Source organism: Phocoena sinus, chromosome 2 (genome assembly GCF_008692025.1).
Source record: "Phocoena sinus isolate mPhoSin1 chromosome 2, mPhoSin1.pri, whole genome shotgun sequence".
Taxonomy (NCBI): domain Eukaryota; kingdom Metazoa; phylum Chordata; class Mammalia; order Artiodactyla; family Phocoenidae; genus Phocoena; species Phocoena sinus.
The window spans coordinates 77,040,178-77,283,403 of record NC_045764.1 but is presented as its reverse complement, the minus strand read 5'-3'; the positions used below and the strand labels follow the sequence as shown (position 1 = coordinate 77,283,403).

Below are 243,226 nucleotides of genomic sequence, written 5' to 3'. Positions count from 1 at the left end.
GCCCATTTCCAGAAAATGGCAAAAGGGGAAGTGTGTTGATAACTGAGAATAAACAGGCACCCCCTGTTTTCTCCTTGTTCCAAAACTGAAATGGGTTCTCCTGCAGTCACAGTTAGCGCATAATCTCACTTGATCCACAGCAGGCTAACAGCAGGTACGCTGGTCCATTTTATATGAAACAGGAGTCACGTCCACGTGGAAGGGACCTACACTGTTCATGGTCTTCAGTGCCATTCTCTGCCCTGTCCTCTGGAGGCTGATCCCTAAAGGCCCTGGGTTCCCGCCATGACCGATGACGACTCTGGTCGGGGTCAGCTTGTGGGAGCAGGTGGAGGTCAGCATTTTTCTGTTGTCACCCCTCTTTTGTGCAGCGTTTCCAGCGGTGACGCAGCCGGACAGGACTGCACAGGACGCACAGGACTTGGGCGACCATACCTCCTCCTTGTGTCTCTGGTTCTAAAGGTGGTCAGGGTGGCCTGCTGCTCTTCCTCTGCGCCCCTCGGCAACCCTGGTGGGTTCCCCCCGACACTGCCGCCCTCCAGGGCATCTCTTCATTAAACCCTTTCGCCCGCCGCAGGTGGCTGCTGCTTCTTGCCCGTACCTCTGACCACTGCCCCTTCAACGCCCCCAGTGATGTAAACATCTGGCCCATCCAGCTATCCTGCAGCCCTTGACTCCCTTTATTCTGACTAAACAGAGCATCTCAAATGTAGATGAGATTTTCTAATTTTAATAAGTCCTCAAAGTCTTTGCATAAATTGTTTGCTTTTTTTTTTTAAAAGAAAGGTCCGGATTTTGGGGGTGTAATTTTATCATTTGTAAGTAAAAGACACCCTTTTGGTCCTAGTTGCTTTTGAAACTGTATTAAAGCCTCTTTGGCCCCTGGGCCAGGGTCTTTGTGGTGAGCATAAGAGATCCTGAGGGGTTACCTGTCCCCTGCACCCGTGGGAGGGAAAGTGACTCAGGAGCTCAGAGCCAAAGGGAAAAAAAGTCCTTCCAGGCCCGCAGCTAGCTCCTTCCCCCACATTCTCGACATTCTTCCTTCTTTGAACTTGTGGATGGTTTCAGCAATCCTGTCTTTGTAGGAAGATAGTCATCAGTCAGAAAGTTTTCTGTTCTAAACTTCCAAATGACAGGAGAAAATGACCCGACAGCAAGTTCCTATCGGCAAGCTGAACAGCCTCAAATCCAGCAATTCCAGGCTTTGTGGAGGGATCAGCAGGACTTGGTCCTGCTCTCAGAACTGCACTGAAAGTCATCGTGGATGTTCACGTGTATGACCTGAGACCCAGCCTGTCTCCATCTGCAGAGCAAGATATGAGTGTGTGCCCCGTGCCGGGTTTGGTGAAGCTGGAAAGGGTGCAGTGCCCTTCCGAGAGACATTCAACAGTGACACCTATTCTGTGGTGGGAGCTTTGCAAGTTTCCTACCGCGAGGAATCTCACTTGGTCTCACAACAGTTGTCAACAATGCCCCGGGGATGGGGGCACATGATTCCAGAGATCTTCTGGGTAAACAAAATTAAACAGTTTTACAAGAAAGGCAGAAATGTTGGCAGGTAAGGAATCTGAGGCTTGGGGAGGCTGGGCATTTTCCCATAGGTCACATGTGGAGTAAGTAGCCAGCCCAAGAGCCTAACCTGCCAGCACGGGCCAGGTGCTGTTGCAGATACAAGGTTTAAGGCCCTGTCTGGGACCTTTATAAGCTTACAGTGTGATTACAAAAATGATTATCAAGCTAAGTGGAAATTAGATACAGATATTAAGTCCTTCGTATATTTATGGCACACCAAATTTGTCTGCCCTTGGGCTTTGCTAGCCCTCCGTCTATAGCCAGTGCCACTGGTTTCCCCTGGTTTTCCACGTACAGTTCAATAGCTAAGTGTGTTGAGCACTTACTGCTGTATATTGGGCATTGTTGTAAACCCTCACTTGTATCTACTCACTTGATTCCTCTGACCACCCTCTGAGCAGGTGGTCATGACAGGCAGAGGGAGCTACTAACCTTCCCCAGGGCACATGGCAGCCCATGGAAGAGCCAGGACTGGAGTCTGGGTCTGCGTCTGGAGTTCACACTCGGAGCTGAGGAGCTCTGCTGCCTCCCACCACACCCGCTGCCCTGGAGGACGACGGTCTTCCATTTGATCCTGTGTTAGGGCCTCCCAAGTCCTCCTGGTTCTTTGTCCTTCAGCTCTCCCCTTCGTTTGTGAGTGTCTGTGCAACCCAATAGCCTGCTGCTTGCCTCCACTCTGAGTGCTTTAATCAAAGGCACAGAGAAATCAAAGTTAACTTCTGAAGCCACAGACTTGAACTGCAAGGAGGTGCTGAGAGTTGCCAAGGTTTAGAAGGTATTGGGAGTGGTCATTCTGTGCTAGCTGAGACTGTGAGGGAATGGAAACTGCATAACCAGAGGAAGCAGGGCAATAAAGAGAAGGGAAACTGAAAAGAGAAGCAGAGACACTGATAGAAAGAGTGGTTGAGTTTTAGAGCTTTCTTGTTTTCTGACAACTCTCAGTTGATCCGTGAGTATCCTTTGAAATGTTTTCTTGAGTTAACTTGAGTAGATCTCTGGTCTTTTCAAGCATATAGGTATTTTGGGGGCCATATTATGAATTACTTGCGATGCTAGGACAACACGTTTTTAATTCTGTAGGCCAGGGGTACCTGGTAACTATTTCTGAGATGGAGAATAGTGTCATTAGAAGTGTGTTAAATGAAGATTAATCTAGAAGGAGTATGTAGGAGAGATGGAGAACCGTTGGCTACTGTGATCTTTGGATCTCTCGTTTTGCCATTGATGCCCCCTTGGTGCTGTGCTAACCTGACTTATCTGGGCCTGATCTCGTGGGGTGATCTTCGGGCCACCCCAGCATCTCCCTGTGTGGAAGGTGGACTTGGGCGACATCAGCAAGTCCCTGGGTTTGGGTGAGTCTCAGGGAACATTTACCTTCCCAGCCCCCAGGAGACTTTGGGATGAGAACCTTCTTCTGGAATGGTACGTAACCATAATAATCTTGTGTAATGCACCTTTCATATTAGTCTTACACTTAAAACTGCACTTGGAACCTGAAATCAGTAAGTTGTCCTCAGTGGGACACCACTGACTGTGATCACTAATAAAAGCCCTCACCCCAGAGTAGCTCGTTCAAGAGTAGGGGGTGGTCGGGCTGCAGTCTGGAGACCCTGGACAGCAGTGGGCTGCCTTGTGGAGGTGGCACGTGTTTCTGCTAAGCTGGGTGGGTCTGGGCTCTGGAGCCCTGCCAGTGGGCAGGGTCTGACCTTTGTGCAGGGAGGGAGAAGTTCTGTGGGGCAGAGCCAGCTTCAGGCCTGAGAGCTGTGTGCAGGTCATCTTGAAGGAAGGGGACCCCTCTGCCCAGCCAAGGCCCAGGAGTGGAAGGACTCAGCTGTGAAAGCTGGCTCCCCGCCTCCTTAACTTGGGGTGTCAGTTAGGGTGGGGCTTATGTATGCCGGATGGGAGAGGTGATAGGTACCTGCCTCGCCATCCACGTACCAGACGGAGGGCATTCCTTCTGAGCCCTACCCAGGGACTGCACGAAGACCAATAAATTTTGCCCTGTGGATGGACCTTATTTGGGGGCAGTGGGAATGATTCTTAACATCTAAGATCCCTCAGCAGGGTAGCAGCTGCACTCGGGCAGACTCCTGTGGGCCAGGGATCTTTATCTGATTTCATCTGCATCCTGCAAGGTAGGTAGTGTTACCCCCTTTCACACGTTAGGGAACATGTACAGAACGAGACGTCATTTGTCTTAAGTCACCAGCTAGTCAACAGTGGGGCTGGGATGAAGTCCCCTGTCTGCTGCTCTACAGTCAGTTTCCCCATACCTTGGCCCTTCTCCCTCGCTGCCCCTCTAGAACAGCTCCCACTGACCCCCTCAGCTAAGGACAGTTAGGCGCAAGGGCTGGGAGGTTCGTTGGCAGTCACGGGGCCTGGCCTCTGGGTCACAAGTTTGCACTTGGACTCTGAGGCCTGCCAGGAGGGACGGCAGCCAGCCCCACCCCGCTCCTCTCTGCAAGCCTCTTCCCGCCGGCTGCAGGCCGCCAGCCTAGCTAACCTCGTTCCAACTGCCTCTGGCCTCTGGCCCTTCCAGGACAGGCTTGTTTCCTGGAAAGGACTCGGAGAGTAAGATAAACCAGGTGTCTCTAGTTAAATGCCCTCCTGCCTTTGAAAGGGCCAGGCTGGTAAGCCTTCCAATCCAGCTCCTTGATTTGCCTGGTCCATCTCTGGGATTGGCCGCCTAGCCTTTCATCAGGTGCCAGTCGTTCCTGGCCTGTCACTGGGAGTGAGTATGGCGTTCTTTGGAGACGGGCACAGTGCTCCCTACAGAGCTAGACAAGGAGACAGGATCTGAAAAAGATGGGTGACAGGGTCCCTCCGGGGCTCCTGGCACCTCCAGAAGGAGACAGTCCGTGTCCCTGTCCACTCTCCCTGGGCAGATGTATCCTGGCGTTTAGATAACGAAGAACTAGAAAACAGAACAGGCCTCCCCTCGACTTGCCTGCCGGCTTCTCCTGTGACCCAGGTATTGTTCCTGATTCACACGTGGCTTCCTAAACCAGCTTCATTTTCTGAAACAGTTCACTCTACTACCACCTCCCTTTCATGGAAATTAAAAACAATATTTTTTTTTGGTCTGTGTCATTGCTGCTGGATTCTAAAATCCTTCCAGTCTAGGTCCCATGGAAAGGTTAGGTGTGCCCAGCATAACCAGGTTAGTCCACCCCTGTGATGGGCAGAGGCGTGCAGGCAGGAAGCATCGAGCTCTCCCTCCTGGTCATCACATGGTCAGCACGTGAGAGGACTGCCACTGTATGTCCAGAGCTGCTTCCCAGATGTTAAGAGGCCAGGTGTGGAGTTAGTCCCTGTGACTTTACTACCAACCTCAGCAACAAAGATATTTAGGGAGCATCAAATATGGGGAAGACAGAAATTGGCAAGATAATGCAGCGTGGCACTGGGTCTTAGAATTTCCATTTGAAGACTTTGGTTCATTTTGTTGAGAAATTTGTGTTCCCACCACCAAGAATTAATAGTGGTTCATATTTGGTCATATCTGCTTCACATTTTTAAATAAGAGAAAGAAAACTTTCCCCCTTTGTCTCTCATTCCCTGCCTCATTCCCTTTTCTCCTTCCCAAAGGCAACCACTATTCAGAGGATCCGCCAGTTTGTTGCATTAGCATCTGGGATAAATGAATGAATGGAGGTGAGACTATAAGAGAATTGTTTTAAATACGGGAAGTCAGGACCTTAATAGCTGCACTGGGGAGGGATGAGACCCCACAAGGGGGACATAATTGCCTAATGGTTTGAAGACTAAGCTGTAGATTCTAAAGGTGAACCCAGATAGAGGCAGAGCCTTGGCTAGGCTGAATTGGGATGTCCAGGCTTGGGTGTCCTGAGCTTACCTTCCCTCCACGGTGGAGAAGAGACCTTATGCTACCACAGAGATATTCTTTCCCCTTCCTTACCCATCATACTGCTGCCTTTTGTCCCTCAAATATGCTGAACAAATATTGAATAGTATTGATCTGAGGGAACACCTAGTTCTTTGCCTGTTTGGGAAGGGGCATTTTGAGTTGCCTGTGGTGCTCGCATATCTAATTCCAGGCTCACAGAGACCAGGGTCTCACTGGCTTCCTCCCTTGGAGAACAAAGAGCACAGCATCCTCCGTCATCCCTGGGAACACCCAGCTCTGGCCTGGAATTGCCGTTGTTCCTTGGCTGCTGCCTTTATGGGCCCTTGTGCTTGCAACCTGGATGGTCACATGGGTGAGGAGGGATGCTATGCACCTCATTCAGGGCCAGCTGGGTGCTAGTGGCAATGTTTGTTTAGCCATGTTCTATTTGGACCCTTGATGATCAAAATGTGAACATCATTTGGTAAACTTTCCTTTTTTTTTTTTTTTCTTCTCCTTTTGGATTTTATTTTAAAAGAGTTCAGTGACATGGATCTTATTTCATGAGATGCAGTAAGGTACAAGTCATGGAAATTTTAAAGTTTGGGTAAACTTTCCTTTTAACTTCAACATTCCAGGAGCTGGAATCCTTACACACCAGGAGTAGCTCTTTGAACGTTTGTCAATAGAGGCGTGCCTTATGGTGTTTGTTCTTTCTTACGTATACATTTCTTAGCCAGAAGTTTCTAAAAATAGGATCATACCTCAGTTTGCCAAGAGGCCTCACCCATGCTCCTGCTTGGCAGGTAGAGGGATTGAAAGATGTCCCTTCTTTCTTTACATATTTATTTTTCCATATAAAATAGAGTAACCGTATTAACAAAAAATTGGAAAATAACCCCGCCAGCCTAATGCAGCCATCCTGAGCATTTTAGCACATTTCCTTCCAGTCTTTTTCCAATGCATTTTTTTATACTTTAAAAAAAAATTATTCTATTTATTTTTGGCTGCATTGGGTCTTCATTGCTACGTGTGGGCTTTCTCTAGTTGCGGTGAGCAGGGGCTACTCTTCATGGCGATGCGTGGGCTTCTCATTGTGGTGGCTTCTCTAGTTGTGGAGCACGGGCTCTAGGCACGCAGGCTTCAGTAGTTGTGGCATGTGGGCTCAGTAGTTGTGGTTCAAGGGCTCTAGAGCACAGGCTCAGTAGTTGTGGCGCACGGGCTTAGTTGCTCCGTGGCATGTGAGATCTTCTCAGACCGGGGCTCGAACCCGTGTACCCTGCATTAGCAGGAGGATTCTTAACCACTGAGCCACCTGGGAAGTCCCCTATGCATTTTTTTTTTTTTTTTTTTCGGTACGCGGGCCTCCCGCTGTTGTGGCCCCTCCCGTTGCGGAGCAACAGGCTCCGGACGCGCAGGCTCAGCGGCCATGGCTCACGCACGCAGCCGCTCCGCGGCATGTGGGATCTTCCCAAACCGGGGCACGAACCCTTATCCCCTGCATCGGCAGGCGGACTCTCAACCACTGCGCCACCAGGGAAGCCCCCCTATGCATTTTTTGTTTTGAACATTAGGGTACGTGTATCTTCTTTCTTTAAAAAAAAAAAAATTTATTTATTTGGTTGCACCGGCTCTTAGTTGCAGCAGGCGGCCTCCTTAGTTGCGGCACGTGTGCTCCTTAGTTGCAGCCAGTGGGCTCCTTAGTTGCAGCCAGTGGGCTCCTTAGTTGTGGCATGTGCACTCTTAGTTGCGGCATGTGGGATCTACTTCCCTGACCAGGGATCGAACCCGGGCTCCGTGCATTGGGAGCACGAAGTTTTACCCACTAGACCACCAGGGAAGTCCCTCCTATGCTTTTGTTTAAGCATAACTATACCCACAGTATTGATGTGAGTTTATATATGCTTTGCTGTCACCTAACATTAGAATAAGCATTTTTTCTGATAATAGATAACCTTTATCTCTTTAAAAATGCTGCATAACGACGAATTGCATGAATCGCATCAGTTAATTACCATCCTATGTTATTGGATGTCTAGGATTCTAAATTTTGCCTTCCTACAGTGAATATTTTCTATCTGTAGTTTTTTCCATATTCAAATTATTTGCTTTGGCTAGATAACCAGAACTGGAATTACTGGGGTATCAAGTGAAAAAGAAATGTTTACGTCTCTATGAATGTTGCCAAAGTGCTTTTCAGAAGGGTTTACCAATTTGCATAGACCAACAATATACAGATGTGGCCGTCCCTCCGGGTCCCCCACCCCTCACTTTTGCTAATTAACCTCTCTAAGTAATAGAATAACTTCTTTCATCAGGTTAGTCTCCTTTTGTATTGTCAATGGGTTTATTTTATAAGATGTCCTTCTGTGACTTGTCTATTCTTTTAATTGTTATCTGTTAATTGTTTTTTAAGTGGCAGATGATAAAAATGAAAACAGTATAATAGAGTAAAACTGTGAAAAATAAGTCCTCCATCCTTAACCCCAGTCTCTCCACTCTCTACCCAGAGGCAAACACTCCTTCTTATTTATTTTATTTCTTTCAAGTCAGCTTTTCAATGTTTCATCCAGAATTTATGTGTGTCCCACTGGACACATTCACAGAAAATTAAATGAAAGCAACTTGAGGGTATTTATAAAAGGCGATGAGGAGAGTGTGAGCCCTGGGAACACCCCTGCCCCAGGCTGACTCTTTCCCCCCAGTAAAGGAGACCTGCCTCTGGACTGCTCACCCAAGGGTTACATCCAGGATGTGGAACTCATGGGTCAGTGAGGTGATCCTGAAAGAAGGCTGCCCACAAAGTTGGGGTTTTTTTCAGTGACTCTAGTGTCAGATACATGAGGGAGCTTCAACATAAGAGGCCAAGGTCTGTCTGAAGAGGCCTAGGCATTCCAAAGGGAGCCAGGCACCAGGATCCCTATGCCTGTACACTCCTAGGACTCTACACGCTCAAGCCCCAGGCCACGGCTGTGTCAGCCCCAGACTACTGCATGGACTGTCCTTTCCCATTTGCCCACTCAGGCCTCACTATCTCTTCTTCTCTATTTTGGCGATCATCTTCTGCTTCTTACACAGTTTTCTCTGAGGATCCTTGATTCCTTACTCTCTGACTGCCCCCCGGCTTTCAGGTCCTCTTTCAAGGGCACTCTCTGCCCCAGCTCATGTCAGGCCCACTGGGTGTCTCTCCTCTAGCAAGTCCACATGGTCAAAACCATAAATATAGGAACTTATTGGGAAGGGCAGCGAGGATGGAGACCATTGGGCAAGTGGCCCAGGAGGAGAGAAATTACAGGGTCAACACCATCTTCCTAAGATGGCAACAGGAGATTTGAACTAAAGGCTCAGGGTCTGCTGGAGGCTGCGTTCCCAATCAGGTATTAGTGGTGGCTGCTGCACTGTAGTTTTCTCAGGGCTCCTGGGTTCTCAGGTGGGCTCCTTAAGGGGCTAAGAGGCTGATGGGATGGAAGGCTTCACGGGGCTACCTGCTGGGAGTCCCAGCATGACCACTGTGGTGGCCAGCAGGGGGCGTTGGTGGCAACTTCTGGCTATGATGTGGTAGATTAGTGGGTGTTGGGTATCCATGGCCCTGCCCACCAGTGGTGGAGTCTCAAAGAGGACTTTGGACAACAGCAAGGTTAGTCTTCCCAGCCTCGTCCAGGTCACCTGGTCAACTGGGGCTCCACAGTTACCTTTATGTCGCAATGTTTGTGCTGATTTGAATTCCAGCATTTCTTGTGAGCTACTATTTTGTGAGGGGCCAAAGTTTTTCACTTGCACCTTTCAAAGAGCGTTTGCCGGGCTTCTCTGGTGGCGCAGTGGTCGAGAGTCCGCCTGCCGATGCAGGGGACACGGGTTTGTGCCCCGGTCCGGGAAGATCCCACATGCCGCGGAGCGGCTGGGCCCGTGAGCCATGGCCGCTGAGCCTGCACGTCCGGAGCCTATGGTCCGCAACGGGAGAGGCCACAACAGTGAAAGGACCGCGTACCGCAAAAAAAAAGCGCGTTTGCCGTACATCTACTATGCACTGGTCAACGTTAAGATAAGTAGGGCTCAGTCCCTGGACTTAAAGGAATAAAAAGTGTCCACTAAGAACTAAAAAGCAGTAGGGTCTAAAGCACTAAAAAAGAGGTATAGATGAAGTGCGTTGGTGGTTCACGATGGGACAGGTCCTTACTGGCTGGGCTAATTAGGGAAGGCTTCATGGAGGAAATGGCGTCTGAGAGGGCGTTAAAAATGGGTGCAATATTTTAGGGCATTTTAAAATAAGATTTTAATCTTACAGATGGACGTGTCTTTAGTGGAAAGAACAAAGTAAACACTTGGATGCAGGCAAGATTCAGAGAATCAGTCAGTTCATTAGAATCTAGGATAAATGAAGTGGAGAGTGATTGGAGGTGAGGCTGGAAAAGAGGTTTGGGACCATATTTTTGGAGGACTTCGAATGCCACTCCCAGAAATAGGAAAGCAGTGGATGTTCATAATCAGGTTTTGGACAAAGAACAGAGGAGTTGGGTTTTATGCCTCCTTGTCCTTTCTGAGAAGGAGATGAATAATTTTTTTAAAGTGGCTGGTGAACTTTGTTCTTATAGAAGTTATGACACTTCATCATTAATAAGGAAAATTAGCTATTCCCATTGGAAAAAAATATCTTATTATCCGTTTCATGCGACTCAGGGTGCAAATCACTACTTAGTCTAAGCCAGTGCTTCTCAAACTTAAATGTGCATCAGAATCAACTGGAGCGGGGGCTTGTTAAAACACAGACTGCTGCCCTCACTCCCAGAATTTCCGGGACAGCCAAGAATTTGTTGCTGATGCTGCTGGTCCGGGGACCACACTGAGACCCTCCCGATTAAACTTCCTGACCTTTCGCTATAGATCCACTGGGTGGCAGCAGAGAGCACCACAGTCCGCCCACTGGCCAAAGCTGGAGTCCTCAGGCCGGGGCTGCGCGGGGCTGCTTCCCTGAGCCATCAGTTCAGACCTTAGCTACTGAATAGCCACACAAAACAGCCACGACACCCAGCTGTCCAACACGCAAGGACGCCTTGTAGAAGGGAGTGCTTGGTGACTTGGATGTCGTTTCTTCTCCAGGGTGTCCACACCCCAAACACTCTCCGCCAGGCCCTCAGATCTCCCCTCAGCTCTGCTCCCTGAGGAGCAGAGTGCATGTGATAACGTTCAGATTTGCTTCCACAAAGCTTCTGAGGATGAGGTGACCTAGAGCTTGGAAAGGGAACCGTGGGGTCCAGAATGGAGGGGTTAGGCTGTGGCCGCGGTTAGGCTGATGTCCTCACATCAGGGGCGCGCGGCCCGCTGTGTTGGCAGAGAACAGCCCTGAGCCAGACACAAGGCTGGAGGTAGCCAGGTGCCGTCCTGAGTGAGATGCGTTCCGCCGCGCCTCCGGGTGTCTAATAAGTCTGCAGGTTTTTCGGTTAATCTGTGAATCACTGAGAAAGAATCCACCCTGTTCTGGTCAGAGGTGGCAAGTGGAGTGAACCGTAATCAACAAAGGGCAAAGAGTCAATTATACCTTCTGCTAATGGCGCCTTAGTTTGCCTCTGAAGGTTTTCCTCTGGTTCTTTATAGTCTAGTCTGCTTACGATATTTATTCTCCTTTGTTATATACTTGAGATCGCACACCAGCTATTTTTATCCTAGTTAATTTACTTATTATCAGTAGCATTCCATAATGTGTTAAAGCATTGTTCTAGTGTTTTTGAACATTTTTGAACATCTAATGTTTTGAACATCATGAATATCTTTTAAAAATCACTATATATTTTTATCATGTATAGAAAATACATTTTACTTAATTCTTGTAGGCATTCTTTTCTTTGGTATTTGGCATTATTTTCTTGGACTGATATCCCAAAACAGGAATTATTGTGTCAAATGCCTTTTCCGCATGCAAGTGGAATTTTTATTAACTTTTTCATTTATGCAAATAATTTATGCTCTTTATTTTAAACTACAGATAGGTAAGTGATAACAATATGAATATGAATGAGAAGGATGGGGAGGGAGAAGGAAAGTCACCCTTGGTTTCACTATCTAGAAATAACTTAATATTATTGTGTATATTTGCCTAGGCTTTTTTCTATATACAGGTTTATTTTTATAAAGTTTGGAATCATACTTTTTGTACTGTTATATAACCTGCTAGAGATATCATAAATGTATACAAATCAGTAGTCTGTTGTAGGACATTTAAGTTGCTTCTTTTTTGTTTGCTGTCATAGGTGATGCTGCTATTAATTCATTAAACAAATATTCACTGAACTCCCATATATGCCAGGTGTTTTGCTAGAAGCTGTGTCTACAGGGGTAAAATTGTCAGCAGAAGACAGGATTGGTGGGGAAGAGACCCAGCTGAAAGGCTCCAGTCATCTGGCTGGATTTCCTCCATTCTGTTTCCTCACATGGCTGAGAGGGACTCAGCACTGTGACAGCAGCCACTGGCTGGGTGCGGTTCTATCTCTTCCATCAGCGCCAGTGTTTCCTGGTTTCTCTTCCTGCCCACACACCTGCCAGGGTGGGGCCTCATGGAGTTGGCCTCCTTCCTTCCTGAAACAGCCAACCAAAGCCAGAGGGGTAGCCTGGGAGCTGGTCCCACACCTCTGATTCTGTTGTTCCTTCTATGTAGTATGTTCAATGATCATGAAAATGACTAGACATATTCATTGTCAGTTATTAAAGAAAAATGGCACTGGCTGCTTCACTGTGGAAAAGTCTCCCATGGAGGCTGCTCCATCCTGCTAGATCCCTACCCTTTCTTGCATGCTATTTCCTGATACATATATGGTGTATTGGGAGGGAGGCTAAGACCTTTTTTTTTTTTTTTTTTTTTTTTGCGGTACGCGGGCCTCTCACTGTTGTGGCCTCTCCCTTGGTGAAGCACAGGCTCCGGACGCGCAGGCTCAGCGGCCATGGCTCACGGGCCCAGCCGCTCCGCGGCATGTGGGATCCTCCCGGACCGGGGCATGAACCCGTGTCCCCTGCATCAGCAGGTGGACTCTCAACCACTGCGCCACCAGGGAAGCCCAAAAGACCTTTTTAAGTTTACATTTTCATTACCCCTAAAAGAAGCCCCATACCTATTAGTAGTCACTCCTCCTCGGCCCTGGCAACCACTAATGAGCTTCCTGTTTCTATGGATTTGCCTATTTGGGACATTTTATATAAATGGAAGCATATAGTATGTAGTCTTTTGTGTCTGATTCAGTTTAACATGATGTATTCAAGGTTCGTCCATGTTGTAGCATGTATCAGTACTTCATTCTTTTTTATGGCTGATACTATTCCATTGTGTGAATATACCACATTTTGTTTGTACACTGATCAGTTGATTGGCATTTGAGTTGTCTCTGTGTGGCTATTATGAGTAATGCTGCTATGGACATTAGTGTATAGGTTTCGTTTGAACATGTGTTTTCAATTCTCTTGGGTGGAATTCTCTCTAGGAGTGGAATTCCTGGGTCATAACGTATCTCTGTGTTTAACCTTTTGAGGAACTGTCAAGCTGTTTGCCAAAGAGGTTGTGTAATTTTACAATCACACCAGCCTTGGAGGAGGGTTTCATGCATTTTTCATTGCAGTTACCGTGACAATCTCTAAAATCCAGGCAAGTCACAAGCCACCTGGCCCAGTGGCTCCGCAGCTTACAATTCCACGTGCAGGAAATTCTCAACTTGGCTGTGATCCTCTTATCTTTCTGCAAGACAGGTTGACGTGCGTCCTAGGTCTTCGTGTGTCATGATTGCATATGTTCTTTAGACAGTTGTCTCTCGTGACTCATATTTTCCCTTCTGGTACCTGACTTTTGTTGGTATTGGTAACCTATGAGGCCAGTGACTTCAGTGCAGAGGCTCTATCACACGTTAACCTAGAATTCCATTGCTTTGGACCAATAATAACACGTTCTTCATACAGTCCTTTGTAATTAACAAAGCCCTTTCCTTCGGGGCCTTGGGCTCTACTTTCAAAGGTGTTGGCCTTATTAAAGCACAGTAATCCCTGCTAAGGTGTGTTAATGGCCAGCAAGATGTTGACCTTTCATCGGGGACTCACTGTGTCCTCCTGTTTGTCCAGTACAGATGAGTCCGTAATGGTGAGAATAGAGTAGCTGTGGAGGCCCTCTCAAACCCGGCCCTGGAGGACTACCCCTCTATGCGTGGGTTATAACCTTCGCATTGCTGTAGGAAGGTAGTGCCATGTTCAAGCCAAATTTTTCTAGATTTTTCCTCATACACGAAGATCCTTGATGAAAAAGCTAAGATTAGTGGCAGGATTTCAAGGAATTTTTCTTTTTGCTTATGTTAATTTTATAAAACATTGAATATGTAATAACTGAAAATTTTAAAGAAAGCAAAAGAGGGGTGTGAGGCCCAGGGTCTGGATGCCTCTGGAGTTGACAGTTCTTCCACAAGGACAGTTCCTATTTATGAGCACTCCTTCCTTCCTGTCCATAAGCTGGATCTCCATGGCTGAGAACATTCTCACAGCTATGGTTTCTTTAAAAGTAGAGCTTTTGCAGAAGACTTGTCAAATATTTTTTTGTTAACTATAAATTACATACAACTCTTTTCCCCTAACAGCAGCACCTATGTACATGTTAATTCCCTCTGAAAATGGTCAGGCATGATTACTCCTCAGAAAGGCCATGTTTCTGTCTCTCTCACTCCCCAAAGTTTCTATATTCCCAAATATTCTCAGTAGGAACTTTTCATTTTTTCAACTCACCCTGGATAAAAAAGATAGCAGATTCTATGGATGAACCCCCTTCAAACAACTCCTATGACAGCTGTGTGTTTCCAAAGGCTGAGCAGTCTAGAATCCTAGTTCCTGAAGGCCCTGTGGTTAATCTAAAGGCTGGGTGTTCCTTGTTTCAATTCAGATTTGTTTTCTAGCTTGAATGCAAATACACATTTGCCATACTACCTTAACACCACTTACTAGTGCAGTCTATCTGTATGTTTCCTATCCTAGCATTATATCACTCAGAGAGTTCTAATATCCCAACGAGCTACCAGCCTGGAAATAAAGCAATTCAAATTCCCAGGAACAGTGGGCTGCCATATTACCATTGCTTTATTTCCCTGTGATACTTATTCATCAGAGATGATCTCTCATAATTTCAGAGGTCATTTCCTCCAGTTCTGTGTTCAAAAAGCACTATATCTAAAGTGACCCAGGATGTGGCTGTCTACCATATTCTTATATACTGAGTGTGGAAAGATGACATGTTTGACAAATAATTACTTGCAGGATCTAATTTTTATGAATTTCGGAAGTTGTACTTGATCTAACCTGAATATTTTTTTTGCTGTGTTGCATGCCATTTTCTCAGGGTGGATCTGGTAACTGAAAAGAGTAAACTCTATGCACTGAGTACATACTATGTACCAGAAACCATACATCATGTTTTACAAACATTACCTTATTTTATTTTTAAAACAGCTCCGTGAGGTACGTATTACTGGCAGCCTTTTCCAGATGAGGGAGAAGAGGCCTAGAAGCATGAAGTAGCTTGCCCAGGTGACACAGTGAGACTTCTGGTTAAACGTGGCAGGTTGAATGCACTAGTTTACCACTACTCCTTCCTGAAATTCTGCTAAAACATCACATTCAAGAGATTTTTTTAATGGCTGTAAAACAACTGCAATACAAGAGGACAGTAAACAATAGCAATAAAATCTGCAAAGCTGAGACGAGATGGACATGTGTCAATTTAACAGACCAGAGAATGGTATATTGTAGCAGACAGTGAAAGAAGCTTGAAGTATGAAGAATCCTCTGAAAATGGTACAGATGGGGCTAACTGTAGGATTTGTCGAAAATTTGCACAGATCCTCTTTCATCCTAGCAGAAGACTAGACATTGGTTCCCTGGAGCTGCTGGCTTTGGGCAGTTGCACAGCTGAGGAGAGGGCACTACGCTACACTGGGGATTGAGCTACAATCTATATGCTGAATGGTGATACCACCGGCCCCTCCACCACCCTGCTCCAAGAGCACTGGCAGCCAGGTTGATATCTTCCAGGCAGGAGGCTATAGGATTCCTTTCTGGGGAAGATGACCGGCTCAGGACATAGAACTTAAAGATGCTGAGGGTTGAGAGTCCCCACTGGAAGTGCCCCATCAAAACAACAGGAGCTCGGGAAGAGACAGGCAGTCTAGCTAGCAGTAGGAAACAACCCTTGGGCAACAACACCAAGGTCCTGTGATCGGTTGATCACCACAGAATACATACTCAAGCACAGGAGTTTGTAATAAGGGAACATTCAGAAAACAAATAATCCTTGGACTTCAAAGTTTAAGAGCAGAAAGAAAAAGAGAACATGAAAGTTAAGGAAATCACCCAGAAAGTAGAACAATAACAACATACATGAGATGGAAAATAGACATAATAAAATTATAGGATCCTTCCAGACAGTCTAACATCTGAATAATAGGAGTTCCATAGAGATGGAGCAGAGATTATAAAGGGGAGAGAAGTGTCAAAGACATAATTTGAGAAATTTCCCCATATCTGAAAGACATGAATGTACAGACAGAAAAGGTCCACAGAGCACCAAGCACAATGCATGAATATAGATCCACACAAGGCATGTAATCGTGAAATTGCAGACCACCAGGGGCAAAGGGGAGACCCTATAATCTTCCAGGGGGAGGGAAGGGGATATTAGGAATGAGAATAGTGTCAGACTTCTTAAGAAAAACAAAATATAAACTAGAAAATCTGGACTAATGCCTTCAAAATTCGGAGAGAAAATTACTTCTCCATACCTAGAATTCTGTACATATCCAAAACACCAAGACAACTTCAGAAATGCCAGATCCTCAGAGGGCAGACAGCAGAAGCAAGAAGAACTACAATCCTGCAGCCTGTGGAACAAAAAGCACATTCACAGAAAGGTAGACAAGGTGAAAAGGCAGAGGGCTATGTACCAGATGAAGGAACAAGATAAAACCCCAGAAAAACAACTAAATGAAGTGGAGATAGGCAACTGTCCAGACTAAGAATTCAGAATAATGATAGTGAACGTGATCCAGCACCTCGGAAAAAGAATGGAGGCAAAGATCAAGAAGATGCAAGAAATGTTGAACAAAGACCTAGAAGAATTAAAGAACAAACAAACAGGTGAACAATACAATAACTGAAATGAAAACTACACTAGAAGGAATCAATAGCAGAATAACTGAGGCAGAAGAACGGATAAGTGACCTGGAAGACAGAATGGTGGAACTCACTGCCATGGAACAGAATAAAGAAAAAAGAATGAAAAGAAATGAAGACAGCCTAAGAGACCTCTGGGACAACATTGAACGCAACAACATTCGCGTTATAGGGGTCCCAGAAGGAGAAGAGAGAGAGAAAGGACCCGAGAAAATATTTGAAGAGATTATAGTCGAAAACTTCTCTAACATGGGAAAGGAAATAGCCACCCAAGTCCAGGAAGTGCAGAGTCCCAGGCAGGATAAACCCAAGGAGGAACACGCTGAGACACATAGTCTCAATCAAATTGACAGAAATTAAAGAGAAAGGAAAATTATTGAAAGCAACAAGGGAAAAATGACAAATAACGTAAAAGGGAACTCCCATAAGGTTAACAGCTGATTTCTCAGCAGAAACTCTACAAGCCAGAAGGGAGGGGCCTGTTGTATTTAAAGTGATGAAAGGGAAGAACCTACAACCAAGATTACTCTACCCAGCAAGGATCTCATTCAGACTCGATGAAGCAATCAAAAGCTTTAGAACTTCTCTAAGTGGGAAACACAAGAGAAGAAAAGGACCTACAAAAACAAACCCATAACAATTAAGAAAATGGTGATAGGAACATACATATCGATAACTTCCTTAAATGTGAATGGATTCAATGCTCCAACCAAAAGACACAGGCTCGCTGAATGGATACAAAACAAGACCCACCTATATGCTGTCTACAAGAGACCTACTTCAGACCTAGGGACACAAACAGACTGAAAGTGAGGGGATGGAAAAAGATATTCCATGCAAATGGAAATCAAAAGAAAGCTGGAGTAGCAATACTCATATCAGATAAAATAGCCTTTAAAATAATGTTACAAGAGACAAGGAAGGATGCTACATAATGATCAAGGGATCAATCCAAGAAGAAGATATAACAGTTATATATGCACCCACCATAGGAGCATCTTAATACATAAGGCAAATGCTAACAGCCATAAAAGAGGAAATCGACAGTAACACAATAATAGTGGGGGACTTTGACACCTCATTTACACCAATGGACAGATCATCCAAACAGAAAATTAATAAGGAAACACAAGCTTTAAATAACACAGTAGACCAGATAGATTTAATTGATATTCATAGGACATTCCATCCAAAAACAGCAGATTACACTTTCTTCTCGAGTGTGCACAGGACATTCTCCAGGATAGATCACATCTCCGGTCACAAATCAAGCCTTAGTAAATTTAAGAAAATTGAAATCATATCAAGCATCTTTTCTGGCCACAACACTATGAGATTAGAAATCAATTACAGGGAAATAAACGTAAAAAGCACAAACACATGGAGGCTAAACAATAGGTTACTAAATAACCAGGAGATCACTGAAGAAATCAAAGAGGAAATCCAAAAATACCTAGAGACAAAAGACAATGACAACACGATGATCCAAAAACCTATGGGATGCAGCAAAAGCAGTTCTAAGAGGGAAGTTTATAGCAATACAAGCCTACCTCAAAAAAACAAGAAAAATCTCAAACAATCTAAAAACAAAAAAAGCCAAATCTTGACAATTTTAATTCCTTTTTACCCTTGGGTGTTTCCAAAATTGGAAGATTATCCTAGGAATAGGAAGACTTAAAGTAAGCTGGTGATCCATCCCAGGAAACATACCTGGAGAATCGTCCAGGACAAAGGTAAGGGGAGACCCAGAGTGGCGCTGTGGGACTGGCCTGGAGAACCACCAGTCCAGGCAACTGCAGGAGTGTGGAGGGCTCTTCCAGGAAGTCGGGTGGGAGCTGTCTCCAGAAAAAGATGCCATTGGTACAGGACCAAATGAATTTTATCGTACTGAGAGACTGCTACTTTTGAAGGAAAGTTAGTGATGAGTTAGTAATAAGTACATAAAAAGTTAAATGAAGAAAAGTGACAGTTGTTAACTCCAGGGAAAACACAAAGTTGTCTAAGAAAGAGGGTATTACTATATATAACGCACTTTATGGTCTAATAATCACATGGCTATAGGGTGTAAGCACTGAATATTGATGTAACCAAAATTATAATATGGCTCTCTTTGGAGAATGGAGGAGGGGAAGTGGGTGGGGAGATTTAAAAGACCAAAACCTCTTTCCATTTGGAAAACCAATAGATAAGATCTAAAATTTAAACAGAACCTAGATAGAGCCATGTAAGTGTCGTGTTTGAATATACAGAGATAAATATCAGAGTGAGTAGCTGAAAGCGGTTGTGTCTAGAGAGTGGGGATCAGGGTGTAGAAGATGGAGCAGGAGGTTGCTCGTTTTTGTTAGAAAGCTTGTAGAACCACTGGACTTCCAAGACCATGGGTATGTATAACTGTAAATTCTTTTTAATGAAGTCAGCAGCAAGTAGTTGCAGAATCGCACTCTGAACCCAATTCTGTCTGAAGCCAATCCCAGTTTTTTCATCTCGAGATAAATTCTTTGTACTTATTTGCCTCTGGACTTTGATTTTCTTTAGAGTTTGTTTGTACAATTGATCCGATAATCTACAAAATCCAGGAGCATACGGGTTGGGGTAATCCCACGGGGATTACTGTAAGTGACAAGGAGAACTTGTTTTGGGGTAGGAGGGATGTCTCGCAGAGCCAGGGGGCGGGGAACTTGAAGCAGGGACTGGGGCACCACAGGGAACCCTGAAAGTTCTTTCTCTCCTTTGCTTCTATATGCTCCCCTGCCTGTGTCTGCTTTGTTTATCTGATTCCCAGTTCCCAGGCGAGGAAATAGCCACTCAGTCTGCACCTGAGGGGAGTGCTTGGGAGGGGATGAGATAAACCCAATTTGAATGCCAAGTTCTGGAAAGTCAGAAGGGAGGCCCCAGTGGGAAATACATGCTCTTTTAGGAGCTTGAAAGGGGTCATCTAATGAATGGCGTTTAGGGCCCTGGACCCTGTCTGCCCCAAGTGGCCTGCTGGCCCTGGGATGTCCCTGCAGATCCCAGGCATCAGCAGGCAGCCATGCCCTGCACGGGTGGCTGGACTGGGGAAGCTGTAGGGATGTCTGCAGAGAAGTCATTTACTTGTGTTGGAACAAACACAGGGCTTAAGCAGCAGAAATGGCACGGACTTGGGGTTTGAGGAAGGCGTCCCCATTCAAGCTCCTTCTTTTATTAGCTGTATAGCCACTAGCCCCATGGGGCTATTGAGAGCTTGAAGTATAGCTAGTCTGAGAGCTTGACATATGCTGAGTGTAAAATGCACACTGGATTTTGAAGATTTAGTATCCCCATAATACAAAATATCTCATTACTATTTTATTCTTATTAATGGTAATGTTAATGTTGAAATGGAGAATATTTGGGGTATATTGGCTTCAATAAAATATATGATTAAAATTCTACCTTTTACTTTTTAAAAATGCGACTCTTAGAAAAATTAAAAATTACTAAGATGGCTCACGTTATATTTCTATTGGACATCACCAATCTAGACTCTAGACCTAACACATTGCCTTTATTGAAAAGAACAAAATCACTCAGGCTTGGCATCCCTCTAGAAAGTTGGAGAGAGGTGTTTGTGCAATCTTCCATTTAGTGTTAAACAGCACCTTGTTTTTCAGGGTCCCAAACTCTGGTAAAATCCACAGCTGTCCCCTCTCTACTGTGCCTGTGACAAACCAGCCCTAACCACAGGAGACAAGGTGAGGACAGTGTTCCTGACAGAAGACTCATGTACCCTTAGGGGCCTGCAGAAGTTCTCAGGGGACCTGAAGGCCATTCCACTACTCTGGAAAGCCTGACGGAAGGAAATTCTACAGCTTCCCAAGTACTGATGCCTTGGCCAAGGAGATCAGTGTTTCTTGGCTCGAGGCTTCTAGCAACCCAGCCAGGCAAGGTTGGTGGTCTCAACTATCAGAAGCTCCACCTGGCAATTAATTGTAAGTCTCTCTGACTTATGAAAATACTGAAAAGTTAATTACTCATTAAGATGTAATGGGATAGACGAAGTTTTTCCAAATGTGCTTTTCTTAGAGAGTGATACGGAAAGATGCCCCTGGTGATGGAAAGTTTAGGAAGCTCTGACAGAAGTCATTGTGTCCTCCAGGGTCCTGGTTCTTGCATGTTTTGTTTCCACATTTGGTTGGTAAGTGATGGAATTTCCCTTAACTTTCCTCCAGGGGTACGTCCTTGGCACGTACATCCCTCTGAAATTCATAGAATTTTGAGATTTGGACGACTTCAGTTATTTCTCCATCTGGGATGATGAGCAACCTATCATCACTTTCAAAGCCCCACGACCAACCCCCATGATCAGCCCTCCTTACACCGCACCTTGGAATGTACCAAGCTTTAAATTATCTCATCACCAAGAACTAAGAGTGGTGACCACAAATTCCACAAATTCCTGCAGCTCTGCACGCCACTGGCATACCCACAGGACCAGTTCTCCATGCTCCTTGGGACCACAGGCACCTGGGCCCACCTAGTGCGCTACCATCCCACTCTCCTCGACCTCCACCCTTGGGGAAGGCGGCATTGATCCGGAATTAAGTGCCTATGCTCAGGGGCAGGCTGCCCGGGCTCTGTCTCCACACCTTCCTTACAGCTTGTGAAACTGGGGGTAAGTTATTTCGTCTTTCTGGAACTCATTTCCTTATCTGTAAGCTAGGGTTTATGAGAGCACCTACCTCACTGGGAGGGATGTGATATTTAATTATGTATGTGCATTTAAGTGCATGTACATGTGATGAGATAATGTGGGTAAAGCTCTCTGTAGTGCTTGGTTCATGGTTGCTCTCAGCAACTGTTAGCTCTGCTTAGTTGTTATCGGCTCTGTCTTTTCACCTGCTTTCTCCCCCGGCCACCTGGGCTGCTCAGAGAAAGCTTGAGAATCAGACTGCTTGTCTCTGCTACAGAGTCACCATACTCCCCCACTGGGCCTCCCCATGGCCTGGCCATCAGTGTGTGTGTGTGTGTGTGTGTGTGTGTAAAAGTTTTATCCACAAATATGTGTGTCAGTGTGTCCCTTTTGGTAACAGCTTTATTGAGATATGACTCGCATACCATATAATTTACCCCTTTGAAGTGTACAATTCAATGGTTTTTAGTATTGCTGCACACAAGCTTTCTCTGGTTGCGGCAAGCGGGGGCTACTCTTCATTGCGGTGCACGGGCTTCTCACTGCAGTGGCGTCTCTTGCTGCGGAGCACGGGCTCTAGGTGCGCGGGCTTCAGTAGTTGTGGCTCGCGGGCTCTAGAGCGCAGGCTCAGTAGTTGTGGCGCACGGGCTTAGCTGCTCCACGGCATGTGGGATCTTCCTGGACCAGGGCTCGAACCCGTGTCCCCTGCACTGGCAGGTGGATTCTTAACCACTGTGCCACAAGGGAAGTCCCCACCTGACTTTTATAACTGGAAGGTTTGTACCTTTTGACCCCCTTCACCCCCCCTTCAACCTTTTCCTCTGGCAACCACCCATCTGTTCTCTGTATCTATGAGCTTGGTTTTTGTTTTATTGGATTTCACATATGAGCAAGATAATTTGTCCTTCTCTAACTTATTTCACTTAACATAATGCCCTCAAGGTCCATCCATGTTTTGCAAATGGCAAGATTTTATTCTTGTGGTTGAATAATATTCCGTTTGTGTGTGTGTGTGTGTGTGTGTGTGCATATGTATATGTGTGTGTCTGTGTGTATATATATATATATATACACACACACACACACACATATATATATTTATGTCATATCTTCTTTATTCATCGGATGATAGACACAGGTTGTTTCCATGTCTTGGCTATTGTAAATAATAATGTTATGAACATGGGGGTGCATTTATCTTTTCTTTCTTTTTTTGTTTTAATTAATTTATTTAATTAATTTATCTTTTCAAGTTAGTGTTTTCATTTTCTTTGGATAAATACCCAGAAGTGGTATTGCTGGATCATATGGTAGTTCTTTTTAATTTCTTTTGAGGAACCTCCATACTGTTTTCCATAGTGGACACACCTTTTTTTCTCTTTAGATCTGCCTATTCTGAACATTTCATGTAAACGGGACCGTACAATATGTGGTCCTTTGAGAAGAGGTTTTTTAAATCAGCATAATATTTCCAAGATTCATCCATGTTGTAGTATCTATTAGCACTTCATTTCTTTTTATGGCCAAATAGTATTCCATTGCATGACTATACCACATTTGGTTTATTCATTTATCAGTTGGTGGCCGTTTGAGTTGTTTCACTTTTTGGCTACTGTGAATAATGATGCTACGAGCGTTTGTGCATACATCTGTGAATGGCTACAGTTTTCATTTCCCTTGTGTATATACCTAGGAGTGGAATTGCTTGGTCTTATGTTAGGTCTCCGTTTAACTTTCTGAGGAGCTGCCAAACTGTTTTCTGAAGTGGTTGCACCATTTTACATTCCTATCAGCAGTGTAGGAGTGTCCCAATTTCTCCATACCCTTGCCAACACTTGTTATTATCTGTCTGTTTGATTATAGCCGTCCTAGTATATGTGAAATGGTATCTTATTATGGTTTTTATTTGCATTTCCTTGATGGCTAATGATGTTAAGTAGCCTGGCAATCATTTTTAACCAATGTTTGCTTATTATCTCTTAGATTGTCATTGTGGGTGTTCCAGTCACTTCCCAAACTTCACAAGGTCCTAATTCCTCTCGTCTCTAGAGATTCCATCTCTTCTGCTATTCTTGAACATCTTTATGCACTGATTCATTCTCCAACAAATAGTTACAGTAAGTCCCCTACCTACGAATGAGTTCCATTTCGAGAGTGCGTTCGTAAGTGTGTTCTTAAGTCCAACAAAGTTAGCCTAGGTACCCAACTAACACAATCAGCTATACAGTACTGTACTGTAATAGGTTTATAATACTTCTCACACACATAATACATAAAAAACAAACAAAAATAAAACATTTTTAGTCTTATAGTACTGTACTTGAAAAGTACAATATCACTCACTCCTGACATTGATGGCACAGGTTCTAGTTCCTTGCTGGATTCAATTCTGTCTACCCTCTTGCTTCTGGACATCCTGGGCTTGAGATAAAGATACTGTATTACTGTACTCTATACAGTACTGTAAAGTACACAAAAGCACAACGTCTTGTAGAGGATGCATGCACGTGACAGTGTACTCCAGGCCCGTGAACTAACTTACGTGATTGGACATGTGAACGCGTGTTCACGTCTTTGAAAGTTCGCAACTTGAAGGTTCATATGTTGGGGACTTACTGTATTGAGCTTCTTTTATGTGGCATGTACTGATGGCTGGGGATGTACAACTGAGGGGCCACTTACAGTCTGATGGCAACACGTCATCATGGAACTCCTCTGCTTAAAATGCTTCAGTGACATTTAAGAATTTGGGGTAAAATTTAATAGCAAAATTCATGGCAACCAGGGTTCTGTGTATATATGAGTGTTAGGCCAGCCCAGCTACCCTCCCCGCCATTCTCCCTGCCTCACATCTTCTGCTACTGTCTTAGGCTCCAAATGAATAATACTTTCATGCAGCCTGGTCCCTGTTCTCCACTGCCCCTTCTAGACTATAAGCTTCTGCAGGAGGGGATGATTCTAACGCATCCTTGCATTTCCCACAGCACTAGGACAATACTTGGCACCTTGAAAGTACTCAATACAATACCATATGATGTACTTGATACATTTATCATTGAATTATTAAATGAATAGACGGCTAAATAAGCGAATGAATGAAAATATGTGGTTCTGCTAGGTAGTACAATTTACTTTAGTTTTTAGTTGGCTGAAGTTGGACTCTATTCTTCTTTTTTTCTTTTCTTTTTTCTTTTTTCAGTACGCGGGCCTCTCACTGTCGTGGCCTCTCCCATTGCGGAGCACAGGCTCCGGACGCGCAGGCTCAGCGGCCATGGCTCACGGGCCCAGCCGCTCCACGGCATGTGGGATCTTCCCAGACCGGGGCACGAACCCGTGTCCCCTTCATAGGCAAGCAGACCCTCAACCACTGCACCACCAGGGAAGCCCTGCACTCTATTCTGATCCTCATTTTAAACTAGCCTGAATGATATGCCAGGCCTGCTGAACTGAGGGCAGCTTTATTTTAGTCAAATATTTATAACAAATAGTGATGCTCTAAGGGGTTTTAAGTCATGGCGTGTTCAGATTTGTTTGTACCCTGTAGGGTTTTAAGAAAAATGAAATAAAATGACATAACACAAAATAAAATACCCACATTGCGAACATAAACAAGTTGAACAGAGTCACGTTTGGGGGCCTGTGTGGAAATTTGCAAGGAAAGCTGGAGAGTTAAAAGTGTCCAGGCACGGTGCACCTTCCCTTTCACCGTCATACAGGCAGGACAAAGGTCTCTCTTCTCTTAGGACAGGAACATGTTTCTTTCTTGGATGGTTGTGTTGAGGGAGAGGATGGAGGGGGAGGAAGTGGGCTTCTCCTGGGGTATCCAGCTGGGTCTAGCCCTGTGGGAGACAGGATGCGGGCCAGTCAGGCCCTCCAGCCCCCTCTGTCAGGCTGTTTCCTATTTTCAGAGGTCTATAGGGTGGCCCTTGTGAGGCAACAGTAATGAACACATTGTCCTGAAATGTAAACTGGGGAGGGAGGAAATGCCTGGCATTGGTGATATGTCTGTCTGCTTATTTGCCGAGAATGTTGTTTGGGGGAGATAACGTATACTGTGGAGACAGTGTTTTCAGAGATGTTTGTGAAGATGACGTCTTGATGAAGGACTAAGACAATGATGACATCTGAAGCAGGACGCAGGTCTCGCAGCCCTCCTGAGCTTGCCCTGGGTCCTCCCTGCAGCTCCTTCCTCCATTTTCAGGGTCCTCGTAGTGGCCCGTGCTCTGACCACCACACCCCCCAGCTTCTGGCCTCGTTTCCCCCGCACGCCTCCCCCAGCCCTCTCATGCTCACAGCTGCCTGCAGTTCCTCCTCTCCATTCCCTTCCTAAAACTGAATAATGAGACCTTTGCCAATAGGCAGTAGAAAAGGTTCCCGGAGACAGCCGTCTCTGCTCCTCTCCTTTATTAAGTACTTTCCATGTGCCAGTTGTTTTACTTATATCATTCATTTAATCCTAAGCACCTAAAAGGCAGCGATAATGGCCATTTCTCCCAGTTTACAGGTTGGGAAACTGAGGCTCAGGGAAGGAAATTGATTACCCTCACAGTGGGTAGCCCTGGGATTTGAACTCATAGTCTGATGCAGAGACCTCACCCTTAGTCAATATATTCTGTTTCCTTCCAGCTGCCTGCCAGGCATCACGTGACTGTCTGGTGCAACAGAGGTGCATAAGGCAGCCCTAGCCTTGAGGAATAGGGCTGCAAAGAATGATGAATCACTGGGAGAAGCACTGCAGCAGCAGTGATGGAGGGGCGAAGCTAGGGAGACAAGGAAGGGGCAAGAGGAGCATGAACAAAGGCACTGTGGTGGATGCTGCAGGCTACTGAGCACCACGCTCTCACTCCCCCAGCTGCCGGGAGCAATGGATGCTGATGGCTCAGTGGACTTGCCCTTGGCTGGAGCGAGCTGCCTTGCCCAATGTTAGGCTCCCTCCCCAGGGGAAGCCTGAATCCAGGGATTGGTCATTAGGTGAGTACAAAGGGCCGGCCCCCTTGCCTCAGTTGAGCACGACACTGAAGGGCCAACCCAGCTGCAGAGGATCAGCCCCACAGGCTCAGCCGAGGCCTCTCAGGTCAGACCCTTCCTCTACCATTCCTGGTCCCATCACTCCAGGAGAGGTATGTACCCCCAAAACCCTTCTGCACAGAAACCTACCTCAGAGCGTGTGTCCCAGGGAGCCCAAGATGTGTGGAGGCATGGAAGTGTAAAGGTACCTACCGTGTTCCAGAAAGCATGGAAAGCCATGTTCCAAGGCTGCTGGGCTATAGGATGTGGAGAGTGTAGGACTCCTGCACAGGCGTCTCCTCCTGCATTGTGATCTGAACATCCAGGGATGGACACGTATCTACTTGTTTTCAGGAATCTAGCCTGCAACTCTGCCCAGTGCCACAGAGGCCTGACCCATTATAAGATTAAACTGCTTACAACTTTGGGGAAAGGGCAGTTTAGAACCCCAATACGTAACAACAAAGAAGTGTTTGGGATCATTTTATTGATGCTTTTGGAACGTCAAAGCTAAAAAGCAGCCTTAGAGCACATCCAGTCCAAAAACCCTCCGTTATCACATGGAAATGAAGCCCCAGAGAGGTGACGTGACTTCAGGTGAACGCACATAGGGTCAGGGCCACCACCAGAACCCAGGTCTCCTGGCCTCCAGTCCATTGGTCTCTCCACCTCTCCTCGGGTAGGTCTATACCTCATTCCTAATAAGAACTTAAACATGAGCCCTTGAAGACTCACTCAAGGGCTCTACTAACAGTGACTTGTCCATGGGAGGGCAAACTGCACTTGAAGAAGACAGCCACCCAGCTTCCCCCAAGGGCCCCCGCAGTCCTCCACAAGGCTCCCCACAGTGAGGCTGCGTTGCCGGTGCCAGGCCTGTCAAGGCTCGTTGTTGTTCCAGACCCTTCTGTGCTTCTGTACTCCCTATCAGGTCAAATCCAGCTGCTTTTCTCCAACCATGGTCAAGGTAAACGTGGAAGCCGTAGAGCACCATCGGGGGCGCTCTACCTATCATGCACCTGCTCAGTGTTTAGTGCCGGCTTCTCTTCACCTCTTCACTCCTGGCGTTAGATGGGTCCCTCCCTTCTCTGGGGAAAGGGTTATTGGATAAGCTCACTTCCAGCTGGGGCACCTGTTACAGCATTAACAGTCCTAAGCCTCAGTACATTAACCTCTGATAAATGGATGACTCCAGACCCAGCACCGTATTGGAGACAGCAGGGCTCAGCTTTCACTGTCCTGTCTTGAACGGTGACTTTGCCCTCCGACCTGCCTCTCGGGGCTGGATAATTATTTACCCATGTAATCGGGCTCTGTGTGAACTTCTCTTGCCAGATAAGGCAGCTTTCTGAAAAAGTTGCCTTAGATAGAGCAGGGTCTCTCCAGCTGAGTTTTGTGTTTTGCTAGTGTCCTGTGGGCTGCTTGTACTAGTTATGCCATGGGCAGGGAGCATCCTGTGGTCAGTTAAGCTGGAGAAGCACTGCACAGTTAGTTATCTTTGGAAGATGCTCCAGCTACTTGAGGGCAATACGTCCTATCTTAAATCTGCCTACTTTCATTTAACCTGTATCTGCCTGGTTTCACTTGTCTGCAGAAACTTTAAAAAATGGAATACCTTTTAACCTCCTGGAGGGGACTCAATCTCACCTCTTTCTGAGCTCAGTTTCTCTCATCCGTCCTGTGTTTTACAACTGGGCTTTCCTGTCTGGGTCACTCTTCTGGCGTCACTGTTGTGTATCTCCGCAGTGTCCCTTCTGCACACTGGGGTGTGGCAGTGCTCCCTGTTTCTGGTCCTGGTTTGCCTGGGACTCATGGGGTTTCCTGAGACATGGGACTTCCAGTACTAAAGCCAAGAAAATCCCAGGCAAACTGGGACATGTTGGTCATCTGTACTGAGCCCTGCTTCTTGCCTGTAGCCCCGCAGCTCTCTGGCAGCCACCCTGGTGCTTCCCAGGCCTCTTCTGGGATTCCCTGTTGCTGGGCTCAGTCTCCCTGGGGCTGCGACCACAAGTTGCTTACGTGCCTAGCCTCTGCTCTTTCAGCTAAACCCAGTGTCCTCATCAGTGCCTACAGCCGGGGTGCGTTCCCTTGCTGCCCCTGTAGCAAACCCTGTCTGGCCCCGTCTTATCCACCCTGAATGGACTTGAAAAGCCACAGCACCACGATACTCGCTCCCCAGGCTCCTGGCTCTGACCGGCACAGGGGTAGCTGAGTCGCTCTCAGGAAGGGTCATGGTGATGTGACCCAGCTGAGAGAGCTGATGGTGGGGGCTGCCCTGACATTCTGTGTGGAAGGCAGAGAACCAGTGTGTCCGGGGGGAGAGATGCTGCTGCCTCCCAGGCCCTCCGCTCCCCTCTGCTCCTCTGCCAGTCGCAGGGTTTCAGGGGGGCGGGGGTGGTGGCATTGTGTTCGTCTCTGGGGCACAGATGCCTGCTCTGATGAGTGAGTAGTCTCTGCCATGAGGGGCTCACTCACACTGGAGGAGAGTGACATGGGGACTAGTGAGTGCAAGCCGGCGTTAAGGTGTGCCACAGCATAACTGATGGAGTGATTAACTTTTCCCTTGTGTTTACTCCTGTAACTGTTTTTCCATGTCCCCCGGTCTTTCCCCAAGCCTTTCTGTTGCCCTGCTGCAAGGCCTTTTGTGTAGGTCCAAATCAGGATTGCTTTTGTTCCTTAAAGCCCTGATGTACTGGGAGATTGGTGACATTTGCTCTTGAAGGGGAGGGGGAGGAGATGACTTGCAGGGGGGCAGGCTGAAGTGTAACCACATCAGGGGAGGTTTGGACCCAGAAGTAGATGTTCTTCCAGGTCTGTGAGCAATGGATCCCAACAGCACCCCTCTCCAGAGGGGCTGGGATCTGGAATGGACTGATCTGAACATGCTACAGCCCTGGGGACCATGGCAAAAAAACCACTCGCTCACTGTAGAATGATCTACTGAATGTGTGCTCTGTGCCAGGCACTGTTGTAGACACTGGGATTAGAGGAATGAACAGAACAGATGAAAACCCCTGCCCTCATAGACCTTGGGTCTTAGTTAGGGGAGATAGACACAAACCGAGTGCTCAAGACTTGGGCTTTTATCTGAAGAGCTGTGAAGCCATTGGAAGGGTTTACACAGAGGAGTGTGGGTTTACAAGGATCACAGTGGCCTCCGTGTTGTGGATGGACTGACTAGAGGGGGCGGAGGCGAAAGACCAGTTAGGAAGCTCTTTCAAGGATCCAGAGGAGAGGCAATGGTGGCTTAAGTGTTGCTGATGAAAAGGGTTTAGGTTTTGGAGATGCTTTGAAGGTAAAGCCAGATAGATAAAATGTAAGCTATGAGATTAAAAGGAGAGATCATAGATGACTCCAGGGATTTTGGCCTGAGCGCCTAGAAGAGCAGAGTCCTCATTCACTGAACTGGGGAGGGCTGTGGCTGGAATGGGGTTTTTTGGGGGAGGGATTTTGCACAGAAAGAGAGTCCCTGTGCCCCGCCCCCCACCCCATTCCAGGCAGGGCCACACCAGCCCATATGGCTGTGTGTGGATTGGAAATGGCATCCCTTCCTCAGGCAGACACAGCTCAGTGCTGGGGGCACAGCTTGTCAAGGGGACAGTCCCTCTTACAGCCTGAAGTCCTGTTGCTGTGAACAACCGTCACAGTCACATACAGAGGCCCTGCCTGGAGTGACTAGTGGTGTATCAGAAAGACCCCCACCGGCAGGACGGGGACAGATGGAGACCTGGGGCAGTGTACACTGAATGTAGAGAAGTGACTGTTCCTATCCCTGTGTCATGTTTTATAGTAAAGTGTATACTTGCCTCAGCAGCTGCAGGGAGAGGAGGCCTGACTGCATGAGCTCATTAGAGTCTAAAGGCAGAAAATAATGTTAAGGGGTACTGTTGGTCTTCTTAGGATTAAAAAAGAATGAGTGCTGTTTTGTTGTAAAGTTATATGGTCCTCTTTGGTTACGTGCTAAGAGCAGATAAGTTCTCTTTATTAATCTCTCTTAATAGAGCAAACCAAATATAGGGAAAGAATCGCTTTTATTGTTTTCCAAATGTCTTACGTTAGCAGTGGCATGGAACACTCAACACACTAGCTTTGAAGAAGTTGTTCCAAATCTAAAGGAGTGTTCCGTCCTCTATACACTCAGCATTACCCCACACGTGACCGGGCAATCCATAGTTTTCTTTAGAAGGGACTCCACGACATACTATAGTCATACCGTTTATATGTTATACTCTCATTCAAGCCTCATAATGACTCTAAGAGGTGGTACTATTATCTCCCATTTCACAGGAGAGGACGTTAAGCCTTGGAGAGTGGAGATGACATACCCAGGACCCGTCAGCTAATATGTGGCAGAGCCTGAATAGACAGTCTTGTTAGTTTGGCTCCAGAGTCCCCCTATGTTAAACACTGTTCCTCAGACTGACTTCCCTGATGCAAAACCTAGAATTCCACAGTCCCAGGGCCACACGTTTCTAGAATTTGAAGGGACTAATTGCATCTACCCTATGCCCCCTTCCTTACCTGATGGCTGAGTTCTCTCTAATCATCCTTGATGAGATGTCTTCGCCCTGGTCCTTGCACAAATGCTGGCTGATGGCATAAGAAGAAGTTTGGGAAGCTTATTAGAATGTGAATTTCTGGGCATCGTCCCAGATCCACTAAATCAGAGTGTCAGGGCCCAGAAGTATATTGTTACCATGACCCCAGGTGGCTCTAGCATGCAGCCGGGCTTGGGGAGCCCGCTAGAGCCACACTCTAGTGATGGGGAAAGCCCTGCCTGCCTCACAAGTTGGTCCTGCCCATCATTTCCACCCGTAGCAATTTCTTTCCTTGATCCCCTCTCCTTGGCTAGCTCTGGCTATTAAAGTATTTCTTAGATTGCATTGAACTCCATCTCCCTGTAGCTCTTGCTGGGCCCCATTCTACATTCTGGGTTACACAGAACAAGTTTAACCACTCTGCCACAGTGCCAGCCTTTCAAGAATTGAAGTCACCAAACAACCCTCCCCCCTAACCCCGACCGTAGTCTTTTCTTCTCTAGGGACAATATTCCCAGTTCTGCCACCTGAATCTCATTATTTAGTGTCAAGTTCTTATATCATCTGTGTCGTGTTCTTCTGAAATCATCTGGATGGTCCTTGTTCCTTTAAACCGTGGCACCAGAACTGAAGGCCACTTCCCAGGCGTGGTCCAGCACCTCCCAGTGAGGACTTTTGCTTTTCTGGTTCCAGACTCTGCCTTCTTCTGAAGTCATCTTGAAATTAGAGGACATGTGCTGGGTCATAGAGAGGTGGGCTTCTGTGGAGCTACTGGCCCAGCTGAGTTCCACGGATAGCCTTAGTACTATCCGTGGATACTAAGCCTGGTCCCGTGTCTTCTGTTGGTGTTGCTGTTGATTTTGGTTGCAAGGTAAGGACCGTAGACGTATTCTTGCTGCATTCCATCTTGTCAGGTTCTGCTCCTTGCTCCAGCCTCTTGAATTTGGGGATCCTGCCTCTTGCGTCAGTAGTTGGAGTGTTCCTTCCTCTGACCCTTTCAGACTCTCTGTACTCACAGTGTTTTGTACCAGACTCTCTGGGCCATACAGTGGTTTAAGGTTATTGCTGTTCCAGAGATCTTTGCTCTGAGCAGTGATGTTATCATATACCCCTCGGTATCTGTATATGTATCCATATTTTATGTAGATATAGTGGACACAGCTGGTGCCCACCCAAATATTCTCAGCCGTCTTTTACCAGCTGTGTGTGTCTGTTTCCCAGCTTGCGTGTAGCTTTGATGCTAATAGTCTGTGTTTATTAGGGACATAGAGGTTCTTTGCCCCTATGGAGTGCCACAGTGCCTGTGAGCTATATACTTCCTCTACCCTCTACCCCGTTCGAGAAAATGACAGACTAGTGTAGGAGCACGAAAGCCCAGCTCTTTTGTCTGGAGGCAGGGCTCACTCTGAGGTGCAACTGACATTCCAGAGCTGCCGGTGGGATCAGGCTGGATCTGGAACTTTACCTAAGATGGTGCCCTTGCTGACTTCTTCCCCTTTCTGAGTTCCCACTCCCTTCCTGGTTTCTCCTGGGGACACTTCCTCAGTAATTCCCTGCACATGGATCCTTGGTTCAAAGTCTGCTTTTGGGAAAACTCGTTCCCCACCTAAGATGGTGGTCATAGCATAAATAGATGTATCAGCCATTCTACATGAGTATACATAGGAACATTTCAGGGCTTTTTTATTTAAAAAAAAAGCAAAAATAAATTCCTTTTTGTAGATTAGTGATTTTAGTTTTGGTATAGATTCAAATACAGGTATTACTTATATGTTAACTGGTCCCAGTAGGATTTACTGACCAGTCACCAAGTCAGTATCTTTTGGAACAAAACTCCTAAATCCCTCAAGGAGGTACAGGGGTGGCAAAAGGAGACGCTCTTTGTACCATATGCTCAGGAAGGCCCCTAATTCCTTTAACATTTCTCACCTGACTTACTCTTTCCCTTCTGTGATTTTTTTTTTTTGACATTGGGTGGAGCCTGCTTCCTCTTAAAGACAATCACCAGGATGTCTTCCTGAAAAAATAAATACATAAGATTTCCACCTTTGCGTCTGCAAGTTTTCTACTACAAGCCCATTTGGCTACTTGCAAAAGCCAGGAGGGTGCCTTCCTCTGGGTGTCCAGACTTTGTGTTTAACGCACGACAAAGCCCCAGAGCTAAGAAAGGGAATCACTTATCCTTTATCCATCCATTTTCTTTACTGATTCTCCTCCCCTACTCACTAGGATAACGTACTATTCACAAAAATCCTCCAACTTTTGGTTGGTCACTCAGTTTTGATGATTTTCTGCCTTTCGAATCCATCCCCTCCTTTCCTTTCCACCACCGCTGGCTCCTCTAGTTCAGAGCCTCTTTATCTCTTATCAATACTTTTCCCACAGACCCCAAAGCACTCGCCCTGCGGTCTCTGCCTCCATCCATACTCTTCTCTCTGCTGCCCATCCTGTCACTGCCCTGCTCGCAAACCTTCACTAGCTCCCCATCACCTGCAGATCGATTCTCAACTTTATTCAAGGCCCTTTGCAGTCTAACCCCAGCCTGCTTTGTCTCCAGCCATTCCGTCTTGTTCTGAGGTTTAAGCTAGAGAGGCTAACACACGTTTCCCGGACCCTCTGACCTCACTGTTTCCTTTGACTCCCAGTCTAGAATGCCCTGACCTTGCCCTCCTCATTTTGCAGTGCCAGCTTCCATGCCGCCTTCCCAGAGGAGCCCTCCGTCTCTCTGCAGCTCAGTGCCTTGGATTCCCTTGTCCTCTGCCCACTAGAGTGCTTTGGACACACTTCAAGTCTGGCTCCTCTCCCAGTATAGGAGGTGAGCTGTCAAGGACACAGACTCTGGAGCCATCTTGACTCGGGGTGACACTCAGCTCCACCACTTACCAGCGTTGGTATCTTGAGCAAGTTACTTCACCTCCCTGGGATGTGATTTCATCATCTGCAAAATAGGGGACATAATAGCACCTTCCTCACTGAGTTGCTGGAAAGGTTAAGTGAGATGATGTATTTTAAGCCTCTGAGCACAGTGTTGTATAAGTGTTTGCTAGCATTGTACTTTGCTAAGTTCACATCCCTCTTCCCAAACTGATGTTGAGCTCCCAGAAAGTGGGGTCTGTCTTACTCCTCTCCGTGTCCCCAGTGCCTTGTACATAGTAGGTGCTTGGTATCTATTTGTTCAATGAATTGACTTCTTATTAGCCTGTCAGGTGCACATTCATCCGTGAGTTAACAGGTAAGCACAGGATCGTCTTCAATGAGTTGTATTCCCCAGAGTGGGTCAGCAGCAGGTTCCAGCCCCTGCGTCTAGACAGGTTTATAAATCCTGCGTATCTGGGTGACTTGGCTGGGGTATTGGGTTCCTCTCAGTCTGCTTTCCTTATCTCTAGGCCCTGTTCTCTGCTTCTCAGACACCCGGTGAATATGGGGTGTTTCTTGTTCTACTTTATCCAGAGGAGCTTTGTAATTCAATACCCTTGTCCTTGGGTTGGAACAGCGTCCTTTCTGTATTGTGAAAGTTTGGCCTCTGTTTGGCATTCAGAACGGGAATATGCCAGGACTTTGGGATGTTGTGACACCTGAATGGAAGGGGGAAAAAAAGAGAAGCCTCAGAGACATAAGAGTGCAGAGGGCAAAAATACCAGCAAGCCAGGCATCGCTTGGGCTCACCTCTTCTGTGTCCTGCTCAGTGATTCCATTCCTGATTGGTTCTGCCAAGAAATAAAGGTAGTCTTTGCCACTCAGGACTTTGCTGGAGGAATGGGTCCCATCATAAGCTCCTCAACGAGAGATGCCGATAGAGAGTCTGGAGAGGGTTTTGTAGAGAGTAACACGGACAATTCAGAAAGCAGAAGCTGGAGCATATGAGAGAGAAGTCTAGGCTCTGGGATGGGAGAAGGAGGTGCAATCTAGTGACCGATTTTAAGAAAATGGAGGGTGTGGATACAGACATCTAGAATTTTCTACAGACCTGTGCTTCAGCAGAGAACTTTAGGACAGCTTTTAGGCCTATGTGGCTATTACTGTGGTTGGGAATGGGTGGTGGCTGAGAGTTCTAACATCTTTTCCCTCCAGCCCGGTGGCACTCCTCTGTCAGCAGTGCTCAGGGAGGGCCCAGAGTAGGCTGGGGCAGTGCTGAAAGGGAGCAAGCAGGGAGGCTGTCCCTACCAGCGCCCCGTCCCTCTCCCCACTCCCCACCCCACCACGTCTGCCCTCTTCCTATTCACAGTTCTAGACCAGGAGGACTTCTGGCGGGGGCAGAAGTGCTTGACCTTTGACTCCTCTTTCAAAAAGGGTCAATCCTTCCTTTTGCTCTCCTCCCAGAACCCTTCATAGAAGTCCTAGTTCCTAGACTATGACTTCATTTTTTCCTTTCTCTGCCAGATCTACCTTTTCATTGGTTTTTCCATCCCTACTTGTCTTCCTATTTTCTTCCTTCTTCTCCTTTTCCACTTTCTGGGGGCTCTCTCTTGCAGTTCCTTAGGTGTTGGCCTGGCATGGGGGGGGGCGCTGTGTCATAAGCCAGAGCCTGGCATCTGCCCCCACGCACCACCTGCAGCCCTTAGTGATAGCCGGCGTGGGGAACTTTCCTGGCTGGGACAATCCTGGGGCTCAGCTGGCAAACTGCTTGGAGACCCCTGCCTACCTTAGAAGCTGGGTTAGCAAGGGTCTTAGTTTTAGTTTTGCTTGGCCGTGAGTGAGTTGAAGTATTACTCTGTAATACCATTTCTTTTTTTTTTTCCTTTCTTTCTTTATTTGGCCATGCTGTGTGTTTAGTGGGATCTTAGTTTCCCGGACCGAGGATTGAACCCGGGCCATGGCAATGAAAGCGCCCAGTACTAATCACTGGACGGCCAGGGAACTCCCTGTAATATCATTTCTTCATCATTCAACATTACTGTGTACTTGAAGCATGCCAGTTACTCTGTAATATCATTTCTTCAGTCATTCAATATTTATTGTGTACTTACAACGTGCCAATTACTGTTCTAGCCACTGGGCAGGCAGGGATGTAAACAAGATCCAGTTCCCACCAAGAGCTCACAAACTAACGTGTAGTCTGCTGCTTTTGTAATGCAATGTAATAGAGTATGAAAAAGGATTAACAATATGAAAAGAACTTGGATAATGGAGAAATGAATCCATGCCCCACCCTTCCTCTCAAATGCTGACTCCATCTTGAGTGATCACTTGGGTGTTTGCCATAATATAAACAAACGTCGATGATGCCAGGTTATTTTGACTCAGAACAGCAGCCCGTTTTCTAGAAAGGAGAACCTCAAGGCAACATAACAGCAATAATCATTAGCCTCTTTCTCCTGAGGTAATCATGCAGGTATCTCTAACCCATATTGGCTTTCAGCAGTTGTGTTTTGACAACTTTTTGTTTATTTTTATTTTTTATTGAAGTGCTGTACACCAAAACTAACACAACATTGACCACGTTTTATTGAAAGGCAGACCCATCTTTTAGTCACATAAAACCCTCCCAAGAAAAGGGGCCTTCATGGAAATAACGTGGGAAAAGACCTCTCATGAATGACCTCTTTTCAGAAGGGTGGGTGGATAGGAAGATGCAGGAGGACTATAGTTAAAAAAAAAAAAAAAAGAAAAAAGTAGACCTGGAGTTAGAAGATTAGAGGTCTAGTCCTAGCTGTTCACCAGTTAACCTAATGCCCTTAGGTCTCAGTTCCCTCATTTGTAAAATGGGATAATAACAGTATCCACGTTTTTGGTCACGGTGAGACTTTGATGAGAAAAGGCATATGAAGCAAGTATTGTAGAATGCAGACATAGCTGGGATGATGATGATGACCGATATGTTAAAACACAGGCTATGTGACATTGGGAAAGTCACTTAGATACTCTGGCTTCAGTTTCCTCATCTTCAGAAGGAGCAAATCCCATAGGATCAGTTGGAATTCTGTTCAGCAACAGTTCTTAAGTTTCTTAGTATCTTCTGTGTTGGTGCCACACTGAGAATTCAGAGCAGGATGAGGCTGGGTCCTCACTCTCCAGAAGCTCACCATGGGGGAAGGGGACAGACACACACACTGATGACTCTTTTTTTGAGAAGACATGGTCTCAAAAAGCATAAAGGTTCATGGGTGTAAGTGTTCGGGGCAGGAGGGTCCTGGAGAGCTTGGTAGGGAGGGAGTGTTTGGGCTTTGAAGGGTGAGTAGAGAGGGATTGTCTTCCCCTGTTGAGAAACATTTATCCTCAGGATGAAGGCCAAACTCTTCAGCTAAGCACAGCAGGTTCTTCATGATCTGGCCCAGCGCCCTTCTGCTGCTTGTCTACCATTTGCCCCTTGCACTGGGGTATTTTCAGTTTCTAAAAAATCTACCAAACCTTCTCTTGCCTTCCACCATCTTTGCACTTGGCAGTTCTTTTGGCCTCCTCCCTCTGCTAGGGGGGGCAGCAGAGTTGATAAGCAAGGCACTAGGGTCAGACTGTACGGTCCATCTTAGCTTTGCCACTTTGCAGACAGTGGGACCCCTGCCTTGTTACTTAATCTCTTGGTGAGTCAATGTCCTCATCTGAAAAATGGGGATACAGGACAATAACAGTGCCTACCTCAAAGGGTGGTTGTGAGGATTAAATGAGGTAGTAAATGAAAAGTACTTGCAGCCAGAGTCAGAGGAACCATTACATAATGATGAGCAGTGGTGATGAATATTCAATGCCTGGCTTGCTCCTACTTGTATTTCAGGTCTTAGGTTAGCCATCACCTCCTCTGGGAAGACTTTTCCTACACAGGCTAACCCCTAAGGCCACGTTTTGAGCTCCCACGGGTATCACCTCTTCTACCAAAGCACCGACACCACTCATCTTTCGGTATCCCCACCAGATTGCGAACTCCATAGGATAGGGGCCCGTGGATTGTGTTGGCTGCTGGAAGGGACGCCTGGTAGGCACTCAGTCCCGCCCCGGGACTGACCCTGGGAGGGCGCAGAGCCGTGGGGGAAGGTAGGTGACCAACATGGGCTGGGTCTGCGCCCTAGGGAGAAAATGCAGCTTGACGAGTCAGGCGAGTGCGGGACCCGCCCCGGCTCCTCCCCGAGCTGGGCCTCAGCCCCGCCCCCGCGCTGCCCCTGCCGGCGCTACTGGCCTGCGCGGTCCCCACCCTCCCCGCCTCCAGCGGGGCGGCCCCGGGCTTATTACACTTGCGAGAAGCACCGCGCCGAGCCCGCCACCAACGCCGCTGAGGGATGCTGCGCTCCACGTCCACAGTCACCCTGCTCTCGAGCAGCGGCTCCAGCGCTCCCGGGGCGCCCAACAGGAGGGTGAGTAGCTGCTGTCCCGCTTCCTGTCCAGGCTGCCCGGCTGTCTGGGGATGGAGACGCACGGAAACCGGTCCCTTGGCGCTGACACCCCACCTGGACTCAATTTTAGGTCCTGTCTCAGCTCTGAACGAGACCTTTCTTTTCTGCGTCCCAGAGGCGCCGCACTGGCTCAAAGGGCTTAGGGGACTTTAGGGAATTCCCAGAGATTTCCTCCCCTTCCTGCCTCGCCTATCAAGCCAAGTGTATTGGTGGCACCAGTTTAAAAAGCAAGGGAAACTTTCTGCATTGTCCCTATCTCGAGACTCAAAGGTAATGAATGTCTTTTAACACCCAAACTTTCCTCCTTCCAGTGATGAAAAGAAAGGGCCACTTGTCCCCACTCGTGATAGAGTAACACTGATTTGGAGGGTGTTTAATCTAGGTAGGCTTCATTTTTATCAATCCAAAGTAGAAAATAGCTGCTGGCCACCTAGGAGCCCAGTTGTGGGACTTGGGTTTATGCAAACTGCTTTCTTCTTTCTGATTTAAGTATTAGCACAGTGGGCACCGTCTTCACCTAGGTTGCCCTTTGGAGGTGATGTTTCCTTGCCATCTTTGTTGCGTCTTTTCTCATCTCTCCAGATGCTCTGTGAAAGAAATGCTAGCCACATCGTTCCCATTTCATCTCTTCCAAGACTCGTACCTCAGAGCATACTGCCAGGGCTTTGGTTTGTGCCTTTTTGGTTCATCTGTTCATTATGATGTTCAGTACTCGTCATTTGGGTGAGTACTTTTCTGTGGTTGAGACTTCTCTAATCGTATGTCCCCTAGGTTTAGCTAAACAAGTAGGCAAGTCCAAGCCAGGGCCCCCTTTGGTACTCCTGTTTTCTAGTCTTGTAGACGTGCTTGTTTGATTTTGTGTACCTCAACCAAGAGACTAGCAGTCGTCTTCAATACTGTTTTTCTTTAGCTCTGGAAGAAAGACTCTGTGTTACTCCTGGGTCTGGGCCAGGTGATGGGTTCAGATATGTGCACGTGCACCACTTAGGGCTGACAGAACTCTGGTTGTCCGATCATTAGCTTCATAAATAAAGATCCCCATTAGGTCCAAGTGGGTTTCCACCCACAATCCCAGCCTTACACCAAGATGGGTGTTTGCCTTTTTTTTTGGGAAATCCTTCTCAGTTGGAACATAATTATGACTGAGAAAGAATGAAGTCACTGAAAAGCTAGCCCTGAGCCTGGACAGCGTCATACATGGGACCAGATTGCATTAAATTCTCTAGGTCCCCCTCCAGAGTGGGTACTAGTTGGGTGGCTAGAGTGATAATGGGTGGATGAAATGTGACTGGTATAGTAGGTAACGTTTCTGAAGATTTTTTTTCTCAAATATTTACTTTCAAGTATTTCTTTAGTTGTAAGTGCTGTGGTGTCTGGCACAATGAACACACTACTGAGAAGGCTTTGCTCTTTGAATAAGATAACTGAAATACTTTGGTCTGAAGGGGTCTGCAACCTGAATCAGACCCTGTAGGGCTGCTCTTAGCACATGGGTAGGTTCTGCAAAGAAGATATCTGAAGTTTCTAGGGTCCCCTTTATGACTTCCAACTCTGCTCAGGATTTGCAAATGGCACAAGTACTGTGTGTATGTATGTGTAAACTATGATCTTTGATTAATTGATTTATTAAACAATATTTATAGATCTGTGTGATGCAGGGCTAGATATTGGGGTCCACTCCAACTGTGGGAGCAGACATTGTCACAGACTACCAGATGCAAAGTGCTGGTTGTAATAGTGGGGTAGAGTGTTGACAAGCTTGTGTAGAAGCTAAAGGAAAAGGTTCTTCTTGAAGCATCTGAGGAAGGCCTCCCTCTGTAGGAGACGTGTGTTTAGTCTTGCAGGATGAGTGGGACTTTGTAAGGCAATTGACATCATTGAGATACTGAAAAAAGGAAATATGATTCTTCTAAATGGAACTCTTGGCATATACTGTATAACAGTGGTGTATTGGACCTGCTTTAGGGCAAAACACTTATTTTTTTTTGGAAAAACAAGAACAGGATGCCTTGAAAATAAAATTGTAGACCAAACAAGTGAAAATCAAAAAAGTGTTCCCTAAGTTGAAAGTTTTTCAATAAGCTCTGTATTGTTCTGTCTTTCCTCTCAGGTATTGGACAAGTGATGGTCTTGAACAGTAACAAGTTAGCCATTAAAATAACATTTCTGTTTCATCCAAAGAGCTTACCAAATTAGGGACTGCAGGGGAACCAGGATGTGTTGATCCAGGCATTCAAGCCAACCAGAAATGGCGCTGACAGCTGACACTGAGCAGGGAGTTCTCTGAGTCAGCCACCAGGGTGGTATGGCCAGACCAGACTGTCACTAGTTATCCTTTGTAGCTGCCACCTACAATTTGTACTTCCTTCTTATCTGAAATCTCTCAAGGGAAAAAAAAAAAAAAAACAGGTGGGAGAGTAATTTCTGTCAGCTGATAAACAAAGCTCTGAGAGGCATTTGTGGATGCCAACCAGCAGGAGTTATAAAATTAAAAAAAAAAATTCTGCCTTCCAACCAGTTGTGCACTAAAAATAGTTTTATCTGTGGCACCAGCAGGAAGATAAATTGGCTGGAGAATAACCACAGACAGGTTGATGACCTTGGAGAATAAACGTTTTTTAAAATATTGACATTGTTTTGTGATTTGGAAAGGAATTTTATAAATGCAGTTAATCCCACTGAATGAGACTTTGCAGTGAAAGGTCAGTTGTGTGGCCAGGTTGTGTGCTTTGGGGGAAAGGCACGTGTTGCTTTGTGCAGCCAGATGTATTTGGTTGAGCTGTTCAGCGAGGGTGGTGTGAGATGATAGACTTGTCAAGGGTTCCCCTAGCACCATGCTCTGTCGATAATAAGAGACTGTTGGCTACCGTTACTGGTATTGTGGCCCCTCAGTGGCACATAAAAAACAAAACCCAACCCAACAAGGCCACAGGGATAGGACTGTCTCGTGGCCTGCTCTTGCCAATATTTCTTTGTATTTGGCAAAGGCTTCCTCCGTTCAGAACTGGAATGGGCTGCTCAGTCATTACTTCCTCACTCTCCTGGGTCCCATTTCTGTCTGATAGGCTCAAAAGAAAGAATTCTCCTTAGCTGGCCGGTGAACAGGTCAGACAGGTGTTTACCTCACTTCCTTTTCCTTTCCCAGAAACATCTGTGTGCATCCTATGGGGCTCTGAGGAAGGGACACTGGGCATTGTGGGACCTCAGCATCTGGTGGAAGGAAGCTGGCTGCAGCATCCCCCAGGGAGGGGATGGGCAGGGGGCCCGCTGTACTCAGAAAACAGTTGGCTGCTCCCCTGGGACCTCCTGAACCCAGTTGAGGGGTTTTAGCCAAAAAGCCTCTGCCACTAAGAATTGATAGTTGTAGGCTCAGGGAAAAAATGTCCCAACTTCTCTGCTTTGGTTCACCCATCTCGCTGTGTCAGATGTAGGATGAAGGGGACCTGAGTTCTGGGGATCCTTAAGGAAACCTGAGACCTGGAGGGTGGGTGTTACCACTGAGCTTCTGGTCACTTAGGAAACCCTTTCAGGTCAGCCTCAAAAATTGTAGAATTGAGTGCAGGGAGCTGTGGATCCCGGGCCAACTAACTAGAGACCAAGTTGAAATGTTTCGATCTAAAATATAATACTTTCAGTGATAACGTGTGTTACGGTCTTCTTGCTTCCTGCAGCCGTCTCTCTCAGCCGAAAACTGTCCTGATAGATATCCCCCAGCACACAGAGTAGTAGCACACAGGTATTTACCTCTTTTCCTCCTTAGAAGAGTGATATTTCCTAAATGTTAGTCACCCTGTTGACTGTTCTTTGTCTTTTAAGGCCAGAGTGATCCCTCTAAAATGCAGTTACCTAGCTCCTCTACTTCAAGACCCCCCTCACTCTTGTACCCCCAGGAACAAGCACAGACCCCCTTAGTTTAGTACCCAGGGCCTTCTGATCTGGCCTTTGCCCTCCCCTTCCCCCTCCTCATGCATACTCTTTGCAGATGTCCCACATTACTTGCTATTCCCCAAGCTTTTGATGCTGTTCCTCGCCTCTGACAAAGGGTCAGCTCCTGCAGGAAGTCTGCTCTGAACCCCCTCTTCCGTGTTCCCCTAGAGGCCTGTGCACCCCATCATTGCTCCTGTCTATGATTAACTACTTGAGAAGGTTTCAGGACCCTGCCTCCCTAAGCCTGGTGTAATAGGTGCTTAAAAAGAAGAGTGTCACCAGGCTCCTCAAACAGCCACACTTAACTCTGAGTTGGCAAACGGGAAAACAGGAAGAGAAGCTTGGGATGAAGCCAGCCTGTGACCTCTGGCCCACCTGGGCAGGAAGCAGGTGCCCTGTGGATGGGAGTGTCGGCCCAGGTGAGGAGTTTGACAGCTCTGGGAAGGCCTCCAAATATTCCAGGTGCTTCATCCTGTTGTACTGTCAGAGTTTCATTCCTTTGGTTAAGTGAGTGGTTCTCTACTCTGGTTACGCATAGAATTCCGAGAAGCTTAGAATACCTCTGCCCAGGCCCCAGCCCAGACCGTCTAAACGAGAACATTGGAAAGTAGAGAATAACATCAGCATTGTTTAGGCAGCTCCCCGGGTGATTCTAACGTGTGGCCGAGGATTGGAGCTCTTCCTTCCAGGGCTGCTCTCCCAGACAGCTTTCTTGTAAATGCAGACAGTCCTGGGCCTGTGTTCTGAAAGGTCCCTTTGCCTTGGTGGAAGGGCAAGGTGTGTGTGTGTGGGGGGGGGGGGGGGTCGGGGGGGAGGAGTCATAACACGCCAGGTCACACTGGTGTCTGTGTGTGTTCGTACCTGTGATTTTCTCTCTGGGTCTTGGCATTCGGGGCACATGGTGAGCCTGGTACAGATGAGCCAGTCAGAGCAGGAAGGAGAAGTCACCATCCTCCTACTTATGAATTTTGTCTGGAGTCAGCCCTGACACAGAAAAGGGGGTTCCAGGACACTTTATACCGCCTGGAAGAAGCGTCCAAGTATGTAGGTCAAGGGTTGGCAAGCTACAACCCCTTAGTCAGATCCAGCCCTCGACCTGTTTTGTATACTCTGAGCTAGAAATGGTTGTTACAGGGCTTGTAGACCCTCAGTGTTTACTATCTGGCCCTTTACAGAAAAAGTTTGCCCCATCCTGATGTAGATAATCAGGCCTGCAAGTTCAGGGCCAAAGCCTACTTCAAAGTAAGAGGCCTACTTCAGACGGGGCAGGCCCTGTTCCACCTGTGTATTCCAGAGATTTTATGCTTGTGCTTAGCAGAGGGATTGTGGTGTCCGTCCTCCCAGCTACAACCCTAGTGGCCACACCTTCTGTTGTTAGGCGGAGCTGGGCAGGGACCCAGGGTCACAAAGTGGACTAGGCCTGAGGGAAGTGTAAATGCACTTGGCTCATTTCCTTAGGGAAATCCATGTTTGTAAACTGATGAGCAAACCCGGCACCTCGCTAGGTCATCTTCACCCCTTTTTATTTGAGAGGGACAGTTTTCCCTCAGGTGAGCCCAGGTACTTGAAGCTGAGAGCATGATGGCACGTGGATCCCAGAATCCCCCCTCCATGGGGACCAGCTTTCTGCCTCCACAAAGGGGGTCAGAAACAAGTCCCCAGAGGCCCGGCTTTGCTCCTGGTTGCCCTGATTGCAGACAAGGGCTCGGTTGTGTATCTTCTTGTGGAAGAGGCTTGAATGCTCGCTGCCCCTGCCTTGCTATTCCTCCCATGGGGGTTGGTTTTTGAAGAAAGTGGAAGGCTCTCCGGGGAGTTTCAGGTACATTCTTCTTACCGTGTTTTAGTTCAACCTAAAAAGAAACCCACACTGGTATTTACTGAGCAGGGCTTATTATGTGTTGATACTATGCTGAGCGCTGTAAGGGCTACAGAAGCAATTAAGGTACAAAGCCTACATGGGAGCCCTGTTTCCCCCTCTCCAGTCCATGTTGTTGGGTGTGGAACATAATAGGAGGTACTCAATAATTGCTATTGAATCACTGAACCCTTCCTCCAGAAATTTAAATGGCTCCCCAATGTCTTCCATTAGAGGCCTTGCTTTGCCATCAGGCATTTGTAGCTTATCAGAGTTTGGCCCCTACCTGTTTGTCCATTTTCCTCCCCCACTGTTGCTCAGGCTGCAGGCCCATTTACCATTTTCAGAACATGCCAATGTCTATGCCTTTGGCCAGCCTGGAATGAATGCCTTGTCTGGTAATTGTCTGTTGTTATTCTGATGATGGATTCTCCCAACCTCACTGACCCAAGCAGTCCTTTCTCTCCTTCTATACCCAGCTCAAATGTCATCTCTAGGAGCCTTCCGACGTACTCCCACCTCCAGTTAAGATGATTGTCCTCCTTCCTATATTCCCAGGGTAAAAAAGACGACTTACAGAGTACTTGATATGTACCAGAAACTGTTCTAAGCCCTTTTCATTAGTTTCTTCATTAGTTTATTTAATCCTCGCCACAGGTTCAACAGAGTGGTTCTGCAGTATTGTTAGCTGTCTTTTACAACTAAAGTAACTGAAGCAATAAAGATTAAGTAGCTTTCCAAAGGTTTCATAGCTAGTAGGTGTCAGAACCAAAATTGGAACCCAGAAGTGCAGTTGCATCGTGCCTTAACCACAAACTACCCTGTCTCTCCCAGTATTATATTGGTTATACCAAGTGCTCTTGATTGCCCTTTGTGGGTGTGTTTCTGCATTATGAGCCTCTATGGGCATGGCTATTTCTTTTCCATATTAGTACCCTCATAGCCCTTAAAAGTATTTTACAAGTAGTGGGTGCTCAGTACTTGAAGTACACTAAGTCCATCTTCCTGCTTTTGATGCACTGGAAGGGACCCTTTCTTGTAGGGATGGCTGGTCCAGCAGTAGTGTTCAAGGTAAGTAAGATTCAGCTCTCCTCGAAGTTCAGAACACAAGGCTGAGCCAGCTGCCGTGGAAACCCCTGGGAATAAACTACCTTACCTGCCTCTCAGGTACTGTCCAGCCTGGGCTGCTCTAGGTATTATGTACCTGAGTGTCAGGAAACCATGAAGGTCAGCATCCTAAAATGCTCAGAGAGATAAGCGACACTGCCTTGCCCTTAGTGGGACATTTTCCCACGGGGAGATTCCTGAGAGTGAATGACTAAAGGGAGGTAAACTACTGGGTCAACCTATCGGATGCGTTCAGGGGTTACTTAGTGCTTCTGTAAAGAAATTCAGAGTACTTTTTAGACCTTCGGGATGTTCTCTTTGCTGCTTCTGAAGCAGTCCTGTGGGTCTAGGAAGGATCGATCTCTCTCTCTCTCTCTCTCTCTCTCTCTCTCTGTCTGATATAGTTGCTCTCAATCTTTATTATTGCTGTGACTACTACGATTTTTAATTTAAAAACTTACACATACTTGGAACAGGTGTAGACATCGCAGAAATCCCACTTTCCAAAGATCACCACCACTACCACCAGCAGCAGCTGGCTGTGTTTCCTTAAAGACATTTTCCCCCCCACAAATCTATACAAATTATCAGATTGTATTTAAAAAACAGAAATGGGGTTATTGTTAACATTTTTCCCCCAGCACCTTTCTTTTTTTCACATGACAGTACATTTGACCATCTTATTAGGAAGGGTCTGATCCTGTTCCAAGCTGGGTTGGAATTGCATCTATATAGTCAGTCCATCTGTGGACCAGCACTGATTACAGAATGCAAGCACCACGTGGACTCCATGCCTTACTGCTTCCATAAAAGCACTCCTAATGACAAGAGTAAACACTCTGCACAGGGGCTTGGGTGTAGCCACAAGCACCTGCTGCACCTGCCAGATAGCTTTGAAGTCAAATGTTTATCTTACATGTTCATTTTATTTTAATGCATTATCTATCACCCGGTAAAACTGATAGTTGAGAGACATGCATTCTCTTTATCCTGCGTCTTTGCGTACCGTAGGGTATACGTGGCTCCGGGAGACTTACAGGAAGTGTGTTGAGGAATATCGGAGTTCTGAGTGGACAAATAAGGAATTGTCTCAATCAGGGGGAGGGGACTTCTCATTTTGAGTGATTGGACCCGTGAGGTCCCTTCTGGGCCTTGTCTTTTCTTCGGGTTTTTGGTTTATTCTGAAAATTATTGCCATTAGGGATTACCCCTCTAGGGCAATCAGCCTAAAAAAAGGTATCACTTGCAGTACTTATACCCATTAGATCCGTTGACCAAATGGCTTAGTATTATAGAAAGCAGAGCTGGGAAGCCAGGTAAGCCTATATCATTTTGAGGCTTGTAGGATGATGATAATACCTAGATAATAAAAATATCTAACACTGATAGAGGCTTACTGTGTGCCAGGCATCTTCCTTTACCTGCCTTTTACCCTTGAGATTCAGAGAGATTAAATAGTTCGCTCATAATCAACACAGCCTAGTAGGTGTTGGAACCTGTGTATGTGCGTGTGCACCTGTGTAGGTATGTACATGTGTGTGCATACTGTGTGTGTGTGTGTGTGTGTGTGTGTGTGTGTGTGTGTGATGTGGTGCAGGAGAAGAGCCCTTCCTTTTCTCTGCAGAATTGTGCTGTGGCTCAGATCCAGCCTACCAGACAAGATTATTGAGCATCACAGACTTGGGTTACCTGCCTGGTGTGGGTTACACTCTGATGTGTGTGCAAATGCCAGCTGTTTTCACCAGTCCAAGTGGCCTGCAGTCAAAGGGTTACCTTTCTCTGGAGGCCCTCGAATTCCCATCAGTGTCGCGGATCGTCAGCTAAGAGAGCTCCGTGCCGGGACGGCTTGGTTCCTCTTTGGCCAGCATGACTGGCGATGAGCTTTGAAGGTTTATTGCAAAGTTGGCCATGTGTCAGGCCACGTCTCACCCTGAGGTCACTGGACTCAAAGCTTGCCCAGAGGAGAGTGAGGATGAAGAAGGATCTTGAAACCAAATCACATGGCTGAAAGAACTGGGGTTGTTCAGTGCAGAAGAAAGGAGGTTCAGGCCTGTGAAGAGTAAAGGGAATTCTGTGGCAGTCCCCGAGGGCACCCCGGGTCCATTAGGTAGGAGTTCTGAGGAAGAACTTGTAAGTTCATTATCAGGAAGCTAGAGGTGTCAGGTAGCAAAATGGGGTACCTCAGAGGGAGGCAGTGGTGTGTGTGGAAGCGCTGATGTGTCCCAAATGTGCTCTCACCTGTACTTGGAAAATGTTTCCTTCAGGCTGGGTGTCCACCCGCCAGGAGCACTGTTGGGTTAGGGGGTTCCTTTGTAGGCTGGCAGGTTGGCATTCAAAGGTCTTTTACAATCATATCCAACCCTGGGCTTCTTGGATGCAGGGTACTTTTGCCCAGAAGCTGCCCTGTGGACCAGTGCAGATCTGTGACCCTGCAAACCAGGTTGGGGGGTGTATTAGTTTGCTAGGGTTGCTGCAAAAAGGTACCACAGGCCAGGTGACTTAAGCAGCAGCAATGTATCGTCTCACGGTTGTGGAGACTGGAAGTCCAAAATCAAGGTGTCAGCAGGGTTGGTTCCTTAGGGGGGCTGTGAGGGAAGGGTCTGTTCCAGGCCCTTCTCCTTCGCATGCTCACATGGTGTTCTTCCTGTATGCGTGTCTGTCTCCCAATTTCCCCGTTATATAAGGACACCAGTTATTTGGGATTAGGACCCACACTAATGACCTCATTTTAATTTCTGTAACCTCTATAAAGACCCTATTTTCAAATAAAGTCACGTTCTGAGGTGCTAGGGGTTAGGACTTCAACATAATACATTTTAGGGGGACACAGTTCAACCCATAACAGGGACAAGCAGTGCTCTCATGAGTGCAGTTGGCTGTGGGCTGGGCACTCTGGGTGCTGCTTTGGCCCTCTGGGGTTTTGTTGTTGTTGTTTTTAATGGTAGGATCACTTCTCTCTGGAAGATGTCACAGTAGGACCAGGCTGTGACAATAGGATGAAATAAACGTGTGGTGTTAAGTACATTGTCATTGTTGTGCAACCATCACCACCGTCCAGCTCCAGAATTTTTTCATCTTTTGGAACTGAAACTCCATACCCATTAAAGGATAACTCAGCCCCTGGCAACCGCCATTCTGCTCTCTGTCTCCATGAATTTGACTACTCTAGGGACCTCATGTAAGTGGAAGCATATTGGATTTGTCCTTTTGTGCCTGCCTTATTTCACTGAGCATAACGTCCTCAAGTTTCCTCCATGTTGTAGCATGTGTCAGATTTCTCTTCCTTTATAAGGCTGTATAATATTCTGTTCTATGTACGTACCACATTTTATTCAGGCATTGACGGACATTTGGGATGTTTCTACCTTTTGGCTGTTGTGAATAATGCTGCTGTGAACATGGGTATATCGACGTTTAAAAAAATGTTGTGATTGAACACGTACATGTCTGTTATAGGAAAAGCCAACACAGAGTCAAGTAGAAAGCACCCTCCTACCCCATCACCACTGTGTATAGTTTGGCCTCTATCCTTCTAGCTGTATTTTGGCCTATGGATGTGAAATCAGATCGTTCTGTACCGTCACGGAACATGAGCCATTAAAAAAAAATGTTTGAACTCTGTGAAACTGTTCAGTAGTTTCCTAAATAAGGAAAACATAAAACATAAGCAGTGAGGTGATGAGTGCCTGTGATGGGCCAGGCAAAGGCTGGTCTTACCGCAGCGTTCCCTGGGAGATTGGTACCGTCATCACCAGTGCTAAGTAGGGGAAAGAGGCTCTGAGAAGCCCCAGGTCATCTGGCTGCTGCAGTCGCAAATGCAGGTTCATAACAGGCCTCTTCTCTCGTCTCTCTTAGGCAAATGTCTGCAGACTACGGCTGACCGTACCTCCTGAGAGTCCAGTGTCTGAGTCAAGTGGAAAGAAGGTTGAAAGAAGAGAGAAGGTAGGCCATCTCTGAAGCGAAGCCCTGACTGGTTCCCATCTTTGTACTCTTTTTCATTTTAACCCCTTTTCCTGCCATCCTCCATCCAGGCTATTCACAGAGCCTGCATGTCAGCAGCTGTGTGATGAAAGGCCCTGTTGCACTTGCCACCCATCTGCCATCTTCCCAGAAGTCAGGCTGCTTTGCTGCCTCCTGTCCCTGCTCTTGCTTCTTGGTGAATGTAGGCTCTGTGTGACCTTGAGGCTCCAGGAGTGCTGGCCTTAGTGACGGGTGCTGTGGCTGGGAACGTGTTTTTCCTGAAAGAGCCTCATCCCATTGAGTCAAAGGGCCCATTGTGAGCTGTCCCTGAGCCTTTCTCTGTGGCTGGAGCCGGAGGCCCCGCTCACATGGTGGAGGGTTTGCCTGGAGAGGAACAGCCCAGCAGCAGCTCTGCCGCGGCAAGGGCATCCGGCTGCAGGGAGGAGTTGTGCAGGCGTTTTTGTGCCAGCTGCTGTGCTACACGCTGGGCCACAAAGATAGCTCTGACCTTGGCCTTGCCTTGAGAAACTCGTAGTTTTGCAGGTGAGACAGACGTATAAGTAAACCAAGATGACGTGATCGTTCGAATGTTAGGCTCCAGAAGTGTAAGCAGGGCTCTGGGAACGTGGAGAGTTGGGCCATATCAAAGGACCCAGAAGCCTGTTTGAAAGGGCTCTCACTGGTAAAAATGGAAAAGTTTCAACGTTAAAAAGAATTAATGACAGTGATGAGCCGTGGCACACTGAATAATAAAAAAACCTCATGGATTTATAGGAATAATCAGAGAGAGAGATTCAGAGAGAGATTATAAAAGGGAAAGCTGTTCTTTATATGGCATCAGCTGATAAATTTAGAAAATCTGCTTTGTAACCCCCAGGTCAGGTCATCAATGAATGCAAATAGTAATTGGTGGAAGATTACTGTGGAGCAGTATATTCACGTGAGCTCAAGAGTGTTAGTACCTCACTGATCACTTACTGACTCTCAAGGTACAATATGCCACAAGATGGTAGCCAGTAGTTCTACCAGGTGATCCGATTCAGCATTACCAATAGTGGGCAGCCTGGTATTACGTGACTTCTGATGTGATACAATTCAGAAGTAAACAATGTTACCAGTAATATTCATGCCAAACTTGTTTAATTGAATCTAGTAATAAGGACACAGAAAAATCCAAAATGTGGGACTGTCTACAAAAAATTAGCCAGGCTCCCTTAATAAATTCAATGTTATTTAAGAAAAATGAGAATCTATTGGAGATAAAAGGGATTAGAGAGACCTAATAACATTATAACGAATTAAACCTTAATTAAATCCTGGATCCAAAAAAAAATCTATAAAAGATATATTGGGATAACTATACAGTTTTGAATATGAACCCATATATTACATATTATTGAATGAATAGTACTTTTCTTACTTGTGATAATGGTACATTGGTTACGTAGTTTATTCTTCCAACTTCTCTGTACCTTTGAGCATTCTCCAAAGAAAAAGTTTGCGGGTAAAATCTCATAACCAAAGAGAGAGGGAGTGGTCAGGCTTTGGCTGCTGGACCCTGGCTGATGACCAAGGGCCTGTGTGCTGGGAGAAGGGGTCCCCTTCTGCCCTCACCAATCCCCTCCCTGTCCTTCCTTTCAAAGCTGATAGATTGGTCAGAGAAGTGGCCCTGGGCTGTGTCCAGGGGTTGATGGGCAGCTTAGCACATGGGGAATCAGAACGAGTGCTTGCTGGAGAAAGGGGCCCAGGCTGGGGTGAGTGACAGGACAAGGGCCCCATATGCATGGTAGACACAGTGGGAAATTTGGTCTTCGGGAGTTAGACCCGAGCTGCACGCCTGAGGAGTTTGTGAGGGGCTTCTGGGTGCTGACACTGGGACAGTGGATGATGTGAGGCACCGGAGGGCATGTCACTGCACAAGAACAGTCAAGTATTCCCGAAGAAAGAGGCAATGTGTTCTATGTCACAGGTGCATTGGTAACCACGTTGTGTACCGATTTGCCTATTGGTCTTGAACAGTGCTTTTCAAACTTTTAAAAGCAATTAGACCCTCCTTTTTTTTTCTTTGTTTTTTTTTTTTTTTTGATCAAAATGTCATCCTGAACCAGGATGTAATCCAGGTGAAAGTGGTGCTGGTGGGGGACAAAGTCCTTCCAGTCTCCCTGCACCCTACAGCTTCCTGCCTGGGAACTCAAGGGGCGTGCGGAGAAATGCTGGGGGAGAGGATGTGCCAGGATGCTTCTTAAACTGGGGAGGCCAGGTGTGCAGCCTGAGTGCCCATCTCTGATGCATCAGTGACTCACTGCAGAAGAACTGGGGTAGAGAGGAGGAGGGTGCAGCTGGCTGTTACCCCAGAACCGAAGTCCTTGGGTGGTGGCCGCACTTGAAGGTCCTGGTGGTAACGGTGAGGCTGTTCTGGGTGATTTCGTCACCATGTCCTAGCCAGGTGCCTGGTCTTGAGTCATTGGGAGCCAGAGGCAGGCACCAGCAAGGAGGCCCTGGGGGTGCCAGCTCCTCTGATGTGCCTTCGGTGTGGCTGCCCCTCTCTGTGACATCACACATAGCCCACAAAACTGCAAGATGCCGGGAACACTGGTGAAGTGACTTTGGTTCCTGTGGTGGAGTCTGCGGCGTGCAAAGGCGGGGTTTGGAGCTCGCTCGGATGTAGAAGCTGTAAATGGCCCAGTGGGTTGCTGATAAAGTGAAACTTCTCAGAGGGTTTCCAGGGCCCTGTTAGAGCTTCAGCCGGCTGAGGGCAGGACTGGGCCTTGTTCTTTTTCACAGTCATGGAGGATGCTTAGTGTCTTTTGAGGACCTAAGGATGCCATGGGGCAACTGGCCACACACAGACACCACTCCCAGCTGGGCCATTCTGTCTACTGGCCCCAAATCATCAGGAAGAGGAATTACAGTGGAGCGGGGGGAAGGGTGTAGCAGGTGGTACAGGTTGCCCAGCTTCAGGATGGGGTGTTTGGAGGCTTCTGGAGGTAATTACAACAGAGGCAGCGTCTTTCTCTGGAGTCATGGGTTCCTTGGGTGGATGTGGACGGCTTCCTGCTCCTAAGGCAGATGCCCAGCTGCCTGCTTGTCTTTGTCTTTCTCTTAAGGAAGATCCCACCCGCCCCAAGACTGCTTTCCCCAGTCCACGGGTGGCTCCCAGATACTTTGTTTCTCTGCTATTAGTTTCCTCATCTTTCAAGTGGGCACATTGAGGTCTACCTGCAGAGAGTAACTGAGCTAGTATATGCAAAGTTCCCACCACAGTGTCTGGCCTGTAACACTGATTAGAGAGGCGATGACTTAATGCCAAATTGCTTCCCCTTTTTTGTCAAACCCAGTGGCCCTCGTTCTTCGCTTTTCTCCCCTGTCCCCCCTGGAGAAGTCGTTCTCCTTCCTGAAACTGCCTGTCCTGCATCTCCTCCTCCCTTTTGGGCTGTGCCTGCTGCATCTTTTCTGATGTTATTATGTCCTCCTCTGAGTATCCCTCTGCCAATACACCTGGGCCTCACCTCCTCTCTCTGCGCAAACCTTACCTCAGGGAACTCCTCCATACACAGGTTGGCCGCTTTCGGGAGGATGCACACCCCGTACATCAGCTTTGCTCTCCCGAGTCCTGTCCTGCTGGTGGCCGAGTTGGTGTTCAGTGTTCTCTGCGTGGTGTTACTTTTATGGACAGATATTTTATTGCTGTATTACCATTATTTTAGTATTTATAAGTATGAAATCTGGATCATTTATGAGTCTCTGCCCAGCCACACTCAGTTTATCCAAGTCTCCTCACCCTTCAAGACCCTACTGAAGGCCCGCTTCCCCACGACCTTCCTGGACTGCCTGTGCTTGGGTGATTATCCCCTCTCTTGAGCTACAGGACACCCAGGCTACCCTCTCCCTTGGCACCTAGCCATCTGCTGCTAAGCACTTCTCATGTGTATACATACATATTCCTGCAACATCCGTGTACAGCATGTCCATATATACACACACTTAAAAATGTGCATTCTTTTAATTGTGCCCATAGTTGGCGCTTAGTGTGTGACTGTGGATCATGGTGATTCAGTTTTGTGTTAGTTTCCTTGGGCTGCCATAAAAAAGTTGCACAAACTGGGGGGCTTAAACAGCAGAAATTTATGGCGTCCCAGTCTTGGAGGCTGAAAGTCCGGGATCACGGTATCCGCAGGGCTGTGCTCTCTCTGAGGGCTCCAGGGAAGAATGCTTCCTTACCTCTTTCAGCTTCTGGAGCCTGTTGGCAATCCCTGGCTGTGGCAGCATCACTCCAGCTTTACATGCTGTTCTCCCTGTGTGTGTTTGTCTCTGAATCCAATTTGTCCTCTTTCTGTAAGGACACTAGTCATATAGGATTAGGTCTTAACTCCAGTGACCTCTTCTTAACTTGACCCTGTCTCCAAATAAGGCCAAATTCTGAGGCACTGGGGAAGGGGGCTCCAACGTGCTCTCTATTTGCAGGACACTGTTCAACCCCTGATAAGTTTCTTTGTGGAATATTATCACCTTAAATTGTATTAACAACTCGGGCAAATGAGCAATGGACTTTTATTTGTATATTAAACGTCATTAGTTATATGGAAGAGGAAATGCTGATTAGTTTGTAGACACAAATTTTGTGTTGAGGGATTGATGACATGTTTATTAAACATGTCATTAAAATTAAAGTTGGCAGTAGATAATTTTTTTTTTTTTTTTTTTGCGGTACGCGGGGCTCTCGCTGTTGTGGCCTCTCCCGTTGCGGAGCACAGGCTCCGGACACGCAGGCTCAGCGGCCATGGCTCACGGGCCCAGCCGCTCCGCGGCACGTGGGATCTTCCCAGACCGGGGCACGAACCCGTGTCCCCTGCATCGGCAGGCGGACTCCCAACCACTGCGCCACCAGGGAAGCCCGGTAGTAGATAATTTTGTAATTAAACCCCTATCATTTTCAAAGAACTTTGTGAATGTATGTATCCATATTCCTGTCCAAATCTATGTGCAAGTATTCTTATGCACACACAGATACATACATACACAGAGAAGTAAGAGATAGAACCAACACCAGCTATTAAACCTTTATCGTGTTGAATCAGAGTCTCACTGCATAGTTGAATTTTAGAGAATACAATCTGAGCTCTGCCTATTCGGAGGCTATGCGATGGTGAGGTGTTTCCAAAGTGACAAAGTAGCTCGAAGTGGATAATATTTTAATTAGCTATTAGCATCCTTCTGTCATAGATGTCCTTTAGTGACTTGTGTTTTTAAAGAAGTTTCTCTCTCGACCTTGGAGAACCCTGAGTGAGGGAGAGTGGATATATGTGTATGTATGAAAAGTCAGGGGCTTTCCTAGCCCAGTAAAATGGTTAAAAGGAAACCCTTGCCATTCGGTTTTATAGTCCTTGTTCCCTTAAAAGCCCCGGATGAATAAGCCTGCTGCATTCTCATCCTTGGTGTGACTGTTTATACAACATCACGGGCTGTTGCCAGATGAGGGAGTGTGCTGCTGTGATTCAGATGGGGCTGGAGCTGCCCTGGCGATAGCGTGTAGGACTCTATGTGCCTCTCAGAGATAGCAGCCCCTGGAGGGCAAAGAGGCCTGGGTTCTAGTGCTGGCTGCCTGATCCCTCGAGGTCGTGGTCGGGTCACTCAAGTCATCTCCAGGGGCCTCAAATTCCTCTTCTAGCAGATGGAAATGTTAGCCTGGAGCCAGCATTTCCCCACATTTCTTTAGTTCTGGAACTCTTTATTCAAACGAATATGTACGACAGCACCGTCTGTAGAATGGTGAAAGTGCAGTGGCTGTGGTTTAACATAAGGTCAGGGCTGCGTCGGCTGCCCCAGCAGCGCTGCCGCCCCACAACCTCATTGGACACTGAGGAGGGGCCAGGCGATTGCGCACCAAGCTCTTGAATTTTCCTAGCAGAGAAACCAAGGCCAGTTCAGGGGTGAGTGTTTCACTGTCATAGTAAATCTGGTGACTGTGATGGGAATAGCAATAGGATCCAAGAGGAGAGAGGTGGACAGACAGGCGGAAGCATCCAGACAGATGTGGAGAATTTAGTAGGAAATCAGATGCTCGGAATCGTAAAGCCCCCACCGCTAACAATAGAATCTGTCAGTTATCTGCTAGTGTGCCCAGCAGTGCACTAGATGATTTATGTATATTATTCCATGTATTCCTTAAAACAAGCTTCTGAAATTCGTGGTATTTTCCCCCTTTAACTGTTCAGGACCCTGAAACAGTGAAGTTAAGTCACTGGCACAGGGCCACACAGCTAGTAGTAGTAGTAGTTCTGTCTCGGATCTGTGCCCCGGCCGTGTCGTCATGGTGATGTCAACTTGCACACTTCCTCCTCTCAGGAAAGTCTGTTGTATCAGTCGAGGTAACTTACCTAAGGTGTGTACTATACCCCTGGGTTCCAGAAAAGAACTGATCCTCCCACCTCCCTGAAGATATTCTTCTCCTTCTCTTTTTCCTGGAGTGTTTAGGCCTGAGCAGCTATTGTCTGCTTAGAATGGAGTAATATCTTTAAGATACTACTTAGAGATATCTTTACAGAGAGAGTTTATCTTTAGAGTAATATAAAGAGTAATATCTCTAAGATACTAGTATAGAGTATAGAGTAATATCTTTAAGAGGTTACTCTTATAAGGATACTGTCATTAGAACTACATTCTCTTGTGGGATTTCTGCTTGGCTAGAATTTTTCTTTCCCTTCTCATTTTTTTTTTTTTTTTTTTGCTGTACGCGGGCCTCTCACTGTTGTGGCCTCTCCCGTTGCGGAGCACAGGCTCCAGACGCGCAGGCTCAGTGGCCATGGCTCACGGGCCCAGCCGCTCCGCGGCATGTAGGATCTTCTCGGACTGGGGCACGAACACGTGTCCTCTGCGTCGGCAGGCGGACTCTCAACCACTGTGCCACCAGGGAAGCCCTCTTCTCATCTTTAAGCATTCAAAGTGATCCGTCTTTTTCCAAGCATGAGTTTTCGTAGGCAGTGGTCTCTATTCGATCTGTGAGATAGTCAGAAATAACAAGTATCTCAATAAGCCAAAGGTCTCCATTTCTCTGAGGGGACAGGGCTGCCCATCCCCTCCCTATTTCCCTCCCAGGCTGTGGAAGAGCCCCTTAGGCTCAGCTGTAGCGTTCATTGTTGTCACAGTCGGGCAAAACAAAGTCAAGCATGAGTAATGACCAGGAACCGTAATTTGCTATGATGGCCACACAGGTCAGACAGGTCAGAGCACATTCCTGAAAGTCACCTCCTCTGCCTACAAGATGGATAGGATGCCCGGAGGCTCAGCACTTAGAGTCCCCAGGTCAGCTGCCACCCTCTGGCTGCAGGAAGAGGTCCCAAACAAAAAGTTTTGGAAATAACTTGGCTTATAGCTTTCAAGTCAGTCAATCCATGTTACGCTCCATCTAAGTCATATTGGCAGCTGGACGTGTGACCAGCTGCCTGTCCTAGCCTCTGGGGTCAGGGGCTGACTGTGGCGTTCTACCACCATCAATTTGGATTTTTGGAAAACTGTGCTTTCTGGTATTATTCTCTAAGAACCCTTCTTGACCGTGGGATTTTCTTCCTTTGCACAGATCAGTGTCTAGGATGACCACATACTCCAAATATTCTGGCATAAGCACAATTCCAAATATTCTCTCTCTCTCTTTTTGCCTTCAAAATGTACTTATTGAGCATCTATTTATACTAGGTATCAGGGATATAGCGGTGACTACGGCAGATACAGTCACTGCCTCTGTAGAGCTTATCTCATTGTAAGATCTTATATTCTGACTTAGGGTTTGGAAAATATGGTCATCTGTCACTGGATTTGTACCCCAGCTCTCCCTCAGCAGTAAAACCCTTGCAGCAGGAGTTGAGGCTGGGTTACTTTTCGATAGTTTTTCTTTTCTAAGTCACTTGCCACCAAGTGTATCTTTAGGGAAAACAGCCATAGCATGAGCCTGTAATGTAAGTAAGTATTAAGCTGTGCATACATCCCAGGGAACAGTTTCACAGAGACATTCTCTGTATAGTTTACTGATGGTGCCTGTTGTTAATTCTGCGGCATTGCACAGAGGGATTTGGGGTGCTCTTTCAGTTGATCATTTCCTTTTCCCTTCTTTGGCGATAACTTTTTCATTCCGCGCACTTATTAGGGCTTTTGTTTGCAAGGCGATTTTACCCTACTACTGTTTCATGCCCAGGAGGCTTTTCATAGGCCTAGTGTACATTTTTGAAAATTTGATATTTTTTAATACAGAGCAGCATTGTAAAGAAGTTTAAAAAACATTTAATTATGGAGAATTTCAAACATAAACAAAAGGAGAATAATGGACCCTTCACCCAGCTGACAACCCTCAGCCCATAGTCAGTCCTGCCCCGTCTCCACCCCTGTCCACTTCCTCCACCCTGTATCCCAGATATCATAAATAGTTTAAGCATAGTTCTCTAAAAGATAAAGATTATCTCTTAATATAATCACAATGCTATTATCATGCCTAAAAATTAATATTTATCTTATGGGGAGAGTAAAGGACACGAGAGGAGAAAAATTTAGCTACAAACACAGTGCCAAAAGTGTCAGCTCTTTTCATTTTCTTCTGGGTCCTCCAGTTTTTGACCAAAATCATACTGACCTTTCATAAAAATGATAGCAGTCTCAGCTCCTTTGCAACTTTTTCTGGATATAGATTTTATGATTGGGACAAATATCATCTCCCTGTCCCTCCATCTAAGAGGAACAAAGGGTGTTCTCTTCAGGGGACCATATTTACATATTCTGGGTAATTCCCCAGAACCTCTTCCAGCTTCTAAAGCTCCCTATTCATTCAGCTATAAGTATTCACTGGGAAACTCCTTAAATGGTGATCACTGTTAGATGCCAGGGATTATGGTGGAAAAGACAAACAAGACTTTAGACTTTTGGGAACTTCCAGTTGGTAGGGGAGCAGGCCTCACATATAGTAACGATGCTGATAGTCACCCCGTTGCGACTGTGGGAAGTGTTGTGGCGCCCTGACGGTCTGAAGGGTCAGTGCAGATGACCTTGAGGGAAGGACGTTTCAGCCCAGCAGTGGGCTCTGCAGGCAGAGGGATAGCCTGTGTAAATGCCTGAGGCAAGAAGGAGGTTGGCTGGGCTTCCCTGGTGGTGCAGTGGTTGAGAGTCCGCCTGCCGATGTAGGGGACACGGGTTTGTGCCCCAGTCCGGGAGGATCCCACATGCCGCGGAGCGGCTGGGCCCGTGAGCCATGGCCGCTGAGCCTGCGCGTCCGGAGCCTGTGCTCCGCAACGGGAGAGGCCACAGCGGTGAGAGGCCCGCGTACCGCAAAAAAATAAAAAAATAAAAAAAATAAGAAGGAGGTTGGCTGATAAAGGAAGAGAGAGGAGGTGGTGGGGGCCAGGGAGATGGATGCCAGGAGGCTGGAGAAGAGCCTCCCATCCCGGCCCGTCTCCTCCCAATGGCCCTGGACCTGAGGGCCTGGCTCTTGGGTCCCGTAGCCCTGAGGTCTGTGGGCCGCAGGGACATGTGTGTTCCAATTCCTCTCCTCTTAGCTATCCTGAAGGCTTTCTGGTTAAGGAAAGGGCCTAGATTTGGCAAGACATGCACAGGCACTTGAATGCTACCACCTTGGAAGAAAGAGTAATGTTTACACGGTAGGGTTACTGTGAGGATTAAATATTGTATAATAAAATGGCTAGGCAACAAATATTTTCCCCTTCTCTTTCTCCACAATCGTCCGTTCCCTTTCCGCATCACAGCCCAGCAGCTCCTTGCGCTGCCTCAGGAATCCTGTCCTTGTGGGACGGCCCATGCTGGTGGCCCTGCCTCTGAGCAGAGTCCTGTGCTGGGCCCTTCCCTGTGGGTCTGTCATTTAGACCCTGACCTTGTAATAATTTTTTAGTTTTCATGTTTGGAAAATTAAAATAAAAATGATCAATTCAAATATAATGCCTGTTATTTCAAACTAGTTAAAAAAAAGAATACAGAAGAGCATAAAGGGAAGAGTGAAATCCCCTTTTTCACTGAGGAAACTATCATTAACGGTGTGGAGTCCATCTTTCTAGGTGTTTTATATACTCAAACACACACTTCTAAAACAAAAAATGGGAGTATGAAATTTACTATTTTTTACTTAACAGAACTTTGGTATCTTTCCATGTGCATAATTTTCAGATCCACGACCTCCAGGGTGGTGTTTCACAGACTGTGTTGTCCTTGGCATGTTTGTATTTGCCTCGGTCAGTGATGGACCTCATCTCCCCGCGTGGGCAGGGAGGCAGAGTCCTCTGTATCCGGCCACCTGAGCATTTTCCTGTAAGCCAGTCCACCTGCTGACATCAGCTTGTTTTTCAGGAACTGGGTGGAGTTGGTGACAGAAAGAGCGTGCTTTTGTTTCCTGGTATGTGGGGAGTTTCATTAGAGCTTTTCCTCTTCCTAGTTAAATGTGTAGTAAAGCAGGGATATCTAATCCCAGCTTTGCACTCCACTGAGAGCCATTTAACCCCCCACTCACCTAAACTTAGGTACCAACTTCAAGAGTTGCCTCAGTGCCCGTGGGACCCAGGTATGAGGGGCTCAAGTGGAAGCATTTTCCAGAAGCAAATGCAGAGTGTCCCACTCCTCATATTTTCTCTCTTAACAGGTTTGTACAGAAGAGTGGGAAGCAATGGCTGTTTTGTTGTCTTAATTTTTTTTAAAAAAGCTCACATTGTAAACAAACCATACACAAGGGTATAAAGAAAAAATTGAAGTCATCCTCTCCTCCAGCATCCCTGCCCCTCCCCACTGTCCCTTCCTTAGAGGTCGTTAATGATTAATAATTTGTCTGGTAACTTTGCTTTACTTTTACAAACTTTGACTGAATGGGAATATAAAGTACTTACTATTCTGCTGCAAATGAATGATTTTAAAATGCAAATTATAGTTTTATATGTCAAAGATGTTTCGCAAGTGCAGAGAAAGAGTTGATGCAAAGGTGTTTTTTTTTTTTTTTGCGGTACGCAGGCCTCTCACTGTTGTGGCCTCTCCCGTTGCAGAGCACAGGCTCCGGACGCGCAGGCTCAGTGGCCATGGCTCACGGGCCCAGCCGCTCCGCGGCATGTGGGATCTTCCCGGACCGGGGCACGAACCTGTGTCCCCCGCATCGGCAGGTGGACTCTCAACCACTGCGCCACCAGGGAAGCCCGCAAAGGTGGTTTTAAAATTAGTGAAAGAACAGAATTGCCATAATGGAATTCAGCCTTCTGTGGCATTGTCCCAAGGAAGATTAGATGTAGGCTGGTTTTTCTCTGAAGTCTCACTGTCTCTTCTTGAGTTTTTCCTGTCCCTTCCCTTCCATATTGTGAAGGCCTACTCTGTGCCTCTACATGTAACAAAGCCTGCCCTGTGGGGAGGTGTACTTAGTGTCACACAGAATTGGGCTTGAATCTAGATGTGTGACCATAAGGGAGAGACTTAACCTCTCTGAACTTCAGTTTTCTCAGCTATAAAGTGGAGAGGACATTCACCATGTCACGGTGTCGTTGTGAAGATTAAACGTATAAGGAACATTTCTAGCTTATAGTAGGTGCTCAACAAATCTTAGTTTCTCTTCCTCCTGCTTCTTGAGCCTTCAGTCTGTGAAGATGTGTTAGGACTTGGACATGTTCCCCACTTCCCAAAGGTATTTGCACTTTAGCACTGATCAGAGCTTTAACTGAGTGAGTTAAGGAGCAGAAGATTCTTTTGGGGTGAAGTTATGCCACCTCTGCCTGGCTTTCCAGAAATATTTCATGAATGGTCACGATAGGTGTCCCTACCCCCTTTCCTCGGAACTGGCTCCAGGGTCAGCCCTAACCTCAGAGGACAATCTGGCTGCCAGATGGCTGCCAAAATTCTTCCCTTGCGTATCTCAACCTCATGCATTTCAGGCCACACAGTTAATGATGAGGATGAAGTCATACAGAGGAACTGGTATAAAGAGAAAAACAGTATTACCAAGAATGTGAGATTTTAGACACTCTTGTTATCAGGGATGGCGTAAGTCCGCCTGGCGCCTTTGTGAGAATTAAATAAAGGCACCTTCTCTGGGAAGATGGGGCCTGGCATATGTACTACAAGGTAAAGGAACAGAGCTTTGGTAGAAATTAGGGAAAGGTGCTATTCCTCGAGGGTAAAGGCAGGCTCAGCCCACGCCAGGTGTGACTTGGCAAGCAGAGACCAGGCTGGATTTCTACTGGCCGCTCTCCCCACTGCCAGGCCCCCTAGTGCTGGGTACAACCTGCATAACCATATACAGTGGGCCCACGATGACAGCTGTCTCTACGAGGCCTAAAGAGTCATTATTCTTTCTCTCTTTCTATCCTCTTTTAGTATCGTGACCTGAACAATGACGAACCCACCACGAAACTCCCTCAGGGTGTTGTCTATGGTGTGGTACGAAGATCAGATCAAAACCAGCAGAAAGAAATGGTGGTGTATGGGTGGACCACCAATCAGCTGAAAGAAGAGATGAACTACATCAAAGACGTGAGTTGTTTAAGGATTTATTTTTTCCGGTTTATACACTTCTTGTAGCATGTAAGAGGGTGGAGTTGGAAGCATTGATATGAATGTAATAAGGCATTTTGGAACAATTGTGGATTTCCATTGTGGATGGAAATGTGGCTACAGATCTTCATGGTAATAGGAAAAGCGCAGATGTAATTCTGCAGTGAGGTATAGAGTGAATTTCTAGATGTTACTAAGTAGGGATACTCAGGAGACCAAAGGGCTTCTTTCTTCCATGTATGGTAAGTAGGCTCTTAAGTAGTTTTGCTTATTACATTGAAGACTCCTAATGTACAAGTTTGGACCACTGTATTAATTTGGATGCTTTTTGCTGCAAGTAATGGAAAAGCCAACTTGAAAAGGACTTTGTCTCATGTGGGGGTAACTCTAGGGGTAGGTGGGCTCTAAGCAGGCCTCTGCAAGCTCCAGTTCTACTTCTCTGAGTGTCCCTTGGTTCTTTTCTCCTTCAGCCTCATGTTCATGGCAACATCTAAAAATATGATGGTGTCTGGAGGAGGAAAAGAGGACAGTCATCTCTGGTTACTTTATAGAGACCCTCCATTAGACTTCCCCTTGTTTCTCATTGGCCAGGACCCAGGTCACATGCCCGTTCCCAAATCCATCACTGGCAAGGGGAGTAGGATGACTATTGCTGGTTCAGAGCAATCAGTTAGGTTGAAATGGATGGTGGAAAGTCAACCACGGTAGACATTGTCCAACCCAGGTCAATTAATACAATTTTTTTGTAATTAATATCACTTTTTTTTTTTTTTTTTTTGCCGTGCTGCATGGCTTGCAGGATCTTAGTTCCCTGACCAGGGACTGAATATTACGTTTCTTTTAAACTATATGGTCTATTGAGAAATTTTGGAAAATGTAAACATGTATGAAGAAGAAAACAAAATCACCCGTAATTCTACGATTCAACCAGAACAGTTGTTAACATTTTGGAGCATTTCCTTGTAATTTTTTCTTTTCTTTTTTATCTATCTATCTATATCTATCGACTTACCTACCTGTCCCTCCATCCATCCATCCATCATTTCCATTCCTTTTTGGTCCACCCCGTGTCTCCCTAGATTGACCAGTGCCTTTGTGACCCGAACCAGAGTGATTAGATAGAGAGGCAATGAGCTGCACCAAAACACTGGACTGTGGACTAGAAAGTGAGAAGCAGGGGCCTCATGGGCAGTAGAGTCCCCATGGATCTTGGTTCAAGGTCTGGCTCTTTGGCCCAGACAAACTCTTGCCTGTCTGGGCTTCAGTTTTCTCATGTATAGATTGTGAGGTCTGGGAAGGGACCCTTAAGGTCAAAACGAGTTCTTTGTGCCTCATTTTATTTGGTTGTGTTTGCAAATAAGACACAAAACACACATTGTCGGCTTTTGTTTGAGTTTTTGAGAAGAACATCTCATCAAATATCAAAAATAATAAATGTGCATTTCTTAATGTGTCTCGAAAGATTTGGATACTTGTATAATTTTAAGGAATAAAAAAGACAATAAATGCTTAGCAGAGAAAATGAAGAAAAGGAGCTATACTCATACACAAACATGCAGAAGATGTGTGACAACCACCAGCCTCAGAGCCCCAGTCATCCAACCCCCAAAGATCAGTTTTAACCATTCACAGTATCCCATTCCTCATTTTCCTAGGTAGGAACAGCTTGCACCTTCCTAGTTTCCTCTATGTTTCTCATGGAAATGCTTAGGCCTTCCTCACTGAAATGCCCAAATAACATGGCACCACTTCAGAGGTAAACCTTCTAAGCAGATTGGAGAGTTGCAGATTTCCCAAGACAAGATAGTAGGTTCAGGCTGTCAGGTGCCCAGGCTGTCAGGTGCCCAGGGGAGTAACTGACCTGAATTTCCCAACCGCCACTGTGATCTGCAACTTAAAATTAATTTCCAGGTAAACACCTTCTATAGCTGGTTTCAGACCTGTCACTCGCTCCTCATTCCTGAGTGTATTTATGGGTTTGTGTGCCCTCCCTTGCTTGTGGGTGACTCTGGCTTAGTTGGCTTCCTGCAGTATTTGCCAGTGGGAGCAACACCCAGCTCCACCCACTTCCCAATGAGCAGCCCAAGAGCTAACTCAGGGCCACAGATGAAAGCCATTCTGCCTGCCCAGAATGAAAAGTTGTGCTTTTGGCTCATTTCCCCAAAGTGTTTGTAGTCAATGACAAGAAAGCAGTCTTTATTACTAGAATTCATTTGGGGAGGGCGTGGTGTCTTGACTTGCCCTCTCTTTCCTGCCCTGGAATCTCCACCAATATCCAGTCACTCCTAATAAACATGTAGTCAGTCAGTTTAAAACAACGTGCTAGTTGTGCAAGTACGGCTTCAAAATTAGGTCCGCTCATGCTGTGCCCTACACGCCCGTCAAACCAAACTCCTGCCTTTGAGCCTTTCCTGTGATAGAAGTTCCAGAGCATTCTGGAGAGGGCTCCCTTGAGGCTTCCTGTTCTATTCCAGGATCCCTGAGTTCTTCATCCTCCTAGGGGCACCAGAAGAAGGGGGAAGACAGAGACTATTTGTTAGGTTTTTTGTTTTTATTGAAAATATATTTAAGGCCCCGTTACTCCTCTGGAAGAGGTACTGTAGAGAAATTTAAAGAGTTTGTATAAACAGGTGTTTGGGGGATCAACTGACTTTTCTTATATTTAGTGCCTTGTGTATTGTTGGTGATTACTGAGGAACTGAATTTCACATTTACGGGCTCTCTAAGCTCATACTTTCCTGACTCATATTCCAAACATTTATTTGTTCTTTGGCAGTCAGGGCAGAGATAGGGAAAATTAGAGGTAGCTTTTGCTTTTTGGTTTTTTGGTCCTCCTAGCCATGTGTTTAGAAAGTCAACTTGTTCAACATTTTCTACTTGTAAAAACATGTGATAGGAAAAGGGGAAAATCTGGCCTGAATATGGTTTTAAGCGTGGTAGGTGAATTTCAGTAAACGAATCTTTCTTTAGAGCATGTTATTTGTATAATTAATAGTTATCAATAATTATATATACTCACAATATGCATTTATTATTATTATTATTATTGTAGCTTGATCTCTAACTAGCATCTTTGTGGGCTGCAGGTAAGAGCCACTTTGGAAAATGTAAGGAAGCGAATGTATGGAGACTATGATGAAATGAGACAGAAGATTCGACAGCTCACCCAGGAACTGTCAGTAAGTAAAATGTGGAGGGATGCGAGAGCTTAGAACTCCCTCTCAGTTGCTAGTGCCTGAAGATATTTGAGTTTATGACGTTCCTTATGATGGAATCATATTTTAAATGAACCGAGGGAATTTTATCACAGAATTAAGTTTATTATTTACAGGAAAATTTTTGTGGCGAGAGTAATCTTTACATTCAAAGCATTCCCTCCAAAATCAGGAATAAGATGAGGAAGCCAGCTACCACTACTATTATTTAACATTGTACTGGAGACCCTAGCCAATGGAATTAAACAAGAGAAATAAATTAAACGAGAGAAATAAATAAACAGTTTACAGAGGTATAAAAACTGGACAGGTAGATGTAAAACTATCACTATTTACAAACTATATGGTGATATACCCAGAAAGCTCAAGTGAACCAATAAAAAAACTACTATAAACAATAAAAGAATTCTGTAAGGCAGCAGGGTAAAAGATTAATGGACACATGTTAGGTTTCAATATACAAAAAACAACCAGTTAGAGGAAATAACAACAACAAAAACTACCAGGTATCTGGAAGTAGACTTTAGCAAGTAGGAAGATACGCCATGTACTTAGAAAGGAAGATTCAACATCATAAGATGTTAATACCATTCAAGTTAATATACAAATTTAATATAACCCAATAAAAATACCAACAGATTTTTATGTTGTTTTTTACAACTGGACTAGGTGGTTCCATGGTATACAGAAAATAAATATGAAGAGTTGAAATTCTGGGGGAAAAAAGGCCATGAAGGAGACTATCCCTCTTAATATTACAAGAAATTGAGAAAGCCTCAGTGATTAAAATGGTATATAGTACTGGCACATAAATGAATAGACATCAATGAAAAAAAGCCCAGAAATGTACCCCAATATATGATAAATGTGGCATCTGAAATGAAGGGAGGAAAATGGATCAGTCAGTATATGCTGTTGGGACAGACTTACACCTGGGTAAATTCTGAATAGATCAAAGATGCTAAAAAGTGAAACTTGCAAGTGCCAGAAGAAAATATGTGTGAATTCTTTTATACTCTTGGGGTGGAGAAGACAGTTTCTTACTATGACATGCAATCCCAAAATCACAAAAGGAGAAGTGGATAATTTTGACTACATTAAACTGAAGACTAGTGCTGACAAAAACACCAAAGTCAAATGACAAGCTGGGAAAAATGATTTGCCTTCATATTATAGATAATAGGCTAATATCCTGAGTATTTAAAGAGTGCCCATGAATCAAGAGGAAAAAGGCCACAGCTCATAAAAATAGGCGAAATATTTGTGACAGATAGTTTATAGTAAAGGAAAGATGAAGAGCTCTTAAATGTATGACGAGATGCTTAGCCTCATTCTCAATAAGAGAAATTCAGATTAAAATGGTCCTGAGATGTTATTTTCACCTAACAGACTGGCAAAACTGCAAAAGTGGGACAAGATGCTGTATTAGCCGTGCTGTGGAGGAACAGGAAGATTGCTGCTTAAAATGTCATTTGCATTACTCTTAGGGAGGACAATTTGCAGTATCTACCCAAATTATAAATGCCTATATCCTTTGACTCAGCAAGCTTCTTTCTAAGAATTTATTCTGTAGATCAAATCTCACATATGTGAGATGACGTATGTATGAACTTAGTTGTTAAGCATTGTTTGTAATAGTAAAAAGATTGGAAGCCTACACGTCCATTAAGAAGGAGAAAGTAAAATAAATTCCATCTCTATAATACACAGAGTTGTAAAAAAAAAAAAGAATAAAAAGAATGAATAAGCTCTTCAAAAAGAGATACAGGAAAATTTCAAAGATATAGAGTAAGTGGTAAAAAAAGCAAGACATCGGAAAATACGAAAATATCATATGTAGTGTGCTACCATTTATGTAAACCAGGAGGGGAAAATAAATATATCTAGACTGTTTTGTGTGTGTACACAGAGTTACTAGAAGGATCATCAAGAAAGTAATTAACAGTGATTCCTTCTTGAGGTGCAGAGTGGGCGAGGTGGTAATTGAGCAAATAGGACAGGAGTGAAAGGGAGATTTATTTTAGTGTGTACCTTTTCTACTTTTAAAATGTTTGAACTCTATGAATGTATTACCTACTAAAAATTAAAGAAAAAATAAGCTTCCTCTGGTTTAACCTAGCTAACGCATACGGGAGAAAACATTTTAAAAAATATTTGTGATTAATAACCTTGAAGAAAAAAAATTCGTTTTGTGTGACATACTTGCCATAAAAGTTAACATCTACAGAAAACAGAAATATAGATCAGTGGTACAGGATAGAAAGCCCAGAGATAAACCCACACACCTATGGTCAACTAATCTATGACAAAGGAGGCAAGGATATACAATGGAGAGAAGACAGCCTCTTCAACAAGTGGTGCTGGGAAGACTGGACAGCTACATGTAAAAGAATGAAATTAGAACACTCCTTAAAATAAACTCAAAATGGATTAAAGACCTAAATGTAAGACTGGACACTATAAAACTCTTAGAAGGAAACATAGGAAGAACACTCTTTGACATAAACCACAGCAAGATCTTTTTTGACCGACCTCCTAGAGAAATGGAAATAAAAACAAAAATAAACAAATGGGACCTAATGAAACTTAAAAGCTTTTGCACAGCAAAGGAAACTATAAACAAGACAAAAAGACGATCCTCAGAATGAGAGGAAATATTTGCAAACAAATCAACGGACAAAGGATTAATCTCTGAAATATATAAATAGCTCATGAAGCTCAATATTAAAAAAACAAACAACCCAATCAAAAAATGGAACCACCATATGACCCCAGTCATCCCACTACTGGGCATATACCCAGAGGAAACCATAATTCAAAAAGACACATGCACCCCAATGTTCATTGCAGCACTGTTTACAATAGCCAGGACATGGAAGCAACCTAAATGCCTATTGACAGACGAATGGATAAAGAAGATGTGGTACATATATACAATGGAATATTACTCAGCCATAAAAAGGAATGAAATTGGGTCATTTGTAGAGACGTGGATGGACCTAGAGACTGTCATACAGAGTGAAGTAAGTCAGAAAGAGAAAAATATTGTATATTAACATATATGTGGAATCTAGAAAAATGGTACAGATGAACTGGTTTGCAAGGCATAAATAGAGACACAGATGTAGAGAACAAACATATGGACACCAAGGAGGGAAAGCGGCAGGGGGGAGGGTGATGGTGTGATGAATTGGGAGATTGGGATTGACATGTATACACTAATATGTATAAAATAGATAACTAATAAGAACCTACTTATAAAAAACGAATAAATAAAATTCAAAAAAAAAGTTAACATCTGCAGGAAAGAAGCACAGTTGCCACAGTTGTGTATGAGTCTAGTTTATGTCTGGTCTGTGAAATTATCAGCTTAAGTAAGACCTACTGCCTTGATTACAGTGGAGGGGGTTATACAAACATATCCATCTAGCCCATGCTCACTGACACGTAGGAAGAGATTTGTGAAATTCTCACATATCTATGGAAATTCACTCTGCCATCCACTGACACTAATGACTAATTAAAGCCAAAGGATTGGATTTGCAATAGATGCAAAAACAGATCTCTGCCCCTTGCTGTCCATTGCCACCTCCTACACACCCTGTTTTCTCATGCTAGACTGTTCCAGGAGCTCAGTCTCTACCCTCAGTCTCCTCCTCCTCCAGGCCACACCACGGACTGTAGCCAGCTTAAGATGCTAACTTACTGCTGTATGAACACACCGTGAGCAGCAACGTGCCTCCTGGGCCTGGGCTGCTGTTTCAGCTCTCTCTCCCACTCCCAAGGGTGCACCTCTCGCTCTCTCATGCCTGGCTGCTTCCTGTGGCTCCCACAGGCCACACAGGGTCTACCCTTGAGCCTTCCCAGAAACCTTACCCCTGGTTCTACTGCCTCCCAGCCTTTTTTTTTCTGGCCGCACTGCAAGGCTCGAGGGATCTTAGTTCCCCGACCAGGGATTGAACTCGGGCCCTCGGCAGTGGGAGCGCGGAGTCCCAACCACTGGACTGCCAGGGAAGTCCTCTCCTGGCCTTTCTATATCCAGCCCTTCTTTAAGGCCTAGTTTAAGACTGGCCTCTGTTGAATCTCTCTCAAACGTGTTAAATACACGTCCAACAAAGACAGCACAACAACTGCAGCAGCCACAAAACAACTCTTGAGAACTGGTTGAGCCCAAAGTATATTCCTTCCATGGTGAGTAGAAATAAACAAGATGGGACTTGCCTGGTGGTGCAGTGGTTGAGAATACGCCTGCCATTGCAGGCGACACGGGTTCGAGCCCTGGTCCGGGAAGATCCCACATGCCGCGGACCAACTAAACAAGCCTGTGAGCCACAACTACTGAAGCCCGCGTGCCTAGAGCCCGTGCTCCGCAACAAGAGAAGCCATTGCAATGAGAAGCCTGTGTACCGCAACAAAGAGTGGCCCCCACTCGCCGCAACTAGAGCAAGCCCGCGCGCAGCAACGAAAACCCAACGCAGCCAAAAACAAATTAAAAAAAAAAAAAAAGACGGCACAAGAAGGTATTCAGCTGCATTCTAGGTTCTAAAAGTAGCTGTTACACTTCCTAGCTATTTGCATACAAATCCTTGAACTTCTCTGATCCTGTTTCCTCCCTATAAAGAGAATGTTGTGGCTGCCGCAGTGTTGCGAGGACTAAGTGAAGCCCTGTGGGGGAATGTGTGAATATTATCCGGAGGAAAAGTAGGCTTGTCTTTCTACTCTCTGGGTCATGCAGATGGTGACTTTTTAATTTAAAGCTGTACTTGAAATATCACTGACCCGGATGGTCTGTGAAAATTATCTGCTTAAGTAAAACCATCAGGGGAATGTTCCAGCCTAACTGAAGGTTTTCATGAGTTGTGTGTGCCTTGGTTGTGGTAACTGAAGGTTGTCATGAGTGTGTGTGCATGGGTTGTGTGTAGCTGAAGGTTGTCATGAGTGTGTGTGCATTGGTTGTGTGTAACTGTCTCCTCAATCTGTCCAGGTTTCACAGGCTCAACAGAATTATCAGCAGAACTACATCCAAACCCAGTCGTCAGCCCTGGACAGTTTTAATACCATGAACTCGGCTTTGGTGTCGGACTCCATCGGCCTGCAGGTATTCATCTGCTCCCGATTTGCCTGGGTCTCCTCTGTTCCAGTGCAGGAGAGCTTAGCCAAGGGTGGGCCCTGTGTCTTTGTAGAAAAGTAAGTCACAGAATGTCTTCAGCTCATTATTTGGAATCCTTTACACACAGCCACAGTAGAGGCCAGGCCAGGGAGACGGTGAAGGAAGGAAGCCGATGGAAATGCTTCCAAGCTGAGACTCTCAACCTTGGAGTTGTAGTTGTTTTTGCGCTTATTAAAATGGGGGGGTTAGATCCTGAGTTCAGTGCTAGAGATGTCACTTGTTCCGCTAGACACCCAAGTGGTTGTAAGTGTCCGTGCCTAAAACAGCACATCAGCCCACTCCCTTAAGCCCCAGTGTTACGAGAAGTTCCACCAACCACAGGAAAGCCAGACTTAAGCAAAGGCAATCTGTGTTCATTCATGACAAGTAACTCCCAGAGGCTGTTAGGTACTTTTTTCTAATTTAGAAATTATTATTGTTACTATTGTTTGGCCGCGAGGCATGTGGGATCTTAGTTCCCCAGTCAGGGATCGAACCTGCACCCCCTGCATTGGAAGCACAGAGTCTTAACCACTGGACTGCCAGGGAAGTCCCTGGAAATTATTTTGCTTTGAAAGAAATCATGTGCCTTCCAAAGAATATCTTGTACTACCAGGCAGGGAAGCGAAAAGAGTCAGGATCCCACATTTGTGCAAATGTGTGTGGTCACCACACGTCAAGGGGGTTTTTCTCTTGATTAGTTTCATTTGCTAGGAGTTAACCCCTCACATGCTGCCCATCTTTAATCTTCCGACTGACCCCCGCCCCCCACCGCGTAACGTGCAAATGAACTTGAAAATGTTCAGAGTAAAGCATTATATTCACCAGAAGCAGCTCCCCTTAGCTTTAGTTTCCAAACGTGCAAATAATAATTTCTGTCCCCTTCCAACTTTATTTGACTCTTATCTCTTTACCTTCCTCTTGGAAGTTCACACAAGCTATTTCACATCCTTTCTGGTTCTCTCTAAATAATTTGCTAGATAAGCAAACAAATTTTCATGTTGGGATTATCCACTTCCCTTAGGATCTAGTATTCTCTACTAACAGCTGTTCGGGCAGTGGTGCCAACAGCAAAGCTATGCCACGGTCACGCAGGGGGCCTGGGTGGGCCCCGTGTTTGGATTTGTCTGGGAGGCCCACTTCTGGTGGGGCCTCTGAGTCCCACCCTTTTCCTGGCTCTCCCATAGTGCCTGGCAGCTTTCCCCTGGCCTCAGGCCAAGCCCTACTTTGGGTCTGGTTTATTCAGCAGCCTTTATTTTCCCTTCCTCCTGCTATCAAGGGGGCTCACCCAGGCTCCCTTTCCTTCCCTCTCAGACATCTCACTACCTTCTAATCAGGAAATGCTGTATCTCACCTGAGTTCAGATCTGGTTGGTATCTGGGTTTTCTTCCCCATCATACTTCTGATTTGCCACCCCACTGTTGATTTAAAAAAAAAAAAACCCCATACACCCTAAAAGTTCAGAGTTCTGTTTTATTCGGGGACCTTACTGAGCCCTATAGCCTGGGAATCAGTCTCTCAGACAGCTCTGAGGAACTGCTCCAAAGGGGTGAGGGAGGAACCAGGGTAGATATAGGAGTTTCGCTTAAAAGAAATGTAGCCAAACATCAGAAGATTCCTGTTAATCACAAAAAAACCCAGACATCTTCAGTTAATGTTTTTAGTGCTTTTCTGTGTATAAGAAGATGTAAGAGTCTGGGCTCACTGAAATTATTTCTTTGGTTTGCATCGTAACTATCTAGGGCTAGTATCCTGCCTTTTTCCATCTTGAATCCCCCTCAGGGCACACTGTTGGGGGGGCTGCGGTGGCTGATGACTTGACGGTGGGCAACAGTCATTGTTTCCTGGAATGGCAGGCAACATTTTTGTCCACACCACTGACACGCCAGGCATTTACTTCAGAGGTCAACTGTTGTTAGAACAGGGTCCCCCCTAACCCAGGGACCCTAACTGATTCCTAGCTACAGTCTAGTCTCTTATTCCAGGGTAGACAGAGGAGCCTTATAATGAAAAGATGAAAAACTGTTGTTTAAAAAAAACCAAAAAAAGAAGGGGGTGGAGGCTGGGGAAGAGGGAGGAGCAGAGGAAAGAAACACATCATCTCATGGCCAGGAAACTCAACTGAGTCTGAAAATAGTTGCCTTCTTATTTCTTCCATTGTCTAGTCTACCCCATTTTCATTATTACTGATGAGACCAGATCCTTGGTTTGATTTTATAGAATGTCAAAGCGGGAAGGCACTATTGAGATGATCTCCAACCCCCTTGTTTTATGGATAAACAAACGGAGGCCAACAGAAATGGACTTGAACAAAGTGTATAGCTAATCCAGGGCTACAGGTCTCTTGGTCCAGATATAGGTTCTGAGCACAAGACCGGTCTCTGTAAAGCCAGTGGGACTTGGAGAGAGGGTTGTTGGCCAGATGGTTTCTAAGGCTCCTTGCATCTCCAATGCTCTGTGATTCCAACTTTCAAATGGCTTCTGTATTTTCTTTAATATCTATTTACCACCATTGAAAATCCTTTCTACTGATTTGAATAGGTTTAGGCATGAGGCTTATTCTCCAAAGTGGAGGCTAAGGGGTGGAGGAGCTTCAGAGACTGGTCATCTACAAAGAGGACACAGGTATTAGGACGTGTGTTCAACACCAGAGTTTCCAGATCTTCTAATATAAAGTTGTAGGTGGCTTCAGGAGGTGGTAGAAGGTGCCCATAAACCTGTGTCCGTTGGTAGAAATTCTGGGGTTGTGGAAGCCATTTCTCTGTCAGGAGAGTTAAGCAAGTGACCTGAAGCATGAAATAGCAACGATATTAATTTAAGCATTCCTGCTCCAGTGGGCAGCCTGGAGCAATAAGCAACAGGCTTCTGACCCTTGGCAGGCACTTGTGGGAGTCACAGACTCGGCTCCCTGCCCACCCGTCCCTTCATCACCACCCTTCTCTGCCTGAGCGAGGGAGGTGAAGCATTTGCAGGCATTACAGGATCCTCAGCCCTGTTGTCACTGTCCTGGCAGCTCGTCTAGAAGTAAACAACCTGTTTAAGAAAAAAGGGGAATATCTCCATTTTATAAAACACGTATTTTGTTTTCTTATTTCAGTTTGGGAATATGGAAAATATAGAAGATACGAAAAAGAAAATTAATACCATCTGTAATCCTATCCCATAGTGAAAATCATTATTTGGATTTTGGTGACTCCTTCTAGTTTTTTTTTTTCTGGGCATGAATACATTTGGACAGATGCTCGTGCATTATTTTTTTCAGAATGGGATTCTTCTGTACTTACTGTTTTCAAACCCAATTTTTTCCCACGTGTAATGGCGTATTATGAACATTTTTCCTTGGAAAAGTGTTTTAATCCATTTCCATCCATCCTAAGCGGTGGCAGGCGGTGTTAGCAGCAGCCATGGCATGTTACAGGGGAAAGCTGGCTGGCCCACCCAGGTACAGGGCGGCAGCCCTCCTGACCACCAGGGGGCCCTCAGGTGTTCTAACACCAGGGTCCCAGGCTTGCAGCTCCTGTGGGCCGATGTCTCCCTCAGCCGTTAATGACAAAGGGATGTCCCGGTGTATGACTCTGGCCATGTTTCCTCACACCGCTAGATCTGGTTTTTATTTTCATCCTGACAGAAAACCCTTGTGGATGTTACTTTGGAGAATAGCAACATTAAGGCTCAAATCAGAAATCTGCAGCAGACATATGAAGCCTCCATGGACAAGCTGCGGGAAAAGCAGAGGCAGTTAGAGGTAGCACAGGTTGAAAACCAGCTGCTGAAAATGAAGGTAAAGTACAGGAATGTAGATTTCCTGCTAACCTTTCTCTCTCCTTCTTTTCTCTCTTCTCCCATCGCCAGCTCTCCCATTTCCCTTTCTCTCTTCTCTTCTCTGTTGGGCTTCCCCACCCTTTTTGTGGCCAACCCCACAGGATTTGACTTGAAGGGACTGAGGGGGTTTCTGTGTTCACAGCTGCCAGTGCAGATTGGGGGTACCCTGTATATACCCCTATTGGGCTCTCCTGCCGTGGTCCCAGTGGCCTCAAGGGCTACTGAGACCTCATCATGGCACTGCTCTTATGTACTGAGAGGACACTTGGGCTGCCCACAGGTCTGGGACTTCAGAAGCTTCACTGTTTAGATTCTCTCTGAGGTTCCAAGGCCTCATTGTCTGGTTTGACAATGAAGAGCTGAAGGGCCCCCAGGAAGAAAATGGGTGGGTGACCAAGGACTCTGGGCAGTGTCCCTCCTGTCCCCAGGTTGTTCTTATTCCTCAGCTTCTAAGGCCCTGGAGATGTTAGTGCTCCTTCCAGCTTTGAAATTTCCAGGAACCGACCCACGAATGGCTCACAGAAGTCACTCAACAAATTATTTCCTGAATGAATTTGTTTTTATTTAAGCCTGTGCTTTTCAGATTGTGTTCAACACAGCCTTAGGCTATTCTAGGGGAGAGCGTGTTATGGGTAGTGTCCCATGTGATTTATTGCTCAAACCAGAGTATGTTCAGGAGTGAGAGGAGGTGCTATTAAGAATTTAGTTAGGGGAACAAACTGGGCCACGTGGTCCCCTACCTATGGGCTGCCTCAGGGACAGCTGATGGGGAGTACAGGCCACCACACTGTGTAGCCTCTGTGATGGCTGCCCCACAGGCTGTGCCATCACCACCCACTTGGCCAAACACCACCACCTGGGAAGGGAGAGGGACCAGAGAGCTACACAGTCGATCAGCTCCTCTTTGCTTTCACTTAAAACAGGGAGGCTCTTCTACTTTTTCATATATTGTATTTCTGTGTAAGAGGTACTTTGGAAAAAAAGGTGTTTGTTGCTGAAAAATTCTGAAATGACTGGAGTCTTTTCCTCAATGTAGGATCTCTATGCAGTCATTCATTCCACAAATATGTACTGAGTATCTATCTACTCTCTGCACCTGTGCTCTTCATCCATGTCTGTTCCAGAGGTGCTGTGGTGTCAGGGAGACCAAACCTCTAAATCCAGTCCGCAATTGCCTGTCGTAGAGACTAATGCTTTACTTCACCCAACCCCACACCCCCCAAATTACAAAAGTGACAGGACTCAGAGTATTTCATGTGCCCTGGATGCAGCGTAAAGAGGACGTGAGGGACAGAGCCCATTCTAGAAGTGGAGATGGGGTGCAGGACACGCTGGGTCTCTTTCAGCTAATGATAACCTCTCTTCAGGATTTCCCATTTTGTGGTTTCTTGGTACCAAAACTTGCCTAGAGATGAGAGGGGAGATTGAGAGGGCATCAAGAGAGACTTTTGTCCAGTCTTGGGAGTAAACATCATGTAGCCTAGCCGGGTTGTAGTACACCTTACTTATCCAGAGGTTACCTACCCAGCTAACTCAGCTCTCTTAAACAAGCAGTAAGCTGGAAGGAAGGGACGCAAACAAACCTTCAGAGGCATAAAATCAACGGCCTGAAGTTCACAGGTGAGGGCAGGGCCAGGGAAGAAAGGAAACACCAGCCACTCCCAACATAAGCCTGCTTGCCCACGGCTCTACTTTTTCTCATCTCCTGTGCAAGCCCCCAGGAGCCCCCAGCTAAGGTCCCCCAAACCAGATGGGAATGTTTCCAAACACAACATTTGGAAAAGCACAAAGGTATGGAAAGGATGAGTCCAGATTTCTTATATGAGCTTAAGTGTTTCCTAGAGACTGATTGGCCTGTGCAACTAATGGGATGGCTTCAACTCCATGTGGGCAGCTTCTCTTCAAAGGCCTTCCTGCTTTTCTGACTTAAAAATTTTTTAAAGTAATGTATGTACCTGGGGAGAAAAGTCAAACAATATGAAAGGTAACATAGAGTGCATAGCCTGCACCTTTCTACATTCCTACCAGCCATGTAAGAGGATTCCAGTTTCTCCCCATCCTTGCCAACACTGGTTACTCTCTTTTATTGGTTCATCCTCGTAGGTGTGAAGCTCATTGTAGTTTTGCATTTCCCTGATAACTAATGATGTTAAGCATCATTTCTTGTGCTTATTGGTCATTTGGGTATCTTCTCTGGAGCGTCTATCAGATCCTTTGCCCATTTTAAAATTGGGTTATTTATATTTTATTATTGAGTTGTAAAAATTCTTCATATATTCCAGATACAAGTTATTAGATCAATAATTTACAAATATTTCCCCCCACTCTAGGTGTTACCTTTTCAATTTCTTGATGCTATCTTTTGAAGCACAGGAAGCATCTTTTTAATATTGAATATTGATGAAGTCTTATTTATCTCTTTTTCATCAGTTATGCTTTTGGTGTCATATCTAATTTTAATCAAAGGTCACAAAGATTTGCCTTATGGTTCTCTCTAAGAGTTTATAGTTTTGGCTTTCACATTTAAGCCTTTAATCCATTTCGAGTTAATTTTTGTATATGGTGTATTAGGGATCCAACTTCATTTTTTTGTATGTGACAAATCCGATCATCCCAGCACCATTTGTTGAAAGGTCTGTTCTTGTCCCAGTGAATGATCTTGGTAGATAACTGTTTAAATTTTAATATTTGTAACAGATAAATTATTTACTCGGTTTCAAAGTTAAATCTACAAAACAAAGAAATAGAACATCAATATCTGTAATCTCCTCTTTTCTCTTTAACTCCCTCCTTCCTCCTATAGCAAACCTTTTTACTTTTTAATTTTGTAGGACTCTGACCCAACTCTAATAATGTAGTGGTCTTATTTTCAGCCTACAGTAGAATAGTGAAGAATTTAAAAAGCCTATCTTTCTGAGGCCAATCAGAGTGTGGATATATTAACTAGAGAAAAAGGTTTGTTAAAACTGATAGAATAAAAGATGATAGGGCTTCCCTGGTGGCGCAGTGGTTGAGATTCCGCCTGCCGATGCAGGGGACACGGGTTCGTGCCCCGGTCCGGGAAGATCCCACGTGCCGCGGAGCGGCTGGGCCCGTGAGCCATGGCCGCTGAGCCTGCGCGTCCGGAGCCTGTGCTCCACAACGGGAGAGGCCACAGCAGCGAGAGGCCCGCATACCGCAAAAAAAAAAAAAAAAAAAAAGATAAAATTTCGGGAGCAAAAGAACATTAGACAGGAAGAGTCATTGAAGAAAGAGGTAAATAAGACAGTGGAGCATGATACATTTTAGAGAATTCAGTTTAAAAATGGCTAAATTGGGGGGGCAAGGTTGACATTTAGAGAGGTACGTTTCTGCCTTTTGAAAAATTCACTCCTGTGGAGCACCTTTTCCAGATAATATCAAGTAAATTAGTGTAAGGGGCCACTTTAATTTTCTCTGCACCTGCTCACCCCTTTTCCTTCTTCCTTCTACCTCTTTCCCCGTTAGTTCCTGCTGCCTCTGTCTCCTGCAGAGCCCTGGGGCATGGGTCCACTCCCCCGTGAGTCCACACTTGATACCTACAGAGTGAAAGGTGTGGATTCCCCCTGAGCCCACCAGAGTTGTAGCTCTGAACTGAGTCTCTCTGCAGGTGGAATCCTCCCAAGAAGCCAACGCAGAGGTGATGAGAGAGATGACCAGGAAGCTGTACAGCCAGTATGAAGAAAGGCTGCACGAAGAGCAGCAGAGGCACAGTGCTGAGAGAGAGGCGCTCCTGGTGTGTTACGTGCTACCTGCTGATGGGATAGCAGAGAGTTTGGGGTGCATTATTGTTGGTGAGCTTTACGTGGTAGGGTTTGTGCTCAGAGGTGAGTTAGTGGACTGTAACGTGGGTGACGGGTCAAGGAATTTATTATTTGCCGGTTCACTGCTCTCCCTTCTCCCTCCCTTCCTTTACTCACCACCTTCCCTGCTTGGAATAGTCCTCAATCACCACTTTCTCTAGCTGGTCTGACCGTTTGCCAGCATCCGAGCAGATCCTGGGCTTACCTGCAGCCACGCCCTTTCTCACTCCACTTGCTCTTCCTTGCCCGTCCTCCATCCTACCTATGCTCCCTGAAAGCCCCGAAGATGCCAGCATCTCCACGAATGAAGTCTTTCCCAGTCACACACCTGCAAGTGTCCTCTGTCCTTGGGAAACCCACGGTTTCTCTGCTCTTTGCCATGGAATTCTCTTGTCCCTGTTATTGGAGCCGAGCTGTATGTCTCACATCTTGGCTTCTCTAAAAGAGCATAAATTCCTTGAAGGCAGGGAGTCCATTCTGCCTTACCTTGTGTCCTCACAGTCTTAATACATGTGCTGGCTGATTGACTGAGTTGGTGGTTTGCAATATGGGAGAAAGATCTGAGCATTCTGCATTCAATTCCAGATCCAGCCCTAATTCCGTTTAGGTTGTGTGACGCTCTGAGCACCTAGTCAGGGGATAAATAACATTTGTAGGCTCTTTTTAGACATAAAGAGTCAAGGGGAAAAAAAGGAGAAAAAATAAGTAGGCCCATTAAAAAGCCATGCAATGTGTCTTTATTCATGGGTGAGAACCAGAATCATGGAATTTGAGTTCATGATCTGTGAGACACTTCTAGGCCCCCAGGTCATGCTTTTAAAGAGACATGATGATTTAGCCAGGCCTGAGCTGTTTGGACCCTGATTGGAGGCTACTCCACGCTCTGCTGAGGGGAGTGCGTTTCTTTTGCAGGAAGAAACCAATAGTTTCCTGAAAGCCATTGAAGAAGCCAATAAAAAGATGCAAGTGGCAGAGATCAGCCTAGAGGAGAAGGACCAGAGGATCGGGGAGCTGGACAGGCTGATTGAGCGCATGGAGAAGGTAACACAGCTTGGGGCCCGGGTCCCCCTCGCCCAGCCTCCCTTGCGGTGCAGCAGTTCCCCTGCAGGCCTGCCCCAAAGTATGAGAAGCCCTCACCACTTGATCCCTCTCACCCCTGCAATTTGTGACTTGAAAAAACCAAAGAGAAAACTGTAAAAGAAAGTATAAGGAAGTCCCACAAAGTTCTAATTTTTCCCATGGTGAAAATTTTGATGCTTCAAAAAACATTACGTACAAAATTATTTTACAGAAACTAATATTTTAGCAGCCCTGCTTTGCTGGGGCCCCAAGTATGAACTTAGATTACTTGTTGAGCAGGCAAGCCCTATTTCGACGTTACGGCGACAGCCCAAGCCCTGCCTGGGTCTGAAGCGTTCGCTTTTCTCTGACACTCTGTGTCGGAGCGGGGGACACTGCCTTTCTCTGTGGGTTTGAGGGGGAGGGCTGCAGAAGGCAGGAGCTCTGCCCGGATAATGAGCCAGTCTAGAGAAAGGGAAGAGGGAGCCTGCAAATTAGGCAGGAAGTGGAGAAACGGGAAGGAGGGGTGGGAGAGAGGAAAGAGAAAAAAGAGAGAGAAAGGGCGGGTGACCTTTAGCAGGTGACGGCGTGCTGCTGGGGGAGGGGGTAGTTGAAGGCTAGGGCTGTGGCTGCTTCCTGGAAAGTGGCTCTCTCGTGGCATGGGTTTGCAGAACAGCCCTGACCAGCCAAGACCTCACCCACCAGCATCCTGTAACTCACTCACGCTGGATGCTGAGAATCCCCAGGCTGACGATGGCAGGAGGGGGAGTGACTGTGAGCAGGGTCAACAACTGGGCTCCCGGGTGATTCTGAGAAGAGGGCCGACCCGTGGTGTCTGCGGCATGATTCCCTCCACCGTCCCCTGTCAAGGGAGGCGTAACCAGCTTGGGAACAGCCTTAAATGCAATACTGTGGAGCTTCGGGGCTGGTGGGGGGCTCCTGTTTTGGGTAACATCTTTTTTGGGGAGGGACTTGGGCAAATAGAGAGTCAATTACAATTTCGCCTCCACCCTCTGGGAAAGCAGAATCCCATGTGGTATTGAAGAGCGGGTAAGTGGCATAGTTAGGGCTAACGTCAGCATTGGCTGGAGGTGGCAGTCATAAGGATTGGGCAATGAGGGCATTTTCTAGAACGTGGGTGAGCTATCTCCCACGTCCCCACTCTCCTACAACAGCAGACGGTGCTGGTTAAAGCACACACTCCCCATGGGTGACAGACTGTCCTGCAGCAAGCAGAAGCCAGGTGAGCGGGCAGCACGGGGAGATGTACAGACAGACTGTCCGTGTGCTGGTTAAGAATATGGGTTTTAGGATCAGGCAGACCTAGGGTTTGAGTCTTGCCTCTCTTTCTCATTGTGGGCAGTTACTCGACTTTTCCAAATTCAGTTTCCTCTTCTGTAAAATGCTGACAATAGTAATTCTTATTCTTAGGCCTTCTGTGAGGAGTACACGAGAAAAATCCGTGCCAAGTGCTCAGCGCAGTGCCTGGCGTATATAAAGTCGGGGCTCACAAATGTGTGGCTCTGATTTTTATGGTGTTACTTGTATAAATGTCTGCCCCTGGTGTCAGCTTCTTTTTCAGCTGGACCTGTTCTATAGCTGAGTGTCTTTATACCCTTGCGATTCTGAAAGTTCCTAGCTTTTTCCCACTGATGTGCACGTGCAGCCCGGGCGAGGGCCGTATGGCTGGGGGCCAGGCTGGTGTTGGTAAGGCCGGCCGTCCCTGCCAGCGTTTGTGTGACACAAAATGTTCCCCACATCCTCTTGGCTTTTTCTTTAGTGCTTGAAAATCTATTGTCTTTCCTCTTAATCTTTCCCAGTTAAGCTAGCGAAATGCTTGCTTTATTTAGCTAAGATTAGATTACCCATTTACTGTTTTTCCCCCTTCAGGGATAAATCTGGGACAGCAGGAACTGTGCCAGATCTCTGTCACACAGGATGTGGACAGCATGCCCACAGAGTTTGTATTCCTGTTCTCACCTATTTTTGGATTTTTCTCGAGGACAAACCATGTCCTTTTGAATGGCTTCTGTGCCGTATCCCTTAGTTTACTGTTCTCAGCATTGCGTCCCAAACACCTTTTTTTCCTGATCGGTAGAAGTCTTGTAAGGAGTGTGTTCTATCAGAGACCCTTCTGCAGAATAGATAATATTCTATGCCTTGATCTCAGTGGTGGTTTCACCAGGTAATGTGTATACAAATGTATTGATTGTGCAGTACTCAAGATTTGTACCTCAATTTAGAAAACAATCGAATTTTAAAGTATGCTGTAAGTTAGGCCTTGCCCTACTTTAAGACAGCTTTCTGGGGAGCCTGAGGGAAAGCTCGCTTGTTAAAGAGTCATCATCATTTCAGGGCTAATGTAAAACTTCCAGCCAGTGGCAGAACCCGTGGGGCCAGTAAGAATGTGCATTTGCTGTAGAGATTTAAAAGCAGTAATAAAACCCCACTGAAAAGTCGGTCTTCCTTCATTATTCTAAGGACATCGGTGATAACACACGCTTCCTCCCGTGGTGTACTGCTCCCCAGCTCTGGTCTACCTTTGGTATGCCACTGCTTACAGCTTCAGAAGTTGAGGGGGCTACAGTTTCAAGGATCCGCTTTGAATATTTGGTGGAAAAGACGTTTGGAATGTGTATAAGTAGCCAGAGCTTGTTGGGGAGAACTTCTGAGGTTAAAGATGAGGCACGGCCATACTTAGAGAAGGACCTAAAGTAGAATAGTCTCCTCCCAATTAATGAGCAGAATTTGATAAACTTCATTGTAAGGAAATTTATTATACTCTCATCTGTAACATTTCTAGGGCAGTTTTGGTTGTGGTGGGCACTACATTTTTATTAATATTTTCCACTTCGTTCAAAGAAATGTGTCCAGATTTTATATTACTTTTAAAAAAAAATATTTGTTTGGCTGCGTTGGGTCTTAGTTGCGGCACGCGGGATATTCATTGCAGCGTGCGGGATCTTTGGTTGCGGGGCGCTGGCTTCTCTCTAGTTATGGCACGTGGGCAGTAGAGCACGCGGGCTTAGTTGCCCCGCAGCATGTGGGATTTTAGTTCTCCGACCAGGGATCGAACCTGCATCGCATGCATTGGAAGGCGGATTCTTAACCTCTGGACCACCAGGGAAGTCCCTTATATTACTTATTTTAGGTAAACTTCTAAATTTATATACACACACACACACAGCAAAGTGTACAAATCTTAAGTGCACAGCTTGATACATGAATTGGTTTCCTATTGAAACTGTAACAGTTTACCACAGTTAGAGGCCTAAAGCATCATGGATTTATCGTTTTTAGTTCTGGAGGTCAGAAGTCCTAAAATCAAGGTGTTGGCAGGGCTGGCTTCCTTTTGGGAGCTCTAGAGGAGGATCCATTTCCTAGCCTTTGTTCCCTTCTAGAGACTGACTATATTCCTTGGCTCATGGCCCCATCCTCCAGCTTCGAAGCCAGCAAGCATTGTAGCATCTCCTAGTCTTTGTCTGTTTCTGACTCTAACCCTACTTCTTCCTTCTAATACAAGCCCAACTAGATAATCCAGGATAACCTCCCCATTTTCAAGACCATTAACTTAATCACAGCTGCAAAGTTCCTTTATCCATGTAAGGCAGCATATTCACAAATTTCAGAGATTAGAATGTGGACACCGTTGGGGGACTGTTACTCTGATTTTCACAATGTAGTTTTACAAGTGAACACACCCGTGTACACAAGATCCCAGTTAACTTACAGGATATTACAGGATTCCAGACCCTCTTGATGATTCAGAAAATAATCCCAAGAAATTGGTAGTATCACAGGCCACTGATTTAGAGTATTAAATAATGTTAAATAATTAACATTATTTAGAACCATAGATTTTCACAAGACATCTGAGCCTGGGCTGACGAAATGCTTTAAAAAATAAATAAATAAATCTTGGGGCTTCCCCGGTGGTGCAGTGGTTGAGAGTCCGCCTGCCGATGCAGGGGACACGGGTTCGTGCCCCGGTCCAGGAAGATCCCACATGCTGTGGAGCGGCTGGGCCCGTGAGCCATGGCCGCTGAGCCTGCGCGTCCGGAGCCTGTGCTCCGCAACGGGAGAGGCCACAACAGTGAGAGGCCCGCGTACCGCAAAAAAAAAAAAATCTCAACTGGCTTTATCCAGGATATTCATCTGTAAACACACACCAGTAAATTTGACATTTTGAGCTTTGTTTGGACCCTGGCAAGTGGGTGTATAAAACCCATGGGTGTCACATAGACTTGAATTCACTAGTGCTGCAGTTGCTTGCTGTACATTCTCCAGCCAACTTGGGATCCACAGATTAAATATTAGTGTCTGTCTGTTTTAGGAACGCCATCAACTTCAACTCCAGCTCCTGGAGCATGAAACAGAAATGTCAACGGAAATTACCAATTCTGACAAAGAAAGGTAAGATGTAATGCCCTTTATCTTTTTATTTTTTTAAATTTTTATTTTTTGCGGTATGCGGGCCTCTCACTGCTGCGGCCCCTCCCACTGCGGAGCACAGGCTTCAGACGCGCAGGCCCAGCGGCCCACGGGCCCAGCCGCTCCGCGGCACGCGGGATCCTCCCGGGCCAGGGCACGAACCCATGTCCCCCGCATCGGCAGGCAGACCCCCAACCGCTGCACCACCAGGGAAGCCCTGCCCTTTATCCTGTAATGGATTTAGATGGTGGACCTGCTGTGTTTTTGTGGGCTCACTTGGTCCTTGCCTTGTCATTCGTTTGGTCATCACCCATTGCAGACTGATACATGCAAAACATTGGACTGGGAGCTTCCAACGTGGAGCTTCCAGCCACATCTTACAACCCAGGGCTGGTTGTCAGTGCAGTGGAACACGTCAAAGCCTGTCACAAGCACCAGCGTTCAGTCTATAAATGTTCTCCATAACCTTGAGTTCCACAGGATGCACCTTGTTGATGAGAAAACTCAAGAGTGACTAATACCATTGCCATGGAAACTTAATTTTACAATGTCTTTGTTTCCAAACATTCCTCAGTGAAACCTTGCCTTGTCCTCTGGCTACGAGTGTATAAAGCCCTGCATGGGAAATGCAGGAGCAGTCCACGGCCTCTTCTGGAAACCAGAAGGCAGCGAGGCCACGCACGGCCCTCTAGTGAAGGAAAACAAGGTTGGGATGCTTTGAGCATTTGAGCAAGTTACTTAACTACCCTGAGATTGTTTGCTTCTCTGTAAAACGGGAATTCTTTTTTCAAGTGGGGAGAGTTGTAATGAGGTGAAGAGTGCCCATCTCATTGGGGTGTTATTGTGAGGGAACTGCTGGGTGTACTGCCTGCCACATAGTATGTGCTGAAAAGATACCTGTTCTCTTCCTCTTGTGCAACTTCAGAGTTTGCAGAGTTCTAGGGATCTTCCCCAGTCTTTAACATAGTGCTGAGGAGGGACCTGGCAGAGATGGGAAGTGGTAAGCAGACCACCAGACCCTTCGTCCGTGTTCCAGTCCGGGGGCCCCAAAGGACTGTAGAGTCCATCTGCTGGTTCCTTTGGCTTATTTGAACCAAGTAAAGTCTGAGGATAATTTGTGCTTTTTTTTTTTTTAAGTATGAAATGTTTTATGAGGTGGTCTGCTCTGTTTTGATGGAGAGAGGGTCTTACAGCATCTTTCCCATTTTCTCAAAATAAGTGATGTATGGAACAACTGTAATTCCTGACTTTCCAGGACTCTGCCACTTGATTTCAGATATTTTGTTGTGTTGCTAGATTCTTCTCCTTCTCTGTTTTCCTAATCGTGGTAATTACTGGATGTTCCAATGCTGTATTAACCCAAAAAGAAAAAGCCTCTCATATCTGTAAGTGGTGCAAAAGAATTCTCTCTCAGCCCCTGGAAAGTGTAGTAACTGTCCTTATACAGGATAAAACTTGCAAGTGGGAACTTGAAAAACGGTCCTATCTTCCTTCTACGGTGGGGTGGTCAATTGGTGGTTAATAAACTAGGATACACACAAAGTAGGAAGAGTGCGTCTTGTTCTGGGCAATATTCCCTTCAAGCGGTGACTCTGGGTGCTGCCCTTGTTGCTTTGCTTGAGGATTCACTTGCTCTTTCTTCTATTTGTATTAGGTATCAGCGGCTGGAGGAGGCATCGGCCAGCCTCCGGGAGCGGATCCGACACCTAGATGACATGGTGCATTGCCAGCAGAAGAAAGTCAAGCAGATGGTTGAGGAGGTAAGCCCCTGTCAAAGGGCTTGGGCCCGGGATTGCTTCCTGTGGTAGGAACACTTCAGCCCTAGAGCCAGATACGACTCTCAGCTCCATCTTCTGTGGCTCACAGTGAACTAGCTCAGGCCACTGCCATCTTGGCCCAGAGGAGAAGGTCCTCATATGTCCCCTGTGGACTGGTGATGATCCCTCTAAAAGAGGGCCGTCCCCAGATGAAAGGGTTACAGTTAAGAAAGCTGGAAGGTGCGATTCATAAGCTCACTCACCTACACAGGACAGCAGTACCCTTTATGGGTGCCTGCAGCTCAGGGACCAAAGGGTGTGACAAGAACAGTTCACTTCAGCTCAGGCCTCTGCACCCCGGGACCTGCCTGCCTATCCCCTGCTTCTGCTCTTGTCCTTTCTCCACGTCTGGTGTGTCTCTGTCATCCCCTTTCCCTGTCTGTCCCTTCTTCTTCGTTTTTTCTCTTTTCTACTATTCTTTTTCTCCTTAGCTGTCTATGTAACATGAAAGCAAGTTTTAGGCTTACTGTATGCTGGACATAGTTTACTATCCTGTTTTTCTAAATGAAAAAACAGGTAAGTTGAACTTTTATGTTTCTCTAAGAGGAAAAGAGTTTCTTTTAACTTGTGTCACTGTACCTGTCTCTCTCATGGTGATGCTCCATAGGAGAAAGTCCATGCTGTGTACAGCTAATCACATATTAGTGTATTTTTCTTGCTCGATTAAAAAATCAGATGGAACTAAGAACAGTTAGTACTAACAAGGTGATAAGTATTCCCTAGGGACTAATTCTCTAACTTGCAAAGAAAAGGTTTCAATTTAATTAAACATTTGGTTGGCAGTGGAAAAACTGGAAAAAAATTTATATTAAGCACAACTCTGAACATTTATCTGTTAATGTATTATTAAAATTTAAAGTATATCTACTTCTAATAAATAATTTACACATATGATAGATAAATAGAAGATTAAACGTACATCTTTTTTTTTTTTTTGTGGTGCGCGGGCCTCTCACTGTTATGGCCTCTCCCGTTGCGGAGCACAGGCTCCGGACGCGCAGGCTCAGCGGCCATGGCTCACGGGCCCAGCCTCTCAGCAGCATGTGGGATCATCTCAGACCGGGGCACGAACCTGTGTCCCCTGCATCGGCAGGCGGACTCTCAACCACTGCGCCACCAGGGAAGCCCTATCTTTTTTATTAATCCCTAAAATGTTGGCGCTATGAGTGCAGTTAAGATCAGGCAATTGTGAGGATGGGGAGGGACACCTTTTTTTTTTTTTTATTGTGTGTAGGGTAAACGTACACATTAGATAAAATCTGCTCCCAAATGATAAACCCAGTCACACAGTGTGATTGGCCCGTGTGTCAGTCTCAGGGCTCAGTAGAATAAGAGGATGGGGAACAAAGGCTCAGATGAGGAAATCCCGCATGCACTTTCACAGTTCCTTGGCACTGCCAGGCAGGAACAGTGCCAGCAACAGGGATGGGTAGGTCTTGCCGTATATCAGCATTGGGTAGTTGTCAGGAGTGTGTTTCCCAAGGAAAAGCATTGCTTTGTCACATTTAGCATCTCTGGAACCATGGCTGTTAGATCATAGCTTTTCTGCTTCTGAACTTCACACACATGAAGTCTGGGGCAAGGCTGTCCCTCATTTCCCCGTGGGGCTCCTTGGCTGTGGTGCACTCCATTTCTCCTGCCTCACTGCAGGGTGCTGTCTGCGTTGTTTCCCTGTCGAATATTAGAGAACCCGTGAACAAAACCTCATATGTGTTGGCTTCTGATTGAGTTATCATCTGTAAGGGTTTAATGATTGGTCTTTTTTAAAAGACATTTTCAAGTAGTTTAGAATTCTGTTTTCTAAGTGACTTCCGGACTCTAATAGACATACCAATTTGAAAGGAGTAGGGGAATATTTATATATGAAAATAGGGAAGCATATAAAGATCACTGTCCATGCCTTGCTTTACTACCTGTGATTTAACATCTCCTAAATCGAGCTTCTCTAAGTGCTGATGATGTGGTCTGAAAGACCCAGCCGTGGGCATGAAATGACCAGCTGGGTTTCCACAGTTAGATAGAGACAGAGGAAGAGAGCTTTAATTCTAAATTTAAACTAACAACTACTTAAATCAGGTGGTAAGAATTAATGTATTTGTCCAGTACACTGTATTAACTCATACAACAAAAGGATGGTTTAAAATTTCAACTGCTGTAGCCATTTATGTGAATACTTTTTTTAAAAGTTAGAACCATGGAAAAGGGAGAAATGAGCACATTGAGATGTTCAGGATCAGGTTGGAAAGGAGTTGAGAACTACAGTAATCCAGGGAGTGGTTGAAGCACTCGGGCAAGACATGGGCAAAAGGGGAGACATGAGAGGTGAATTCACATCTTTGAAAACGGTCATGGAGAAGATGGAATATATTTTTTGTGTGTGTTGCAGTGCAAAGCCAGGCTGGAGCCACTGGGTGGCCAATTTCAGCTTTCTGTTCAACATGAAGGAAACATTTCTAGTATTGGCTGTCCTGGGAAGTGTATGTAGCCTTTAATCACGGGTGCATTTTATGAGGAGAGAAGTCGGGATAGAAGCTCCTTATATAAAGAATTCTCTATTGTTTACTAGGCTGTGCCTGTTGTTAGGATCTCAGCCTTTTCATTGCTTTGCATAGTGAGTGAAAGCAGCAAAGACATATTAAATTGGTTCAAGTCATTTGGACCAAAGTTTGAAAAATCCAGACAGCTGAATTAGTCATGTGTGGCATCTTGAACTCTGACTTGAGAAGTGTCTTTCTATCTGTGAACTCCAGCCACCCAGATATTGAGACAGATTTGACCCGGAAATAGAGGCAACCTTTACGTGTCACCAACGTTAGGGACAGTTTTCCTTCCCTCACATGAAGTCTGAAAGCTTGTCCCTGTGATGGCTTCACACTCACCAGGGGTAGGAATCTAGTTCCCATCCATTGTTGCTGTCATCTGAATCACAGTGTCTGTAAATGAAGTTAGTTTATTAAAATGATGGGCTTCTTTTTTTAGCTCAAAACATCCAGGTATTATTACTGAGGTTCTTGGAATCCTTAAATGTTAAGCAGCATATTTACTTCCACCTCAGTGGAGTGTAATTTCTAATAATAACAATCATAATGATGACGATATATTGAATAAAAATTAACCAGCGTAGGTGTTGCAGTCCTTAGCTCAAGAGTGACTTTTCATTGTGTGGGACAGTATATTTCAGTAGGGATTTCTGCATGTAAGAAGGGGGCAGGATGGGCCCTTTTGAAATGAAGGATTATGTATCTTATGGGGTCAGGTTCATTGAGAAAAGATACAAAGCGTCCTGTGTGAAGTGTGGGAGCACATACCCCCACTTGGCTAGATCTTTGTACCAAATTAAGTCTCCTTTTGTGGTGTTAGACAGGGATTGGTCATCTCCCTCCCATCACTAGTTCTTCTGACTGGTTCTGGATCTGAAAGAAACACACACACACACACACACACACACACACACACACACACACACACACAAGCCTAAATATGCCCCTTTTAGACTTTCAAGGGTTTGCCAGAAAATACAGAGGGACTGAAAAAAATAGCATTCATGAGGAAACTCACTCATCCATCCATTTACCAGTTACCCACCGGCATTTTCTCTGTGGTGGGGCTGGGTACCCAGTGGGGAGCGGGGCAGATGTGGTCCTGCCCTCATGGATCTTATCATCTGGTGTTAGCTGAGTTCCAGTCGTCCTTGCCCTTGGGCTTCATTCTTCTGTTGACAAGCCGTCTGGAATCCGGCTGAGTTCTTTAGCTTGCCGGTAAAGGAACCAGGAGATCAGGGAGGAGCACAAGGCTGGGCGGAACCTGCAGCCAGAGCAGCGAACACGTGACACATCTTTAAACATCTTCAGTCAACAGGACGTTGACACCTCTTTGCCTGCTCTCTTCAAGGCCCAGTGCCCCGCCAACCAAAGCAGCTTTCTGCCCAGGGGAAAATTATCTGGAGGAAAGCAATTTTAAAAACTTAAATTCTCTCCATCCCAAGAATCTTCCCTTTTAAATGGATCAGCCATTTGTTAGCACACAATTTATTTTAAAAGTCTTGTGTGGGGTGCTGAAATGTACAATGCAAAAGCACATGTTTGCCCAATACCCTGTGTTTAGAGGATTCAGAGTGATCTCCATCACTGATAATTAGCCACATGGGGGAAGGGGAAAGGAGCTGTGGCACCGAGCCCACCACGCTAACCTGCTCAATTGAACTGTTTCCAGATCATGTCCCACGAGCTCTTCTCCAGATTTAGTCTCTGGCTCTTTGGAAGATGACAAAATGGTAGCTTGCTCTGGGTCGGAAGCAGTTCCTTTTATCGTTCGTGGTTCGAAGAACACTTGTACTCTCTCTGCTGGGAAGAGGTGGCATGTGTGTGTGATGAGCTGATGAACAAGGCACGAAGGACATGACATTGAAAAGGAGATGTGGCCACGTTGGGCTCTTATTTGTGGAAACACCCACATTCTGTAACTTCGACTTCTACAGCATGACACTGCAGAGTCACGAGAACTCAAAGATCCATAGAGTATTTCTAGAAACGTGGGTTCCTAGACATCAAAGAGGGAACTGTGATGAAGAATAGTACTAAAAAATAACTTAGAAAGTGCCAGGTGGAGGCTGGTCTTGGAGGATGAAGCCTTATTCATGGAAAAGCTGCCAAGGACACGTGCCAAGGAGATGGGAAGCGGGCTCGAAGAACTCCAGCACCCCAGGAGGAAGTGCTCCCCGCCTGATCACACCCCAGAAAATACAGAATAAGCCAGGTGTCTCTGTAGTTTGATTATATTTGTAGGTAGGAGGTGGCCCTGAGGATGTCCTTTCTGAATGAAGATCAACGGCACTAATCGACTTAGCACTCTTCTTGTTTAAGAAACATTTGGTTTGCTTCTATCATCACACATAGACAGTTCAACTCACTTCATGAAAAGGAGAAGTATATCTGATGAAAAGAAAAATGGGGACTTCCCTGGTGGCGCAGTGGTTAAGAATTCGCCTGCCAATGCAGGGGACACGGGTTTGATCCCTGATCTTGGAAGATCCCACATGCCACGGAGCAACTAAGCCCGTGCACCACAACTACTGAGCCTGTGCTCTAGATCCCGCGAGCCACAGCTACTGAAGCCCGCGTGCCTAGAGCCCGTGCTCCGCAACAAGAAGCCACCACGATGAGAAGCCCACGCACCGCAACGAAGTGTAGCTCCCGTTCGCTGCAACCAGAGAAAGCCTGCGTGCAGTAAAATAAATAAATAAATAAATTTTTAAAATGTATTTGGCTGAAATATACTGAAGTGAAATATACTTTATGCATGCTTTATTTTCATAGAGGGCTTCGTGAGACAGCCACAGGCCCTGGTGTCTCGTCAAAACTAAACGGTGTTGCTGAGAATTGTAGTAGCAGCAGTGGTAGTAAGAGTCAGTGGGTGGTATTAGCCTAATAATAATGAAGTGAGTTCATTAAGGGGGGGGGGTGTCACTTAGACGTTGGGTGGTTTTCCGCTCCATCCTCTTTTCCGTGGCAAAGTGGGCAGGTAAATGCTTTCTTGTCAATAGTTGTCTTTGGTCTTTAATTTAGATGCTTCTGCCCAGCTGAAGCAAGTAGGCAGTGATGGGAAAGGAAGCAGATGAATAACTTCCCACATGTGTATGAACCGTTGATGCAGTTTCCCTCCACTGTGTTCTGTCTGAATGCAGATCCCCAGATACTCTTGCTGGGTTTCCAGACTTCCCCTAGGGAGCTTTGAGTCAGATCTGAGAATCGCTAATCTAGATGTCACTCTAGTGTAGGGACCTACACTGTTTCTAGGGATACCTTTACCGCCCTCATGTTTTTCAGTCTGTGGTGGAAAAGTTACTGGCATTTGTTCTAGTGGAGTAGACTCACTACCCAGCTTCAAAAATTGAAGTAATATCAGACAAGGGGATGTAATGACTTCTAGAGGAGGTGGGGCACCCACTCGGGCCTCTCTCCCAGGATTGTGTGCTCTCCCCCCTGCCCTTGGAGTTCCTTCTCTCTTTTGGGGCACAGATAGTACCCTGAGGCTAGGTAGACCTTATGTTCTGGGGCAGAGAGTGAGCGAGGTGCCAAGGCTGTCTGCAGGACCATGAGAGTGCCTCCCCCCCGCCCCCCAAATGCTGTGCCCTAGACGACCCCTGCACCTCCCTCTAGGCCTGATGCTGGGTCCTGGGCTAATCAGGGATCTCCTTAGATCCGGGTCCCCTGCCTGAGAGGACCTTCCTCCACCTGCTCCTCCCTGCCTTTGCCTGTGTCCCTAAATTCACCCCTTCCTGCCAGGACTGTGATACGGTATGAACTTGACTTCCTGCATCAAACATGAGTTAGGTGCTCAAACTCTGCCCCACGCTCACCCCGTACTACCACCCCATCCCCCGACCCCTAACTGGATCCTAAGCCTTGGGCTCCTAGTAAGGCTGTGATTCTGTCTCAGGGCCACTCACACCCCCACCCAAAGGAGATGCTACTCAAAAGTTGAGGCCAGATTTATTTATAGTAATCCAAAGTGTTACAGTTTCCAATTCTGGTGTTTAACACTGTATTAGCCACTTTTTTATTTTAAAATCTCAGCTGCTTTATCTAAAGCGTGAAGTTTTTAGAGGGTAACCAGAAAGCTCACATGGTGTAAACCTTTTTTGTATGCATTATAGAAGTATTGCAGGTTCATTGTGTGACATGTATTGATTAATGTATTCACGATTCAAACTGTCCTTTCAAGGGAGAAGGTCTTTTCTTTGCAAATGTCATCGAACCCACTTTCTGTCTGTTGAAGTTGTTTCTGATTGGCTCTGAAATGTTTCTCAGACCTGGGTGCTCATGTTCTGCCCCTAGTAGTCTGTGTGCCTGTGCTCCTCATCCAAGTAACTCCTAGCTAGTGGATGTTTCTCATGTTGCAAGGTGTGCCTCATGTGTTGTAGGTGTGCGTCTACACCTCCCATCCCACGTTAACCCTCTGTGGGAGGTATTATTAGCACCATTTTTTACTACTGGAAACTGAGACTTAGGAGTCTTAAAAAATAAGTAGCTAGTTGTCTCTCCACAAGTGATGATGGTGCTAGGTTCACACCTAGATTTTTGACTCCAAAGCCAACCTTGTTCTTTGCTTATTTTTTTATAATTGGAAAAAAAATTTAAATAGAGAAACTTAAAGAGAATGATAAAAAATAAAAGCCATGTATTCTCTTCTGGAATTGACAGATGTTAGCATTTTGGCGTATTTCATATTTTTTCTAAATAAAACATGAGAAGTTCTCATTTTACTCCTCCCAGTTTGGATCTTTTCCCTTCTTACCCTCCACCCCATCCTGCCCTAACACCTCCTCCGGAGGCAATTTGGCCTCTATCCAGACGATGTTTCTATGCTTTTACTACACATACGTGTATTTATTGTTGGTATATAGCTTGGTTTCTGTGTTTAAAAAAGTATGTAAAATTTTATTTATAATATATAAATAAATTTTATTGTATTTATTTTGCAACCTACTCTTTTCCCCAGTTTTGTTTTTGGAGTTGTTACATATAGATCAGAATTATTCATTTTGATGGCCATCTAATATTTCATTAGATGATATTGTAATGTACCCTACTGATAGACATTTAGCTTGCTTCCAATTTTTTATTCTTTTGCAAACAATGCCACACATGTGTCTGTGCTTATCTAGGGAATGTACTCAGAGGAGGAATCGCCAGGGCCTGGGGTTGGCACAGTTTCTCCTCTGCTCGGTATTTCCCTATTGCTCTCCAAAGTGTACGTAGACTTCCACCCGTCATGTATGAGGGCAGATTTCTCCACATTCTCGTCACCTCTTGGTGCTGTTGGACTATAATTTTAGCCAGTTGTGAAATAGGATCTCTTTGTCTTAGTTTTAACTTGTGTCAGCCTGGTGACTGCTCATTACAACTGTAGAGATTGAGCATAAACTTCGCACCAGTCAGGCTCCCATTCCTATGAACTGGTTGGTCATATCTTTTGTTCGTTTTTCTGTTTGTTTTTCTTTTTTTCCCTGCTGATTTTTAGGAACTCTGTATACTGCCAATATTAGTCGTTTGTCAAAAAATGTTTGAATGCCATTATCTTCTCCTTGTCAGTCATTTTCGTTTGTTTGTTTACGGTGTTTTGTATAATATACACATTTTAAAATTTGGTAGAAAGTTATCAATCTTTCTGTGCTGTGTTGTGTGTCTTGTTTGTCTGTCATAAGCTTTAGAGTTTTGTTTTGCATCTTTAGGTCTGTAATTACACCCCTCCCCTACATTCTTACCCATCGTTCTCTCCCTTACTCTGTTTTTTTCCATAGCACTTATCATCTTGTAATATATCCTACAAGTATCTGTTTTTCTCCATAGCACTTATCATCTTGTAATATATCCTACACATATCTGTTTTGTTTATTTATGTGTTACCTGTTTCCCTCCACTAGAATGTAAGCTCCCTGAGGGCAGTGGCTTTTGTCTGTTTTGTTCATGGCTATATCCCTAACACCTGGAATAGTCACGGGCATATAGCAGGTGCTCAATAAATATTTGTTGAACAAATAAAGAATAATCCACATGGAATGTATTTCTTGTGTATATAGTATGAATAGAGCTGTCACCCTTTGTTCCCCTCATGGAAAGCTGGTTTCTCTAACACCATTTATTGGATAGTCCATCCTTCCCCCACTGATTCTTTTCATTCAACCTTTATCAAGCTGGAGTTGTTTCCCTCGTGCCACTGTCTTTATATATTTCTGTTCCCCTGCCTCTGTGCTGAAGTCTGCAGAAAAGCCAGTCCTCACACACACAAGTGGGAGTGGGGGAGATGAAGGGCTAGGTTCCACTTACGGAGAGTTTTTCTCTGATGGGTCAATCGGTAAACATTTATGAAGCAACTTCTATGAACCAAATGTAAAAATGGACCTGAGTCCTCAAAGCCCTCAAAGGACTTTCTGGTTGACGTTAAAACTCGTTATAACTCAAGGCAGAATATAAGGGTTAAGCAGGACAATTAGCTGTGTGCTGGGAACACACAAGCTGGAGAACATAGTGGTTAAGTTTGTAGGCTTCAAGTAAATTCAATCTTTGTATCCTGCATCTGCTCCTGACTGGGCTTTGTATCTTGAGCAACTTATTGATCTTCTCCAACATTTAGTTTCCTTATCAAAAAAATGGGAATGATGATAATAGTACCTGCTTCAGGGGTTGTTGACTGACTGAAAGAATGTACGCTAAGGGTGTAGCTCAGTGCCTGTAAATGTTCACTAATTCTAGTGTGCGCGGAGTCTTTAGGGAGGAGGTGAAATTTGACTGGGTCTTGCAGCACGGGTTAGATTTTTCTGGGCAGGGATTGAGTAGGTGGAAAAGGACGTGCCAGACAAGATACAGAATAAATAAAAAACAAAAGCATGGAAGCCAGAAAGTATAGGGTGAGTTCAGGGAGCATTATTCTAGTTTGACTGGATTGTAGGAGGAAGTAATGATGAAGAGACTGGAAATGTAGGTTGGGCCTAATTGCTGTGGATTACCAGCAACAAGCCAAGAAAATGTCCTTTATTACTAAGCTCCTAATTCCTCGATGGCTCCCCATTGCCTGATCAGATCTGAGCTTCAGAGGGGTGCCTCTGGCAGGGCGTGCTTGGCAAACAGGAGAGGAGAGGGGCAGGGAGGGCAGCTAGGGGCCTCCCAGGAGAGTCCTGGTCAGTACAGTTGAGGGTGCATGTCCCAGGGCACCTGAACTTTAGGAACATTGTGTGTGTGTGTGTGTGTGTGTGTGTGTGTGTGTAACTAAAGCCTCCTTTATTTTTTTGTTTTGTTTTGTCTTAAAATTGACAAGACTAGTATAAGCATCTTAAAAAAATTTTTTTTTATTGGCCTATAGTTGACTTACAAAGTTGTGTTAGTCTCAGGTGTACAGCAAAATGAATCAGTTATACTTGTACATATATCCACTCTTTTTTAGATTCTTTTCCCATATAGGTCATTACAGAGTACTGAGTAGAGTTCCATGTGCTATACAGTAGGTCCTTATTAGTTATCTGCTTTATATATAGTAGTGTGTATATGTCAATAGGAACATTTATTTAAACTACCATTTTTTTTTTTTTTTTTTTTTGCGGTACGCGGGCCTCTCACTGTTGTGGCCTCTCCCGCTGCGGAGCACAGGCTCGGGACGCACAGGTTCATCGGCCATGGCTCACGGGCCCAGCCGCTCCGCGGCATGTGGGATCCTCCCGGACCGGGGCATGAACCCGTGTCCCCTGCATCGGCAGGCGGACTCTCAACCAATGCGCCACCAGGGAAGCCCCCATTTTTTTTTAGCATCAGCTTTGTGCCAGGTGTGGAGCTGGGTGCTTCCATATACATGCCTACCTCAGAAATACTGCGGGTTGGGTTCCACACCACCGCAATAAAGCAAATATTGCAGTAAAGTGAATCACATGAACTTTTTTGTTTCCCAGTGCATATAAAAGTTATACTGTAGTCTATTAGGTGTGCAGTAGCATTATGTATAAAAAGACAAAGTGGCACCTAATTAAAAATTCTTTGTTCGGGACTTCCCTGGTGGCGCAGTGGTTAAGAATCCGCTGGCCAACGCAGGGTCCACGGGTTCGAGTCCTGGTCTGGGAAGATCCCACATGCCGCAGAGCAACTAAGCCCATGCGCAACTACTGAGCCTGCGCTTTAGAGCCCACAAGCCACAACTAATGAAGCCTGCGCGCCTAGAGCCCGTGCTCCGCAACAAGAGAAGCCACCGCAGTGAGAAGCCCACACGCACCAACAAAGACCCAATGCAGCCAAAAATAAATAAATTAATTAAAAAAAAGGGCTCCCCTGGTGGCACAGTGGTTGAAGTCCTCCTGCTGATGCAGGGGATGCGGGTTCGTGCCCCGCTCCGGGAAGATCCCACATGCCGCGGAGCGGCTGGGCCCGTGAGCCATGGCTGCTGAGCCTGCGCGTCCGGAGCCTGTGCTCCGCAACGGGAGAGGCCACAACAGTGAGAGGCTGGCGTACCGCAAAAAAAAACCAAAAAAAAAAAAAACACTTCGTTGCTGAAAAATGATCACTAATCACCATCTGAAAATCTTTTTGCTGGTGGAGGATTTAAAATATTGCAAGAATTACCAGAGTGTGACACAGAGATACAAAGCGAGCAAATGCTGTTGGAAAAGTGGTGCCGACAGACTTGCTCAGTGCAGGGTTGCTACAGACCTCCAATTTGTGAAAAATGCGACGTGTAAAGCACCATAAAATGAAGTGCAGTAAGATGAGTGATGCCTGTACCTCCTCTAGTTGTTTAGCCTGAAACAGTTCTCTCCCTGGATATTCCTGTTCAGTGTATGGTCGTCTGTCCCTGATACTGTACCCATCCAGGGAAGCACAGGGATAGAGAAGCTCAGAGGACCCTCTTTCCCACTTCTCCATCCCACCTTCCAATAAGGTCACAGAGGAGGAAAGAATAGCCTGAAGACTTAGGGCTCCAGCAAATCCTTGTTAAAGAAGGTGTCACCTGCCAGTATTCTTCCCAGCCTGGCCTAATTTCTAGGCAGCATTGCCGCGATAGGTTGTCGTCACAGGGAAGATAGACCTCTGGACATCAGGCTGGTGTGAACGGAAGAGCCCGGGCCTTGTCATCAAAGAGAAGTGGGTTTAGATCTCAGCCCTGCCAGAATCGAGCTCTAGGGTGACCACCTGTCCTGGTTTGCCTGCGAATGAGAAGGTTCCTGACTCATGAGACTAGAACCTAGAAAGTTCCAGGCAAGCTGGAACGAGCTGGTTACCTCTTTAGCCCTGTGGTCTGAACCTTTCCCTCACCCCATCGGCAGACGGCAGGTGCATCCTATCCCTTGGTAGGTGGGGAGACCTAACATCATTCTGCCTGCTTCCTTATTGCGCTAATGTGTGTGTTTCTTTCTCCATTTACTGCCTCACTGGGATGTTGATTCCCTGAAAGTGGAGACCAGGTCTTCCTGGCTCACTGCTGTGCTCCTGGAATCTAGCACTGGGCCCGATGCAGAGGGGATCACAGCTGATTGTTAAGGGATGAACAGACAGTGAAACTCTAGGAACCCCAGTTCCCTCGTCTATGGGGATAACGACTCTTAGGGTTGTTTCTGAGAATAATGAGCTAAGCCAGCAAAAGCCCTGGTACTCGGTACACCCCTTTTTCTTCCTTCCCGGTGAATGCACACAGATTGGAACGCCAGTTTATCCATCCTTCCCTGGTGTTTACATGGCCCAGTCATGTTCAGGCACCCAGGGTGCTATTTCTTCTTAAACAGAAGTTGGGTTATCTTTAATATAAGATAGAAATCAAACCACATTAGATTATTTTACCTCAGAAGCCAGTTTCAACCGATCCTTTTGAATAGTATAGTTCTATTATTATATATTACTTCAAACTTAATAGAAAAAAATTGATTAAAATGTGTGCCCTGTTCATATCTGACCTGGCTGAATGCCACAAGACACATTAATTGAAAATGAATTTCTACAAACCCAGTCAAGCATCATGAAGATGAAAAATGTACCTTTTCCCCTCCATTCCTTCATTGATTTTTCATTTTCCCCACTCAGAGCTTCATTTAGCAATTTTTCAGTTTCGTTTTGTTGTGGCCTTAATTCATCCCCTTCACTCCCCCCAAAATGAGATAATGTACCATTTTCCTTGTCCTTTTTAAACTGTTCTTTCATGCTGCATTAGTGCAGGGCAGATCCTGATCTTGTCATACATCCCTGTGCTTTATTATTTTTTAGGAAAAGAGGGTAACCTTATTTTTAAAATTCTTACCATGGTGGTTTTTATCAAAGGGAATGCACTTTAAAAATACGTAACTATGAAATTAGTGTTACAACACTTCTAAAATGAATTAAGAGAAACTGCAGCAAAAATAAAAAACCTTTTCAGAGGAAGAGTATTAGATATCAATTATTCTCATTTTTCAGGGTGAGGTATTTGGGGATCAAACACGAGTCCTGTTTTGTTGAGGGAAATCGAGAAAGCTATTTGCCAGATCACAAGAGGCTGAATTGAAAACAAGGCTGGGTCAGGACAAGAGGGAGCAAAGGGAGGTGACTAAAACCCCAGGTGAGTTCTAGAAGGTTCTTGCCTGTCTTGTGCCAACCGTGCCCCAGTCTGTTCGCCGAGTCCCTGGATCTCTAGGGGTTTTGATAACAATAATGGGGATCTTCAAGCTATCTTCCTGTCAAATTTTCAAATAATCGAACAGCGTACTTTTCCCATGAAAAGTTGAGAAGGGCTCACATTCAAGTATCCGACTGCTTTACCCTGACCTAGAATTCAGAACCCTGGTTATCTCATTTTGATTAGAAGCTTCGATTGGCAATTAGCCATCTTTGGTACATTTTCAATGGGAAAATGAATTATTTCTTTATCAATGCAGTTTAAAGTAGAAAGTGTTTTTAAATGAGGGCCCATTAGTAGGAGTTAACAAAGGGGGGTGTTGGTGACAGAGGTTTGGAAACCTTATTAATGTGTCGAGTTTCATGATAGGCACATACACACACACCCTGATTTTGAATAAAAGTACCTGTGGACTTCAATTGGTTATTCTTAAAATGAGAATGAAAACAAAATAAAACAGATTTCAAAGAAAATGAACATAAACTTAGTTTGGATTTTAAAAATTGAATTCCCTTTTCCTTACAAGATTTTAAACAATTTAAATCAATGTGATCATCAGTTGTAACATACCTTCTAATATCATGCCCTGTTCCATCGTGTCTCCTGTTTTACATAAGGCATTTTCAGATACATGTATATCATCATTTGCCAGCTGGTAAGAGAAAACACCCCAAAGCACAATTTCTTTAAAAAAAAACATATCAAGTGCTATCTAGTATTTAATACTTATTTGCTGCTGCATTTCTTATATTCATTCATTTCTCTCCACATCCCCAACCTCAATATTGAGTTATGTTTCATGAGTCTTGCACAATTGGGTACTATTCACATCCTTCTAATTATAGGGCTGTATCACATTCTGACATCTAACATGAAATGACCCTACATGTCTGTCACCAATGGAAAAAAATTCCAGGAAGCTGAAAAGCCTTGCAACCTCCTGGGTTGCTGTGAATCCATAACAGGACCTTACTAAATTTTTGTACAATTTCATTTTGGTCTGGTTGACATACAAGGTCTTTTTGAAAGAAATTGGGAGGGATCCTTTCACTGTAGGAATCTGTTTCCAAAGAAGTTTATAAAAATGTGTGGATTGATAGGGGTGATTTCACCTCCTAAGAGGACTGCTCTTTCATATAAGATAATTGATGCCCTAAACATCTGTTCCATGTGGGTTTGCTGTCTGGTGCAAGGGAAAGATGTAAACAAAGAGCGGTAGTGGCAATGATGGGTTCTACTAGGGGTTTGCTCGAAGGGCTGAAATAGAACAGAGGAGAGAGACACAAAGCCAGCCTAGAGGACTTGGGAAGAGCTGGCCTGGGAGGTGACTGTTGAGTACTTCCTGACAGAAGACTTCCTGGTGGAAAAAGGAATGGAGGGTGGGAGGGCATGCCTGGTGAGGGCACCAGCCTGTGCAGAGGCCTGGCAGCAGGACCATTGTGTGTCCACAGCACGCTGAGAGTATGGAGTACCTTCTAAGTAGGGTTCATTGTGGGACAGAAAAGGCACGAAATGAAACTGGGGAGATACATTGGGACCACAGCAGAGGTGCCTCATGTCCACGCTAGGGAGTTGGAACGTTAGAAGCTTGGGAGGGTTGTTTTGTTTTGTTTTGTTTGTACTTTTTTCTTTTATTGAAGTATAGTTGATTTACAATGTTGTGTTAGGTTCAGGTGTACAGCAAAGTGATTTGGTTATATATAATCGATCCTTTTCCATTATAGGTTATTGCAAGATATTGAGTATAGGTCCCTGTGCTATACAGTAGGTCCTTGTTGGTTATCTCTTTTATATATAGTAGTGTGTATATGTGAATCCCAAACTCCTAATTTATCCGCCCCCCAGAAGCTTGGGAGGGTTTTTAAGTAAGAGGGTGATATATGCAGCATCTCTGGGGTAGAGCCTAGAAGTCGATGACTCTGCCCAGGTGACTCCAGTGTGTGGGTCTGGTTAAGAGGGATCGCTTAGCTCGAACCATCTGTGCAGGTAACTCAGTTGTGGCTGATGTGAAGAAAAGCCGGTTCCAGTTTTAAGAAACCAGATGACCCCCCCACCGCCCACCTTAAATATCAATCTGGCCTGTAGTCTTAGAAACCTAGCATCCTGCATTATCAGTTAGGCTGTAAGACATATACATAGTTTGAATTACAAAAAAAAAATCATGCTAACGAAGACAAAATTAGACATCAGTTCAATGAGTTAACATCAGTTAAAAGGTTCTAGATTTTACCAAGATGGGTTTCTTCCCTTTGTTCTCTAAGGGGGTTTACTGTTTGATATTTAAATTTAACTGTTACAAGAAGATTACATTCTTGGGTAACTACATTTTCCAGACCTCATCTAAGTTCTCATTTCTTAATGCCTTGACTTCAGCCTGGTAACTTGGGTCATTTACCACCACCTGGTGACAGCTAGATTTAAATGCAGATTCTTGAAGTGTACGTAAACCTCTTGAAGGTCAAATTTACAAACTTACATAGAGCATGGACTTGAGGATACGGGGAGGGGGAAGGGTGAGCTGTGACAAAGCGAGAGAGAGGCATGGACATATATACACTACCAAACGTAAGGTAGATAGCTAGTGGGAAGCAGCCACATAGCACAGGGAGATCAGCTCGGTGCTTTGTGACCACCTGGAGGGGTGGGATAGGGAGGGTGGGAGGGAGGGAGACGCAAGAGGGAAGAGATATGGGAACATATGTATATGTATAGCTGATTCACTTTGTTATAAAGCAGAAACAACACACCATTGTAAAGCAATTATACTCCAACAAAGATGTTTAAAAAAAAAAAAAAAAAGCGAGAGCAAAGGTGCCAAATGGATTTTACTTGCATACCGGCTGCATAGTCCCCTGGATTTTGGGTGCCCCCGATTTTGGGAGCTGCTTTGGAGCTTATGTGTTTAGCAAGTCTGTCTTGGTTCATCTAGGCCTCCAAGAGTCTGTTCCAGGCAACTATGCCCCTGAAGTCTAAGGGGTGGATTGTTTAGAGATAATGGATGGACGGATTCTTTGATTCGTCCATTCAGTGTCTGAGAATATGAAGATGATCAAGGCCTTTATTCTCAAGCTGACAATCTAAGGAGGGAGAAATACCAGTAATAACATAGTAGTAGCTAATTTTTGAGTGTTTATCATGCTAGGTGCTATAGGAGACGATATTTCAAGGCTCTTTGAAGTTGGCAGTCAGAAATAACAGCATTTTCCACGCAAATGTGTGATTTAGATATTGTGGAAAAGAACCAAAGGCTTGGGAGTCAGACAATACCTAGAATATTAGCAAACCCAGACGCATGAGAGCCTGCTTATTTTAGAAACTGGGTGCCGCACTTGGGAGAGGGCATGGGATGTGCTCCAGGAGCAGACCTCAGGGGGGAGTAACTCGGGGTTCAATGTTGGCACCCCTTCTAGGGCATGAGGGGCCAGCCATGAACTGACTGCCAACCTAAGCATCCTTTTTCTCTAATCCGAGCAAGTCAGCTCTGGCCACAGAATGGACTGTACAAGATGCTTCTATGAGAAATGCTCAAGGATGAAAGCAAATGAGTGTGCATAGCATCCATTTTTAGTGCAAAAGCACAGTCGCTTCTTGAAGCATCAGTTGCTGAAAAACGCGATCCTGGTCGTCAGAAGCTCCAGATCCCCTACATCCTTCCCTCGACCTATTCTTTTTCTCCAGAATGAGATGCCTCCTCACGCTAGCATTAGCCCAGAGTTCTCCCCTCAGCTGTCTCTCCAGATGATATCTCTGCTTTGCATTTATTTCTTTTTAAAACTAAAATCTAGGGACAAAGGTGAGCAGAATCATCTTGGTCTCTTCCTGTGAGCTGTTCATTAGGGTGCCCTTAACCCACACCTCTTGCTTCTCTTGACTCACAAAGCACTCTGATCACTTCAGAGATAGTGAAACTAGTGTGCGTGAAGTCACTTTTTGTGTTATTTGATGAAGTATTACCCCTGACCTTCTTGGAATATTTTAGTTCATTTCAGTACACACTTTACCTATCATTTAAAGATTTTAAAAGCTTTAAAAATTTCTAACGCTATAAGAAGGAATGAAAAAGGGACACTGTAAGGATGATTTTTGCACATTATTCCTACAAAAATGAAGGAAATTTAAACAAAACAAACTTTTGTTTTGCTCATAATCCTACCCCAACCCCGGAACGATTTTGTTTATCTAACTTTTCTTCCACCTTTTACTTTCATCATTGTAAACTCTTGTTTTTCTATCCCTTGAGGCTTTTTGTAAACACTTTTCCATTTTGTAATATATTTGTTTTTAGTGTTTGTGTAATATATTCCATCCGAGTGATAGTCCATAATTTATCACCCATTCCTTTAGTGCTGGACATTAAGGTTATTTCCATTTTCTCTCTATTATAAATAATTGGAGCAAGAACATCTTTGTATATATAGCTTTCTTCCTACATCTGAATTATATCCTTAGGATAAATTCCCAGGAGTGGGATTAGTAGGTCAAAGGGTATGAACAGCTTTATGGCTCTTCATATTTATTGCTACATTGCCCAAAGGGTCATTCTAATTTACAGCACCACCTGCAACACATGAGAGTAGCTATCCCTCCCAGCCCTTCCAACACCGATTTCTTCAGTCAGTAGTTTGGGGCAAGTTTAATAGGTACGAAAGGAAAACTAGTGACTGTTTTTAATTGTTAATTTAAAAAATAATTATCAATTTTCTTCTTAAGTATGTTTATTGTATTCTATTTCATATGGTTTGCTTTTCATGTCGGAGAATTATATTTTTTGACACCAGGTGGAATTTAAGATATTTTATCATGAAAATGTCACATTCTCTCAGAACAAAGAGCGTAATGATGAATCATTACTTAGATTCAACAAGCAGCAACATTTGGCCACATCTGCCTTATCTACACCTTCTTTTCCTTTTATTTTTTCCTTTGTGCAATTATTTTAAAGCAAATCCCAGACATTCTGCATGTTTCCTGTATACTTCATTAAGCATCAATAAAACATGTGGACTCTTTCTTCTGTAATCATAATGCTTATTGCCACACCTAACAAAATTAATGATAATTCCTTGGTCCCATTTACTACTAGTCTGTAATAACATTTTCCAACATGTCTTTAAAATTGTCTCTTAACTGATATTTTGTTCCAGTCAGCATACAGAGAGGTCCACTGTATTTGGTTGTTAGGTTTCTGAAGTCCTTTAATCTAGAACATAGGCTCTGTTTACTCCCCCGGTACCCCCAACTCAGATTTACCCCCAGCCAGTGACTTATTGCAGGAACTAAGTCAGTTGTCCTATAAACGTTCCCGCATTCTGAATTTGACTTTTTGTTTCCTTAATAGCTCAATTAGATTCCGTTTCAACTTTGTTTTGTCCGGGGAGGCGAGAATACTTCAAGGGTGGTGCTGTGTGATTCATTTCGTATTGCTCTGGGGGCACACAATGTCTGGTGATCCCACTTTGGGTGATGCTAAGGCTGATGGTGGATCAGGTGGTGACAGCCCACAACAAAGTCATAAAGTCCCTCGCCGGCTTTGCCCCTCACTGTCTCATCTGTCCGTGAAGCTTGCTTGAGTCAGTTATTTCCTAGGGGATCGCACAATGGTGATTTTTGAATTCTCTCATTCCTTCCCCACTTATTAACTGGAATTCTTCTGCAGAGTAGAACTTCTTTCTTCATAAACTGGGACTTTTTAGTAATCTCAACGTGCAGTTTGTACAAGTAAGGCAGGATAAATGCTTTTTTCTTTTATCCAAATTGCCAAGCTTCTAAGTAAGGAGTTGGTTCCACTGTCATTTCCGAGGAGCTGTCATTGCTGCTTTGTTTTTGGTTTTCTTTTTTAAGAATAAGAAAATACTCAGGGTTTTAAAAAATATATATTCCATGTGTTTTACTCATTATTCTTTTTGATGCTCACATTGTCCCATCTTTGCCCCAAGGGAGACCCTTCATGTCCTTGTTTTCAGGTAGAATAAGGTGTCTTAGGCTCATCTAGTATATTTTTTAAAAGAAAATAAAAGATTATGAATTCATACTGACACTTTCATTTCAAATCTAACAAAACTTTTTTTTTCTTTGATTTTGTACTTGTATTTCTTTTTCTTACACTAAAAATCTTGGTTCCAAATGTTATTATACTACAGTCTATCAAATAGTTTAAAAATATAATACCAATATTACTACTAAAATTTTCCCAGTGAGTGCAATTGTTTATCTTTAGAACACATTCCACTAAAAACATCCAGTCAAATTACCTTGTCCTAACAACACTTGAATTAATTCGTTTAACCAATTTGATATATGGTTAAGTTCTTTCTGTTCTGTTTGTTTTCAAATTTTAGGATTCACTTTTTTCCCCTTTTTGGTTTTTATTTTTTGAATCTGTAAAATGTGCTTTCAAAATTGAACTTATGTAACAAGGTATTATCACAAAAGTCTTTGTTCTGTTCTGTCTCCTCCATCTAATTTCCTCCCTCTCCCTGTTGGTAAATATTAAGATTTGTTTGATCTTTGCAGTGTTTCATTTTGCAAATATATATTCATATGTCTTCACCAATTTTACATCAAAGCCAGCATACCATCTGCTCCTTAAAATATATCGTATCAGGGTTTTAGAGATCAAGGCATCCATTGTTAAGATGAACCATAGTTTATGTATCAGGCACTTACTGATGGAGTTCTGTTTTTGTGTGTGTGTTTTCTAAAAAGCAAAAATCCTGTGTCCAAGTCATTTCATATTTTGGCTAATGATTCTTTGGGATCTATTCCTAGAAGTGGAGTTGCTGGGTCAAAGGTTAAATGTAATTGTACACTTCTTTTTTTAAAAAATTAATTAATTAATTTTTGGCTGCCATTAGGTCTCCGTTGCTACACGTGGGCTTTTTCTAGTTGCAGTGAGCGGGGACTACTCTTCATTGTGGTGCGTGGGCTTCTCACTGCGGTGGCTTCTCTGGTTGCAGAGCACGGGCTCTAGGCACGCGGGCTCAGTAGTTGTGGCTCACGGGCTCTAGAGCACAGGCTCAGTAGTTGTGGCGCACGGGCTTAGTTGCTCTGCGGCATGTGGAATCTTCCCAGACCAGGGCTGGAACCCGTGTCCCCTGCGTTGGCAGGCAGATTCTTAACCACTGTGCCACCAGGGAAGTCCCTACTTGTACTTCTTTTAGTTATCGCTAGAGTCCCTTCTATACGAATTGTGTCATTTTGCACAGAGAGGGATTTTTTAAAAAAGATTTTGCAGTTGCTCAAATGTCATATGAAAGGTTGTTGGAAAATTAGTGCATTCTTCAAAATCACATGTTATTTATCGAACCTACACACTGTTCCCACTATTGCCCAAGACATGGCCTGGTAGAGAGCACCCTGGTTCCTGCTTTTAGGGAACCTACAATGTGTCTGTGGAGACATGATATGTGAATGAAAGACAAAGTTAGAGTAGTCCAAGATAGATATAGTATAAAAACAAAGGTGAAAACCCAGCTCAAGTCTCTGTCTTTCAGAAGCCTTCCCCGCTTAACCCAGGCCACGTGAGTCCTCAGTCCTCTGAATTTCATTATTACTTTCAGTGACAGTGACCTTTTTCCCAGAGCAAAACTTTTGACACGTAGTTGAACAAATATGAATATACGAACAGGAACAACAGAGCAGAATGTATGAAATGCAGGCTGCTGCATAAATTCAAGTGAAATAATTTTTTTACGTAGAGTTATGTCTGCATTTCCCAGAGCATCAGTGGGATGTTACTAAGGGTTACACAGCAAAATCAGTGCAGAAATGTTAGGCTAAACAGACCTAATGAAACAACTCCACAACCACGTATGATGTCCCAAGCATACCTGGGCACAGAACCCCCCCCGCCCCGCCTCCGTGAAGCACCTCATGTTCATACTATTCCACGGAACACAAAAGAACCAATGTGTAGTTTCTATTTGAAGAAAACCAAAGGCTTCTCTTCCAGTTGATTAACTTGTACAAATTCTGCATTTTTGATAACAATTTCCAATTTGTTTCTTTCTAGATTGAATCACTAAAGAGAAAGGTGCAGCAGAAACAGCTCTTCATATTGCAGCTTTTAGAAAAGATATCGTTCTTAGAAGGAGAGGTAAGAAGCTGTGTTTCTTTAAGCTGGGGTCTTCCCTATCATTAAATTTTATGTTTCTGAGCCTACCGCCGACACTTAATTAAAAATATGGCTATTTCCTGGCCTTATAAAATTGATTGAAGGTTAACTGCCAACACTGAAAATGAGGTTCTGACAGCTAGTTTTTCTTTACCATCTGACTCTCCTCATTACCCCTTGCTGCTCACCTCTGCTTTTTGGCTCCCATTTTTCTTATTCAGGAATTTTCTTAGCAAGTCTGATAAGCTGTTGATGAATACTGATAACTCCCCACATCTGTGTTGTATGTTATAATTTGCCAAGTATTTTCACATACGTTTCTCAATGATCCTCTCAACAACTTTAAGCAAGGCAAGACAAGGATTATTATCTCCATGTTAACCAAAAAAAAAAGAAAAAGAAAAAAGGCACAGAGAAGGCAGGTGGCTTTTCTCAAGGTCACACAGCTTAATACCAGAGCCAGGCTGAGAGACGGACTCCTCATTTCACCTGGAACTTTTAAGATATTTAGTATTCCTGACTTTCTGGTCTTTAGAAAGGCATTTTGGGGATTTTGTGGAGGTTCTAGGGAAGGAAATTATGAAGTTGGACGAACCTTAAAAGCTTAGGTGTTACTAGAAGGGGAAGCCTTCTGTTTTCTCTGAAGATTATTTATTAAGAACTTGGCATTGAGCCTCTTGCTTTTGAGCGTCCGTGAATCTCTCCTTGTCTGTGCCCCGCTTGTAGTCCCTCCCGGGTGAGAGACAGCCCAGGAGAGAATAATAAAATAAGAAGACAGGAAAGTAATGACAGTAATTAAGCTCCTAGTGTGTGTTGGGCACTTTTTCTTTGCATATCTTTTGTATAACCTAGAGGTTAAGAGTGGAATCAGACTTGCCCAAATTTGAATGCTAGATCTGCTTATTAGCTGGCTGACCCTAGGTAAGTTTCTTAGAATTAGAAATTGAGGATGATAACTGTACCTACGTGTGTGTCCGTGCGATGAGAGTGCATACAAAGTGCCTGACATGCCTAAGCACCCCATCATTTTCTCTTTATTAAGAGCGATGCCCTATGAGTTAGATTATGTTTCCTCCATTTTGTAGCTGGAGAAACTGAGGTTCAGGGATGTTAAGGAATCTGCCCAAGCTGACTGTTAGAAATGGGTAAGCCTGAGCTCTTAACCACCATGTTTGTAGGGATGGGGAGCAGTGTCATTATTTACTCTGTGTGGTGGGGGGGCTGCCTATAAAAGTCGTAAGCAGAAGTCCCTCGTGGCCCGTGGGGACCTGGCAGCAGACTCAAAGCCCAGGAATCTCAGTGTCCTGACAGCTGAGTAAGTGGACACTTGTCTTGTCCCACTGTTTTCCCCTCTGCAGTCACTGAGTCCACCTCCAGCTTTATGAATGGACATTTCTGTTTCTAAGATTGCCCTCTGAAATCACAGCTCCCTGTAGGAGGAATCATACTTTCCCAGTGAGAGTCAGAGAGTGAGTGTCCTGGTGAAAGTCATGGGTCCCGAGAGAGTCTGGTTCCAGGAGGGAGAAAAGAGACGCCAACAGGAGAGGCGGCAGGTTACCCAAGACAGTGCCCACCCCTCTTCCCTTCCCCTGGCTGTGCTACTCAGGCCTCCTGGGAGATTAGGAAATGTCCAAGGGGTACTCTGCATTGAGAAGAGCCTTCCTTACACATACGTGTGCTTTGTTTAATCTTAATTTATTAAATTCCTTTCTTCTCTTAGTTTAGGTTGCCCAGACTCTGAGATGTGGATATGAGTCCACTAGTTTATTTGGGAGGTGATCTCAGGAAGCCCCAGTGGGAGAGGGGAGAAATGAGTCAGGGAAAGGTCAAAGGCCAATAATGGGTGCCTTACAGAGGTTACCACTGTGGAAAGCTGCTGCTCCCTTGCCCTGGGCATCTCTGGAAGATGATGTGCACTGGCCTCTGAGTTACCCTTACCAAAAGGTCAGAAAGCTAGGGCGTTTATCCATTAACTCCCATCAGTAGCTGGTGAGGGCGGCTCCTGGGTGTGTGTGGCAATTCTGGCCTGCCCTGGGCAGAGCCAACTGGGCTCCAGGGGGCAGAGGAAGCCCCAGGGAAAGAGTCACAAGTGGCATGCCAGGAAATGGTGAGTGTCCAGAGCATATGGGTGCGTCTGGCTGTGTCTGCTATGTATATCCAATAAGCCATTCAAAAATGGTCTGAAAACCATCACTCCTTGAGCATTTAAACATTGATTATAAATTTGGTTGATTAAACTATTTAAATTCTACTACAAATTTAGAATGACTAATTCCTTTTGATCATCCACCTTAAACAGCAGATAAAACGTAGACAAAATGTCAAGATTTGATAATACATTTACACTTTAACTTATTCTAAAATATTAAGTATCTTGGGTTTAATTTATTTCTTCATTGTTTGTGTTCTTGGTTTTTAGTATCTTCCGAAGGCCAATTTCCCTTAGTTAACATCATTTTGACGCTTTCCAGACAAATGCAGTGATCTTTTAGATTCAAAGGACATGGAATACCTTCTCCGAATAGCTAAGGCTAGAGGATGCCAATTCTTGGACAGACACAATTCTTGCTTTACAATATAGGACTAGGTAGCTTCAAGGTGATTCAAACTCAGGACCCCTAATCATTGGGATGCATTGACCTATCTTTAGCACTATTAAAAAGTATGCATTCCTTATTAATATTTTACCGTTCTTTGTCAGACTAGGTAGAGATTTCACCTCCTAGGAGATGAGGTTGAGTTTGGGTACTTGGTTTTCCTCTTCAGGCTGTGTGAGTAGTTTATGATGTTACAAACACACTGCTGACTGACTCCTTGCTAACTGTGTGTGACCACTGATGCCAGTGAATGTCTGCCCCTATTTCCACCTGCTTGTTGTATGACCACCAATGCCAAGCAGCCCTTCCAAGGGCCCTCAAGTCCTGGGACGACCTGACTTAAAGTTCCTTTTGTTATTCTTTACTACTCAACACAGAAATCTTATAAACAAACATGTAATTAACACTTTATAAAAGAAACGACATCATCTTATATATTAATGCTTCCTAGTTTTAAAAGTTGATGACAAGTTGTAACATATTGTCATCTTTGTTCACTATTAAAACTATCTTTCTCTACACTTTATATTAACTTTCCTTTTGAGTGACATCATGAACACAAGGCATTTCTCAGACTCACCTTGTTCCCACAATAATTTTTTCCTTCTCCTCCTAGTTTTTTATTTTTTTATCTTTATTGGACTATAATTGCTTTACAGTGGTGTGTTAGTTTCTGCTTTATAACAAAGTGAATCAGTTATACATATACCTGTGTTCCCATATCTCTTCCCTCTTGCGTCTCCCTCCCTCCCACCCTCCCTATCCCACCCCTCCAGGCGGTCACAAGCACCGAGCTGATCTCCCTGTGCTATGCAGCTCTTTCCCACTAGCTATCTCCCTTACGTTTGGTAGTGTATATATGTCCATGACTCTCTGTCGCTTTGTCACAGCTTACCCTTCCCCCTCCCCATATCCTCAAGTCCATTCTCTAGTAGGTCTGTGTCTTTATTCCTGTCTTACCCCTAGGTTCTTCATGACATTTTTTTTCCCTTAAATTCCATATATATGTGTTAGCATACAGTATTTGTCTTTCTCTTTCTGACTTACTTCACTCTGTATGACAGACTCTAGGTCTATCCACCTCATTACAAATAGCTCAATTTCGTTTCTTATTATGGCTGAGTAATATTCCATTGTATATATGTGCCACATCTTCTTTATCCATTTACCTGTCGATGGACACTTAGGTTGCTTCCATGTCCTGGCTATTGGAAATAGAGGTGCAATGAACATCGTGGTACATGACTCTTTTTGAATTATGGTTTTCTCAGGGTATATGCCCAGTAGTGGGATTGCTGGGTCATATGGTAGTTCTATTTGTAGTTTTTTAAGGAACCTCCATACTGTTCTCCATAGTGGCTGTACCAATTCACATTCCCACCAGCAGTGCAAGAGTGTTCCCTTTTCTCCACACCCTTTCCAGCATTTATTGTTTCTAGATTTTTTGAGGATGGCCATTCTGACTGGTGTGAGATGGTATCTCACTGTAGTTTGGATTTGCATTTCTCTAATGATTAGTGACGTTGAGCATTCTTTCATGGGTTTGTTGGCAGTCTGCGTATCTTTTTTTTTTTTTTTTTTTTTTTTTTGCGGTACTCGGGCCTCTCACTGTCGTGGCCTCTCCCGTTGCGGAGCACAGGCTCCGGACGCGCAGGCTCAATGGCCATGGCTCAGGGGCCCAGCCACTCCACGGCATGTGGGATCTTCCCGGACCGGGGCACGAACTCGTGTCCCCTGCATCGGCAGGCAGACTCTCAACCACTGCGCCACCAGGGAAGCCCTGCGTATCTTCTTTGGAGAAAAGTCTCTTTAGGTCTTCTGCCCATTTTTGGACTGGGATTATCACAGCTCAGCTGCGGGGAGTTCTGCATTACCTTCCTCGCCTGTGTAGCAGGGTTCCCGATGCTTGTGGAGTCATTCTTGCTGTATGGCAACAACAGGCGTTTCAGTTTCCTCATTTTTGTCCTGTCCCTAGATATGACAGTGGCTTGTCTCCGAGGAGCCCTGGGTTGTTTTAGTGGAGAGGTGTACGGCAGGCTGTCTGGGCACGAGTGTTGGTAGTAGGCTAAAGTGCTGTGCCTACTGTTAGGCCCATTTTATTTGTTTTGTTTTGTTAATTTATTTTTTATTGAAGTATAGCTGAATTACAATTTTGTGTTAATTACTGCTGTACAGCAAAGTGACTCAGTTATACATATATATACATTCTTTTTCATATTCTTTTCCATTATGGTTTATCACAGAATATTGAATATAGTTTCCTGTGCTATACAGTACAACCTTGTTGTTTAAGGCCCATTTTAGTACTGACGGAACTGGGGAAAATGTTTCTTTTTACGATTATGAGGTTGCACTGACATTTTCCAAATTTATCTAATTGTTTTGTTTTACAATACAGGGTTCTGTGGGCCACGAAGAATTTCTATTATGTTGACCTATTCTAACACCAGGACTTTTTATACCTTGACATTCCATCCCCTGCCTTAAACCATAATGATGCCAGTGGTGGTGTTTCAGGTGTCTCTGAAAAGTTTTGTTGGACAGAGCTGGTAACCTCCTATATCCTATCTTATTAATAAAGTAGCTACCCTCTGTTAAGGGCCTAACTGCAGACTCTGGAGCTAGACTGCCTGAGTTCTACTGTCGGCTCTGTCACTTACTAGTTATGTGGTCTGGAGCAAGTTACTTAACTGCTCTGTGCCTTAGTTTGCTAAGGGAGTCCTCTCCACAGAGTTGTTATGAAGGCTAAATTAGTTAACACTAAGTGATTAGAAAAGTACATGGCTCACAGTAAATGCCATGTCTTTACTGTTTCTTCGATGGCTAGGTCCCAGGAACTCCTTTTATTGTTAATGATATATATTTCCTCTTTGTCCTTCTCGTCCTCCTCCTTCTTTTAAATAGAGAATGTAGATGATTTTGGTCCCTGAAATCATCATTTGTACTTACCAGTGCTAAAACTCATTCTGTTTTGCTACTCCCACCCCCATCAGATCCCTAGAAGTTTGCGCTAGCCTGGCCCCATAGACTACGTTTTCATCAACTGATTCAAAAATCTGTCTGATGTGAAAATATGCCCATTCTATTTTTTCTCCAAATAACTTTTTATTCACTCATCTCTTGAAGAAGAACTATCCCATCCCCTATTTCCAATATAGAAAATTTTATTAAAATAAAATTATGAGTGTCTATCTTCATAAGGTTGACCAGCTTTCTAAATCTGAACAGATTCCATTTCGTTTTTCTCTGCTGAAAATTCTCAACTTTCAGCTCAAGGAGTCTTGGTTCTGTCCATCCTGCATTTAATGTGTGTTGTGTTACACATAAACCTCTCAGTGTGTCTGCTGTGCATTCCTGGGTCAATTATGAATCTTCTGTGCAATGCTAGGGCGGCAGCACCAGGCACCATGTACGAGTTTTCCTGGACATGCATTCTTGTTTAGTGCATGTGTTACAGCCCCGGCTGCTCCCTCCCCTGGGCCTGAGGGAGCTGGGGGAGGAGGCAGCTGCCATTCATTTGACATAATTTCCCCAAAATGCCAAGAGGTGCCATACCAGGTCCTTCTTTTCGGGAAGGCGCACAGCCTCCCAAGCCCCCGGGTGGTCTGTATTTCACAGCTCGACACAAGGTGGTGGTATTTGAAAGGAAAACCCTGGAACCTGATTCTCGGTCCTGGAAGCAATCTCTTCCCCAGCACGGGCCAGGCGGCCAGCTGAGGCTGCTCTTTAGTCATAGTTGGCAAGACTCAGAGTGGAGTGTCCTTGCTTTCCTGTATCAAGACCTGTCCTTTTTTTAAGTATTTCTGTCATCCCTCTCTAATTTCCTCCTAGTGCCCATATTCAGGCTCTCATCATCTTTTTTTCTGTCTTGTCAACCTTGTATTAATTCATGTAAATAAAGCTGCATCTTTTTAAAGCGTGCGGTGACAAATGTTAACTAGACATACTGTGGTGATCATTTTGCAGTGTGTACAGATACCAAGTCATTATGTTGTACAGCTGAAACTAATATAATGTTATGTCAATTAAACCTAAATTTTAAAAAGTATATAAATTAATGAATCTTGACAGTTGTATATACCTGTGAAACCACCACTACAGTCAAGGTATAAAACATTTCCATCATTCCCCAAAGGCCTCTCTCTGTTTCCCTTTTGCAGTCCATCTCTCCATTCACCCCCAGGCAACCAGGGATCTTTTTTGGACTTGCTTGCATTTTGTAGAAATGGAATCATATAGTTGTGTGTTCTTTTGTGTCTAGCTAGCTTCTTTCACTCAGCACAAGGATTTGAGATATATCCGTGTTATATGCATTCTTTTTTGTGGCAGAATATTTTTTTTTTTTTTTTTTTTTTTTTGTTACGCGGGCCTCTCACTGCTGCGGCCTCTCCCGCTGCAGAGCACCGGCTCCGGACGCGCAGGCTCAGCAGCCACGGCTCACGGGCCCAGCCGCTCCGCAGCATGTGGAATCCTCCCGGACCGGGGCACGAACCCATGTCCCCTCCATCGTCAGGCGGACTCTCAACCACTGTGCCACCAGGGAAGCCCCAGAATATTTTTTATTGTATTAAGATTCCACAGTTTATTTCTCCATTCCCCTGTTGATATACATTTGGGTTGTTTCCAGTTTGGGGCTATTGTGAATAAAGCTGCTGTGAACATTACAAGTCATTGTGTGGACATATGGTTTATTCCTGTTGGGTAAATTCCTAGTAATAGAATGGCTGTGATGTATGGTAGATACAGGTTTAACTTTTTAAGAAACTGTTAGTTTATCAAAGGAGTCATATATTTTACCTTCCCACCAGGAGTTGGAATGTTCCAGTTTCTCCACATCCTCATCCTGACTTAGTACTGTCTTTTTTTTTTGGCCGTACGCGGGCCTCTCACTGTTGTGGCCTCTCCCGTTGCGGAGCACAGGCTCAGCGGCCATGGCTCACGGGCCCAGCCGCTCCGCGGCATGTGGGATCTTCCCGGACCGGGGCACGAACCTGTGTCCCCTGCATCGGCAGGCGGACCCTTGCCACCAGGGAAGTCCTATCAGTCTTTTTAATGTAGCCATTCTAGAGGGTGTGTGGTGGTATCTCATTGTGGTTTTTATTTGCATTTCCATGGTCACTAGCGATGCTGAGCGTGTTTTAAATGCTTGCTGGCCATTTGTATATATTCTTTTTTGAAGTGTCTGTTCAAATCTTTGGCCCATTATTTTACTGAGTTTTTTTACTTTTCTTATTTACTGAGTTGCTAAGAGTTCTTTATGTATTCTGGATACCAGTTCTTTGTCAGATATATGTACTGTGAATATTTTCTCCCATTTCATGACCTGCTTTTTCATTTTCTTTTCAATTTAGATCTAAGATCCATTTGGAGTTAATTTTTGTGTTTTGTGTGAAGTAAGGATTGATATTCTTTTTTCACCATAGCTATCCAACTGTTTCCTTTTAATGTCTCCTTAATTTCTGATATTGATCATTTGTCCCCTTTCCCCCTTCTTTGATCAGTCTAGCTAGAGTGTTATCAATTTGCTGTTTTAAAAAAAAATTAAAATAGCTTTTGGCTTTGTTGATATTCTCTATTAGCTGTTTTCTGTTTTATTGAGTTTTGCTCTGATATTTATATTCCCTGCCTTGTAATTATTTTGGTGTTACTTTGCTCTTCTTTTTCTAGCTTCTTGAGGTAGACCTTAGGTCACTGATTTTAGTCCTTTCTTTTTAAATATAAGCCTTTAAAGCTCTAACTGTCCCTCTGAGCTCTGCTTCAGCTGCAACCTACAAGTTTTGATATGCTGTATTCAGCATATCAAAATGTTTTCTAATTTCCTTTGAGATTCTTCTTTGACTTACGGATTATTTAGAAGTGTGTTGTTTAACTTCCAAATATTTGAGGTGTTCTTAGGTATCTTATTGGTTTTGATTTCTAATTTGTCGTGGTCCTGGAACATACTTTGTATGGTTTTCATTCTGTTAAATTTATGGAGAATTGTTTTATGGCTCAGCATATGGTTTCTCTTGGTTGAATATTGTTAAAAAAAAAAAGAGAAAAAAGTCTTCTGCTCTTTTTGTGTGTTCTATAAATACCAATAAGATTTAGGTCGTTGATAATATTGTTTAAATTGTTTATGATTTTACTGGTTTTTGTATAATTGTTCTGTTGCTGAGAGGGGTGTTAAAATCCCTTGCTATGGCTTTAGACTGTCTCTTTCTTTTTTAATTTTGTTATTTTTTTACTTCATATATTCTGAAGCTTTGTTATTAGGTACACAATTTTTGATTGTTGTGTTTTGGAGATGAATTGATCTCATTATTATGAAATGGTGGTCGCTACCTTTGTTCATACTCTTTGTCTTGAAGTCTATTTCATCTGGTATTAATATTACCCTTTCTGCCCTCTTATGTTTACTGTTTGTATGGTATATCTTTTTCCATCCACTTATTTTTAACTGATCTGTGTCTCTCTACTTAAGGTAAATATTCAATACATCTCCTATCGACAATATATAGTTAGGTCTTGGTGTTTTTTATATATTCTGATATTCTGTCTTATACTGAAGTATACTGTCCATTGACAATTATTATTGATACGGCTCAATTTATTTGGGTCTGCCATTTTATTATTATTATTTGATTACTTTTTTTATTTCATTTTATTATTTTATTTTTAGCTGCGTTGGGTCTTTGTTGCTGTGCGATGGCTTCCCTTGTTGCGGAGCCGGCGCACGAGCTTCAGTAGTCGTGGCTCGCAGGCTCTAGAGCGCAGGCTCAGTAGTTGTGGTGCACGGGCTTAGTTGCTCTGCGGCATGTGGGATCTTCCCGGACCAGGGCTCGAACCCGTGTCCCCTGCATTGGCAGGTGGATTCTTAACCACTGTGCCACAAGGGAAGTCCCTATTATTTGTTTTCTATTTAGTTCCTCTGGTTTGTTTTGTCTTGTTCCCCTCTCTTGCATTCTTTTGGATTATTCCAGTATTTTTTAGAATTCCATTTTAATTTATCTATTGGCATTTTCTGTGTCTTTAATATATTAGTGGTTGCTCTAGGTACTACAATATACTTCATTATGTGTTCACAGTTCACTTAGAGGTAATATAGTACCATTTCATGAAAAATGTAGAAGTCTTGCAATGATGAGGTCCATCTACCCCTTCCCCTGCTGTTAAGAGTTATCTCATGTATTGTATCTTATATATACTATAAACCCACAGTACATTGTTATAGTTTTTAACAGTCATAGGTATTTTAGAGAAATTAAGAGAAAATAATCATCTTTTATGTTTACTCATATAGTATTTATTTCTGATGTTCTTTACTCGTTTCTGAAAACCTGAGTTTCTTTCCAGTATCATCTCTCTTCAGCCCGAAGAACTTTTTTTTTTTTTTTTTTTTATTTATTTATTTATTTATTTATTTATTTATTTTTGGCTGTGTTGGCTCTTCGTTTCTCTGCGAGGGCTTTCCCTAATTGCGGCAAGTGGGGGCCACTCCTCATCGCAGTGTGCGGGCCTCTCACTATCGCGGCCTCTCCCATTGCGGAGCACAGGCTCCAGACGCGCAGGCTCAGTAATTGTGACTCACGGGGCCAGTTGCTCCGCGGCACGTGGGATCTTCCCAGACCAGGGCTCGAAGCCGTGTCCTCTGCATTGGCAGGCAGATTCTCAACCACTGCGCCACCAGGGAAGCCCCCGAAGAACTTTTATTTAGCATTTTATATAGAGCAGGCCAGCTGGGGACAAATCCACTTAGTTTTTCTTATTTTAAAGTAACGCCTCTAGTTCACCTTCATTACTAAAATATATAGAGTTCTAGTTTGACAGTTTCTTTCTTTTAGTACTCACTCCCTTTTGGCTTTTGTAGTTTTTGATGAGCAACTTTTGGTAATTCAAATTATCGTTCCCCTATATGTAACAGGATGGCTTTCAAGGTTTTTCTTTGTGTTTTTCAGTAGTTTGACTCTGATTTGCCAAGGTATGCTTCTCTTTGAATTTATTCTGTCTGGGTTTGGTGAGATTCTTGAATTTGTATACTTATGTCTTTCACCAAATATGGGAAAATTTCAGGCATTATTTCTTTTCTCCCCCCCGCCCCCCCAAAAAGTATCTGGAAAACCAGTAAGTGCTTTTCTTTCTTTCTTTTTTCCTAGCCATTATTTCTTTGAATATTTTTTTCTCAAGTTTCTCCCTTCTTTCCTTCTGTGATTCCAGCATCTCTATGTTAGGCTTTTAGAAATTGTCCCACAGTTCTATGAAGTTCCATTTATTATTTTCAACATTTTCTTTATCTTATTTTGATTGATTTCTATTACTGTGTCTCTGTGTCCTCAAGTTTACTACTGACTCCTTCCTTTGTCATATCCATTCTTTTTTTAAGGCAATCTAGTGATTTTTAAATTTCAAGCATTGTATTTTTCTGTTCTAAAGTTACCATTTGTTTTCTATTTATATTTTCTATTTCTTTCTGGTTTTTTGTTTTTTTTTTTTTTTACTCCTTCATCAGTGATATAAAGGAAAATAGGCTTGTGATTGTTTTAAAAGGTAAAGAATCTGGTTAGACTCAATTGCACCCTGCCATAATGTAGTGGGTGATGGCTTAGATCTCAGTTCAGTTCTTTAAGCCTTGGCTGCATACTTATTTTACTTTGCCCCACACATACGTGGTTCAGGGGTCTCCCAGAGACTCGAACTGTGTTTATATACAGAGTTCAGAATTTCAGTCTTCTCTGACCCTTCCTTTTTGGCTTCCCCCTTACTCTTGGTAACCCTGGTTATTCTTCTATCCCGTAGACTCCTACTGGTTTCCTTCTACCAGAAAGGTGATTTTTCTGTTGAATTTTTACTGTGTCTGTGCTGCCAGCACCGTGACTGTACTGCCCTTGGGCAAAGCTGCAAACAAAAAAAATGAATCACAAAGAACCCATTCAGTGCTTGTCATTTGCTCCAAGCTTTACCTCCCCTCTAAAACTTGCCCATCCTTGTTGAGTCTTTAAAGACCTCAGCAGTTATCTTTTGTCCAAGGTTGATAGCTGTTCTTTGAAGGAGGATCTGTTCATTAAGCACTTACTCCTGTATACTTGAAGTGCAGCTCTCACTCTACCTGGAAAGTTGCAATGACCTCCTTGATTGATCTTCCTTGCCTATAGTTTTATTTCCTTCCAATATAATTTCCACTCAGAGCCCAAGTGTTTGAAATAAAATCTTGACCTTGGTCTTGTAGGATTGGGTGTGGAGTTTTGGTAATGGCATACATAGTCCTTTATAAGCAACTCCTGCCCTCCTGTGTACTGCAGTCAGGTGCCTGTTCTCAATCTGGTATGTTTCCATAATTCTGGATTACTTATCCCTTTTGTTTCCCTTACTCTCTTCCCCTTGCATAATTCCAGGAAATCTTCACAGGCAATTCAGTCCTTTTCCCCATTTTGAGTTAGGCATCCCCTCTGAATCACCCCATAATATTCTCTACGTCCCTCTGGCATGGGACTTGTGACTTTGTTCTGTGATTTTCTGCTTAGGTGTCTCTATCTGCAAAAGACTGAGCTCCTCAAAGGCTGCAAATCACGACCTATTTCTTTAACTGCCAACATCCTCCCCCTACCTGATTTTACATACTACCTGATACATACTCAGGGTTTTATTGTTTTTAACTGATAGTATTACATTTTTAAGCGTATAAGTTTTTGTATCAGTGCTTCAGTGGATAGCTGATGCGTACACATAGAGTTCCTCTGGAATAGAACAAAGGAATTGGGGCTACCAGTACACTATTCACTGTATACCAGTTGGGGCACGCTTGCTAACTTTGTCTTTTATGCCCCCTAACTATAGGAACTCAGCCCAGCATTTTAAGAAATCCTCATGACTAAAGTCTACATTAAGAAAGGATAAAACAGTAGGATTGCTGAAGCTTGTTAATAGGCAGGCCTTTTCTTTCCATATGAATGGAAGAGTTCAAATATTTTCGGCTGTGTGTGTGTGTCTGTGTGTGTGTGTGTGTAAATGGTGAGGAACCCCTGGCAGTTAGCCAGCACCATTCTCCCATACTGAGCACCAGGTGACAGATGCAGAGCCCACAGATCTGTCATGGCTTGTCAGCTGCTAGGGAACCTGGAATGCATTCTCTTCCTTTCTACTGTTTCCCATTTATCGGAAGGGATTCCTAGACCTTTACATCCTGCAGAACATGAGTTTGTACCAGAGCTGCTGCTTTGCACCTTGGTATCAGACATTCAGAGCAGGAGCTGTTTCAAAACAAATGAGCTTCTGTTTCCAAAGAACTTTTCAGCTTTCATGTGTTGTCTAGTGTCTTGGAATACAGTGCCTTAGCTTCAGCTCCAACTTAAAAAGAAAAGACAAATGCTTAATTTGTTTCTAGTTATGCAAATAAAATGCTCATTTTAAAAGCATATATACATTTATTCAATAAATATTTATCTTGCGTCTCCTACATACCACGCATGCTCTGATAATACAGCCAGAAAGATAGTTACGGTCACTGCCTCATGAAAATTTAGTCTAGTATTACAGAAAATATATAGAATAACTTAAAAAAAATCCAAAAATCTCTGAATTTTTTTAAATGTGTCTTTTTGGGCTTTGGATTTTAAGCACCAGCACTTCATCTATTTTTTTAAATTTAATTAATTAACTTATTTTTGGTTGCATTGGCTCTTTGTTACTGCATGCGGGCTTTTCTCTAGTTGCGGCGAGTGGGGGCCGCGCTCGGTGTGCGAGCTTCTCATTGCGGTGGCTTCTCTTGTGGAGCATGGGCTCTAGGCGCGTGGGCTTCAGCAGTTGTGGCTCGCGGGCTCTAGAGGGCAGGCTCAGTAGTTGTGGTGCACGGGCTTAGCTGCTTCGTGGCATGTGGGACCTTCCCGGACCAGTGCTCGAACCCGTGTCGCCTGCATTGGCAGGCAGATTCTTAACCACTGTGCCATGAGGGAAGTCCAACACTTCATCTATTTTCATTTCAAAACCCTCAACACTCTTGCTCCCTTGTCCTTCATTTCCCCACGGGGCAAATTTCCAATTCCTGAGCATCTAATCATCAACCTATGTAATGTTTGGCTCTGGCCTGAAAAGAAACTATTTAGAATGCTAATTTTAATCCCAAGGAACTTGTTCTACTTTATATGTTTGAGATTCTGAATTTTCCACACCTATGAAATACTAATTATTAAGTTACAGAGGTATTTCCCAGTAAATTAATAGACTTACTCATTTTATTTATTGTTTTTGTTTTTTGTTTTGCGGTACGCGGGCCTCTCACTGTTGTGGCCTCTCCCGCTGCGGAGCACAGGCTCCGGACGCGCAGGCTCAGCGGCCATGGCTCACGGGCCCAGCCGCTCCGCGGCATGTGGGATCCTCCCAGACCGGGGCACAAACCCTTGTCCCCTGCATCGGCAGGCGGACTCTCAACCACTGCGCCACCAGGGAAGCCCGACTTACTCATTTTATATTTAATGAGGGAGTATTAAAACATGAGCTGTACCTTATTTATAATTGCAGAAAAAGTGATAAACATCTAAATGCCATCAATAAGAGACTAGTTAAATAAATAATGTAGATCCATACAATGGAATGCTATGAACCCATTAAAATAATTTGTTGACATAAAAAGAAAACTAATAAACATGGAAAGAGTCACAACAAATTGTTGAGTGGGGAAAAGCAGCAAATAATGGTATAGAGTAGGATATTTTTGTTTGTTTCCATTTAGGTAAAATTGGATACATATGTATGTCTATGCACTCTATCTGTAAGGATTCAATCAATGTATTTCTTCAATTCCTACCGTGTAAGAGTCGCTTAATAAATACATTGTGATAGACAGATGTCTGTGTCTAGGGGGAAATCCAGATAATACATATAAATTGTATCATACGTATTTGTGGGGGAACGTAATTGCTTTACTGAAAGTACTTTTTTCCTCATCTCTAGAATAATGAACTACAAAGCAGGTTGGACTATTTAACAGAAACCCAGCCCAAGACTGAAGTGGAAACCAGAGAGGTTGGAGTGGGCTGTGATCTTCTACCCAGGTATTTAAGAATTTCCTGGTTTTCCAACTGAAATTCCCCTTTGACTTAAGAAAATACTTTCCTGGGCTGTTATTCCCAGAATTGCATTCTTTCTCTCAAAAGTACTTCTGCAAAGAAAAGTCGTGGCTGCTGAGGGTCTGACTGGCTTCTGCAGAGTGGGGAGATTGTGCAGGGCACAAGGGGTGGAGAAGGAGAGACCTGGGGAAGCCACTTCAGAGAGAGATGGGCCCTATCAGTGAATGCATGCCTCTGGTCCTTCATTTATTCATTCATTTGTTCATTCAACAAATATCTGTTGAGTACCTTCCCTGTGCCAGTGATGACAGAGAGAGGAATGAGATTGGGTTCCTGCCCCAGAGTGCAGTCTGCAAGAGAAGTCAGACGTGCAGGCAGACATTTTCAATGATGTGCTTTAGTAACAGAGGAGGGAGGCTCTAAACCTCGAACAGAATCTGTCTGTTCCCCAGTACTGTAACAGAGTGTTGTCAAGCATTGGACCAGATTCAGAAATACATGATCCGCTTCAGTCATGAGCAGATAAACAGTAACTATAACCTGGCTTGTTCAGTTGCATTTCTGAGCTAGAGGACTGAGCCATGTGTTATTAAGCTGCTCACAAGCCCAGAACCTGGGTCTCTCCATAGTCAGATCAGCGAGACCCAGTAACCAACCCACTGTCTCTAGGTGCTCAAAACTGTGCTTGGCCCAAAGAGGACAGAAAACAAGTTGATAACAAGGACACTGATGGTACGTAGCTTGTGACTGAGGTAACCAAAGTCACAAAGTGCCTCATACACTGTGCGTGGGAAGGTGTATTTTTATGTGACTAGGGGCATTTGTGTGTGTGTCATGTTAGACATTAGTAGGTCAGAAAAATGTAGGCTCCGGGCCTTGAATGGTTACATGGGTGGGAAACAGGGATGAGCTGATGGCCAGACTGGGCTGTAGAAGACCTGGTTCTCATCCTTGAGGTTAGTAGTCGCAGGATGTGTTCAGGCTGGTCTCTCTTTGCTGAGGCCTCTGTTTCCCAATCTGTTAAGTCAGTTGACTAGGTGACTTCTCAGCTCTAACCAGCTCTAACATTGAGGAATAATGTCTCATCTCCTTCCCTATTTTATTCATTACTGATGTCTTTTTTGTTCATTAAAATGAGCCACTTGCCGTTCTCAAAGTATTTACCAAAAGCAGGATTAAGCTTTTTTTTTTTTTTTGACATTATTCTCATTTATGTTGCTTGCTTTTTGGTAAAAACAAGGCTATTTTATCATTCTGATGTCATTAACAGAAAATGTTTATTTAAAAAAAGAAGGAAAAAGAATGTGTAAATAGACTCCAGGTCTCATCAGTGCAGGGGACAAAGTAATTGATAAAAATAGGACCCAAAAGAATGATTGATCATGTCCAGGCACAACTTTTAAAATATAAATAGTTTGGCTATTTTCCTCCTTTTTTATTCTTCAAGAACCAAGTGGTTTAGTTCCCTCTAATTGCCCACATAATAAATCTTATTTGGTTAAGACGGGTACAAAACTACGTCTGAAACCAATAAATTGTTTGTTTTCTAATTCCCACATTTTGGCTTAAAGCAAGGTTTTCAATTTGTATGCCGAGGGATAGCCTGAAGCAAACTTTTACGGCTAAGTTATGAAACCACAAAGTGGTTTTCATAATGGAAGTGCTGACAGACCTTTAACTTATGGCCACGCTGAACTTGGAAGCCACTTTAGTATCTAAAAGCAGCTTTTCCATAAATGTAACATTTGGTTTCCCCCAAGATCCATCTTAGCACTTTAACTACCTGGGTCAATCAGCAGAGGAAATGAAAACTACGTATCCACATTTCCGAAAAGGCAAAGTAATATTTCATTCGTTTCCTCACAAATATTTATGAAGTGCCTACTATGTGACAGACGCTGTGCACGTCTGGGTGGCGAGGAGCACAGCATCTTGAGAGGTGATTCAGGGCAGTGGTTTTCCACCTGTGCTTTTTGGAACTGCGTGCTCTGTGCTAGGGCTCCGGGAGGGGCCTCCAGGGCTGAGGAGGTGAGCAAGGAGCTGGCCTGTGGGGACCTTCCCCCCTCAAAAAAAACAATCTCACAAACTCAGCTTTTAGTGTGTTTTATATGTTAAGATTCCAAGTAAGATTTTGCTTGAATAAAAGAGCTCTGTTGTCAAAATCAAATTAGAACCCCCTGACCTAGTTTAATCTCCCTGTTTTATAGACACCAAAATTGAGGCCCAGAGAGATAAAGGGATTCACTAGAAGCCACACAGCCAGGATTTGAACCATACCTTTGGAGTCCTGGTATGGTACATCTGTAGTTTTAAAATACTCAATAGAGAGCTGCTAAATTGTGTCACGTCTGTTCTAATACAATTCCTGGTCCTCACTTGGACTTCAGACTTGCATCTAACTAATAAGAAGATTCCACGGTGTTTTCCAGAATATTTTAAAAACAGGTTCCAGAAAAGTAATGAATTTAAGCCTCAGTTATGCAGATGAGTTTTGTTCTTACTCCCCTGTTCTCCTGCAGAGAACTTGGCAGTGCAGTCCAGTTGGGAAGGCTCAGGCTGTGGGTTCCCTGCCCAGTCAGCTGCTGGGCAAGTTACTCAGTCTCTCTTAAACCTCTGTGATTTCATCCTTAAAATGGGAATGAAGATGACAATATCAAATCTTATAGGGTTGTGAAGAGGATTAAATGAAAACATGTATATAAAGCATTTAGCATGGTAACTGGACCAAAGTTAGGAACTTAATAAATAATAGCTAGTATCCCTATTATCCAAATCAAAACTCTGATTTTACATGTAAGACACTGGCTCAAGTATTAAAAATTTTATTGGAGTATAGTTGATTTACAATGTGTTAGTTTCAGGTATACAGCAAGGTGATTCAGTTATATATACATATATTCATTCTTTTTCAGATTCTCTTCTCATACAGGTTATCACATAATATTGAGTAGAGTACTCTGTGCTATACAGTAGGTCCTTGTTGGTTATCTGTCTTACATATAGTAGTGTGTGTATGTTCATCCCAAGATCCTGATTTATCCCTTCTGCCCACATTTCCCTTTTGGTAACCGTAAGTTTTCAGTATCTGTAAGTCTGTTTCTGTTTTGTAAATAAGTTCATCTGTATCATTTTTTAAAATTAGATTCCACATGAGTGATATCATATATTTGTCTTTGTCTGACTTCACTTAGTATGAAAATCTCTAGGTCCATCCATGTTGCTGCAAATGGCATAGGTTCATTCTTTTTTATGGCTGAGTAATATTCCATTGTATATATGCACCACACCTTCTTTATCCATTCGTCCGTTGATGAACATTTAGGTTGCTTCCATGTCTTGGCTGTTGTAAATAGTGCTGCAGTGAACACTGGGGTGCACGTATCTTTTTGAATTATGGTTTTCTCCAGATATATGCCCAGGAGTGGGATTGCTGGGTCATACGGTAGTCCTATTTTTAGTTTTGTAAGGAACGTCCATACTGTTTTCCATAGTGGTTGTACCAATTTACATTCCCACCAACACCGTGTAGGAGGATTTCCTTTCCTCCACACTCCCTTCAGCATTTATTGTTCGTACACTTTGATGATGGCCATTCTGACTGGTGTGAAATGTCACTGTAGTTTTGATTTGCATTTCTCTGACAATTAGTGATCACATGAGTGATCTTTTCATGTGCTTTTTGGCCATCTGTATGTCTTCTTTGGAGAAATGTCTAGTTTAGGTCTTCTCGTTTTTTGATTGGGTTGTTTTTTTTTGACATAGAGTTGCATGAGCCGTTTGTGTATTTTGGAGATTAATCCCTTGTCGGTTGCTTTGTTTGCAAATATTTTCTCCCATTCTGTGGGTTGTCTTTTCATTTTGTTCATGGTTTCCTTTGCTGTGCAGAAGCTCTTAAGTTTGATTTGGTCTCATTTATTTTTTTAAATTTTCATTACTCTAGGAGGTAGATCCAAAAAGATATTGCTGTGATTTATGATTTATGTCAGAGTGTTCTCCTCTAAGAGTTTTATAGTGTCCAGCCTTACATTTAGGTCTTTGATCCATTTTGGGTTTATTTTTGTGTATGGTGTTAGAGAATGTTCTAATTTCATTCTTTTACATGTAGCTGTCCAGTTTTCCTAGCACCACTTACTGAAGAGAGTGTCTTTTTCTCCTTAGTTGACCATAGGTGTGTGGGTTTATTTCTAGGCTTTCTATCCTGTTCCAGACACTGTATCAAATATAAGTAAATTTGAGTGTGCTATGACATTAACTTATTTATTTTGGTGGCTGTTAAGTGATTTCATTAAATGGATTGATAGCTTAATCAAGTGGATAGTACTTCAGTATGTATCAAGCTCTTTAATTAAACTATTAGTGGTTTGGAACCCTCTGGACACTCTGGAAGCCCCAGTGATTGATGAGGAGGTCTCTGTCAGCTGTGACATCAGAGGCATCCCAGTGTGTTCCAGGCACTGGGCACAAAGCCCAGTACGGCTGTAAAGCAGTATGGCACCTAGGACCCATTTCTCCATATACCTGCAAGTCTTTTACATGCTATGCTACTGCTAATAGCATTTGACTTACAATTAGAGCTGCTCTATTTTTATGTGCTCCTGAAAAAATCTGAAATCAGCCTTTTCTTATAGCCATTAAGCCCCTTGTATTACTCTGTCCCCTTCCCTAACCACTTTCCCTGTCCCTGCCAGCACTGTGCACTCCTGTGGACAAGAACCCTAGGCTCCCATCCCCTACTCTAGCATTTTCCTTATGCTCAATAAACATTCACTGGCAGAATGAATGACAGGTCCACACCAAGTGAGAAAGGACTTTAAAGAGGCAATTCTTGCTTACGTTTTGCTTCTTAGTGTTTATTCTCTCTCTCCTCACTAGAAGGTAAGCTCCGTGAGGGCAGGGATTTACATCCATGTCACTAACTGCAGCCTTCCTGGGACTGACTTAAGAGCAGGGCCTCACACCAGGCAGGCCCTCAATCAATATTTGTTGAATGGAGCCATCTCTCTGTAGCATTTGATGGTTCTTCCTAAGCAGAAGAATATCTGCTTCCTGTGGGACTCTCCTCTCCTGGTTCCTTCCCTACTTCCCTGGCCTGTCCTCCGTCTTCTTGGATGGCTCCTCTTTCTGCTCCCAGATCCCCACCATGGGTGCTCCTAAGGGTTCTATCTTGGCGACACTCGTTCCTGCAAAGATGGCATCCAGTCTCATGGAGTTACCTCTTTCTTCCCTGTGGCTGCGCTGTCAGGTAGTTCAGACCTCTCTCTTGCATACAAGTCCTCATTCCTGGCCGCCTGCTGGGCCCCACTTGATCTTCATACCCACCCTATCCATAGCTGAATACATCGTTTTTTCCCATCAAAGTCAGATCGTCTAGTTGTGGTTAAGAGCGGTGGCTTGGAAATTAGACCTGGGTCTGGGTCCTGGATCTGCCTCTTGCTATATCTATAGCTTTGGACAAATCTCTAACCCCTTTGAATTTATTTCCTTACCAAGAATGGGAAGATAGATTTTGACAGTAATTCCTCCTTAAACTTGCTGAGATGATTAAGATACAGGCATAAATTGCCCAGTGTAGTGACCACGTTTGCATATTTCTGTTGATGCCGCCACCAACTGCTCCTGTTGCCTAAGCTCAGTATTCTGCAGTCACCTTTGAGCCATGAATTGCTTTGTCCTGGAATCACTCACTCGTACAGGGCTGGCTCTTTCCTTCGTGACTTGCTTCACACCTCTCCACTCCCACTGCACCAGCCTCCTGTAGACCAGTGTTCTAAGCTACTCAGTCCCACCCCTGCCTCCAGTTTCTTCTCAAATTCTCCCCCTCCTTCATCTCATCTTTGTGTTGCATAGATTTCTGGAAAGCAAGGAGAGAGGGAAGAGGTGCGAAGGCACTCAACCATGATTTCAGGGGCTTTTAAACACCTATTTAAAAGAGAAACTTGAGTTTGATTTGAAAAGTTCAATATATATTAATCAAAGCCATTGAGAGCAATTTTAGGTCAGCTAGCCTTCATTTAAAGAGAAAAGTGGAAAACAAAATATTGAACACCAAAAAAAAAAAACTACTTTCTCTCGCCCCTTAGTGAAACTGTTTCCAGAGAACTCATAAATTATGTCTTAATAGGTACAATTTAATGAAAAATATTCCTTGTTGTCTTAAGTGCCCAGTGCATAGTAAGTGCTTTAAAATGCCTACGTTTTCATATTTCTGTTGTAAAACCCAAAACACAAAGTAGCTTTCTGTCAAAGCTTTATTTGCTGCCTCTGCTATTGCTTCCCCCAAGGGAACTGCCCCTTTATGGATTAATAGAAGGTTAACAATAGCCTTAATGTGGCTAGAAAATGGCTGAAAAGAAAATGGCTGAATTTTCATTCTGGGGTTGAAATTATTTGTGTTCTTAAAAACCCGTTGTTTCCTAGTACTCAACTAAATAAAATACCTCACTTCTTTTTGAAAGGGAGGATATGAGAGCCTGTTTTTGAAACCAGAGGTTTCATCTTCATCAGTATTTCTGAATTTTATGGGCTTTTAGGATAGTGTCACCAGAGACTATTTCCGTTCTGTGGCATTTGCACAGGAGTTGGCACAAATTGCCATCTGGCTCCTGCCCCTGGCACTCCACTAAATTACCTGGTCAGGCCACTGAAGAGCCCTGAATTGCCAAATCTTGCGGATTCCTCTCTGTGCCGGGTGAAGGTGACACTGACTCCTTGAAATCCGTCGTCCTCTGGTTCCCTATGTCATCCATCTGTGTAGTGATAGTTCTGTGCCTGGCCTGAGTGAGCTGCTGAGGTCATGAAGATAAGCAAGATACGGTTTTCACGCTTCATGAAATGATAACTAGCAGAGAATGTATATAGACCAGTGGGTGCAATGAGATGCTTCCAGTAGTGTGTCACAAGCCTCTGTGACAGTCATTTTCAAGGGGAGGAAAGCACGGAAGAAATACTGAATCTCTTGGGGATGAAATGCCCGAGGTCGCGAGACCCCTCCACAAGACCACCAGAGACGAGAGTCAAAGCCAAACGGCAAGGGTCATTTATTGCAGGTTCGAACCTGGACCTCCGCGCACTCGTCGCCGGTGACGCCAAGAGGTCCCGATGGAGTTTAGTACAGCTCTTTTATAGACAGGTACAAACAAGCTCGGGACCTTCTGCGGGGCTTTCCAGGGGTGGGGAGTACTGATTGGCTAACTTTTAAACAAAGACACTAGTCACCGTCTGATTGGTTGGATGGTTGCAAAAGGGGGTTCAGCAAGCATAGTTACAGAAGCGAGAGCGGCTGGTTAAGTTTCGGTTTCCTGAGGTTTTGTTTCTCAATTAGAAATACTTAAAATGGGGCCATAGTTACAAACAGTACAAACAGGAAGATCGATGCAATCCTAGCAGCGCTGCGGCCTAACGGCAGGGCATCAATTCAGTCCTATTTCTACCAAAGTAGAACATAGCCCTTCATTCCCCCTTCTTTCATGAACCAGAGGAGCCAATCCTGGGTCCTCAAGGCTCAGTTTCTTCATTTTCTAAGTCCTCGCATGGCTGATATTGTGATCTTAATACCATTAGCTGAACTGTGTTTATTCTTTTTCGGACGAAATCCATGATTTTGTTGAATATACAGGGGCCTATAATGAGGAGGAAAAGGAGGCATAGTAGAGGGCCCAGGAAGGGGAGGAGGAAGGGAAGCATCCCATGAAATCCTGACCAAAGGGGATTGTCCGCTAATTCTTTCCGGCGGCGGGCTAAGTCTTCCTGGAGCTGGTGAATTTTGTTTCTTACAATGCCTGATTTATTTGCATAAAAACAACATTTTTGTTTTAGGGCGAGGCATATCCCACCCTGTTCAGCTGTCGGCAAGTCTGAGCCCCTCCTATTTTGTAGGACCACCTCGGTCAGCGAATCTAATTGGTCCTGTAAGTCCTGAATGGTTCCAGAGAGGGCTTCTACATCTTCTATTAATTGTCTAGACAGCTGATTATAGGAGTGAAGGGAGACCCCAAGACCTGTACTCCCTGTGGCCACAGCTCCTGTAATTCCTAGTCCTACCAGGAGGGGTATGGCTGTAATGGCTCGTTTGGTTCTTCCTGCCCAAAGGTCAAAGCTGGGAATGGGCAATGGAGTGTCTCCCGAGATCAGGTCTACGTTAGGGAGGAGGGTGGCTAGGTTGCAGACCCCTGTCCAGTTCTGGGGTAAATAGGTGTATGCTAGGTTATTTCCACAAAGACAGTGGTGTTAGGACTACAGAGGGAGGAGTTTACGGGGATATACTGACTACATCCAGTAGATGAAAGGATTCCCAAGTCAATACTGGCGTTAGAGAGGGAATCGTTCTTGACAAAGCATGAGGTATTAAGGGTAGTTGAAAACTTTGAAAATTGTATGGGAAACGGCTCGGGGAGTGAAGTTGGGTTACACTGTTTGCTGATGTTTAAATTGGCGAAAATGGGGATGGCTATAGGGCGGGGCGGTCCTTGAGGAAGGCAGAGCCAGCAATCTTGTGCTAAGTTGGGGTTGGTGGTATTTAAAAGCGCAAAAGTAGCTTCTAGTATAGTCGTGGTTTGGGGGTCCAGTTCAGAGGGATTGACCTTAGGGCGAATTAGGGGGTGGTAGCTGAGCTATGGGTACAGATTCTGATAGGCCTTTTCTATTTGTCTTCGGGTTTCTATCTGGCGCACTTCGTCTTGGGGCCCTCCACCGTCTGACATATGTATGGGGGCCCTGGTATTCCAGCACACCGGGGTCCCGGGAGTGCCAATGCATCCAGCCTGAAGGTATTTATTATTATCACTAATGGTGGGACTTTTATTATTCTGTAGTGTGGCTGTGAAATAAGTCTTGTTATTGGTCCCTATACATTGCTGGTAAGAGGAATAGCACGTGCTATGCATTGATTCCTGAAAAGTAGAACAGGGGCAAATAGCTCGGCGGGGGGGGTTGAATCCTCCCCTCGTGGCCCGAGGGTTGAGGGTTAGGACTATCATTAGAGCTATCAGCAGTACCTTGGTCCTCATGGGGGAGGGTATGGCGTAAGGTCAGTTTGAGGGGATTGTCCTTACTCCGATCAACCGTCCAGGTGACGTCAGCTGTAGTGGACTTGATGAGGTCAGAAAGTGGGTCCACGGGCTTGACGTGGGTGTAATGGATCCAGGCAGCTATGCTGTCCACCTTGATGGCCGTCGGCGTTGTCAGGATGATCTGGTAAGGTCCTTTCCACCTGGGTTCTAGGGTCTCTTGTCGATGGCGTTTGACAAGGACCCAGTCACCTGGTCGGAGCTGGTGTGGAGTAGGCGGGGGTCCTGTTGTATATAGCTCTTTTAGTTTGGGCCAGATTGTCTCATGTATCCGCTGTAAGGCTTGGAGGGAAGACAGGAGATTATTTTCTGGGTCCGATTGGATAAGGTTAGTCTTTAGGTTAGGGATAATAGGAGGAGGCCTACCATGTATTATTTCGTAGGGGGTAAATCCTAGCTTATAGGGGGAATTTCGCACCCTAAACAGAGCGTAGGGGAGTAGGACTACCCAGTTAGCGCCAGTCTCCATGGTTAATTTAGTCAAGGTCTCTTTTAGAGTTCTATTCATTCTTTCTACCTGTCCTGAACTCTGGGGGCGGTATGCACAATGTAATTTCCAATCAGCCCCAAGTATGGAAGCCAGATCCTGACTTAACTTAGAAACGAAGGCCGGCCCGTTGTCTGACCCTATCATAACTGGAAAGCCATACCTGGGCAGGATTTCTTCTAGTAGCTTTTTAGCTACTATTTGTGCTGTCTCATTCTTGGTCGGGAATGCCTCGGTCCAACCTGAAAAGGTATCTATAAACACCAGTAAATATCTATATCCATATTTGCCAGGCTTTACCTCCGTGAAGTCCGCTTCCCAGTAGGCTCCGGGCTGGTTCCCTCTTTCCCGGATGCCAGCGGTTGGTGGGTGGGTGTTAGCATTATGGAGTTGGCAGACTGCACAGCCAGCAACCAGTCGTTCAGTTTTTTCGGAGACATTTTTAATTTTAAGTCCAGTCTGTCTGATGAGATCCTGTAGCCGTCGGGCGCCCAAGTGGGTGCTACGATGGATCCGTTCAAGGACCAAGGTTCCTAGTTTTTCTGGAAGGAGGATATTGTTCTTAGCGTCCCGCCACCATCCGTCTTTAACCTGGGTTAGAGGGAGTTTGTTTATCCATCTAATGTCATCTTCCGAGTAGTCGGGTTGGGGCAGTAATTCCCGGGGCCCTGGATCCGGCAGTTGTAGGGGAAGTAATGGTATTGGAGTGTATGCCGCCTTTCGAGCCGTCTGGTCTGCCAAATTGTTGCCCCGGGCGACTGGATTTGTGGGTTTTTGATGCCCCGGGCAATGTACAATGGCTAACTTTTTGGGTTCCCATATGGCCGCTAGCAAGGCCAGGATTTCCTCTCTGTTCTTGATGTCTTTGCTCTCTGCTGTGAGTAGTCCCCGCTCTCGGTATATTGCCCCATGTATGTGTGCGGTAGTGAACCGGCTGTCTGTATATGGTGGCTTTTTGGTCTTTGCTCATCTTGAGAGCTTGGGTCAGGGCAATTAATTCAGCTTTTTGGGCTGAGGTCCGTGGGGGGAGAGTCTTTGCCCATATCACCTCAGTTTCCGATGTTACCGCTGCCCCTGTATACCTCTGACCTTGCTGGACAAAACTGCTGCCATCAGTGAACCATGTGACTTGTGCATCTAATAGGGGCTGGTCACGTAGGTCTTCCTGAACCCCATGGATCTGAGCCAGTACCTCTGCACAATCATGGAGTGGGGAGTCTAAGTCTGGGTCAGGTAATAGAGAGGCAGGGTTTAAAGCCCGTGGTGGAGTGTAGCTGATTTTGAGAGGATTTAACAGTAGACCCTGGTAGTGGACCAATCGAGCATTGCTCATCCATCGGTCGGGAGGCTGTTTGAGAACCCCGTCGATGGCGTGGGGGGTGGTGACATGTAATTCCTGTCCCATAGTTAGTTTGTTGGCATCCTTTACCATTAGGGCTGTGGCGGCGATCACCCGGAGGCAAGGAGGCCAGCCTGCAGCCACGGGGTCCAATTTCTTTGATCGGTAAGCGATAGGCCTGGTCCAAGGACCGAGGGGTTGGGTCAACACGGCCTTAGCTATGCCTTTGTTTTCATCCACAAAGAGGTGGAAGGGTTTGGAGACCCAGGGCGGGTGCGGATAGCAAGGCAGTTTTGATCTGCTGAAACGATTGCTCAGCCTCCTCTGTCCATTCAAAGGGCGTCTGTTCTTTGGTGGCTTAGTGGTTTGGCCATTTCAGCAAATTTGGGTATCCATAAACGGCAGAACCCAGCTGACCCCAAAAATTCTCTCACCTGTCGAGGCGTGGTGGGTCTGGGGATGCGGAGGACAGTCTCTTTCCGTGCATCTGTGAGCCATCGTTGCCCCCCTTTCAGTAGGTATCCCAGGTAAGTTACCTCAGGCCTGCAGATCTGCGCCTTTTTGGCAGAGGCCCGGTATCCCAGGGTGCCGAGAGTCTGTAGGAGGTTTCTGGTTCCCTGCAGGCAGGCTTCAGCGGTCCCAGCAGCTATTAAGAGATCATCAACATACTGCAGGAGGGTTATATTGGGGTTTTGTCTCCGGTACTCACTGAGATCCTCGTGTAGGGCCTCATCAAACAAGGTAGGTGAGTTCTTGAATCCTTGGGGAAGTCTGGTCCAGGTGAGTTGTCCGTTTATGCCTCTCTCAGGATCCGACCATTCGAAGGCAAAGAGTTCTTGACTTTTGGGTGCTAAGGGTAAACTAATAAACTAAAAAAGGCATCTTTGAGGTCCAGCACAGTATACCATTGTTTTTCTGGACTAAGGGCGCTCAAAAGAGTATATGGATTGGGTACAGTAGGATGGATGTCTATGACTTGTCTGTTAACTTCCCTCAGGTCCTGTACTGGGCGGTAGTCTTTACTGTTAGGTTTGCGGACTGGCAGCAGGGGTGTGTTCCAGGCCGACTGGCAGGGACGCAGTATACCTAGGTCAAGAAGCCGGCGAATATGTGGAGCGATACCAGTTTTGGCCTCTATGGGCACGGGATATTGTCGGACACGTGCAGGATCTGCCCCTGGTTTGATTTCTATGAATAGGGCTGGGCGATGTTTGGCTAGTCCCATCCCACCTGTTTCTGCCCATGCTTCGGGGAACTGCTGAAGCCATGACCTTATATCTTGATTTTGGGAGGGTGGTTCCTGGTGAAGTCGGTACTCATCTTCCAAGTTCAGGGTGAGCACAGATATGGGTTGGTTGTGAGGGTCTGTTATGATCGGCCCCTCTGACCGAAAATGAATTTGTGCTCCCATTTTAGTAAGTAAGTCTCTCCCCAGTAAAGGGCAAGGGCTATCGGGAATGACCAGAAAGGAGTGGGTTACTTTTCCCGTGCCCAAGTCTACAGTTCTCTGAGTGGGCCAGGGGTAACGTTTAACTCCCGTAGCTCCCTGGACCCAGGAGGTTTTGTCAGAAATTTTCCCGTGGGGCTTAACCAAGACCGAATGCTGTGCCCCTGTATCCACCAGGAATTGGACTGGTTTCCCCTCCACTTGTAGGGTTACCCTGGGTTCGGGGAGGGGGTCCGAAGCCCGTCCCCCCTACTCTGCATCATGTGTAAACAGGACTGGGGTGGTGGCCTTCGGTTGCCATTGCCCCTGGTTGGGGCGCGGCTGCCTTTTTTTGGGGCATTCCCGAGCCCAGTGGCCTTTTTCCTTGCAATAGGCACATTGATCTCTGTCCAATGGTCGCCTGGGAGGTCGAGTGGCTGGGGGGCCTCCTTGATCTTTCTGAACAATGGCGGCCAGGACCTTAGTCATTTTCTCAGTGGCTTTAAGTTGTTTATCCTCTGGGGCGTCTCGGTTATTAAAGACGCGCTGAGCAATACGGAGTAGGTCCTGTATCTGTTTGCCCTCCAGATCTTCTAACTTCTGGAGTTTCTTTTTAATATCAGGGGCTGCCTGGTTAACGAAGGACATTACAACGGCAGCCTGATTTTCGGGGGCCTCTGGATCCATAGGGGTATATTGCCTAAAGGCTTCCATTAATCTTTCTAAGTAAGAGGAGGGACTTTCTGTTCTACCTTGTACAATTGAATATACCTTGGCCAAATTAGTGGGCTTGCGCGCGGCAGCCCGGAGACCCGCCATTAGAGTCTGGCGATAAATGAGCAGTCGTCCCCTACCTTCTCCAGTGTTATAGTCCCAATCATCCTGCGGGGGGCGACTTAAGGGAAAGGCTGCATTAATAAGATCAGGGTTAGCGGTGGGTTGACCATCATCTCCAGGAACCAGTTTTCTTGCCTCCAGCTGGATTCGTTCTCGTTCCTCGGTAGTGAACAGGATCCGGAGAAGCTGTTGGCAGTCATCCCAGGTGGGCTGATGAGTAAACATAACACTATCTAGAAGAGCTATCAAGTCTTTAGGATTATCAGAAAAACGAGCATTCTGGGTTTTCCAATTGTATAAGTCACTGGTAGAGAATGGCCAATATTGGAGTCGGGGGTTCCCTGTCTCATCGGGAGGGCCTCTTTCTCGCAGGGGTGGGGCTGTGGTGGAATCTGGATGGCGGAACCCTGGGTCGCGCTGAGTGCGTCCACGGGTGCGTCCAGCCGGCCCAGGGGAGTTATTTTCATTGGGCAGGAGGGCCGGCAGTGCCTCTGCCTCTCGGTCCTCCGGTTCTGACCTGGGTGGCCCCTCGGGAGGGGCCACAGGAGGTTCTTCCAAGGGGAGAGGAGCAGGGTCAGGAGCAGGAAGGGGGACCGGTTGTGGGGCCAAAGGAGGATGTTGATATGGGGGGGGGGGTTCTATGAGAAGGAGGTCTTGGCTGTCAGAAAGTATGGGTGCGGTTGAGGTCTGAGGCTTGGGAGGTTTAGTTGGTCGGGCCGTAAGGATCTTATATGTCCCTGATGGCAAAAAGGGGGCCATCCAGGGAGGTGGGTTTTCTACCAGGTCCTGCCATACCAAGATGTAGGGGATTTGGTCCGGATGGCCTTCTTTCCCTGGTAAGAAAACTCTAGATTTAATTTTTAGGACTATAGGAAGACAAAAGGTACCCTCGGTGGGCCTACCAACCCCGAAAGTTGGCCATTCAGAGCGGCAGAAGGTAATAAGTTTTCTTTTCCGGATGTCCAGACTGAGATCGTGTCCTCGGGATTTCACATCCCCAAAATTAGTGAGAAGGAGGGAGAGAGGGGTACTCTGTGTTTGGCCCATGTTTAGGTCCTGGAGGAGATTGGTTAGAAAAGGTTATTCTGAAAACGAAAGTGATTAAGAGCAGTCCCAATAGCGGAGCCTGTAAAAGGAGGAAGGGAGGTTATCACGTGCGCGCTTCAGATGGGCTATCAACCCCCAGATGGGTCGCGGTGGACGTCTCCAACCACGCCCGACTAGGTGTCCTATAGCGCGTCCGCCAGGACTGTCCTAGTCCCCAAAACAGAAGGCACCTCGAGCCAGCTTACAATCGGTTGTCAGCGATGACCCGTTGACCTGATGTCTGGTGGGCTTGGGGGCATCCCGGACGAGCCCCCAAATGAAATGCCCGAGGTCGCGAGACCCCTCCACAAGACCACCAGAGACGAGAGTCAAAGCCAAACGGCAAGGGTCATTTATTGCAGGTTCGAACCTGGACCTCCGCGCACTCGTCGCCGGTGACGCCAAGAGGTCCCGATGGAGTTTAGTACAGCTCTTTTATAGACAGGTACAAACAAGCTCGGGACCTTCTGCGGGGCTTTCCAGGGGTGGGGAGTACTGATTGGCTAACTTTTAAACAAAGACACTAGTCACCGTCTGATTGGTTGGATGGTTGCAAAAGGGGGTTCAGCAAGCATAGTTACAGAAGCGAGAGCGGCTGGTTAAGTTTCGGTTTCCTGAGGTTTTGTTTCTCAATTAGAAATACTTAAAATGGGGCCATAGTTACAAACAGTACAAACAGGAAGATCGATGCAATCCTAGCAGCGCTGCGGCCTAACGGCAGGGCATCAATTCAGTCCTGTTTCTACCAAAGTAGAACATAGCTCTTCACAGAGAGACATGTGAAGTTTAACATTCCCCCCAAGCTTCTAATACACCCTATTAAGAAGTTGTCTCCCAACCATAGTTGAAAATCACTTCAGGGTAATGGGAGGTATTACTGATGGGAAAGTTTAGCACAAGTGAACCTTGTGTAAGCAGAAAATTGAGAAGTGCTGCTCAAGGAAACAGAGCACACAGAGAAAGGAATGATGGTTTCTATCACTGCTGCAGGGAATTGGGGAGACGGTCACAGAGGAGGTGATGTTTGGTTTGAATCTTGGGATATAGGCAGGAATTCATCAGATCAACTTGATGAGGGAAGCATTCAAGGCAGAGGGGACAGCTGAGGATGGCAGAGCTGTGAAGCAGTGTGTAAATGAGAGCTGTGTTTCTTAGCAAGGCCAGGCAGGAGATATAACAGTAGAAGGTGGAGGCCTTTACACCCTGCAGAGGAGTTTAGACTCCATCCAGGAAGCAAGGGGGAGACTTTGGAGAGTTTTAAGAACAGTAATATGGACTTCCCTGGTGGCACAGTGGTTAAGAATCTGCCTGCCAATGCAGGGGACACAGGTTCGAGCCCTGGTCCGGGAAGATCCCACATGCCACGGAGCAGCTAAACCTGTGCACCACAACTACTGAAGCCCACGTGCCTAGAGCCCATGCTCCACAAGAGAAGCCACCGCAATGAGAAGCCCACGCACAGCAACGAAGAGTAGCCCCCGCTCACCACAGCTAGAGAAGGTCTGCGTGTAGCAATGAAGACCAACGCAGCCAAAAATAATAAATAAATTTGTTAAAAGTAAAGAGAACAGTAATATGCTCCGATTGTCCTTTTAGGAAAACATCTGTGACTGCAAAATGGATATGGGCTAAACCTGCAAGTAATGTAAATCATTTCTGCCCATTATAGTCATGTGGCCTACCAAACTGTAAGGGAGGCTAGGAAAGGTAGTTATGTGTCTAGGCAGAAAAAGAAATGGGATATTTTCTCCATCTTAGTCACCAAATCCCATTAATTCTGCCTCCCAAATAGCATCTTAACCTTTCCGTGCTTCTTCACCTACAGTGCTACTTTCAGAGTTTGAGTTCTCATGGTCTCTCTCACCTCCTAAATAGCGAAACTCTCCTAATTAACCTCCTGCCTCCAGACTAACGCCTCTGCAATCAACCAACCCTCAGCGGTGCCAAGGGATCTTGCTAGAATAAAAATAGGAGCATATCCTGCCCCTCCTTAAAAACCTTTAGTGGCTCGCTGTCCCCTTCTGAACCCCTTAGCAGGGCACACAGGGCCCTGCTTCCCCACCCTGACCTCATCTTCTGCCACTTCATCATGAACTCTTTGCTCCAGTCCTGCCAAGCGTGTCTCCTTTCCACACCATGGCCTCTGTGTTCAGCCTTCTTTGCCTTTGCCCGTACTGTCCATCTGCCTGGAATTCCCATCTCCTCCTCACCCACCTGAGGAATGCCTAGGCATCCTTCAGGAGTCACCTTCCCTGGACCAGTTTCCTCCCAGTGAAGCTAACTTGTTCTGCTATCACTTTGCCCATAATATGTTCACTCTTGTATTGCTCAGGGTCCTGGCAGAAAGGGAAACAGAAGAGACTTAAATGAAGGGACTGTGTAAAAATTTGAGGGCTGCTTTTAGGGAAATAAAAAATGGACACTGGCTCGCTCTGGACCTATTTCCAGCCTGGGCCTGAAGACGTGGGGAGAGAAAGCTGGTAGAAGAGATGAAGGGGTGAGCTGGAGCATGGCCTTTGCTAGAGGAATGTAGCCAACTACCAAGCTGCAGACTGATCAGAGGGAACAGATGTCCTGGCCTCCCTGTCCTCCATTCTCTCATCCCTTGATCTCCCAACTGGTCCAAACCAACTGGAAGGTAAAGGCTGAGGGAGCCCACTGATGCTGACCTTCAGGTAAGCTTCCCAGGGCATAGGGTGGGGTAGAGAAAGGGGGATGGATCTGAACAGGCAAATGCAGAGTATCCAGTATAGCTTTTTATGTCTTCATGTATTACCTAGCACATTGCAACTATTTAAATACATATCTTTCCTGCCTAATTGTGAGTTCCTTGAATGCATTTTTTTTTTTTTTTTCTGAATCATGGATACCTAGTATAACCTTTAAAAGTTGCTAAAAATAATGGCTGGCTCCAGGTAGGGGGATCAAGATGGTGGAGGAAACTCACCGTCTCTCACAAAAACACTATAAATACATCTAAAAGTGGAACGAGTCACAAACATCTACTAAATAATGAAAGAAGACCTCAGACTTCTGAAAGGGCAAGAAAACCTCCACATAACCAGGTAGGACAAAAGGAAAAAGGAAAAGAAAGCATTGGGATGGGGCCTGCGTCCAGGAAGGCAGCTGTGAAGAAGGAAAGGTTCCCACACCTGTTCCTCACAGCAGGGGGACCAGCCTGGATGGGGGGGGGGAGCTTCAGAGCCTAAGAGGAGAGCACAGTAACCAGTTTGTGGGAGGCAAAAGAGAGAGTAACCTGCACAGAAGGTTGGCACTGCCACCCTGTGCTCCCCAGCCTGAGACACTCGTCGGTCAGTGTGGGCAGGGGCTGGGTGCTATAGCTCAGGCTCTAGAGGTCAGACCCAGGGAGAGGACCAGGGTTGGCTGTGTAGAAACAGCCTGAAGAAGCTGGACTGTGGCAACTGAGGGTGTATTCGGAAGAAGCCTGGGCCTGCCAGAGGCAAAGTGCCATTATTGGGGGACACATGGGGAGAGGGTGGGACCACCATAAGAGCTTCTTTCCCTGTCAGCACTCCCAGGCAACAGGACACTACCTACAGGAGCTCCAGGGGCAGGCCACAATGATCAAGGGACCAATCCAAGAGGAAGACATAATTGTAAATATATACGTACCCAACACAGGAGCACTTCAATATATAAGGCAAGAATCTCAATATAGAAGGGAAATACAGCCATAAAAGGAGAAATCGACAGTACCACACTAACAGTAGGGGACTTTAACACCCAACGTTCATCAGTGGACAGATCATCCAGACAGAAAATCAGTAAGGAAACACAAGCTTTAAATGACACAACAGACTAGATAGACTTAATTGCTATTTATAGGACATCCATCCAAAAGCAGCAGAATATACTTTCTTAAGCGCACATGGAACATTCTCTGGGACTGATCACATGCTGGGCCACAAAGCGAGCCTCAGTAAATTTAAGAAAATTGAAATCATATCAAGCATCTTTTCTGACCACAACGCTATGAGATTAGAAGTGAATACAGGGAAAAAAAGGTAAAAAACACAAACACATGAAGGCTAAACAATATGTTACTAAACAACCAATGGATCACTGAAGAAATAAAAAATACCTACAGACAAATTACAATGAAAACACGACTATCCAAAACCTATGGGATGCAGCAAAAGGAGTTCTAAGAGGGAAGTTTATAGCAACACAATCTTCTTAACTTAGGAAATAAGAAAAATCTCAAACAACCTAACCTTACACCTAAAGCAACTACAGAAAGAAGAAAACCCAAAGTTAGTAGAAGGAAAGAAATCATAAAGATCAGAGCAGAAATAAATAGAGATGAAGAGAACAATAGAAAAGATCAATGAACCTAAAAGCTGGTTCTTTGAAAAGATAAACAAAATTGATAAACCTTTAGCCAGAGTCATCAAGTAAAAAAGGGAGAGGGCTCAAATCAATAAAATTAGAAATGAAAAAGAAGACACCACGGAAAGGATACAAAGGATCGTAAGAGACTACTACAAATAGCTATATGCCAAAAAAATAGACACCCTAGAAAAAATGGACAAGTTCTTAGAAACATACAACGTTCCAAAACTGAACCAAGAAGAAACAGAAAATACAGACCAGTCACAAGTACTGAAATTATGGCTTCACAGGTGAATTCTATCAAATATTTAGAGAAGAGCTAACACCTACCCTTCTGAAACTCTTCCAAAAAACTGTAGAGGAAGGAACACTGCCAAGCTCATCATTCTATGAGGCCACCATCACCCTGAAACCAAAACCAGACAAAAAAAGAAAATTATAGGCCAATTATCACTGATGAACATAAATGCAAAAATCAACAAAAATGCTAGTAAGCCAAATCCAACAACACATTAAAAGGATCATACACCATGATCAAGTGGGGTTTATCCCAGTGATGCAAGGATTCCTCAATATCCACAAATCAATCAGTGTGATACACATTAACAAAATGAAGAATAAAAACCATATGATCATTTCAATAGATGCAGAAAAAGCTTTTGACAAAATTCAACACCCATTTACGATAAAAACTTTCCAGAAACTGGGCATAGAGGGAACCTACCTCAACATAATAAAGGCCATATATGACAAACCCAGGGCTAACATCATTCTCAGTGGTGCAAAGTTCCCTCTGAGATCAGGAACAAAGCAAGGATGTCCACTCTTGCCACTTTTATTCAGTATGGTTTTGGAAGTCCTAGCCATGGCAGTCAGAGAAGAAAAAGAAATAAAAGGAATCCAAATTGGAAAAGAAGTAAAACTGTCACTGTCTGCAGATGACATGATACTATATATAGAAAATTGTAAAGATGCCACCAGAAAACTACTAGAGATCATCAATGAATCTGGTAAAGTTGCAGGATACAAAATTAATACACAGAAATCTCTTGCATTCCTATACACTAACAACAAAAGATCGGAAAGAGAAATTAACACATTATTGACCAGGGGATTTTTTTTTTTTTTTTTTTTTTTTTTTTGCAGTACATGGGCCTCTCACTGTTGTGGCCTCTCTTGTTGCGGAGTGCAGGCTCAGCGGCCATGGCTCATGGGCCTAGTCGCTCTGCAGCATGTGGGATCTTCCCAGACCGGGGCACGATCCTGTGTCCCCTGCATCAGCAGGCGGACTCTCAACCACTGCACCACCAGGGAAGCCCGGATTTTTGTAGAAACTAACACCTGTGGCCATAATATGCCTCCAGTCAAAAATGTGTTAAGGAAACAATCTCATTTACCATAGTATCAAAAAAGAAAAAAAAAATGAAATAAACCTGCCTGAGGAGACCAAAGACCTGTACTCTTAAAACTGTAAGATGCTGATGAAAGAAATAGAAGATGACACAAACACATAGAGATACCATGTTCTTGGATTGGAAGAATCGATATTATCAAAATGACTATACTACCCAAGGCAACCTACAGATTCAATGCAATCCCTATCAAATTTCCAATGGCATTTTCCACAGAGTTAGATCAAAATATTTTTAAATTTGTATGGAAATACAAAAGACTCCAAATAGCCAAAGCAATCCTGAGAAAGAAAAATGGAGCTGGAGGAATCAGGCTCCTTGACTTCAGACTATACTACAAAGCTACAGTAATCAAAACAGTATGGTACTGGTGCAAAAACAGAAATATAGATCAATGGAACAGGACAGAAAGCCCAGAAATAAACCCATGCACATACGGTCAACCTATGACAAAGGAGGCAAGAATATACAATGGATTCAATAAGTGGTGCTGGGAGAACTGGACAGCTACATGTGAAGGAATGAAATTAGATCATTCTTTAACACCATACACAAAAATAAACTCAAAATGGATCAAAGACCTAAATGTAAGGCCGGACACTATAAAACTCTTAGAGGAAAACATAGGCAACACTCTTTGAACATAAATCACAGCAATAACTTTTTGGATCCACCTCCTAGGGAACATATCTCAATATAATAAAAGCCATTTATGACAAACCCACAGCCAATATAATACTCAACAGTGAAAAGCTAAAAGCCTTCCTACTAAATTCAGGAACAAGACAAGGATGCCCACTCTCACCACCTCTATTCAACATAGTATTGGAAGTCCTAGCCACAGCAATCAGACAAGAAAAAAAAAAAAAAAGGTATCCAAATTGGAAGAGGTGAAATTGTCACTGTTTGCAGATGACATGATACTATATATATAAAACCCTAAGGACTCTACACAAAGATCACTAGATCTAATAAACGAATTAAGCAAAGCAGCAAAATACAAGATTAACATCCAAAAACCAGTTGCATTTCTTTACACTAACAATGAAATATCAGAAAGGGAATGTAAAAAAAAATACCACCAAAAAAAAATACTTCAGAGTAAACCTGACCAAGGAGGTGAAAGACTTACATGCTATCAACTACAAAACATTAATAAATTAAAAAGGATCCAAAGAAATGGAAAGATATCCCATACTCTTGGATTGGAAGAATTAATATTGTTAAAATGGCAATACTACCCAAAGCAATCTACAGATTTAATGCAATCCCTATCAAAATACCCATGACATTTTTCACAGAACTAGAACAATCAAAACTTTATATGGAACCATAAAAGACCCAGAATTGCCAAAGCAATCCTGAGGGAAAAAACAGAAAGGAGGCATACCTCTCCCAGAGTTCAAACAATACTACAGAGCCACAGTAATCAAAACAGTGTGGTATTGGTACAAAAACAGACATACGGATCAATGGACCAGAATAGAGAGCCCAGAAATAAACCTTGACACCTACAGGCAATTAATCTTCAACAAAGGAGACAAGAATATAAAATAGTAATAAGTCTCTTTAACATGTGGTGCTGGGAAAGTTGGACAGCTGCATGTAAGTCCGTGAAGTTAGAACACACCCTCACACCATGCACAGAAATAAACTCAAAATGGCTTAAAGACTTAAACATAAAACATGACACCATAAAACTAGAACTTGACACCATAACACTTCTAAAACTTCTAGAATTTATTCTCTGATATAAATCATACCAATGTTTTCCTACATCAGTCTCCCAAGGCAATAGAAATAAAAATAAACAAACGGGACCATATCAAACTTAGAAGCTTTTGCACAGCAAAGGAACCCATATAAAAATGAAAAGACAACCTACAGAATGGGAGAAAATATTTGCAAATAATGCAATAGACAAGGGCTTAGTCTCCAAAATATACAAACTGCTTATACAACTCAACAACAAAAACACAAACAACCCAATCGAAAAATGGGCCAAAGACCTTAATAGACATTTCTCCAAAGAAGACGTATAGGATGGCCAGTAGACACATGAAAAGATGCTCAACATCACTAATTATTAGAGAAATGCAAATCAAAACTACAATGAGGTACCAACTCACACCAGTCAGAATGGCAATCATTAAAAAGTCTACAAATAAATGCTGGAGAGGATGTGGAGAAAAGGGAACCCTCCTACACTGCTGGTGGGAACGTAAGTTGGTACAGCCACTATGGAAAACAGTACGGAGATTCCTCAGAAAACTAAAAATAGAATTACCGTGTGATCTAGCAGTCCCACTCCTGGGAATGTACCCAAACAAAACTATAATTCAGAAAGATACATGCGCCCCTATGTTCACAGCAGCCCTGTTCACAATAGCTAAAACATGGAAACAACCTAATGTCCACCAACAGATGAATGGATAAAGAAGATGTGGTACATATATACAATGGAGTACTACTCAGCCATAAAAAAGAATGAAATAATGCCATTTGCAGCAACATGGATGCAACTAGAGATTATCATACTAAGTAAGTCAGAAAGAGAAAGACAAATACCATATAATATCACTGATATGTGGAATCTAAAATATGGCACAAATGAACCTATCTACAAAACAGAAACAGGCTCACAGACATAGAGAACAGACTTGTGGTTGCCAAGGGGGAGGGCATTGGGGGAGGGAAGGACTGGGAGTTTGGGATTAACAGATGTAAACTATTATAGATAGGATGGATAAACAAGGTCCTATAACACAGGGAACTATATCCAATCTCCTATGATAAACCATAATGGAAGAGAATATAAAAAAAGAATGCCTGTATGTGTATAACTGAGTCACTTTTGCTGAACAGCAGAGATTGGCATCATATTGTAAATCAACTATACTTCAATAAAAAAATAAAAAAGAAAATAAAAATAAACAAATGAGACCGAATTAAACTTAAAAGCTTCTGCACAGCAAAGGAAACCATAAATGAAACGAAAAGACAACCCACAAAATGGGAGAAAATATTTGCAAACAAAGTGGCTGACAGGGATTAATTTCCAAAATATACAAACAGCTCATGCAGCCCTATGTGAAAAAACAACAACAAAAACCAAACAACCCAATCCAAAAATGGGCAGAAGACCTAAATAGACATTTCTCCAAAGGAGACATACAGATGGCCAAAAAGCACATGAAAAGATGCTCAACATCACTAATTATCAGAGATATGCAAATCAAAATTACAGTAAGGTATCACCTACCACCGGTCAGAATGGCCATCATCAAAAAGTCTACAAACATTTAAGTGCTGGAGAGGGTGTGGAGAAAAGGGAACCCTCCTACACTGCTGGTGGGAATGTAAATTGGTACAGCCACTATGGAGAACAGTATGGAGGCTCCTTAAAACACTAAAAATAGAACTACCATATGATCCAGCAATCCCACTACTGGGCATATACCCTGAGAAAACCATAATTCAAAAAGAGTCATGTACCACGATGTTCATTGCACCTCTATTTCCAATAGCCAGGACATGGAAGCAACCTAAGTGTCCATCGACAGGTAAATGGATAAAGAAGATGTGGTATATACAATGCAATATTACTCAGCCATAAAAAAGAACAAAATAATGCCATTTGCAGCAACATGGACGAACCTAGAGATTATCACACTAAGTGAAGTAAGTCAGACTGAGAAAGACAAATATCATATGGTATGACTCATGTGGAATCTAGTTTTTGAAAATGATACAGATGAACTTATTTACAAAACAGAAACAGACTTACAGGTATTGAAAACTTATGGTTATCAAAGGAGAAATGTGGGCAGGAGGGATAAATCAGGAGCTTGGGATTAACATACATACACTACTATATATAAGATAAATAACCAACAAGGACCTACTGTATAGCCCAGAGAACTGTACTCAATATTCTGTGATAACCTATATGAGAAAAGAATCTGAAAAAGAATGAATATATGTATAACTGAATCACTCTGCTGTACACCTGAAACTAACACAACATTGCAAATCAACTACACTCCAATAAAACTTTTTAAAGAAATTGCTAAAAATAATGGTCCCTCATATTTTTCTTTTTTAAATAAGTTTTACTGAGATGTAATCCACATAGCATAGGATTCATCCTTTTAAAATGTGCAATAGTTTTTAGTATATTTACAAAGTTGTGCAACCAGCATCATTTATCTAATTTTAGAAAATTTCCCTCACCCCAGAAAGAAACCCTGTACCCCTTAGCAGTCAAACTCCATCCCCTCCTTCTCCTAGGCCCTGGCAACCACTAATGTACTTTTTTTTTTTATTGGAGTATAATTGCTTTACAGTGGTGTGTTAGTTTCTGCTTTATAACAAAGTGCATCAGCTATACATATACATATATCCCCATATCGCCTCCCTCCCACCCTCATCCCACCCCTCTAGGTGGTCACAAAGCACCAAGCTGATCTCCCTGTGCTATGCAGCTGCTTCCAACTAGCTATCTATTTTACATTAGGTAGTGTATATATGTCCATACCACTCTCTGACTAGTCCCAGCTTACCTTTCCCCCTCCCCGTGTCCTCAAGTCCATTCTCTACATCTGCGTTTTTATTCGTGTCCTGCCTCTACGTTCTTCAGAATCTTTTTTTTTTTTGATTCTATATATATATGTTGGCATATGGTATTTGTTTTTCTGACTTACTTCACTCTGTATGACAGACTCTGGGTCTATCCACTTCACTACAAATAACTCAGTTTTGTTTCTTTTTATGGCTAATATTCCATTGTATATATGTGCCACATCTTCTTTATCCATTCATCTGTCAGTGGACACTTAGGTTGCTTCCATGTCCTGGCTATTGTAAATAGAGCTGTAATGAACATTGTGGTACATGACTCTTTTTGAATTATGGTTTTCTCTCCCTCCCTCATAATATTTAAATGAAATATTCAGCTACATTACTGCAGTCTATTTTTAAGTGTTGAAAAGGATTTCGTAGAGTTATCTTACCACGTGAAGCATACGGTAAGTTTTGTTTCATATTCCTGACTGCATTTTCTCATTTCTCAGCCAAACAGGTAGGACTCGTGAGATCGCAGTGGCTTCCAGGAATTATACCCCATACACACGAGTCCTGGAGTTAACCATGAAGAAAACTCTGACTTAAGCACTTGGAGACGTGCACTTTTCACTGATGGACAAAGGCCCTGGAACCCTGCTGCTTGAAGTCTGGAAAGGGTGACTGTTGCTTCGTCCTATACACTGTTTAAGCTGCAGTGGAAACTGCTGAGGTTCTGATCCACTTCTTAAACATGAAGGAAAGTGGAGGGGGAGGGGGAAGGCAGGAGAGAGAGGTTTCAAGGTCATATTTCAAACACCCAACCAGTGTATGTACCCTGCTGTACTGGGCCGTCATTAGCTTTCCATGCGGACACTGAGTCCTACCAGGAGAAATCCCTCACTATTTTCTGTTTTACTAGAATTCGGCTGGGAGGAAATAAGGCATTATCTTGAAATTTCATGTTACTTATTGCCAGGATCATTTGTTACAGCATGAAGGTTTTATTTACCCGTAGAAGTATTAGAGGCGGTGTTTCTCTGCTACAGGGAAGCCTGTCCGCAGGAGTGCAGGCACATGGGGAAATGTGACCCTGGGAAGGAAGGGGCAGGTGCCGAGGACCTGTGCAGGGGTGTGGGAGCCTCGGCTGCAGCCGGTCCTCGTGTGGGCAGACACACTTCATTCTGACATGCTAACCCCTTGGTTTACTTTGTGCCTTATGCCTTTAAGGGGCCAGCTGAAATCACTGTATTTATTCAACCTGTGATTTATTTTTTCTTTCTTTCTCACTTTAACTGAAAGAGAATTTTATATGTTGTGGAAATTTAATCACTTAATGTTTTTCATATCAATTGGTGTTTTTGTTAAAGGAATGAGTGATTTGTTCAAGCATGCTCTACTTTGATATTATAACCTATGTCACATGTTTAATAAATGCCATATATTTTGTTCTACTGATGCTATCATTGTGTCATCCATGACTGTGTAGAAGGGGTAGAGAACAGAATCGGGTTTTGGACTGTCCAGGTCAGGGCACCATAATCTTTCAATCAGTAGTCCTTAGAATCATTTATAAACCGTAAGAGAAGGGGTGTGTGTGTGTGTGTGTGTGTGTGTGTGTGTGTGTGTGTGTGTGTGTGTGTGTGTGTGTCTTTAAACCCTGAAATTTATCTAGTTAACCTACCTTCTAGAAACACTAAGATGCATTCATGTTTATAAAATTTTAAAAATCATTTTTACTTAAAAAAAAAAAAATCATGCTCCCTTGTGCCCAAACTCTCTACCCCTTACTCCTCCGCTTAAAAAAAAAAGCCAAAGAAAGAAAGCAAAGCAACTCGGTTGAGTAAATCACCACAAGTCAGGACAGTGTCAAGAGGAAAACGCATATTTTGAAACCAAATTTTTATTTAAATTGTGGTTGTGGGACCTTGGGCATGTCATCAAAGCTCTCTGAATATCAACTTCATGTTCTAAAAACTTGGGATAATCACACCTACCCGGTGCTCACTTCGGCAGCACATATACTAAAACTGGACCAATACAGAGAAGATTAGCATGGCCCCTGAGCAAGGATGACAGGCAAATTCATGAAGCATTCCATATTTTTTCCACAAAGTAAACTTAAAATGGCTTAAGGACTTAAACATAAGACATGACACCATAAAACTTCTAGACGTGAACATAGGCAAAACATTCTCCAACATAAATCGTACCAATGTTTTCTTAGATCAGTCTCCCAAGGCAATAGAAATAAAAATAAACAAATGGGACCTAATCAAACTTACAAGCTTTTGCACAGCAAAGGAAACCATAAAAAAAACACAAAAAGACAACTTACAGTATGGGAGAAAATATTTGCAAACAATGTGACCAATAAGGGCTTAATTTCCAAAATACACAAACAGCTCATACAACTCAATAACAAAAAAACAAACAACCCAATCCAAAAATGGGCAGAAGACCTAAACAGACATTTCTCCAAAGAAGAAACACAGATAACCAATAGGCACTTGAAAAGATGCTCAACATCACCAATTATTAGAGAAATGCAAATCAAAACTACAATGAGGTACCAACTCACACCAGTCAGAATGGCCATCGTTAAAAATTCTACAAGTAACAAATGCTGGAGAGGGTGTGGAGAAAGGGAACCCTCCTACATTGTTGGTGGGAATGAAAGTTGCTGCAGCCACTGTGGAAAATGGTGTGGAGATTCCTCAGAAAACTAAAAATAGAATTACCATATGATCCAGCAATCCTATTCCTGGCCATATATCTGGACAAAACTATAATTCAAAAAGAAACATGCACCTCTATGTTCATAGCAGCACTATTCACAATAGCCAAAACATGGAAACGACCTAGGTGTCTATCAATAGATGGATAAAGAAGATATGGTACATATATACAATGGATTACTATTACTCAGTCATAAAAAAGAATGAAATAATGCCATTTGCAGCAACATGGATGCAACTGGAGATTATCATACTGAGTGAAGTAAGTTAGAAAGAGAAAGACAAATACCATATGATATCACTTATATGTGGAATCTAAAATATGACACAAATGAACCTATGAAACAGAATCTCGGACATAGAGAAGAGACTGGTGGTTGCCAAGGGGGAGGGTGTTGGGGGAGGGATGGAGTGGCAGGTTGGGGTTAGCAGATGTAAGCTTTCATACATAGAATGCACAAACAACAAGGTCCTACTGTATAGCACAGAGAACTATATTCAATATCCTATGACAAACCATAATGGAAAAGAATATATATATCTATAACTGAATCACTTTGCTGTACAGCAGTAATTAACACAACACTGTAAATCAACTACACTTCAACTCAAAAAAAAAAAATCACACCTGAAAGGCCAACGTGAGTGCCAACTGAGGTAGGTCACGCAGAGGCCTGGCCTGCGGATGGACGCAGAGGAGGGTGCTGCCATTCTGAGGTGTGTTTTAAAGCACTGTTGACTCCTGGCTACCTTCACTCTTTGAGCTGCTCTAGCATGAGAAACCGTTTCCTAGCGCAGCCCCAAGGAGGAGCATTTCAGGAAAAGGCAGGCCTTGGGACCAGGAGGTAGGGAAGCAGGACTCAGAGTGGCAGAAGGTATGGCAACCCCTGGGCCCCTGGAGAAGCTGGTGTGGAAACAGCTTCTAAATGCAACACGGCATAAAGAATGTCGGTTTTAATACAACAAAGACTGTTCTGCAAGCACTCCACATCACTGACCCCGTCCCGTTTTTTCTTTTCTTAAAACAGTCAAAAAAAGGAAAAAAATTAGTGATTTTAAATTCAAAGGATGCCAGGGATCATTCCATAGCATTAAAGGTGTCCCTGGGCCCTTTATACTTTTATATACACCTTCAACATGTGGAGAATTTTAAAGATTATTTGAACTATTTAGAAAGACCACTGAAGAGACTTCCTCAGTGGTACAGACTTGAAACTGAAAAAAACCAGAGCTGATCCTTCTCAACCCTTTGTCAAAATTAGTGACACTCAACCCACCGTCTGAAAGAGTGCCGTTTGTTCTTCAACCTCCTCATAAGCACGGGTATCGTGTAGAACTAGGGGAATGATCTCTAATATTACACAGCAAATTTATCTAACTGAAATGAAAAACAGCAGTGTGTTAAGTTTTTTTAAAAAAAATTTTCCTATGATAATGCCTCAATTAATATTCTCATTCCAATCCTTCCAGACTTTCTTAAACACACCCCCCTCCTCCATTCATTTTGTTTTAGCACACATAGGACCCTATACTGAGAAGCAGAATCATGGTATTCAGGAACGTGGGCTCTGGAGACTGTTTCAGCTTAGTCACTAGTGTGTGGCTTGAGCACAGAACCTCTTTGAGTCCCTGTAAAATGGGATCAGTGACAGTTCTTTTCCAACTGTCACTGTGTGCAGATTAAATGAGCTAATATCTGTGGAGTTCTTAGAATAGTGCTTGGCACATAGTAAGCACTTAGTAAGTACTACCTATTATCACTACATACTTTTGTAACCCCATATATAATCACTTATGTATCATTCTATATAGATACAGATGTACAGAGCTACACCACTGTTTCTTACAGCTAGCTGGATTCCAGTTTATTGAGGTACTATGGTTTACTTGATCTATCCCCTGATGTTGGAATTTTGGAGGCTGTCTTTACTCTTTTTAAAGCAATCCTCTGCTGAACCGTCTTGTACACATGTCTTTGTACACTTGCCTAGGATAAATTCCTAGAAGAGGAATCGCTGGGTCACAAGTTAGGCACATTTAAGTCTTTTCATGTACGTGGTTCCAACTTGGCCTCTGGAAATTGGAGTCCACTGAAAGCTCTCACCAACAGTATGAGGATGTTCTTTCCTGAATCTGTTGCCAACACTGGGAGTGAGAAATGAAGGTGTGTATAAAATTGCCTGCTTTACGCAGGCACGCCCCCCCAAACAGGCAGTGAATAAAGTTCCTTCAGGATATTGCCTTTGGATACCTGAGCTCAGGACAGTGCAGGTGTGAGATGCAGGCCTTTAAGTGTCCTCAGGGCCCAGAGAGTACCGGGCAGCCGAATGGAAACAGGACTGGGCTTACTTAGAAGAAGATGGTGTCCCAGTCAGAAGCAAGAGTCAGCCATTGGGACAAAAAATTCAGGCCACGTGCCTGACATGGGGTTTGAGTCTGGGTGGCACATGCCCCAGAGGGTTCCTTTCAGGGCCAGCTGGGAAGAGAGGAACATTTGGGAAGTCTCTGGAGTTTGGTGATGTGACATGGTCTCCCCGACAGAGGGTGCACCAACCAAGACTGACCCTGAGCTGGTCCACGTGTCTGTCTACTCTGGGCACCCTCTTTCTCTGGTCCCCAAGATAGAGGGTGGGGTGAGGGGTGTGACAGGAAGGGCAGGATTCCTTCCTGTCCTACTTCAGGCTACATCAGACCATAGTGATCTCCCTGACATCCAGACTCAGAGGTCCAGTTCAGTTCAAGCAGTGCATGCCAGGTGCTGGGGACACACAGATGTGTACGCTCAATACCCTCATCCTCATCGAAAATTATTCCCAGCGAGTCTGTCTCCTCCTAGTCTTTGATGTCTCTGAATCCCAGGGGTACTTTTTTCCTGCTCCCCTCTTTTCTACTCTCACATCAAATGACTGACCATCATGTCCATTTCCTTTCTCTCCACCCATGTAAGCTCCTTAGGGGCAGTTTCCTATAAAGGAGGGGACTCATTCCACACCTCAATAAGCATGGAGAAATCTACAAAATGAAAAGTATCCAGAAGGAGGCTTCGCTGGGGGAAGTAAAGGAGACCAAGAGTTACGGACCTAGGCACAGCATGCAAGCAGTCAATCTTCATAGCAGTTCTGTGTAGAAAATGTCACTACCACCATTTTGTGGTTAAGGAAACGGAAACTCAAAGAGAGATGAAAATTGCCTGAAACCACCCAGGCCCGTCTGATTCCAGAACAGGGGTGGGAAGCCTGGAGTCGGTATTGCCACTAAATTGCAATAATCCCTTGGGCGGGTCACCTCTGCTCTCAGGTGCAGGGCTCCCATGAGCAGCTCTGCCTAGGAAGGAAATGGAATTCCACCCGCCCCCGCCCCCCGCCCCGCAGAGGCCTGCTGTGACGATCACGCAAAGCAGCATGGGAAAAGTTTCCAGCACTGCGCCAGAGACATGCCTACAGTCGATACCAGCAATTGACCCCTGCTATTGGTACTAGTCACTACTGTGAAGCAGGTATTGTACATGAATATTTTTAAACCCAAGGGTTTCCTCTTATTGGACACACATTAGAGACAACGAATAATGCTTACTTGTGAGTAGGATTGTGCAGAAGGAAAGTAGGGCAAAAAAAAAAAATTGTGTCTGGATAGACATAAGATTAAATAAACCACAGACTCCTTTTCCTTATATGGAAATTTGAGAGTAACTCACTTGACTTTGTCAGAGGAGGACCAGCCCCAAAGAAAGACTGGAGATATGTTTCTGGAAAGAGAGACCAGAGGCAAAGAGACCACAGGGAGATGGCTGCAAAGTTTGGAGGTAATTTGTTAGGCAGGATTAGATTACTAATACATGGTATGAAGTTTAAATCAAAGAGGTTTTTGCATATGGATGTCCAATTAATTGTTTTAGCACCATTTGTTGAAAAGACTACCCATTTTCCACTGAATTGGCCTTGTACCACTGTTGGAAATCAACTGCCCATACATGCATAGGTCTATTTCTATACACTCTGTTATACTGATCTAGTTGTCTATCTTAACACCAGTCCCACACTCTCTTGATTACCGTAGCTTTATCTTAAGCCCTTGAAGTCAGGTAGTATAGGCTTTTCAACTCTGTTCTTTTTCAAAGTTGTTTTGGCTATTCTAGGACCTTTGAATTTCCATATGAATTTTACAGTCTGTCAGTTTCTACCTATGGGCTGCTGAAATTCTGACTGACACTGCACTGAATAGATAGATCCCCAAGGAGAAAACCAAGACCCACTGCTGAGTATCAGGCCAGCTTGTAGCTGGTGGGACTAGGTGAGTTCCTGAATGCTGGGGCTGCTTCTCTCTTCTTCAGTTGGGAAGGTACCAGGTAAAAACTTCCATAATGTATTCAGATGAAGGTATAGTATAATCTTTGTGGAATTCTGAACAAAATATTATAAGAAACATTAATTTGTGCCCAAAGGCCATAAAACTGATGTAATTTGAATGCAATAAAATATAAATAAATGGCAAACAGTTCTTAGGGGTTTTCTCTTAATTTTTCAACACATACTTTTGAGTTTTAACATACAGCATTTATAGCATTCACCTTCCTGAATTAGGGGTGTGGGGGGCTGAGAAATAATTAGTAGGCAATTTTTTGGCCCTGGGACTTTTCTTGTAAATGTTTTCTTTGGCAGCCATTCTCTTGAGAACAGGAAGTTACTCTCTTGTTACAGATTTAAGACTTTTCTGAGCCAAATAACAGAAAGCTGGATTAGTTCTGAAATGAAGGGGGAAAAAAACAACTCTTGGCTCTTGCTGGAGATTAATGACATCTTGCAAATATTTTAATTCTCCCTTTTCCCCTCTAACTTGCCACCTCCTAAACAATGCATGTTCAGCCTGAAAAATCTTAACTAGTCACTTTGTGGCCCAACCCTAAAATAAAATATCTTTATGGTACCCACAAATTTATTTAAACATTTTTGGAGGGCTGGGGGAAGGAAATAAGGGCTGTCTCAAGTTGACCTTTTTTATCACAAAATCCCAATACGGAATTTAAAACAGAAAATGTAGTTGTAAAGATGCTAATGTTTCTACAGTAATCATAAAGATTCATAATTTTCTTTGACCTTTTTATTTTTTTTAATTTTTTCTTCGACCTTTTAAAATGGCTTTTGCTATAGATAAAAATGTTCAATCAAGCTTTGTAAACAAACTCTATATATTATTAGAGATGCTTGCAAACAATTTCTTAGCAATTGTTCAAAATAACAGGATTATATCCTTTGACTAGAGCATTTATTAGTCTGACTACAAATCATGCAAACTGGTTTTTCCCAGAAAAGGTTGAGTTCTTTTGAATTAATATCCACTTTTTACACTTGATTCTAGCAAAAACAAACCGGCCCCCCCAAAACCAAACTTGCAATATCAATGAAGTTTACAATCTGTGGGGACATTAACTCTATGAATCACCTGACAACCATTTGTAGGGATTCCTTTTTTTGGGGAGGCGGGGGGGCCGCACCGCACAACATGCAGGATCTGAGTTCCCTGATCAGGGATCGAACCAGTGCCCCCTGCAATAGAAGCATGGAGTCCTAACCATTGGACCGCCAAGGAATTCCCTGTAGAGATTCTTAAAACACAGAAGGCCTTAGGAAAACAGATTTAGAGGTAAAGAACACCTTCCTATAACAAGTGATCTAGGAAGTGATCGAGAAGCTTCCATGGTATCACAGTCATCCTTCAGTATCAAGAGAAGGTGGGGGAATTGGTTCCAGGCCCCACATTCCCACAAATACCAAAATCCACAGATGCTCAAGCCTGTTATATAAAATGGTGTGGTATTTGCATAAACTTATGCACATTTTCTCGTATAATTTAAATCATCTCTAGATTATTTACAATACCTAATACAATGTAAATGCTTTGTAAATAGTCTCCCACTCACAGGCAAATTCAAGTTTTGCTTTTTGGAACTTTCCAGAATTGTTTTTTCTTTTTCTGAATATTTTGGTTCCAAGGTTTGTTGAATCCGTGGATGTGGAACCCACATATATGGATGACTGACTGTAATTGCAGCCTCTCAAAAAAGAAAAAGAGTTGGCCCACGTTTTTCATTTATACTTGCATCACACACCCAAATGTCCTGGTGCCCAGGAAGTTTGCATCAAGGTGGCAAGGGTCAAAAAAAAAGGTGGAAAGGGTCTGTGGTAGGATAATGGGGGTGAGTGGCTGGTGGCAGGAAGAGGCAAGAAGGGTGTTCACCAGGATTATAAGTACATGTCCATCTTAAAGTCACTCAAATTCATTATTTTGAAAAACTCTGCTGCTGAGCAAATTCATCTGTAGATTGGATGTGGCCAAAGACCCGGAATCTGCAACCCTTTATTTACATTATCTAATGTTTTTCTTTCTGTGCATTATAAAGAAAATACTTATTCCTTCAAACCACCTTTTTCTCCAGTCAGCTTGAAGTGATGTTCCTCCCACATCATTCATTACCCTTTGCCTGTCTTCTGCTATTTTGACAACTTCAGGTTTTTTTAACCTTATAAACAATCTTAAATTACTCAGAGCTGTCATCCATTAGATATAAAAATTAAATTAAGCCCAAGAATTCTAGGTGATGGAAAACATGATCCAGTCCCACAAGATATGGGCAACCACAGGAGTCCAGCAAAGGTTGATAATACCCTAAACTTCATCAATGTTGGATGACTATTTATTTAAAGGGAGCTACCTGCTTCCTGGTTTACTGCATACCAAATATTTCTTCAACATTTACGAACTTAAATAGATGCAGATGTTGTCGAAGAATAACATCAGTCATCCTCGAATACTATAATTTAAGCACTGAAATGCACCTTGGAGTTTGTCTGGTTCAATACCCTCATTTTAAATGGGAGAAAACTGAGGCCTGGGGAAATTAACTGGCCACAAAGTTAGCGGTACACAAACCCTTTCCTCCCCAAATCATGGTTGGAGATTGACAAATTTCACCACCACCCCTTCACTTCTCTGGTCTGGATCACCTTTACTGTCTATATACCATGCTTGACTATTCTCTCCTCCAAATTTTGGAGAAGAAAATCAAGGATGACATTTTTTTCCTTGGTCATTCTCCCAACTCTATATTATATGGGCATCCCTTGCTCCTTTTCTCCTATTCCCCCTAGCTGAAGCTTTTCAGAGCTAGCTGTGTTCTTTTAAGCCAGAAAATTAAAGGTGACCAGATACTTGATTCCAGCCAGGTCTCATGAGAGGAGAAGGGTGGTCAGTTTTCTCTAAGTCCATTTCGCTGCCGATCACCAGTTTCTTTTTTATGGCCTCTGATGTACATCAGATTCCAAAGAGTGAGACATACAGTGTGCCAGCACTGTGGTAGAGACCTGGTTCTACTTTCCCTCCACTAACAGCACAACTCTCAAATCCCTCTCCCATGAAACTTGAAAGGAAATTATTAAATATCACCCTTTAGTGACTTTGTAAATTACCTCCCTTAAACAATGTATGGGATATTTTATGAAGAATCTTAGACAAGGCCCACTTACCTATAAGAGGGTCTGCCCTCCAGCATGGAATCTGAACCAATTCTAAGCAAAGTTTGGTTTTCATATCCTCCCTTTTTGCCTGGCCTACATATTCTCCAAATTGTGAAAAGGAGGCCTTCTGTGGTCTTCCTGCCACCTGAACTCTCTGTTACAACTTTCTCTGGTCTACTCTTCCTCTCCAGTTGCTCAAAATTCTCTCCATTTTCTTGCTTTCCCTCCTAACAAAGCCCACTCTTTTAGTGCAAGTCATCACCTCAGCTAGCCTTTTGTGAGAAAGCCATTTGGAACAAATTCACACTCAACTGTAAATGACTGATAGGCCACAACCCTTCTAGAAATATCTACTGTCTCGAAGGAAGATCCTTTTTAACCTAGTAATTTTCTTATTGGTGGAATTTTAGCCAATGCATCAAAGGGAAGTGAAATAAGTCGGGAGAGGGGAAGATATTTTACATCTTATTCAAGATTCTGTCTCCTGAAACAGACTCAGACATAGAGAATAGACTTGTGGTTGCCAAGGGGGAGGGGTTTGGGAGAGGGAAGGATTGGGAGTTTGGGATTAGCAGATGCAAACTAGTTTATATAGGATGGATAAACAACAAGGTTCTACCCTATAGTACAGGGAACTATATTCAATATCCTGTGATAAACCATAATGGAAAAAGAATATGGAAAAGTATATATAACTGAATCACTTTGCTGTACAGCAGAAATTAACACAACACTGTAGATCAACTATCCTTCAATAAAATGTAAAAAAAGAAAAAAAAAAAGATTGTCTCCTAATGGGAGAGGGAGGAGGAGGAATCTCAGCTACAGGGTCTGTATATTCTGTACCACACAGCAGTACATGCGAGCTTTCAAGGACTTTTTTTTTCTGATTTGTGAGTTTCTTCATATGAAAAATCATAGAAAGGTGTTATTCAATCACCATTAGTCACATATCTAACCATTAATCTTCATTAATGTTGCTAATTACAAAGTAAATCACCTGAACTTTAGAGAATCAAACATTTAATTTTTTTTCGAATTCTCTCTTCACATGCTAACAAAAATATCATAAAACACTGTGGTGGCCTGAAACGGGAAATTTGTCACCAAACAACACTCAACCGTGTGAAAGTCTGAAGAGATAAGAATTCTCTCCCTTTGACTTGAACCTTATTTGGCTGGAATTTTCTCACCAGAGTCTTCCTATTTTTTTCCATGGGCAACTGCCCCCTTGATTAATCCCATTTCCCTCAGTCTTAGTTTTTCCAAGCAGCTGAGCAAACAAAGATGCAGGCAGCCATTTTAACGTACTTCCTCCCTCAAGCCCTCTGGGATGGGCCGTCTGTTCATCCTGTTCATAAACCAATGGCCTGAATGTGCTTGGAGAAAGCAGCAAGGATCTTCTGTCAGGATTAATTTTAATAGCCCACAGTCTGTCACTGGGGAATCACAGCCCTGGTAATTGGCTTTAAATTACTATTTGCTGATAAAGAGGGAGATATGAGCTGAAAATTTGGTTCCTCATTTCAAACAGTTTGGATAACTAATGCAAGAATTTACTTTTAGTGTGGAGTGCATGCACTTTACAGCCTAAACCCTTGGGTAGCTGAAGAAAACCTTTTGTTGCAGTGGGATCACAACTGAAATACAAAGAGGAGAAATGTGACATTTTGTAGAAGTATAGAATTTTAGAACTGGAAGGGAAATGAATCTGTGAATTCTGTAGATGGCTTCACAGGCGAATTCTATCAAACATTTAGAGAGGAGCTAACACCTACCCTTCTCAAACTATTCCAAAATATAGCAGAGGGAGGAACACTCCGAAATTTGTTCCACGAGGCCACCATCACCGTGATACCAAAACCAGACAAAGATATCACCAAAAAAGAAAATTACAGACCAATATCACTGATGAACATAGACGCAAAAATCCTCAACAAAATACTAGCCAACAGAATCCAACAACGCATCAAAAGGATCATATACCATAATCAAGTGGGATTTGTCCTAGGAATGCAAGGATTCTTCAATATACACAAATCAATGTGATATACAATATTAACAAATTAAGGAATAAAAACCATATGATCATCTCAATAGATGCAGGAAAAGCTTCTGACAAAATTCAACACCCGTTTATGATAAAAACTACCCAGAAAATGGGCACAGAGGGAACCTACCTCAACATAATAAAGGCCATATATGACAAACCAACAGCTAATATCATTCTCAATGGTGAAAAACTGAAAGCATTTCCACTAAGATCAGGAACAATATAAGGATGTCCACTCTCGCCACTGTTATTTGACATAGTTTTGGAAGTCCTAGCCATGGCAATCAGAAGAAAAAGAAATAAAATGAATACAAACTGGAAAAGAAGTAGTAAAACTGTCACTGTTTGCAGATGACATGATACTATACATAGAAAATCTTAAAGATGCCACCAGAAAACTACTAGAGCTAATCAATGAATTTGGTAAAGTTGCAGGATACAAAATTAATGCACAGAAATCTCTTGTATTTCTATACACTAACAACAATAGATCAGAAAGAGAAATTAAGGAAACAATCCTATTCACCCTCGCAACAAAAAGAATAAAATACCTAGGAATAAACCTACCTAAAGAGGCAAAAGACCTGTACTCAGAAAACAATAAAACACTCATGAAAGAAATCAAAGATGACATAAACAGATGGAGAAATACACCATGTTCTTGGATTGGAAGAATCAGTATTGTGCAGATGACTATACTACCCAAAGCAATCTACAGATTCAATGCAATCCCTATCAAATTACTTATGGCATTCATCACAGAATTAGAAAAAACAATTTTACAGTTTGTATGGAAACACAAAAGATCCCAAAGAGCCAAATCAATCTTGAGAAACAAAAATGGAGCTGAAGGAATCAGGATCCCCGACTTCAAACTATACTACAAAGCTATAGGAATAAGACAGTATGGTACCAGAACAAAAACAGAAATATAGATCAATGGTACAGTAATAGAAAGCCCAGAGATAAACCTACGCACATGTAGTCACCTAATTTATGACAAAGGAGGCAAGAACATACAATGGAGAAAAGACAGCCACTTCAATAAGTGGTGCTAGGAAAACTGGACAGCTACATTTAAAAGAATGAAATTAGAACACTCCCTAACACCATACTCAAAAATAAACTCAAAGTGGATTAAAGATGTAAGACTGGACACTATAAAACTCTTAGAGGAAAACATAGTAAAAACACTCTTCGACATAAACCACAGCAAGATCTTTTTTGACTCACCTCCTAGAGTAATGAAAATAAAAACAAAATTAAAAAAATAGGACCTAATTAAACTTAAAAGCTTTTGCACAGTGAAGGAAACCATAAACGAGACAAAAAGAAAACCCTCAGAATGGGAGAAAATATTTGCAAAGGAAGCAACAAAGGATTAATCTCCAAAATATACAAATAGCTCATTGAGCTCAATATCAAAAAAACAAACAACCCAATCAAAAAATGGGCAGAAGACTTAAATAGACATCTCTCCAAGGAGGACATACAGGTGGCCAAGGGGCATATGAAAGGATGCTCAACATCACTAATTATTAGAGAAATGCAAATCAAAACTACACTGAGGTATCACCTCACACCAGTTAGAATGGCCATCATCAAAAAGTCTACAAACAATAAATGCTGGAGAGGGTGTGGAGAAAAGGGAACCCTCCTGCACTGTTGGTGGGAATGTAGATTGATACAGCCACTATGGAGAACAGTGTGGAGGTTCCTTAAAAACTAAAAATAGATCATACGACCCAGCAATCCCACTACTGGGCATATACCCTGAGAAAACCATAATTCAAAAGGACACATGTACCCCAATGTTCACTGCAGCACTATTTACAATAGCCAGGTCATAAAAACAACCTGAATGTCCAACAACAGATGAATGGATAAAGAAGATGTGGTACAGAGGATCGGTGCCAACCGGCACTCACCAGCCCGAGAGGCTTGTCTGCTCCCCCACTGGGGCAGGTGGGGCTGGGAGCTGAGGCTCAGGCTTCGGTTGGAGTGCAGGGAGAGGACTCGGGTTGGCGGCGTGAACACAGCATGCAGGGGGTTAGTGTGCCACGGCTGGCCGGGAGGGAGTCTGGGGAAAAGTCTGGACCTGCCAAAGAGGCAAGAGACTTTTCTTTCCTCTTTGTTTCCTGGTGCGCGAGGAGAGGAGATTAAGAGCGCTGCTTAAAAGGAGCTCCAGAGACGGGCGTGAGCCGCGGCTAAAAGCGCAGACCCCAGAGACAGGCATGAGACGCTAAGGCTGCTGCTGCCGCCACCAAGAAGCCTGTGTGCGAGCACAGGTCACTATCCACACACCCCTTCCGGAGAGCCTGTGCAGCCCGCCACTGCCAGGGTACCGGGATCCAGAGACAACTCCCCCGGGAGAACGCACGGCGCACCTCAGGCTGGCGCAACGTCATGCCGGCCTCTGCCGCCGCAGGCTCGCCCCGCACTCCATGCCCCTCACTCCCCCCGGCCTGAGTGGGCCAGAGCCCCCGAATAAGCAGCTCTTTTAACCCTGTCCTGTCTGAGCAAAGAACAGACGTCCTCCAGCGACCTACACGCAGAGGCGGGGCCAAATCCAAAGCTGAGCCCCTGAGAGCTGTGAGAAAAAAGAAGAGAAAGGGAAATCTCTCCCAGCAGCCTCAGAAGCAGCGTATTAAAGCTCCACAATCAATTTGATGTACCCTGCATCTGTGGAATACATGAATGGACAACAAATCATCCCAAATTAAGGAGGTGGACTTTGAGAGCAAGATTTATGATTTTTTCCCCTTTTCCTTTTTTTCCGTGTGGATGAAAGGCTCTTGGTGCTGCAGCCAGGAGTCAGTGCTGTGCCTCTGAGGTGGGAGAGCCAACTTTAGGACACTGGTCCACAAGAGACCTCCCAGCTCCACATAATATCAAACGGCGAAAATCTCCCAGAGATCTCCATCTCAACACCAGCACCCAACTTCACTCAACGACCAGCAAGCTACAATGCTGAACATCCTATGCCAAACAACTAGCAAGACAGGAACACAACACCACCCATTAGCAGAGAAGCTGCCTAAAATCATAATAAGTCCACAGACACCCCAAAACACATGACCAGACGTGGACTTGCCCACCAGAAAGACAAGATCCAGCCTCATCTACCAGAACACAGGCACTAGTCCCCTCCACCAGGAAGCGTACACAACCCACTGAACCAACCTTAGCCACTGGGGACAGACAACAAAAACAACGGGAACAATGAACCTGCAGCCTGCAAAAAGGAGACCCCAAACACAGTAAGATAAGCAAAATGAGAAGACAGATAAACACACAGCACATGAAGGAGCAAGATAAAAACCCACCAGACCTAACAAATGAAGAGGAAACAGGCAGTCTACCTGAAAAAGAATTCAGAATAATGATAGTAAAGATAATCCAAAATCTTGGAAATAGAATAGACAAAATGCAAGAAGCATTTAACAAGGACCTACAAGAACTAAAGATGAAACAAACAACAATGAACAACACAATAAATGAAATTTAAAATACTCTAGATGGGATCAATAGCAGAATAACTGAGGCAGAAGAACAGATAAGTGACCTGGAAGATAAAATATGGAAAAAACTACTGCAGAGCAGAATAAAGAAAAAAGAATGAAAAGAACTGAGGACAGCCTCAGAGACCTGGGACAACATTAAACGCACCAACATTCGAATTATAGGGGTTCCAGAAGAAGAAGAGAAAAAGAAAGGGACTGAGAAAATATTTGAAGAGATTCTAGTTGAAAACTTCCCTAATATGGGAAAGGAAATAGTTGATCGAGGCCAGGAAGCACAGAGAGTCCCATACAGGATAAATCCAAGGAGAAATACGCCAACACACATATTAATCAAACTGTCAAAAGTTAAATACAAAGAAAACATATTAAAAGCAGCAAGGGAAAAACAACAAATAACACACAAGAGAATCCCCATAAGGTTAACAGCTGATCTTTCAGCAGAAACTATGCAAGCCAGAACGGACTGGCAGGACATATTTAAAGTGATGAAGGAGAAAAACCTGCAGCCAAGATTACTCTACCCAGCACGGATCTCATTCAGATTTGATGGAGAAATTAAAACCTTTACAAACAAGCAAAAGCTGAGAGAGTTCAGCACCACTAAACCAGCTCTATAACAACTGCTAAAGGAACTTCTCTAGGCAAGAAACACAAGAGAAGTAAAGGACCTACACTAACGAACCCAAAACAATTAAGAAAAGGGGAATAGGAACATACATACTGATAATTACCTTAAATGTAAATGGACTGAATGCTCCCACCAAAAGACACAGATTGGCTGAATGGATACAAAAACAAGACCCGTATCTTTGCTGTCTACAAGAGACCCACTTCAGACCTAGAAACACATACAGACTGAAAGTAATGGGATGGAAAAAGTTATTTCATGCAAATGGAAACCAAAAGAAAGCTGGAGTAGCAATTCTCATATCAGACAAAATAGACTTTAAAATAAAGACTATTAGAAGAGACAAAGAAGGACACTACATAATGATCAAGGGATCGATCCAAGAAGAAGATATAACAATTGTAAATACTTATGCACCCAACATAGGAGCATCTCAATACATAAGGCAAATACTAACAGCCATAAAAGGGGAAATCGACAGTAACACATCCATAGTAGGGAACTTTAACACCCCACTTTCACCAATGGACAGATCATCCAAAATGAAAATAAATAAGGAAACACAAGTTTTAAATGATACATTAAACAAGATGGACTTAATTGATATTAATAGGACATTCCATCCAAAAACAACAGAATACACAATTTTCTCTAGTGCCCATGGAACATTCTCCAGGATAGATCATATCTTGGGTGACAAATCAAGACTTGGTAAATTTAAGAAAATTGAAATTGTATCAAGTATCTTTTCCAACCACAACTCTATGAGACTAGATATCAATTACAGGAAAAGATCTGTAAAAATACAAACACATGGAGGCTAAACGATATACTAATTAATAACGAAGTGATCACTGAAGAAATCAAAGAAGAAATTAAAAAATACCTAGAAACAAATGACAATGGAGACATGATGATCCAAAATCTATGGGATGCAGCAAAAGCAGCTGTAAGAGGGCTGTTTATAGCAATACAATCCTACCTTAAGAAACAGGAAACATCTCAAATAAACAACCTAACCTTGCACCTAAACCAATTAGAGAAAGAAGAACAAAAAACCCTGAAAGTTAGCAGAAGGAAAGAAATCATAAAAATCAGATTAAAAATAAATGAAAAAGAAATGAAGGAAACAATAGCAAAGATCAATAAAACTAAAAGCTGGTTCTTTGAGAAGATAAACAAAATTGATAAACCATTAGCCAGACTCATCAAGAAAACAAAGGAGAAGACTCAAATCAATAGAATTACAAATGAAAAAGGAGAAGTAACAACTGACACTGCAGAAATACAAAAGATCATGAGAGATTACTACAAGCAACTCTATGCCAATAAAATGGACAACCTGGAAGAAATGGACAAATTCTTAGAAATGCACAACCTGCCAAGACGGAATCAGGAAGAAATAGAAAATATGAACAGACCAGTCACAAGCACTGAAATTGAAACTGTGATTAAAAATCTTCCAACAAACAAAAGCCCAGGACCAGATAGCTTCACAGGCGAATTCTATCAAACATTTAGAGAAGAGCTAACACCTATCCTTCTCAAACTCTTCCAAAATACAGCAGAGGGAGGAACACTCCCAAAGTCATTCTACGAGGCCACCATCACCCTGATACCAAAACCATACAAGGATGTTACAAAGAAAGAAAACTACAGGCCAATATCACTGATGAACATAGATGCAAAAATCCTCAACAAAATACTAGCAAACAGAATCCAACAGCACATTAAACGGATCATACACCATGATCCAGTGGGGTTTATTCCAGGAATGCAAGGATTCTTCAATATACGCAAATCAATCAACGTGATACACTATATTAACAAATTGAAGGAGAAAAACCATGCGATCATCTCAATAGATGCAGAGAAAACTTTCGACAAAATTCAACACCCATTTATGACAAAAACCCTGCAGAAAGTAGGCATATAGGGAACTTTCCTCAACATAATAAAGGCCATATATGACAAACCCACAGCCAATATGGTCCTCAATGGTGAAAAACTGAAAGCATTTCCACTAAGATGAGGAACCAGACAAGGTTGCCCACTCTCACCACTCTTATTCAACATAGTTGTGGAAGTTTTGGCCACAGCAATCAGAGAAAAAAAGGAAACAAAAGGAATCCAAATCGGAAAAGAAGAAGTAAAGCTGTCACTGTTTGCAGATGACATGATACTATACATAGAGAATCCTAAAGATGCTACCAGAAAACTACTAGAGCTAATCAATGAATATGGTAAAGTTGCAGGATACAAAATTAATGCACAGAAATCTCTAGCATTCCTATACACTAATGATGAAAAATCTGAAAGTGAAATCAAGAAAACACTCCCATTTACCACTGCAACAAAAAGAATAAAATATCTAGGAATAAACCTACTTAAGGAGACAAGAGACCTGTATGCAGAAAATTATAAGACACTGATGAAAGAAATTAAAGATGATACAAATAGATGGAGAGATATACCATGTACTTGGATTGGAAGAATCAACTCTACTACCCAAAGCAATCTACAGATTCAATGCAATCCCTATCAAACTACCACTGGCATTTTTCACAGAACTAGAACAAAAAATTTCACAATTGGTATGGAAACACAAAAGACCCTGAATAGCCAAAGCAATCTTGAGAACAAAAAACGGAACTGGAGGAATCAGGCTCCCTGACTTCAGACTATACTAATCAAGACAGTATGGTACTGGCACAAAAACAGAAAGATAGATCAATGGAACAGGATAGAAAGCCCAGAGATAAACCCAGGCACATATGGTCACCTTATCTTTGATAAAGGAGGCAGGAATGTACAGTGGAGAAAGGACAGCTTCTTCAATAAGTGGTGCTGGGAAAACTGGACAGGTACATGTAAAAGTATGAAATTAGATCACTCCCTAACACCATACACAAAAATAAGCTCAAAATGGATTAAAGACCTAAATGTAAGGCCAGAAACTATCAAACTCTTAGAGGAAAATATAGGCAGTACATTCTATGACATAAATCACAGCAAGATCCTTTTTGACCCACCTCCTAGAGAAATGGAAATAAAAACAAAAATAAACAAATGGGACCTAATGAAACTTCAAAGCTTTTGCACAGCAAAGGAAACCATAATCAAGACGAAACGACAGGCCTCAGAATGGGAGAAAATATTTGCAAATGAAGCAACTGACGAAGGCTTAATCTTCAAAATTTATAAGCAGCTCATGCAGCTCAATTAAAAAAAAAACAAACAACCCAATCCAAAAATGGGCAGAAGACCTAAATAGACATTTCTCCAAAGAAGATATGCAGATTGCCAACAAACACATGAAAGAATGCTCAACATCACTAATCATTAGAGAAATGCAAATCAAAACTACAATGAGATATCATCTCACACCCATTAGAATAACCATTTTCAAAATATCTAGAAACAATAAATGCTGGAGAGGGTGTGGAGAAAAGGGAACCCTCTTGCACTGTTGGTGGGAATGTAAATTGATACAGCCACTGTGGAGAACAGTATGGAGGTTCCTTAAAAAAACTACAAATAGAACTACCATATGACCAGCAATCCCACTACTGGGCATATACCCTGAGAAACCCATAATTCAAAAAGAGTCATGTACCAAAATGTTCACTGCAGCTCTAGTTACAATAGCCCGGAGATGGAAACAACCTAAGTGTCCATCATCAGATGAATGGATAAAGATGTGGCACATATATACAATGGAATATTACTCGGCCATAAAAAGAAACGAAATTGAGCTATTTGTAATGAGGTGGATAGACCTAGAGTCTGTCATACAGAGTGAAGTAAGTCAGAAAGAGAAAGACAAATACTGTATGCTAACACACATATATGGAATTTAAGAAAAAAAATGTCATGAAGAACCTAGGGGTAAGACAGGAATAAAGACACAGACCTACTAGAGAACAAACTTGAGGATATGGAGAGGGGGAAGGGTAAGCTGTGACAAAGTGAGAGAGAGGCATGGACATATATATACACGCTACCAAACGTAAGGTAAATAGCTAGTGGGAAGCAACAGCATAGCACAGGGAGATCAGCTCAGTGCTTTGTGAACGCCTGGAGGGGTGGGATAGGGAGGGTTGGAGGGAGGGAGACAAAAGAGGGAAAAGATATGGGAACATATGCATATGTATAACTGATTCACTTTGTTATAAAGCAGAAACTAACACAATTGTAAAGCAATTATACTCCAATAAAGATGTAAAAAAAAAAGATGTACATATATACAATGGAATATTAGCCATAAAAAGGAACAAAACTGGGTCATTTGTAGAGATTGTGGATGGACCTAGAGTCTGTCACAGAGTGAAGTAAGCCAGAAAGAGAAAAATATCATATGTTAACGCATATATGTGGAATCTAGAAAAATGGTACAGATGAACATATTTGCAGGGCACGAATAGAGATGCAGACATAGAGAATAGACATGTGGACACGGTGGGGGGAAAGTGGAGGGTGGGATGAACTGGGTAATTAGGATTGACATATATACACTACCATGTGTACCACAGATAGCTAATGGGAGCATGCTATAAAGCACAGGAAGCTCAGCTCAGTGTTCTGTGACTACCGAGATGGGTGGGTGGGGGTGGAGGGGGAGGGAGTTCTGAGAGGGAGGGGATATATGTATACGTATAGCTAATTCACTTCGTTGTACAGCAGAAACTAACACAACATTGTAAAGCAATTATACTCAAAATATTTTTTAAATAAAATATAAAAATCTTTCAGTTAAAAAAATAAAAAGCACAGAAAGTAAAAAAAACAAAAGAATTTACTTTTAATGTGGAGTACATGCACTTTACAGCCTAAACCCTTGGGTCGCTGAGGAAAACCTTTTGTTGCGGTGGGATCACAGAGAAATACAAAGAAAGGAAATGTGACATTTTGTAGAAGTATAGAGCTGGAAGGGAAATAAATTTGTGAATTCCTCAGCACAGAGCTTCCTATGAGGCTTTCTGTTTCTGATATCTGTGCAGAAAAATGGATTCCCCTTATTGCCCCTTCCACTTTTTTCTCTCCCTCTCTACCAAGTCCTTTCTCTTCCCTTTTTTTTTTTCACTCTGTTTTTCTCATACCCAATTCCAATTGCCTGTTCCTTCCCCTACTTTCTGTTCCAAACTGGCCAGGCTCCTGTCAGTTATTTGTGAAATTCTGTGAAGGACAGAAAGATGAGGCAGCTGGCAAGACTGGTCCATTGAGAAAGCACTTTGGGGGACTGACTGGAAGAGGAGGGTTGGTAAATGGTACACAGGTGTCAGCCATCGTTCAATTAAGTCTTGGGTTTACCACTGATTAATTTTTCATTAGCTGTGGTTGCTATGGACTTGACTCAAAGTTCAGCATGTTCCATTCCCACAAGGATGCTTAAGAAAAACCATGTTCTCACACACACACACACACGAAAACAGAATTTGTTTCATAGTTGTTTATGACCCTTGGTTTTCATCTCTTCTCCATGTGCTCAGCATGTACCAGGGCAGAGCAAAAGCGAGCCTTCCCTCTCCTCAGTCAGCTCTCTCACCCTGAAGGCCAGTCATCAATCAAGCCTTGATTTTCCTAACATTGATGAGATTGGGCTCTGTATTAGTCAGGGTTCATCAGAGTAAAAGATCCAATAGTGTGTTTTTGTGTATTGACAATTGTGTCAGCCATTATGAGAGAGAAAGAGAGACAGAGAGAGAGAGAGAGAGGGAGGAAGAGGGAGGAAGAGAGAGGGAGAGAGAGGGAGGGAGAGGGAGGGAGAGGGAGGGAGGGAGAGGGAGGGAGGGAGAGGGAGGGAGGGAGAGGGAGGGAGAGGGAGGCAGAGAGAGGAAGAGGGAGGAAGAGGGAGGGAGAGGGAGGGAGAGGGAGGGAGAGGGAGAGGAGGAGGGGAGAGAGAGGGAGGGAGAGAGGGGGACAGTGGGGGACAGAGGGGGAGAGAGGGATTCATTTTAAGGAACTGGCTCAGGTAATTATCACTGCAGGGCAGACCAGCAGGTTAGAGGCCCAGGAACTTGCAGTTCAAGTCTGAAGGCTATCTGCTGGCAGAATTCCTTCTTGCTCAGGGGAGGTCAAGCTTTGTTCTCTTACGGGCTTCAGCTGATCGGCTGAGTCCCATGCATATTATAGGAGGCGATCTGATTTACTACTCTAAGTCCACTGATTTGAATGTTAATCTCAGCAAAAAAACCACTTTCACAGAAACATCTAGAATAAAGTTGGAACAACTTTCTTCACTGGCTAAGCCTCTTGGTTAGTGATTAGAGAACTAGACAGCTGGTGCACCCGTTGTTAGGAATTTGGATTTGTATTATAACTTTAAGTCCTAAGTTATGTTGTGTAAAAGATTCTATCCCGTACCACTGAAAATATTTTCACAGTAATTATGGCTAATGTTTATATTAAAAGCTTAAGATCTGTATATATAGAAGGGTATTTCATTAAGAAGGGGAATATGGGGGAAACGCAGAGAGAAAAATTATGAGAGGGAGATTCTATTAGTTAGTACCTGCTATATGCAATAGGGCAGATAGAAAAGCACAAATATAGCTCCTTGACAGAATTCCCTGACTTTACAAGTTTGTTAGAAAAGAAATCACCATGCACAATACAACTGGAGAAGCATAATATGTTCTAAGCACTACAGTTATGCTCAGAGAGCAATCTGGGTTGGAATAATCTAAGAAGGTTCAGGGAGAAGGTGAGACTTGAGCTAAGATTTATAATGAGCTAGGAGAAAAGGGACAGCCTTCCGCAAAAGGAAAACAGCTGGGGGCAAAATTCTGAGGCTTGAGAGAAAGCATCCTTGCTTTGAGGGCACCTGTGGCCCAGGATCAGAAGGGGGAATAAAGGCCTTCAGCTGCAGTCGAGGGACAGGGTAAGAAAGGCTTTGGGGGAGCTTGTGAGGGGACTGCTATCTGACAAGGGCCTTACTCAAGTACTTCTCATTTAGCTAGGGATGGAGCAGGTTACTGAAATTCTGGGCTTCAAAGCAGGGTTTATGTTGAGAATTTTGATACACTAAACTGATCAGAATGGACTAGATTGCAAGGATACAGAAATGGCTTCAGCTGTGCTCCCTCAAGTCGCTTCAGATTTTATCTAGCCTTCTGTCTGACTGGGAGGGAATTGCTTGTTTATTATAGCACCATACAAAGGACGGAGAAAATGTAAATTTTCCATATCAAAGAAGGGGGAGACTGGTGTTGGAGGTTACAGGGTCTTTCAAACCTCCCAGTGGATATCTGTTATGATTATAGCATGCTTGCCACTATTTTCTTTGGGACACAGCTCTCCTTGCTGAACTATAAAGAGAAGGTAAGAGCTAGGTGTGATGCTTATTATACTGCTTTCTTCAACAGCCTAAAAAACTTTCTCACAATTTGGAAGAAGGAGATTTTCAAATTGGTGTGGTAGAAGGAGCACCTGGGCATTTGTGTCTAAAATCTGATGTTCTCACTTAATAGTTCTGTGCCCTCGGAAAACTTCAGTTTTTGTGCCTTTGTTTTTCTATAGGCAAAATAGGGAACTGTGAAAGAGAGGTTCTCCACTGGCTTGTACAGCACCTCCCACCCCCATCACCTCCTGTGGGGCTTTGCAATCCTGTGTGTGTGTCGGGGAGGGGTGCGTTTTAATCGTGTGTGTGTGTGTGTGTGCGCGCGCGCGTCGGGGAGGGGTGCGTTTTGTATTCTTACGAGGAGTGCCAAAGCAACTAGTGGGCAGAAGCCAGACACCAAATATCTTGCAATGCCTGAGGCAGTGCCGCAAACGAAGAAAAGTCCTGCTCCAAATGCCACAGAACCCCATTAAGAAACGCTCATGGTCCCTAAGGGTCCTTCCAACTTTAACATTTGAGGACTTCACTAAGCCTTGCACTTGGAGGGCCATGCCATAGGCCAGGGCCTCCCGTGCCCGGCACATCCCCCAACCTCACCAACTGCTAACCAAATCATCACTCAGGCTTCCACATGTATTTCACTTCTCGGAGATACCTTCCCTGGTGCCTGTTGCCGTCTTATAATTCTATTGTTTGTTACTTGATTAATGTCTGCCCCCCTCCCCGACTCGGTCAACTCCTTAAGGGCAGGGCCCGCAGCACTCACCTAATACTTTCTGAATATAACAGGCGGAGAGCGGATGCACAGCGAAACAAGAAGCAACTCGAAAGCTCGCCTCGCCGGCGTCTGACGTCACCCTGCAACTTCCGTTCCTTCCCGCCCCTCCGGCCACCCCTCCTCCCTGTCCGTGTTTGTTTCCGGCGTTTCAATAAAGCTCGATTCGGCTAGAAGAAGACTGTTCTTCCGGGAAAATGGCGACTCCCGCTCGTTCGCCGGAGTCCCCGCCGGCCGCGGATCCACCGCCCGCCTCAGGGGCTGCCGAGGACGCCGAGTGCCCGCCGCCTCGCCAGCCTCAGCCCCCGCAGAATGTTCTCGCTGCCCCGCGGCTTCGAGCCCCAAGCTCCCGAGGACTTGGGGCAGCGGAGTTTGGCGGAGCTGCGGGAAATGTTGAAGCGCCAGGAGAGACTTTTGCGCAACGTGTAAGCTTGGGTCCCGCCGAGTCACCGCCGGGCTCCTCGGGTTCAAGCTCCCTGGGACGCGTCCCTCCCCGCCCCCACCTCGATCCCGTCCCTGGAAGGTGACCTTGCTTCAGTCAGGTCCATTCCAGGCCCACGGGCGAGTGGCCGGCCTACAGTCGCAGAGCCGACCGCTTCCAGCCAGGCGCGGGCCGCCTGTGGGGATGGCTTCCTAGCGTTTCAGCTCGTCATCAGCTCCTCGTTGGTTTTACCCAGCTCCTGTGTCGGTTCTCCGAAGCGGGGGATCTGTATCCCAAATCCTTTCTCCTTCCCTCCTCCCCAGTAGTGCCCCAAACATCTAGTCAATTTCATCTGTAGATCCCTATTTTTACAGGAACTGTAGGAAATGGGAAGAGTGGGATAAAAGAGTTGTTTTATTAGGCAAAGAAAGTTTGACTCCCATTCAGCTGGTAGACTTAATAGGTTTTAGCAGAGGATCGGTATAATGAAAATGATTTTTTAGGAAGCTGATTTTAGCAGCTCGGTGCAGGATAGTTTGAAGGAATAAGAGGCAGAAGAGAGTAGGAGGATATTTTCAGAGAGGTTCCCGGTAGGGGAGTTGTAAGAAAGTGAACTAGAAGGGTAGTTGTGGGATTGGGAAAACTTCATCAGATGTAGGATAATTTGAATATGTAGTCGACAGAGATGGCTGAAGTTTCCAGCCTGTATGGAACACCATTAATAAAAATAGGAAAGTTGGGGGAGGGGAATAGGTCTGAGATTGATTTACCAGAGCTGAGTTGATGGAAGAGTTAATTGTATCTGATTAAAAGCTGGAGAAGTGGTCAGGAGGCTCAAGAAAGAGAGAGAAGGTTGGGAAAACATGGGCATCGCAACTGGAGACGGATGTTAAGTTAGAATTGGGGGAATGAATGTCGTGTCATAAAGAATAGGGGGCCTGAGATCTAACCTTCTCTTCCCATTTTATTGTATGGCTGAAGAAAAGGAAATCAGAAAAGGAACTTCTGCCACTTAGCAAAAGGGGCAAATGATCACTTGGGGGGCTTCTTACAACTATTTTGACTTTGTGAGAATGGGATTTTAGTTTACAGTGGTGAGTTAACTTTTGGTCTTAGGACCCCTTTTAAGACAGCATCCTGAAGAGCTCTTGTGTGTCATATCTACTCATATTTATCATTGTCTTAGGAATTACAAGTAAGAATCTTTAAAACACAAGAATACATAAGCACACACATTCTATTAGCCATCAGAGCAATGATATCATCCGTATCATGTGGCCTCTGGCAAACTCCCCTGTACTCATGGTAAGAAAATGAGAGTGAAGATGCCAAATAGTATCTTAGTGTTATTATTAAAATAGTTCTGATCTTGCAGATCCATCCACCTCCCCTCCCCATGAAGGTCTTGGAGATCACACTTTTAAAAACTGATGATTTGGGGGATGTCTTTTATTAGTATCATGCTTAAAATACTTCTGCAGAAATTCTAATTAGATGAGACAAATGAGGCATATTCCCTGTTCTTCCTGCAGCCCCTTCTTTTTGGGGGGTATTTGGATAATGATTCTCTTATTTCATTCCTGTTTTGGGCCAGTTGGAAATTGGATTTTTGACTTAAAGATTGATTCTTCTCCCTTTGAGAATAATGCTTTTTTGTCTGTATATCTCAAGTGTAAAAACACGGCTGTCTCTAATGTATACCTCTTCTTTTCCTTTTGCCAGAAAATTCATTTGCAAATTGCCCGACAAAGGTAAAAAGATCTTAGACTCCGTCGCCAAACTGAAAGCTGCCATTGCAGAACGGGAAGAAGTTAGAGGAAGAAGTGAACTCTTTCATCCCATTAGTTTAGACTGTAAGGAGAGGCAAAAAGCGATTATGGTTGTTGATGGCGACACAGATAAGGCCCAGAATTCTGACCAGATACTTGATACTTCATCACCAGTTCCTGGCTGTTCCTCTGTAGCTAACATCACATCATCTCAGACAACCTCACAACAACAGGGACTGGCACGTCCGACTCTCGGAGGCGATGCTGCGGCCCCTGAGGCGGAACACACAGTGAGCGAACGCCCAGCTTCCAGCATCAGAACTGCCACGCCTTCCTCATCTGCAGCTAGTGAGCCCCTCACTCAGCATCGTGCTTCAAGTCAAGTGGAGGACCATCCTAGCAGCTCGGACGACCTGTTTATTGATAGATTACAAAGGATCACCATTGCGGACCCCGTTGAACACCACTCAGAAGAAAACCAGAGTCCTGAGAACTTGGCCGGCCTTTGCAGCGGGCTGCAGAAGAAGCCTCATTACATGGAAGTGCTAGAAATGCGAGCCAAAAACCCCATGCCCCTACAGCATAAATTTAAAACCAATGTGTAAGTACCATCAGAAGCAGGCTTGTCACAGGTGCATAATGTCTGTTAAACTCAAAAAACTGGGAGAATGCTTTAAGGTCAGTGGACTTGGTGTGAGAACTACTTGTACTTGGGAATGAGGGTATCGTGGAAACAGGGAAACTAGCCTGGCTGGAGTGGAGGATTCATGTTGAAAAATGCTTTAGTTTTTTTAGCCAAATAATTGAAAAGGTCTTCAATGACAGATGGAGTGTTAAATTTCAGGAGACTTCAGCAATGTCTCATATTAAACATGGAGTTAGAGAATTTATTACAGTTTTTTCCAGAACCATTTTCTGGTATGTAGTTCCCCCTTTGACTAGACTGTAAGCTAAGGGGAAAACAACTGCAGGAGCTGATAGCCTTTCTCAGTAAAAAATATTTGTGTGCTCACTATATGTAAGCAGCAGATGCTGTGGCCGTACAAGAGTAAAGATTCTGCTCCTTATGGAGTTTACGACCTAGATGAGGACTCGCGGCTTACACACTTGGAAGAACGTTAAACTGTATAATAATTTCAGGAGGAAGGGAGCTGAGAAGGGGTTAAAAAAACTGAAAACAGATTTGGGCAGGAGGAGCAAATGAACCCTGCTTCTAAGGTCCTTGTCATAGTTTTGTGTCCGAGATCTTCAGAAAAACAAAAGCTCTTTGCAAAGAGTATTATTTATTTATATGCAAATATAACATTCAAATCAGGGAGTAGATTTATAAGAATGTAACATCAGATACAAAGTCTAACCACTACTGCCTTTCTTTGAAAAACTGAAAGCCTATATAGGTAAAAATACTTAAAACCAATTTTTTTGTTATAGAGACTTTAAAGTTTAGTCCTATCTTACCATTCATTTTTATAACCTCAAAACTATTTCTTCTGCATAGAAAACCAGAATTATCTTACATTAACTTTTAGTTAGGAATAAAAAGTAATCGTGGATTATTTGGTCATCTGGTGCGTGGTGAGGTATCTTTCCCCACTTCTAGGGAGGCAGAAGACCAGAAGCATCATCTAGTCAATATATACAACAGAGAATACACTGATCCTGGTTCTGTTTTATGGTCATTTAGCTGGAAGTGGGAGGAGAGTAAGGGAGTATCAATGGAGGGCTCCCAAGGGAAGTTTATGAGAGACAGAGACAGAAGTGCAGTTATCAACAGGCTGGGCCTTGGTAAGTCAGGCTGTAGAAAAATGGAGGTTGGGAGGTGGGATAAGGGTGTCCTTTGGCTTCTTTTCTACTCTTCCTTTGGCCTCCTACATGCTCTTCTGGCTCTTCTGGATGCTGGAGGCCGCCCATCATCTACTTCTACTCCAAGTCTTCCCAGAACTTCAGATTTGTGTAGCTGTGAAACCCGACCATGTGGGGGTGATCTGTGGCACCTTAGGTTTACCAAGTACAAAGTAGAACTCATTTCTTCCCAAACTACTTTCTCCCATATTCCCTAAGTCAGCAGTGCCACTACCTTCTTTCTTTCCCTCCTTTCCATATCTGCTAGCCATGGAACCTGACAGTATATTTCCTTGACCTTCAACTCTAATCATTGTTATGTTCATCCTTTCTCCTGTTACAGTGAAGACTCTCATTGCTCTCTTAGGCTATAGTTGTGGTCTGTCCTGGCCTAGTCTTAACTCTATCAGTCCATCCTCTCCACTGCTGCCATAGTGTAGTTTGTAAATGTAAACCTGAACCTGTTACACAGAATAGAAGTCTTCTCTGTGGACTGGACCCAGCCTACTCTGCCAGCTGTATCTTGCTGCCTTTTCCATTTTCTCCACTTCCAGTGCTTCCTGTGTGCTGCAGCCCTGTCACTCCTCACTCCCTGCTGGGATGCCATCAGGGATCCCATAATTTACATGCCAAATTCTTATTATTCTGAAACTCCTCAAATTGCACACTTTTTTTTTTTTTTTTTTTTGCGGTACGCAGGCCTCTCTCTGTTGTGGCCTCTCCCGTGCGGGGAGCACAGGCTCCGGATGCGCAGGCTCAGCGGCCATGGCTCACGGGCCCAGCCGCTCCGCGGCATGTGGGATCTCCCCGGACCGGGGCACGAACCCGTGTCCCCTGCATCGGCAGGTGGACTCTCAACCACTGCACCACCAGGGAAGCCCCTGCAAATGTTTTTGAATGAAGAAAATGAAAACAGACTTCAGCTCAAGTATAAGCTGAAGAGAGAAGGGAAAGGCAAAGACTCTATCTAAACCTATTATCTGTTAGAGCCACACGTTGTCAAATTACTTGCCAAAAAGGTGCCAATTTAAATATTTCTGTTTTTGAGGTAAATATGTTTTAAAAAAAGTTTTATTTACACATGTAAATAGTGGTAAAGGGCTTACTATTACTTTTGTAGAAGAATTAATTGCCAAGGTTAAAGGCCACATTTGTGTGTATGAATGTTGCAAATACGTTGTCTATGAAAAGGAAGTAGTCTGGTGGTGTAACATAAGTGTTGCTTCCTTCAGATTACCTTCACATCAACGTGATTCGTTGAGTCCTTGTCAGAGGAGGGGGTCTCCTGTCTCCTCAGAAGAGAGACGGCACAGGGACAGGAAGCATCTCGATGACATCACAGCAGCCCGGCTTCTGCCACTCCACCACATGCCTACACAGCTGCTCTCCACAGAAGAGTCACTGGCACTTCAGAAACAGCAGAAACAGAGTTATGAGGTATTTAGGATATGACTTGTTTCTTGTCTGCATGTTGGACGCTGCTTGAGTAAGTCAGAATTTACTCCAGGTTGTTCCAGGGAGAGCGGGATTTAGTAGAAGGGATTAGGTGCTAGAGACATGGTTAGCTGACGACATCAGGTCTCAGATGTGTGCCTCTAGCTTGCAGAGTCTCAAGTTTTTTGGAACTGCAGGGAACAGCTACCTGTGACATCAAGGTGGTATTTTCCAGGAAATATGGGGAGACTACTGCAAAATTTCACATCTCTGAAAGCCCAGGCTGTAGGTAGCAGTAGTATCTCTTCCTGGTCTTCCACCTTAAAAAACCTATGCGAGAGCTTGTCAGTGGTGGAATCTGATTGGAACCCTGCTAAGAGAATCAAGGAAGTGCGGTTTCCAAGCCCCTTCAATACAGGGAGAGCAGGAGAGGGATGGGGAGGTAGTGGTGTGTTAGGAACAGACGGGGTCGGATACACAGGCCTGCAGGCCCTTGTGAAGACTGAAGCATCTTCTACTTTTGGTCACTTAATTTTGGATAGCACTTTCTTCAAAGATCTGTGTGTTCTGCATGGAACTTTAAATATGTATGTTGACAGTCTGGGTATAAAATAATAGGATGGGAGAAAATTAAGTGTGAGGACCATTGGGAGGAAAGAAAGGGTCTGATATACTTAAATAGTAATAATTAGAGCCTCCAGGAAAATAGCAGCCAAACCTAGTTTTGCTTAGGTAGATTTTAATGGGGTACAATATGTCACTTACTACAAAATTCGGTTGTTATTCTGCCTTGGCTTTCCATAGAAGCTCCGTTGGCATGGATTGGGATTTTCAAGGCACTCCTTTTTAAAAGCCAGTTTTCTTCCTCTCAGTGCATTCAAGTTATTGCCTGGTTGTAACTAAGCATTGAGGAATTATTTTTTAAGTTGTCTATTTGATCCTAAATGCCTGTCCGAAGTTATTTTTAGGCTGAATTAAACCATTCAGTTTGGAATTGGTTTCCTTGCTAGTACTAGTTCCACTTCAGTCCCACCTACCTGTGCTATCCGTGGCCTTAGGGGAGGGACATAAACAAGTTCCAGTGGTTTGGGGGGGGCAGTCTGAGAAAAGTGAAGAGCCAGAGTAGGAATGAGCATTGCCACCTGCCATCAGTCAGTGACGGTGTCTTTGCATGTATAAAAGCACAGTGCCAATGTCTAAGACTTACTTAGACTTTTTCCTGCATAGTACTTTTCATGGGAGTTAATTTGGAGAGGGATAATCAGTTTTTAGTATTCTTTGCTTTTCGTTGTGGCATCGAAATGTAACTCTCAAGCCTGGAAGCCATGATTTAATCTAGGAAAGAAGATTCTTCCAGTTGGAGGATCAGTACAGCATTAGTGATTTTTGACATTTGATAGCTCAGATTGTTCTTCAGGGTTGTATATACACATGCACGTGCCCACATACTTGAAAATGTTTTCATGTTTATAACTGTCGTAGTGCTAAGTTGATTCCTCAGTTTCTCATGTAGAGGTGGATATTTCAGTGCACATGGTTTATCAGTGGAAGTCTGTCATCACCACTATAGCAGGCTAGTAGTAGCTCTCCCCAGCCCTGCCATGTGGTGTCTGTGGTAGACACAGAGTGCGGTAGAGAACACTGACTGGGCTGGAATGCCCCTTTATTTCCGGTTGTGTTCCAATGACTTCCCATTGAAAAATTGTAGGGAAAAGGTGTGAGTGTATAATTTTTGCTTCATTTTTTGTTTTAAAGGAGATGCAAGCCAAGCTCGCAGCACAAAAATTAGCTGAAAGACTGAATATTAAAATGCAGAGCTATAATCCAGAAGGGGAGTCTTCGAGGAAGTACCAAGAAGTAAGGGATGAAGGCGATGATCAGTCCTCCGATGACGAATTCTGAAGATGGGCATTTGGATCTTCTAAATCTCTGCCTGTTGAGATCTCATTATCTTACATCAGACTTTCTAACAAGCATCAAGATCAGTGTCAGACATGGTTGAGAGAAAGAGTTTTGTCAAGTTACAACAAGGAAGCTATAAAAATAGCCCACTTTCAGAAGTTAACTTTCATGTGCTTGAAGAGTTTAATATTTGAATATTGTGTTTAATCACATTATATTAAACTTTTGCAGTATGTCGTGTGTTGGTCTGATATTTTAGTATATAGTAGAGCACATTTTTTTCTCTAAGCCAAATGAAAGCAGGTGATTAACTGCTTTTTTCTTTATACTCACCTCTACCAAATAGCATTTATTACATGTCTTTCAGTGAATTATTTAGTTGTCCCAGGCATCACCTAAAATGAATTACGAAAATATAGTTCTCTCCTTTTTTGAGTAATGAAGGGAGCAGTCTAGAGAATTTTGTGCATGTTGCATGGGGCTGTTACAGGATTGGATGTGAAATACCAAGGAAGACACTTACAGAAAATGCTTAAAATGTTTGTTTCCTTCTGTCTTCCCTTAGGAAAAATGTTTTCTTTCTTCTGATTAGGAATAAGGGGTACTTTTAGTTGATGCTGGAGGGTGGATGGTCTTTCTAGGTGACCAGATTTGTCTGGAGTAACATGAACAGGAAAAGTCTAAGATGACTGATGTACGTGAAGGGAGTAGCTGTTCATAGGCCTGGCCTGACTTGACTTCATTGTTCTAACAGATGATAGATTCAGTTTGATAAGAAAACCAAAAATTTTTTTAAAGCTACCATTGGTTTGTTATCAATATGTTGCTTTTCCGCCCCCCCAGATGAGGCTTATGTACACTGCAGAAACCTCAATCTCATATATATGCAATTTTAAAGGACCATGGTTGTCTCCAGAGAAATTAACACATGTTATCAAAGTTTTCTTTGTCTAATATGTTGGCGCCTTTAAACACTGTTGAAAGAATAAAATATTAATTAGAGCAACTTCCAAATGCTAATAGTGATGTTTTACTGGTGCTTAATTAAATGTAACTTAACTTTAAAGCAGACTTTGTTTATGAAATTTGATCAAGAATACATTTAGGCAGATGTACATGTGATAGGAAGGGCTCAATTCTATGTCATGTCCTTCTAGGAACAGCTACTGCTTTCCATCTCCCTTTTTGCCCTCCTCCCAACAAAAAGCAAATGTAGAAATATGCTGAGCAAACAATTCCATTATTTTTAGTTTTTAAAACTAATTGTAAATGATTTCACATCCTAAAGTTATGTGATGCTCCTTCTTTATAGAATGAATACATGTTATTTCTGGAAAGCTGGATCATGGGAGGGCTCACATGCACATACACACAGTCCCCCTGTAGTCCTACCACTGAGGGGGGCCTCTGTTAACATTTGGGTACGTGTACATATGCATACCTTTCTATGCATAGCTATACATTTCTATTTTCAATAATACAATCATAAACTGGTTAAGAGTCTGCTCTAAACACTGTAAACATTTTCACATATTAAATATTTTGCATTTCAGATAGCTGCAGAATATTCCATTTTATGGGTGTACTGTAACTTTTAAAATCAACTTGTTGGTAAGTGAGGAAAACTGAGGCATAGCAGTAGGTTTCCATATCTAGCAAGGGAAGGAATCAGGCCTCAAACTCAAGCCATCATCCAACCCCAAAGCCAATGCTCTTCACCAATGAATGTTTATCCTGAGAACGACCCCCAGAAGACAAAATGATATCAACAAACTGACTGGAGAGGAACCAAGATGGCGGAGTAGAAGGACGTGCTCTCACTCCCTCTTGCAAGAACACCAAAATCACAACTAGCTGCTGGACAATCATCGACAGGAAGACACTGGAACTCACCAAAAAAGATACCCCACATCCAAAGACAAAGGAGAAGCCGCAATGAGACAGAAGGAGGGGCGCAATCACAGTAAAATCAAATCCCATAACTGCTGGGTGGGTGACTCACAGACTGGAGAACACTTATACCACAGAAGTCCACCCACTGGAGTGAAGGTTCTGAGCCCCACATCAGCCTTCCCAACATGGGGGTCTGGCAACGGGGGGAGGAATTCCTAGAGAATCAGACTTTGAAGCCTAGGGGGAATTGACTGCAGGACTTAGACAGGACTGGGGTAACAGAGGATCCACTCTTGGAGGGCACACACAAAGTAGTGTGCACATCGGGACCCAGGGGAAGGAGTGACACTAGGGGAGACTGAACCAGACCTACCTGCTAGTGTTGGAGGGTCTCCTGCAGAGGCGGGGGTGGGGGCGCTGTGGCTCACTGTGGGGACAAGGACACTGGCAGCAGAAGTTCTGGGAAGTACTTGGCGTGAGCCCTCCGAGAGTCTGTCATTAGCCCCACCAAAGAGCCCAGGCAGGCTCCAGTGTTGGGGTGCCTCAGGCCAAACAACCAACACGGAGGGAACCCAGCCCCACCCATCAGTAGACAAGCGGATTAAAGTTTTACTGAGCTCTGCCCACCAGAGCAACACCCAGCTCTACCTACCACCAGTCCCTCCCATCAGGAAGCTTGCACAAGCCTCTTAGATAGCCTCATCCACCAGAGGGCAGACAGCAGAAGAAGAACTACAATCCTGCAGCCTGTGGACAAAAACCACATTCACAGAAAGATAGACAAGATGAAAAGGCAGAGGACTATGTACCAGATGAAGGAACAAGATAAAACCCCAGAAAAACAAGTAAATGAAGTGGAGATAGGCAACCTTCCAGAAAATTCAGAATAATGATAGCGAAGATGATCCAGGACCTTGGAAAAAGAATGGAGGCAAAGATTGAAAAGATGCAAGAAATGTTTAACAAAGACCTAGAAGAATTAAAGAACAAACAAACAGAGATGAACAATACAATAACTGAAATGAAAACTACACTAGAAGGAATCAATAGCAGAATAACTGAGGCAGAAGAACGGATAAGTGACCTGGAAGACAGAATACTGGAATTCACTGACACAGAACAGAATAAAGAAAAAAGAATGAAAACAAATGAAGACAGCCTAAGAGACCTCTGGGACAACATTAAACGCAACAACGTTCACATAATAGGGGTCCCAGAAGGAGAAGAGAGAGAGAAAGGACCTGAGAAAATATTTGAAGAGATTACAGTCGAAAACTTCCCTAACATGGGAAAGGAAATAGCCACCCAAGTCCATGAAGCGCAGAGAGTCCCAGGCAGGATAAACCCAAGGAGACACATGCCGAGACACATAGTTATCAAATTGAAAAAAACTAAAGACAAAAATTATTGAAAGCAGCAAGGGAAAAATGACAAATAACATACAAGGGAACTCCCATAAGGTTAACAGCTGATTTCTCAGCAGAAACTCTATAAGCCAGAAGGGAGTGGCCTGTTGTATTTAAAGTGATGAAAGGGAAGAACCTACAACCAAGATTACTCTACCTGGCAAGGACCTCGTTCAGATTCGATGGAGAAATCAAAAGCTTTACAGACAAGCAAAAGCTAAGAGAATTCAGGACCACCAAACCAGCTCTACAACAAATGCTAAAGGAACTTCTTTAAGTGGGGAACACAAGAGAAGAAAAGGATCTACAAAAACAAACCACAAACAATTAAGAAAATGGTCATAGGAACATACATATTGATAATTACCCTAAACGTGAATGGATTAAATGCTCAAAACAAAAGACACAGGCTTGCTGAATGGATATAAAAAGAAGACCCATCTATATGCTGTCTATAAGAGACCCACTTCAGACCTAGGGACACATACAGACTGAAAGTGAGGGAATGGAAAAAGATATTCCATGCAAATGGAAATCAAAAGAAAACTGGAGTAGCTATACTCATATCAGATAAAATAGACTTTACAATAAAAAATGTTACAAGAGACAAGGAAGGACACTACATAATGATCAAGGGATCAATCCAAGAAGAAGATATAACAGTTATAAATATATATACATCCACCATAGGAGCACCTCAATACATAAGGCAAATGCTAACAGCCATAAAAGAGGAAATCGACAGTAACACAATAATAGTGAGGGACTTCAACACCTCACTTACACCAATGGACAGATAATCCAAAATGAAAATAAATAAGGAAACAGAGCTTTAAATGACACAATAGACCAGATAAATTTAATTGATATTTATAGGACATTCCATCCAAAAACAGCAGATTACACTTTCTTCTCAAGTGCGTATGGAACATTCTCCAGGATAGATCACATCTTGGGTCACAAATAAAGCCTCAGTAAATTTAAGAAAATTGAAATCATATCAAGCAGCTTTTCTGACCACAACGCTATGAGATTAGAAATGAAATACAGGGAGAAGAACGTAAAAAACACAAACACATGGAGGCTAAACAATACATTACTAAATAACCAAGAGATCACTGAAGAAATCAAAGAGGAAATCAAAAAATACCTAGAGACAAAAGACAATGACAACACGATGATCCAAAACCTATGGGATGCAGCAAAAGCAGTTCTAAGAGGGAAGTTTATAGCTATACAAGCCTACCTCAAAAAACAAGAAAAATCTCAAGTAAACAATCTAACCTTACACCTAAAGGCACTAGAGAAAGAAGAACAAACAAAATCCAAAGTTGGCAGAAGGAAAGAAATCATAAAGATCAGAGCAGAAATAAATGAAATAGAAACAAAGAAAACAATAACAAAGATCAATAAAACTAAAAGCTGGTTCTTTGAGAAGATAAACAAAGTTGATAAACCATTAGCTAGACTGATCAACAAAAAGAGGGAGAGGACTCAAATCAATAAAATTAGAAATGAAAAAGGAGAAGTTACAACAGACACCACAGAAATACAAAGCATCTTAAGAGACTACTACAAGCAACTCTATGCCAATGCCAATAAAATGGACAACCTTGAAGAAATGGACAAACTCTTAGAAAGGTATAAACTTCCAAGACTGAACCAGGAAGAAACAGAAAATACGAACAGACCAATCACAAGTAATGAAATTGAAACTGTGATTAAAAATCTTCCAACAAATAAAAGTCCAGGACCAGACGGCTTCCCAGATGAATTCTATCAAACATTTAGAGAAGCGCTAACACCCATCCTTCTCAAACTCTTCCAAAAAACTGCAGAGGAAGGAACACTCCCAAACTCATTCTATGAGGCCAACATCACCCTGATATCAAAACCAGACAAAGATACTACAAAAAAAGAAAATTACAGACCAATATCGCTGATGAATATAGATGCAAAAATCCTCAACAAAATACTCGCAAACAGAATCCAACAACACATTAAAAGGATCATACACCATGATCAAGTGGGATTTATCCCAGGGATGCAAGGATTCTTCAATATATGCAAATCAATCGATGCAATACACCACATTAACAAAGTGAAGAATAAAAACCATATGATCGGGCTTCCCTGGTGGTGCAGTGGTTGAGAGTCTGCCTGCCGATGCAGGGGACACGGGTTTGTGCCCCGGTCTGGGAAGATCCCACATGCCACGGAGCGGCTGGGCCCGTGAGCCATGGCCGCTGAGCCTGCGCATCCGGAGCCTGTGCTCCGCAACGGGAGAGGCCACAACAGTGAGAGGCCCGCGTACCGCAAAACAAACAAACAAACAAAAAAACCCATATGATCATCTCAATAGATGCAGAAAAAGCTTTTGACAAAATTTAACACCGATTTATGATAAAAACTCTCCAGAAAGTGGGCAGAGAGGGAACCTACCTCAACGTAATAAAGGCCATATACGACAAACCCACAGCAAACATCATTCTCAATGGTGAAAAAATGAAAGCATTTCCTCTAAGATCAGGAACGAGACAAGGATGTCCCCTCTCACCACTATTATTCAACATAGTTTTGGAAGTCCTAGCCACGGCAATCAGAGAAGAAAAAGAAATAAAATGAATAAAAATTGGAAAAGAGGAAGTAAAACTGTCACTGTTTGCAGATGACATGATACTATACATAGAGAATCCTAAAAATGCCACCAGAAAACTACTAGAGCTAATCAATGAATCTGGTAAAGTTGCAGGATACAAAATTAATGCACAGAAATCTCTTGCATTCCTATACACTAATGATAAAAAAATCTGAAAGAGAAATTATGGAAACACTCCCAATTGCCATTGCAACAAAAAGAATGAAATACCTAGGAATAAACCTACCTGGGGAGACAAAAGACCTGTATGCAGAAAACTATAAGACACTGATGAAAGAAATTAAAGATGATACCAACAGATGGAGAGATACACCATGTTCTTGGATTGGAAGAATCAACATTGTGAAAATGACTATACTACCCAAAGCAATCTACAGATTCAATGCAATCCCTATCAAATTATCAATGGCATTTTTTACGGAACTAGAACAAATCATCTTAAAATTTGTATGGAGGCACAGAAGACCCCGAATAGCCAAAGCAGTCTTGAGGGAAAAAAACGGAGCTGGAGGAATCAGACTCCCTGACTTCAGACTATACTACAAAGCTACACTAACCAAGACAATATGGTACTGGCACAAAAACAGAAACATAGATCAATGGAACAAGATAGAAAGCCCAGAGATAAACCCACGCACGTATGGTCAACTAATGTATGACAAAGGAGGCAAAGATATACAATGGAGAAAAGACCGTCTCTTCAGTAAGTGGTGCTGGGAAAACTGGACAGCTACATGTAAAAGAATGAAATTTGAACACTCCCTAACACCATACACAAAAATAAACTCAAAATGGATTTGAGACTGAAATGTAAGACCAGACACTGTAAAACTCTTAGAGGAAAACATAGGAAGAACACTCTCTGAGATAAATCACAGCAAGATCTTTTTTGATCCACCTCCTAGAGTAATGGAAATAAAAACAAAACTAAACAAATAGGACCTAATGCAACTTCAAAGCTTTTGCAAAGAAAAGGAAACCATAAACAAGATGAAAAGACAACCCTCAGAATGGGAGAAAATGTTCACAAACGAATCAACGGACAAAGGATTAATCTCCAAAATATATAAACAGCTCTTGCAGCTCAATATTAAAGAAACAAACAACCCAATCCCAAAATGGCAAAAGACCTAAATAGACATTTCTCCAAAGAAGACATACGGATGGCCAAGAGGCACATGAAAAGCTGCTCAACACCACTAATTATTAGAGAAATGCAAATCAAAACTACAATGAGGTATCATCTCACACCAGTTAGAATGGGCATCATCAGAAAATCTACAAACAACAAATGCTGGAGAGGGTGTGGAGAAAAGGGAACCCTCTTGCACTGTTGGTGGGAATGTAAATTGAAAGAGCCACTATGGAGAACAGTATGGAGGTTCCTTAAAAAACTAAAAATAGAATTACCATATGATCCAGCAATCCCACTACTGGGCATATACCCATAGAAAATCATAATTCAAAAAGACACATGCACCCCAATGTTCATTGCAGCACTATTTACAATAGCCAGGTCATGGAAGCAACCTAAATGCCCACTGACAGATGAATGGATAAAGAAGTTGTGGTACATATGTACAATGGAATATTACTCAGCCATAGAAAAGAACAAAATTGAGTTATTTATTGAGAGGTGGATGGATCTGTAGACTGTCATACAGAGTGAAGTAAGTCATAAAGAGAAAAACAAGTATCGTACATTAACGCATGTATGTGGAACCTAGAAAAATGGTACAGATGAACCAGTATGCAGGGCAGAAATTGAGACACAGATGTAGAGAACAAACGTATGGACACCAAGGGGGGAAAACCGTAGTAGGGTGGGGATGGTGGTGTTGTGCTGAATTGGGCGATTGGGATTGACATGTATACACTGATGTGTATAAAATTGATGACTAATAAGAACCTGCAGTATAAGAAAACAAAAACAAACAAACAAAAAAATTAATACTAAACTTTCTTTGGCTTATTTGTATGGAAATATGTTAATATAAATGTTTCAGACATTACATGAAATTTCTAAAAATCTTGTATGTTTTGGTATAATGTTATAAGTCATAATTCTAGTTATTACTTTAAAATGTAAATTTCAGAAATAACTAAAAAATAAATAAAATCAACTTGTTTCACAATTTGTTAATTATAATGTAACCTGAAAACAGTGATGAGATCAACATGTTAAAATATAATTACATCTGTATAAAAGTGATTTATTTCCGAAAGGTACCTTTCTAGAAGTGAATTGCTAGGTGGAAGTATAAGTTTTTGAAACTTGATATCCATTACTCCTCACAAAGACTGTTTCCTTTGACATTCCCACTAGCAATATATCAAACTCCCAGAATTGCAAATTGCTATTTTAAGATATTTGCCGGGACCTTGAAGATGGCGGAAGAGTAAGACGCGGAGATCGCCTTCCTCCCCACGGATACACCAGAAATACATCCACACGTGGAACAACTCCTACAGAACTCCTACTGAAGGCTGGCAGAAGACCTCAGACCTCCCAAAAGGCAAGAAACTCCCCACGTACATGGGTAGGGCAAAAGAAAAAACAGAGACAAAAGAATAAGGACGGCACCTGCACCAGTGGGAGGGAGCTGTGAAGGAGGAAAAGTTTCCACACACTAGGAAGCCCCTCCGCGGGCGGAGACTGCGGGAGGCGGAGGGGGGAGTTTCGGGACCGCGGAGTAGTGCACAGCGACGGGTGCGGAGGGCAAAGCGGGGAGATTCCTGCACAGACGATCGGTGCCGACCGGCACTCACCAACCCGAGAGGCTTGTCTGCTCACCCGCCGGGGCGGGCGGGGCTGCGAGCTGAGGCTCGGGTTTTGGTTTTGGACGGAGCTCAGGGAGAGGACTGGGGTTGGCGGCTTGAACATAGCCTGAAGGGGTTAGTGCACCACGACTAGCCGGGAGGGAGTTCGGGGAAAAGCCTGCACCGGCCGAAGAGGCAAGAGACTTTTTCTTCCCTCTTTGTTTCCTGGTGCGCGAGGAGAGGGGTTTAAGAGCGCTGCTTAAAGGATCTCCAGAGACGGGCGCGAGCCGCGGCTAAAAGCGCGAACCCCAGAGACGGGCGCGAGTCGCGGCTAAAAGCGCGAACCCCAGAGACAGGCGCGAGCCGCGGCTGAAAGCGCAAACCCCAGAGACAGGCGGGAGACGCTAAGGCTGCTGCTGCCGCCACCAAGGGGCCTGTGTGCGAGCACAGGTCACTCTCCACACCCCTCTTCCGCGGAGCCTGTGCAGCCCGCCACTGCCAGGTTCCCGGGATCCAGGGACAACTTCCCCGGGACAACGCACGGCGGGCCTCAGGCTGGTGCAACGTCACGCCGGCCTCTGCCGCAACGACACGCTGCCTCTGCCGCCGCAGGCCCGCCCCGCACGCAGTGCCCCTCCTTCCCCCATCCCCCAACCCCCGGCCTGAGTGAGCCGGAGGCCCCGAATCAGCGGCTCCTTTAACCCCGTCCTGTCTGAGCGAAAAAACAGACGCCCTCCAGCGACCTAAACGCAGAGGCAGGGCCAAATCCAAAGCTGAGCTCCTGTGAGCTGTGAGAACAAAGAAGAGAAAGGGAAATCTCTCCCAGCAGCCACAGAAGTAGCGGATTAAAGCTCCACAATCAACTTGATATACCCTGCATCTGTGGAATACCTGAATAGACAAGGAATGATCCCAAATTGAAGAGGTGGAATTTAGGAGCGAGATCTATGATTCTTTTCCCTTTTCCTCTTTATGTGAATGTGTACGTGTATGCTTCTGTGTGAGATCTTGTCTGTATACTCTTGCTTCCACCATTTGTCCTAGGGCTCTATCCGTCCATGATTTTTTTTTTTTTAATTCTTTTTCTTAATAATTAAGTTTAATTGTAATAACTTTATTATACTTTACCTTCTTTCTTTCTTTCTTTCCTTCCTTCCTTCCCTCCTTTAGACAACGAATCACCCCAAATTGAGGAGGTGGTCTCTGGGAGCAAGATTTATGATTTTTCCCCCTTTACCTCTTTTTGTGAAGGTGTATGTGTATGCTTCTGTGTAAGATTTTCTCTGTATAGCTTTGCTTCCAACATTTGTCCTAAGGTTCTATCGTCCCTTTTTTTTTCTAAATATTTTTTAATTCAATAACTATATTATACTTTATTTTATTTTTACTGTATCATCTTTCTTTCTGTCTTTTTTCCTTCTTTCCCTCCTTCCTTCCTTCCTCCCTCCCTCCCTCCCTCCCTTTCTTTCCTTCTTTGCTTCTTTCTTCCTTCCTTCCTTTCCTTCTTTCTTTACTCATACCTCTACTAATTCTCTCTACTTTTTCTCCCTTTTATTCTGAGCTGTGTGGATGAAAGGCTCTTGGTGCTCCAGCCAGGAGTCAGGGCTCTGCCTCTGAGGTAGGAGAGCCAACTTCAGGACACTGGTCAACAAGAGACCTCCCAGCTCCACATAATATTAAACGGTGGAAATCTCCCAGAGACCTCCATCTTAACACCAGCACCCAGCTTCACTCAACGACCAGCAAGCCACAGTGCTGGACAACCTATGCCAAACAACTAGCAAAACAGGAACACAACCCCACCCATTAGCAGAGAGGCTGCCTAAAATCATAATAAGGCCACAGACACCCCAAAACACACCACCAGACGTAAACCTGCCCACTAGAGAGACAAGATCCAGCCTCATCCAGCACAACACAGGCACTAGTCCCCTCCACCAGGAAGCCTACACAACCCACTGAAACAACCTTAGCCACTGGAGACAGACATCAAAAACAACGGGAACTACGAAAGTGCAGCCTGCAAAAAGGAGACCCCAAACACAGTAAGATAAGCAAAATGAGAAGACAGAAAAACACACAGCACATGAAGGAGCAAGATAAAAACCCACCAGACCTAACAAATGAAGAGGAAATAGGCAATCTACCTGAAAAAGAATTCAGAATAATGATAGTAAGGATGATCCGAAATCTTGGAAGTAGAATGGACAAAATGCAAGAAACAGTTAACAAGGACCTACAAGAACTAAAGATGAAACAAGCAACGATGAACAATGCAATAAATGAAATTAAAATCACTCTAGATAGGATCAATAGCAGAATAACTGAGGCAGAAGAACGGATAAGTGACCTGGAAGATAAAGTAGTGGAAATAACTACTGCAGAGCAGAATAAAGAAAAAAGAATGAAAAGAACTGAGGACAGTCTCAGAGACCTCTGGGACAACATGAAACGCACCAACATTCGAATTATAGGGGTTCCAGAAGAAGAAGAAAGAAAGAAAGGGACTGAGAAAATATTTGAAGAGATTATAGTTGAAAACTTCCCTAATATGGGAAAGGAAATAGTTAATCAAGTCCAGGAAGCACAGAGAGTCCCATACAGGATAAATACAAGGAGAAACACGCCAAGACACATATTAATCAAACTGTCAAAAATTAAATACAAAGAAAGCATATTAAAAGCAGCAAGGGAAAAACAACAAATAACACACAAGGGGATCCCCACAAGGTTAACAGCTGATCTCTCAGCAGAAACCCTACAAGCCAGAAGGGAGTGGCAGGACATACTGAAAGTGATGAAGGAGAAAAGCCTGCAACCAAGACTACTCTACCCAGCAAGGATCTCATTCACATTTGATGGAGAAATTAAAACCTTTACAGACAAGCAAAAGCTGAGAGAGTTCAGCACCACCAAACCAGCTTTACAACAAATGCTAAAGGAACTTCTCTAGACACGAAACACAAGAGAAGGAAACGACCTATAGTAGCGAACCCAAAACAATATAGAAAATGGAAATAGGAACATACATATCGATAATTACCTTAAATGTAAATGGACTAAATGCTCCCACCAAAAGACACAGATTGGCTGAATGGATACAAAAACAAGACCCTTATATATGCTGTCTACAAGAGACCCAATTCAGACCTAGAGACACATACAGACTGAAAGTAAGGGGATGGAAAAAGATATTCCATGCAAATGGAAACCAAAAGAAAGCTGGAGTAGCAATTCTCATATCAGACAAAATAGACTTTAAAATAAGGACTATTATTAAAATAAGGACTATTAAAAGAGACAAAGAAGGACACTACATAATGATCAAGGGATCGATCCAAGAAGAAGATATAACAATTGTAAATATTTATGCACCCAACATAGGAGCACCTCAATACATAAGGCAAATACTAACAACCATAAAAGGGGAGATCAACAGTAACACATTCATAGTAGGGGACTTTAACACCCCACTTTCACCAATGGACAGATCATCCAAAATGAAAATAAATAAGGAAACACAAGCTTTAAATGATACATTAAACAAGATGGACTTAATTGATATTTATAGGACACTCCATCCAAAAACAACAGAATACACATTTTTCTCAAGTGCTCATGGAACATTCTCCAGGATAGATCATATCTTGGGTCACAAATCAAGCCTTGGTAAATTTAAGAAAACTGAAATTGTATCAAGTATCTTTTCTGACCACAACGCCATGAGACTAGATATCAATTACAGGAAAAGATCTGTAAAAAATACAAACACATGGAGGCTAAACAATACACTACTTAATAATGAAGTGATCACTGAAGAAATCAAAGAGGAAATAAAAAAATACCTAGAAACAAATGACAATGGAGACACAACGACCCAAAACCTATGGGATGCAGCAAAAGCAGTTCTAAGGGGGAAGTTTATAGCAATACAAGCCCACCTTAAGAAGCAGGAAACATCTCGAATAAACAACCTAACCTTGCACCTCAAGCAATTAGAGAAAGAAGAACAAAAAAACCCCAAAGCTAGCAGAAGGAAAGAAATCATAAAAATCAGATCAGAAATAAATGAAAAAGAAATGAAGGAGACGATAGCAAAGATCAATAAAACTAAAAGCTGGTTCTTTGAGAAGATAAACAAAATAGATAAACCGCTAGCCAGACTCATCAAGAAAAAAAGGGAGAAGACTCAAATCAATAGAATTAGAAATGAAAAAGGAGAAGTAACAACTGACACTGCAGAAATAAAAAAAATCATGAGAGATTACTACAAGCAACTCTATGCCAATAAAATGGACAATCTGGAAGAAATGGACAAATTCTTAGAAATGCACAACCTGCCAAGACTGAATCAGGAAGAAATAGAAAATATGAACAGACCAATCACAAGCACTGAAATTGAAACTGTGATTAAAAACCTTCCAACAAACAAAAGCCCAGGACCAGATGGCTTCACAGGTGAATTCTATCAAACGTTTAGAGAAGAGCTAACACCTATCCTTCTCGAACTCTTCCAAAATATAGCAGAGGGAGGAACACTCCCAAATTCCTTCTACGAGGCCACTATCACCTTGATACCAAAACCAGACAAGGATGTCACAAAGAAAGAAAACTACAGGCCAATATCACTGATGAACATAGATGCAAAAATCCTCAACAAAATACTAGCAAACAGAATCCAACAGCACATTAAAAGGATCATACACCATGATCAAGTGGGGTTTATTCCAGGAATGCAAGGATTCTTCAATATACGCAAATCTATCAATGTGATAAACCATATTAACAAATTGAAGGAGAAAAACCATATGATCATCTCAATAGATGCAGAAAAAGCTTTCGACAAAATTCAACACCCATTTATGATAAAAACCCTCCAGATAGTAGGCATAGAGGGAACTTTCCTCAACATTATAAAGGCCATATATGACAAGCCCACAGCAAACATCATCCTCAATGGTGAAAAACTGAAAGCATTTCCACTAAGATCAGGAACAAGACAAGGTTGCCCACTCTCACCACTCTTATTCAACATAGTTTTGGAAGTTTTAGCCACAGCAATCAGAGAAGAAAAGGAAATAAAAGGAATCCAAATCGGAAAAGAAGAAGTAAAGCTGTCACTGTTTGCAGATGACATGATACTATACATAGAGAATCCTAAAGATGCTACCAGAAAACTACTAGAGCTAATCAATGAATTTGGTAAAGTAGCAGGATACAAAATTAATGCACAGAAATCTCTGGCATTCCTATATACTAATGATGAAAAATCTGAAAGTGAAATCAAGAAAACACTCCCATTTACCATTGCAACAAAAAGAATAAAATATCTAGGAATAAACCTACCTAAGGAGACGAAAGACCTGTATGCAGAAAATTATAAGACACTGATGAAAGAAATTAAAGATGATACAAATAGATGGAGAGATATACCATGTTCTTGGATTGGAAGAATCAACATTGTGAAAATGACTCTACTACCCAAAGCAATCTACAGATTCAATGCAATCCCTATCAAACTACCACTGGCATTTTTCACAGAACTAGAACAAAAAATTTCGCAATTTGTATGGAAACACAAAAGACCCCGAATAGCCAAAGCAATCTTGAGAACGACAAAAGGAGCTGGAGGAATCAGGCTCCCTGACTTCAGACTATATTACAAAGCAACAGTAATCAAGACAGTATGGTACTGGCACAAAAACAGAAAGATAGATCAGTGGAACAAGATAGAAAGCCCAGAGATAAACCCACGCACATATGGACACCTTATCTTTGATAAAGGAGGCAGGAATGTACAGTGGAGAAAGGACAGCCTCTTCAATAAATGGTGCTGGGAAAACTGGACAGGTACATGTAAAAGTATGAGATTAGATCACTCCCTAACACCATACACAAAAATAAGCTCAAAATGGATTAAAGACCTAAATGTAAGGCCAGAAACTATCAAACTCTTAGAAGAAAACATAGGAAGAACACTCTATGACATAAATCACAGCAAGATCCTTTCTGACCCACCTCCTAGAGTAATGGAAATAAAAACAAAAATAAACAAATGGGACCTAATGAAACTTCAAAGCTTTTGCACAGCAAAGGAAACCATAACCAAGACCAAAAGACAACCCTCAGAATGGGAGAAAACATTTGCAAATGAAGCAACTGACAAAGGATTAATCTCCAAAATTTACAAGCAGCTCATGCAGCTCAATAACAAAAAAACAAACAACCCCATCCAAAAATGGGCAGAAGACCTAAATAGACATTTCTCCAAAGAAGATATACAGAATGCCAACAAACACATGAAAGAATGCTCAACATCATTAATCATTAGAGAAATGCAAATCAAAACTACAATGAGATATCATCTCACACCAGTCAGAATGGCCATCATCAAAAAATCTAGAAACAATAAATGCTGGAGAGGGTGTGGAGAAAAGGGGACACTCTTGCACTGCTGGTGGGAATGTGAATTGGTTCAGCCACTATGGAGAACAGTATGGAGGTTCCTTAAAAAACTACAAATAGAATTACCATATGACCCAGCAATCCCACTACTGGGCATATACCCTGAGAAAACCAAAATTCAAAAAGAGTCATGTACCAAAATGTTCATTGCAGCTCTATTTACAATAGCCCGGAGATGGAAAGAACCTAAGCGCCCATCATCGGACGAATGGATAAAGAAGATGTGGCACATATACACAATGGAATATTACTCAGCCTTAAAAAGAAATGAAATTGAGCTATTTGTAATGAGATGGATAGACCTAGAGTCTGTCATACAGAGTGAAGTCAGAAAGAAAAAGACAAATACCGTATGCTAACACATATATATGGAATTTAAGGGAAAAAAATGTCATGAAGAACCTAGGGATAAGACAGGAATAGAGGCACAGACCTACTGGAGAACGGACTTGAGGATATGGGGAGGGGGAAGGGTGAGTTTTGACAGGGCGAGAGAGAGTCATGGACATATACACACTAACAAACGTAGTAAGGTAGATAGCTAGGGGGAAGCAGCCGCAAGGCACAGGGATTTCAGCTCGGGGCTTTGGGACAGCCTGGAGGGGTGGAATGGGGAGAGTGGGAGGGAGGGAGACGCAAGAGGGAAGACACATGGGAGCATATGTATATGTATAGCTGATTCACTTTGTTATAAAGCAGAAACTAACACACCATTGTAAAGCAATTATACCCCAATAAAGATGTTAAAAAAAAGAAAAAAAGATATTTGCCAATAATTGCAGAAAAGGACTACCTTTAAAATGTGTGTTTCTCTGATAACAAACGAAGGTTGAGAGTTTTTTCACGTTTATTGACCATTTACATTCGTTGTTTCGACCATTGCTTAGTCATATCTTTCCTATATTCTCTTGGAGAGTTTGCCATTTTTATTGGTTTATATGTTTTTTTATGAATTAAGATGTCCATTTGTTTTCATGTGTTGTTACTGTTTTCATGTGTTACTTGCCTTTTAATACAGTTGATGGTGTGTCTGTGTAGAAGTTGTTTTCTTTAGGAGTCTACCTTTGCAGGTGTGCTAGAGCCTGCCTTCCCTACCCCAAGGATGGTTACAGATTTATCCTTATTTTCTTTTAGTACTTTAAAAAAATTCACTTTTATACTTATTTTTAACTCAGAAGGAAATTTTTAATCCATCTCAAATTTGTTTGGGAATATTGTATGAGATGAGGTTTAATTTTAAAAAAATTTTCACTGTACTGGTATAGAATATTAAATTCCTCTGTTTTTGTGTCTTTGACCTATTTCTGGCCCTTCTAGTTTTCCACATTATTTTAGTAATTATGGCTCTAATCACTGTTAATATTTCATAGTACAAGTTCTCTCTCATTCTTTTAAATTTTGTGAAATATACAGAAAAGTACATAAAACAGATATGTACATAGAACTGATATGCAGTTTAATGGGTGAAGGCAACAGCTATGTAATCACAAACCAGATGCAGAAAAGCCACTGCCAGCACTCCAAAATCTCCCTGTGTGTCCCCTCTAGCCTTGCCTTTGTCTCCCAGAGGTAACTACTATTCTGACTTTATGGCAATACTCCCCTTTTAGAAAATAGTTTTACTGGTTATGTGTGCAACAATATGATTAGTTTGTTTTGTCTACTTTTGACATATAAAAATGGAATCACAATGTATGTTGTGTCTGGTATCTTTCACTCAACATTGCTTATATAATTCACATCGCGTGTTGGTGTGATTTATTCATTTTCATTACTGTATGATGTGCCATTTCCTTAGTACCACTTTATTTTACTGTGACGGACACTTCTATAGTGATTTCAGTTTTTGGCTATTATAAGCAATGCTGCAACGAGCATCTTTGTGCGCATAAACACATTTCTGTAGGGCATTTACCTAGGAGTTTAATTGCTGGATTATGAGGTAGGCATATCTTTAACATTTAATATCCCTCTCCTTTTCCCCTGCTGTGTATGAGGCCAGTTCACCAACACTTGATATTGCCAGACTTTAACTTTGGCCAGTGTGATGTTGAGACATTCATTGTGGTTTTATTTTGCATTTCTCTAATTAGAAACAAATTTGAGCATCTGCCTATGTTCATTGGTCACTGCAATTCTTCTTTTGAAAAGTGCCCATTCAAAACTTGTCTCTGTTGTGTTCATGTCAGCTGTCTTTTACTCATTGATTTGTATATATTCTTGGTACTAATCATTATTGAGTTACATCTGTTGTAAATATCTTCTTCTCTGATTACTTTTCATTCTCGTCACGGTTTTTTGATGAATAAAAATTCTTCATTTTAATGGCAAATCTATTCTTCTTTTATGTTTAGTGTCTTTTGTATCTTTTTTTTAAGGAATATTTTCCTATCTTTAAGTCATGAAAATATTATCTTTTAAAATCCTTTCATTTAAAAAATGCTTTATAATTTTCCACTCTTACTATGTTATGTTTTGATTTCCCCCTGGGATGTATTTGTGACTGTGTGAGGAAGGGTCTTTTGTATAGCTGCTGGTCCTGGCACTATGCAGTGCCCTTCTGCCATTCATCAAGCATCTGTATAAGCCTCTGGTCCTTTCTGGGTCCTCTCTCTTTCTCCATTCCATTAATCTATTTGGGCTAATATTACACTACTTTATTTATGATAGCTTTATGATAATGCTGGAGTAAAGCCTGCCATCCTATTCAAGAGTGTGTTGGCTATTTTTGGCCCTTTGCATTTTTAAGTTTAAATAAATTTTAGAATCAGCTTGCCATGTTCCACAAAATAAAACAACATGTCTATGTCTCTCTCTCTCTCTCTCTCTCTATATATATATATATATGTGTGTGTGTGTGTCTCTATATATATATATGTCTATATAAATATGTCTATATATATATATATATATATGTCTATATATATATATCCTTGGTAGTACAAATCTCCATTTTCAAAAAACTGCTTGATATTCTGATATTAATTAACTTTTTATTTCTGTATTTTGAGACTTAGGAGAGTTGGACACTTGCCATTTATAAACTAACTCTTTCAACTAGGATGACTATTATTAGTCTATACAAGTTAAATAGAAAATTCACAATGCTGTTTTAGTGTAGATAACTAAAGTATTGTGTAGTTTTGATTGAGAAGAGTTAGCAAGTATGAAAGAATTTTTTAAAAAATATTAAAGTTGTGTTTAGACAGGAAAACTAGACTGAATCTGCAGTCATGAACTCTTACCTTCAATTTTCAAGGGATTATGTTAAGAGAAGAAAGTAAAGTGCTAAAATTTGGGGCTTTACCAGATCTGTGGAAGAGGTTCTGAGGATTAATCTCATTACGTAATAGTTATCTATAAGGTAATTTTCATTTTCATAGGACCTGGCTCTAATCCACATTGCATTCTCTGGGGGGCCAGGAGCTGTGAGTCAAGGTGTAGGTAGATAGCTTGTGGGATTATCCCTGTTTCCTGTAACAGGGATTGAAGTCATTTGCTCAAGGGCACTAAGAGCAGCGAAGAAAAGAACCCAGCACTTGAGATTTCTGGGCGCTGGACCCATGGATACCACAAATCAAGGTCTCGTGTGGGCTTTAAAAAGTGCTACCACTAAGCAAGAGCTCAGGTTACTCTGGCGGTATTTGTCCTGTCTCTATGACTTACACTGCAAAAGAGTTTTTTTTCTTCTGATAAGTTTTGTACCTGGAATGTCTTATTTTTCAGCATCTTACAACTGTGTGACCATTTTGGCCACTGCTGGTATCTTGACCCCTCCCTCCTCACTTGGTACCGTAGTTGACTGCATAAATATTTTTAGGAGAAGAGATGCCAGTGTAAGTGACATCCGGTATCACGGGCTTTCTTCAGAGAACCCAGTAAATCTTGCGGTTGACAATTTGCAGGCTTTGTTACAATTTATAACACTAAAAGGAAGTAAAATTGTTAGAAAAAAAATGATTCTGTCTTTGTGTGGGAAAAGTTGAGAGTGCCTATGCTAAATAAATGAAAGGGTTCCACATCCCGCTTTTAGGAGGAGCATATAGAGTCATCTACAAAATATGGCAAATTGTGTTATTGATTAGCTCTTTGACAGGGAGGGGAAACTTAAAGCTATTATTTTAATTTCTGGCTAAAGTGAGGAAGCTTTGATACAGGGCCGATGAAATAAACCTCGTGTTGGATAATACTGAACTAGAGCCAGACCACAAATCAGAAGCGATTCTGAAAGCACAGCATAAAAGCCTGAACAATTAAATATGATCTATTATGTCCCAGATGATTTTAGAAAACTTGGAATTAAAAAAAGGCAAAAAAGAGGGTAAGCCACTGGAATAGCATTAGGTTATTAGATTTAGGATTTAAATGCCACTATTTCCTTTGAATCCAGTGGGAAGTTCTATGCTCTCCTGACTCTTTAGTCTGTAAGATGGGGTCAGTGACCCCTTATCTAATGTATGGGGTATGTTTTGAGAGAACAAAATTTCAAAGTGTGGTCTTTATAGAACACTTTGAGGTCTAAAAGAGATTCTATATGAAAACCTTATTGTAACGATGGTAACAATTATGATTGAAGTAGTTTAGGAGGTACCTTTTGGCATCTGAAGTAAAATGTTTTAAAATCACCACCAGATGAAGCTTTTAATTTAGTGTTAAAATTAACGGAAAACAATAGAGACTCCCTAAAAAAAGCTATTTTGACAAGGGGAAATTAGGACATTGAACTAAGGAGAGACCCAGCTTTGTATGGAAAAACTTCACATTATTAAAGCAAAAGAATGAGAGTTGTAAATCAGGTCCTTGGAGCATACAGAAAAGCTCTTTGAAAGATGGAGACTCAGCTTGGTACTTATAAACTCTGTCTGAAAATATTGCTAGTAAATACATCAGTTCTCTTAATCAGTACCACATATATTTGTATTGAGTTAAATAGCTGTTCTATATATATATATTTGTTTGTTTTGTTTTGTTTTTTTGGCCACGCCATGCAGCATGTGGAATCTTAGTTCCTCAATCAGAGATCGAACCCGTACCCCCTGAAGTGGCAATGTGGAGTCTTAAACACTGGACCGCCAGGGAAGTCCCTTGATTACTTAGATTTTTAATAAAGATTTCTTCTCCCCTTCAGCTACATTTAGCAGGGTCAAAATGAAGCACATTAGGAAACTGTAACTGGCAATAGAAGGCAAATCTTACCTCAAATTAGCATCTTTAGTTCTTAGGGAAGGAAGGAAGATTAGGTATTATTTTTCCACATCTTATACATGGGGAAATTGAGGCACAGAGAAGCACGGAGAAGGTTATGCAGCTGCTTCTGACAGAGCCAACTCTTTCTGCCCCATCCATGCTCTTGGCCTATTGTGGAGTCTACTTATAATTAATTCCTTAGCACATTTGTATAAAATTATAGAAAAAGCACAGTGCCAGAAATCTATTTTCTAAAACTATAGAAATGTTAAATTTCCTTAGGTAGTCTTAACTATGGTGACTAGGGTCAATGACTACAATTTTCTTGAAATAAAAGCGGATAATGTATAAAAAATAAACTAAAAATAGATAATGTACTTCTCATTATTTATATGTGTGACCCTATTTTTCCTTTTCACTGCCTGACTTGGTCTGTTTTGAATGTCTCCACTCTCATACTCCTCTTCCTCTGGTGGTCAGAAGGTTGACTGTCACTGGCTCATCAAACCTCTCACCGGCCCTCTGTGAGATCTGTTTTGTACCACCTTCTGAAACTATAATGAAACGCCTGTGACTATAGCAGGGGGCCAGCTAAATTTAGTAGGTACTGGATAATGATGGACAGGGGTACAGTATGGTGTTCATGGTTCGGGGTCTTTTCCCTCCTCCAATCTATGGCTGCCATGATTTCCTCGGGGGGGAAAAAAAACTATCTGTCAGATTTCTATGTTAGAATACATATTATCTTGAAGATAGCAAAACATCAATAAACTCATTAATTAATCTCTCAGTGGATGTCCAGTTATTAGATGACTTTTTCTTGGAGAAGAATAGGGCTTAAGGGAATGGGAGACAAGTTTTGAGGGAGGGAAGAGAGGAAATGGAAAATGTAGGAGAAGGACAAGGATGAGAAAGAGGCCTGGATGGACCCTGAACAGTCAAGGGGCAGCAAGGAAGCATTACTTGGAAGAGTGGTCTGTCTTACTGTCTTCAGCTCCTCTCCTCCCATTTTGTCTTGAACCCACTCCCATCAAGTGTTTGCTCCCAAAGTTCACCCAAAAAAGCTTTTGTCAAGGCCACCAGGGGCCTTCACGTTGCCAACTCAGCACAAGTCACGAAACACTGAAATGTCCAGGGTTCTCTCCTTGAACCCCTTCTCCACCTTTGCTCGCTCCTTTGGTGACCTCATCCCACCTGTGGTTTTACATCCTGTTGATACATCATGACTCCCAAGCTCTTATCTCCAGCTCTGAATTGCAGACTCATGATCAGCTGCAACAAGAGTGCTCTGGGCAAGTCCTGGACTCTCAGACTAGGGATCAGAGTATGCCGATGGTGGTGGTGGCAGCTTTGCTATTAACACAATGAATATTCTTGGCCAAGTCACTTAACTTTTTGGGACTTGAGTGTTCCAGTTTCTAAAATGAGGGAGTTGGAACAGGTTAGCAACTCCCAAAATGTTATGTCTTATAACACAAATCTTGAGGAAAATGGGATCTGGTTGTCCAGTGAGCTACCGTGCCCTGTTGCCTGATTGTTGCTGGGGGCTCCTACTTCCTGTCCCTGCTTCTGCCCTTGTCCACGTCACAGAGGTGTCACAACACAGCAGCCAGCGTGAGTTTTTAAAGTCATCATCAGATCAAGTCATTTTTCTGCCCCAAGCCCTCTGGTGGCTCCCACCTCACTCAGAATAAAAGCAAAATTCCTTTTGATGACCTACACGATCCCACATGACCCTGCGCTCGGTATCTGACAGGGGCACCCAGGCACCCGGGCCTCCTTGCTGTTGCCCTAATGTGTGCAGAGTGCTCCCACCTAAGAGCCTTTGCACAGCTGTTCTCTCGGCCTTGAATGTTCTTCCCTGAGACACCAGTGGGCCTGGCTCCTCATTTCCTACAAGTATCTACCCAAATGTCTCCTGGTCACGGATGCCAATGGATATAAAATAACCTCCCTTAGCTGCTTTATTTTTCTCCACAGAATTGTATGTTTTCCTGTTTGTTTGTGGCCTGACTTCCCCCACTAGAGTATGAGGTTAGGGATTTTTATTTGTTTTGTTTATTGCTACCTCCCCAGGGGCCTAGAACAATGCCAGACATCATGGGCACTCAGTAATATCTTGATAACCGAATGAGAGAGTGAATGAATGAGGTGAGAGGAGAAAATGAGTAGATGGAGGAGGAAGGGGGGCTTGAGAGCCGCCCTCTGCACGAGGCTGAGGGCCCCCTCACTCCCGTGTGTGATCATGATGCCAACACCCCTGGGGCCACGTGCTGTTTAGGACAGGGCTTCACATCTGTGGCCTCTCTTGCTTCTCCTACGTATCCTGGGAGGGAGGTATTATCATTCCAGCATTTTCCAGGGAAGAAAACGAAGGGTCAGCGAGGGAGTGGCTTTCTCAAGGTCATGCACTATTAAGACCTGCATCTGTTTCTCTCCAAGTCAAGTGCCCTTTTTAATTTCCCATGCTGCCTTGCCTATTCGCTCTGTTTGCTTGAATTCCAGGCAGCCAGTGCCTGGCTTTCCTGGGGGGCTGGCGAGGATGGGGCGGGGGAATAAGCAAGATGATGTCACCAAGCCTAACATCGCTAGGGTGGACAGCAATGCTTGGTCTCGACAGCAGTGCTGTGACAGGCTGTGTCTTTCACAGATATTTTCCTTAATGAGAAGAGATGACGGGGGAGACAGAGGGCCAAAAGCATGAGCACAATCCAGGCGATAGCTCTTCTCTGGCTCATTCCCGTCCAGGTCTTGGATTCCACATTCTACAGCCACCGCCTCCCCAGAGGGCTGCCCGGCACTTAGACACCAGCCTGAGTCAGCCACTCAGACCCGCCAGGTACTCCCAGTGTAACATTACTTAACGGCTCTAAGCCTCTTCATCTGAAAAGGGGGAATAATAAGAATAGTGCCACCATCATAGGCCTGTGGTGAAGATGAGATAGTCCTAAGTTTACAGCGTTAGCTGTTGTTCTTCCTGCATCCAGCCGGTTCCTCTGAGGAGAGCTGTGCTCCACACCCCACCCGTGGAGTCACTGCTTTGTAGAAGAGAACAGAAGAGCCAGGCTGCCCACCTGGAGCCCACCCATGGGGCACGACTTGGCTCTCTGTTCCCAGAAGTGATCCTAATTTTACACATCACAGAGGCAGCAGCATCCAAAGAGAAAGAACTAGACTTCCCTTCAGTGATGGAGGTTGTTCTGGTACATCGTGGTTCCTAAGGTTGGGAGCCAGGATGGAGGAATTGGTTTCCAGGAAGAGACCAGGGATGATCTATTACCTGTGGGGATCCTTACAGACATGCCTAGTGGGCCGCTGGAAAAGCAAGCCTAACCCTCGAGAGATAGGTTGGGACTGGAGACCAAGGATGAGGCCCCTCCATATAGAGAAGGTGGTTGGAGACCATAGATTCGATGCCCAGGAAGAGCACAGAGCAGGAAGAGAAAGGACCAGTGACAGAAGCCTGGGAAGAACAACAGAGGGTGGGCAGAGGCAGGCTTGACAGGTAGCAGCCTCAAAGTGGACACAAATCCTGCCCTCACGGATCTTGTAGAGCTGACACACGCATAAATAATTCTTATCCAAAGTATACAGGGCTAAGTGACTAAGAAAGACCAAGGACCTTTCAGGCATGGGGGCCAGAAAGACTGTGAGGAGGGAATTTGAACTAGGCTTTGACCCATGGGTGGGGTGTGGACTGGTGGGTTGGGGAGACAGTTAGATGCAGCATTAGCAAAGGCCAGGAGGCAAGAGAATTCAGAACGTCTGGGAAACTGTGCGAAGGTGGTTAATATCTGGCCAGAGGAATTCATGGGATAATGCAGAGCTGGATTTGAGTTCAAAAGCATTTAAAAAAAAATATGAGTCACAGATTGAAGTTTGGGGAGACTTTGAAATGAACACTGTTGCTGCAGATGCTGAGATGGAGGTTAGCGTGCAGGACATCGATTAGGGAGCCTCCTGAAAGAAGTATCTGTGGAAGGGAAGAGAAGGATGCAGGGTCAGGTGTGGGAGAAGCTGGCAGGTGCTGAGATCTCACCTCACCAAAGGCCTCAGGTGACCTCCCAGGGAGCTGGGAGCTTGGATGGCCCTGCAGAGCAGTTTCCCTATCTGGGATCTAGAGGGTTGAGTAGTGGCCACAAAACGATATATCCAAGTTCTATCCCTCGGGACCTGTGACCTGATTTACAAATGCAATTAAGAATCTTGAGATGAGGTCATCCTGCATTTAGGGTGAGCCCCAAATCCGATGGCCAGCATCCTCATAAGAGAAAAGAGGGGGAGATTCAGCACTCAGACATACAGGGGAGAAGGCCAGGTGAAAACAGAGTCAGAAATTGGAGTGATGCATCTACAAGCCAAGGAATGCCGCAGATTGCCTGCAGCCAGCAGAAGCTAGGAGAGAGACCTGGAACAGACTCCCTCAGAGCCTGCAGCAGGAACCAACCTGCTGACACCACCTTGATTTCAGGATTCCTGCCTCCAGAACTGTGAGAGAATAAACTTCCACTGTTTTAAGTCACCTAGTTTGTAGTAATTTGTTACGGCAGCCCTAGGTAACGAATACGGGAGGCCAGAGCTTTTTACCATGTATGATCAGTCACTGGATGTGGGCTGGAAGGAAGCCTGGCCCTGGGTGAGCCACTGTGCTGCAACAGGGGCAGTCCCCTTAGAGGCCCTTGTCTGAAAAGCACTCCCAGCAGCCCGGGGAATATGTTCTTCATTCCTGAAAAACTATCTGGACAATGCATTATAGCAGCTGCTGCTCTGTCCTTCAGTCTTCCCATCTATATAATAGGAATAACAATAAGACCTATCTCATAAGGTTGCTGGGATACAAAATTAGATGACAGTACTAGCAGCTAACGTTTACTGAGCACTTACTGTATATATGCCAAGCACACGTATTCATGAGTTTATACTTGTATGTTGCCCAGCATATTGTAAGCACCCAGGAAACAAGTAACTATTATTATAGGGGGTGTGTTCAAGGTCGCACAGCTGTCAAATCAGAACCTAGAACACCCCTCGGTCTGGAAAAGGTCCCCTCTCTGCATATGCCTAATCCAGTCTTCTTTTCATGACACAGATAGTATTTTTATGCAGTGAAACAAAATCTGTGCTTCACAAAAGAAATGTTATTTTGCCTTGTCATCTGAAGGGAAGAGCTCTTAGTGGTCTGAAATTCATTCACACTCTCACAGGCTGACTCCGTGTGACCAAAGACATTAATTTGCTAGACAGGCTGGGGCAGGAGGGGCAGCTGGGGCTGGGTACAGGTCCCCGCTGCCTACAGCTAATTGGCTCCACAGGCCCCACTCCCAGCATCTGCTGACAAGGCATTCCTGAGATGTGGGGAGAGGCCAGACACTATCGTTTTAAAGAGGACAAAGTGAAGGACAGAGAGATTAGCCGATTTGCCCTCTTAATTATGTGGTGAGCTAGAGACGGAGCCAAGAATTGAATCCAGATTTCTCAAGTCCCAGATGGGCTTTTTCATCAGGGGGTCCTGCCACATTCCTTCCCGTGGAACTGCCCCCTCTCTGCATCCCAGAAACACATACCTGGGTTGAGTTCAGGGGTGTGTGTCTCTGTGTGTTACTGCTTGCTCCCTTTGCACTATACTGATTTTTAAGAATAAAGATAAAACTTCCTACCCTAATATTGGCCCCTTAATTGAGAATAGCACAGATGATATGCAGATTGCTTACATGCTCTTAACCACATCTATTTTTCAAGAGTTTTGGCTTGGCATGTCCAGCGCCCAAATGGAAGAGCTCCTGAGACTGGACCCATGCATTTTTCCAGGAGAATTTGCATACAGAAGCACTGTGCAAATTATTCGTGTTAAAAGGACTTTTTTCCTTCATTTAAAAATGTGAGATAAAATTCACATTGACACAATCTGGGACTCGGAAGAGACATTGGCCATCCAGAAATTTCCATAAGCAACCCTCCTCACTCAGAGGGCCCTTTTTAAGAACAATACTGTGGACTTCTACCGCTAGAGGGCTCGGCCTGAATTATGCACTGAGAAATGTTCCAAGTACAGTCCTTACCCATTTCCAGATTTTCAGGCCAAGTTAGCTTCCCAACAAGGTAACTTGCCACAGATTATTGTTACTATTCACTTTGGGTACATCAGATACACATCCCTTTTATGTGCCCCCGTTCCTCAACTAAATTCTATACTTTAATAGCATGGGCAACACAAGACACAAAATTAGTTTGCTAACTTTGATCTAAGTGGTTACTGATCACACTGTTTTGGTAACTCTTTTTGTGAAATCACAGAGGCAAACTGCACTCCAAGAGGCCCCTTGGAGACCATCCTGCCTGGCCTCCTCTGGCAGCCCCTTTGTTCTTGCCTTGACCTTCTTTGGAAATAGACAGTTTTCTCTTGGTGTCTTCTGGTGCTGGTGGGCAGAGGGATGTTTCGCCATTCTTTCCTTCGAAGAGCTGAGAAGCTCTTTAAGACAATAGCTAGTTGGTTTGTCCCATCAGTCATTCCTTCCTTCCTTCATTTATTCAGCTGATGTTCACTAACACCTATTACCTACTAGGCACTGACAGACTATAGGACTAATTTTTTGTCCCCTTGTAATTAACAGTCTAGTGGGGAATACCAACAATTACCTATGTGGGAAGTGTGATGGAAGGGTGCTATGGAAGCATGAAGTCTACTCACCCTCCCTCCAAAAAAAGTGTTAACTGCTCCCTTTATGCTCATCCACTCAAAAGAGACCACATCTTGCTTAAATTATTGTTAGTACATCACCAGGTAATGCTGCATTATCTCAACTTTTGGGTTTATAATAAGGGTGTTCTCTTTGGGTTCCAATTAAAGCAAAAATAAATGTATTAGCAGGACAGCAATAAAAGAGCTCTGAGGAAGAGTCATAGGCTGTCATATCAAGATATATTGGGTGGCAGGGATAGCGCAGATGGGGAGGTGAGAGTGGGAGGGGAGAGAGTTCCTGCTGCGCTATTAATAAATTGAGTGCTTGGTCAAGTCACTTAACTGCTAGGGATTTGAACTGTCCAGTTTCTAAAATGAAATCATTGGACCTGGGTAGTCTTTTAAAAATGTGTCTCAAAACAGAAATCCTCAGAAAAAGGCAATTTGGTGATCAAATGAGTTCGGGAAATGCAGCATAACCTCTCCCTCCTTGCTCACTATCCCATGGGAATTCAAAATCCTTAGCATATTGAAGTTTTTGATAGATCCTACAGTAAAAAGCCTGTTTAACCTTATTTAACTCAGCATTTCCCAAATGTATTTACCCTGAGATCCAATTTTATGTAATACCTATTAATAAAGAAATGTTAGACTAGTTGTTCATTGAAAAGCCAACAAACATTTATTGAGTGCCTACTTTGTGTTAGGAAGGTACCTCTCTGGCTGTATTACATGAGTTCATGAATCTCATGATTTAATCAAATAAACAGTGTAAATGGCGATTTTTCCACAGATAAGACCTTCTAATTAATCTGTCTGCAGTTCTCAGGAGTGATTTCCTACCTTCCAGAGGGCACTGTTTAATATCATTAGTAATTTTTCACACCAGTGCCAAATATTTTCTCCATGTTGAACTGGAGGTCAAATCAGATTTAATTCTTTTAAATTAATATAGTGAACAGCCGTGGGTAAGTAGTGTTAACCTCACGCTGGTCTTAACTGTCCACTGGATCCTACCAGAGGCTTGAACGAGGCTTCGGATGCACAAGATTTTTTTGGAATGCTCACATAGACTTCGTTTACTCATGCCTCCTTTCTTTGGGTTCTAGGTGCTTTAACAATTTGGGTAAAATTCGGTTAGTTTGGGGAAGGAGGAACTTGTAGAAGTTGTTTCTTTTGTACAGCTGATGAAAAACAAAATCCCCATCTGATCAGCTCAAAAATAGACTCATTTTGTCTTCTGCCACTTTCACACGAAGGGAAAGGCCATCATTATGTCTTTAAAATGTTCTCCCAGGTGTCTTTTTCTGAAGAAACTGAAGGAAGTGAGTTTTGACAGAGAGTCTGTTTTCCTTTATTTTAAAGTCATCTTACTTTAGGTTTTCAAAAGACAGGGTATGAGAGACCGAAGGAGAGGAACGGAATGCACATGGTTCATGGTGAGAAATCCCATTGCTTGTTCTAATTTTGCCTTATCTAACATTAGGGAAAAAAGAATAGGCAGGAAGTTGGAATCTGCAAGTTAGGCATTCTAAAATCTGGATTCTGTGTTCTTTTTCATTCTCTGAAATTGACTCTATGCTGCTGATTGTAATGCCAAAATGATAGCTGCTGATAAATATTATCTTTGTGGAGACATGGGGCATCATCATATGTCAGGACAGCCAACTAATTTTTAATGCAAGCCCAGCAGATTTTTGTGGATATGGGCCAGGAATTTTAATGAAAGAAAACATCAAAGATGCAGAAGAAATGAGAATATTAGTCAAGGAAGATACACAGCGATGATCTCTGATAACCCCTGTTATTGACATTAGAACTCTGTGGGAGCAACTTAAATAAACATCTGGACACTGAGTTTAGACATTTTCAGTGACAAACCCCAGACAGATCTTTTCGACTTGCAATAATAAATATTTCAGAGGCTATATGAATCAACTGAAAATCCTGTTTTCAATTATTCTAGTTTTATAAATAGAGCATGGTTAATTATTCAAGTATAGAATTTCTTTTGAAGATTAGGTGAATTTTATATTTCCTTTGTCCATGTTATACTTCAGTTTTATTATTCATATCAAATTTATGTCTGTGTGTTCAAAAATAATATAGTTAGCTTGCCAGATACTATTAAATCAGAATCCAGCTGAGCTCGATTTTTTTATTATTTTATTTTCAGGAAAGACTCTTTTATGGCCCTCAACACTGCTGTTCTGTGGACTTGTGCAGCATGTCCAGCTCCAGAGAAGATACCAGTGGTAGTAAAAGGGGAAGAGGGACGCCCTAGGTCTCTTGACCAAAGCTCTTTGATTCTTTGGAGTTGTTTGGTCATGAGTTAGTCAGGAAGGCACCAGAAGCATGCTGGTAATGCTTCAAGAGAACCGAACTTGATGAAAAAATTGACTGAAGTAAAAACAGCTAAGGAGTCCATGACCAAAGCTACTGGAATAGTCCTATTGATTGCTGTGGTACATTTTATAATATGAATACAGGCTTTCCTCTAAAAGTTGAAAATAAAAAAGAGAAATGTGATGAAGTGCATATATTACCTCTAGAGCCTAAACTCTCATGTATTAAAATTTAGCATCTGCGGTGGAGAGCCCTCAATACTTACGACCCACTCTGGCATGAAGAGTGTGACATGGAGAGGGTCATCTTGGTTAAAGCCTGGCTTCATGGCTATTGGAAGCTTGTTACATGGCACTTACCAGGGTGTATTTGTGAAGTTGTTATGTATATACTTGCTCCTTCCCAACCCGATCAGACTGCAAACTCGTAGACTGGGACTAGCTCATCCCCGAGTCTGGCACAGAGGGTGCCTTGTAAGCAACCTAAATGTCCATCGACAGATGAATGGATAAAGAAGATGTGGCACATATATACCATGGAATATCACTCAGCCACAAAAAGAAATGAAATTGAGGTATTTGTAGTGAGGTGGATGGACCAAGAGTCTGTCATACACAGTGAAGTAAGCCAGAAAGAGAAAAACAAATACTGTATGCTAACGCATATATATGGAACCTAAAAAAAAAAAAAAAATGGTACTGATGGACCACGTAGACAGAGAGCATGGACTTGAGGACACGGGGAGGGGGAGGGGGAAGCTGGGGCGAAGTGAGAGTAGCAGCGACATATATACACTACCAGATTTAAAATAGTTAGCTAGTGGGAAGCAGCAGCATAGCACAGGGAGATCAGCTCAGTGCTTTGAGATGACCTAGAGGGGTGGGATAGGGAGGGTGGGAGGGAGGCTCAAGAGGGAGGGGATATGGGGATATATGTATGCATATGGCTGATTCACTTTGTTGTACAACAGAAACTAACAGTATTGTGAAGCAATTATACTCCAATAAAGATCTATAAAAAAAAATGCTTTGAATAAAGAGGTCCTAGTTCTGCTTCTGGTTATTTTGGGAGGAGAAAGTTTTAGGCAAGCCATGGTATCTCCATTGTCCAGTTTTAAGTCTAGGATGTGATAATAGCAACCCACGTTCACTGAGTTCTTATTCAATACAAAGTAATGTATGAGGAGCTACATTAAATACATGTGTATAATATAAAAAGTCAAATAGAACTACAAGGTCTATAATGAAAAACAGCAATCCCCTTCCCAACCCTATGTCATTCCTAAAGCTGCTACTTTAGTTGCTTCTCAGTTATTTCTCTCCAGATTTCTAAATAGGATGCTTATGATGTTATTGTTTAATTTTTAAAATACACACTATCTAGTGATTAAAGGGTGTGGTTTAGCTCCTATACCCGTCCACGCTCTCACATTGTGCTCCTCTCATCCTCCCAATTTTTGTTTAAATATTCAGTGCTTACATTTTTAATGAATGTAAACAGTATTTTCTATCGACAACAATACTTCCAAAGTATTCTAAGATTCCATGCCCTTTGTTATATGACTTGAATTTGCTTTGGAATTCATACTCACTTAGTTTGCTTGACATCCTAGTCGTGCCTAGAAAAGGAAGTCTCAAACTTTCCAACAGAAGCATTAAGCTCCTCTCTATATTGTCAAACAAATCAAATAAACTTCAGTTCGCTTTCACTTGGAGCCTTCCCTGCTAGAGCCCCCTGTCCTGCTCCACTGTGGACTGACTTGTCTCTTGGTCTGCCACAACCTGTCATCCTGAGCCTTCCCTTCTCTCTTATCCTGGAATTCCCTTTAACTCTTGTATGTAATCTGTTTTCTGGATCCCATGTCTTTGTCTTTCCTGTTTTTTTCTCAAGCTTTGATAACTCATATTCCACCCAATATGGAAGCAGCAGAAAGGCAGGCTTTGATACCTTTCAAGTCTGATGGTTTTATTCTACTCTCACTTTTTTTTTTTTAGCATCTTTATTGGAGTATAATTGCTTTACATTGTTGTGTTAGTTGCTGCTGTATAACAAAGTGAATCAGCTATACATATACATATACCCCCATATCCCTTCCCTCTTGCGTCTCCCTCCTACCCTCCCTATCCCGTCCCTCTAGGTGGTCACAAAGCACACTCTTCATTCATAGTTTGGCTGGGTATAGAATTCTAAGCAGGAAATCATTTTCCCTTAGGTTTTGAAGGCATTAATGACTCTACTGCTTTTTCTTTTTTTTTTTTTTTGGTACGTGGGCCTCTCACTGCTGTGGCCTCTCCCGTTGCGGAGCACAGGCTCCAGACGCACAGGCTCAGCAGCCATGGCTCACGGGTCCAGCTGCTCCGCGGCATGTGGGATCTTCCCAGACCGGGGCATGAACCCGTGTCCCTTACATCGGCAGGCGGACTCTCAACCACTGCGCCAGCAGGGAAGCCCTCTACTGCTTTTTAGTTTCATTCTGATCCCAAATCCTTTGTATATGACTTTTCACTCTTGCTCTCTCTCTCTTCTTCTCTCAACATTTAGGCTACTTAAAATCCTTATGATATTGAAATTCCATAATGATGAGCTTGGACATCCCACCCCCACCCCCCACCGCCGTTGTTTTATTTTTGTGGAGGTGTGGGAAGGGTTGCTACTGGTTGGATTTGTTCAATACAGAAAAGTATTTCTTGGTTTCTGGGAAATCTTCATTGTAGAACTATTAGTCAGATATTGGATCTCTTGGAGAATTGTTATGTTCTTATTCATATTCATTACAGTTTTCTTTTTTGTTTCATTCTGCTCCTTGAATTATCTGTTTCTTTCAAGTGCCTATTTTCCCCCCTATTTGGCTTTTGATTTATCACGTTAGAGACTCTCTTCTGATCTCTTCTATCTTGGTTTTCTAGTGAGTTACAAAAAAGCTGATGGGAGGATCTGCGTGTGGGCCTAGAGTGATGGGGACACCCAGCCTTTCTTTGGGAGATCTCTAAATGTCAGCACTTGTCTATCATTCTCTCATGCTGGCCAAGTTCTTTCGAAAGTCTCCTGCCTTTGGGGTGTGCCCCTGGCTGCCAGTATTCAGGGGAGAGTACTGGACTCTCACTGCTCAAACTGCCATCTTTCACTCCATCGCCTTATTTTTAATTAATTGCCTCCCCCCACTTTCACTGTGCATCCACGAGTGTCCTTCAGTGCACACCGAGTGTCTTTGAGTCTATCCCTCTCTGGTTTCTCTCTCTAGAGGGGTGACCACCACATGCAAGGGTTGGAGGAAGGAGTCTGGGGGTCTGTCTACCCGCTCTGCACACCATTATTGAGTCCTCCGGGTTTTAGCCCAGCTCTCAGATTGACTTGCAGAGAATCCTGCTACCTCCATTTCTGAAACTTCCTGGGGTTTGGTGGTATAAATTGGCTTGCTTTCTTTTTCCCCCCTTAAATTTATTTATTTATTTGTTATTTATTTTTGGCCGTGTTGGGTCTTCTTTGCTGTGCGTGGGCTTTCTCTAGTTGCAGCAAGTGGGGGCTACTCTTCATTGCGGTGCGCAGGCTTCTCATCGCGGTGGCTTCTCTTGTTGTGGAGCACGGGTTCTAGACGCGTGGGCTCAGTAGTTGTGGCACATGGCTGTAGAGTGCAGGCTCAGTAGTTGTGGCGCACGGGCTTAGTTGCTCCACAGCATGTGGGGTCTTCCCGGACCAGGACTCAAACCCGTGTCCCCTGCATTGGCAGGCGGATTCTCAATCACTGTGTCACCAAGGAAGTCCCCTGGCTTGCTTTTTATTGGTTTCTCCCCATCTGCAGAGAGTTACAAACCAGCTTTCCCTACTCTAGTAGGTGAGTGGCTGTGTGGGTTGGTATAGCTTTTACTGTTATGCTACCATTTCAGTCAGGCTTCAGAATAGAATGGATTCAAATGCATGCACTCAAACTGCAATGTTTAACTGGAAGTCTGCAGCAGTCTATACAATAACCTTACAATGTACAAAGAGTTATTATCCCTGCCTTACACAGGGTGAAACAGGTGTAGTTTAGGTCATAGCCAGGAAGTGATAGAGTTGGATCTTAAAGCCAGCTCTGTCTGACCCTCTGCCTCAGAGGACAGGACATAGTAGTCTCCAAAGCAGTGGTTCTCAACCCTGTTTGACATTAGAACCACCCAGGGAGCTTTAAAAAATGTTAATACCTAGGCCACACTGAAACCAATTAAATCAGAGTCTCTGAGGATGGACTCAGGCACTGATGGTTTTTAAGAGCTCTCCTGGGACATTCTAATGTGCGTCCTGGATTGAGAACCACTGTTCTGAATTCTCCTCCAGCTCCAGAATTCTTTCTACCACTTTCCTTTTAGAGCAGAGGATTTCCCTGCAGTGGGACAGTCTGGACCTCCCTATAAAGCTCCTCAGGTCCCTTCCTTCATTACCCTCCATCCCTCCCTCCCCGTTCACTTTGTCACCAGCTCCGTTCAGATACGGTTGCCAGGTTTAGCAAATAAAAAAACCCAGGACACCCAGTTAAATTTGAATTTCAGATAAACAAAATTTTTTAGCCTAATGTTTCATGTTTGTGGCATACTTATACTAATAAGTTATTTGTTGATTCTTTGAAATTCAAATTTAATGGAAGATCCTGCATTTCATCTGGCAACCCTACATTTAGAGCTCATTTACAGAACACTCAGTGTTGGGAGAACCTTCTGATGGAAGCAGGCAGCCTTCAAGCCTTCTCTGTCCCCCAGGCTCCCCTTGGCATTGCCAGCCCACCCCTCCCCACCTCACCTGCCATAGTAGAACTCAGCAGCTGGACAGAACCTGAGGCACCCATCTCATCTCGTCCTCCTTTTATAAATACCACACTCATATTTCTCAATGACTTCTTCCAGCTTATCTTCCTCACGTTTTCCTCTGTGACTCCACAGCATTTTGTTTGAGACCAACGAACAGATGAATTTATGAGTTCATTCTGTGTGTTGTGAGACGTTGAACGTCTGTTTCCTCGATTTGTCTTTGAAAGCATCTTCAGGCCAGAGCCCTTGACTGGTTCACTTTCCAGTCCCCTCAGCACTTATGTCTCTTGGGTGTGGTAGCAGGCACAGAGGCACTTAGGAAGCTGGGCAGTTGCAGTCCTCCTTGCCCCCTCCTCCTTTAGGCTTCCAGCTGTCTTTGCTTTGGCAAATCTCTTCCCTGAGAGCCAGGCTCTAGGGCATACAGTTTAAGGAGGCACTCACTCTCAGGGTCTTGCAAGTACTGCCCCTGAACTGGCATGACCCTGAGAGTGAGTGCCTCCTTAAATTGTACACCACAGTGCCTCAGCCTCACTTGCCTCCCCCCTAGTCTGGCCCTACCTCTTGGGGAAAGAAGGAGCACTTACTGCCTGGCCCCAAAAGAAAACAGGCCTCGGATCACCCAAGTAACAGAGTGCGTTTCCCAACCCCAGCTGCTAGATGTGTGTCTCCCTTGCCTCATCCACTACATGTGGAGGCTGGGACCAGGCCTGTGGTTGGGTCTGTGGGGCCACCAGCACATTGTGAGAGCAAAACACACAGTCTAGGTATGCAGAAGAGTCCCCCAAACTTTGAGATGTACAGGCAAATATTTAGGAAATATGCAGTAAAAACGAGAATCAGTTCCTGTCCTCAGGAGTTCATGGTGTGTTAAGTATCCTAACTTAAATTTATATACTGTTAATAAAACAGATTCTTCCAAAAAGAAAAAATCAATCACAAAACTTTCTGCACTATCTGTAGCAGAAATAAGGTCTTGGAGGCTACTAACCAGCTGTGTTATCACAGAAGTCACTTAACCTCGTGGATCTTTGTTTGCAAGGTGATGGGGATCAGATGAGACAATCTCTAGACCCCTCTGTATGTTAAAACTTCCATGATTTCTCTTATCTTCATATTTCATTCCCTACTAAACTGGCACTTAACTCCTACCAAGTGACAAAAATATTTCTATTTTGGAGACCTTTCTTGATTTATCACGTATTTTAATCCAGTTCCATAATCTGGCAATGCTTTGTCTAAAACCTGTATTATAATTTTTAAAATGCAATTTGTCCTTTATAACTCTTTTTCATGTCCCATAAAAATGATGGATAGGGGAAAGCAGATAAAGCTACAGATCAATCTTAGATTCTGATAATCTAATAAATGCTTTGCGTACCAATCTTGCAGTTTATGACCTTTTGCCAATTGATTTATGGCCTTGTAGTAAATTTTCTCTCCCACTTATCCAATATTTATTGGAACATCTTGTTCTTAACAGACAAAATACTGTATAAAACATCTGTCGAAACAAAAGGCAATTCACTTTAGTATCTTTTACTTCCAAATCTACTTCTGTGGTTCTTTCCAGCATCCAGATTGCAAAACAACAAGCCATGCTATGCATAACCTTTGAGCAAGGTTTCAGGGAAATGGAATATACTTGAAAAATCATTAAAACAAACGTTCATCTGAAAGGCGTGAAAAATCCTTATTTACTCCACATTAGGGGCTGGACCCTGGCCAGACTGTTGCTGGCTCACCCAGTGGTTCCCAATCTTTTGATCAGGAATAGCTCTGTTATTTTCCCTCAGAGACCCCACGATTTCAAAGATTTCATCAGAGACCAACTTTATCTCCTTGGTGGGGACTAGCTTAATTATCAGCCCAAAGATATTAACCACCAACTTCCCTAGTTAGTCTGTGATAATCCACGTTCACTCACAGAGTTGACAGAATTCCAGCCAGAAACAAAGGGAAAAAAATGTTTGTACAATTTCTTTGGGCATTTTGCAAAACTGAAATACTCTCAGGGTGTCTCCCTTCTACTGTCTTTGAAGGAACCACTAAGTAAAATATAAACTGATACGTTTTCCACTCAGATCCTCGTTTTCCTACTATCAAGTCTAATGAGGAAAAAAAGAGCCTAATTCTCTAAGAATTGCAGTAGCGAGAGGGAACCTCGGGTTCTTTGAGGCAGAGACGCATGCGCCTGTGCTTTTTGTAGTGTTTCCTTCGTGTCTGGGTGAGAAGTGCTCTGATCAGGGTCCTCAACCCCTCATTTTGACTTGCAGACCCCCGAGCTCTACTCTGAAGGTCAGTTTATGGATGGTTCATGTATGTGGCTTAGTGAGCCCCAAGTTGCAATGTTGCCACAGTTTAAATTTCTCCAGAATTCAAGGTTCCAATTTTGTTGTTCTTCCTGCTAAATGCTCCCCAAATGTAACATGGATCGATGACATATTGAAAGCATATGTATGTTTACCTCCATATTGATGTCATTTCCTATAACACCAAGAATTATATGTGAAGTGCAGGGAGGTGGGGTGTGAGGGGGGGAATCTGACAGGCAGAAGCAAAGGCCAAATGTAGTCCAGGAGAGGACTCTGTAGTGTTTTTGATGCTAAAGTTGAAGACTGAAATATATTCTCGTCTTAAGGGGGGAAAAGAAAGCGTCACATAGATGGACATCAAGTGTACCTGAACCATTTTCTTTTCCATCCTGAGTCATAGGACATTTTGGAAATGGCCTTAACTGTAGATTTTCATATTAACTGTCACTGGGGTGGCTATTTTTCCTCTGAGATTAACCCTTCAATCATGATATTCCCATACTCACAGGGAGTAGAGATAGAACAGATAACTCTAGTCAACAGAATGTCTTGTTCCCCGGTTCTCTTACACGCATTGCTGACAGCCAAAGGGAAAAGAGGGGGAGATGCAGGTTAGAATAATAGGGGTAGAGTTTTACAAATAGTTGTTTTTTTGTCATCCCTGGCCTGGGTGCTCCCAGCTCCTCTGTAGACAGAATGCATTTTAAGTTCCATTCTTAGAACTCTGCCACTAAAGGCCAAATACAGCTTTTTTTGGTTTGTTTTTGTTTTTTTTGCGGAACGCGGGCCTCTCACTGCTGTGGCCTCTCCCGTTGCGGAGCACAGGCTCCGGACGCGCATGCCCAGCGGCCATGGCTCACGGGCCCAGCCGCTCCGCGGCATGTGGGATCTTCCCAGACCGGGGCACGAACCCGTGTCCCCTGCATCGGCAGGCAGACTCTCAACCATTGCGCCACCAGGGAAGCCCCAAATACAGTTTTTTGTTTTTTTTTTTTTTTTTCCCAAATACAGTTTTTTAAAGCTTGAAAATTGCCCTTGGGGATTTAACGTTTAAATGTTAGCCCTAAGTTTTTCTAATACTGAGAAAAACTCCAGTGAAAGGAGGTGGACCTGCAAGACCCTTTGCCCGCTACAGTCCCCGAACCTCTCCGAGAGGTGCCAACTTCCAGAACAGGATTGGAGCAAAACTGTGAGGAAGCAATGTGAGCAGGGAGGCCCTGGGGTTACTACTCACTGTGTCCCCGTGTCCCCCGCCTTCTCGGGTAAAGCACAGATGCCGCAAAGGTCACCCACCCCTGGCCTGCCTGTCTGTCCCAGCAGTGCCCCTTGCTGACCCGCTTCCCATGAGCCCAGGGTCCTGCCCCCAGAGAGCATGGGCTCCTAGATCAGAAGTCCCAGATGGGTACTGGCTGGCTGCAGGACCTTGGGCAAGTTACTCAGTCTTTCTGTATCTCAGTCTCCTAACTTGTAAGATGGGTTTTGTGAAGATGAAATAATACGATGCATACAAAGCACTTGGTGCAGTGACCAGCACTATTAGGGGCACAGGAAATACTGGCTCTTCCTATCAGTGTGATTAACAACATTTGGGTGGAAGTGACCAGGTGTGATAGTGCCTCAACACTTTCCCCTGCATCTCCACATCCAAATGCCTTAGGCCAGAGTATGGAGACCCCTGGATCTTGACTTAATGCCACCGTATAAGGCTGCTTGTGGCCAGAGTATGTGACCACGAAGGAGGCCTGAGCCATCCTTGGCAGCCAGAGCTGGAAAGGCGGGGAGATGGTGGTGACATTCACCAAAGCCCTCCCCTGAAGGTTCCCGGAGCTCTGGCTGGGCGCCTAGTCTGGGGATGCCGCAGGGAGTGAGCAGAGCTGGTTCCTGTCCTCAAGGAGCTTCCAGTTAGGCAGGATACAGAGTAGCTAACAGATCATAGCCTTGAAGGTGTCCAGAAGCTTCCCTTCTATTCTACCAGCTACATGCACTGCCCTTCCCATGATGCTCACTCCCTGCCTAGCTCCACCCCGCCCCCACCTGCTGGAAGTTTGGACCATTTCTCCCTATTCCTACATGATGCCTCTCTGCTGTGGGTCCCCATTACACTCAGGCTATGGTCCTTGTCTGTACCGAGCCACTTGCCAAGTGGATCAGCCCAGCTGCACAGTACGAAGGGCAGAGCGAGAATTGTCTTTGCCTGGCAGATTCTTAATATGGTCTGTCAGTCTGTAACCTTCAGGTAGGGCCCAACGGGCTCAGCTCCTAGGGAAGCTCCATCTCCCTAATATTCCTACTAACAAACAGTAGTTTCAAAACTTCACACAACATTGATAGAACTTTCAGTATGTGAGAAGCGCTACACTGAGCACTTGATATATATCATCTCACTCACTCGTCTTATCAACTTTTGAAATCAGTGCTAGAATTATCCTGATTTTATAGATGAGGAAACCGAGGCTTACCCAGGCTAAGGAGCATGGCCAGATCCCAGAGTTTGCCAGGTGCAGAGCTGGGGCTGAATTCTGTTTCATATTCTTTCTTTTCTGTTCCATGTGGCTTCTGCTGGGGGCCCAGGCACTTCTTGCCATTTCTGGTGCTCAAGTTCCATCCCATTCAAAGCTTTATCTCTTTGTCTGACATTCAAGTCCTTCCACGGTTGGGGACCAGCCAGCCCCCTGCAGTCACCTGTCCTCTCCCCCTCAGTCACCCCAGACTGCTCTCTACCCTTGCACCGCCAGCCAGAGGTCCGTGCCCCCCTGCCAAAGACCCCTACAGCCTCCAGGGCCTGGTTTGAATGGTGCTGTCTCTGCCATGATCTCCACAACCTCACCTCCCTGATTCTCTGGCAACACTTCAAAGATCTTGCCTCTCCATCTGAAGGCTCAGCTCTGCAAGCACTTGCCCAGCTGTTTATCTTCCTATAACTCCTAGCACTGAGCAGTGCACACTGAAGGCGCTGGGGGTGTGTGTACAATCTTGCCTCTGCCCAAGGCCGCGTTCCCCATGACACAGATGAGGTAAAAAGGCTTAACCACATGTACGCTGTTGATTTGGCATTTTGAATTGTTACTGCTGGGTTGCTTGTTTGTTGTCGTCATGTTGACCAGTCAATAAGTAAACAATAAGGGCGGGCTGGAAAACCGTGGCATGATGGTGCTTTGGAAAAACGATGAGATGTGCAGCATCTGTCTGCTCTGTTGCTTGTTTTACCTCTTCTTCAAGGTGTGCCTTCGCAAGCCCAGTGACCTGTCACTTGCCCTTGGGCATGGTATCAAAACCTACTTGCAGAGCCTTCATTCGCCCCCAGGAGTGACCAACTGAAAGTGTTCTTCCTGGGAGGTGACCTTTTTGAACTGGAACCCGAGCCTTAAGGTAAGGAATCGATGGAGGGATTGTAGGCATGCTCAGGCAAGGGGAAATTGCTTAGCCCCCTGAAATTACAACGAGGCTACCAGAGTTTGTCCTCATGTGGACATTTTTGTTATTCCCTAAGGGATACTTTTTTTTTTGCAGAAAGATCTCAGGGTGGGAAGCTTGGGGCCCCACTGGCTGGGGGAGTTCCTGTGCCAGCTGACAAGTATGTCTGTCAGCTCCCAAAGAAAGGGACGCCCCACAACCTGACCTTGCTCTTCTCCTCTTACCTCCAGGGCTGCTCCTCCGTGGGCGCCTCTCCTTCCCCTCGCCCTCCAACAATGGCTGCTTTCAGTCCCTGCCCTTCTCTTCGCCATGCCCTTCTTTACCGGCTCATCCATTCTCATGCTTTCATTAGCACCTCTTTGCAGATGACGTGCAAGTCAACCTTTCCAGCCATGACCCTTTCCTGTGCCCCAGACTGCATTTCCAATTGCTGACAGGACATCTCCACTCACACCCTGAAGCCCCCCAGCCTCAGTGTGTCCAAAGCTCACCTCTCTACCTGCTCACCCCATTCAAGATGTGCGGGTGCCTCACCATGTGTCCATTTCAGTCGGGGCTCCTGCCAGACTTTCTAGAGTTTCTGACTAGAAACTTTGGAGTTAGTTATCAAAAGTCTATTAAATGCCTGTTGTGTGTCAGGCAGCACGCTTAAGCTTGAGGTAGAGGGATGAATAAAAGTCACCGAGAGATCTTAAGGCACTCAGTCTAGGGAAGGGAGAGATGCATCAACAGTTCCAGGCAATCACTAGAAGAGAGAGGTGTGCAGGATGCTCTGCACGGAAATATTCAACTGATGTTTCTTTGTGAGGAGCCTCTCAGTCTTGGCTGGCCTTGACTTTCCTCCCCATCCCTACTGCTATCCTCTTGTTTCAATCCCACATCATTCACACCCAGAGTACTGTAACTGCCTTCTCTCTGTCTCCTTAATTGTGAATTTCTCTCCATCACCAGCTAATTTCCCCAAACTACGAATGTCACCAGTTACGCCAATTCTCAAGAAAGAGATTCTTTCCCTGTAGCCTGATTTCGACACAGTGGTTGCTGTGTGGGCTCTAGAGGCATGCTCACTGGACTGGAATTTCAGCTCTGCCAGTTAATTGCTGTGGACCTCTGGCAAACTGCTTAACCTTCCCATGTCTCAGTTTCCTCATCTGTAAAATAGGGATAATAATAATACTTACCTTATAGAGTTATAAGGAGAGAATGAGTTAATATAGGCAAAAATTACAGCAAGCGCTGAGTGGTAGCTGCTATTATTACTCTTTTCTACTGCTTCCAAGTCATAAGGGCCCTTTGCTCTGCAGAGGCCTCCTCATGGACCTTGGGGACTTGGCCTCTGTTTCCCATGATGACACCCCTACCTGAGACACCAGGCTTCTCCGGTTATGCCACTCCTGCCCATCTATGAGACCCAGCTCAGTTCCCTGAAGCTGCAGGTAATGTCCCCAGCTTCTGGGGAGTTCTGTCACCTGGGCTTGGATCACAGATATAAGAAAGGCCCTTAAAAACAGTTCTTTGTAGACTCCTCCTAAATATACTACCCTTCCCTCAAACAAGCAGGTTAAAATGGGCAGCATTTAACATGAAAACACAGTCACCTCCTGCATGGATTAGGGAACAACTTCCTAGCTGCCATTTGCACCCTCTCGGATCAGGGGCTGACAACCCTTTCTGGTATAGCATCAAATACCACCTATTTTAGGCATTGTGGGCCATGTGCCTACAGCTCAACCCTCAAACCCTCAGCTCTGCTGTTGTCCTGAGAAAGCAGCCAGAGCCAATAGGTGGTTGTGTTCAGATAAAACTTTCTTGATAAGAGCAGGGGCTGGGCCCGATTTGGCAGTGGGCTATAGTTTGGCGACCCTGCTCCAGATGAGAGCCCGTCTGCTGGACAAACTGCTCAGCAAGCCTCCCAGGATCTTCCTCCCAGGAACAGATTATTTCCTTCTTCTTTGGTCTCTAGTCAGCCTCAGCGAGTGTTGAAGTGGCCTGGGGTGCTAAGGGGAGCACGGCTCCTCCTCTGACAGTTCTGTTCCTGAGATCAGCCAGAGCAAGGGAGGAAGGGGCCCAGGGGGTGCTGAAGACATTTCGGCAAAAGGAAGGCAGAGGTTCTTCGCATCCCCTTCTTCCTCCCTAACCCGTGGTCCGTCCACGCTGCTCTCAGCCCTAGTCCCAGAGGTCGATAAATTCACATTTTATAACCACCACAGACAGATTTTTATTATTAAGGAAATTAAAAGTCTCTTAAGTGTAGACAATATGGAGTCCACTACACAAACTGACAATAGTCAGGAAATTGGAAACTAAGGGCTCCAAGCTCCCCCACTGACAGGTCTTTGCTTTGGCCTGTCATCTCTCTGGGCTGGCCTGGGGTGGCTTCAGGGCGTGGTGGTGTCAGTGGTCCCAGAGCTTCTCTGTGGGCTGAGCCGCTTTGCCCAGTATTGCTTTGGCATTTGTGAGGGTCCCTCTGCCCCAGACCCCTTCTCCCCTTTGCCCTCCTAGAGGGTTAGCGGGGAAGGCAATCAACTCCCCAGAGTTAAGTCCCAAGCGCTAAACTCTGGTTACCCTCTCTTAATGGAATCTTTCTTTAAGGGAGACAGAAACACCTCTCCAGGGACTGCCCTGCTTACATTTCCACCACCCCTGGGGTTGTCACCAGGGGATTAATTATAATTTAAATCTATGGGTACTTGAGAGAAGGTGAACTATTTGCCCTCCCCTAGCACCTGACATTTGGAACACTGGACAATGAAAGGTGGCTTTGTTTATTTATTGAACTATTATGGCTTAATGTTAAAAGGGCTTCCTGACAAGGACTGAAAAAAAAAAACCACCTCCGTTGGGGATTAAATTTTTAAGCACAAATTGCTTTGTTCCTGGTCACTGTTTGAGAAAAAAACTCAGTGAAAGCTTGATATTGCATACGTTTTTCTATATCTCACTGGGTATGCCGAAAGTAAATGCCTTCTCCAGTATTGCCGACATCTGGTCTCAATATTCGCAAGTCTTTGTTTCATGTACTTTTGATAGACAACATTTTTTGTGTGTGTGTGTAAAGCATTTTGTTATTAGACTCTATGAAATGTTGATATTAATCTGAGCTGCCCTGATCTTCATGGAACATAGGCCTGTCTGAAACTTTCCCTGGGTGCATCTTTGGGAGAGTATTTTGGGGATTATGCAATATATTTTGACATCCTTCCAAGGACATCTGACTTTGTTTGGTAGAAACACTGTGTGTGCTTTTAACCCAGAGGCCCCCTGGGCAGGGTTACTGCTCACTTCAAATCTCCACAACCAGCATATTGGGTGCTGTTACATAGGAACATTGGCAGGTTAAGGTGAGAGGTCAGGATTTGCCTCCTCCAATTAGTGTTCTTGGAACCAAAGCAATTGAAGGACTTTGTGAATAGAGCGGTGAATTGTATTTTGAAGGGGCCTTCAACCCTTTCTGGATTGTAATGGACTTAAAAGCTGAGGTCGATTTCCCGAGAGTCCATTTTCTAGTAGGCCGGCTCATGCCGAGCTTGGAAGACAAGATGCTCCCTAGACTTGGCCAGGCCTGTTTGCAAATGGGCAAAAATGACCTGGTCATATGCAGAGTGATGCCCACTGTCACCGTCAGCAGCTTTAAGGAAAAAAAAATGTGCTCATGAAAGTAAAATTTAGGTTGATGAAAATGTAGGGTGGTGGTGCCATTTCCGTGGAAGAACTTGGGCTGAGGATATGTGGTGGGCTGAGGCAAGGTGACCTGGCAGCCATCAGCATCTCAGACCTGGACATTCTGGGACCTGGTTAAGGTCACAGCAAGTCAGCGTTAAGAGCAGTACTAGATCATGGGTCCAGGGCTGAGCGTCCCCACTTACAAATCACCACAGGATGGAATAGAGACTCAGCTTCCCTGATTGGAAATGCTGATTTCCGTTTACATGTATTTTTCTTTTTCTTTTAAATTTGTAAAGTGTTAGTAAAACTTTCTAACATGGACCCCATAGACTAGTGGAGAGGAACTAAAACCTGGACATTAAGAACCTTAGGGACATAGTGATGTGTGGACATTCACAGGAAGGCCACCCATGTGCCCCTTCCCAATCCTCTTTCCATAGCACCTGCTTTACCCCGAGAATGCCATAGGCTTTTATAACATTGAAAAAAACCTCATACAACTCTACTTTGAACTAAACTTCATTACTGAGTGGTTGATTCACAGGTGTTCTCTTAAGTTCACTGAAGAAGAAAATTAAATAGAAATGCATTGTCCAGTCTAATAAATTAAGATAGAATTAGAAACCTTGGATGAGAAAAATCCCAGAGCATTCCAGCCAAAGGTTAGTGGTGCCTCAAAAGAGAAAAAGATCTTTTAATCCCCAGGATGAACATTCATTTTGGCAATCAAGTTATAAAGACTTATAAAGTTACCGGGTGCTCTCAGAGTCACAGTGGCCTGCCCCATTTGTTTAAATTCTACGTATTGATGGAAGGATCTCCAAGACCTATTGTTCAGAGAAAAGAGCAAGGTGGAAAACAGTGTGCATAGCATGCTATATATGGTGACAAAATTAAGAATATCTGTATCTGAGTTAAGTATAGAATGTATCTCGAAGGATATACAAAAGCTGGCAAGACTGCATTCAGGAAGGTAAGACGGATGGTTAGGCCCAGAGCAGGACTTGCTTTTCACTGCGGAGCCTTTTGTATCTTTTGAAACACAGATGATGTACATGCAGTACCTGTTACTCCCAAAATAGTTAATGCCAATAAATGAAAAAATAACTCCTTACTGAGCCCTCTATCTACTCTCTATAGTCTTTTGAAACCCAACTTTTCAGAAGAAAACTTGCCAACACAATTTATAGAAACAAGTATTTTTACCCCAGCTGCTCTCTGTCCCACTGGCAGGCCAACCAACAAAATCCCCCAATACCATGACTTTTAATAAAGTAGTAAAATCTGTCAACCCTTTACCCCCTCCCCCTTTTATTTCAGCAATCATGCCACAGAAAATTGAACAGGATGCGAGATATCCAAAACAGTTTTGCATTTAGACTGACGGCTTCTAATGTTTACAAACAGATGCCTCTAAGTGTGGAAAGATGTGCCTGATTGTTTGGGATCCACCTGCAGAGGGATAAGCTTATTTCCAAAGAGGGTACTCAGAGGTGGGGTAAGGTATATGGTGAATGATAAAACGAATAAAAGCGACTCTAAAAATGTCACGTGGGGGAAGGAAATGAGAGTAAAGGGGAAATGGGCCCCTACAATCCCTTAATATTCCAAATATAATTGCCATCTGACTCAGACTGTCTCAAAGATTATTGTGTATAGGTCATTTTTTAGTGGCATATCTTTGTCATTAACAAAATAATAATTTGGAGGGGCAGCCTATAATGATTTCACCACAGAGTTTAAGTAGCTAGGTTATTGTCTCACTTTCTTCTATAGATCCATAGAGATCTCCTGGGAATGAAGCAGAACAAAAATATTTCCTACGGGGGCATACCTGGTGGCGCAGTGGTTGAGAGTCCGCCTGCCGATGCAGGGGACACGGGTTCGTGCCCCGGTCTGGGAAGATCCCACATGCCGTGGAGCGGCTGGGCCTGTGAGCCATGGCCACTGAGCCTGCGCGTCCGGAGCCTGTGCGCCCCAACAGTGAGAGCCGCGTACTGCAAAAAAAAAAAAAAAAAAAAAAATTTCCTACGGTTGGGAGTTTTAGAGTCTGGTTTAGATCTACAGTGGATCTCTTAAGGGACAGGAAGTACAGACCAGGGCAAAGGGATGGAGCCAGTGTCCATTTCTGTTTGCCACTGGGTAGCTGTGTAGTTTTAGATAAGCCACGCACTGTTTTTGAATTTTAGTTTTCACATCCGTAACAGTGGGGTTAAGAATACTAACCTGGAAGGGCTGTTATGAGGACTAACTGTGAAAATTGGTATCAGCACCTGTGTGTGTTCAGCACTTAGCTTGGTTCCTTCCCCTTTGCAGAGATCCCTGAGAACCACTATCCCCACAATGGCTGAAGTTCTGTTCTCTTTTTACAAGTTGCCTGGGTAAGTGTTCCAGGATTCTGACCTTTCATGGAAATCGATGAGTGCTTGCTCAAAGGCCCCTGATGTGCTACAGATGACATTACCTGTTGGAGACAGAGCTTTCTCAGGAGGAGCTTGAATTTCCTTTACTTGGAGCAATGCTATTTCACAGTCCCTCAGTAGATGTCAGCAGTACAGCAAACATCCCTGTGCCACAGGGGAAGCAGGTTGGTTTTCAAAACATTAAGAAATAAAAACCAACGCTCGCCTTTGCAATTCCTTTCAGAAGTCCCAGAATCAAAAAGGTGAGATCTACTGGCCTCACGGTAGATTCTTGAGAGGTTTACTAAGGGCACATTTGCATTTTAAAGGCAACCTTTTATTCCCTCTAATGCAAACATCATCCCAGAGATGGGTAGGGATTATAGCAACCTTTCTAGAATTTTCTGCAAGTTTATCTTGCATTTACCCTCCAGGCAAGAGTGAAATAATAGAACATGTCCAATATTTTGCTTCTGCCTGTGAAGTAAATCAAAACCGTGGGAATGTTTTCCCCTAACTTAATTTACTGCTGTCTCCTTGAATATATCTTTCATTGTATTCAATTAACCCTCTGATTGAGACCACAGAAAACGACAATGAGGTTGAAGAGTAAGACAGAGTTTTCCGTAAAAAGGGGATGATTGGAGTTTGTGGCCAAGTAATATTTGGATGTGGATATTGACCCAGGGTTTTGCTTATGACATTTAATCTACAAGCTGACTCTCCTTCCCTCTCCCTTCTGCATTCCTGCCTGACTCACCCCCAGGTGTGACATGAGCTAGATCAGTACTGCAAAGATGTGGGAATGTCTCTACTACTTACATACCCTTTTCTCCCTCACAGTATGTAATTTTGCTGCCAAACTTGACTTCACACTAGGTTGGTTCTTGGATTTTATGTTTCCCTTGCTTCTGCTCCTCACAGCTTTCTCCTGAGCTTCAGTCTGCAGTGGTTTCCTGCCATTCCTATCACAGTCTACGTTTTGGTTGGTGGGAACAGATCATGCCCAAGGTCTGAGAACTCACAGCGACTGTCTTTAGGTAGTGAGCTACTTGTCATTAGGAGTATTTGTTCAGTGGTTCTCAATCATCCAGCACATTGGGATCATCTGAGAAGGAAATAACTCGGGTGACCCATTGTCCCGGTTTTCCAGGGACTGTCCCAGTACTCTAAGTCTCAGGCCCCAGGGAACCCTTTTGTTCTGGGCAAATTGAGATGCTTGGTCATTTGGCTAATGCTAGGTTCCATTCCCAGAGATTCTGGTTTAAGTGAGCGTTAGGATTTTTAAAAACTTGCCAGGTGATTCTAATGTGCAGCCAAGGTTTAGAACCATTGACCTTGAGACCAGATGAGCATGGTCAGAAATGCTATAGAAGGGGCTCCTGGGTAAGCTGTGGGAAGAGGTGGCTTTGCAGGTTTTCTGTAACTGTCAGAGCCTTGACCTGGGATGTAGCCTCATTTCTAACACGAGCCACTTGACTCTTGTATAGGAAGGCCTAGGGCTGCGATTAGGGTGAGGCAAGTGGGGCATGAGCCTTGTGCACAAGATTTAGGGGGGCACCCCAAACCACAGTAATCAACATAAATAATATTTGAATATTTCAAGAACTAAGTTAATGCAAATGATTCACACTGAACAAAATATTAAACTTTTAAATAAAGATAAGAACAGTATCAGTGCCATGTGGAGCCATATTGGAGCCTAAGGCAAAAGGAAAATCAGGACTTCTTTTCCTGTTTTTGTTTCAAAGTTTGATATTTTATTCCTCATGGATTTTTTCACTAATTTTGACTTTTTGATGTTGCATTTAAGTATTATATGTCTTGATGACTGACTTTGTTTTGGTGTCCCCTTAAATTGTGCCCAAGGAGGATGCCTCTCACTTGCCTTACCCTGGCCCTGGGATGGACGCACTTCTGGGTTCATTTATACCAAAGAGGGCCCCTGGGGCTTCTCAGAGGCCCAGTGGGTTCCCAGATGGGCAGTGTTGCCTCACTCCACCGGCTTCAGAGGGAAGTAGGCTTCCTAGGAGAAGGAGAGTGGGGACGGGTGGGTCTGAATGGAATTCACAGGGGCCTTGGAAGGAGAGCTGGACCTGTGGGCCTCAGCACACAAGCCAGGGCAGAGTGGATTAGCGATTGAAGGAAATGCTAGGTTACTAGTAGGTTTCAGCTGATTTAAACTCCTACAGCTTTTTTGGTTAGAAACCAAAAACAAACTGTGTTTCTTCATGTGCAGGATTAAAATTAAGCAAAAACAGAACTTTTTTTTTTTTTTTTGTAAGTGGAATGGAAAACAGTGCAAAAACCTGTCTTAGGCAGGCTTTGGGGGAAGTGGGAGACAGAGGGATAATTCTGTCCAGAGTTGGACAGTTACCCAGCTGGCATGCTTCTGGGCCCAGGGCCAGGGCTGGCAGTGCCAACGGCAGGAAAGAAAGGCTTAGTCGGCCCATGGTGCTTGGTTTCCTTGGACCAAGAGACCCTGCAGTGAAGGCCTCCTCCTTCCCTTGAGCCCTCCTGCTAGCTTGGATCAGAAACTGTGAAAAGCGTACGTGCAGATTTTTTTTTTTTTTTACTAAAAAGGTAGGAGTGGACCAAAATGTCATTATTTATGCAACATGGTTTAATGGAACAGGGTGAGATTTGAATTTAGAAGACCTGATTCCAATCCCAGTCCTACCCTGGCCAGCTGTGGGACCTTGGGCACGTCACTGAGCCCCCTAGAGAATTATTCCAAGCCTGTAAATTAGGGAGAACAGAATTTACCCTGCTGGCCCTAAACATACTCATGAGACTTGCCTGGCTTAATATTGGTCAAGGCGCTGTGTAAGGTATGAAGTCTCCACAAATAAAAGGCATGATTGTAGTTGTGGTTGTTATGTAATTTACTCCCTTCTCACAGTCTATATACTCTTACCATTTAGCTTGCTCGCCTAATTAATTAATTAATTCAATATATATCTTAGAGCCTGCCATGTGCAAGGCTCCATGCTGTGAAGCAGATAAAGCATTTTCCCACCAAGGGTCTAGTAGGAGACAGGACAAATATACAGAAAACTATAAGGCAGATAGAAAGGGACACATGTGAGAGAGGCAAGCAGGGAGGAGCTGCTCCTTCTGGCTGAGGGAATCCCAGAGGATCGTGTATGGAGGTAACACAGGGATGAGGAATAAAAAAGGTTAGACTTTTGCAGAGTGAGCTGGGGGAAAGGGAAGGCATTGCAATGGAATACTCAGAGGCCAGGAATTTGTTGGGATGTGTACGGAGAAAACAGAGGTTATTTCTTTAGCTGGACTGTGGGGTATATGAAGAGAATAGTGGGCAAAGTTTACAAAAATGTAAGGTGCCAAATTGGTGGGGGTGGGGATCTGATCTAGGGGAAGGAGGATGGACTTTATCATTTGGGGAGCTTTGTCCCTGACAGTGTTTGAGCATGGAAGTGGCACAATCGGATGTACGATGAAACTGGCTGTGGGTAGAACACAGGCCCTCTGATGCCTCGTCCAAGCCCTGGATACCATAGTTTCCCTTCCTTTTCCTTATGGGACTCACTGGCAGATGTTGACGGACGAGTAGCCAGTGAAGGCAGCCAACCAGCCTCAGGTAAGATCCTTTATCATGCCTCCTCAGCGTCTTAGAACTCAGAATTCGAACAATTTGGTAAGCTTTCATTGAGTACCCTTTCTGTTCCAGGCACAGGGGGTCAGGGCTCGAGATTTAGTTGTGAATGAGATTCAGTTACTATCTCCAAGTCCAGTGGGAGAAAGAGTTGAGTGTTGGCGGCTGCAGTACAGGGTGGTGACTGCCACCACAGTGTGGGAGCATGGCTGGTCCCTAACTAGAGCTCAGGGATGCAGATGGAGGGGGAAGGTCAGGAAGGACTTGGAAGAAAAGGATGACTAAGCTGAGATCTAGAGGCTGAGTAGAGTTACCCAGGTAAGGTAGTGGGGAAGGCAAGGGCAGGCTGAGTGGAAGGACCAGCAGTGTCATCCAGGCGGTGAGAGGGCAGGCCATGTGGCGACCTGCATGACACTGCGTGGAGATGGAGCCCGGCATCCAGGAACTGAGGCTGTGCCCTGTAGTCAGGCCAAGATCAAGTTTTTCCTGAGGGCATGGCGCCTGCTGCCAAGTTTAAGCCCGGGAGAGACTTGGACAGACTTGCCTTTTGAAAAGGGGACTCTGGACAGGATGCGGATAGCTCAGGTTTTGGGAAGTGGCTGGAGCAGGTGGAGTTTTCCAGGCCAGAGACAATGGTGGTCAGAACTGGGGCAGGAAAGCTAGAGCTGGATTCCAGGCAGGACCAACGGGACTTGGTTTGGGGTTGGGAGTGAGGCAGAGGGAAAAGCAAGAGATTGACACCTCAATTTCATCGTCCACCTCTGCACTAAAATATTTTCTCTGAAGATTTTAGATCAGTTTAAAATTAACCCACTGTTCTAAACCTACTACTAAGTCTTCTGAATGCACCGACATCACCTGACCCCCGCATTGTGGTTTTGCTATCTGACAGCCCTGCTGTTGGACACTCCCACACTTCGATGTTAGCACTGCAAAGGGACAGCGCAGAGCAGTATCCATCCTCCTCCTCGTGCAGAGGAAGCTGAGGCCCTTCCAGTACAAGAGGCATGTTTAAAGCCACAGACCTCAAGGCGGGTGAAAATGAGGGCCGGGCCCAGAGATGTTCACTCACCAGGGCATGGGGACGCCTTAGCTTCCCTCGGCCTCCTGCACGGCTGTCAGTGTAAGGCCAACCTCCCTCTCCCTGTCCCAAGGTGTGTCTATCTGCATCAGAAGCTAATTTCAGGGCATCCTCCTGCAGCTCTCAGCAATGCTGACAGCTTCTCCCAGCGCACGAAACCACAGAGCAGCCACCACCCACCTCGGCTCTGCTCTGTCCTGCACAGTGTTCCTGCGTCAGACGTGACTGGGAGATGCTGTGCACCATCCATCTCCTTCTGGGAGATTCACAAGATGTGTGGCGTACTAAAGCATCCTAGAAGATGCTGATTTAGCTCTGTTTAACCCAGTTTCTCCCCAAATTTATTTATCCATAGAATTTTTTTTAAATCACATGAAACTATTAGCTTCCCAGGGAAGTGGAGTTCCACAGCACACCTGGGGAGATAAATGGTCTCCAGGTGATGAACTGTGCAGCCAGGTTGAAGCCTTGCTACTCAAAGTGTGGTCCATGGACCAGCAGCATCATCATCGGAGAGCTGGTTACAAATGCAGAATTACAAGTCCCACCTCCGACCTACTGAATCTAAGGCTACATTTTATAAATTCCCCAGGTGACTCACAGGCACATTTAAGTTTGAGGGATACTGTTCTAAGTCACAGTGCTGGATGTTGGCTGGACATTGGAATCAAATGGAAAGCTTTCAAAAAATCCTGTTATCTAGCAGTCAACCTCTGTGATTCTAGGGATTAGGGCCTGGGACATGGATTTTCTTTTTTTTTAATTGTGGTAAGCTGTATGTAAACTTACCATTTTAACCATTTTTAATTGTACAATTCAGTGGCACTAAGTACATTTACATTCTTGTGTAACCATTATCAATTTCCACAACTTTTGCATCATCCCAAACAGAAATTCTGTACCCACTAAACAATATGGGAAATGGAATTTTAAATGCAGCTGATTCTAAATGTAGTCAAGTTTGAAAGAGAACCACTCGTCTAGATGACCTGCTTGCTACATTTGGAATGTTCCACAAAGGCTGGGAGCCCTTCTAGGGTGAAGCCGGGCTTTGGACCCTCACAGACCCTTGTTCAAATATAGACTCTGGAGTTTGACAAGTCAGCCTCTCTCAGGAGGTCTGTTCCCTATACATGAACAGGCGATAATGTGTGCCTCATAGCATTGTGGTAATGATTGTCTGAGAGCCTGAGTAAAGCATCTGGCCCAGAACCTGGCCTGTACATGCCAGTGAAGAGTCATAATTATTTTGCTCTGACCTGGAGAGACAGTTCAGTGTCATGTGAGGAGCATAGGTTTTGGAGCCAGAGAACCTGAGAAATGATGGCTTCACCACTTATGATGTCCCATGGACAGGTTACTTTACCACCATAAACCTGTTTTCTTACTTGTAAAGTGAGGATAGTACTATTTACCTCATAGAATTGTGAGAATTAAATGAGATATCATATATACAGTAGGAGCCGCCCAATAAATGGTGGCAATTGTTTACATATGTGAGATGTACGTTATAGCTGTATCATTTGTCATCCAAGGATGAAGGAAGCAGAGACTTTAAGCATTGAAATAGGTTTTAAGATATGACAAAAAATTAGTAAAACACTCAAGTTTTGAATGTCTCCTTTTACTGCAGGGCAATAGAGGAAGCAATTGTGTGTTAGTTATCAGGGCCCCTGGGGTTCAAATATCAGAGCTCTTATTAGCTGTTGGTTTTCAGGCAAGTCAAACTCTCAGGGACTCAGTTTTCTCATTCGAAAAAAAGAACTTAAAAATGATATATGTCCATCAATACTTGCATGAATTTGAATGAAGTTTTCCCAGGTCTCATGTCTTTCAAGGACCTATCAAAGCTTTGTTCATTTCATCCTCTGCTATTTTGCTAAACCACCAAGCTGCCAGGGGCTAGGTGAAAAACCCCTCCTCTGTCCCTCCCCTCCTTCAACTGGGGCCTCTTCCATTGCCTGAAGGACCCGACATGTGGATAACAGCATTAGTAATCATCCTCTTGTTCCCACAGATATCATTAAATAAAAAATTCTTTTCAGCACCCTCTCCACTTATCTGAACTCTCCACCAAGGAAAGATCTTTGCTAAACCAGGATCAATTTTGTTTGGGTTAAGATGATTCTGGTAATATATACACAGTCTGATCCTCCAGGAGGAAATGTCAGCATGTTACTGATACTATTCAAAATATATACTGTCACATGGATTTTCCAATTCATAATAGTCTGTGTCAGTTTATCAAATTGCTGTGTGGCACATGGGATTGTATTTGCACTCCTTGTGCGTGTTTTTACTGTATTGTAGTCAGGATGAATTATACTTGAAGATTTGTAGATACCTTTTGTACTTGATGATCTAGCTTTGATTTATCATCAAAATGACTTTGGTTATGTGATTAAACCAAATGTTATTGTCTCTTTTTTTCCATGGGTATTTTGGAATGTGTAAGGCTGATGAATACTGGTGATTTAAGGTTGAGCACCAGGATAAAAATTTCTATTTTGTAGCTAGATATTCCTTTTATAACACATCAGTGAAAAATAAAAGGCATGGAGTCACATTACCAAAAACAGTTCAAAATTGCTGAATATAGGATATGTGTGTGGGGGGAGGTAAACTGGAGAGGGGCCACAGGGATGAGGTCATGAAAGGCCTGAAATCCTATGCCAAATATTGGTATTTTATTCTGTGGATCAGGGGCCACAAATTTGAATACCTACTCTGACCAGGCCACAATGAATGAAGCAAGAGAGTGAAGTTGTCCAGTATAAGAAATGGCATCTTTGATTATACTCTTTCAAATCTGACATAATTTGCTTACAAAATATGTAGGAAAAAATTTTGTCACTAAAAAGAACTATGCATTCTCATGTTTTTCTTTACATGTGGCCCCTTTAAACTCTTTATCTGTTCTACTCTTGATAGAGGTAAAGAGAACTATTTCTTCACTCTATGAAAAACAATAGTGTACATGGGATCATATACAGCAAGTCACTGTCACTTCAGTGTCAGGGAGACTATAGGGAGTGGTAGGGACTGTGGCTGACTGCACTATCCAGTCCCTCTGTAAAGGGGATCTGCCTCTCTTGAGCTCCACTTGAGGTTGTTGTTCTGGGGGAACAGAACCTCTATGTGGGTAAGACTGAATTTTTGAGAAATGTCAGAAATTCACTTTCTGTGAAATCTCTCATTTTTAATGTTGGCCCCAAAACAAATGAAAAAATGTGCATGCAGAACACACGGGCACATAACACACATCTGTACAATGGATGCCATGTGGGAACTGCCAGTTTAGACCACTGCCAACAACCAAAGAGCCTTAATGATGTAAGTGATGTGATCCATTTCCATTTTAGGAAGATTTATATCCAATAGCATGTTACTACAAAGGGTGCTAATTTGTTAAAGTAGTCTCATTGGCCTCTTTTTTAAAAAACATATGTTTAACGAACACCCATATAGGGTTAACTATATCTCAGAAACTGTTTTAAATGCTTTGCAAACATGTATTCCTTCTAATTGACTACCTGATCTACACTATTACTATCCCCATTTGATGAGAACTGAGGCACAAAGTCACAGAGCTAGTAAGCGGCAGAGCTGGGTTTTCAACTCAGTCTGGTTCCAGAATGTGGTGTTTAAATACTCTGCCACGTTGCCTTTTAACAATAACTAAAACTTATTAATATGCATTCAGAAGATTATGTGTGTGTGTATGAGTGGGGAGAGCAAGTATAACGTTTTGACACCACCGTATTCTGATTATGATTGAGGAAAGCATGGAGAAAAAGCAATCTTTATTGGTTAAAAAGAATTGCTAAAGGATGAGCAATTTCTCTGTAGAAAATCCAATTTATTTGACAAAAAAAGTAATAATATATTCTGTAAGGACTCTGAAAGGCAGGAGAATGAAAATCCTAAAGATTTTCCCCAGATTTGGCACACTCTATAGAGAGTCCCTTACTGGGTTTTACTGCCGTATGGTGTAGCAGTGGGAGCGGTTAGTGGAAACTGACCCTCTCTTTGATGACTGCAGGGAAGGGTATCCTGACCACCCACTGGATATGAGGTCTCTCTCACTTCAGCACTCGCCCTGCCCAGCACCGATTCAGACCTCCTCCTGCTGTTGATGCCCTGGGCAGACGGAATGTCCACCTTCCTTGAGGCCACAGAGCAAGAAACTGAGGAGACAAACATGGGCTCCACCAGACTAAGGAAACATGACAGCTGAATGCGACGTGTGACCTGGGATTAGATCCTGGACCAGAAAAAGGCAATTAGTGGGATAACTGATGAAATTTGAATGAGGTCTGTAGTGTAGATAGTAAGTCTTGCGGCAACGTTACTTTTCTGATTTGATCTTTGTACTGTGGTTAGGTAAGATATTAACATTTGGGGAATCTGGATGAAGGGTATATGGAAATTCTTTGTACTATGTTTGCAAACTTTTGGAAGTCAAATTATTTTAAATGGAAAAGTTTAAAATGTAAAATAACGGACTCCTACGAGCGGCGGGTAGACTCTTGTTCTTCTCCCGAGTGTGTGGTAGACACTGGCTGTGCACAGGTAACAGGTCTACTGCAGCTGGGCCATGAACCCCACCTGGAGAACCCCATGTGCTGTTGTCCTGATTTTCCCAAAGGGCTTTGGTTTACATCCACACTAACCATGGAACTGGTTTTGCTCTCATTTAATCTACGTGTTGATGAAGGCTGTTAGGAGGACCCACCCTTGGATGGCGTGATGGGGCCGGAGGAATTCAGGCACAGGGAAGACTTTGCTGCTGGACATGAAAGCTCAGGTGGTCTGGGTCAAAATCAAAGTTTATCTGGCTTGGCTGGCTCATGGAGTGAAGATTCCATCATTTAAAAACCCAGTTACCACAGCCAGATTAAGAATTCACAAAGAATTCAAATACAAGGAAATACACTTAACACTAAACAAATAAACTAGTCACATTCCAAGCTTTCTTTAATGATTCAGAAGGCCTTTGACATTTTGCAGGATCAGCATATTAATAATAGGCATCAGTGGGTATCAATGATACACAGAAGTCTTGACTCTTATCCTTCTCTCGAAGGAACAGAGTGTCTGAATTCCTTCTGGCCATCTTTCTGTTCTCTTTCATTTGGAAACATCTCATGAAGTAAACATTCCATTTCGGGACTTTCAGTTTATGTATGTTAAGGGCCATAATGATAATCACAAAGGGGATATTAATACTCCAAAACAGTAGTGGCCTCAAACCTTACCTTGATTTACTGCTTTTTATAATTAAGTACTTGCATACACTAATTTTCTGTACATTATTAGGACCATAGATTGGAGATCAAAAGAGCAGTAAATGCCCCAAGCAGAAGAGGAGGAAAAGATTAAACGTAAGACTTCTCCCCATGCTGGGAGAAGCCCCTGGTTAAACTTCACGTGGGAGGAAGACAAGACGGGCTGAGTCACGTATAATGCCCTCCTGACACAGAGGGATGAGGTCTCTGGGAAACACAATCCAATCAGTGTTCTGGGGTCTGGTTCAATCAGGTTTGTATCTCCTCCTGGACAAGAGTGAGGAGAATATGGGGAGAGGGATAGAGGGAGTTCCTTCTGTTTTATAATCTTACAACTCCCAGTATGTATTTTTGCTTTTACTCCCCAGCTGAGTGCCTGTTCTGTATTTCCATTATTTGCAATATGGCTGCTCCTGATAATTTTTCAAGTTGGGCCACAGCTCATGGGTTTAGTGGGATTGGCTGCCCTAATGCTAGATGAGAGGGGTGTCTTTGGTCCTATTGCCTATGGTTCAGGGGTGCAGGTCACCTGCACTCTAACTACTTTAGAAAATGTTCGAGTCCACCTTCGTCTCTTCCTGGGAAAAGTACTCCCAGCTTCTTGCTTTGAAGGCTTTTCTTAGGAGAATCCCCTCCGGACAGTGGATTTACTCCTTATTATTCATTATAGTCCTTTCAAACTGAATTAAATCATCCTGCCTTTGCATTTTTGTTTGTTCAGGGAACTTTATTTTACCAAACTATTCTCTGGCCTTTACGGGGTATTTTTTTCCCTCTAGAGTGAAACTGGGGCACCCTTGGAGCTTACATGTAATACAACCTCTCTCCCAGGCCTCACCAGTCTGGGTAAAAATTGTCACATTCATGTCAATAACTCTGAGTTCCTGTTCCTGCTCCCCCACATGCTCACAGGAGGCCTCCAGCCTTGTACAAAGCTTCTCCAAATATTTCTGTGACTTAACAAAGGGAAAGCCCCCATGGGCCACAAACTAGCCAGCCGTCTGTAGTCACCAAACGGCACTTGCCCTGGTCCTCCCTCTGCTGCCCCTCAGTCTCTGCTGCCGTTGGCAATGCCAGCTTCTGCACCCAGAGAGGTTCTGCTCCCCAGCTGCCCTACAGGGGGTTTGTGCGCCCAAGCTGAGCGAGAAGAGAAGTTTCCCCTGCTCCATGCTGCATTTTCACCTGGGCCTCAAAGTGTCCCTGCTTTTGCTAAATCTCACACAGTTCCTCCTGACACCAGCTTCTCCTTCCTTCTAGAATCCCCAACTCCTTTTTCCCTCTGGAGTCCCAAGAGCCCTGGTACGGAATGGGCCCCATGTGACAACTGTCCTTGTTCTCACCTCTTTCTCTTGGTACCCCCTGCAACCAACAGCAGAACCCTCCTGCACCTTCCCCAGCCTCAGACAGGGAATCTCCACTCACTCAGTAACATCCAGGATCCCCTGCCTCACCAGTGCCGCTGAGGGCAAACCTTGGGATTCCCACTTGGACCATCTAGAAAACTCTGCTTTATATCAGTGAGAGATTCCCTTAAATGTAGAGCGATTCTTGAGCTGAATTTTAAGAAGCAGTGAAATAACATTTTAATTGACTTGGAAACTAAAGATCTAATAAAATGAAGGTTTTCTTTATTTTTGGAACTCACTAAAAGTTCTTTCGGTTAATTGTATTCTTTTTATGATCCTTTTATTGTTTTGCCTTGTGGTAAGATATCATAAGTAACATAAAACATATCAAGTAACATAAAACTTGCCATTTCAACCATTTAGAAGTGTGTAGTTCAGTGACATTAAGTACATTCACATTGTTGTGCAACCATCACCACCATCCATCTCCAGAACTTTCTTTTATTTTTCCAAACTGAAACTATATACCCATTACAAAATAAGTCCCCCTCCCCACTCCCCCAGTACCTGACAACCACCATTGTGCTGTCTTTATAAATTTGACTACCCTGGGTGCTTCATGTAAGTGGAATCATACAATATTTATTCTTTTGGGACTGGCCTATTTCACCTAGCATAACGTCTTCAAGATTCATCCATGTTGTAGTGTGTCAATATTTCCTTCTTTTTAAAGGCTGTATGACATTCCATTGTACATATACACCAGGTTTTGTTTATCCATTCATCTATCCGTGGACATTTGGGTTGCTTCCACCTTTTGGCTGTCGTGAATCACATTTGTAATGTTAAATTTTTTAGTAGTCACATTTAAAAAGTCCCCAAAAGATCAGATGAAATAAAAAAATTTTATTATCCTAACATATTCAAAACTTTATCATTTCAACATATAATCAGTATAAAGCATTTGCTAATAAGATATGCTAAATTCTTTTTTTATATGATGTCTTGGACATGTGGGCCATTCCTGAGCACTGATTTCTCGGTGTTCCTTTTGAGTGAAGTTGTTTCCTTAGGGAAAATGCCTTAAAATTAGTGGATTCTTACTAGATACCTCACTATAACATAAATGCTCCCATCAATTGATTTCTAGAATTGTAGATGAGAACCATGTGGGTTTGGAGGGAGGTTCGTGTCCTTCCCGTCAGGGCAAAGTTCTGAGGATTTCAGGTCAGAATTTTGAAGAGGCTCCGGTTTCTCTGTCAGTCCCTGTTCTATCTGGGAGGATGATTCAGAGCACAGGTCCTGGAGCGGCCCTGAGGAAAGTCAAGCTCATCTCTGTGCAGATGTCTTTCCACTACTATCAGCCAACTCAAGATCCGGCCCCTCTTTTCTCTGCCCAACTAGGCAGCACCCCCAGAGTTTGCCACCTCTGGGCCTTTCTTCTACTATTTTCCTTGTCCAGCATGTCTTCCTGTCTTTCCAGAGCCTCCCTCATATAAACTTGTGGATTTTTAAAAAATGTTTATTTATTTGGCTGCGCCAGGTCTTAGTTGCAGCACGCGGGATCTTTGTTGTCACATGCATGCGGGTTCTTTAGTTGTGGCAAGCGGGATCTTTTATTTATTTATTTTTTTAGTTGCGGCATGTGGGATCTAGTTCCCTGACCAGGGATCGAACCTGGGCCCCCTGCACTGGAGCATGGAGTCTTAGCCACTGGACCACCAGGGAAGTCTCGTGCTTGTGGAATTTGGCTTGTCAGACTTTTTCTTTTGCCTCAGTCCTTTGGCTACAGCCATAAAAAGTTAAGGCAGAAAGATGAGGAAAAGAGATTTTGTTTGATTCTGTGTTGAAAAATATAACTTTTATATCCTGTAGCAAATCATGTTCTTCTGACCACTTTCCCCTCCCAGTCCACTCTCTTTAGCCGTGGATCTAGGACATTTCTAACATGCAATCCCGAATCTCTATCTGACAGGTGGTCGGTATACAAACAGAACATAGTCCTTGGACACTGAGGCCCTTTTAAAGCATCTTCACATGCAAGGAAAAATAATTCCTGCATTGAAACCTATCTGCTAACTCATTCAGTTCTCTGAAGGCATTTTTATCAACCACATTTTGTAGGGAAGGACCCCAGCTTTGAGATGAAGCCATTAGCTCATGGTTATGCAGTACACACATGCCAGAACCAGGGCTGGTGAGAGTCAGTGTAGTCACAGTTCTGCAGTCCGGCCAAGGCTTGGTGAGTGGAGCACAGGCCCTCACTTGCTCTCCCCTCCGGGCACAAGCCTACACGACCCTCTGCTCTCCTCCTGGCCTTCTGTCTAGATCCTGTGCTCTTTCTCATTATAGCAGTGTCTTTCCACTACATGGGTAAATTGCAAGAGAGAGGGACATGGGGAGAAGTGGTTGTTCTTTTTGTTTAAGGCCAGCCTTCTACGTAGGCAATAGAGGCTGTTGGTTCTCTCATGTGATCTGAAGGACACAGGAAATCTTCCAGACCTGCTTGCAATTCTACCATGAAGTCTAGGGTTTGATTAGGGGTCCACTTTTGACTTTGGGCTCTGCTCCTTTCAGGTGTGCAGATATTAAGTAGGTCTCTTCATCCTTGCAGTGATTTACCCTCTGTGTCTATGAATTTGCCTATTCTATTTATTTCAGATAAATGGAATTATAGGATATGTGGTCCACTGTGTCTGGCTTCTTTCACTTTGCATGATGTTTTCAGGGTTCATTCAGGTTGAGGCACTGATCACTGGTTTTTAAACTTCTTTTTGAGAAGCAAAATGCTCTGAACAGAAATTGTGGGTGGAACCTCAGTACGTAACACAGGTAGAAGCAGAGGTACTCTGATGGAAGCAAGGCGAATTTCCTGCCTTCTTGGGAGCACTCAGCCTAGTGTCAGTCCTGAGTATCTCTGCAGAACCCAGGACATCACAGAAGGCAGTCTCAAAGGCTTGCCACTAGATCCACTCTCAAATGCTTTTAGGTGCAAAGACCTTTCTCTAAGGGTTTACTTCAAGAATGCAAATCACCCTACCAGTCATTTTTACCTGAATTAGTTCGTAACACCCCTCTCTGAAACAACAGAGAGGGGAGAAAATTGAGCAAATGGGAGTTTGATGGGAGAAAAGAACAAATGTTTTAGAGCTCTGACACTACCTTGGAGAAGCAGTGGGAAGAAGAGGGGCTCTGGATATCCTGGGGAGGAGTTGGGGGGCACCTGGGAAGTAAAGCCCACATAGGAAAGAAGGGACTAAAGACAGCATAGGAGGCTGCTTTGTAATATTGCTGTGGCTGTGCTCCCGCCCCCCACCCCCCCATCCTCCCTCACTGATCGCTTTTTCTGAGAAATGTCCTTTTCTGTGAGGCCAAAAGAGAATTGTATGGTCTGCAGCTGATCGGAGCTCTTCTTTCCCTAGAACATGATTGCCTTTCTGGGCAATAAAAAAAGTCCATGTAAATCTCTGTCCAAAGGCAATTATCTGAGATGTGAAATAGTGAAGACTGCCAACGGAAACTGCAGGTCATTTGAATGTGGCCTGGTATGTGGGATGCCTCAGACAGCTTTTCTGGCTCTTCCCTCCGTCCTCATGGGAAACTTCAGGCAGCTGCAGCAGCCTGCTCAGCTGTCGTGCACCCCAGCGCTCGCCCTGAAGGGAGGGAGTTTCTTCTGAGTTGGTGCAGCCATCTTGACCATGCAGTGAAGCCTTCATGGTCTTAGGACCTTCATTCCCAACCTGGTGCCTCTAGAAGGTGAGGCTCTAGAAGGTGAGAGGAGTCCTGGCAATCCAGAGACCCAAGGCTGACCAAGGAGACCCAGGTTTTAACCTAGGCTCTGTTGTCTTTTTTTAAGGCAAGTTATAATATGCAAGTCATGTTGTATTCATGGGCCTTAGTTTTTTCATTTGTAAAATGACTGATAGATTTCCACCTTGTTCCAAAAAGTCCTTAAGGCAACACTTCCGTAAAATTAAAAAGTTAGACTAGGGAGTTCCCTGGTGGCACAGTGGTTAAGAATCCACCTGCCAATGCAGGGGACACAGGTTCGAGCCCTGGTCTGGAAAGAACCCACATGCCACAGAGCAACTAAGCCCACGTGCCACAGCTACTGAGCCTGAGCTCTAGAGCTCACAAGCCACAACTACTGAGCCCGTGTGCCACAACTACTGAAGACTGCGCGCCTAGAGACCATGCTCCGCAACAGGAGAAGCCACCGTAATGAGAAGCCTGCGCACTGCAACAAAGAGTAGCCCCCGCTCGCTGCAACTAGAGAAAGCTGGCGTGCAGCAACAAAGACCCAACGCAGCCATAAGTAAATAAATAAATTTATATTAAAAAAATTAAACTAGATGATTGCTAAGTTCTTTCTTTGTTCTACAGTTTCTAAAGACTCTTCTGCAAGGTGGTTGCTGGTTTACAATTTAGAGGCTTTTAAATATTTCAGCAGTTTTTCCAGCTTACTTGAATAGCTATCTTGTCACTAGTCATCTTTTCACCTTATTTATGAAATGGGTCAAGCTTCCTACTGATGAATTTAAATCCTCTTTAAAAAGCTTACCAGGGCTTCCCTGGTGGCACAGTGGTTGAGAGTCCGCCTGCCAATGCAGGGGATACGGGTTCGTGCCCCGGTCCGGGAGGATCCCACATGCCGCAGAGCGGCTGGGCCCGTGAGCCATGGCTGCTGAGCCTGCGCGTCCGGAGCCTGTGCTCCGCAACGGGAGAGGCCACAACAGTGAAAGGCCCGCGTACCGCAAAAAACCCCACAAAAAAACAACAAAAAAAAGCTTACCAGACGGAGAGGCTGTTCTACATGAATTAAGGGATGTGAGAACCAAATACAATGTGTGCTCCTTAATGGGATCTTGGATCAAGAAAAAACAAAGCCAACAACCTACAATGGACATTTTGGGGAACAACTGAGGTTTGAGACCCAGAGCTCCCCCAGCCTTTCCCAGAGTGCCTTCTTTGCCTTCCTCCCTCCCTTCCAGCCCTCACTCATCCTCCAACTGACAGTCCTTCCCCAGATACTCTGGCCCACTCAGCTCTCTCTCTCCCTTGGCTGCTGTACCTCCACTGAGAGTTCCACTGAGCTCTCCCTTCACACTTCCCCTCAACCAGAAGCATGCCTGAGAACTGATGGGTATTGCTTGATCTGAACACGTGTGTGCCACTGGAAGCTGTTAGAGGCCAGGGGTCCTGGCTTCTGTGCTGTCCCTGGCCAACACATTCAATAAATTGTTGTGCTATTGAACTTGGAAAAGGTATTCAAATTCAAATTTTACTGTGATGATGATGATGATGATTGTTAAAGGCAAAGTTTCATATTCTGGGCCTCTTGCTCATTATTCAGAGGTGAAGGCGACATGGGCAAGATCAGCCTGGATCCTGACAAAACCCAGCCTACCCCAAGCTCAGAGCCCCGTGTTTATTTTACAACAATTAGAGGCATACGGGCTCCTTCCGAGACAGGTTAATCTATCAGGCCAACTTGTGCAGAGCCTCTGCTCAGATGTGCCTGGTGCGAGGTCCTTGAGCACAGCTTAAAAAATTACCTTGGTAACAGGATGTGGGGAGGCACTTTCCCTGTTTCTCTAGAAACGGTTAGCAGGCCCCCAAACTGGGGCGGAGAGATGTGACCACTCCCATTTGGAAGGAACCTTAAGAACTGGTTTTATTTTATTTTTTAAAATTTATTTATTTGTTTATTTTTATTTTTGGCTGCTTTGGGTCTTCGTTGCTGCACGTGGGTTTTCTCTAGTTGTCGTGAGCAGGGGCTACTCTTCATTGTTGTGCACAGGCTTCTCATTGCGGTGGCTTCTCTTGCTGTGGAGCATGGGCTCTAGGGGCGTGGGCTTCAGTAGTTGTGGCACGCGGTCTGTAGAGCACAGGCTCAGTAGTTGTGGCACACGGGCTTAGTTGCTCCGCGGCATGTGGGATCTTCCCGGGCCAGGGCTAGAACCCATATTCCCTACATTGGCAGGTGGATTCTTAACCACTGCGCCACCAGGGAAGTCCCAAGAACTGGTCTTAAACTGCCCTTCAGGGCCAACCTATCACCCTAAAGTAGCCTCTCTTCTCCCCACCATCAATCAGAGCTAGAGAAGGAAGAGGGTTCTTTGGAACCATAACCGTGCTCACCAGCTTAGTGGGATGCTGTGTTTGCACCCCCTTCCCCTGCTCTCCTGGGCCCTGAAACAAAATGTGAGGGGCTGTAAAAAAATCCCATCGAAAGATGAGCTCTGCCTGCAAGAGGAGACAGGCATCCTGCTACCGGGTGGATGCCTGCTTAGGAAACAGGTTTGTCCATTAGGGATCATTTGTCAATGTCTGGAGACATTTTTGTTTGTCAGAAGTGGGAAGATGCTACAGTTACCTAGTGGGTAGAAGCCAGGGACACTGCTAAACATCCTACCATGCACAGAAACAGTACCCACAACCAAGAATTATGTGCTCCAGAATATCATTAGTGCCACTGTTGAGAAACCCTGGTATTAAAACAGCTACTGATCAAAAGAGAAGAGATGTCATAATTCCTGGGGACACCCCAACAATTGCATTATATCCTCATGTCCTCTATCATGAACGAGCACACCTACTGCCATTCTATACTATGTGTTTGTGTACCTTTATGCAAAATGTTTGGGCTGCAGCCCACATCCCTAGGGACCTACATGCTCTTATTTTTGCCCCAGGTGTTATAGCCTATTAACTGGGTGATCCCACACAGGCACTTCTGAAAGGGAAGCTGCACTATTAAAAATTTTTTTTCCAATTGCTACACGAGAATCATCTGGGGAGCTTTCAAAGCTCCCAGTGTAGCAGCTGCATCCCATGTCAATTAAATCAGAATCTCTGTGGGTGGAACCCAGGCGGCTGCATTTTTTAAAACTCCCACAGTGATTCCAACGTGCAGCCAAGTTTGAGAACCACTGCTCTACGTAAGCCTTAGCTTATGGTGTGTGTGATCAGGTGAGCCCTTCGTCCTATTACTATTGGAGAACAGGGCCTGGTGGATCAGCTCTGGCACTGGCCAAGGTGCCAGCGTGCTGATATTTGGAAGGTTGCTTTGGGTCGCCCATTTCACATATTAGCTGTTCAATAATGGCTGGATTTATTACTTAACTCCAGTAAATACATATATATTACTAATTACTCATGCATTTCTATATAGGTAGATATATTTTATATATCCCTGTTTAAATATCACTCCCTCCTCACTTAGGATTGGGAAGTTGTCGCTTGTCCTCAGAGTCTATATAGGTTAGCTTTTGGAAACTGGTTTTTGAGTCATCTGGTAAATCCCATGGAAGGTCATGATTTTGAGCATCACACTGGCTTTTGCTATATCAGCTGACCTCTTCCCCTGGTCTTGTGGGGGTTCCCTGGGCTCCCAAGCCTGTGATGTCACTGCCTTAATTGCTATTACCACTACTTGACTCTTTCTTTCATCTCTGCTTCTTCCTCTTTGCATTGTCCTTTTACAACAGACTCAGACTCTTTAAGGCCCAAATCAATAATTGGCTGCTGTGAATGCTGGGGCATTGGGAGGTGTTTTACAAAACTGATTTTCAAATTAAGTCATGTTATGAAAATAATACGTACGTTAAAAAGCATAATAAAAGGAATACCTATAAGCTTGCCGACCCCCAACCCAAGAACTAGATTACTGCCCATACCTGGTGCACACCACTTCTGTTCATCCCTAAGCTTTGCCATCAGAGTCAGCAATAACCTGAGTTTTGTTTATAACTGTCTTCCCTTTTGGAAAAAAAAAGATTCCTCAAGGATGTATGAATTCCTGAATAATACATTATTCGGTTTTGCTTGTGTTTGGTCTGTTTAAAGTAGTAGCATACTGGATATAATCTTTTAGGACTTGCTTTTTTCCTTTTTCTTTTTTTTGCTGAGGTTCATCCTTATGGCACGTAAGAGGAGTTCACTCATTTTCAGTGCTGGATTTCATTGTGAAACTGTATACAATTTGTTTATCCATTTGACGGTTGATGGACATCTGTGTGGTTTGACTTTTTTGGCATAGTGAACAGAGCTCCTAACATTCTTTTACACACCTGCTATGTATACATGAGCAAGAGTTTCTCTAGATCTGGGCTTCTCAAACTTTAATAGGCATATGGCTCACCTGGGGATCTTGTTAAAATGCAAATTCTGGTTTAGTCTAAGTGGAGGGGGGCTCACAGTGATGCCAGTGCTGTGAGTCCACGGACTACACTTTTAGTGGCAAGACTCTGGGATGGAATTGGCCAAATTTACTGGAGGATGCCACATAGACTACTAAAGTGGTGGTACCATTTACATTCCCACCAGCCACCAGCCATGCATTTAGATACATATCTTCTTCAGAACTTGCTGTTTTTGGTCTTAAAGTCTGAATTTGCATTTTCTTGACTACTAATTAGGTTGAGAAATCCTTTATATGTTTACTGGCCATCCATATGTATCTCTTCTTCTGTGAAATTCCTATTCATTTCTTCTATCCATTATTCCTTTAGGTTGTTTGCCTTCTTATTAATCTGTAGTTCTAACCCTTCTTATTCAAATCCTTCATTGGCTGTATGTGCTGCGAATACTGACTCTCAATTTGTTTCTTCTTTTACCTTCCTTTATTGTATTCTTTGATGAATGGAAATTCTTAATTTTAATATGGTTGAATTTATCTTTTATATGTAGTTTGTGTCTTAAAAAATCCTTTAATTCAAAGAGTTTAGTAGGTAGTATTATACCAGTGTTAGT

General features: G+C 43.8%; 3 protein-coding genes and 1 non-coding gene across 8 annotated transcripts; 3 read left to right on the top strand and 1 right to left on the bottom strand.

Annotated features, from left to right (window-relative positions):
* The first annotated feature begins 21,064 nt into the window (after positions 1 to 21,064).
* On the top strand, positions 21,065 to 146,686 carry MYZAP (myocardial zonula adherens protein). Of its 5 annotated transcripts, XM_032621444.1 has the most exons (14): positions 37,938 to 38,076; positions 48,860 to 48,946; positions 61,301 to 61,456; positions 64,564 to 64,656; positions 69,677 to 69,790; positions 73,470 to 73,622; positions 77,292 to 77,417; positions 78,397 to 78,525; positions 82,877 to 82,956; positions 84,629 to 84,734; positions 105,928 to 106,011; positions 120,552 to 120,652; positions 131,655 to 131,723; positions 145,745 to 146,686. In XM_032621444.1, exons 1-14 carry the CDS (start codon positions 38,002 to 38,004, stop codon positions 145,839 to 145,841), a joined length of 1,470 nt encoding a protein of 489 aa, XP_032477335.1. In that variant the 5' UTR covers positions 37,938 to 38,001; the 3' UTR covers positions 145,842 to 146,686. The 5 variants fall into 5 exon arrangements, 4 of the variants coding, with proteins under 4 accessions (XP_032477339.1, XP_032477335.1, XP_032477337.1 ...); XM_032621448.1 differs by lacking the exons at positions 37,938 to 38,076; positions 131,655 to 131,723 and adding an exon at positions 21,065 to 21,233; XM_032621446.1 differs by lacking the exon at positions 131,655 to 131,723 and having other exon boundaries at positions 37,953 to 38,076.
* LOC116748447 lies at positions 127,685 to 135,252 on the bottom strand. The gene is made up of 2 exons (XM_032621443.1): positions 133,839 to 135,252; positions 127,685 to 130,014 (listed from the first exon to the last, which is right to left on the bottom strand). Exons 1-2 carry the CDS (start codon positions 134,866 to 134,868, stop codon positions 129,542 to 129,544), a joined length of 1,503 nt encoding a protein of 500 aa, XP_032477334.1. The 5' UTR covers positions 134,869 to 135,252; the 3' UTR covers positions 127,685 to 129,541.
* Positions 146,687 to 147,232: 546 nt separating the features above from the next.
* On the top strand, positions 147,233 to 147,339 carry LOC116750306. The gene has a single exon (XR_004349002.1). It is a non-coding gene; the product is annotated as a U6 spliceosomal RNA (small nuclear RNA).
* A 22,639-nt stretch (positions 147,340 to 169,978) lies between these two features.
* Positions 169,979 to 178,178, top strand: POLR2M (RNA polymerase II subunit M). The gene is made up of 4 exons (XM_032621449.1): positions 169,979 to 170,225; positions 171,944 to 172,591; positions 175,065 to 175,269; positions 177,022 to 178,178. The coding sequence occupies exons 1-4, from the start codon at positions 170,113 to 170,115 to the stop codon at positions 177,166 to 177,168; spliced, it is 1,113 nt and encodes a 370-aa protein (XP_032477340.1). The 5' UTR covers positions 169,979 to 170,112; the 3' UTR covers positions 177,169 to 178,178.
* The last annotated feature ends 65,048 nt before the right edge of the window (positions 178,179 to 243,226 follow it).

Excerpts from the sequence above, each read along its gene's own strand:
- LOC116748447 (XM_032621443.1), bottom strand. The coding sequence starts at position 134,868 with ATGGGCCAAACACAGAGTACCCCTCTCTCCCTCCTTCTCACTAATTTT. Across the intron at positions 130,015-133,838 it reads GGACTATAACACTGGAGAAG|CCTTACAGCGGATACATGAG; the intron begins GTAGGGGACGAC and ends CTTCCCTCCAAG.
- POLR2M (XM_032621449.1), top strand. The coding sequence starts at position 170,113 with ATGTTCTCGCTGCCCCGCGGCTTCGAGCCCCAAGCTCCCGAGGACTTG. Across the intron at positions 170,226-171,943 it reads GAGAGACTTTTGCGCAACGT|AAAATTCATTTGCAAATTGC; the intron begins GTAAGCTTGGGT and ends TCCTTTTGCCAG. Across the intron at positions 172,592-175,064 it reads CATAAATTTAAAACCAATGT|ATTACCTTCACATCAACGTG; the intron begins GTAAGTACCATC and ends TGCTTCCTTCAG.
- MYZAP (XM_032621444.1), top strand. The coding sequence starts at position 38,002 with ATGCTGCGCTCCACGTCCACAGTCACCCTGCTCTCGAGCAGCGGCTCC. Across the intron at positions 61,457-64,563 it reads AGATGAACTACATCAAAGAC|GTAAGAGCCACTTTGGAAAA; the intron begins GTGAGTTGTTTA and ends TGTGGGCTGCAG. Across the intron at positions 73,623-77,291 it reads ACCAGCTGCTGAAAATGAAG|GTGGAATCCTCCCAAGAAGC; the intron begins GTAAAGTACAGG and ends GTCTCTCTGCAG.